The 285,984-nt window shown below is 40.7% G+C and overlaps 5 protein-coding genes and 2 long non-coding RNA genes across 10 annotated transcripts; 4 read left to right on the forward strand and 3 right to left on the reverse strand.

The window, feature by feature from the left end:
• Positions 1–5,004: 5,004 nt before the first annotated feature.
• Positions 5,005–6,347, reverse strand: wu:fb55g09. The gene has a single exon (XM_041981606.1). The coding sequence runs from the start codon at positions 5,883–5,885 to the stop codon at positions 5,229–5,231; it is 657 nt and encodes a 218-aa protein (XP_041837540.1). The 5' UTR covers positions 5,886–6,347; the 3' UTR covers positions 5,005–5,228.
• Positions 6,348–8,181: 1,834 nt separating this feature from the next.
• nisch (nischarin) lies at positions 8,182–37,161 on the forward strand. 4 transcript variants are annotated; one of them, XM_041981602.1, is made up of 29 exons: positions 8,319–8,399; positions 9,040–9,111; positions 9,280–9,363; positions 9,802–9,984; positions 12,405–12,453; positions 13,850–14,013; positions 14,122–14,217; positions 14,438–14,533; positions 14,626–14,778; positions 15,314–15,382; positions 16,097–16,282; positions 17,753–17,881; positions 18,119–18,232; positions 21,193–21,355; positions 22,064–22,182; positions 23,392–23,477; positions 23,960–24,232; positions 24,341–24,627; positions 25,971–26,182; positions 26,305–26,747; positions 27,484–27,662; positions 27,788–27,851; positions 28,855–28,993; positions 29,253–29,403; positions 30,563–30,682; positions 30,759–30,920; positions 31,077–31,249; positions 31,332–31,510; positions 35,170–37,161. In XM_041981602.1, exons 2-29 carry the CDS (start codon positions 9,079–9,081, stop codon positions 35,495–35,497), a joined length of 4,434 nt encoding a protein of 1,477 aa, XP_041837536.1. In that variant the 5' UTR covers positions 8,319–8,399; positions 9,040–9,078; the 3' UTR covers positions 35,498–37,161. The 4 variants fall into 4 exon arrangements, with proteins under 4 accessions (XP_041837538.1, XP_041837535.1, XP_041837536.1 ...); XM_041981601.1 differs by lacking the exon at positions 9,040–9,111 and having other exon boundaries at positions 8,183–8,399; XM_041981603.1 differs by lacking the exons at positions 8,319–8,399; positions 9,040–9,111 and adding an exon at positions 8,406–8,482.
• An 11,047-nt stretch (positions 37,162–48,208) lies between these two features.
• On the forward strand, positions 48,209–171,948 carry stab1 (stabilin 1). Its single transcript, XM_041980206.1, has 71 exons — positions 48,209–48,409; positions 48,517–48,689; positions 54,206–54,333; positions 54,451–54,566; positions 56,312–56,397; positions 57,262–57,331; positions 58,237–58,332; positions 58,656–58,769; positions 60,295–60,482; positions 60,578–60,714; positions 62,604–62,731; positions 65,107–65,183; positions 65,491–65,613; positions 73,469–73,606; positions 74,365–74,436; positions 75,181–75,294; positions 75,739–75,792; positions 78,615–78,695; positions 78,773–78,931; positions 79,334–79,396; positions 81,315–81,407; positions 81,729–81,815; positions 81,889–82,000; positions 82,326–82,512; positions 83,906–83,999; positions 85,658–85,816; positions 85,989–86,084; positions 86,813–86,908; positions 87,691–87,738; positions 87,986–88,119; positions 88,438–88,549; positions 89,151–89,228; positions 89,614–89,715; positions 92,475–92,579; positions 92,696–92,830; positions 93,202–93,330; positions 95,082–95,135; positions 95,873–95,986; positions 97,147–97,342; positions 100,129–100,224; positions 100,305–100,350; positions 101,222–101,301; positions 101,384–101,509; positions 101,812–101,885; positions 106,801–106,872; positions 107,064–107,183; positions 107,268–107,315; positions 108,331–108,411; positions 108,510–108,656; positions 109,261–109,395; positions 109,483–109,542; positions 111,530–111,706; positions 114,291–114,386; positions 114,768–114,914; positions 115,250–115,306; positions 115,395–115,563; positions 115,690–115,839; positions 118,038–118,139; positions 119,797–119,913; positions 129,264–129,396; positions 129,493–129,553; positions 129,735–129,879; positions 130,636–130,769; positions 133,704–133,869; positions 134,601–134,707; positions 141,048–141,167; positions 141,564–141,698; positions 144,325–144,429; positions 163,385–163,525; positions 163,832–163,936; positions 171,743–171,948. The coding sequence occupies exons 2-71, from the start codon at positions 48,630–48,632 to the stop codon at positions 171,809–171,811; spliced, it is 7,656 nt and encodes a 2,551-aa protein (XP_041836140.1). The 5' UTR covers positions 48,209–48,409; positions 48,517–48,629; the 3' UTR covers positions 171,812–171,948.
• LOC121636591 (E3 ubiquitin-protein ligase TRIM35-like) lies at positions 66,001–70,480 on the reverse strand. The gene has a single exon (XM_041980207.1). The coding sequence runs from the start codon at positions 70,197–70,199 to the stop codon at positions 68,802–68,804; it is 1,398 nt and encodes a 465-aa protein (XP_041836141.1). The 5' UTR covers positions 70,200–70,480; the 3' UTR covers positions 66,001–68,801.
• Positions 158,335–163,427, reverse strand: LOC121636593. The gene is made up of 3 exons (XR_006009752.1): positions 163,372–163,427; positions 159,573–159,574; positions 158,335–158,435 (listed from the first exon to the last, which is right to left on the reverse strand). It is a non-coding gene; the product is annotated as an uncharacterized LOC121636593 (long non-coding RNA).
• Positions 171,949–219,652: 47,704 nt separating the features above from the next.
• Positions 219,653–227,782, forward strand: LOC121636424 (pollen-specific leucine-rich repeat extensin-like protein 1). The gene is made up of 2 exons (XM_041979928.1): positions 219,653–220,112; positions 227,487–227,782. Exons 1-2 carry the CDS (start codon positions 219,653–219,655, stop codon positions 227,780–227,782), a joined length of 756 nt encoding a protein of 251 aa, XP_041835862.1.
• An 8,266-nt stretch (positions 227,783–236,048) lies between these two features.
• On the forward strand, positions 236,049–236,760 carry LOC121636943. The gene is made up of 3 exons (XR_006009787.1): positions 236,049–236,140; positions 236,209–236,472; positions 236,571–236,760. It is a non-coding gene; the product is annotated as an uncharacterized LOC121636943 (long non-coding RNA).
• The last annotated feature ends 49,224 nt before the right edge of the window (positions 236,761–285,984 follow it).

Consider the following 285,984-nt stretch of genomic DNA (forward strand, 5'->3'; position numbering starts at 1 on the left):
GGTCCGCCCCTCAGTCAGCCTGCTGGTATTCCTTCTGGTGGGTGGGCCCATTATCCTGAGGGCAGTTATCCTTCCAGTGTCCATATTGGCCACAGCGATGACACGGCCCATGTCGTTGTGGGCAGTTATCCTTCCAGTGTCCATATTGGTCACAGCGATGACACGCCCCACGCTGTTGTTGGTTGCCGCCCCTCTCTCGTCTTCCTCTGCCCCTTCCTCTGCCTCTCCTATCCCTATTGGATTGTGGCTGATTTTGGGAGGTGAACAGAGTCAGGGCTGTTGACATCTGTTTTTCTTTCTTGGATTCAGCTTTTTTCTTGTTTTCATCCATGTCAGGAAGATTTTTAGCATGTTCCATGATTTCAGAGGGGGACCAAGGGCGATAAACCAATATGGGGCCGGTGGGTCCTGATACTTCCACCATGGGGGCACTAAAAACCTCAGTGTCTTCATCTTCAGCAGTATTTTGTCCCAAAAATAGGCCCTTTGCAGTCTGTCCAAATTTGTAGAAAGGGGAGGTTGCTGACACCTCCGGTCCGTAGATCTTCCCGGACTTGGTACGTGAAGGGCTGGTCATGTCTGCTGACGGTCTTTCGGTTCCCCCTGTAGCTTGGCCATGGTTGGAGTCAGCGGGACCCGATGTCTCATCTCTCCGTCGGTCCTCTGGATGACGCTGCTGAGGCTGCTGGGGCTGCTGTAACACCGGGGGACAGGAGTCCAGATCTGGATCCACCTTCAGCGCCTGTAATCGTTCCTGCAGTGAACGATATGGAGAGGGTTGTGAATGCCCTAAATTATTATTATATTGTGGAGGTGCACTAGGCAGGGATGCATTATCCCTCCTGTTTCCTATATCTCCAGTCATATCTAATCCCCCACCCATTTCTTTAGTATTAGCTTTCCTAACCCTACATTCACTCTCATTCTTCCACATTTCAATGCATTTATTATGCCGTTCCCACTTCTCTACATCCGTCGCCTTGATTTTCTTTTTTTTCTTTTTCTCATCCCAGTCCTTCTGTGCTGCCTCATTCAGCTTATCTAATTCCTTCTTACTCAAACTCCCGTTCTCTGGAAAACCATGTTTCTTTGTCCAGTAAGTCATGCAGTCCGTGTAGTCAGGTCCATATTTCTTTTTCATATCTCTTAAAATTTGGGAGTCTCATTTACTCTCCTTCCCCGTCACAGCTGTGTTTCCCATTATGCAGCTAGGACGTCTCCTTGCTGGATTTTTCTTCTTCGAGGAGCCCAAACTCAGGCACAAAAATTGACTAAAACGCCTATTATTACCACCGAAGTTTTCACCTCAGTGCCGGACTAACTCTACTCTACCGCAATAGAATAGTAATCTACCTTGCCTCACAAGATAGCGGGACCCTGCGAAAAGGAGCAGTAAATGGGAGTCTGATATGAAAACTTCTCACCGTGTGTGATTCTGGATGCTGCTCCACATGCAGACTTCGTTCTGGATATCAGTGGTGCCTGAACGGAGTTCCTCCGCCGTCCCCTGATGGTTAAGGCTGACCCAGGGGCTGAAGTATCCTTCAGGATGATCAATCACGGGTTCTGGTCCTCCGGTCAGTCACTCAAGATATCCTGTTCGTGACGCCAAATTGTTGTGGAAATCTTTAGTTATCAAAGATCACACACTAAGTGAGAATCGAACAAAGTAGTTTTATTAAGAGCCGGCCGGCAATGAGAGTCGCACAGTCAAAGGAGTTTGTCTGCGAGAGTCTGCCAGATACAAGTGAGCTTAGTTAATATACCAGGCATGAGCTGATAACATCACAGTAGGAGGTCATTGTTTTAAATTTCTCACATAGCTGTTAACAAATGTTACGGAGTGAAGGGTGCAAAGGAGGAAGCTCATTAAACTCTCAACATCTGTTGAGGGGATGAGAGAGGGGGGAAGGTGTGAGAAGGAGTTCTTATCTAGATACACAGACATACAAAGTGTAACCTACAAACTATAAGGGTATATATTGTAAATTTTCCATTACACTACCTAACACCCTCTTCTTTGCCAGCACCCAATACATGTGTGTCAGCTTATTTTTTTGCTTGTTTGCTGTGTTAGCTGACAAATAAGAGGAAGCATTGCACAAGTTAGACTTTAAAGCAGAAGCTGCTGCAGCTCATGCTGACAACAGGCACTGCAGAGCATTCAGCAAAAACAGTCTGAACAGAGAAAAGCCACGAACAGTCTCTGTGTGTGATAAGAAAAGAAACAGAGTGAACACCCCATGGGTCACCGTGTGTATTTCTGTGTGTGTCTCTTGGTTAACACAAGCTCAGTATGGATTCCCAGCCTGCCAACTGAGCCGCTCAGCTGATCTTGGGTTAAAGGTCAGACTGAAGAGGTTAAAGCCGCTGCTGGCAGGAAGTCACTTCTTGTGACTAAATCCACAGCCTCTAACTACAAGAGCATTTTAGCACATAAATAATATCACCCCTCATTTGCACTGACCGTGGACAGATAAGGCTGTTGGACATGGAAAAGGCTCAAGTCTCTTTAACTGCACAGCTACTGCTAACACAGACAAAAAGCTCAGCTACATCTGTAATTCATTTTTTTCATTTTCAATAATAAAAATAAAATAATAATAATAATAAAAAAAGTATTTATGTCTGAGGATCACGTTAGGGTTTGACAAATAATGCAAAGAGTAGAAGTTGTTTAATGCCCATATAGACCTGATACAACACCTGAATAAACCTGGTAACATACTTAAAGGTTATTTTAGTTCTTAATGGAAAAAATAAATCACCTTTCTTGAGTTAATGGCATTAAATCTTCCCAAAAGAAGTAATGTAATGTATTTGAACAGAGCATTTAGATTTAGTCAGTTAAAAACAACTTATAAGGAGCAACATTCAAGCTTCTGTACAGAGAAAAATCCTGGCATAGGCATTAAGTACAAAATCTATTAAGATGACAAAGTACAAGTAGAACAGATACAGAAGATCCAGTGAAGTCTAGGCATGTTAAGGCTTTAGGAAAGGAGATGTTCCCTGAAGAGATTCAATTTGTTCTTGAGGAGGAATGTCCCTATTATGGTAGCATTTGGCACCATAGAATCAGAAATGAGATCAGACTTGACTGAGACTGACTTTTCTGTATGCATAGGATTACCAGTGCCTGCTTATGTTCTTAGTATTTAAAACACTGATTTTTTCATAGATAGAAGATATTATTTATAGATGAAAAGATTGTGAGATTGAGTCAAACAGCAGTACTGATCTATCTAATTAGAAGAAGAAGAAGAAGAAGAAGAAGAAGAAGAAGATGACGACATCCAGAGAGACGTTTTCTTTGTAGTTGTTGCCTCAGCTGTTGTTTAATCTGAGGACTCTGCCTCATTGAACCTCACATGGCATATTCTTTTTATCTGTAGGTTAATTAAAGAAATTTCTTATTAAAATTCAACTCATTTGTAAAAACATATGTATGCAATTATTTATTTGTTGTCCCACACGTCCTTCACATTTAGTCTAAATGCACTCCATATGTGTAATGAAACTATCCCATTTTAACATCACAATTAGTAACTTTTTGTGTCATATAGTATAATATTATATTATGCTTAGACTACTGCCTTTGACCCTAGATAAGATGCAGAGAATGGATGAATATAATATAATATAATATAATATAATATAATATAATATAATATAATATAATATAATATAATATAAGTCACCCCATGAGCTATAAGCTAATATATTAAATATACTAAATTCTTACTATTTTTATTTAAGTTGTAAGCTACTTCATCAGTTAAAGCCAACTGATCTCAAGTATATTTAAAATAAAATGTGGTTTTTACCAAAAACTGTACTATGTGTTTAAAAATTACATTGTTAATGTGTTATTAGCTTAGATTTTCAGCTCATCTCTTGGACTCTTGGGACATATGTGTCAGTTGACTGTGTTGTATGTATTTATTAGAGTGTAGATGGCTAAATTATTATTATTTTAATTCTTCTAAGACAGTTAAACAATTTTATTTGGTTTGTAGATATTCAGACATCCCTGAAATCTGTCAGAGCAGGATTTGCACTGAAAATATTTTCCATCTTTCTATATGTCAAACTAGATTTTTAGAGTTTTGTCTTTGAGCCTTTTTCATAATTACTGCCCTCACTTTGATAAATCACATAAAAAACCTGTCTATTTCTCATACTTTACCTTGTTGCCATTATTAGTTTATGACACACAAGCACAAAGAGGCTTAGCTCCCTGTAGGTCCACAGTGGGTGTGACCAGCCCACTTCACTTTACGTAACACACTTACAGTGAACAGGGAACACTGTAATTCACGGCTGCATTTTAAATTATTAAAACTGTCAAGCATGGTAAGAAATGTATGGTCAAGACCATTAAATAAATTACATAAAAGTAAAACAAACCTGAACTTCTTATTTTTTTAACGTTTAATCTGGTATAAACTTTTTCTTTTTTGTAAACTAACCATTTTGTATTTTATTTAAATGCATTTTTAGAATTTGGTTAGCAATGCATATTGTTTTGTCTCTTCTTGCAGGCTCCTCTTACGCTGTAATGTAACCTTTTATTACCTCAGTGCCACTGAATGACTTCACAATTGTCTGTCTTCTTTCCTCTGACCTAACAGTTATACACTATGATAGTACTATTATTTAATGATAATAAATTAAAAATAAAAATGTCACTCACACGTTTAAATTCACAAAACAAATCACTCGGTCCACGTTACACCAGTCAAATATTTATTTGCATTAACCAATCATTTCCAGCCTAACCGGCCAGCTCGATGCTGATTGGCTGTTTGGGCTCACTCCCACCATCCAGCCCAACTCCCTTTGTGTACAACAGAATGACAGCGTTTTGCAGTGCCCAAACAAAAACAAAACATTTGTTTTAATAATGTGCTTTAATGTTGCCTCTTCTTCAAAGCTAGAAGAAAAAAATACTTAGAAAAATGACAACAGTTCGAAACAATTTGACTATCAATGTTCTTTTTGATATTCTTCATTTACATTAATGCCAGTGTAAAAAAAGGGCGAGAAAAAAAACACACACAAAATGACAGAAAAGATATTCCTAAACAGTTCAGTTCTCGTGAAAGCAAATTATTCAGACTTTTTTTTTTTTTTTTTTTACCATGTACAATGAACACGGAGCAGAACACACCTGACCACGTTCAGTCTGCAGTCTGAGGACAAAATGGCTCCCTGAAAGTTCGGCTTCAGGGTGACAGGAAGTCACAGAATTCAACAAAGTCCCTCTGCATGAAATTCTGGCTCTGCAGCAGGTCGTCTTCAGAGGGGAAATACTGCATGCTTTCCTCCTGCAGGCATACGCTGGTCTCGTGCGGGCACGCGCTGTGCAGTACCAGGAACTGACCTGGTGGCGTAGTTGAGACGTGTGGGTTGGGACTGTCTAGGAGAGCTCCTCTGGCATTCTCCAGGACGCCCAGGTACGAGTCCATGTCGGTGAGCTCCAAGTCGCTGTCGGAGCTGCAGCAGCCGTCGCTCCCCACGGAGTCGGAGCGCATGTGCTGCATCTGGTACTTCTCGTGCATCAGAAACTGGTTTGTGTTCTTGGGGGCTCGCATTCCCCTGGCTTGGTTTCCCTTAACGTAAACCGGACGAAGGGGTAACACTGGCCTCTGGGGGTGTCTTGGGTGATGATGATGAGGTGGAGGATGACGATGAGGGTGCTGATGGTGACTGCGCCCTCTCAGCCACCCTCCCCCTCCTGTCCTCCTCCCCTGTAGGCGCCCACTGCAGCTCTTGGACCAGCCGTGCTTCCTATGGATGCCAGCCTGTCTCACCTGCGCCTCCTTCTCGTCCTGCTGCCTTTGCTGCTGGAAGATTCTCCTGCACATGATCTCTGAGAGCATTTCTTGTCTTTCTTGCAGTTGCCTCCGTTCCTCCCTCCTGCTCTCCTTCACATCCTCCTCCTCACTCGGTGCCCCCACAAAGCAACAAAGAGGCTGGTTTCAGGTTTACTGACTCAGATCACAAATGACCCGTCCTCCTTCTTAGTCTACCTTTTTACTATCCTTTGTCTTTTCTTCTTGACCTCTGGCTTTGGCTTGTGCATAGCCTGCTCTTCCTCTCCTTGCAGCAGCAGCTTGCCTGCTGATCTGGCTTCCCTGTCAACGCCCTCCTCTCTTTCTCTAATATCGCTTCTACACCTCTCTGAAAGTCAAATCAGCTCCTAACAGCTCTGAATAGTGAACTGCAGTGAGCTGCTGAGGTGGTTTTAAGGGTTTGGCAGTTGATTTCAAGCTGATTTTCTTCGGTTTTTATGTCGACATCAATGGTGCTTTCTGCTCTGACCATCACTAACTATTTGGACGCCTCCGCCTCAGAGCCATTATAAAGAGATGGAAGGATCCATTCGTCTTACCAGAAGGAGGGGGTAGTGTTTTCAGGCATCGCAGTTCCTTATATAAAACATTAAATATGACTTGTTTTAGAAGTAACATCGACTTACCTACATTATATATAAATATAATTTAAAATATATGTATTTGTGGTAATGTCTGATGCTTGAATGTAGTTGTGTTGAGCAATAAAAGTTTCCCCGCAGCGTAATGGTTCACTCCGCTTCAGTTTTAGCTGCTGAAATCTGATCCACATCTGCTGCCGTTACTGCCCCTCTCTCGGACAACATACAGCAACAACAACCAGGCAACACTGAGCAAGACTGTGGCGTTCTCTGTAATAGCATTAGTCATTACTTACTGTGTCATGCACATAAAAGTACGCAGCTTACATGAATTATAAATACAACTGTAGTGGTGAAACCATATCTTAAGATCATAGTTTTCCGTATAGATTTGTGATGCAAACAAAAAACAATTTCTCATTTGCCATAAATATTAAAACTGCTCCGCAAAATGTCTCTTTTCCTAATGTTGAAGAGAATAATAATTACGTTAGTTGATGATGTATTGCCGAATCTCAACTATTTTAGATGAAATGTTCTTCAGACAATGCAGTTCCCTGTATTTGGTGGTTGTGTGTTATCTTGCTCCACCATGAGGTTGGAATTTATTACTTTTCTTGAAAAATCTCAACAACCACAGGTTGGGTTACCATGAGGTTTTCAAGAATATTTGTAATCATTTGTGCTGACACTGAACACCATCACCAGGCAAAACATTTAGGTTTATAACAAGAGACATGCTAAACTAATTAAATGCCCATCACCCATAACTGTGCTTTGTGTTCAGTTGTTTCTGCTACATAGCAAACTAAGAGGGGGAAGAGTTTGAAAATTATATTTTCTCAACATCAAGCAAGCTATCTAAGAAAGCTATCATATTTAACGACCCATTCCTAATCAGAAATTCATAAAACTATCTTTTAATTCAACCCATCATTAGAAATAATACATAAATCACACAAATCATTTACTTATTGTGATCACCATTTACTTTGTCTACGTTCTGCCTGCACCACATTCTTTACTACAGTTTAATAACAAATGCATCTGAACTCTGTCAGTTTCTTCAAATCAAAAGCCTTAGAAGACGAGCTTTTAGCTCTGATGCTACACTAGTGCCACTATGTGGTGATTATGTGGATTACAGTCAGAAGCAGAAGCTGGAGAGGATGTCTTGTTTTCAGTGGTCCATTCACAAGAGCAAACAAAAAAGTGTTTAGAATAAACATGTAAATAAGCGTAACATGCAGTAAAAGCAGCATCTACATCTCTGCGACCAAGATTAGTACCAAATGGTTTCTGAAATATTAGTTTTAAACTTGTAAGAATAGCAGCCTACTAATTCAATTTTTGCCTTGCACACTATTTATATTTATTTTTTACATATTTTTATAAATCCCTGTTAACCTACGTGTTTCTAGGAATGTAAAAGAAGGCAGTGGTGGCTGAATACTTTTTTTTTTACAATAATGTCCATCTTCTTTGTTTTTACAAACCCAGAAAACCCTTTCCCTGAATAAATTATAGTCGACTCCACGCTAATTGTATTTGATCTGAAGTTGCAAATCAGCAAATAATTGAAAAGTTATATTTAACCCCAAATTTTTGCAAACTGAAAATGTCAGATGCAGAAAAATATTGTTAATAATATACAATCTTGGAACGACAAAAACTAACGGTTCAAATTGTATGTCAGCTCGATTTTAAATAAAGTTTTTTTTTTTTTTAAACAGTCAGCTGCTGCCTCGTTCGGCATCACAACAAACATGGCGACAGGAGGCGGCAGACAGTGGATAACCCTGGCCATCCTGTGACGCCGTTAATTAAAGAGTTGTCTTTTGCTTTACATGTGACAATATTCGCTTGTCCCAATCTTCAGATGGAGTCTGCGCCATTCTTAGAGGAGGTTTCGGAGAGAAAAGTCTGCGTTGTCGGGTCGGAGCTGGTGGAAAACTACACTGTAAGCTGCGACTGGTTATCCCTAGCCCGTTAGCCTATATCACAGCCAACCAGCTTTTTGGCAATGTCACAGTTATAGTAACAGTTAAGTAATATTAATAGAGTGCCGATGAAAATATTTGCCGTTAGGTTATTAGGTATCTGAATGTTTCTCCAGCTGTTACGTCTGTTGCAACCAAACGAACTGACAAGACAGTTTACAAGCTAACTGCTAACCGCTGAGTTAGTTTTAGTATGAAGTATTTCCTCTGAAGTTGACAGGGCTAACCGCTCAGTGCAGCCTTGTCTCGGTTAGAGGGAGGTCTTATTAATATTTTTTCCTCTGTCTTTCATCTATGTGTGATATGTTGTTACTGTTTGGACATATAAAGATCTTGACTGTTAAAGTCCCCCAAATTACTTTGTTTTCTGGTATTTCTTTCCACTTAAATGCATTTTTACCGGAGCCATTTTCCGATAGGTTAAAAGTCGAGTCAATTTGTACTAAAATATTGTGATAAAAGATAGAAACTCTTTATAAATGCGTAAAATTATTTCCCTTCTTATGGAAATGGCTGGTTGTGGTTCTGAGTAAAAAAAACAAACAAACAAAAAAAAAAAAAAACAAAAAAAAAAAAAAAAAAAACCGAATTGTTCTGCGGGTTTGGATCGGTTCTGCTCTCTGATCCAGCTTGTCTCTGATGTTACTGCTTTGCCAGACTCAAGCAGACTTGGTCATGAAAATTTTAACGATAAGAGTATCATTTATTAAACAATATACCAGATATGTACTTATATTCATATCTATTTTATCAGGTCAATAATTGATGCATTTAAGTGTTATTTTATGTTTAAACTGGTATTTTTCAGGTTTAAATGCAGTCACCTCTTTGTGGTTGCAGGTCTACATCATTGATGTGACAGATGGGCAGCACAGATGGACCGTGAAGCACCGCTATAGCGACTTCTATGACCTCCATGAGAAGGTAAAAAACTGAAACAGGTCGGCCAGTGGTTTTTTCATCATTTCTTGTTTTGCATCCAGTTCTTGTGGTGAATCAGAAAATTTGCAATACATAGTTTCTGTGTTGGAAAACAAAAACATCTGAGTCATCTTTATTATTTCAAAAGCAGGTGTATTTAAAAATGAATTGTAAGATATTCACCTTCAGGAAACCTTTAGGTCTGAAACAGTAAGTCTCTGCCTGCAACTGCAACATTTGAAAAGGCTAAATTTATTTATTCATTTTACATAATAAGTACAACTATGGTAAACTAGCTGCATTTACAAACAGAAGTAGAGGGTTTGCTGGTGTTCCCCTTCATTTAGCATTTGCAGCTTGAGAATGATAGCTGATTTTATTTAAAATAGATTTTATGAGAAAAACAGTTCCTGGTTTATCCTGATGTGTGTTATCCTCCAGCTGATGGCAGAGAAAAAGGTTGACAGACGGCTGCTGCCTCCTAAAAAGATCTTGGGAAAGAACTCGAAAGGTCTGGTGGAGCGGCGGCAGAAGGAGCTGGAGCTCTACTTACAGACGCTGCTGCAGCAGTTTCCTGAGGCCACGCCCACTCCGCTTGCCACCTTCCTGCACTTTCACCTCTATGTGAGTACAACCAGTGCTCAAGGACATAGTTTGATTTATATGCACCAGGCCTCTAGTATTAAACTGGTTAGAAGTTCTGTTCACATGTGTTGATCTGTTGAAACCAAACACAAAGTAGAAAGAGCAGTAAAAACTCAGTTTTTATGTGTAAGAATTATTTTCACTGGTTAAAGGAAAAGATCCTGCGTATATTTTTAAACACTTATCTTTGGGAAAGATTAGCTTCAAAGATGAAGACACTTAGGAAAAAAAATGCATCCTGTGTTAAAGTAGCGATGAGTTAGACCAGGGGTGCCCAAGTCCGGTCCTCGAGATCTACCATCCTGCAACTTTTAGATGCAACCCTTCTCCAGCACACCTGAGTCAAATGACTGGCTCGTTACCAGGCCTCTGCAGAGCTGGATGCCATGCAGATGACATCTGATTTAGGCGTGTTGGAGAAGGGTTGCATGTAAAAGTTGCAGGATGGTAGATCTCGAGGACCGGACTTGGGCACCCCTGAGTTAGACCAACTGTGGCTTCTTCCTTTCTTTTTTACTCGGTCCTACATATTCTGACTATTGGGACATTTGTGCAAAAGCTTTGGCCTATTATCAGCCAGTAGTTTGTTGTAGAGGTGTAGATAATGGTAATTCCCTTGCATGTTCTCTCCTCTTTGCCTGGTAAGTTATTTTTATGCCTGCAAATTGGTCCAAATGCATGCATGGTTGGTGCACTCTGCTTGCACAGCTGCAGATATTTGGGCTGTAAAGGGAATACACATCACAGAGGCACCTCGCACAAAGCAATGGAGGGACCATGAATTGCTTTTGATTGGGATTGACATCACCCTAAAAAAGAGCAGCAACTGAAAATAAGAAGCTTCATCGCCTATTGAAGGTATATTCTGTAAATTCTTAGATCTGCAGCCCTTTTTTTATAAAAAAAACTCTTGAGTTTTCATAGTTAAAGTACATTTTGTGAAGTCAGAATTCTTTAATTAACCTCTTTTTCACAAGAGCCCCTTTTACAGGGGGCAGCATGAGATGTGTGCAGAAGAGAAGATGTTTTAACTTGCAACGAATCAGCAATCCTAACGTGTAGCATACAAAAATGATTAAAAGACTCCACCAAGTATTGGCATCCAAATTAATTGCAGGCCAAGCAACTTTAAGAGAATGTAAGCAGAGCCCACAAACAAGGAGTCACCTGAAAGCAGAGACTGCTGATTACAAACACGTCTGTCTCATCACCATGGGACAAAAGCTCTGCGAGCTAGCAGCCAAAATCATAAATCACGTCTTACTTTGGCTGTCTTGTGGTCAAAAGTTTTATTCCAGCGAAGAAAAACTCTGCTGTGTTCTCCTATGACTCTGCTTTTGTTTGAAATGGCAGAAAAAGCCGGCCTCGCCAAGAAGAGCGTAAACGGTCATAATTGTTGTTTTAAAATGGTAAAATGTCTTTTTTTCCACTGAAAAGAATTCATGTTTTTTTCTCGTTCCTTCACTTATACAAATATCAAATGTTGAAGCAGTGATAAGATTAGTAAGTTCATAGTTATTTTTAACAACAGAACTTGCATTTTTCTCACTCCAGAGGCCCAAAAAGCAGCTAAGTAAGAGTAGATGTTTGTAGAAGAAGTTGCGTGTTTAATGTGTATTACTATTCTGTCTTGAAATAATGAGGTATATATATATATTTTCAGCCTTATCATGCAGCCCTGCTTGGATTTTTCTGTCTTAAAAATATTTTGGATTTTTGATGTTTGCAATTCTAGAAAAAAGAGGCCACTTTTTTTTCTATATGGATCAAAAGTAATTTATTCTCAGCTGGATCAAATATGTGGTTGAATGACTGAGCTGGTAACAGTTAGCAGCATTAATAAAATCCATATACCAAGAGTTGAATTTCACTTCTCTTATATTGTATAAATGCTGTGTTTTGTACATTAAGGATGCTGTTTTTAAATGTAGCTGCATCGTGGCATTGGCAGGAGTCTGGGCTTTGTGATGTCAGAGATCATGGACGGCAGATGTTGTCTGAGTCCTCAGGACCAATGAAAAACCTTCTCATATGATGCCAGATGCTTAGCTTGTGACTGTCACAGATGGTAAAGTCAGAATGATCACAGAAAATATAGTTACTGTTGTTTATGAATAAGCTGCTTTAATCCTGGTTGAAGTTCTATGACAGTGTGCCTGTAAGGAATTTATTTAAGTTGGAGTTCAGGGTTCCTCTGAGTCCTTCCCCCACATGACATGTTATCACACTGAAATATCTGTTAACTGACATCAATGCCATTTTTAAAAAGAGCACACTTAGAGGAAAAATAGGGCTGAAACCAGGATCAGCATCTCATTAGATGGGTTTGAATTCTGATTTATTCTTGGTGTTAGATTATTTTTAAATTAATACTGTCTTTGTTTTTTGTTTTTTCTCAGGAGATCAATGGCATCACGTCAGCACTAGCTGAGGAGCTGTTCCATAAAGGTTAGACTCCTATTCTGAGAACTGTTAACAACTAACTACATCAGTGAGGTTGTAAGTTATTAAGAAACTAAATGACGCTTATAAAACAGACACAAAAAGACAACAGAAAAGACATGAGATCAAAAACATCCCACAATCCTCTTTAACTAAAATATAAGGTGTAGTTTACTTCTGTTCCTACAGTTAAAGATGATCAAGACCCTTTTTGTTAAGACAAGTAAAAAGTGTGTTACAGTAATTTAAACAGGAAGATAAAGTAGCACAGATGATCATTAATCAATTCAGTCTTTGTCGCCAGCTTTTTTAAAAACATTGATACATGGAAAAATAGTTTCAGACCAACTAAAGTCTAAAGACTGACTAGTCGAACACAACACCTAAACTGATGGAGTGTTGGAGCATCAGAGGCTCTGTTTGCAGTTCTCATTCCTGACTGATAAAACGCCAAAAAGCAAAGCTGGTTACACTTAAATCTACAGGTGAAAGAAAGAGTGGAATACCTGGCTTTATTCACAGCAAGGTATGATCTAATACCTGGGTAGAGAATTGAGAAACAAAGGTAGTTAATCTAAATTTAAAGCTGTTTGTGTCGGGTTTGTTTTTTGTTGTATAATAAAAACTTAAATACTTGTTTTGGGGGTATTTGCAGTTTGTGAAATTACATCCTGTGGTGGTTTTGTGTTGCATGGTACCAAACTGTACCGTATTACTTGGTACTGCAGTTTGTTTTTTCCCTGCTTGGTTTTCCATTACCGACAGTACCCTCTCAGTGTGGACGGGATCGACTGTTCATCAGAGCAGCGAATCTGAAGCTGCTGCAACACATAACAAACACAACTTCACTGTGTGTTTTTATTTCATTGCATTAGTTCAGCAGACGTTTTTGGCCAAATTGACTTAAAGTGTGCAGTACAGACTGGTTGTAGCACTCAGTAAGTTTCCAGTAGATTTTTTACTTCAGGGGAATTTAAAGCCGATTTTTAAAGTAATTCTACATAAATTTTGATGGCACACTGACTTCGGGGCTTTAAAAATGTGCCAGTGCAAAGTCATTCTAAATAAACAGGATCATATTTTTGTCAGTCTTGCTTGCAGTCTGTGATCCATATGCTGAAATATCTGTATTTAATGTTGTCAGTTTTCCACCAAACTTTCAAGCCAAGACCATAAAAACATATTGGATAGCTTTGGTTCTATATAATCAAAACCATTAAAGTTGCCCACAGTACGGTACCGTGTAATGGAAAAGCACCACTGACTGCTCAAGGTCACAAATTCTGCTTGTCTGTCTTTTAAATGTTGCCTTGCTGAACTGTTGCTGTGCAGAATAAACCGGATTACAGATTAAGTGAATTGTTCATATGTAATCTTAAATCATTGTGTTTGTGTGCTGTAGGGGAGCAGCTGCTGCAGGCGGGGGAGGTGTTTTCTCTCCGTCCTCTGCAGCTTTACGCCGTCTCTCAACAACTCCGACTGGCCAAACCGACCTGCTTTAATGGAGATGCCAAAACCGACCTGGGACACATCCTGGACTTCACCTGCAGGCTGCGATACCTCAGAGTAACAGACCTCTTGATTTAGTTACAACACTGATACTATGATTCATTGTTTTACAACTTTTAGCAGCAGAGCTGGTGGATGTTCTTACTGATTTTGTCTCCTACTCAGATTTCTGGGACCATTGGTCCAGTAGGAACCAGTGACATCCAGGAAAGCAGTCTGGCCTTTGACCTGTCTGTTTTCAAATCACTGCTGCAGATAGAGGTAACTTTCTGCTTTAAAAATAAGTGATTATCACACACCTGATTTTATAAATGCTAGTTGACCCCACATCAATAAAAAGAAGAAAGTTGTCTAGAAGATAAAAAAAAATTAGGAGGGAGAGGAAGGAAAGTGTTCATATTCTACACATTATACAGAAGTTTTAAAAGCAGATTAAAGTTATTTTTAGAAACAAAATTTGTGTCATTGTCTCTGTTTTCAGATCTGTGATTGCAGCTCACATCAGATTAGAGGTTTGTCATGTCTGAGATCGAGTCTGGTGACCATGAGTGTCCATCGCTCCACAGAATCGATGATGGTACAGATCTGATTGAATATGACCCCACAGTACAGAAGATGGAGCAGCTTGTTGAGTGATATGTGTGTTGTGATGTTTGCTTCACCATGCAGTCGATCCTGGTCCCGGAGGCGAGTGAGTTCTCGCAGTGGGAGCCTGAGGGGGCGGAGTCAGGGTGTCCCGTCACTGCTGTCGTTCCTGTGTGGAGAAACCTGACCACGGTGGACATGAGCCACAACTGCATCAGCGCCATCGACAGCTCAGTGGTGAGACATGTGACAAACGGACAGCTTCACCGAGTTTAACTTTTTCCCTGCATTAATGGTTTAATATAAGAGGGGGAGCTAAGGGGAGCTCTGCTCTCCTGAGGGGGAGCTATGAAAAAATAGTCCAGTTAGTGCAACTGCATAAAGAAAATAAATGTCTCTTTTATTAAAAAACATTTCTTGAAACATTTTTACTAAAGCTGTGAAACATTTATAGAAATTATTAGATAAAAAATGATTGACATTTGGGAAATTTCAGTTAGCTAGTAAAAGGTAGCTTCATTTAAAATCAAATATGACTTCATATCCTCATTCTCATCCTTGTTATCAGTTCAAATAACAATGCAGGCCAAGTTATTAATAAACAGCTAAAATGACCTGTAACACTTTTTGTTTCCCCTAAAACTGCAATTGTCAGATGTCTCAAGATCAAAGTCATTTCAGCAACGTGCAACTCTTTTTTTCTTTGTTGCTGTTTTTTTCTTTGTTTTTTGTGAACTTGTATATATCTACTGAAGAAACACTTCTGTTTCAGAAACTGATCCCAAAGGTGGAGTTTTTTGATCTGAGCTACAACCAGCTGTCCTCGGTGGAAAACCTGCAGGTACGCAACAGCATGAGGAAGACTGTCCAACCTCAACTGAAAGCCTTTTCCATTACTGATGAAATTAATAATAACTTTAATAATTGATAACAGGATTTTTTTTTCCTGATTTGGCCTTTGAATGTATGTGTCATGTAACCTGTTTTTTACAGAGGCTTTTACCCAAGTTAAGCGTTTACATTGTTTCAGTTGATTATTAAAATGTTTTTTATTTATTTATTTATTTTTTTTTATGTAAAATCCCGTGTCTTCCTTTATCTGTTATGACCAACCCATAAGTCTGGGCTGTCTCATGATCAGTTTCCATCATTGGTAAAAGGAGCGAGACATTACAGTTGAAGACATGGTGTTGTTGGTTTAGGGGCCTTGCATTCATTTATCACACCACTGTTGTTGTTTTTCTTCTTCCATGATCTAAAAACTAACCAAACACTAATTTCCTGTGTTGTTGCCATGTTTATAATTTTGTTTACACCATTCAAATTGCACAGCTCTATCTGGTCTGAGTTCCCTAACGTACCCCTAGCCCCAGTAAAAAGTGTTGCACACAAGCAAGTCTGTGAACAATTATGCTACAATAGAGGTTAAAAAGCAGATTCATTCTCTGGCTTACTGGTCACTTTACACTTGGACCTCCTCAAGCTGCTGCAGCTGTTTCAATAAGCACAGCTGATGGTACCATGTACAACTCAACTATGTGTTTTGTGTTTGCAGCATCTCTACAACCTGGTCCACGTGGATCTGTCCTATAACAGCCTTCGGGTCCTGGAAGCTGCCCACACTCGTCTGGGGAACATCAAAACCTTGAGTTTGTCTGGTAACCAACTGGAGCGACTGACCGGCCTCTCCAAGCTCTACTCACTGGTCAACCTAGACCTGAGCCACAACCAGCTGGCCCAGGTAACCCAAACAAGGTTGCCCAGATGTGGTGTAGAAACATACAGTACAGCAAATCTTGTTTTAATGCTGAACTGTAGGAAGTGTTTACATTAGCACTAAATAGTTCTAATTTATATAAATTGAAGTGCTTGTAACAGAATTATGCATATAAATTATGGTCTTTGAGAGTTTCAAATGACATTTTGATGCAAACTGACAAGAGTAATTCTTCTGTGCTGCTTCTGATGGACCTTGTTTCAGCTTTTGATATATGATATAGATTGTTTTTTGTAGCTACTTCTGAGTACAGATTTCCCCTTTATCCAGTCCATTTTGGTGTACCCAAAGGTTCTGTTTTTTGTTTTTGTTTTACTCCCCCTTTGGAACATTTCATCAACCTTTAAAGACATCTCTTATCTCTGCTATGCAGACGATATTTAGCTGTACACCTCGTTTTACACAAATGAAACATTTAAACTCCACAGTTTGTTAAAGTGCCTATACTCTGTTAAATGGTGGGTGGCCAACAGTTCTTTTCAGTTAAACCAAGACAAAACTGAAATAATTATCTTTGCATGGTATGGAAAGGAGACACTGGGACCTCTTTGTTCTTTGGTAAAATCCTTCTTGGTCCACAAAAATCCACACCTTGGACCTTGGACCTTAGCATGATCTTTGATTCTGGTTTTACTTTTGATGCACATGTCAAGTCTCTGGTTTGTTCCTGTTTTTATCATCCGAGAAATATTACCAAATATTTCCAACCTAAGCTCCATTGCGTTACGTCCTGAACTGGAAATGGTTATTCATGCTTTTGTTTCATCACGATCGGATTATCGCAATGCATTAAACACTTGTCTTAGCAACACTTCTCTTAGCAACACCTCCCTAGAACGGTTACAAGTTGTTCAAAATGCTGCTGCCACGCTTCTTACAAAATCCTCCAAGTTTTCACATGTAACTCCAATTTGATGCAACTGACTTCCGGTTTACTTCAGACTGGAATTTAAGATTCTTTTACTGAATTGAAGAGCTCTTCACAGACGGGTATCAGGTTATATCAGAGGGCTTCTGCACCTGTGTGAGGTCCTGTGACCAGGGCCTGCTGAGGTGCCCATACTAAGCTGAAAAGAAAGAGACAGCTTTCTGTTCAGTGGTCCCCACATTCTGGGAGTCTTTTCCTTTGGACTTGAGATTGGTGCACTCTGTGGTCACTTTTAAAAGCCAGTTAAGACACACCTTTTAAAATCTGCTTGTTATTAATTTGTCTTGTTTTTATGCATTGTTGATTCTTGTGAAGCACTTTGATTTTATATCTTGAAAGGTGCTATTTAAATTTACTTTTACTTACTTACTTTCTCTCCCCATTTTATAGATATTATAAAACACCAAAACCTAAATCAAAGCTCAGAGGGGAAAAAGAGATGTTTGGGATTGATTAAAAAATCAGCGGTAGAGGCTCATGTGGATTTATGTGATGCTTGTTTCCAGTTGGAGGAAATCAGGAACATCGGGTCTCTGCCCTGTCTGGAGAAACTCAACTTATCCAGTAACCCCATGTGCATCATCCCAGACTACAGAACCAAAGTCTTGGCCCAGTTTGGTGACCGTGCAGCAGAGGTACACCACCACCACCCCTCCAGTAGTAATATAATCTCGTGACTGTTTTTTCAAGTACAAATTAAGCTACCTGTAAGAGATAGTTAACTGTGTTTTCTTTTATAATGTTCAAATTACACCACACTGCTGCTTCTTCAGAGTTTCACCTTTATGATTATTGTACCAGTTATTCTGCTCAAATTAGAAATAGAACAAAGAAGTTTAATTTTAATGTTTTTTTCTTTTTGCATTTATCAGGTTTGTCTGGACTGTAAGGTGACAACTGAGAAGGAGCTGGACACAGTGGAAGTGTTGAAAGCCATTCAAAAAGCCAAAGAAGTCAAAGATCGGATGAGTGGTAGCGACAAGAAGGTAAATGCAGTCTGTCACAACTACTGATTCATATGTCTGTTTTATCAGCTCTAATGCCAATTAAATGTACATCAGTCTGCATATTCAAGTTTTTAAGATAGTTTAGAAATGTTATGATTTAGATAGGTGATTTACAGCCTGTTTTAGAACAAAAGCTAAAACTAAAGCCATGTTATTTCTTGGATGTTACATAAGATCTTTCCTCAATGAATGTTTGCATTGATGTGACTGAAGAATTTAAACAAAGACAATATCTTTAACTCATACTGCATCTTTGTTAGAGTATTTAACCTTCAGGCTTGCTGTAGTGGTTTTAATCCTAACCTGATTGAGCACCAATCATAGTTGATCACTAACAAATCTCTTAGCGTCCCCATTAAGTCAAATTTGATGTGCAGATGTTCTAATATAAATCTCTACGCTGCTATACATCTCCCAATGCATTATTTGGGCTACCAATAATTATTTATATATTTTATTAATTTTATGAAGATTGTTTCCTGTATTGGTTGTTCAATTTTAAACTATTAATTTTAGTTTTTACAGTAAATGGTATAAAAATGCAGCAACCAGGATTCTGATTTAATGGGAACTTTAAGCTTGATCTGATGTTGTTTTTGCCTCCATTTACCAAGTCAGTGCATTGAGTTGTGTTATTGGTAAATAAGGAGCTATAACTGGTAAAGAAAACACAAGCCTTAACATTTACCACCTTATGTATCATATTTCATACATACAGCCCAGAGCATCACATGATAAACACTTTGCTCAAAACCTTGTTGTACAATCTGATACTCGTCTTCTGCCTCCTGGTGGACGCTTTCTGCATAACAATAATTCTGGCGTATCACAAAAATAAACCTTACATATATGTTAATTAATTATGTTTGTTTACATTTGCCTTCAGATTAATAAAAGTAGAATTTTCTAAATCAGATCATATTCAAAGAGTTCTCACCGAATTTTGAGAAAATTGTAGGTTTTAATGTGGGATTGCATCTGCAAAGATTAAAATGTTGGGATGTTGTAGCTGCATGGCTTTAATTTTTTTTAAAAGCTGATGGCTGTGTGATGAAGTGGAGTCAGCCATTAGGGAAAAATAAGCCTTAGAGACGGTGTCCACTGTATTGGAGCTCTGCATCTAGCCAGCTGTGTTTTCTAGCCCCAGCTGATATCAGCACACCAGCTGGTTTTGATTTTCTTTGGTATTACCTGAATCCATGGTAGCCATGGCAGGGTATAGGACTGTGTCTCAGGATAGTGTATGTACCTGGGATGCTTGCTTATATTTCCTGGCCTGAACAAATGCAGAAAAGGCCAATGTTGGTGTTTCCAGTCACACTTTATTTATATCTTCTGAAAAGTGTGATTCTCCACAACATAACTGGCATCTGATGGCATGGTTAAATGTAAAACAGAAGGGGACCCGTTTACAGTTGATCTGATTATATGTAAATTGGCAACAAAGTCGTCCATTGAAGAGGAATGCATTTTTAACACTGTAGTATTATAAAACAAAAGATTTCCTGTTCAAACATGACATCATTGAATCAGTTTTGAGAGAAAAACAAAGCGTAAAAAAATAAACGATGACATCAAATATTAAATTAGTCGCCAACTATTTTGATAGTCAACATAATCATGACTAATTGACTAATCTTGGGAGCCCTAATGCTGGCAAATGTTGCACAGCCAAGTTTTATATGCTGAACAGAAAGAAGTAAAAAAAAAAAAAAAAAAACAAACACCAGGAAACACATTATGGAGTCACTAAGAGTTACAGGCTGCAAATCAACCACAAGGCCATTTATATCATATAATACAGCTCCCATCACTGTGGAACAGAAGCTATATTGCAGTTGTAACTCTCAGTGAGGAAACCAATATTTACTACCGTACAACTCACTCATTGTTACTTTGTTTAATAATTCTCCCACAGGAGATCCACAGCAGTTGGCATCATTGAGTTGCATCACTGCCTTTTTTTTGGTTTTACTCATCCACTAAGATTCACAATGCTGGGAATGTTCAGTGTAAATAAAGGATTGCAAACTTTGTGGCTGTGCTTCGGCTCGTCATAATCCAGAAAAGTTTCTCCTGAACCTTCTAGTAGTCAGAACCATTGTGTATGCTTTGACTGATAAATTAAGGTCCACATTGTGGATTTTTGTGGGCCTCCTTGTCTCGGAATACCTTTCAGAAATGGATGAAAGCCTGTTAGAATTAATATTGAGGCAGTTTTATAGTTTGCTTGAGGTAACAGACTGAAACTAGCGAAAGCTACTGCTCCACAGTGCGTAAAACAAAGGAGGCATCTTCCCCTAATAACACATAGACTCCCCCAAAACAACCTTTTTTAATTTTTCAAGACACTAAAAATACTAAAAATGTATTTGTTTTGCAGCTTTTTCTTTTACCCACAGATTTAGTTTTGAGATGAGCTCATGTCTTATTAACAAGACAGGGTGTCCGGGTGTAAGAGCTTTATACTCACAAAATTATCCAAACATCATTTGCACAGTATAGAAAAAAATGTATCCTCATAATAATAGTTTTCCCTCAGTGTTCACCACAGCGGTTAATTGAAATATTTAAGCTTCACTTTGGTCACTTTTTAGGACAAAAGGTTTAATAACAGTTAACAGAAGTGTCTCTGTGTTACAGTTTAGGAACATATGCTCAATTTAATCAGCGTCTTTCTGCTGGAGGAAAATGTTTAACACAATACAGATAAAAAATAAATAAATAAATCAAGCAGCCATGGTGTTATTTACAGATTCAGACAGACTGACTTTAGGCTGTAAACAACTTTAATCCCTAAACTTCTAATGTTGATCTGAGCAGGTGTGTCAGTAACAAAGTTGAATATTTTTATTGTGATCGGGTCGGCTGCTGGTTGTAGGTTTACATGTAATGATGAGACGTCTCTGAAGGCTTCCTCCTCTCTGTCCTCTCGTCAGATCAGTGAGGAGACCAGGCTGTCTGCTGCTGCACCTCCTCCCCTCTCCTCATCCCCACCACCTCCTCCTCCCTCCTCCTCTGCTGTCGCTCTTCCCGCTGTCACCTCCTCTTCCTTTTCCTCCTCTTCCTGTCTGGCCCAGCAGGCTGCCTGCCCCAGCCAAGGTAATCATGTATGTATCAGGCTGTGCAGTGTTGAGGGAGGGGTGGGAGGGGTTCAGTGGTTTTTATTTCTGCTGTCATGCAGCGGCCCGGCCTTCATCTGCTCTTTGTTCTGGTGTGAATCAGTTGGGGATGAATTTATTAAATATTAAAACAACTGGAAGATAAGCGCTTCTACTGGAGCTATGACTTTCTTAATTAATTATCTCTCATCTATTTTGTAAAAAGAAATAAAAAACTTCTAAAAATGTTGATCTGATTGTTTGCTGAGGTGATGTCTTTAGGTGGTTTGTTTTCATACAGCAGCAGAAAACTTAAAATCATCAAAACGAAGAAGCCGCCTACTTCATAATCCTGTACAGCTGTAGAGGTTCCTGCTTTGCCGTTAGTGTTCTGATTAAAAACCCAATTACTAAATCTGTGCAGAACAAAGCATGTTATCTTATAAACTTTACTAGTAAAAGATTTGTGGCACTTCAGTCTTCACTAACCACCTTTGATGATCTCACCTTCAGCCCACTAAACCTTAGCTAGGAAGACTGCTCTGTGGCTTCTGACCATTTAAACGTGATTCTGCACAGAAATACTTAAATATAAAGATGTCATGTAAAATATAAAAACTATCAGCTTAGAATAAGTTAATTTTATGTCCATGTTTTGTGTCGGTGACATTGTGCAGATGTTTTCAGCACCTCTGATTTCCTGTTTCAGAAGTGACGAGCAGAGAAGAAGCAGCAGTTCCCCCCAGTGTTCTTCCTCCTGAGGAATCTCCTCCCTCCCCTGCAAACTTTAACACCAACACACACCATCTGTCTGCTGATCCATCTCAGGTCAGACAACGATTTACAACACCATGTAGAGCTGGGCAACAGCAAACACATATGTTATATTAATCGATCTCGATTTTGATCGTGATAAAAGTTTACTGATGTGGTCTCTTTCTAGCAGCTTCAAGGGGCATCTCGTTGCTTCGTTTAGAATGTTTTTCATATCATAGATGATGTTTTTCTGTTTGACAACTGCAATGCTTAAGCCGGTGCATTGAGTCGCATCGTCCCACATCTTTCATGCTTCCTGCTTAGTGGCTGGGTGATGCATTATCAGTGATGAAACAAATTAAGGTCAACAGGAAGTTGCCTATGGTATTAATTTGTGTTGGTTAATAAAGTATTAACTTCTTCTGCAATTTGGGACGATGATGCAAGTTCACCCCGAGTTGCAAGTTCATGCAGTGACTGAATAATGAACTCTTTTTTTATATTATTATTTCCAGTAGAACATAGACAATATATTGGATGCTGATACTGAGATTTTTACATTTCTTGGAAAATATTTCAGTTTTAATTTGATGGCAGCAACACATCTTTAAAAAGTTGGAATCAGGGCAGCAAAAGGCTGGAAAAGTAATGACAGGAGGAGCATTTGACAACTCATTAGGTTAATTTGCAAACAGATCAGTAACGTGATTGGGTATATTTTCAGCTTTTTCAGAGAGGCAGAGGATGTAAAGATTCACCAGTCTGAGGCAAACTGGGTCTAAAAACTGTAGGAAAATGTTTCTCAACTTAAAATTGTTGAAACTTTGAAGATCCCACCATCTACAGTTTATAATATATTAAAAGATTCAGAAAGTCAGGTGCAAAGATTTAACAAAGGTCAAACTTTTCCATCCTCTTGTTGTGGTTCCAACTTTTTAGTGATGTGTTTCTGCCTTCAAAATAAAAATGAACTGATATTTTCCATGAAGCTGTATAATGCTTGTTTCAACATATAATGTTTTTTGTTTTATTGTGAATAAAATATGGTTTAATGAGATTTCCAAAAGATTGCGTTCTGTTTTTATTCATATTTTACAGTGATCCAACTTTTTATGGAATTGGGGTTTTAGTTCTAGCTGAGCAGCATCTCTGTGCATATATCTTTATTCTTGTGGTGTGCTTAGCATGCAAACAAACAATAAATGGTAGAAATGAGTTTAAATATAAGTCATTGTGTGGTACGCAGATTCATCTACTGTTTTAATGTTTATTTAACTGCAGGTACAACAACTTCCTGTCAGCATGTCTGAACAAGCACATTGTCGAGCCTCCACAGGTGTCACGGCTTCTACTACCACCTCCGTCTGGTCAGTACTGAAGGACAAATCTCTTCTATTTTTAAGATGATTTTAAACTAGAACACCACGTTAGTTTTAGAATGGTAACTTCTTCCATACTGCCTGGTAAGAAGTTGTTTGTCTTGTCAGCACACAAGCTGACGGTACTGTAAGGTGGTTCTGGTTAAAGCAGGAAATGACTTCAGCTTTGACGATTGTTTGTGCTTCTGCTTTAGCTTCATTCTGCAGGTGTTACAGATGCCGTATTTTTGCTTTGGTGCATCGGCTCTGTTATTCGTTGGATAGCGTTAGAAATGCAGTAGGTGTAGTTCACATAAAAATGTGCTGATTTTAATAATTTCTGGTAAGGAAATATACTTTTTCACTGAGGATTTCTCATGTTCTCTTATTTATACAGTCAGTTTATTTATGCTTTATTACTCTATAGCAAGGTAGAAGGTTGTTTGTGTGATTTTTGTTTAAAAACAAATCCATTTGTCTCTCTCTTCTAGTTGTGTCTGCTCCTCTTCCTCCTTCAAACAACTGGAAGTTTGTTGCTCATCCTGTAACGCTAGCTGGTGTCCCTTACTTCCTGCTCACCTGTTCTCCCTAACTTCCAACAAAGAGTTCATTACCCAGCTCTCCCAGCGCCTCAGCTCTGCTGTGAAGGAGCAGGAGATGATGAAGAAAGAGGAGGAGGAGGAGGGGGAGAAAGAGGAGGAAAGGAGGTCTGAATCCAGAGAGGTTCGGCCTCATGTAGAGTGCACTGAAGTGGGCAGTATCAGGTAATCCAGCCACTGTTCCTTGTTTGCTGGTTTTTAGGGTTTCTAGAAGTTTATATTCTTTTTGAGTAAAAACAAGACTGATTTTCTGATTTATGTTCATGACTCCAGTCCAGGCTCCAGGGACGGCTACTTTGAGATGGGTTTGGATGATTCGGTGGAGGAAGGCTTCTTACCTTCATCGCTTCCTGCTCCTGTTGCAGAAGATCCAGGCGGCCATCTGGAGGAGCTGCATGAAAAAGAGGAGGCGGTGGTTCAGGTCAGCAGAGTCCTGTGGTGCTGCTACGTTCAGGTAGACGAAGAGGTGAAGCAGAGCGAGGCCTGTCTGGTGCTGACTGATCGACTGTTGGGTCTGCTCCACTTTTCACATGACTCGTTTTGGACCAATCAGGACAAAGGTATGTACATTTACTCAGTTTAAAAAAAAAAAAAAAAATGAAGAGAATAAAAATTCCCCATTTTAAAAATCAGGAGAACATGTTTTGTTAGAAAATATTATTTTTGTTTTTAATTAGAGAATGACTAAATATGATGCAGTGGATCATATTAAACCTAAACTGTTAATACTTAAAGCGGATTTATACTCGTGCGGCGTCTGCATGCGGTCGGTTACGGCGTAGCTGACGCTGGTGAGTTCGCTCTCACAGTGTAGGGAGTGCACGTCGCTTTGGTGTCGTGTTGCAGTTTCTCCTTCTAATCTGAAGGTGGCAGCAGGGATGGTATCGGCCAGTAAACTCACCAGGTTGGAGTTTGTTTGATGGTTCACTTCAGTTCCGGTACGTATTTTCTGTTTTAGAACAACAATGGCGTCCAGTATGGTTCATTGTCTTTATTAGGTTGTGGAAGAAAATGAAGAAATAATTTTATCAGCCTCGCATCAACTTGATCCATTGAGTGTTGTTACACCCAGTGGATTACTACACAAATTACTACACGGTTACTACACAAATTCAGCGAGAAAATCCAGAAATCCCAGTAATCCCAGATTGACCTATCATAAGGAAGTACATCTGCGTAACCGTCTGTGTAGTAGGGGTGCACGTCAGGTCTGGAAGAGGTGGGCGTCGAGCCTCTGCGGAGCTACGCAGCGCTTACAGCAGTGACGCAGACGCCGCGCGAGTATAAATCTACCTTTAGAGGTCTGTGATCATGCTGGCGTGAAAGGACTACTTTTGATTTTTAATGTACCGTCACAAAAAATGAGGTCACCCAAGTTGCTGCTGCCAACTTCCCTTCACTATGGATTGTAAACCTTCTACCAGTTCTTGTTTGACATTGATAGACTACGTAAAAGTGGAACTATAATTGTTTAAATTTGTTTGCAAAAAAAGTGGTTTGGATTTGATGATTTTTGGGAATTTTTGAGCCTAATATGTTAATAAAATATGTTAATGTGGAAAAATAATCAGATAATTTTAGGTGAAGTGTTGAAATATGAGCAAGAAATGAAATTTGTCTTGTAAAAGTCTAAAAGCTGTGATTTCAACGTCTTAAATGTGAGAGTGTGATAGTTATTCCTGTTTTAATGTAATTGTAAACTGTATGCTTTTGGTTTTAGACTCAAGGAAGGTAAAGATGGTAAAGATTAAAAATATATTCAGAAAATCACTAAAAACTCCTCATATTTTTAGATAAAGCTATCAATAATTACATTTAGATTTGATAAATGAGTCAACTTCTGGTGGAATACTCAATCTTTTTGCAGTGAAATATAAATGGCAGCTTATTCTCCCGTTCCCAGACCAGGATCAGGTTCCTTCTGTGGAGCAGGTGCTGTCAGGCCTGCATGTAGACCTTCTGCTTCCATACTCCAAAGTCCTGCTCTCCTCCCAGTCCCAGTTGCCCGACGCCTCTTTCTCTGTTGGCGTTCGAGCTGGTTCGACCCGCTGGTATATCTTCTCTGAGGCTGAGGAGCTCCGACAGACCAGAACTGAACTGATGGAGCTACTCCAGGTCAGCTCTTTGCTTTGACCCGTTTAGTGTTTTTTCTGAGTTTAATGCCCCCTTTTTAAAAAATGGTGCGAAAACTATCATGCAGTTACCTGTAAAACAAAAGCTTTACTTGTTTCTTCCAGGCCTTTAACAATCAAAGCGACCCAGGGCCCCTCAATGCTCCTCAGCTGCTTCCTCTATCACTTCTCAACTCCTGGGAGCTGGAGGAGAGTCAAGGAGCCCAGGGAGGCTATCCTGCCTATCTCCTCCCCTCTTCTTCTTCCTCCTCTGCCTCCAACACTCACCCTCTGCTTTCAGACATTGTGTTAGAGGAGCGCAGCCTCCCCTCTCTCCTCTTCCTCACCCACAAAAACCTCTGGGTGCTGAAGATGGACTTTAAGGAGCTAGCATTTAAGGAGAAGACCAGTGCTGACATTCATCAATCATCCTCCTCTTGTTCTTCGTCGTGGTGCAAGCTAGTTCGTGTCCCCCTTGGCTCTGTGGTGCTTCACCCCAGAGAGAGAGACGTTCAAGTCGGAAACAGCACCAGTAACACTTCCTGCCCCGACCCACACCACCACCCCAGGTCTCACTCGGTCTTTACCACTGAGAAATTATTATTCTCAAATCAGTATACGACCCTGAAAAGTTAGGACACTGTGTAAAATGTAAAGAAAAACAGAATTAAGTGGTTTGCTAATTTCATAATTCCATATTTTATTCCCGGTTAAACATAAACATCATATCAGATGTTGAAACTGAGACATTTTACCATTTCACAGAAAATATTAGCTCATTTTGAATTTCATGGGCCCTGCGATGGACCAGCCACCAGTCCAGGTTGTACCTCTTGCCATGCTGTGATAGGCTACAGCCCCCATGCGACGCTGCATCGAAATAAGTGGGTATAAGCAATGGATAGATGGATACAACATTTTTCTGAAATTGTTCCGTAGTTTTTCAGCAGTAGATTGTTTACGTCTGAGAGGCTCTGCCTCTGAAATGCTCCTTTTATAGTCAGTCAGGTTATTGTACTGTTGCAAATGACCCTAATTAGTCATCAAATGCTCCTCCAGTTATTACTTTTTCAGCCTTTTTTTGGCTCCTGTTCCAACTTCTTCATGATGTGTTGCTCCTTCAATTCAAATTGAGCTGTTTTCCATGGAATGTAAAAATGTCTGTTTCAACATCTGATATGTTGTTTATGTTCTATTGGGAATAAAATATGGGTTCGCAAATGATTGTATTCTGTTTTTATTTACATTTTATACACTGTCCCAGCTTTTCTTAACAACTGCATTGTTTAATCATCATGTGTCCAGGAGTCGTCATTCTGTGGAGATGCTCATTAGTGGTCAGAAGCTGCTGCTGGTCTTCTCTCTGGCCCAGAACAGGAGCTCCTTCCTGGCTGAGCTAAGCCAGAGAAGAGCCTCTCTTGAAGGCCTGAAGATGGTGGCCCTGCCCTGTTCCTGCAGGCCGTGTTCTCACCAAGGACAACCAGGTAAGGACCAGATACCCGTTCACATGCTCAAACCTGGCTTGATTTCACCCAAATAAAGTCATTTTGTTTGACAACTACCAACATCTTCTCTAGTTGGTTGATATGAGTGTTTGTTGTGCTCTCAGGTCGTCACAGATGCAGAGACCACTGCTGTTGCACCAGTGACAAGACGCTGCCCTGCTCCAGCAGGTAAGACTTTTCAAAGTGTTTTTCATCAGCTCCACCATAAACTCATACATGTTTGAATAGTTTGTCTTTACGTTCATGCTTACAGAGCTCTCATTTCCCCTTTGATGATCAAGTATTTTAAATTTAATTTAATTTCATGTTTGTCATCGAGCTATGATGCTGAGTGAACTCTGATGGTTCTGTCCTGAGCTCATCGTCCCTTTTTATTCCTACACAAAGAATTAAAAAAAAATATTTAAGCTGTTGTTATTATTATTATTATTATTGTTGTTGTTGTTTTGTTTTTGTGATTTTATGTTTTATATATTAAAGATAGTTTAATTCTTTCTCTATAGTGATATTACTGTAATAGTAATTAAATGTTTATAATAAAAAATCATACTCAGCATATTGGCTGAGTTTTTGTTATAAATAATGGGACAGTGTAATATTTCATGTATTTTTGTTCATTCCAGGACCTGGTTAAGACATAATTATTTTTTTATGATCTCTGAAAATGTAAAACATTAAAAATGAAGAGGGTTTAGTTTTAATTATTCTAGTCATTAATGTACATAGCTGTTAATGTAAATAAAATTAAGAGTTTATTGATTCCAGGGGAAACTAACAGTATAATATAATGTTATGGTATATTATAATATACATTGTGATATTGTAGAAACATTGTTATAACAGAAGAATAGTGTGTGTTTGGAGAAAGTTTAACTGGAGTAATGAACCTGCATTACTATGATCATGATGAGTCTGTATGATGTTAATATTATTGATGTTTTTATTTTATCACTTAACATCAGCTCTGAATGATAAATATTGATCAGTACACACACTGATCATTTCCTGATGCTGAAATATAAACACACCTCCTTCTCTCTTCTTTTAATCTCAGTGATTGACATCAGGAGAGCACATCACAGTGTATTTAACATGTGAGTCTGTACCCAGCAGCTGTCAAAGAATTCTTTACTTTTAGAGATGCTGATCTTTTTATCTTTAAATTATTCAGCTGGGCCTCCTCCCATCTCCAAGCGGATGATAACCAGCCATCCCCCCACCTCATCCCCGGTCTCTCCCCGGGACTGAAGCTCCTGGCTGGACTCGGAGGACAGCAGCTGCTGGCCTTTTTCCATAGATATATAGCTCAGGTAAGACACACAGACCAGCGGTTAAACATAGTGTTGAGTTGCCTGACTGATTTTTATAGTTTAAAAAGTTCATTTCAACCAAGTATCACAGTACTGACACTGTTGACTTTAAAAGTTAGAGGCTGATAAAAGAACAGTGATATGCTTTATTTTACCTTTTGGAAAAAACACTTTCTTCCACACCTTTTATAGAAAAGAGCTTTGCAGCTGTTTTTGTTCCGTCTACATATCCGCTGTTGTTTCTCATCTCTAAAACCAGTCTGAGGCGGAGGAGGTGCGGCAGGTCTTGTGGCTGTCTGTCGTTCTTTACAAATCTCCAGAGGCGGAACTCACCTGCTGCCTGCTGCTCTCCACTGACTCCATCTACTTCCTGTTGGAGGACTCCACCACCACGTTGGGTCTCCACTCGGGTAGGATGCATGGAAAAGTTGGTTCAGTCAGAATTATAAATGTCACAGTTACAGATTTTCTTGCTACAATTATTGTCAGAAAAAAACAGTTTGCGAATTTTAAAAGATTTCTTGTGTTAATTGTATAAATTAAGATGAACACTCCTTATAGGTCTTTAAATTTAATTTATCTATTTTTTATACAAGTTCTTCACACGTATACATATTTTCTATCATTTAAAAGGTAAATATTAAATTGTTTGACCAGAAATGCCATGAAGGTAAATACACGTCGGACTTGTTTTATTACCTGCTTTAACATGAACAAAGGTTGGTTAACAGTCATGAGACACAAACAATGGCCCTGTTAAAAATGGAGTGATGTTTTCAGGCATTTGAGTTTATTTCTTCAAGTATGAGCCACGTTTGTTTATTACATCCTTATTAGCTGCTGACCTTTTACAGCAGCTACTCTTCCTGGCTTCTCACGAAAAACTGAAATACAAATTAATTATATTATCATTAAATAAAATACAGAAACATATAAGCTCACAACAGCTTGCATACAACACACACAAGGACACCTGCTCCAAGTACAAAAATAACGTCAGTAACATTGCAGCTATCACAGTGGCTTTATAACACTACATTCCCTCTTTTTATAAAAAGGAATTGCATCATCTTCTCAATAATAATGACACAAAAAACGGATCAATAGCTCACCTCTAAGCATTTTATTCTCCCGGAGTAAACAAAGATAACTTCAGTTGTTTCTTAAAGATTACTGTATTATTTAAAACCAAAAAGCCTGGTAATGCGTTCCCTGCACCATTGCTCTGTAACTCACGTCTTCTGTTTTAGGCTAGGTCTACATGGAAGCAGCAGAAAACGATCACAGAGCAATAATCTAAACGCAGCTGGTTGTTCATGTGATCAGTTTTTAGTATGCCACAACAGATTTGTCTTTTACATTTCCATGTCCCTGTATTTGCCACAGCTCTTTTTCCACCTTAGAAGATTAATCAGACTTTTAATTATCGATTTAAAAAGGAAAATAATTAATGACTACTTTAAGTTAGTTTTGTGATGTGAAACCAAGTTTACTGGCTGAAAGGGGCAGACATGTTTTTAATAAACCAATATTCTTTGTTTCTTTCTTTGTCTTATTTCAATCCGTCAGTGTTGGACATGTCAAACTCCGGAGACTCGGATACGTGTCTCTGCTGCTGTCTGACCATCAGCCTGTCTGAGCTGCTGGCTGTCAATGTGGGACTGTTTGACCAGTACTTCAGGGTTGTAGGTCTGTAGATAAAGACAAACCTTATCTCGCGATGTCTGCAGAGATACAACAGCTTTAATTTTCTGACTCTCTGCAGGACGCTCGGCCGATCACATCGTGTGCTGCCTCAGCAGGGACAGTTATGGGACGGGCGTCTTCCTCCAGGAGCTGATGTCGGCTCTTAGTTTGCAGCAGCAGCTTCCTCCTCCAGAGCCATCAGATCAGGACTTCTACTCCCAGTTCACCAACAAAAACACGGGTAACCAGACAGGGATTTCCAGACAGGAGCTAACTGTTTGAATTATTTGTGGGTTTTTCCAGTAAAGTTTGTCCCATCTTTTTAAAATAAGAGAACCAAACAATCAAACTAAGCTGAACTGCAGACAGACATAACAGAGTTTGTCTCCCCCTGCAGGTAAGATGCAGAACTACGAGCTGATCCACAGCAGCAAGGTAAAGTTTATTTATCCCAGTGAAGAGGAGATGGGAGACCTGACCTTCATCGTGGCAGAGAGGAAGACTTCAGCCAGTGTAGTTTTCTCATCCTCATGCTCCTTTAATATCCTGCTCTACCTGCTGGTCTTTCAGGTGATAACTGTTTCTGCTTCTTAAGGGTTGATTTCTGATTTTAAGTGTCCTCTGATAGTAATCTTTTTATTATTGACTGCAGGTGCAGATCCCTAACCAAGGCAATACTCTCTCAGGCCCGTCCTCCTCTGGCTCTGGTTCTGCCCCATCCCCTGTCCTTCATCCCAGAACTCTGATCCTCACCAGCACTGACGTCTTCTTGCTGGACGAGGACTACGTCAGCTATCCACTGCCAGACTTTGCTAAGGAACCTCCCTCCAGGTGAGCCCGCTGGACCTCCCACTCTTCTACATCACAACCTGCTGAAATTCAGTTTGGCAGTTAAAGCGGGATTATTCTCAGCAATGGGCTTAAAATGAGGAGGAAGTGTCACAGCGCTGCATGTCATCAACACAGACGGTGTTGTAACACAGAAAGCTTCTGTTTGGGTTCGTCTGCTGCAGGACAAGAGGAAGAGGAAGAGACACTGGCTAGCAGGAAAGACTCTTACAGCACCACAAAAAACACTAAACACTCACAACAAAGAAGAAGATGATTTTAATGACTGCTCCATCATATCCTGACAAAAATATGTTAGAAAATTATGTCAGTGGATTTTTACTGGAGCTGGTTTTGTTGTTTTTAATAAAAAGACAAAATCACACATCTTCAAAGCCTAAATATAATTAATATAATTAAAGTTAGAAACAGCTGTTTGCAACATGAAGCTCTAGTGGTAAACCAGCATCCTTAGCAGGGAAATAAGCAGATTCTTTTTTTTTTTATCAGCTTCATCAAGTCGACACGATTTCCTAAGGTCTTAAGTAAATGTGTGTGATGTGATATGGAAAAAAAACAACAAAAAAAAAACTGCAACTCTGTGAATTTAAAGTTTTAGGTCAGTTTTAGGGTTAGTTTAGGGTCAAGCTATTCAAAGTACCACCCACCAACGGGACTCAAAAACATGACGTGCTTAATAATCACACACTTTTCCCTCATCTTCAGTTCAGCCACAGACAGGTGGTGCTTATCTATCTTTACGTCTCTTTAAACTGGCCAAGGTTGTTTCAATGCCACACCACAATAACATAACAGCCAGCTGGCTGGTTAACACACCTTTAAAACATGTTACATATCAGCTTTTAGAGGCTGACATTGAGAACTGCTGCTTACATGGACACAGTTTCACCAGTTTTACAAGTTAAGCTTTATTATGACAGGTTGCTGTTTAGTGTTGCATTCAAAGACCAGGAGAAATTGAATTCTAACTGAAAAAAAAGTATGGGACAGTGTTTTGTCGACGATGACTAATTTATTTAGTTGATGAACCTTTTTTTTCATGACGATAATGAGATGGTGACAAGCTAAACATGGCTGTCTGATGACGAAAACATGGTGAGACGTTTGTGAGAGTCTGTTGACGAGACCAAAAAGGGCTGATTTCCGACTTTAAAAATGCACATTTCTGCCTATTGTTAGCGCAATCTGTCAGTCAGCAATGCTGCTGCACCTTGGCCACACCCACCACCAGACGTGCAGCACACACAGACAAGCAGTTTATTCATTCACAGATGAATCATGACAGCAGCGTCGACGAAGGGGTTTGGTGGTTGGAAGCGATGAAACGATATATGAACATATTTTAACTATAATCCATCATAATTTCACTGGCAGACCAGGTCAAGTTGAGCATGTGTTCCTCATCCATTGCTCATATTTTGGGCATGTGTATATTCAGGGTGTAGTATTGCACTTCAGAAAATTCTCTGAAATAAAGCCACAGTTACCAAAGTAAGGATGCTGTTGCTCTTTGATTTTTTGGATTAACTGATTCCACAGTTACTGTATCTGTGCGATGCATAACCCTAAGTAGATCATAAAGTATTTGCTGTTGGTTGGGGAAAAATTCTAAGTCTAAAAGCATTCATTTTAATTTTGTAGTTATTGATGAAAATAACCAAACAACAAGCTCACAATGTGTTGCTATATGTTGAACTTATAGATCTGCTATTTCCTTGTGACATGTTTGTATGATGAAGTAGGGCATCAGTTCATGAAAAAAGTTGAAATATAGAAATAAAAGGTTTCTGAGCAACAGCAGTTAAGTTTAGCGCGACAGCATTGCATCCCTGTTGATGGGAAAGTCTCGGCTAAAGCTATCAGTCTGGTAAAGGATCTGGTTATTATGTAAAAGCAATAAGGTTAAATTAATTTAAGACTAATACTTTCTTTTTTTATTTGACTAAAACTAGACTAAAACTATCAAACTTAGAAGTGACTAAAATGTGACTAAACTAATAAGCATTTTCATCCTGAAGACTAAAACTAAGACTAAAACTGAGATGCCTGCCAAAAACAATGCTGGTGTGGGAATAAAATGGTAGAGAAAAACACTTCAACTACACTCACTTGTCGCTTTATCAGGTCCACCTTGCTAGTACTGGGTTGGACCCCCTTTTACTTCAGAACTTTCTTATTTCTTGTGGTGTAGATTAAACAAGGTGTTGAAACATTCCTTAGAGATTTTGCACTAGTGGTTATTTTAGTTCCTGTTGCCTTTCGATAATCTCCAACCAGTCTGCCCATTCTCCTCTGACCTTTGACATCAATAAGACATTCTGGTCCAGACAACTGCTGTTCACTGGATATTTTCTCCTCTTCAGACCATCTCTGTAAACCGTGGAGATGGTTGTGTGTGAAAATCCAGTAGATCAGCAGTTTCCGAATACTCAGACCAACAACCATGCCACGTTCAAAGTCTCTTAAATCTCCTTTCTTCCTCATTTTGATGCTCAGTTTGAACTTCAGCCAGTCGTCTTCACCATGTCTATGTGACATGACATGCAATGAGTTGCTGCCATGTGATTGGCTGTTGAGATGTTTGTGTTAACAAGCAGTTGAACAGGCAGACCTGATGAAGTGGACTGTGTGTGTAACTGCTGATGATGAAAGTTTGCTATTTATAACAAAGCAAAAACTAAGAGGAAGGGAGGCGTTGGGAGGCAACTTTCCACCTTTGAGATGCAGCAAATGTAGCAGGACTTGAACTTGACTTTGAGCTGAGATAAAGATGAATTGGCTGGATAATTCAGCCTGGGGACTGAGATGTAGAAATACAGCTTTGTATAGCTCACTGATGAGATCCTAAGTCAATCTATCCCAGAATTTCTGGTAATGACATTTCTGCCAGTGGAAATTAGCTGGAACATAATTTGAGCTTCATCATACATAAAACATCTGTGTTAAAACTAGGGCTGCAACTAATGACTATTCTGATGGTCGATTAGTCACCGACTATTAAAACGACTATTCGACCAATCGGATTATGTATCTCATGATTATTATAAATGAATCTTATTTCACTTTCAGCTTTGAAACCTTACATGAGGTTGTTAAGTAAGTCCGACGTTCCTCCTCTTTAAATGTTCGAGCATTGCAGACGTACTTCCGCGGTACACAAGGTCCGCTTTACAAATCTCACATGTATTTAATTTATTTTGTAAGTTTAGCGTGAAGTTATCCCAGACTTTTAATGTTTTCCGCCGCCGTTTTCTTCCCTACTCCGCCACCACATTTTTCCCCTGGCGGACTTCACTGCACATGTGCAACTCTCAGCAGAGATTAAAAAAGAAGACGATGTCTCACTCTGTATTTTTTTCCCCTCTTTGTGCATGTGCATTGTGCAACTCTCAGCAGAGATATGATTAGAAGATGATGTCTCACTTGGTAGTTTGTTTTTGTTTTTTTTTTTGCCGACAATAGTCGACGGCTAAATTCGTTGTCGACTATTTTTATTGTCGACTATTGTCAACAACGTCGACTAATCGTTGCAGCCCTAGTTAAAACAATTAATTATTATTTTTTTTTCTCATTAGTAACCAGTATAACCTCTTAGCTGTCCTACTTCTCCTTCTCATCTGTCTCCCTGTCTCCCCCTGCAGAGAACATTATCAACTCCGGGAGGCTCGGAGGATCCGAGACCTGGACCGGGTCCTCCTGGGCTACCAGACCTACCCTCAGGCCCTGACTCTGGTGTTTGATGACCTTCCAGGGCCTGACCTGCTCTGCCACCTCACCTTAGACCACTTCGCCATCAGCGGCGAGGAGGCCCTGCCTAGAGGGGGTGCAGCCAGCAGGGGCGCAGAGGGCGAGGTGCAGTGGTGCATCTTCGTCCCAGGAGCCGACAGCAGAGAGAGGCTGATCTCGCTTCTCGCTCGGCAGTGGGAGGCGCTGTGCAGCCGGGAGCTTCCTGTTGAACTGACCGGCTGATTGGCTGGCAGGGACGACGAATGGACGAGTGAGCAACTGCTCTGTAAATGTTGAGAGCTGTCATGTGACTAGTTTAAAGGCCTCAATATGTTTTAAACTTCAGTGTCTGAGACAGAAGCATAAAATCTGGCTGTTACACACACACTTCTCTCTCGTAGCTTTAAGTTTACACCTGGATATGCTCAGCAAGTAAATGGAAAAATTTGTCTGCAGAGAAAATGCACATCAAGGTCATCAGGGAAGAGAAAACAAGCGAAGTTATCCGTATCGGTCTGCAGGAATTCTTTTTAACTGATGTTCTTTATCAGGGAATACTGTTCATGTTTATTTCACAGAAGCAGAAAAAGCTGATCACGTCTGAGCAAACAGGAATAATAGTGCATGCTTTTACAACCCCCTCCTAGAAAAATCCGGAGTTGTGACCACATATCTGACCCCTATCCAAGCACATTAATGCTGCTCTTGTATGAGATTTGGTTTGAAGCATCTTGAGGCCTTTTGTCACACAGAATTGGAAGGCTTGTCTATAAATTGTGGTATCTGCTGCAGGGAAACAGCAGAAGAGCCACAACTTTCTGGTCTTTCCCTTTTTCTACAGGCTGGTTTTACACAGCAGGGGGCGCTTCCCAGGAGTTCAACTAATAAATCGACTTCAGTCTCAAGGAACAGATACACATTCCTGGGGAATTATCTTCTCTTTTTCCTCAAAGTTGGATCGGTTTTTCTTTGTCCATCCAGATGAGATTAGCCTAGCTTAGCATAAATACTGGATGCAGGGGAGACTGCTAGCTTTGTTTATCATGAGATAAAAACATTGATTTTCTAACAACTCCAAAGCTATTTTATTTAGTTGTAACCTTGTTTCCAAACCAAAAGTTGTTTTTATGTATTTTCTTTTATTTTTTTTTGTATTTATTCGTGTTGAGTCAGACTTTGAGGAGGGGAGAGGATTCCTCAAAATGGACAGTTAACGTTGGAAGAAGCACACAAATGCACAATCTGCTCTCTGAACATTTTATTTCATGCACATTATAGCTGATGAAGCACTATTAGTGTACAATGTCTTGAAGCCTTTTATTAATATTAAATAACTATTGTCGTGGCTTTGGGACACACGGTTGTTTTACATCCTGAAGCTGATTTTGTACTGAACATGAGGATCCTGATATTCCCCAAATGAACTTTGAAATATTACATATAGTATTATCATTGAATGTTATTTTTTTTAATATTTTCATTGTTTTATGTTTTTGTAAATCACTATTAATATCGACAAACGGGAAGCCAGCCACTTATTGAAATGATTTCTACATCTTTTCATGACGGTTTTTTGGTTCTTTCAAGATCAGCAGAATTTAACCACAGTTGGCACATTTTTCAGCTGATGCAGCTCTTGAGTCAGAAAATGTTTACCAATGTTTCTTTGGAAATATATGTAGAACTGGTTGTTATTGGAAATATTGATGATTATTGGTAGATACAGTAGACTGGAATGAGAGAAAAAAAAGTAGCTAAATTGTGAAAACTATTACTCAAGATCACTTTTAAAGATTACAACGAAGTTTGGGAAGCAAAATATTAAAGAGCTGAAAGACACCTGGAGACCTTTAAACAGTACAGTTGATTACGTTTAGACCACAAGTTGTAAATAAATGATGGATGGAGCTGGTTTGGTCGTCATTTTTTGGAGCCAGAAGTGACCACGTCCTGACAAGAAGCTCACTGGACAAATGTTTGTCTTTTACGCCAAATATCTGTGAAACAATGACTCTTGGTACAAACTCAATTCCCAAAAAGTTGGGACGCTTTGTGAAATGTAAATAAAGACAGAATGCAATTATTTAAAAATCTCATTATTTCCAATAATTTTACCATTTCTTGGAAAATATTAACTCATTTTGAATCTGATGGCAGCAACACATCTCTAAAAACTTTGGAACAGGGTGATGTTTATTATTGTGTAGCATCCCCTCTTTTAACAACTGTAAACATTTGGGAAGTGAGGAGACCAGTTACTGCAGTTTTAGGAGTGGAATGTTGTCCCATTCTGGTCTGATACAGGATTCTAGCTGCAGTCCTGGACCTTCATTGCTGGATTTTTGGTTTCATGATGCTCCAAATGTTTTCTACAGGTGAAAGGTCTGGACTGCAGGCAGACCAGTTCAGCAGCCGGACTCTCCTGTGTTGCCATGCTGTTGAGATGGATGCAGTATGTGGTTTGGTATTGTCCTGCTGTCTTGTCTGGACGGAGCAAATGTTGCTCTAAAACCTGCATGTACTTTTCATTGATGGAGCTTCACAGATGTGGAATCTGCCTAGACACTGATGCAACCCCATACCATCAGAGTCAGGTTTTTGAACTGTCCACAAGCTAGATGGTCCCTCCTCTCGAGTCTGCAGGACATGGCATCCGTGGTTTCCAAAAAGAATTGAACATTTTGATGCATCTGGCCACAGAACAGCTTTCCACTTGGCCTCTGACCATGTTAAATAAGCATTGGTTCAGAGAATTCAGCTTAGCATTTCTGGATTGTGTTCACACACTGTATTGCTTACGAGGTGCATGATTTAACCTACATTTGTGGATTTTAGGGTGAACAGTGTTCACAGACAAATTTCTGGAAGTATTCCTGAGCCCATGTCGTGATTTCCAGTACAGAAAAATGTCTGTTTTTAATGCAAGGCTACCTGATGGTCCCAAGACCTTCCCAAGGCCTCTCCAGTCTTGACCTTCAGCCTTGTCCCATGTGCACAGAGATTCCTTGTGATTGGTGAGATTTCCAAGTCTTACCAGTTTTAGGTGAGGAACACTTATCAGATACAGTTCTTCTGTCCATCTCTACATCTGAGAGACTCTGCCTCTCTGAAATGCTCCTTTAATACCCAGTCATGTTACTGACCTGTTACCATTTAACCCAAGTGATGCTTCTCCAGCTGGTTTTGATTTGTACAAATTTTTTTCCAGCCTTTTGTTACCCCTGCTCCAACCTTTTAAAGATGTGTTGCTCCCTTCAGATTCAAAATGAGCTAATACTTTCCATGAAATAGCAAAATGTCTGTTTCTCATGTTTATGTTAAAATTATGGGTTTATAAGATTTACAAACCATTAAATTTAGTTTTTATTTACATTTTATACAGCGCCCCAACTCTTTTGGGTTAGGTTGTAAGAGAAGCTGGCAGTCTGTTGTCTGTTGGAGCCGGAGATGTTTTGGAGGCAGCCCTTTGTGATCATCGGTTTTGTCCATCAACGGAAACCTGAAACAAATAGACTGTTTAGGGAAATAAGAAAAACAAATGTCCAAAAAACATCCCGATTACATGACTAAATGGAGCAGGCATCTATTTTTTCCTACCTCCCATAGCTGTTAGGGCAATCTGAGAACCCATCAATTGTAGATTTTTTCACAAAAAATATGATGGAAAGCATTTACCTTCAACATTTTTCATTATTGATGCTTTTGCATTCCCACTGTATCAGCTCAGGTATTAATATTTCATGCTGCATGTGTCAGAGGAGGACGGTAATCCTACAGTGATCCAGAATGGAGAAACCAAATAATTTAAAATATGTAACTTTCTGACCTCAAAAATATGGTTGACATGCCAGCAACTGGATATCAACACACTGATGGTTTTGAACACAGCGTGGCTGATTTAGCAAAGAAACGAAAAAGGTAACGAGAGAAAGTGACAGAGCAAGAGACGAGACAAATGTAGACATCAGACTGACTTTCACTGGCTGGAGTAAGTTCAGAGAAGAGACAGGATGCAAGATGGATGCTGAGTCGCTTGTTAGGGGGATGTCTTTAAACCTTAACCCCAGAATATATTTACAATTATATAAAAACTCAATAAATACAGAAAAAAAATCAGGAACAAAAACAACAATAAATAAATAAAGGACAATTAAATATTATTAATAATAAAAAATATATGAAAATAATATAAAAACAAATTTGTCACCAGGCATCAAGGGGTTAATGTTTTATATTTGATGATTCATGTTTGCACCTATTGCATCACTTTATTGTTAAAACTTTTATCAAAACCCTGTTGTATGTAATCTGATGCCCAAATGATAATAAACAGTACTTGTATGTACATTTAATAACTTATTTTTCTTATTATCAGATTAAAAATAAAAAATCCTGCTCATCATTTCTTGGCTCAGGGATTTAACTTTGAATGAGTATTTCACTGGTACCATTTAAAAACTGTCAGAAAACATAAAGCTGCGGTTTCCACTAAATATAAATTACACCTGCTTCTATTGTGACAAAAAAAAAGTGTTTATTTGAAGCAACGAAAGAAAATCAGTTTTTCTTGGTCTTGCACATTTTGCATTTCAAGCGTAATCCACATTTGTTTAAGTTGATCCTAATATTTATAGAAGCATGCTAAAAGCTTGCAGGTAAACAAGGCGACTCTCAGTCTTGTTGGGTTTATTTACTGATTTACATTCCAATGAGAAAGTCTCGGTAATGAGACGTGTCCCTGTCAAAGTAGCGGAAATATGCGACAAAGTCTCAAAGGCGCCATTAGAAGACAACAGCTCAGTCTTTTGGGATCAGGTGTGGTTTGACTTCAGGGCCTTTTTGGGAAACGTGCATAAAATGTAACTACTACAGCGCCAGAGGCGGAAACTAAACAACAAATGAAGATGAAAATTTGAAGCAGTGACATGTCCTATAACCATACAAACCTTGATATTAAACTAAATTCTTTTGCACTTGGATTTTCTTGTGGAGGAACACAAAATGTAAGTCATTTTAATGACTTGTTTCGCCCATAAATTGTTGTTCAGTGAGGTTTTGATGACTTGGTGGTTCAGAAACAAAAACCACCACACACAGTTCAACTCTTTCAACTTCCCCATTTCCTGTCTGTCAGTGCTGCTCTTCATGATGTTCAGCTGATTTCCGCTTTTGGGACACTAACAGGCTGAGGGCAGAGATACTGTACGGAGATGTGCCAGATCAGCAAAACTGTCCATATGACCCCTGATTGGCTTTTTGTGGTTTCCAGGAGGTCTGCTGATAGATCTGGTTTCATGTGAAAGAAAAGCTGCTAAGAAAAAGCTCACGACTCAAATGTGGAAAATTTGGACCCAAACAGGATTTACGAACAATGACTGTGATGACACAACAAATTATTCTGAAGAACAAACAGGGTCATGCAGGTGACCTACGCAGCACTGTAGTTACCTCTGCTGGCTTTAGTTCAGTCACTGCAGTGACTCTTCACTAAACAACATTCATGTGCATGTTGTTTATTTGGATGGGGCGGTCGTAAATATGCCAGATTTACCAAGATGCTAATATGCGTCTGCAGTCTAAGAAGAAACAACACATAAAAATAACAACAGAACCACATCATACACAATGCGATAAAAATAATAGTTACAACAAAACAATTGCAATGGTTTTGCTAAACCTGACCTAAAATGCCCGTATTCAAGGTTCAAGTAGGCCTACTAATAAGTGCTTACAGTGCCTATCATTATCATCGTTATTATGGTTTTAAAAAGCCATGTTTTACACTCTTTTAAAGCTGCCTTTCCCAAACTCCAGCTCCTGACCCCCACGGATTCTAAATAATAATAATAATAAAAATAATAATAATAAAAACATTTGGGCATGTAGGGACTTTGTTACAGCAGCGATTTCACCTAAATTCTCTTTATCGTCCTTTGTGTAGTTTCTTATGTTTATCAAGCCTTAACAGCTATGGGAGGTAGGAAAAAATAGACGCTTGCTCCATTTAGTCGTGTAATCTGAATGTTTTTTGGACACCCAATTACATAAACAAACAGATGAGGGTGGATTTATTAAAATAAAGAAAAGGTATGTCTGGCCAAGACATGAGGAAGATGAAAAAATAGAGCAAAAAAGACACCAGGACCGTGGTGGACCAAGGAATTTAATACTATAACAACAAAACCTTTTAGATATTATAACATGTTATTGGTGTAAAAATCATAAAAGGGCAATGAACGCTGGTTGAAGGGGCCCTGTGAAATTTAAAAGGGTTAAAGGCTCAGAAAAAATCCTCAGCTGGTACAAGTGTCTTGCCACAAGAAGATAGATTTTATCCAAAGCACTTTACATATACGTCACATTCACCCATTCACACACACATTCATACACTGATGGTGGAAGGTGCCATGCAAGGAGCGATGGTCCCTCCCAGGTACTTACAGGTCTCAGCAATTTCCATCTCCTGCCCCATGAACTTTACGGGAGTTAGAGGAGTCCTCTTCCTCGGGAAGTCTATCACCACCTCTCTGATCTTCAGATACAGGTGATTCCTGCCAGTCCACTGTACAAACCCGTCTACCAGCACTCTGTACTCCTCCCCTTCCTCTCCTATACACCCAAAACAGCTGAGTCATCAGAGAATTTCTGAAGGTAGCAGGACTCAGTGTTGTACTGAAAATCAGTGGTGTATAAGGTGAAGAGGAAAGGAGACGGCACAGTCCCCTGAGGAGTTTTTAAATCAACAACCACCATGTCAAACAGGACGCTGCCCAGATGGACAAACTGTGACCTGCCTGTCGGGTAGTCAGTAATCCAGGAGACCATGGAGTCGTATCTTTGCTGCTTATTGTAGAAAAATTTACTAGAAGATCTATTAGGTATTCACTAATACATAAAAAAAACATTGAGTAAGAAAAAATAGACTCATGTTTTTCAGTACTTTTATAAAAACTGTGTGTATCTGAATAACTGGTACAAGTTAATGTTACTGATTCACCATTATTTTATTTTATAATGTCCAGAAATAATTAGAAAATGTGCTTCACTGTTGCACAAGAATAAAAGATTTAGCCAGCTCTACCAAAAGTTCCTGTTGGGATCATTCTAGGCTGTCTTTGGCCACATTTCTTTCTTGAAGGTTCACTATCAATACAGGATTTAATATCTTTAATACTTTTTGTGACCTAGTTTTAGGAGTTTTAACTTAAGAATGTGTCTGCACACTTGTTTAAGGAATGAGATGCTCCTCACTGCCTCAGTTTGAATAAAATACTGTAAGTTGCTCCCATCTGTAATAACAATTACTCTTCAGTTGGGAGGCTTATTAACACAAATATCTAAACAACACAATCACCCTTAAAGCAGATAGACTACAGCAGCATAAGACCACACCGGGTGCCTCCTGTCAGCTAAGAATAGGAAACTGAGGCTACAATTCACACAGACTCACTTACACTGGACAATAGAAGATGAAGAAACGTTTCCTGGTCTGATGAGTCTCCATTTCAGCTCCACATTCAGATGGTTGGCTCAGAATTTAGTGGAAAAAACACAAAAGCATGAATCCATCCTGCCTTATAGCAATGGTTCGGGCTGCTGCTGGTGGTGTAATGGTGTGGGGGAGTTTTTTTTGGCACACTTTGGGCCCTTTAGTACCAACATGGCCTGGTTTAACCACCACAGCCTACCTGAGTTGCCAACCATCTTAGCGTAGCATCTTCTGATGGCTACTTCCAGCAGGATAATGTCATGTCACAAAACTCGAATCATCTCCAGCTGCTTTCTTGAACATGACAATGAGTCACTGGACTCCAACGGCCTCCACACTCACCAGATCTCCATCCAACAGAGCAGCTTTGGGATGTGGTGGAACGGAAGATTCTCATCATGTGCAGCAACTGTGTGATGCTGTCATGTCAATATGGAGCAAAACCTATGAGGAATGTTTCCAACACCTTGTTGAATGAGTTGTTGACACCAAGAATTAAGGCAGTTCTGAAGGGAAAAAGGGGGTCAAACCTGGTACTGATAGGAAGGTGGACCTGATAACGTGGTCAGTAAGTGAATATTATAACAAACTTGTTGAAAGTAACAGGCTGTTTCAGATTGTTTCACCTGTATGGCCCATTATTCAGTGCTTTTGAAAACCTCAGTCATCTGCTGACTATCTGGAGGACGTTGTGTTAGTCATCATAAACAGCTACTGCTGAAAGACACAGAAGGACTTGACACTGATAGTAAATCCATTCTCACTTCTTTTTATCTGTCATGGCTTTTCTTGTCTGCTGGGCATTTTTCCAGGCTGGTGTGCTGATTGGAGGCATTTGTTGAGTCAAATGTAGTTTCTTGGAAACAAACCCAGATCTGAAAACTCTGACATTAGCCCCCTCCCTCATTCCTGATCCATGTTCTTTTGTAAAATAGACAGGAGTCAGCACTGTGGTGTGATATGTGCAATACTGTCTCTCCTTCATATCACTCATTACTTTTTTTTTTTACCATTTATTCTTACTGTTCAGCACTTTGGTCGGTACCTTCTGTTTTTTTAAAGTGCTTTATACATAAAGTTGGCTTAGGTTGGCATGGCTTTATCATGGCTTCTGGTCATTTTGCTGATCAAAGTCACTTATTCAGGTCCAAATTGTCCTCACGGACACAGAGTGAGAGACAAACTAAGGCCCAAGCCTGTTTTATAACATTTTCCAGGAGTCAGCTGCTACTTATGTGCTGTTTAACCAGGACTAAGAGATCTGAACACATCACACCAGTTTTAAAATTTTTACACTGGCTTCCAGTCAGTCACAGAATAGATTTTAAAACCCTTCTGATCATTTACAAATCCCAGAATGGTTTAGGCCCAGAATACATCTGTGATATGTTCAGAGAATATAAACCTAGCAGAGCTCTTAGATCCAAAGACTCTGGTCAACTAGTCCAGGCCAGAGTCCAGACTAAACATGGAGAAGCAGCATTTAGCTGTTATGCTGCAAACAAATGGAACAAACTGCCAGTGGAGATTAAACTTTCCCCAAATGTAGACATTTTTAAATCCAGGTTAAAAACTTTTCTTTTCTCATGCGCCTATGCATGAAATCTGCACGGTAACTTTTTTTTTTTTTTTTTTTTTTTTTTTTTAACTTATCTTGCTTTTAATCATTTTAATGTAATTTATTATTTTATTGTGATTATGTGTTGATTATGTGTTGATGCCTTTTACTATTCTAAATATCTGTAATGTCTTTGTTTTATGTAAAGCACTTTGAATTGTCCTGTACATGAAATGTGCTATACAAATAAACTGCCTTGCCTTGCCTTGTTGAATCTATCATGCAACTCTGATAGATAACACTTATCAGAGTGGTCTTTACTTATTATTATTATTATTTTTTCTCTCTTTTTCAGGCAGACTGGCATCACAAAACAAAATATCAAAGACTGACTGGGACTGAATACACAACAACGACTATATTATATCTAGCATGGATGAGCATGGTATATGTGCAAATAAACCACCTCAGTGGACATTAGTGAGTCATCCCATACACTGCTTCTCAGTAAAGAAATAAATGCATAACTTTTATTCATTACCAGTTAAAGGTTTGGACACACTTCCCCATTAAATCCATGTTAGCCTTAGAGATGAACAGGACAGGTATAACTATTTATTACTGAATAGATCAACATAGATAAAATACATAAAATAAATAAGAAAATTAGTATAGAAAATAAAAAGATCACTGTACCTGTCTGTAGATGCAAAATATTGTATTTTTTTTATTCATGCATCAGAGGGTTAAACAAAGGGAAAAGATATTGGATAACAAGCTCACAAATTAAAATGGTAGCTTATTTATGCCAGAAGCTGAGTAAGAAAAACACAATTGAAGATTGGATTTTATATCTGTTTAAGATTTTATAGTTTTAGTTTGTTTTTCTGAAGAGAAAACTGCAGCTGCAGGCCTTAAGAACCCCATCCCTTTCCACTGTAGAGGGATGGAGTTTTAGAATAAACAGTGGAGAATGATTGTGGCTGATGATTTTGATGATGATGATGATGAGAAACACTTTATTCAGACATTCTGACAGGGTTCATAAAAACGATATTTATAAAATGGTTCTCTGCCATGCTGAACTCTTGAATAAAAATCTTTAAACTTGACTAAAACTGGATTTAAGTGGGTTAAAGTCATCCAAATGTGTAAAGACACTGGTCAGAATAAAACCTGTTGCTAAGGGGTCAGTGAGCAAGGTAGCAGACTCCAGTCTACTGCAGTGGCCTGCTTTCTGCCTGTTTCCTGCCATTGTTCTGCCTGGTTGCAGCTTGATCTTTAACCTTCTCTGCGGTCAGATTCATCCCACTGCGTCTGCTTGTCAAACCCATCTCAGTTAAAACAGGAAAGAAAGTCAGCTGTCACATTTGTTCTTTTTCATTCTGAGAAGCAGACGACGAGTCGTGTCAGCTGACCAGGAAATCCGCCCAAATCTCAACGATACAGTGGGACAACCAGGACAGGAAATCCGCCCAAAACTTCCTGTTTCACATGCTGGTGGAGGAATTTTGTCCTCTCTTCTTTCCAGTGTTGCTTCAGTTCATTGAGATTTGCACCTTTGGTTTCAGTGCAGCCCTCTGAAGGTCCCACCACAGTGTTTCGATCAGGCTGAATGAAGTCTGGACTTTGACTGGGCCAGTGCAACACTAATGAGCCAGTTCCAGCCATTAAAAGTCTGTCAGACAGATGGCCTCATATTTGACTCTAGAATACTTTGGGATCCAGAGGAGTTCATGGTCCTCACACCTTAGTATGAGGTGTTTGTGCTGATATACTGTGTTCAGTTTGGTCAGGTCTGACATTGTTCCAGAGGTCTTGTGGTTTGATCAAATGCAGCTTTGCAAACCTGAGCTGTGCTGCCATGTTCTTTTTAGAGAGAAGAAGCTTTCTCCTGCAGCCCTTTCAAACAAGTTGCATTCAGTCTTTTGTCTAACTAGACTGTCATAAACTTTAACATTAACTATGCTAACCGAGGCCTAGAGAGTCTGAGATGTAGGTCTTGGCTTCGCTGCAGTTTCACTGAGCATTTCACAGTCTGATCCTGGGCTTAACCTGCTGGGATGTCCACTTCTGGGAAGATTGGCAGCTGTCTTGAATGATGCACTCCAGAGAGTTTGGAAATGACCTTATAACCCCTCTCAGATTGATGAGTAGCAGCAGTTGCTTCTCTAAGATCATTGCTGATGTCTTTCCTCCTTGGAACTGTGTTAACACACCAGAACACTGTAAAACCTACAAAACTGCTGCTTTTAAAGAGGAGCTCATGCTGATGATAATGAATTAGTACATTGATCAGCAGCACCTGGCTGACAGTAATACTCTGAACTCCTATTATGTCATGATTTTACATAATGAAATATTTTAATAATATCTGCAATAACAGTTTACTTAAATAAAATAGAAACTGAACAGAATCTTTAATGGAAAAAAAATGTAAACATTCACCCTCCTTTATCAGGTCCACCTTGCTACTATTGGTTTGGACCCCTTTTGTTGTCAGAACTGCCTTAATTCTCAGTAGAAGACAATAAACAAGGTGAATGAAACATTCCTCAGAGGTTTTGCTCCATATTGACATGGCAGCGTCACACAGTTGCTGCACACCCATGATGAGAATCTCCTCTTCCACCACATCCCAGAGCTGCTCTGTTGGATAGAGATCTGGTGACTGTGGAGGCCGTTGGAGTCCAGTTAACTCACTGTCATGCTCAAGAAGCCAGTTGGAGATGACTTGAGCTTTGTGACATGGTGCATTATCCTGCTGGAAGTAGCCATTAGAAGATGCTACACTGTGGTCATAAAGGGATGGACATGGTCAGCAACAATCCTCAGGTAGACTGTGGTGGTTAACTCATTCCACGTTGGTACTAAGGAGCCCAAAGTGTGCCAAGAAAATATCCCCCACACCATTACATCAGCAGCAAACTGAACTGTTGATACAAAGCAGAATGGATTCATGTTTTCATGATGTTTCCACCAAATTCTGATCCTACCATCTGAATGTGGAGCTGAAATGGAAACTCATCAGACCAGGAAATGTTTTTCCATCTTCTATTGTCTAGTGTTGGTGAGTCTGTGAAAATTGTAGCCTCAGCTTCCTGTTCTTAGCTGACAGGAGGCACCCGGTGTGGTCTTCTATTGCTGTAGCCCATCTGCCTTAAGGTTGGACATGTTGTGTGTTCAGAGAAGGATTCTGCAGACCTTGGTTGGAACCAGTGGTCATTTTAGTTCTTGTTGCCTTTCTATCATCTCCAACCAGTCTGCCCATTCTCGTCTGACACCAACAAGACATTCTAGTCCAGACAGCTGCTGCTCACTGGATATTTTCTCTTCTTCAGACCATCTCTGTAAACCCTGGAGATGGTTGTGTGAAAATCCCAGTAGATCAGCAGTTTCTGAAACACTCAGACCAACATCCATGACATGTTCAAAGTCACTTAAATCCTCTTTTTTCCTCATTCTGATGCTCAATTTGAACTTCATAAAGTTGTCTTGATCACATTTACATGATTAAATGCATTGATTTGCTGATGAGGAATTTGTGTTTACGAGCAGTTGAACAGGTGGAGCTGATGAAGTGGACAGAGAGTGTAGTAAAAGCCTTTGGCTACTTGTAAAATATTATGCACCAATGTGTTGCTCCTCTGTCCAGGTTTATGTAACATTTTATTTGATCATTACAGAGAGCTCAGACAGAAGTTTCTTTGTTTTAATGACACGTTTAATTCTACAACACATTACTCCTACTGTTTCTATTTAAACCAACCACACCACCTCTGCTGGTAGCTCTGGGGAAATGGTAGGAGGAGATGACCTCTGCTGGGAGGTCCCAGTCTCTTTTGTTTTTTTTTTCTTGCTTTCTCTTCCTAGATCAGAGAGTAAAAACCAGCAGCAGTTTTTTCAGTTTCAGCAGCTGCCTTCTGCCTCACTGGACACTGATTTGAGATTTTAACTTGTTGGCTGTATATTGTTTATTTCCACACATACCAGACTTGTAGTGAGCCAAGAATACAGCTGATACCACTACAAATGCCTGGATCCACCCTGTTGTTTGTTATTAGAGGCAGTTTTATTTTTCCAGACTTCTTGCCTCTATAAGCTGCAGGTTACTTTTAGTTTCCTAACAGTACTGGTAGAACACTTGTCTATTGTTTTCTTATTTAATTTTTTCCTGTACAGAGGATATTGTTATCTTTGTTGTTTTTCCTGTAGTTAACGGTGCATGCTGATTTTAAAGTTCAGTCCTCAAGTGTTGGGAGAAAACTGAGTCAGATCTGGTCGCCTGGACTTTTCCTTTCCTTTTTCTGGATGTGAGAGATCGAGCTATGCTGCTTCCTCTGCTTCTGCTGCTGGAGCTCTGCCTGCTAACACCAGCACAAGAACAGGTAACAGACCTCCAGCTCTTTGAATCCTGCTTCACCTGGTTTTTCTGAATTTACTTTTTAACGTCTTGATTTATGGCTCTGGTATTGTTTTCCTGAGCTTTGTTTTAGAAGTTAAAGCCACTCCTGTTGAATGAATGGGAAGTGTGGATAAGCAGTAAAGAGCAGCCCTGACAAAACATAAAAATAACGTAAACTTAAAACAACACTTAAGTGATTTGTTATTGTATTTCCAGGAAGTCCAGCAATTCATAGAAACCTGACTACATATCCTGAGTTTGGCTTAAAGTTATTATCAAAAGTTTACTAACTTGTGCCAACATGTCCACCACTACATGTTGATATTAAACAGCTAATATTCACTAACTTCATTTTTCATGTTTCTGGTTCTCATTAGCTCCAAACTCAGTCCAGCTGAGGACGATGAGAATCAAAATTCAAAAATATTTTACTTATTTAATCAGAAGCAAAAGTGTTACGTTAACAGACTGTGTGCAGTTCATCATGTTTGTACCACTCGTGGAGATATTTGAGTCTGCAATTAAGTTTAAAAAAAAGTTTGACCTGTGTGGTCAAAAATTTCAACTCCTTATGAGTTCATTTTTTGGGGGTAGGGGAACAACCTTCAATCAACCAAGAACTTGTTAGATAAAGTTCTTTGCCAGAAGAAATGATCATCATTGAAGTTGTGATACTGTCAGACTTTAAATGAAAGCAGCAGAGGGTAAAATGATAGTGTTTTGTACATAAAAAAGCACTTAATTTCCCATAATGCACTTGAAGCTCTGTCAAACTGTATCATACAAACTACAGTTTATGAATCATGTTAGTCCAGTCAGGTCCAGACAACTCTGAGATGCATGCAGATCTCCTGAGATGCTCCGTATGACTAACAGCACTGAAAAATACAACACTGGCTTCAGATAGCAAATGAGAATTTGTTCTTACAGACTAAAGAGTATTTGTACTGTAGCTGATCAAAACTCTCTTTCACATTAACAATAAGTTCATAGTGTCTAGTTCTTTGGTAGTTTTTGGTCTCTTTTTTTTCACAGACATTTCATCTCTTTTTCACATGAATCCCACTTTATTCTTTTGGTTGGTCATAACTTAGTTGTTGGTTTAATTAACTTCTGAACCAGGGAATGGCTGAACCAACTTAGTTTGCTTTGTATCATTTTATCAACAACTGATTGAACAGAGTTTATCCAAGTTAATTTATAAAAGTTAGTTTAGTGCAGTGGTTCCCAGACTTTTTCTACTGGGCCCCCACTGCATAGACAACAATAATGTCAAGGACCCCCCCCAATCCCTTTTAATTTTCAATGGCACAGATGCTGCTTTGGTAAAACAACGACAGTGATATATGACATTTGAGTAGTTTATTTCAAAATAGTAGGCAACTTTTAGATGCATTACTTCTCCAACACACCTGAATCAAATGAAGGCTCGTTACCAGGCCTCTGCAGAGCTGAAGGACACGTGGAAGAAGGAATTCAGCCATTTGATTGAGGTGTGTTGGAGAAGGGATGCATCTAGAACAGGGGTGCCCAAGTCAGGTCCTTGAGATCTACCATCCTGCAACTTTTAGATGCAACCCTTCTCCAACACACCTGAATCAAATGGCTGGCTCATTACCAGGCCTCTGCAGAGCTGCATGACATGCAGATGACATCTGATTCAAGCGTGTTGGAGAAGGGTTGCATCTAAAAGTTGCAGGATGGTAGATCTCGAGGACCGAACTTGGGCGGTCAGGGAAAACCGCAGGGAAACATAAAAAATCTGTAAAACTCTGGTCCAAGAGGTCCAGAGTTGGTGATCCCTGAGCTACAAGAAAAGAAAGATGCAAAATGATGTGAAGCCAAAACCTAAAACTCTGTAAGTCCATCAAACATGTTAAAAAGAGAAGAGTCTTTAGCTGTGATTTAAAGCATTCAGGAAAGCTTGTAGACCTAATCCCCAGAGTAAGGCTGGTCCATAGTCTGGGATCAGAGCTGAAAATGCATAGCACTCAAATTTACAGTCGAGAGGGACTGTTAACAGATCTTGATCAGAGGACCGTAGAGGTCTGCCATAAAAAGAAATTAACTTATGTATATTGGTGCCAGATTGTTTAGGCTTTATAAATTAATAGGTGGGTCTTGAACTGGATCAGTGTGGCTGCAGGGTTTTAGACCAAGCAGGCAACAGAATCCCAGCTGTGACAGGAGAGTCTTTTATGTCTGATGATATGTTTACTTGTTTAATATTTACCTTTTAGTTATGTTTTAGTTGTGAGCAGCATGGCGGTGTGGTGGTTAGCACCGTGGCTTCACAGCAAGAAGGTTGCTGGTTCAAGCCTTGGCTGGGGGAGGTTCAAACAGTGGCCTTACTATGTGGAGTTTGCACCTTCTCCTCGTGGATGTGTGGGTTCTCTTCTGGTTCTCCAACTTCCTCCCACCACCCAAAGATATGCATGTTAGGTTAGGTTAGGTTAATTAGTCACACTAAATTCTGCCTAGGAGTGAGTGTCTGTCTTTGCATTGGCCCTGCGATGGACTGGCAACCTCTCCAGGGTGTACCTTGCACACTAATTGCACTATACGGTACAGATGGATGAATGTTTTAGATACACAGTACTATGTTTTGGAGGTGTATTGTGTTTGTGTTGGTGAGCTGAAGACAATTTTTTCACTTTGTAGAAAAAAGACCTAGCCTGATTCTGATAAGAAGATATGAATTACTATTTATGATTATTGTAAGGAGTGTGGCCATCTGTCTGACAGACTTTTAATGGCTGGAACTGGCTCATTAGTGTTGCACTGGCCCAGTCAAAGTCCAGACTTTATTCAGCCTGATCGAAACACTGTGGTGGGACCTTCAGAGGGCTGCACTGAAACCAAAGATGCAAATCTCAATGAACTGAAGCAACACTGGAAAGAAGAGAGGACAAAATTCCTCCACCAGCATGTGAAACAGGAAGTATTGGGCTTGTACCATCTTCTGATGACTACTTCCAGCAGAATAAAGAATCATGTCACAAAGCTCAAATCATGTCCAGCTGGTTTTATACCCCTAGCTGCCTGGAGTGTTAACACAAGGCAGGATGGATCCATGCTATCATGTTGTTTCCTTGGCCTATATACCATCTGAATGTTGCATTTGAAATGGAAACTCATCAGACCAGACAGCATTTGCCCATCTTTGTCCAGATTTGGTTAGTCTGTGTGAATTGAAGCCTCAGTTTCCTGTTCTTAGCTGACAGGAGGCACCCGGTGTGGTCTTCTGCTGCTGTAGTTCATCTGCCTTAAGGTTGGACATGTTGTGTGTTCAGAGAAGGATTCTGCAGACCTTGGTTGGAACCAGTGGTCATTTTAGTTCTTGTTGCCTTTCTATCATCTCCAACCAGTCTGCCCATTCTCGTCTGACATCAACAAGACATTTTGGTCCAGACAGCTGCTGCTCACTGGATATTTTCTCTTCTTCAGACCATCTCTGTAAACCCTGGAGATGGTTGTGTGAAAATCCCAGTAGAAAAACAGTTTCTGAAATACTCAGACCAAAAACCATGACATGTTCAAAGTCACTTAAATCCTTTTTTCCCCTCATTTTGATGCTCAGTTTGAACTTCAGCAAGTCGTTTTCACCATGTCTACATGACTAAATGCACTGAGTTGCTGTCCTGTGATTGGCTGATTAGATATTTGTGTTAACAAGCAGTTGAACAGGCAGACCTGATGAAGTGGTGGATAATGTATGTAAACCGTTGTCTTTAGTTCTTTCTGACATGAACATATGAACTTATTTGGTTTGGATGTCAGTTCTTTCTTAATACTTTCAAAGTGTCAAAAAATCTATTTTTATTTGTATGTTTGTTTATTTGGACTGTTTTTCAGGAATTCATTTATTTTCTCTCATTTAATTTTGAGACAGAAATCGCCACGGACGAATCATATTCTGTTATACATCAGGCCAGGCTGCGCTGCAGAATGATTATGGTTGTTTCAACTGAGCAAAAAAGGTGGCAGGTTCAATATTTTTGCACAAAACAGGAATAAAACACATCAAGCATCATGGGCAGATTTGACAACAGCAAAGTGGCTGACTGACGAAGCAGCTCCAGGCAGGACTGCAAAACGTGATAGTGTTTAGCTAAATATACCTGGAGGTTAAACCCTTTAAGCTCGATTGTTCCTCATAAAACCCACAAACATAACACCTGCTATTAGACCTTTAATACTCAGGGCCTGCATGAGGACAGGACTCTATGAGACCTCTGATGGCGGGAAATAATTTAAACATTAGAAATGTGTCATAACTGAAATAACTAAAGTAACTTTTGTTTCCTGTGTGGTTTTTCACTAACTAGATAGCTATAACAACATAGTTGCTTGTTTTCTGCCCCAGTCTTTCTCATTCCTTCATATCACCTCTGAAGTAAGGATGTCAAACACCTTGACACGCCTCCTTCACTGCTACAACAAGTTAGAGGGAGGTGCAGAGAGAAAACAGAGGAATCCATGTTGTGAGAATGTGTCGGATTTAAAGCAGACAGCAGTAAATATAAAAAGAAATGGGAAAAACAGAAACTGGACAGATTTGCCAGCAAAGCCCTCTTCAGCTAAATAAAAATACTGAAATGTTTTTTTATGCTTTGGAAAAAAAAAGGGCTTAGAATTCAAAGACAATTTAAATACTGCAGCAGATCACAAATCTGTAGTGAAATCAATGCTCTGGCATCTCAGCAAAAGCTAAAATGAAATACATTTTATCCAAGCAGGACTGAGACATGTCCATACTTTTATTTCTTATGATGGCTAATTGTAATACACTCTTTACCAGCATCCTCAATCAGATGGTTAGATGTTTACAACTTGTTCAAATCTTTCCTCTGATCCCAAACTTTAAGTTAAATACAGTGTTGAATCTGAGATATTTGCTGTAGTTTAGTAATAGATAAAAAACAAACAAACAAATGAATAAATACGAACTTTTAAAAGACAAGGGAAAGTGAAAGCAGCATAGTACATAAAATAAAATATGATTCTGACATACAAATAGTTCTTTGGACATGTAAGAACTGTATAATAAAATAGGAAAGTTAATAAAGTGCGTACAGGTTAGAGGCCTCCATTATATTGAATAAAATTAAATTAAAATCCAATTACAAACTGTTCAAATGTAAAAAGAGAGAAAAAATATGGCGCCCTCTTCTGGAGTCAGCTTGAACTGCAGGGAATGTTCAAAATGAAAGCCTGCTCTATTGTACAGTTTTTAATTAGTATATTTTAGTTTAATTTATCTTAAAAAATATAAAAATTACATTTTTTTATTAGACGTTAAGTATATAACAGTCCAATAAGCCCAACAGTATTAGACAGGAGAAATATAAAGTTTAATTTATTTAAGAAATTGTTTTCCTTCTTACCAAAACTTTTGTCATTTTGATTTCTTTTTGTTTTTAATTAAATTTGCCTTGAATAAAAAATGTGCTTGATAATGTGAGGTTAGTCAGTCATGCAGCTCCTCTTCCTCCTCAGCCTGCTGCTCCTGGTCATTGTGAAATCCCACAGAGGGAGGATGTACACACCACATGCACCTCCTGCGCTGCAGTCACCACTGCCAGCTGCCCGCTCAACTTCACCAAGGTCGGCACCACCAACTGCAGGTACGAACCGGCTCCTCACAGCACCTGTACACACACTAACCTTAGATCTGTCACACATGGTCTCCGTGTTTGGTTGCATTGAGCTTGATGGTTGTTTTGTTGTTTTCCTGACTGCAGCTATGTGGTGCAGATTGGCAGCAGGGAGGTGGAGTTGAACGGATGCCAGCACATCTGTGTGAAGACTTATATGCATCATCAATGCTGCCCGGGATATTGGGGACTACTGTGTCTACGTAAGATTACTGATGAGCTCAAACACACAGCAGCAGTGCATGAAAAATATAGCAGCTGCATTCATTTTGATGTGGGAACAGTTTGGATGTGATTCAGATGACTTAGAAAAATAAATTATTTAGAAAACATAATTTGAAAATGATCAGTTTTTGATGCAACATCCTGCAGTAGATTAGAGTTCTGAAAGAAATTAAGTTGTAATAAATACTAATTTTATAACCGATGATTGGCAGATAGCTACTCATGCGCTCCAAAAAGGAGAAAATTATAGATGATTGTAGTGTTTATTGTACATAGTCAGAGGATGTTGACCTGGATTCTGTTATATTTACAAAGACACCAGAATGTGCTGATGTCTGTGTAAATCTGCAGGTATGAAGCTACAGGTGTAACCAGCTCAGCCACACTTAGAGCTAATCGGTCCAAATAATCGTAAACTTTTCACTCTGTGTTGTGTAGAAAATGGTGGAAGAACAGCTGGTTTGTCTGTTCAGGCTGTTGTTTATTATCTGAATGGGAGCAGAGTATGCAGTGGTCAGACATACAGCTGCTTGCAGCAGGCAGCTAACTTACAACATGCTATATGTGGAAAGAGCAGGGAGCCTCTTCAGCATGAAGTTAGTTATCTTAGGTGAACAGCAGCCTTTCTGTGTGCAGTTTGCATGTTCCTGTGTATGCACGGCTTCCTCCCACTGTCCAAAAACAAGCAGGCTATGTTGTGTTAACTGGTCACTCTAGATGTGAGTGTGCATACGAATGGTTCTTTGTCTCTCTGTGTTGGTCCTGCGATGGACTGGTGACCTGTCCAGGATGTACTTTGTCTCTTGCCTGCTAATTACTGGGATAGGCTGCAGCTTCATTGTGACTCTGAGTTGAAATAAGAAGAAAAGAAAATGGATGGAACCAATATGCTGATTTCAAAGTACCAAGTGATCCAACAATGAGGAAAAAAGATCAGTAAGAAAAAAAAACACAAAGTTAAGTAGAATGTATTGCCTCTAATTAAACCTCCAACCATGACCACTGTGGAAAACACTACTGAGGCATTCGTTCGTTCGTTCGTTTGTTTGTTCGTTCGTTCGTTCGTTCGTTCATAATTTTCTATACTGCTTGTTTCAATTCAGGGTCGTGGGCGAGCTGGAGCCTATCCCAGTAGGGGTACAAAGAAAGTGTAAATAAGTAGAAAGGTTTCTTTCCCTTAATGTGAAACTTTGCTTAATCAGTATAACAGTTTAATATTTTACTTGAAATCTTTTAAATTCCACAAATTTTGATTTAATTTAGGATGCCTCCCCTACCAATGACTTACACTACTTACATTAAGAGCCAGCTGTTTCATCATCTGTTTCATCACCTGTTTGACAGTGAATGGAAAGAACTAGTCAAGTTCAAACTATAAACACGTTTTGTTTTTGTTGTTGGTTTTTATCAGTGTAGTTTTCCTCTCACATCACCCACTACAGACACATCAAGGCCCTTAGAGACAACAAATCTAACATCCACTAGCATCATCTTTTTGTTTGAAAAATTAGTAATTTCATATGTTTAAACAGCTGTTCCCACATTTAAAGAATATACATCTACATGCTACTTTTAATCTAACCCCCTCACCCCATCCCCCTTTTTTTATTTTTACTTTAGTTATCTCTTTTTAAGGGTATTACTTCAAATTTAAATTACTCACCCCTCAAAAACACCCATGATTTCTAATCATGAGTCTCTCCTGTCCGGTTTGTGTGCACAGCCTGTCCCAGCTGGAAAGGGAATCCCTGCAACTTTAAAGGCGACTGTGTGGATGGAGACGTCGGCAACGGCACCTGCATCTGTAAAGTCAGTTTACCTTCTGTCTGTGTTTTTAAAATGGATGCTCCTCATTCATACAGCTGACATGAAGTTATAGCAGCGTTCTGACACTGGATCTTTGGAGCTGATGGAGATTTTATGGGAGTAAAAGAATTCCGACATCGGAAAATTTAATCAGATGATGAGATCTTAAGCAATAAACTTTTCTCATGATTTTCAGTTCTGAATAATTAAAACAGTATTTAAACAGTTGAGAAAATTAAACTCCTTAGTGTTTTTATTTTCTGTGGACAATAACGTAATAATAATGTAATCATTTTTGCAGGTTTAAAATGTAATAAAGCCAAAAATGTTATAGTTTTTGAGCCAATAACGTAATAACATTTAGCCAAAAATGTGATGTTGGCTGATTATTACCTTACTTGAAAAAAATTCAGTTGGAAATTTAATGACTGCAGCCAATGATAAAATAATGAACAAATGGGGCTGCATTTTTTTCTTTTAGATTTATTTATGGTTTTGTTATAGTAATAATAACAATAATAATGATGATGATGATGATGATGATTATTATTATTATTATTATTATTATTATTGTCAAGTGAACAAAGTCATGCCACTAGTTATGTGACCTTGCTAGCATGACATGAATTGATTTTTCCACAGCCATGTAGTGGTCAAGTGTGGGTGCTGCAAAATAAAACATTTCTCTGTTTGTGAGTAACATTTCTACATGGTTTCTCTGCAAAAACGATAAAACCCAATCAACTCATTATTGGTCCTTTAAGTCATGTTGTATAGATGTGTGTGCCACTTTCTGTCTAGAAAATAGAAGTGATGATGCTGGAAATTGAAATTGCTTTTAAAAATAAGAAATTTCTTTTTCTGCAGGAGGGATTCTCTGGCATTGCCTGTCAGGAGTGCACGAATCCGAATTTCTATGGACCGAAATGTGATAAAGGTAGGCTCATTAACTTTCTGAGTTATTATAATTATGTCTACATGTCTACCGCCAGCAGGAGAGAGCTGAGATATAAAAGCTCTTTTCTCATCTGTATGAAAGTCATATTCATGACTGAAACTATGTTTTTATGGATACATATTGTGAAAATGGGAATTGTCTTTATTTTAGAATGAGAAATACTGTATAAATCAAGAGTTATCTATTGCAATGTTAGCTTTATTGATATAGCACATTTCATTATACATTGATCGAATGTGCTTAATAGACAAAACACCCCTCGACTGTACCTTCATACTTCTACTGACATCATCTCTTCTACTGTAGAAGGGAAAAAAGATCAGACTTTTAAGCTATTTTCACAGCACATTGTAGTTTTACCTACACATTTATCTCATAACCCATTTTCTAGCTTGTGCATCCCCCCTTCTCTCTCTCTCTTAAGATCTTTACCTCAAGAGACAATTTCAGACAGACATTATGTTAATATGACCTGACATAGCTACATTATTTAGTTGTGACCACATATAAATGTGTTTGTTAGTTACATTTAAGATGAGGGATTAATGTGTCCCTCCTACAACAGATGTCATAAATGTCAAAAAGAAGGATATACCTGAGCATATTCCCTTACAGATCCTCCAGCAAACCATCTCTCTCCTCCAGGTGCATTTTTAGGAATTGAAATGAAATATTTAGCTGAGATCAGTTTCTGGGTCAAAGGTGGGAGTAAAGAGACGGCACAAATCAGACAAATGAGATGAGACTTTAGATTTCTGCCTGTAGCTTCACCACTGGATGTTTCCATGTTCCATTCAGGCTTCTTAAGTAAAAGAGAAACAACAGAAAGTAAAACAAAACTGAGAGATCATTTTTAAAAAGAGGTTGCTTTCTGTTTGTAACAGTGTGTGACTGTGAGAATGGAGTGTGTAATAAAGGTCCAGATGGTCATGGAGAGTGTTTCTGTCAGCCACCATACACTGGGACTCGCTGTGACCAAGGTAAGACCATGACATTGCAGTATGACACAAACCATAATATGTCATATCCCATTATATCATAGCTTATTATGGACCAACATTAAAGAACATAATCTAAAGATAGAAAAAATTAAGTTTAATTCATTGTTACAAACGTATGATAAAGAAAATACTAAAACTATGTTAACTGAACTGCAAGCTGATTTTAGTTTTACTTTCTGAAAATGGCTCTTTAAAACTGTTATTCTTGAAATACTTGACCATAAAAAATTAGGCGACACACGTATTTGTGGCCCCGCAAGGTTTTTTTGCACAGTGTGAGTTGCTGTTTGTGTCGTTGACAGTGACCAACAAGTGCAAAAACTGCGGACCCAACTCATACTGCACGAACAGAGGAGAGGAAATTGGATGTGAATGCTTGGTCGGATACATGAAGACAGCACATGACACATGTGCAAGTAAACACATATTTTATTCCATCATTTTAGTTTAATTTCTTTGTTTTTTTTAAGTTGTTTTCACACTGAGTTTGGTTCATTTGGTTGCGATGAAAGGGGAGAAGTTAAACACAAAAATTTATTTGACTGAATGCTGTGGGTTTATCTTTTTCTTCTTTTGTCATATTCTTGCATGCATAACATTAACACCTCTGCTCCTAGACAATAAAGCCTAACCTGTAGGTTAGTGTCCTACAACCACTACGACTAAGACAAGCCTTGTTCCTGGAAGTTTAGTGAATGAGAGATGTGGACAAGAGTTTAGAGCCAAATCTAAAAACATGAAACACAGCAGTTATCTGATCATGAAAAATCTGAATAACACCGTTAGATTTCTCCTCAGTATTGCAGTGTCTTTGTGCATGTAGACCCGTACATCTGATTTATTTTGCTGGATTTTTCATTTACATCTGCACATGTGCAAAATTCTACTTTTTCTTACTGCATGCTGCTGTCCAAGTTCAGGACTAATTACTGCATAAAACTGCTTTTATATCATTTAAATTTCACTGTGTAAACCACGTGTATCACAAGAATCAATTTTCCGTATACATCATTTTTGTTTTCATTCATTCTTTTGGCACGCTGTTTGTCATTTTTCCTCATCTGTGTCACTGCCGCCTGTCTGTTTGCACACGGCCTCTAAATCTTGATCATATATGAGTATTTTTGGACGTTTACCTGCAAAGTAGAGCCAGCTGGCACGTTCTTTTAACTTCTGAGAGATTGGTATTCACCAGTCTAAGAGGAAACATCAACAGTTTTGCTATCTGTGAACATGTGGATTTAATGGAGGGTTTATGTAAACGTTTAAGTACAACTTAAGAACAAATGTAAGGAGCTTTGTAAGAAGATTGGTGAATGATGCCATGTGATTGTTGTACTTGCCTTGGTCAGCTCTCGCTGTCATTGGTTAAGTATTACAAAAATCTGAATAGTTCTTTAGTAGACGCGTAAAATGTGTGACAGATGTTTTGTACTTGTAAATCTGACTTGTTTTTTTTCAGATTTGCAGAATTATTCTGTTCTTTCAATTTAATTCAGTTTTATTTGCATAGTGTCACTTCACAAAAACACCGTCTCAGGGCACTTTACAGACAAATCAGTGGGATCCAATCAGTGTTCATACAACAGCATAGCTAAGGAAGCCAGCGGACTGCGAATCTTGACTTCAATTCAGGCCATGCACGGGGCGGTGGGCGACAGTGGAAAGGAAAAAAAACTCTTTCTTTTAACCGGAAGGAAAACCTCTGGCAGAATTTTGGGTAAGGGAGGGCAGTCATCTGCCTCCCTGAGCCGATGGCTGCAGACCCTAGTGGATTTGACTTCTTCCTGTACTTGTTGTTACACTTAAAAAAGAGATACAACTATGAGTTACAAATCTAAGAACTGGACTAAAACCAGAGCTGACAGTATTTAATTTTGCTTTAGTATAGAGGATAGTGGATCTGATCTGGATTCAGGTATTTTTGTTTTTTCTTCTCAGGTATTTGCTTAGATGATGCCTGTGACATCAATGCTGTGTGTGTCACACGGGGATCAAAGTCCAGCTGCTCTTGTAAGGCCGGCTATGAAGGTGATGGGAGTATTTGTGTACCAATAAACCCCTGCTTGAAGAACAATGGAGGATGTCCCTTTAACTCCACTGTTTGTGTCTTCAGAGGGCCCAACAAGGTGAGGAGGCCTTCCTGTACCAAGTTAAAACCAGAGCAAAACTGTAAATCTGTTTAACACAATTTTTTATTTGTCTGTGTCTGTCCATCTTTCAGTCCAGCTGTAAGTGTATGTCTGGCATGTCACCTATAGGTGGCAGCCCTGAGTTTGGTTGCCAGCTCGACTCTGCCTGCTCACCTGATACCTGTCACCCCACTGCTACCTGTCAGACTGAACTGGATGGGCAGCCAAGGTCTGTAGAGCTAATTCTCAAGATCTTAGGAACTAAAATCTACAAGCAGTATCAGTGGGTTTGTGCTCCTAAGCAGGTTATATCTAACAAACATAACAATCATTTTATTTTAAAAACAACGCAGTTGGACAAAACAAACTGAGAAGAAGGAGGAAACAAAATCTCAAAACAAAATGGATGTATTTGTTCAGTTTAGCACACTCTTTCTAAAGGGCCTCTTGGTTCGATTGGGTGGGGAATTCTGAAATATTTTGCACCTTCATTTGGTTTGGTTTGCTTTCCCTCTGCACTTGACTCAAGTGGACCAAATTGCCTGGACAACTTCATGCAGTTACGACAACTGCTCACTAGGGGTCAACATTCCCTGAAATCACAGGCGTGGCACAAAACTTTGGGCCCTATGTACAAACTATCTTGGTGAGCCCCTATGCGGTTTTGATCGATAGTTCTCTTACTTTTTCGCTAACCTCTAAATGGCATAATGGCTTCTCTGGCCATAGTCCTGGTTAACCTGGCAGACACTCTTCTACACTACCGTTCAAAAGTTTGGGGTCACTTCCCTATTGAATCCCATGGCAAAGTGACCCCAAACTTTTGAACGGTAGTGTACATTGCTCAGCTTCTCACTGTATTCCTGTTCCTATTCTTTCCTCAACTCCTCACTAACTTCAAAGTAACCTTGATTTCCCATCTCTTCTCTTGCATCTTCTGTCTCTCCCTCTCTGCTACAAGGAGGACAGACCGTGCAGGTGCAGGTGTGGACTAAACCATTTAGCATAAATTAAGAGTGGCAATACACCCCTCAAAGCGCATCCGTCATTATTATTATTGTTATCATTATTGTTAATGGAAAATTCAGTTCCTCAATCTCATTATTTGGGCAAAATTACTTTGATTATTTTATTAATAATTAGACATTTTAAAATTGAACACAAAAACACTTTTCATTCCATGATTTTTAGGGCCCCCACTGCAGTGAGCCCTGGATAAAAAGTACTGTTTACTACCCTAGTACGATGCCACTGCCTGAAATGACCACTGACTGAAGACAATCCTGCTCATTGATTGGCCAGGACTGATTTGGCTCCTTCACTGCAAGTAAACAATGGTTCAACAAAAAGTTTATTCAGTCTTGGGGTTTTAGTTTTTACTTTGGTGTTCAAACCTAACGCAGTTTTCACCAGAATTGGTTCTCTCAGAACAGCAGAACAAGCAGCGAAATATCTGACATGTTACGCAACGTCACTTCCTATGTCTTCACGTTTGCTTTCAGACTGCAAGCGAACCACGCTAGGGTTGACCTACAAGTAAACAGAGTCCCCTGTTTTCAAGTGCACCAGAAATTTTTTCTTTTCCGCATTACAGTTGAGGGGCAGCTGTAGCTCAGGAGGAAACTATCGGTGGATTGATTCCTGGCTTCCCCTGACTACATGCATGAAGTCTTCTTATGTAAGACACTGAACCCTACATTGGCCCCAAAACCCCAAGAAAGCAGAAATCCAGCACAAAAAGAGGCTATAAGCCATGTATCATATTCAATAACAGGAACTAGAGGATGGCACAGATAACAACCCAAATAAAACTGTTTTTAGCACTTTTTTTTGCTGGTCTGTCCTGAATCATACTTGTCAGCTGATCTTTTTAGCTCTTCTTGATGCCATAAAGTTTTAGTGTTGTTTGTTTTAGGAATGAAGCTGACAGCTGAGAAGAGCTTGCCTGTTACCTGCCGAGTTAGTTGTTGCCACTTGTGCACTTATGTGTGTGCAGACCGGCCAATCAGAGTGATCTCTCACGCTGACAAATGTGATCCAACATATGTTGATGCTAAATGTTTTGTGTAGAAAATGGTGTTATTCTTAAGCCTCTCTGATTTTCTCCCTTTCTTTTAGTTGTGTTTGTAAACCGGGTCAGATTGGTGATGGCCAGCGTTGCTATGGAAACCTGATGGAGCGTCTTGTGGAGATGGATGCAAGTGGCAGTCAGAGAGAAAATCTGACAGGAACCGTCACCTTGTTTGGTACAAACAAACAAACAAAACTAAATAACAGTGAAAAACGCTGTTATACTCTACTTTAAAGTTTGCTCTCTGGTCAGAGTTCTCAAATTGTGGTACTTATACCACCAGTGGTACTCACACTCCCTCTAGTGGTATACTGAAGAATTTTCAGATATAATCCAATTTACAAAATATATAAATATTATGTAAAATTTGTATATTTTTTGTTGCTCCAGGTTTTTTGTTATGCAGTTGTAAAGATGATCATACTGTGTTTAAATACATAAACTACCAGTAAAAGTTTGGACACTCTTTCTCATTAGATTTAATGGGAGAGTGTGCCCAAACCTTTGACTGCTACTGTATTTTAGCCTATATATTATTTGAGTGAATGCAGACCTACGTGTAGCACTGAAAATTTCCCAATTTCTCAGCACAAGATATAAAATGAACCAAAAAAATGGAGTAATATGTGAGCTAAACACATGTCACAAACAGAAACTGACTAGGTGAAATTAATTATATGATATCTCAGATTAAAAGTTTTTAGTTCAGGAAGACCAAAACCTGATGGATTTTCTTTTTTACTTTAAATGTCCATCTGTTTATTTGTCACTTTACTTGAGAATCAAAGCATCACCATCCTGCAACGCCATCAACTCAACCTCAAGACAACTTTACGTAAATGAATTCACCTGAATGATCAGATCCCTGTTCAATTGTATTTTCTTAATGATTTTACTAACCAGTGAATATATTTAGACATATGTGATATTACTGCTGTAGGATTAAAACTCTATGAGGGAAATACAGGTTATTTGGAAGCAGTTTTTTGGTCTATTGACTTTAACTGTGAGATGTGGAGGTGACTCCTCCTCCCCCGCCTTCCTCCCTCTCCGTTCTTCCAACACAACCTTTGTACATGAGACTCAGCAGCACACCTATGTGGAGAAACTCACTGGTGGTAGTTTGGAAAACTGGTTGGAGCAAATGATTCCTTTTCTTTTAATCTTTCTTCGTCTCCTTTTGCTTGTGCGCCCTGGGCTCTTTCTCACGTCATCCATAGCAAAAAAAGGCAACAAAAACAAAACAATTAAACAAACAAACAAACAAACAAAAAAGGTCATCTTATAATTATTTTGTATTTCTAGATTTGAACTTTGGAAACAAAGTAGTATTTTCTGGACTATAAGTTGCTAGAAGTACAAGTTGCATCAGTCATTAAATGCGTTATGAAGAGGAAAAAACATATATGTTACACTGGACTATAACTCGCATTTATTTAGAAATTAATTTCACAAAATCCAAGACAAAGAACAAATATTTAATCTGGAAAAGGAGATTTATTCAACTGCACAATATCACAAGGAAAAACAGGCTGAATATGTGTTGCTAATGTAACACCAGGGTTTCCTCCAGAATATTTTAAAATTGTGAGCTAGAACTAGTCTCCTTATTAACAGCTGACTGAGGTGCTGAGAAAATGGGCAAATGTATACATCATTTTGGCATTTAAAAACACTGACGCTGCGGGGCCTTCACTTTTAAGCACACAGCAGAACCGGACAGGAAGTTGAGACATCAGTGGTCATTTTTCAAAATCAGATTATTATTAGAGCAGTGCCATATTTCCTGAGTACAATTTCACACTCTTATTATGGCCTGTAAATGTGTGCTAATATAGACTTTATGTTTATATTGATCCATTCATACAAAATAATTTGTGTAACATCTAGGAAATAATCTTAAGTCTGGCAGTATGGCTGCTTTTATTTTGCCATGACGGTGCGTGACGATCATTAATGTAGCAGAAACCATGAACACATTCAGTTTTATAATAGCATAAAGAACATACCTGGGAGGTTAAGTTAACATAACAAGCAGCGACTCCCACAAGCAGGTTACTGGTAAGCAAGTTTACCAAGCTCCCGATCTCATTCCACATCACTGAATCTGTTGAATTCTTCATCCTTGGTTTTGTTCTGAACAACTCCGCAGTTTGTAATCTACAAAATAGTTCTCAATTGTCTTTATGTTAATGTTTTATTTAATTTTTTCAGTAGTAAAGGAGCAGCAAATACCATGGTTATCACAAGAATAGAGCGCCCTCTTGTGGCTGTAGACGGTAATGTTTACTCCTTGGTTCATGTCAGTCGGTATGAGTCGCATCTGATTGCCGCAGGATGAGGCAAACCATGAAAAGAAGTGTGACTTACAGTCCAGAAAATACGGTACTTGATCCTGTTTATACTTATTCTCAAAAAGAATTTTTTTTTTGAGCTTTATTTAAAAAAAGACATAAAATCAGTTTAAATTAGCATTTTCTTTCTTTCTTTATTTATTTTTTTACTATACTGTACCTTTGTGGTGTGACCTTTGACCTGTGTGCTATACAGAGACTGGCTGTGTACATCTGCTGAGTCATAACGGACCCTTGACAGCTTTCTTTCCCTTGTTGAAAGCACCTCTGACTGTAAGTTTTCTGAATATTATAATCTTAAGTTTCTGCTGCAGAACTCCCAACTTCTTAAAATCTATTTCTTAGTTGTTTTATCACAGCAGTTCACAAACTTGGGGGTTTTGTTTTATTAAATCAGCATCCATCTCATCCAAAGCTCAACTCACCTTAAGTAGTTTGCAGAGCTTTCTGGTTTTCCTGACATAAACTATGTCCCCCCCCCCCCCCATTTCCTTTAAGTAAAACGTAAAAAAGAATCCTGAGCATTAATAGTGGGATGGTCTAGTCTGGTTTAATGCATTCTGGATCACTAATCTTGCAGGGTGTCGATGAGGAGTGGGTGTGTAAAAGCCACCTGATCCTGGGTCAGCACCTCTATGATGATCTGCAGGGACGAGACTTCAACCTCTACGGGGGAGGAAAGCTGAGGGTCAAAGCAAATAAGGTAATGTGCCATGTCCAAACGGTTCACTCAACTGGAAGACTGAGAAAAAATATTATCTGTTCTCCAGTTTTCTGAAGTCCAGTCCTTGTACCTGATCATGTTTAGTGGAATGTGGTTGTTACTTGACATTGATCTAAAAAAAAAACAAAAACTCCTAACTCCTAACTAATTCATAACTAACTCTAATTTTGTGCCAACACATAACAGACAATTTTGCAAAGAACCAGTTTTAAATGGGATCTTAACACATCATTTAGTTTTATTACTTACTGGACTAATATATGACTATTTATTGAGCTCGACTTAGCTAATTATAAAATATACCATTAAATTAGTCATTTGGATGGTGAATTGTGCTTTTGTATAGATGAAACATGCAGTAAAATGTTCTTTTTGTTTGATCTTTTATTGTTTGCAAAATCAGAATAACATCCAAGTCAAAAAAAAAAAAATCTTAATTTATTTTCACCATTTTTCAAGTTCAGCACATTTTCAGTGTTTTGACCCTTCTTCGTTCTCATTAGCTAATTTTCTACAGATCTGTCACAGCGGTTTCATACTCGCCATGTTCTGTTCCCAAAGCCACTTCAATTCCACACGGACAATGAAAGACAACAGTGTGTTTCTTTATCTGTTTAACTTCATTATGGACTCATAAATATTCACTGTTTCCTATTTATCCACCAACTTTCACATAATCACATTGGTTGTATTTGATTAGAGATCAAGAAAAATAATAAAATTCATCAGTATTTATTCAGGCTCATAACCCTCGGATGAATGAATTATTAAAAATCAGTGCCACAAATTTTTACTTCTACAGACATGCACAGTGAAGCTTTACTTCATGTTCAGTTTTATTTGTTTTAATTTATTTATTTATTTAGTTATTCTACAAGAACATTAAAAAATAATTATATATTTATAATTATGTATTTATATAATATATAAATACTCTATTAAAACAAAGCTGTATCATTTTCTTTTCCTGTTTGAGCAAAGATGGTAATTATTACTTTGTTTGTGTATATATCAAATTTTATAATATATTTATTCTTCAGTGAATGGCAGTGCAGAAAGGGCTCATATGCAAATATTCCATCTTCATCCATACATATACTAGAAAACAGCCTAGTGAACACTATGCTTTGAAGGGATGAATATAAGACAATTTTATGTTTTCTGAAATCAAACACCACATTTTATCAGAATGTGTGTTCTTGATCTGAAACTGAGACAAAGTTTAACATTCGTCATTTTATTTGGTTAAACATTGTGGTTCTATATCTTAAGTGTTGGTATCAAATCCAAATGCATGCAGTGATATGAACGTGTTAGTTTAATGAATAAATGCACTGAAATGTGTGAATTTGAAAGTTGTGCAGTTCTGCTCCTGTTTGGCCGGTTGTGATGAAATTTTCTGAAGTTTTTGGTTCTTAGGCTTTAAAACCAGAATGGGTAGTGGTTCCTTTTTATTATATCTACTTTGATATACATCCCTCTTTCATCTTAAATGAAGTACTCTACTTTTGCTTTGGAAACAGCTGCATTAGTTAAATATAAGGTCTCATAATTATCCTTGCAATGGTTTTAAATTTATCATTACAAATACCAGTGAATCACTTTCTTTATGTCTAAGTTGAAGTGTCAATGGTTTAGGAAGAAATAAATCCATATATATACCTATAATACAACACAATTATACCCTTTACTATCGACTAGTAGTTTTTAAGGCAAATCACAAACACACAGAACTGGACTTACAGCTCTGGAAAAAAAAAACAAAAACAAGAGACCACGGCAGTTTATACTTAGGTGAGTATCTCTGGGTATTTCTGCCAAAAATACATTTCTACATAAGCACATCTCATTGTTCTGTATGAGGACCTCGAAGCTGCAGTCTGGGAACGGGAGGAAATAGTTTATCACTGAAAGAGATCATCAGTCAAGAGCTGTGGGCTGAAGTCACGTGACCTTTAAACTGAAGCAAAGAACAGTCAGGTTGAGTTTAGAAGAAGACCACAAGAACATCAGAAGACTGGAGTAAGGTCATCAACTCTGATGAGTCCAGTTTTCAGCTTTGACCAACACCTAGTCGTCTTCTGGTTAGACGGAGACCAGGAGAGGTCTACAACCAACTGTTACACGTAGAGGAGGATCAGTGATGATCTGTGAAGGATGCTTGAAACAGGCTGCTCTTCTATTTGATAGAGAATTTCCCCCCTATTTGCCCCTCTATTCCAACCCTAATTGATTGCTGCCATAAAGAGGGGTATAAGTTACCCAAGAACAATGTGAAAGATGCCAAAACCTGTGAAAGCTGTGATTATAAATCAAGATCATTTAATCAAAAAACTGAATTCTGAATGTTCGTTAGATAAATGTTTTGTTTAACAGTGAACAGGGGATTTGTTTTTTTTTTTAATTTATCATGTTCTGATAGAATTTAATTTTCTCTAAAGTTAAGCTCCAAAAAACAAAGTTTGATTTGCAAGTTAAAAGAAATATCATCAGCAGTTTGGAAAAAATGAGGCAAAGTTCAGTTCACCAATACTTGCATCCATAAAAGATAAAACCAGAGAAACTGGTAAGTTGTCAGTGGTCTCTCTCTTATTTTCTTCCAGAGCTGTGGGTCCTTTCATCATGATTTCTTCCCAGGAGACAACCTTGTCAGCTACAACAAGAAGCAGTTACGGCATTACACCGTTTCCTGAAATCTGACCACAGAAAAGCACAGCTGTTATCTTTCTGCTAAGCTAACTTCCTGAGATAATTATACATGTGATCTGTACATAACAAGAGCTGAGTCTGGTCAGCCAATTTTTCACCTTGTCCCAGTAACATGATTCAGTGAGGTCAGCATTAAGGTCTTTATCTTTTTTTTTTTTCTTTTTTCAGAAACACAAATACAGCAAATATCTCCAGTGCAGCATCTCAACCACTCACTAGCCCATCAACAATAAAACACACTCTGTAAATCAAACTAATAACATGTCCTAAAAATAAACATAATTCTTTGAAGTTGTTTTGATCTAGATTTTAAAGACTTTTTTGGTGTTGCCTATAGAGAATTGTAACTTTGTGAAAATTTAAGGCAGGATTATAAAAGCACTTTGTAAGCGGCAACAAGTCGCCTGTGAGAAATTCTCTCCAAACCCTTCTCAGTATTAGTAATCACAACCTCCTAACTATTCCTCCACGGTCACAGAGACCTTTACTGGTAATATCTTCAGTAGTTGTGGATTCTCAGTGTACATGTAAGGATACAGGGTATTGGTGAAGTTGTGTTTGAAGGTGTGGATGTGTGTGTTGGCATCATAATCAAGGAAAGACAACTTCCCCTCATCAAAGTCCAGATGAACTTTGATCCTCTGCACCGTCTTCGTCAGCTGCAGTTCTTTCTCCGGACCTGAAGCACAGAACGCTGTGAATTTCCCATCGGAGAACAAAATCCTCCACAGCTGAGACTGCAGGTGTCCATTCGCCTCGATGTCCTCTCCCAGCAAGCCCAGCTCCCAATCCTTGTTGGTTCCAACGTCCACGCCCCAGCTATGAGCTCCTGACTTTAGCCCCTCTGAGCCGAGGACGGAGCAGGAGAATTTTGTCCTCTCGGGGTTCTTGGGAAGCGGTTGTTTCTCTCCAGACTTCACACCGCTCAGATCATCAGACACGATGAGTTCTGGGTCAGCCGTGTTTGGATCCAGAACTACAGGGCTGTAGGACACCATTTGTTTCATCATGTTCCAGATGTTGAATGTCAGGTTGCCCAGGTGTTTCACCACATCTATCAGAGCTCCTGAGACTGGTTCTGGATCGTCCAGAAGGGGACGCTGCTGGACTCGTCTCACTGCAGCCTTGTAGTTGAGCAGGAATGAGATGTCCTCGGTTCTCAGATCCTTCTCTGTGGCTTTGATGGTGCCTGCCAGAACTGCTATATCTGTGCTCAGAGCCTTAATCTTCTTCTTCAGCATCTGACTCTTCTGCTCCTCTTCCTTCCTCAGAGCTGCAACCCTGGCCTTCTCCTCCAGGTGCAGAAACAGATGAAGCTTCTTAAACTGCTCGCTGATCTGCTTCTCTGTCTGTTGGGCCTGGACTTGGATGTACTTTATGGTTTGATCACAGTTTCCTTTAACCTGCTCATATAGCTTGAGTTTCTCCTGTAACGGCTTCAAGGCTTTCTGCAGTTCCTCTCGGTGGTCCTGTGCAGCCTCATCTATAGGCCTGAATCTGTGGTTGTTGTGTGCTTTCGAGTCCCGACAGATGACACAAACTGGCTGCTGGTGATCCAGACAGAAGATTTTTAACTTCTCAGAGTGCAGACTGCAGATATTGTCGAGCCCTGCTGAAGCTCCCTTCTTATTCTCCAGTAAGAAGGCCTCCGAGAGGTTCTTTAAAGCCAGGTTACGGGGAGGATCGCTCTTTGATGATTTCCTCTTACAGCAGGGACATTGAAATGTGTTCTTCCCCTGCCACCATTTCTGCAGACAGGCTTTGCAGAAGCTGTGGCTGCATGACAAGACCACAGGGTCTCTGAAGATGTCCTGACAGACAGGACAACAAAGGTCTTCCTCTGATCTTGAAGACATTCTGTCCTTTGACGCTGAATATGTCGCAAAGGACGCCTGTTAGCCAGAAAGTTCTTCGATAGCTACTTTCACTTTTGGTTCGTGGCTCTTTTAGATCAGATTGTAGAGTCTTGTTTCAGCTTGGTGGGCCGGAATTCCACTATTAAAGCAATCCCAGTCTTCCCAGTGCTGGCACCTTGAACTTCCTTCTTCAGTGGACGTCGTATTTTTCGATGTGAACTTTGCAGCTGTTCTGAATGTGTGTTTCAAGACGGGAGCGAGGAGTGATAAACTGTTTCCTGTTTTTCTGCTACTCAGAGAGTGGGTGGGGCTTTGTGGAAACATGCCTCCTCACTGTGCATGTTTATTAACACCTGGTGTGGCTGGGTGTGTGAGTTTTGTGTTTTTTTCATGACCAATTCTTACTTTGATAAAACTGATCAGATCACGTTGCAAAAGATTTAACAGTTCAGTGCTGACAGTTCTGCCACACATGACAGGTGTTTTATCTCTGTTAGGAACCTGTTCTTCCACAAAACACTGACTTCTGTTTCATCTGCATGGCTGAGTCATCTGTTTACAGGCTGCAGTACAAACGTCACTTTGGATTAAAGCCTAAGCTCCGTGTTAATGTGCAAAAGATAACTCGTTTGATATGCAGTGCACAGGATTCTTACAGTGCCGCTTGAATATAGAGCATTTGTAAGAGTTGCAATAGATTAAATTTTTCCTCAGTTTTTTTTTTTTTTAACATAGTATGTGGTGGAGTCAGAGTTTAGCATCCCAATTAACAGTTGAGTTTTAAAACAAGTTATTTCTGTAAAATTCATCTTCTCATTTGTACTAAGGTGCCAGATATGGTCTGAAAGTTCCACTGTGAATTCTGAAATTTCAAATGATAAAATGTTTTATCATTTTAACCACTTCATCATCAACAGTCCCTACAGTGGTGTAGTGGTCCCTCAAAAATGGGTACACTCTTACCCCCCCCCCGCCCCCCCTTTTTTTTTTTATCTAGCACAGAAAAACAACTTTTAAGAAAAAGTGACATGCTGGACTACTCTAATTACTCTTTACCCCAAAAGTATTTGCTTCTTGTCACATGATTCTGTTGCTCAGGGAGGAAGGGTTATGAAACTGCAAAACCAATACTGGCCCAGAGACTAGAGAGACCATAATACATGTAGAGTAAACTATTCCTTATTTTTGATGGATTAATGAATTACTTGAATGACAACTATTCTCTCACCTGATCAGGAGCAGTTTGTACTACAAATATAACTACTGTCTCCACAACTGTGTCAGCGTGGTCCATTTCTCCCAGATGCAGTACACCCAAATGGACACACCCACACAAACATGCAACATTTCTCGGTGTCCACTGTTTCAGAAGTCACCCAAACTCGTAATCTATCTAAACTTATCCAAATTTTTGTTTTGGATCCCATCCCAGTGTTCTTGGATTTAAAATCTTTTTGACAGTCCACAGGTCTGGCCAGTCAGTATTGACGTCTACAGAAAAACAATTAAAACGACTGACTTATAGGCTATAAATGTAGTGAAAGAAACAACGAAAACCCATTTAATTGTGTAAAGTTATCATCCATTTTATTTGATTTATTTTTCATCCTAAATGGCCAGTTACACACAATGTAACTGTAGCTACTGTATATCTGTGACTGTCGACCCCTGACATGGTTTTAACAGCATTTACAAGGTTACTTGCAAAAAACACACTCACCACAAACAGTCATGAGTGGGGAGGAGGAGGAGGACAATGGGGACACCTCACACCCCTCTTCCCCGGGGTGCCGCCGGGGGCTGGTAGGGGAGGTGGTTGCCCTGGGGGCCAGAAACCGTGGCAGCTGCTGATCTTGGGGGATACCCGGTCGGCCGCACCTGGGTGGGAGGTGATGGGGGGTGGCTGGGGATGGCGGTGAGGGCCGGATCTGGGGCATGCCATTCTCTGGTCCACCGGGGATTTCTCCCACAGGGCATGGTGGGAGGGAGGGGGGGCTGGGGAGTGAGAGTGGGAGGGTTGTATGCTGTGTGAGTGTTTATACTGTGTGGGTGGGGGTGAGGAGGCATGTATGTGTTAGGATGAGTGGGAGTGTGCAAGGAAATAGGTGTGTGCATGTGTTTCTGTGTGTGTTTGGAGTGGGCTTAAGTGCACTTGTGGGGGCAACCTGGGCGGGCCTGGGGGTGGTGTGCCATAGGTCTGGGCTCGGCCACTGTCCCCACCCTCTCATTCCCCGTTAGGCATGTGGGGGGGGTGGGTACCTTCTGGGGTCGGTGGCGGCTCATTGGCTGCGGTCCCTGTATGGTCCGGTCGTGGGTGGCGGCCTCTCCTGCCCTGTCTTGCCCTGGGGGACCTCCTGGGGAGCGGGGGTGCCTAATGCCACTAGAGGCTCAACATCCAGAGGGAAGTTTGGTGTATGATTGGAGTAGGTGGGGGGAGGGGGGAGGGGGTCGATGGCGCCCTGGTTCCTGGGGTGTGCTGCTGGAACATCGGGGTGTGTGCTGGCCTACGCGGGGTGGTTGTCTGGGGGGGCCTGGTCCTCCTAGGCATGTTGCGGGCCCTCTGCCTTTGGGGGGTGGGGCGGCCGCCTCTGGGCTCCTGGGGCCCTGGGCCCTTCTCTTAGGCTGCCCTGGGTTGCCGGTCCCTAGTGGGGCCGGCGGCTGCCGAACTTGGGACCCCTCCTGGGGACCTGTGCCCCAAGACCATGGGGGGCTCTTGCTGGGGCTCTCCTCTGCCGCCCTTTGGGTGGGGCTGGAGTCGTCTTCGTGGTGGGGTAGCTTGGGTTAGTTCTCCGGGGCTGCTGCTGAGGGCCCAGGTCTCTGGGCTGCCCTGGTCTGCCTCTGACCTTCGTAGAGGCGTGGTCACATTTGCACGATCTCACTCACCACTCTTCATCACTGATCACTCCTCTTTTTCGCCTTTGGACAGTTCTTCATTAGACTTCCTCTCATTTTTACTGAATGTAATGTGGTTTTCTTTTAGGAGGAGATAACATTTGTATTTTCTACTGTGTTCTGATTTACTCTGACACAGTAACACATATCTTAATTCAGACACTTGTATAGTAATCTCAAATGTCTCAGCTTTCTTTTGAGGTCAACATTATACTGTACATACAGTGGTTGTGAAGATATATTTCATTTATTTGAGTTAAGCCATTTTGGACAGGAGGCTAGAAAAAAGACCTTGTCAAGAAGAGCATAAATAGCAGGAAGTCTGAAACGGGTGACTGAAATCCACACAAACACACTCATCCTGTTGATGTTTGCAGAGGTTCATCTTGTTGGACAACCCCAGCAAAGTGTACACTGTCATCCAGTCAGACCTCCCAGCAGCCAATGGGATCATTCACATCATTGACCGGCCAATCACTAACACGCTCTCTGAGGGGCCACCTCGTGATGAGCAGGTAAGTTACATAAACCAGTTGTACAAGCAGCTTAAGGTTTCTCCTGAAGTGCAACATTTAAAGCTCAAGCTCTCCTTACTTAAGAAATTTATTTAAGGGTGTTGCAGAAAATCCCCTAACAGGGTTCCGTAGTTGAGGAAAATTCTCTCTTTCCTTGCTTTTATTCTTGGCAGAACAGTTTTATTTTTCCTTACGCTTCTTTAGACTGAACTCCATTGCAGTATTTAACAGAAGCATGACTTGTGGACATAAAGTCACTCCCTAACAAATAAAAGTTTAAAATGTTTAATAAGTGGCTGAAACAAATAATAAATGCTGAAATTTCTGAAAGTAAAATAAACTGCTCATTTCCTTCATTCATCACCCTAAAATCTGCCATGTTGCAGTTAAAATGCATTTGGAGACACCATGTGGGTTTTACCTTCGGCTGGTTGTGTTTTGCACAGGATTTGTGTGCAGACGTTGAACAAATTTTAAGGAATTTCTCAAGAATAAACTCAAAGTAGGGAGAATATCTTAAATACTTTAATAAAAAATCTTAAGGATGCTATTTAATGTGTTTTGTGCAGCTGGTTTTATGATTTAGAGTCATTGCAATCTATGGAAAATCTTAAGATTCTTTGTACAACTGGCCCAAGCATCTGCCACAAATGTGGAAACACAAAATGAAACATCACATTTCCTTACATATTTAACTCTCCTCGTTTCTTCAGTATTCTGTATCAGTGTTATTTAAGCATTTTCTTTCCTTTGTCAAGTTTGCTGACAAGACGATTAAGGAGATTCTGACCAAGGATGAAAAATACAACCGCTTCCTGTCTTTAATGGATGTGAGTATTTAATCCTGGCGGACATGTTGAAGCAGCCTGCATGCGGCTGTCTCACAAGAGAAAAGCAACATTCAGAAACACAAGGGAAAGAAATGTAAAATACTTGAAACAGTGTCTGTCCACCCTGATGTAAGATAGTAGCATGAACATGGCTAGGTTGACTCTGTACAGTGGTGATGTTATGTAAGGGATTTTTTTCTTCCCTTAAGATGATTTAAGGTCAAACTCCAGCTCTAAATTAAACTCATAACATCACAGCTGAGCATTTTCTGATGAGTCATCAGCTTGGATGGTGTTAAAAGTGACAATCTCCCTCTGACCTGCTTCACTCTTTACAGCTGAGACCAACACAGACTACAAAAGTGTTTTCAGTAACAGTAAATATCAGCTTTAATGGGTTTTAGCTGCAGTTGATGCTCTATAAAGCCCCAGTAAACAGAAGATCATTTGAAAATAAAATTAATTTGTGCTAATTTTATATCTTTTCTTGGATCATTGGCTGGCCAGACTACTTTTTGTTCAATAATCCCCTTTTTAATTATTATTTATCCCTGCCTTTTTTTAAATGAAGTGACTTATTTCAAATTTTACTTGTTGTATATAAACTTATTTAGCCAGCTGGCTTCAAATCTGACAGTGACAGTTGATATTGTAGAAAATCAACCATTTCCAGATTAGAACAGACTCTAAACAGGGATTAGTGCTGAATCGCCTTCTGTAATCAGATATGTGTTATTTTAACAGAACTGTGGGTCTCCTCCTCCCCTGCATGGACCAGGACCTCTTACTGTGTTCATCCCCACCAACCAGGCTGTGGACCAAGCCAGAGACGGCAGCATCCTGTACATGCTGAATGATGTACGGACGTGTGGTGTATTCTCTGGGGAAAATGGAGGCATTGCTAAAAGCTTTTACAGCATTCATGGTGGTGACGCAGATTTCCTCCTGCTCCTGCAAACCTTCATCCGCTCAACAAGCAGCCTGTAGATTTAACCAGTGAGGAGGAGAGACTGGGTTTGCATCTAAAGGCAAAAAAATTAAACCTAGAAAGTCTCTTTAATTTAGTAACAAGCTGGACTTAAATCTCAAAGCTTGTGACCTTGAATTGACTTAAGTTGCCTATTTAAAATGTGGCCTCACATTGCCACTTTATATGGGTTTTCATCATTTCTGCTTAAGCTTGCAGTGCTGATGCAGGTTCTTTCAGGACAACAGCCTGAAGTTTAAGTACAGGTCTTTATTTTGCCTTAAAATTTTATACACTAACTTAGGGTAATATATTTATGCTTTCTTTTTTTACAGGCCAAATATAAACTTCAGGAAATGCTGAGGCACCATGTTTTTTCCCAGGCTGCGGTAAGGCTCCAATCCGTTAAAATGATTACCTGTTATTACTCATCTGTCAGTCCTCTGTCCTAAACAAAACTGATAAATCTAGTTTTAAAATACTTGACCTGACAGGACAAAGGAGCTGCTGAAGTGCTGGTATTATTTTGGATTTCGTCATTATTCAGAAAATATTTAAATTGTTTTGCCACCACCCTTCAAGAAGCACAACTTTTAATAAGATTTAATATTTAATGTAATTCCAATTTATTTTAAAGCAACACTACATAACTTTCCAACCTTAAAACCTCCTGTTTCTGACTCTTTTTGATGCATACTGACATTCATTCATGGAGCTGTTGTTGCCCTGCAGCATCCTGAGTCTTAGAAGCGACATTTTCCAACTTTTTTTTCCGTCTCTGGGCACTATGGGGGCCAGTCTGCTAAAGTTCAGTTGTGCAGCGTTATGTGATAGTGGCTCACATAGATACACACAAATCATTATTCAAAACATAAAACATGGTATTTATCTGTAGCACTTCTTTAACTTGTTTCAAACTAAAATCACAAGATTTCATTCACTTCTACTGCATAAACGTATGAGACATATGAAGGTTGCCCACTGTATCACTGGCTCTTAATGATTTCCGAATGGAAAATAAACTCAGCCAGTCCTCATTAAACTAAAGAAATTCAGCTAAGTATTTTTATCCTTTGAACACAGTCTTAAGTTGTGGGCTCACAAGTTCAAAGTAAACCTCTTTTTGCAGGTCAGTGCTGGAGAATGTGGGAGCCCAAAACGTAAAGGCCCTTTCACTCAGAATGAACAGAAATAAAAAGTTGGACTACTTAACCGTTCAGAAGAGTCAATGTCAGTGTCCCTTATTTCACCTCCTGAGGCGTGATGACACGATACCGATACCAATACTGATTCTTTCTTATACGGCTGTCAAAATTAACGCCTTAATACAAAGAAATAAACCTGCTGAATTAATTCATCCATTTTTATGCATTAACTCATAAACAAAGTTGTTACTCAAACTGTAAAAAATCAGAATTCGGCATTATCTCGGCGAGAGAAGCTGATTTTGGGTATTATAGGTGCCTTGTTACCAAGGTAAACCAAATCCACCAAAAACCACATGTCCTCCTTTTTATTAAGTTTATAATATTTTTCCAAGCCTTATTTTTATAATCAGGTTTCCAGAAACAAAGTTAGAACAGGTGCCATATTAAAAATCCGAATTTGGCATTATTTCATCTAAAGACGATGATTTTGGGTATGTAGGTGCTATGTTAGAGCATTTAACCGAATCCTCCTTATTTATGAAGACTCTGACAGTTTTCAAACCTTAAATACTTACATGACATTATCAGTGTTATCATATTAGTATTGATAGATATCAATGCCAATTTTGGTATGTGATATTTATTTGTACCGATCCGCCCACCACTACCTAGAGGACTATCTGGGCTGGAATATTTTTGTCTCTTGTTGCCTGAGGAGCTACCAGGCTTTCCTGGCATCTGGAGTGCTATCTGGGCTGCTGTGGAGTGTCTTCTGTGGCTAGCTGCTTCAGTTAGCGCAGCCTGCTAACTAACAAGATGGCTAAGTTCTTCTTTGACCTCTTTAAAGTTCAGTTTCTCATAGCGTTGCAGTCTGCGATACTAGCGAGTAAAATCTGCATTTCTAACATTCAGTGTCACATGCATGTGCAACTACGCCCAGAGCCTCACATGCCCCCCAATGCTCCCGCCCCCCAGCTAACTGGAAAACAGCAACACAGTTCCACCCCAATCATAGGTTGTAAATTCAACCATACAAGTTGCACTCCACAAGAAAGTTTTACATTGTACACCCAAGATATGATAAAACAAAAAAGTTACCTCTTTATAGCAAAACATCTTAAAAATGAACAGGATATAACTGTAGAACATAAATGGTATGAAATCCCTGTTTTAATAAGGAAAACAGGGAATAATACATTTTCCTGGGGCTACATATTCTGTGACCTGCACAGAATAAAGATGTCAGAGCCACAGCTGTGAGTCAAAGTTATTTTTCATTTTCATCACTTCTGTTTTTGTTAGATCCAGCCATTAAAAAAAAACAAAACAACAACAAAAAAACCTACTCAGGTGGTGACTCACATCTACAGTTTTGGTTTGGCCCATTGATGGGTATTTTTCAATCATGAAATAAGACACAAAGAACTCAGGTTGAGGTTTTTAACATCGCGATGGGGAGAGACAGTGGTTCAGCACTCAGAGAGTATCTGGTGTCAACTCCGAAGTCTCAACCCCAGCGCAGCATTTTTATTATGCGGATTATGCAAATTACGTGAATCAGTAGCTCAAGCAGGTCAAAATGGAAAAACACAGCATTCATCGTTTTATAGCCTTTGTCATGACGAGCAGTTGTAGCCACATTCTGTGTCCTGCAGAGCAGGTAAGACTGCGAGTCATTACGCAAGTTTAAAAGAGAATCTTTAAGATGTCAACCCTCTTGCTTGCTTTAACACCCATGTTTGGCCTTGACTGACGCCGCTTACGCTATGTGAGTGTGGCTGCCAAAACTTAGCCACATAACCACCTGATGTGGTCCACAAATTTTTTATTTATTTTTTTTGGTGCCAAAAGTAGCCAGATTTGGCCCAAATGTATCTGCTATCTGGGTTTCTGTCCAGCTTTCAGTTTAAAAAGGGATTTCTACCCAATGTGACAAAATATTTCCTGATCTTGCTTCTCAAAGATGAACATTTTGATAATCATTTCCCTTCAAAATGAATGTGTTGTTCAGCCTTTTTTAAAGACAGGGAGTATTTGATCTTGATCACTTTTTCTGTCTGCAGCTGACAGCTGATGAGTTGGCTGTTCTTCCTCATATTCGGACAATGGCCAATCAGTTGGTCACCATCACTATGTCTGGTGATGTAAGTATCTCTCATTGGTTCTCCAGAGCTTGTTGTGGCTTGTCTAACACACTCTGTTTTCTCTCTCTTCACTGCAGGGTGAGATCCTGTTAGATAAGAAGGGCATCCGTCTGGTGAGCCCCAACATTAGGGCGTCCAATGGGATCATACATCTGATTGATGGGCTGCTGTATCCGCCCTCCATCCTTCCCATCCTGCCTCACCGCTGTGATGTCAACGAGAGCAAGATCACTGTGGTAAGAAGACAAACAGGAGAAAATATCAAACATATATATATATATATACGTTTGTATGACCCGTTCTTATAACACAGGGGTACTTTCTTCCAGTAAATCTGTTTCCCCCCCATGCTTACGTAGAATGGGCACTGCACTTGATCTGGAAAATATGGCCTAACATTGCAACTTCAGATATTAATTTTAACACCAGCTAACTCAGTTCCTGATTTTTTTTTCTTTTGCAAATGTCTATCAAACGACACCCTAAAAATGGCAAAGGAATTATTCAAAACAAGTTTAGTTCCTCTGTAAGTTAAAAAAGAAGATAGAAAATAAATCCTTTAAGATTCAAGTGTGTGAGTATTTTGTGACACCAGTATGTGCTCGTAAAAGTAAAGTCTGAATGTTGTGTGTTTTCAGGGTCCCTGTCTTCACTGCAACTACCTCTATGCGACTCAATGTCCAGAAGGCACTGTTGAAATGGTAAAAACATTATTATTACTGATTCATCTTTCTTCTGCTTGATGACATGATGCGCACATTTATAAGGAAAAATTCCCTTTTACTGGCAGCATCTGTATGAGATCCAATCATATTGTCTTAATTATTTAAATTTAATTGAGCTTTTTTCTTAGACAAGCCATTTTAAAGAGATTTTTATCATGCTGGATGGGAGGCTGTGCTCTTCAAGTGGTTTCTACTCGTACATTGGACTCTCTTCAAGATCTGTTACGATCAGAAAAGCTGTTTACCAGTAGGATACACTTATTAAACCAAATCACTGGACAAAATAACAAAAAATCCCAGAAGTTGAAGTAGAAATGAGAAGGATGCAGGGCAAGACAAGGCAAAGAACAAAAGAGGACATTTAAACTATTTCTTCCATGCAATGGGAAATGTGACGTTGTTAGCAAACAAGTTAGCCGAAAGCTAAAAAGGAGGATGTCCTGCAGTACTTTATAACTTGGACATGTCACGGTAAAGGAAAAAAATCTACACACAGGACATCAAACTGTTAGCAGTAAGCTTTTGTCCATATTACCCTCCAAGAATCAAGATCCAGAAGTGAGGGAACAACAGTCAGAGGCTTCTTCAATTAACTACAAGAGAGAAAGATGCAGGAATAAATTCCTGTCAGACTTAGACTACTGTGTTTTCCATTTCATGGAAATGGAAAGTGTTTGGGTCAGGTATAAAGGCAAAATGTAAAACACAATAACATGGAACTAAAAAAAAGTATAAAAAACTGATATTTTTAACATAAAAATAAAATATAGACCTAGAATAACACTGAATGAAAAACAGCGAAGCAATGCATTCCACTGAGTTAAATAGAGCAATGAAGCAGAAACATAGTAAAATATGACAGCAGCGATCGCTCTCGGAACAATATGATTGACAATGAATTATTTCTTTTACAACAAAAAGTCAAATGACTATATTTAGCCCTTGGTTAAAACCTGGGGTTTTCATGTCAAAGTTTTTTTTCTACATGCAGCACATATAAGAATGAAACAGGTATATAAATGAGGAGAAAACCTTTGTTAATCAGCTCAATAATAGTGAGAAAGTAGCTTTTTTTTTCCTGTCTGTGAACAGAGCTTTTGATCTCTCTGCTACTAGAATTATAGTGCATTGCTTATTAAAAGATGAAGGACAAAGATATGACAAGCTGTTGATGCAACAGGGATTGCTGGTCCTTTTCAGTTAGAAATCAGAGGTTTCTGTACACTCTAAGAAAAGTCTGTTAAAAAAGGGCCAAATGTACCGTAAGAATTTGAAGGAATTTTCTATCTTAACTTTTTATTGCAGCTTTACCTGTATTGTTTTTTGTTTGTTTGTTTTTTTTTCTTTTGCACATTGCACCTTGGAAACAAAAACTCATCTCAAACTTAAACATGTCTGAAGTCCTGTGTTCTGGAGTCATTCTGGTGCTTTGTCACAGGTGTGAACCGAATCCACCAAAAACCACTTTATCCTCCTCATCTATGAAGAGCATGACCTATTTGATATATGACACGCACACGTTCCATCTGACATTCTGGTTCATGCTCCTTACCAGTGCACTGTAATGGAATTTATTAGTACTCATATTGGAGCTCATTTTCAACAAGAACTCAAATGCAAGTTCTCCTATTTGTCCTTGGTTTGAAACAAACGTGGTACTGGTGCATCTCTACAACAGGTCCATGCACGAAAATCCATTTCAGGCTTTAAGTTCTGTTTTCTGTTAGTAGATGCTGATAATAATGTTTGATCACACAAACAAATTAAAACAGAATCAAAATATCTTCAATATTTTCTCTTTATTATCTTTATGTCATTTTTGTACCATATGATAACTAAGAGAAAAACGGTAGTTATGTTAAAATGGTAACAGATGTGTTCTTGCTTTCTTCAGGACAGTCACCTGATTGGTTGTGAGTACGCCACGGTTCCTATCAGGAAACTGTTCAATAAAGGCTGTGCCAAATACTGCAAAGCCACCAAACAGGTGAGAACAGGAACTTCTAGTTTAATCAATACAACTGAACTGGGAACGCCCAAAATACTTTATGAAACACTTAGAGGTCTGCGGTTCCTTCTCCTTCAGAACTTAACAAATTAGTGTTTGGTGAATTATTTCTTTGTTGTAACGTTTCTTGGAAATAAATCTTATGATATTAGAAAGTCCAGTTATTTCTTTTTTAAATGGAGCCTATTTTTAAGTAAATTACATTTATAGGATGAGCAGCAATGTTGAGAATGTGGGTTGAGCTCATGCCAAATCTCTAACAAAGGCCTGCATCTTTGGTATGTGATGTGTGTTAAACAGGAAGCAAAGTGTTGTCCAGGTTTTTACGGTCCGGACTGTAAACCATGTATTGGAGGTTTCCAACATCCCTGCTACGACAAAGGAACGGTGAGAATTCCTCATTTTGTAAATGGACCATCAATTGGCATGTTTTTAATAAAAAATATCTTCTTTTGTGCAGTGCTCTGATGGTATCCATGGCAACGGGTCATGCAATTGTCACCCAGGGTTTAAGGGAGTTGCCTGCCACATCTGTTCAGATCCGTCCAAGCACGGCGAGAACTGTGACGAGGGTAATGGCTTCTCTGTGTGTTTCTGAAACATGGCGACGCCAACAATACTCTAAACTGAACTAAAGAAAAACTAATCAGCCCAATTTCTCAAACCCATCAGAACCTCCATCGGTTGGAGTCCTTTAGTTGTTATTATCTGAAGTTTAAGTAGGTTGTAATTAAAAAAATTGTGTCCTGTAAAAACCTTTGCCTTTTTGTTGACAGTTTTTGAGTTTGAAGGGTAACAAAAAAGAGAAAAAGAAAAGAAAAAAAAAAAAAAAACTGAAGAGGAACAGATTTAGTTTTAATTAAAATCTTCACATGATGTGTTTGCGTTTATTTTCAGTGTGTCACTGCGTCCACGGGGAGTGTGATAACCGTCCAGGCAGTGGTGGTGTGTGTCGGAGAGGTTCTTGTTGGGAGGGATACTCCGGAGAAAACTGTGACAAGAAGGCCATGCTGTGCAACTCTGATGGCCTGATGGAGCACTGTCACATCCACGCATACTGTACACAGACAGGACTGGACACCAAGTAAGATTTCATGACTACAGCGATATTTAACAACATAGCCTGACGGTTCATTGTAACCTGATTTAACCTTCTTTATGGTATTTGCATTATTCAGATAAAAAGTTCTGTTTTTATTGAGTTCATCACCAGATAACTAAGACTGTCATGTGATCAACTAATCACAAGCTGACCAAGTCACTGCGAGAATAATTATAGGAGTAATTGCATTTTATGAGTAGAAATGGTGGAAATAGAAAAAAAAAACTATTTTTTTGCATCCCTTCCTCCATCTTAAGGTACTTACACTGAAGAGATTGATTTTAGATCACAGTCATCTAACTTTGAAGTTCATTTAAAGCCAAACACCAAAACTCTGCTGCAGCCACATTTTCATTTCAGGCCAAATCAGAAAAAGGTCTTAATGATTCAAAAGAACATTAGTCAGATATTATGAAGATCATCCAAAAAAACCATGATGTTCACTCTGGGTGGCTGTGCTGTGTGTTAGTGGTCATCTTAACACAAGATTTGTAATTGATTGGTCCACATTGCCTGCATACGTCAATATCCAAGGGGAAGATAAAAGCTGTAATGTGCTCATATATGTTTGGCTGAAAATACTCTTGTTGTTTTACCTGCGTTTATGTAGACAGTGAGCAGAATTCACATACTTATTTTTTACTATGCTTGTTATCAGAAGATTCCACTGGGGGATGCATTAGAGAACACAGACTGGAGAGAGTTGTTGGCAACAATAGAAGATGTTAGTATTTGGTCAATTTTGAGAACATTGCAGAAAAAATCCCCAGCAGCAAGGGGATCATAGAGGGTATGAAAGGACCGTGAACCAAGCATGCCGTGACTGGTCATTTAAACTTTCCATCATTTTCATCCCTGTCAGTCCTCAGACCTTACATCCCGTCAAATCAGTCCCTACTGCCCATGCTGGTTACTTGCAGAAAATACATTTAAAACAAATGCAAAATACACAACACAGCCATGATAAACGTGCATAAATAAGGCAATCGCATTTTTGGTGTCAGATAATGAGGGAAAAGAAATAAACTGCATAAATGTATATTACCGGTCAAACTTTGGACACACATTAGACTTTAGAATCCTCCTGCACAGCATCAGGAGGTTTCACCTTCATGCCAAGTGCTCCTCATTCCCACTTGCATCATCCTCTCTTCTTGTGTTCTAGCTACCACCTTTCTAACTGCTAAAGTGATTAACTTTACTGATGGACTAACCTGTCTTAGCACGTCTAAAGTACTGTATCTAGCTGTCAGTTCACTGGCTGCAGATTACCAGATCAATTTGTTATTGACACAGCGCAAAACAATCCAAATGGATTATTTTATCCTGAATTTTACCCTCTAAAGTTTGTTCATCTGTGTGTGTGTTGCACCAGGTGTGTATGTAAGGATGGATACGCTGGTGATGGTCATTCCTGTACTCCCATCAATCTCTGTCTGAAGAGCGACAAAGGAGGCTGCGACACTAACGTAAGACTCACTGATTTATGTGTGTGTTAAATGCTTTATTTATTATTAGTATCATTCATATTTTATGCACAATCCCATCTTTATTTATCATTTAGAAATAATCTGCAGCATCCTTCCTCAAATATCTTAGATTGGTACAATAAATTGTTAATGTGAAGTTTAGAAAAAACATTATTATTATTATTATTATTATTATTATTATTATTATTATTATTATTATTATTATTATTATTATTATCTTGACCGCTTATTCCATTATGGGTCGCGGGTGAGCTGGAGCCTATCCCAGCATTTTTACAGGTGATAGGCAGGGTACACCATGGACAGGTCACCAGTCTGTCGCAGGGCCAACACAGATAGACAAACAACCATTCACACGCACACTCTCTCCGAGGGAGAATTTAGAATAACCAATTAACCTGTCATGCATGTCTTTGGATATTGTATTATTATTATTATTATTATATATTTTATTAATCCCAACTGGGAAATTAGGCTCTGTATTTTACCCACCTTTAGATTTAATAGACAGCAGTGGGCTTCTATGTTTTGGTGCCTGGGTAGCAGTGGGGGTGTTAAGAGCCTTGCTCAGAAGCCCACAAAAATAATTAAAATAATTCTAGGGCCTCTCTTATTCAACATTTGCGTATTTCTACTTAGTCTGATGATGCAGAGCAACAAAATACTTGGTTATATTATGAAGACCTGCAAATCAAGATAACCATATGGCCAGAGGATTATAATTCATGACAAATGCTTATTAAATTTCTTGATTAAATGAAGTAGAAAAGGAGGAATGGTTTAAAAACAAACAAACAAAAAACCATCAGTGCTCAACTTCAATTTGTTATAAACGACCAACTGAGCCAGAAATTTGGGAATTATGAACAAACCTAAATTGCAACAACCAAATTAACTTAGTATGAAGTCGACCTGCCGTCACCTGAAGAATATTTCAGAGATTGCAAAGCTAATTTAAGAGTGATTTTATTTTTTTTTTCTTTTAAAGCTGCTTGATGTTTTCTTTCTTTAGTAGACTTGGTTACTGTGACAGTGCATTTACTGGGCTGCCTAAATGTTTACCCAGATAGCTGCTGCTGGTTCAAAAATGGATCATATCACTGCACCGTTGAGACCTCTGTGCTGGCCTTCTGTTTATCAAGGAGTTGACTTTATTTAAGTCCTGCTTTTGGTTTTTAAAGCTGTACTTAATTTATGGTCAAAACACATTTAAGGTCTTCTGATATGTTTCAGACCTTCAAGTCACGTTTTCTGTCTCCATAGTTCAAAGGAGCTGCTTTCAGTTTTGTGCATTATGTATGTTAATCAACCTTTAGGTTAAACTGAGGAACTTTAACCATTGACACTTTACGTTCTCATATTTAGTATTTTTTCCATTTTATTAAATGAACATTGTTTAAATCGTTATGTTGTATGTCAAGCGCTTTGAATCGGTTTGTTGTTGAATTGTTATACAAATAAAAGTACCTTGCTTGGCCTAATCTCCTGCCCAAGCCACAGACAGTCTTGTGTGTTTGGATTCACGACGGTCATCAGAAGTCGAGTATCAGTCTATGTGCTGCAAATTCAACATGTCAGGACAGTCAGATTCAAAGCTCTCTGTGTTCCTGTGTAACACCTCCTCTCTTTGACTGCAGGCTGAGTGTCTGTATGCAGGTCCCGGTAACGTATCATGTGTATGCGTTGAGGGCTGGACAGGCGATGGCAAAGTGTGTGTGGAGCTCAACAACTGTCAGCTGGAGAGTCGAGGAGGCTGCAGCCGCAACGCTGACTGCAACCACATTGGACCCGGACAGGTCAGCTGTGGTCCATTGTCCATCCATGTCACACATATTTTTGTCTTAACAAGTCTGACTTTCATTTTTATTCACTTCACAGCCACGCTTTTATCACCTTCTGTCCATGTAACTGCTTGTATGTACTGCATCATGGAAGACTTATGAGAAACTTTTGTTTTTCTGTCTGCAGAGTGAGTGCATCTGTAAAACTGGTTATATGGGCGACGGGAAAGTGTGTGACCTCATCAACCCCTGCTTCAAAATGAATGGTGGCTGTCATGAGCTGGTACGAATAAATTGAATGATTATTAATGTTTGGCTGATCGCGATACTCAGGCCAAAATGGTATTGTTTTCACTTTCACTGTTACTATGGTTACTATCCTGTGCTCTGTGACAGCCTCTATTGAAATGATGGGCTTTGGAGGCCAAGCTGAAGCATAGCAGAGAGGGACAAGGTGGTCCACTTTCTGTTTAAGGTTCCTAAGTTGTGCTGTACATGTACACTCTTTGCTGCAGGTGGTGGTGGTTGATGCTGTAGCCTCACAGCAAGAAGGTTCCTGATTCAGATCATGGTTTAGGCCTTCTGTCATGGAGTTGGCATAAGTTTTCTCATGGGTTACTACTCAGGTTTCCTCCTGCTGTCAGGAAACATGCATATAAGATAAATTGGCGATTGTAAATCATCCTTGGGGCTGAACATACATGGCTGTTGGTGTTCATGTGGGTTTCTCTTGCTAGCTGATTAATACTGTTCATCAGATATGGAAAATGATTGAAGGAATTTTAGATGATTTGTCCAGTTTTTCCAGAATTCATTTCCCTCTGTGTTCAGGTAAATATTTTCTGCTAAAACTTTGGTAGAAAGCTATTTTTCATCTCCTACCTCTGATGTTTCTCAAGTAACGACACATTTCTACTTTTTTTCATAAAGAGAAAATAAAGATCTGATTCTTAGAGCTGTCATGTTTAATGATCAGATCAATGCCCTATCAGACAAACATCTCTCTGTCAGGCAAAGTGTGAGCTGAAAGAGAGTGGCGTTCACACCTGCACCTGTCCCGAGGGCTACGCTGGAGATGGAAACATCTGCTATGGATCCCTACTGGACGTAAGTCCTCAGAGAACTTTCACACAACCACAGCTGTAACAAAGTGCTGGACATCAGGGATAAATAAAAATAAACAAAACACTTAACATATGATACTATAAAAACAAATAAAATGATAATATACAACTTACACAGAAATAAAAGACAAAATTCCAGTAAAATAAATCAAATTTATGTGTTAAGATGGGTCAAAGGCCAGTGAGTAAAAATGGGCTTTGAGATGAATGTTAAAGATTGATAATGATGGAACCTGTCTAACATGCAAAGACAGACTGTTCCACATTTAAGAAGCAGAAATGGAAAAAGCTCTGTCCACTCAGAGTTTCCACTTAGCTTTTACTACAATAAAGAGTAGCTGACCTGAGTGTGCTGATGAACCAGCTCAGAGAAGTTAGGAAGAACAAGACCATTTAAGGATTTAAAAGCAGAGAAAAGGAGTATAAAATTAACAATAACAATAACAAAAATAAAATAAAACTTCTAAATAATTAGAAATTGTAGAAACCTCTAACACCTGATTCTTTGTAGTGAACAAAAAGAGCCAGTGGAAGCTCTGGGTGATACTAAATGAAAAGTCATATGGGAAATGAAACATATGGGAACTGAGATGAATCTTTGAAGCCAACCTTCTTATCACTAGATGCAGGGTGATTAAATGAAAAACATATCCTCAAGTCCCAAATGATCAGAAAGCATGTCTCATGCCTATTGAATCAGCTGTCTTCCTCCAGCATTGCATCATTTAGTCTGAGTCTATGGTAACTCTGTGTTTGTGTTTGTAGGAGCTGGACATGAACCCAAAGCTGTACAGTTTCTACCGGCTGTCCCAGGTGTGTATGATTCAGGGCTTTTTGCTCTGTAATTAATTTTTCAGGTTTTCTGTTTCCAAACTTGGTGGGCTCCATATCACTATACCACTATACACTGTTCCCCCAACATTAAAGCTTTTACATTGAAGCTGTCAGATTAAATCCTGCAGTTCCACCACCTGATCTGTCACATCTAGACTAATTTCAAAGAAGTGCTTTTGAATTTTTACTAAAGATGATGCATGTTGTATTTTGTGTGTGATTTCAGAAGTATCTTCACTCCTCTGAGGATCTGAGTGGGAACCTCACAGTCCTGGTTCCATCTAGAGAAGCTCTGAGGAACATGAGCACAACAGAGACCACGTTCTGGACCAGCCGACACCACTTGCCTCACTTCCTGCGGTCAGTGATCACACACGTTTACAGGCACATACACACACTCAGATTAACCATCAAGCTCAGGATTGTGTTTTTATTTCTGTGTCACAATCTGTAAATCATCTTGTTAAAACGTCCGTGTCCTATCTGCCAGCTCATCAGTTCACAAATCATTGTTTGCTTTACACGAGGAGTTAAAACTGTCTTTGTCCAGAAAAGGTTTGTGGCTTTAACTCTTCTGTTCGCCCTGTGGGGAATGGATGTGATCAATTGTAGATTGATTTGTTTTAAGTTTTCTTGGTGAAATATGTGTAACACTGTTTCTGTTCTTCCTGGATGCAGGGCTCACTTCTTGCAGGGGATCTACTCTGTGGAAGATCTGGACAGTTTGGTGGGTAGTTGGCTTCCCACGCTGAACCCCTCCACTCAGTGGGAGATCAGGAACATCAGTGGGGTAAGAATGAGATGACTGTAATTCAATAAGTTGAATTTCATAGACGTGCAGTCATTATGACAGATTAATGAAGAATGTAGAGCAGTGTGAAGCCCAGCCTTTCAGTGTGGAGTTTGCATGTTCTCCCCGTGTATGCGTGGGTTCTCTCCAGGTATTCCAGCTTCCTCCCACCATCCAAAGACATGTATGTTAAGTTAACTGGTCACTCCAAATTCTCCTTAGGAGTAAGTGGTTGTTCGTCTTTCTATGTTGGCCCTGCAATAGATTGGCAACCTGCCCAGGGTGGACCCTGCCTTTAGCCTGGTAACTGCTAGGATGGGCTCCAGACCTCCCATGGCCCTCCACTGGAATAAACTGTATAGAAAATGGATGGATGGATCTTTGTGTTATTTTATGATGTGTGTGATCAGGGTGAATATCATCCTCTTTACTTGTGCTGCACTCACAAAGACTTCTGATTTCCACATGTAGACAGTCTAATAAACAGTAAAATACTACAATAATGAAACAACACCTGACACACTCACAGCCTCATCTCCTCAACGAGAGGGAAACATGCACTCAAACTGTGCACCTCTATATATTTTTTGCTTTCTACCAGGTGATCCACATTGGAAATGCCTCCATCGTTACTCACAACCTTCCTGCAATCAATGGTTACATCCACATCATAAACAAGGTACAAGCTGATCTTTTACAACAAACTTATACTTTAGTGGTCATTTAGATGTAAAGAATCTGTCTGAGGGCTCTGAATATCTATAAAGATGTTAAAATTAACATTTGTAAACATTTGGTTGACTTCAAGATCCAGATGATTTTTTCTTCTTTTTTATTTGCAATTTAGTGGTAACGTTCTGCATTTGTCATCATATAGCATTTCCAGTAACTATACACATTTTAAAAATATCCATCTTCATAAAAGTAAAAAAATAACCAAAACAAAACAAAACATTTTTCCAGGATACTGGAAATTAGTTCCTTTTCTCTTGGATTTGTACTAGCTAGCAGACTGTTAAAGTCCTTCACTGGACTACACATCACAATGTTTGTCTCTGTGACAGATCCTGGCACCATCTCTCTCAGACATCCCACCAGAACCTCCCACTCTGATGGCCTTCCTGAACTCTACCTCCAACTTCACTCTGTTTAGACACTATGCTCTGGTAAGAAGTCCACCCGACCTCAGAGTTTTTGCTTTATTGTGTTTTTGCATGTGTATTTGGACTTTTTATTGACTGAATTATTTTAAAACGTTTTTATAGAGAATCACATTGCAAATCTATCCAGTACATTCTTCCTCTTGAAGTTCAACATTGAGATTCCTTTTCCAGTTTTTGTTTACAAGTAACAGCACTAGAACAGACCAGAGAACAAATCTAGGGCTATTCATGGTAGAGAAAGGAGAAAAGATGTATGGTGACATTAAAAAATCAATATTATTCTTTTCTTTACGGGGCCTCAGGAGCCTTTCCAACAATAACAAATACAGAAATGTAAACTTAAGCAGAAATAAAGTGAAATTAAATAAAGTGACAAGGTGAAAATAAGAATAGAGCAAAAATAAGTAATTTACAAAGGCAGATTAAAGTCACAAAGATATTTAAAGTGACACTTGCATATATATATATATATATATATATATATGTATATATATATATATATATATATATATATATATTTTATATATATATACATATATATATATATATATATGTGTGTGTGTGTGTGTGTGTGTTGTCCATAGCACTATCTGTGTGCCCCCCCTTGTTGAACAGTTTGATAGCTCTGGGTGGGTGGGATTGATTTACGAACAGTAAAGCAGCTCAGCAGCCGGTTGCTGAACGAGCTTCTCTGTGCTGTGATGATGGTGGCAGCTTGTCCAGTGTCCTCCTCCCTGCAACAGAATCCAACTTCATCCCCACCACAGAACCAGCACGTTTTGTTGTAGATAAATTCTTTATCAAAAGGGCTGCTGATATTAAGAGTCTGCAGACAGAGGTCTTAATGATCTTTCTTTATTCGGCCGAATAGGGGGACACCCCTTCAGGATCAAAAGACCACGTACATGCATTTCCCCAAGCTTATATAGTCTCCCTGACTCTATTTCTGTATACACACACACACAGCCTTTTAGGGCTGACTGGTTGACATCATTTTGATATCATGTTATAATGTCATACTATTAATATCCTGCTTACAGACTTTCCTGAGAGAGGAGACACCTGTTGTTTTTCCACACAATATACATTGATAACTTCTACATTTCCCCCTTTTAAATATTTCAGAGCACTCGGGCCTAAGACAATACTCTGAAACTTACAACAAGGGAAGGACGTTTATACACACTTGTCCACACACACAGGTCTCAAGCGTAACATAGGAGTTGATCTGAGCCTTCCGTACGAGGGCGAAAAAAACCCCGAAGGGAGAAAAAATTCCCCCGTGCCCCCCTCCCCGGGCGAGCACCGGTAAACTCTGTTCTCATCTGACACTCAGGCACGGGCAGGTCAGTGAACCCCTGCGTGAGACCTTCTAAATACTATGGCAGAAGTTAACCAGACACACGCACACTCACACAAGGAAATTTCATTACAATCCTTTTTTACAAGGCTAACCTATTACACAAGATTGCTGAGTACAAAAACCCACACGTGAATAACACAACATTTTGCAGTCCGGAGGCACTCAGGAGCGTTGGGTCACCAGCCTTCCTTTGTCTGGCTGCCGACCCTTCGTCCAGCCCCAGTGAGACATTACAGGTCCAATTCAGCACGGACCACTTGGGCAGCCATGATGAAGGATGTCTGTTTCTTGAGACTCATACTCCACCCCTGGATTCGGCCGAATAGGGGGACACCCCTTCAGGATCAAAAGACCACGTACATGCATTTCCCCAAGCTTATATAGTCTCCCTGACTCTATTTCTGTATACACACACACACACACACACACAGCCTTTTAGGGCTGACTGGTTGACATCATTTTGATATCACGTTATAATGTCATACTATTAATATCCTGCTTACAGACTTTCCTGAGAGAGGAGACACCTGTTGTTTTTCCACACAATATACATTGATAACTTCTACAGTTTGAACAGTCTCTTCATGTCTCTTCCCAGTTCTCCCTCCCCAGCACATCACACCATAGACGGGTGTGCTGGCAACTAGAGACCGGTAGAAGATCTGCAGCTGTTTTCTGTAGAGGTTAACGGCTGCCAGCCTCCTCAGGAAGTACATCCTGGTCTGCCCCTTCCTGTAAAGATGGTCACAGCCTGGGATGTGTGATTTTTGGGCTGGAGTAATGATAAATCAGCAGTCTTCCTGCTAAATTCAAGGATTCAAGATCTTTATTGTCATTATGCAAGCATAACAAAATTTTGAGGAGTCTCTCGGATTAGCACACATAAATTAGAAAATAGAAATATAACAGGCACACATAAATAAGTAAAAAATGATATAAAATGCACCCACCCCCTAAGACATAGCTGCTGCATTCTCTCTTCCATTTATGCTTTATATGTGTTGAGTTTGTTATTTTAGTTTCTTGAAGACTCTTGTCTCGTTGACATTTCTTTGGACTCAGGACTTTTAGCAGTATTTTTAATTCCCAGCTTTAAGCTAGATTTGTAATAATGTGCCTGAAGGAATCTTAAAAAAATCACTGTGGTCCGCCATACATACTGTACATACATGCATGCTATTGCTATGCCATTGTAAGCCATATTCTTCTTTCAAGTCACACAGCATCCTTTGAAAAACAAAACCAAACAAAAAAAAACCTGGTACATTAAGTGGATAGGCACTGCTACCCCGTTCTTGAAGCTTGAATCAATCTGATATGGGGTGAAATCAGCATTGAATGAACTGATCTCTATATATTTTTTCACATATTTGTCGTGTGACTGTATGTTTTTTAACAGATGTACAACCTGTCAGATCAGCTGGGTAGTTCGGATTTTACTGTCCTGCTGCCGACAGATGAAGCCATCAAGCAGCACCTCAACAGGACAAACTCCTCTCTGCTGGTAGGTCCATGAAAACTGCTTTAGGAAAATGTTTAATTTTGCCATAAAAGTATATGTAGTAATATAAAAGTTTGTAGTTTAAATATGATTTTCATTAGCCTCTTTGGTGTGTCCAGAGCTCCGGTGTGTTTCAGTACCACGTGATTCCAGGTGGGCTGCTCTTCCCTAACAACGTGTATGATGGCCTGGCTAAAAGCACTCTGCTGGGCAACGATTACCAGGTCCAGTTCCACTTAAATGACAAGAACCAGGTAATGAAAACCAGCAAAGGCTTCACAGTCATGTGACCAACCTTTTAGAGACTTTCTGAAACCAGAGCACTGATGATGTGCTGATGTTTTTGTTTTCTTGTTGAGTTCATTTTGATCATAGTAGTTGTTACTTTTCCAGACATTTCTCTTATAGTGTTTTCAAGAATGCAGTGAAAAGAATTAAACTAATGGGCTTGTTCATAGAAAAATCCATCTGATAATTTACAATATTTCACACATGCCTGTCATTTTTCTTTAACATATTCATAACTAATGTAGTCCATCCTGTTCCAGTATGGTTTTAGGATAAAATTGTTAAGGACTTTTTATCTGCCTGCATAGTTACTTATTTTTCTTTTCTTGTCCTCCAGACGGTTGTAAATGACGTCTTTCTTGACGGCAGTTTCATTGAGACGCAGCATGGTGTCATTATGGTCGTCCCACAGGTCCTCAAAGTCCATCGCAACAGATGCACTAAACAGATCTCCCTGCAGGTCAACGTAAGGATGGAGGAAATGAAAGGATAACTGATAAATACAAAGAAAGGCTCATTGAGAGATAAAATTGTAATGAATGAGTGAATGAACAGAGAGATGTGCAGATGTGAATTAGTTATAATTTTTCTTATCGCAACATAATAACTTGTTCACCTGGACCTGTAGCATGAATAAGACTGAAAATATAGTTACCTTCTGGTTATCAGGCTTAACAAACCTGTTGCTAAGTCGCGCGACAGAACTGTTCATCACTCAGTTTTAAACACAGTTTTAAACATACAGTCCATTTCATTCCAGTTTATGTAAAATTAAATCCAGTTCACTGTGATCAGATATAATCTAATTTGATCTGTTATAATCCACATTAGTCCAATACATTTTAAGTGTGCCAGTACAATGCTAATTCATAAAAACAGACCATCAAATCTCTTTGATTTGGTCCCGTGTCTATAGCCAACATGGACCAGTGTGTCCTGCTCATGAAATGAAAGCCACCTCACAACCATTTCCTTCCATCATCTAAACATAAGCAGCCACATGTTCAGTACTCAGAATTAACCCATTTACAGAAAAGCATATTAAAATGGATTCCCAAAATAAATAAAATATCTTACTGATATTTTGACTGCGGGCTGTATGGAAGAGACAGGAGTCCATCCTTTTTTTTGTAGCAAGTACAGTAGTCTCTACCTTAAAATTGTATAATTTTTTTAATCAGTAGGCCAATGTTTCCGTTCCTGTGCACCGAAATGTGTAGAACATTGTTCCAGAAGTCATGTGGTTTTTTCAGGTGCTGCTTTACGTTCTTAGAGGCTTTCTCCTGCAGCCCTTCCAAACAAGCTATACTTATTTAGATTTTTTCATTTAACATGCACACTGAGGCTTGGAGGGTCTGAGATGTGGCTCTCAGGTTTTTTCCAGTTTCTCTCAGCATGAACTTTTGTCACATTTTCAAACCTTATTGCAGACAAATTTTTCATAATTGACTGAAACGCTGCGACAAAAACAGGACAGAAAAAAGAGTTAAGCTTTTGAAATGTCCTGATTAAGTGAATAAAGATGGTTTTACTGACTGGACTTTCTCTAAATGTTCTTTAATTTAAATCTTAGATAACATTTTGACTTTAATAAAACCTACAAAGAATACTGGATTTAATTTAAAGCCATAATATGATACAAAAATGACGACAGTGACGGTAGATTCTGATTCTTTACTGTTCCAGTTCCTGTGATGGACATGAAGTTCTCTTCATAACACCAGAGCAGGAAAACTCCTCCAGCTGCTCCTCCTCACAGGAGAGCCAGTGTTTCCATCTTCACCTCCCTGGCAGAGTTTAAAAAACAGATATTTTTGTCTGAGTTTCAGTTGGAGGATGAGACATATTTTCTGATTTGCTGGTGGGAGTGTGCTCGTCTGTGTGATAGATATAGGGAAATTGTTGAGACAGAAATGACATGCTGTTGTGTAAATTATACAAATAAAATAAGACTGTTTCATTGTTTAATAAAAGGACAAAATATAAGCCTGTTCTAGAGGAAATGGAACAAATTACCTCTGTAGCAACTTGTACGTCTGCAGATTTTGCACCAAAATGCATTTAAAGAATAAAAAATGGGTCCATTTGAGAAATGGTAAAAATAGGTAAAAAATGACTAGTAAATGAATAAAGATGAATAGATAAATGGAAAAAACATGTGTATGGATGGATGTTTGTCCCAGTAATTCCAACCTGTTTCTTCTTGTACATTTCCAGGGTAGGTGTGCAGACTGCAGCGGACCTCCTCGATGTCTCTTCAGCTACAAACCAGTAAGAAAGCAATAAACAAAATAACAAAAATAACACAAACATCAGTTTAACATCATCAAAGAAATATTTGATGAAAAAAAAATTATCCAACAAACTTAATAAAAATTCATTTTAGGGTTAATTGATTTGAAACGAAAAATCTTATTGTGATCTTCTTTTACCATTTTAAGTCATTTTTTAAAGTTACTTATAGTTTAGTCTTCTATAGTTTTCACCAAACATTTACAATAAATCTTTATATAACTGTAATTACATAAATCCAGTATGTTAAGATTAGAATAGTTACATATGTCATACAAATATTCATGTATCATTTAATCTTCCCAGTCATTGTTGTACACCCCAAATTCCCAAAAGGTTGGAAAAAAGAAACAGAATGATTTATACATTTGATACACCCATGTTTATTCCCAGTTGAACATAAACAACATATCAGATGTTGAAACTGAGACATTTTACCATTTCATGGGAAATATGAGCTCGTTTTGAATTTGATGGCAGTAATACATCATGCTTTCCAACAGTAAATGGTTTATTACCAAGAAGCCAACCACACACTAATTTATTTACTTTTTGTGCCAAGTTTAAGTGAACATGCAGTTTATATTTCCTCGTTGTAACATATGACTTTTAATTTGTATTGCTCAGTGATGGAAACCCCTGTAAAAGCAACTGTGCTGATGTTCTGTTAGAGCCTCCAGTTTGGGTTTTTATGTTTTCTTTGTGTTGTGCTGCAGATCAGACCACAGTTTCCTCCCAACATGCAGCCCAACTGCATGTACAGGAAGCGGATCGGAGAGAAGAGGAAGTCGGTGCGAGGCTGTATGATGAAATGTCTTCGGTTAACAACGGTCAGCTGACACCCCTACAGTAAATGATCTGTATGGTACCTGCTGCTGTACACTGCTGTACTGTCCAGTAGTTCACTTCCAGTTCTGACACCTCACCACTGATGATTCCCTCTTCTGTTTGCATGAATTTACTAATATACATCAGTTGAAAAATATTCATTGTGGTTTTGATACTAAGGCTTCAACAGAGGTTTTCCATTAATGCTATTTTATGTTTTTTCTACCATTTTTTTTTTTTTTACACAGTTACAAAAGTTAAAGCTGAGCAAAGCTGAGCTGTGTGCTGAAATCAGGCTCTGCCCACTTTTCCTATTTTTTCTAACCTGTTACTTTTTACTTATTACTCTCTATTCCTGATACATCCAAATTCATGTAATAATGATATCAGCACAAGAAATAATCCAATGGGAGCCTCAGATGCTCTTCTCCACAGGTTGAGAAGAAAACAGCAATTTCTGCAGTGTACTTGATGTACCATGTCCTGTTGTCAGGACGATTTAGCTGCCCTGATACCCTGTGTTAAATATTTTATTCTTAAGAGTTTTAAGCAGCTACTTGGAAGAGTCCATTGGGTTCTACTTGTAGGGACAGTGTATAAAATGCTAGGGTTTTAATAAAGCTTTTTTGCCTCATCTAATGTTCCTAGTGATGACCATAACCAAACGTCACCACTAAGAAGTCATATTATTGCATAATTAATGCCCGAAGTCATAATAAAGGGTTACAAAGTATCTTGAAATGCACAGACTTTTACAGATTGGTGTATTCCTGCTTTGATGTTAAATTTCAAGTGTGAGATGATAATGTTGAGAAAAAAGACAAGTGTCTTAAACTTTGTGCCTTTGTGCTCAGGTATCCTGCTCTTTCATTATTTATAGTAACAGGATCTAACGCGTAAGAGAGTTTTAACTTTAGTATGCCTGTAATTCTAGCTGATTGTTGAAAGTATATTTATAATGTAACAAGGCACATGTTTTCTATGTAGATCCATATTTCATAAATGGGTTTAAGAATTAAGGATTTAGTTTAGACAAACATGTCTGGCTCTCATGTCTCCTGGTAATGATCCAATAAAGTCTGACTGAAGGGGTTATAAATGTTGGTGAAACACCAGCACATTTGTTAATGACACTAACAGTTCTGATGTGTCTGTCACACAGGATCACTCATGTTGCCCTGGTTACTACGGCCATGAGTGCTTCAAATGCCCTGGAGATGTCGGCAGCTGGTGCTCCAATCACGGGGAATGTCAGGATGGTATCCATGGCAACGGAGAGTGCCGTTGCTATGAGGGTTTCCATGGCACTGCTTGTGAGGACTGTGAGCCGGGACGTTACGGCGTCAACTGCACTTCCAGTGAGCACATGATGCACATGCACATGTTTTTATCCAATGACAAAGCCATTCCTGTCAGCCATAATGTAGTTCAGCCACAAGGGGGCAGCACGCACAAATCAGCACCAAAGGACTGTAGTAAACATTTTTATCAGATTTAGAAATGCTAACCTTACAAAACTACACTAATAATCACTGATTTATGTCTAATTGACACACAATCTGGTTTCATGCCATATATGTGATCTGATTGGACACAATGTTTGAGATTATACAGGCCTGTGGTATCAACAATGATGGAATATTTTTCTGAAAAAGGCCCTGATGAGTGACTGTTTGCTGTGGGGATTCCCAGTACCACTGATTACCACTCTGTTGAACAAGACAGACTAGAACAGCCTCAAACAAAACCAGAATATTGAAAAACTTGGGGTTTGGGTAGGTGAACTCTGTGAAAGATCTTTAGCACTGACTGTTATCACGTTAAAGTTTTACTTAGTTTTTTTCCACTTTGGGTGAAAGATACCAAAAACAAACAAACAGTATATATATATATATATATATATATATATATATATATATATATATATATATATATATGTATATATAAAATCAAAATGTATTAATTTAGACCCAGACAGTTCAGACTATGGATGAGAGAGATTTGGATGTCACTGTATTTTCTAATTTACTATTTCAACCCTTATACCCTGCTTGGACATTTTTGTACATTTTTCGTTACTTATTTTTTTTATATGGTTATCATTTAGTCTGTGTTATAGCTAGTGTGTTGCGTGTGGGGGTGAGAACCAGGATCCAAGCACAGACACAGATCTGGAAATAACTAAAGGCTTTATTGGAATCCACAGATGAAGGATCTCAGAATGAGGAAGGTGTGATAGGTAGGCAGATCTGGATCTCTGGAGCAAGCACAAAAAGCAAGTTAGGCAGGCAAAAAGGAAAAAAAACAGGCAAAATTGCTGAGAAGACTGAGAGCTGTTACCACTGAGTAATCAACAATCTGGCGATGACTGGAAGGCTGAGCTGGTCTGATATACTCACTGCTTGATTGCAGAATTAGGTGCAGGTGAAGATCTTGGTTGCCGGGGAAACAGGCACGCCCACCATCGCCACACACCAGAGCAGGAACCACATAAACAGACCATCATAAACCCTTTCTTTTCAGTCAAGCTTTTAAATCCAGTATCTTTTTCTTTCACATCTTTTATACTCTGTTGATCCATTTAGCACCCAGAGTGATACATCAATATTTTTAATGTCTTTTTTCCATAAATCACTTAAACAACTGCAGACCTGCTCATAAATTCATATTAACCCTTTAAATGCCAGATATTACCAGTTATATCACGGAGCTGTGTGACCACCGGGGGGGGGGGGGGGGGGGGGGGGCATGATTTATATATATTTTTTTGTGTGTGTGTTTTTTTGTATATGATATATCATTTTGAAATAAACATTTGATTTTATTCATCGGAAATTATTTGACATACAAAAAAAACAAAAAACAAAAAATAAAAAAAAAACCAAACAAACAAACAAACAAACAAACAAACAAACAAACAAACAAACAAACAAAAAAACAAATCAACAAAAAAAACCAAACAAAAACAAAAAAATCCCTTTTGGGCTCCCTGGTAGTAATATACATAATATATCTGGTAAAAAAATACAAGAATATCCAGCATCTGCCTGTTTTTGGAAAACAGTTCAATCTGGTGGAAAACTGGAAAAAGCTCAAATATTACTACTTTCTTTCAAATGAAATGCTAACAGTAAAGAATAAATGGTTTTAAACTGGAATTACAGGATTATTAAAGATGTATTTTTAATGGAAGTCAGTGAAGCATTTTTGCCCACCAAAATCACCAGAGAGAGAATTTTATTTTACATTAAAAACAGGTTTGTTGCTAATCTTTGACATATACAAGACTCTATCTACCACCAAAGCCCCATCCCCCTACAATTTATGTAAAAAAATATTAATTTAAATAATTAAACTGCCCTTTAAAATGCTAGAAACATGAAAGGGATTGAATGCTTGGTAGTTTTGAGCAGGTCTGAAGTTGTTTAAAGGTGTTTCGTGGAACTAATTCAATGACAGAAAATTCTATATATCCTTAAAAACAGTTTCTAATGGTATAATCACTTTACTAAAACAGCTGTTGTGTTTTTATTCTTCATTTATATCTACTTGCTGTGGGTACAGTACGTGGCAGCTGCCATATTTGTGCTACCATTTTTACTACGGTGTCTCTGAAAGGACAAATGAGTCTGTGTGTGAAATGAGAACCCTCTGAGCTTTAAAACTGCAGTACTTTGTTTGATGGGGATAAGTAATGCCTTTGAAGCAGTTCTTCTTCTTTATATCTTTTAGTGGTTGGCAAAAAAAATTGGTGCATTGGTTTGAGACCCACTGCTTTAAGTACACATGCACACAATGTTGAAGTAGTTACCTGTAGTTCAGCCATCGCTGCACCTGAGGCCACCAGATCCACTCACAGATGAAAACATGTATGTTGGGAACAATTTTGGTCACTGACAGCCAACGTCCATTGACAACATGATATGCCCATCTTCACCACACTTTTTTTTGTGTGTACATTTTTGTACACAAAGGTCACCAGAGGAAGCAAATATGAGGAGGATACAAGGATTAATAATGTAATCTTTATATTTCCCTAATAGCTGGTAAACTTCCCTGAATTGAGGGGTTATTCAGTACTAACTTTGCCATATTAAGCTAACATAGGATAGTAAGGAGGAGTGTAATTTTCTGTGTGTTGCAGAGTGTGGGTGTGACCATGGCAAATGTGACGATGGTCTGGCAGGAAGCGGCAGGTGTGTGTGCTACAAAGGTTGGAAAGGAGCTTCCTGTTCAATAGGTAAGACACAATTGCAATAAAACTATGATCACACTCTGTTCCTCTAACCCATTATCATCTGAAATCTGTGTTTCACATAGAGATCAAAGACGACGCCTGTGGAGGTACATGTGATGAAAATGCCAAGTAAGTCACTATATTGTTGTGTACAGTTCAAAGTATTCTTCTGTGGACAATTCAACACAACAGTTCTGCCTTTAATATAAACTAGTGTTATATGTGTTTGCGTCTTTCATCCACATGCAAACACAGTTTTAAACCACTGAATCACCTTTCACATGATTCGGCTGTGCTGTTTAAGAGTGGAGAGGATAACAGTGTTTTTGGCTTAAAGCATTAAACTGTGCACCTCCCTCTGATGGTATGTAAGAGGGAAGTGAGTGAAATATCTGTGTTTGTTTAGACAAAGCGTTACATCAACACTACATAAGTATCCATCCATCCATCCATCCATCCATCCATCCATCCATCCATCCATCCATCCATCCATCCATCCATCCATCCATCCATCCATCCATCCATCCATCCATCCATCCATCCATCCATCCACCCACCCACCCACCCATCCATCCAGCCAGCCAGCCAGCCATCCGTCCATCTAGCCAGCCAGCCAGCCAGCCATTTGGCTAAATACATAATAAGATTAATGATATAAATTATTTTTCTCTGGTGGATAGTCAGTGAAGCGAAACAATATTCCTTCAGCTTTATTGCAACATGACAAACATATTATTGGCAACATTAGCTTATTTTACTAAGAAGCCACCAGGGTGTGCACAGCTTGAGCTGACATTAGAGCTCCCTGTGCTGAATCTTAAGGTTACCTATTTCCAACATTCTGCATCCTGCAGCTCATGGACTGCGGCACTTAAAAGCTGTATTTTTATTATTATTATAATGGGGTTGTTAATGCTTGTGGAACAATAACCTGCAAATATAAGCTATTAAAGATAAAGTTTAAACAACATGAAGTTTGAACAGTCTCTCTCTGCTGCAGTTGTATAACAGGGCCACAGGGATCAGCTGCTGTCTGTGTTTGTGTGGCTGGATATCAAGGAAATGGAACTTACTGCAAAGGTAAAAACACACACTCACACACATCCACATGTCTTCAGGTTTATCTGATGACCCTCTCCTCGTCTCTCTCTCCGTCTCTCAGAACTGGATTTGTGCAGCATTTCTAATGGCGGTTGTTCAAAGTTCGCCTTTTGTACGAAGGTCTCAGCAGTGGAGAGGACCTGCACCTGCACGGAGGGGTACACTGGAGACGGGGTTGTCTGTCTGGGTAACTTATTCATGCCTACAAAACCAGAAAAAGTAAAAAAAAAAAAAAAAAAAAAAAAATCAAAGTTTTGAAATGAAAGTGCTGAAATGTTATTGAAAGAGTTCAAGTTGCTAAAGCACTGACAGAAACTTTCTTGATATTTTAAGCCCCTGGGTTTTGCCTCCCAGGTTATTCATGTGCAGTCAGAAACATAAAAACATTCAGTCAGACGCCTAAATAATGGGCATCAGACAGGAGTGCTGAGCTAAAAAACTACTGTCCGAATTGTGTATTAAAATGAATCCCTGGTCTGTTGTTCACAGAGATTGACGGCTGTCTTGTCAACAATGGAGGCTGCCACAAAGCAGCAGAGTGCATCAGAACAGGCCCCAATATGGTAACAAAACACTGCTGCATGTTGGATGTAATACAGCTCTGTTATTATTGTGCCTCATTCCTGAGCAAACAGAGGGACATTCTGAGTGCAGACAACAGATTTTTGCAAGCACCTCAGGAACTGTGGCACATTTACAATCAGACGCTTCACTGAGAGTTTGTGCACAGGTGTGTGGCAGCATGCAGAGATGAATAAAACTGAAGGAAACTTTTTGCATCATACATCAAACTTTTAGACTTAGACTTAACTTTACTAATCCCTTGGGATGACTCCCTCAGGAAATTCAGAATTCCAACAGCACAATAGAAAAATCAGGTAAATAAGCACTCAAGTACGAAAGAGCAAAATGAGTAAAAAGAGCAACACACAGATAAATAAGATAAAAATAAAGATAAATAAGGCAAAAGAGCTAGATATGGCTTGTATAGAATGTGAGTTGAAATTATTACACTACGGATGAAGAGGAGGTTATTGCACCAGTGAAAGTGTCCATCTCTTTGTGTGCCTGTAATTGCACAAGTAGATGTAAATGGATAAACCCCCTTTTTTTTAACTGTTCTCTATGTTTTATGTGCTCCTTTCTGTCCCCTCTGTCCTCTTCCCTCCACGTGAGGAGTTGTAGAGTGTGATGGCATGATGGACAAAAGAGTTCTTAAGCCTGTTGGTCCTACACTTGGGAAGGAGAGGTCTTTCACTGAACAGGCTCCTCTGGTTACTGATGACCGTGTTGAGATGGTGGCTGGCATTGTCCATAATATCCAGCAGTTTGTCCAGAATCCTCCACTCTGCCACCGTCATCAGAGAGTCCAGCTTTATGCCGACCACAGAGCCAGCCCGCCTGATCAGTTTATCCAGTCTGGATGTGTCCTTCTTGGATAAGCTGCCACCCCAGCACACCACAGTGTAAAAGAGGACACTGGCAACCACAGACTGGTAAAACATCCGCAGAAGTTTGCTGCAGATGTTGAAGGACTGCAGCCTCCTTAGGAAGTACATCCTGCTTTGTGTCTTCCCATACAGGTGGCTGGTGTGTGTTGTCCAGTCCAGTTTATTGTCAAGCTACAGCCCGAGGTATTTATAAGAGTCCACTGCCTCCACCTCAGCTCCCTTTATCTGGACCAGTCGTGGTCTAGGTCTGGACCTCCCAAAGTCAATAACCAGCTCCTTCATCTTAGAGGTGTAGGTGGTTACTGTGGCACCATGCAGCAAAGCAAAGTCCCCCACCAGTCTCCGATACTCCACCTCTCCACCTCTGTAATCCCTGATACACCCAGCGATAGCCGTGTCATCGGCTTACTTCTGAATGTGACACAGCTCCGAGTTGTAGCGGGAGTCCTAGGTGTACAGGGTGGAGAGAAGAGGGGGCAGCACTGTGCCCTGGGGGGCTCCCGTGCTTCTGACCACCGTGTCAGACGTGGTGTCCTTCAGCCTGACGTACTGTGGTCTGCCAGTGAGGTAGTCAGAGATCCAGTCTCTCAGGTGGAGGGCCACTCCCATCCTGCTCAGTTTGTCCCGGAGCAAAGAGGGCTGGATGGTATTGAAGGCACTGGAGAAGTCCAGAAATAGAATCCTCACTGTGCCATTTCCCTTATCCAGCTGGGAGTGGGCTCGATGAAGCAGGTAGAGGATGGCATCCTCCACATCAACACCTGGCTGGTAGGCAAACTGCAGGCGGTCCTGGGTGTGTTGCACCTGGGGTCTGAGGAGGTCGAGGAAGAGCCGCTCCAACGTCTTCATCAGATGTGAAATGAGTGCTACAGGTCGGAAGTCATTCAGCTCGCTGGGCCGGTTCTTCTTTGGCACTGGAATGATGCAGGATGTCTTCCAGAGGGTGGGCACTCTCCCAGTCTGCAGACTAAGGTTGGAGATGTGTTGTAGTTGTTTCCCCAGTTCTGCCGCGCTGGTCTTCAGTAGTCTTGGACACACTTTATCTGGGCCTGCGGCTTTCCTGGTTCGGAGCTTTCTCAGCTGTCCTCTGACCTGGTCTGTGGTGATAAGTGGCGAATATTGTGTTGATGTGGGGGTGGAGGAGGGGGGAGTTGTGCTGTCTGGTGGGAAGTTTGTGGATTGGATAGAGGGGGGTGGTGAGAGCAGGGGTGGGGGAGGCACGGGCTGGTTGAACCTGTTGAAGAAGTCATTCAGTTTTTTTGCCCTCTCCCTTGACCCCCAACACCCCTATATATAGAATAGAATAGAATAGAATAGAATAGAATAGAATAGAATAGAAATACTTTATTAATCCCTTCGGAGAGCCCTCAGGGAAATTTGGGTGCCAGCAGCAATGAAACACCAACAGTAAAGCAGGACAAGCACAAGACACAATATATACAGGTACAAAGCAAAATAGAGGCAAATAGAATGCAATAAATATAACAATAATAACAATAAATAAAACAATATAAACAAGCATTGCACACAGTAGCCTGGACTCCCATCTACCAAAACTCTCTTGACACTTCTGTTACGACCCACCTTTCAGGGGTATGAGGAAGGGTGTAACAAAGAATAAAAACGTTGAGGACAGATGGCTAATTTAAAATAAGCACATTTTATTAAAACTCGTGAACGGTGAATGAAACCTGTAACGGAAAATACACAAAGTAAACAAGTGCTGGGCTTAGCGGACCTGCTGAAAGACACAAACCAAACATCTCCCTAAATCCACCGAGTGCAACCCACAACATAACTGCAACTCGGGGTGAAACTTAAAACCAAATAAAAAGCAGCAGATCCATAAACTAAGGTGACTGTCGTCACAACATAACACGCTAACCTAGCCCAACACAGAACTAATCACAATTAAACTTAAACACCACAACACACACCCAGTGCACAACATGGGAGGGAAAGCGGCCTGAGCCATTCTGGCTCCCCCCCCCCCCCCCCCGACTGGCTTCTGCTGCAGCCCGATTGGTCCGATGGTTAACCAGTCAGAAGGGAGGAGATTGAGGTGTGCCGCTCCAGCCACTCCGAACAGAGCCTCCACACAGCCAATTAATGGCAGCAATGAGCTGCAGCTGCCAGCAATTGGCAGTAGCCGTAACAACTTCCACAGTCCCAAGAAACCTGGAAAAGCTCTTTCATTATATCTGTTCCACAATAAGCAAGCTGCCAAGAGAATGACTACCGTCCTGTGGCACTCACCTTAATAGTGATAAAGTGCCTTGAGAAAATTGTCATTAATCTTTTAAAAAGTGATATAAGGGGGCTTTTAGATCTCCTGCAATTTGCCTGCAAGAATAATAGAAGGACAGAGGATGCTACAGTATGTTAACCTTGACTTGTTTTATTCTTAAACACTTGGAGGATTCAACCTCAAATGCTGGTCTTTTATTGGTGGATTTTAGTTTTGCTTTCAACATGCTGCAGCCACACATCTTAATCAAAAAATTAAATGATTTATTGTGCTTCCTGGTATCATTGGATTATAACATTAATTGTAAACTAAGTCAGCATAAATGGGACTCTCTCTGCACCCAGAATTGTCAATGCGGGGTCTCCCCAAGGCTGTGTCACTTCACCGATCTTGTTTACCCTGCACACTAATGAATGCAGAGGTTTTTACTCAGGCAATCGCATCATTAAATTCTCTGATGATACAGCTGTTGTATCTTTATTGGAATAGGGCCAAGACCTGTCAAGCTATTTTTTTAGGGATGCAGAGGTTAATCAGCCGGTGTGATCATAACTACCTGGTTCTTAATACAAATAAAACAAAGGAGATGGTATTTGACCATCGGGGTGTAGCTGACAAAAAGTCTGTGGAACAGGTCAGCTCCTACAAACACCAAGAGTATTCATTGACACTAGTCCATTCATGTTGGCTACCTCTGTAGCCGACTGCGGCAGTGACTACACTTCTAACTTAGAATTCATGGCATGAACAAACAGGTCATGTTGTTGTTTTCCCAGGCTGTTCTGGAGAGCCTTGGGAGATTTAGCCCCACAGCTTGATTCGTTAGCCTTGCTGTGCAATGGGAAAATAAGCTGCTACGCTTATTAATAACTACATAGAAAATCACAGACACTGAAGATCACTTGCTACACAGACCATCTCTGAACAGGCTTCTCACAGACAATCCCATAAAATAAACAACATGACCCATGTTCTCCACAGAGAGTACAAGCAGCCGCCGCCGTCCCTCGATGCAGGTTATAGATTTAAACACTCATATTTCCACAAACAAATAGCGCAGATCAAGGATCCTGCTTTTTTTATGACTATCTACTTAAGAATGTTCCTTTATGTAATCAGGTTTTTATTTATCTTATCATGTATTTTTTAAATAGTTTTTATTGTACATGATCTTTGAATTGAATTGGTATGCTTTTATGTCGAAGGTAAATGTGTGAAGCTGGTTGTTAATTGAATGTTGCTGTTCAGTTCATGGCTGCAGCTGGGGTGAAAGCCCAAGACAAATTTCAAATTTAATCTTGATCATGTTGATATCTCATCTGAACCACTTGCTGCTTCTCTGCAACTAATAACTGGGGCAATCTGATGAGGTCACATCTAATGGAAAAACACTGAAGTACTACAGAGTACATATTGTTGAAACCACACAGACTATTGGTTTAAACTGCCTGATTTGAAAAATGCTGTTGATTTTAACTGGCTGTTAGAGGTATTAATGTAATAGATCTTGAATCTGAAAGGAGTTGTTTTAATATAGTAACTTATAATAAACTATTTTCACCTCAGTGCATTAGAAGATTGTGTCTGAAATTTTATTGTGTCTTGTAAGGATGTGGACAAGGAAACTAATTTTAATGCTTTCCATAGAAAGTTAAAGTACCTTTGGTGTAGTACTAAAATCCTTGAGAACAGATGTTTTTTTTTTTTGACTGGCTGAGCTCAGTGGATGGAAAGACTGTTCTGCCGACTGACTGCTTTGTGTTTTGTTGTGGTTTGCAGACGGCCTGCAGATGTCAGAGGGGCTTCCAAGGATCTGGGAGGTCCTGTTATCCCGTTAACCCCTGCAGAACTGTACGTCTATGCCATCTACTTTACTCTGAACTTTTTACAATAAACTGACATCTGTTTTCTGAAGACAGCTAGAATTATATTAGCTGCTGGAATTAATTCATCCATCACATTTAAAATCCTAAGTCCATGTGAATAGCTGAGAGATTTTAATAAATAGGGTTGCAGGGTTGTTGAAGCTGTTTCTTCTGTAGAACAACGGCGACTGCAGCAGGTACGCTCACTGTGAATACATCGGTCTGGGCCAGAGGAACTGCACATGCTTTAAAGGCCATGTGGGCGACGGCTTTGATTGCCGGGGAAGCACCAACAATGTGAGTCACATCATCTCTGACTTCCTGTTGACCTCCCTCTGGTGCTCTCCTCCCCCTCACAGGACACTGTTTTCTGTCTCACAGGAGGTGCACAGGCAGCCAGAAAACAACCTCTTTCGGCTAATGATGTTGGTGAGTTGCTGACAGTGAAAAAAAATCTTGTTTTTGGTCTTCTTCATGATTTTTTTTGTGAATTTAAGTTTAAGGTACCCGACAAATGGCTGCCAGATACAACAGCTGGCCATATCCATGTTCATTGGTCCTGTATTCCACAGCTAATTTAAATAAAACCTTTTCTGATTATTTCCTAAAAGAATCAGTGATTTTTATCTGTTAATTGCTATGACAGTTTATTAGTAATCCGGATATTAGTTGTACTTTCTTCATCCTATCCAGGGACATGGAGGGTTCGAGTCTCAGTCATTAAGTATTTTGGAAAAGGTGGAGCCTACTGTAAAGCGGTCGCAGGCTTATCATTAAACATTCAGTAACATAATTTTCTTATTTGTACACCATTATGCCAGGTGTGTCTGTGCATCTGTAAAGATTACACAAATCATGCATAATCTGAATGACATTATTATTATTATTATTATTATTATTATTATTATTATTATTATTATTATTATTATTATTATTATTATTATTATTAATGTACTTCATTCAAAGACAAAAGAAAACAAGATTTTTAATAAAATAAAAGGGAGCAGAAAGGAGAATAATCTTATACAGCGGCAGCTATTTACATTAAACTTTAACAACACACTGCCACCTGCCATTTACAACAAAAATGAATTAATACACTGCAAAATAATAGTGCATCATTTCAGGGTTGTTACACAGTAAGATCAGGATCTGACAGTATTACAGAGAAGAAGTTTCCCTTGACAACACTTAATGACAGTGTGGAGGAGAAACTCAGACAGACTCTGGGATGACAACTGTTCGTCTCCACCTTCAATAATGTGAAATATGAACCAGAAAAGCAAAAAAACACTTAAATCAGTTGATAACCAAGTTACTTTAAATCAGAAATATACAATTCAGAAGACTGAGATGCAGGACCTTTGATATAAACAGCAGACCTCAGTTAAGGGGGCATTTCTTTCCTCCATCTTCACAGATTTTCATTGTATGTGTTTCATAGGGGTCAGAATCTCCTAGTCTGCATGGTGATGGACCGTTAACTGTCTTCGTCCCTCTGATGGAAACCAACAACGTGTCAACTGTGAGGACAAAAACCGCTGCCTGTTAATTACAGCATTGATCTATAATCTGTCACCTGTCAGTGGTAAGGTTGCTGATCTTTGCCTGGTTGGACTACAGATTGATGAATGGAAGATGATGGGTCGTCTGGAGGATCTGGTTAGTTACCATGTTGTTTTCTGCGAAATTCTGAATGAAAGTGATCTTAAAACCACTGAGCGTGCAGTCTCGGTATCAGGATACACGCTACACTTCAGCTTGCAGCAGGTAAAACACACACCAGCCTTGAAGTCACATTATTGATCTGAATAACTATTTATCTGTTCAGCATAGAAGAGAAATCCTAACAACGGCATCTCTACAGTACATGAAGATTTTTTTAAGTAGCATGTGATGCTAATTCTTTCAGCCCTTTTAAGAGCTGATCTGCCTGTAAGAATTTATTTAAATATGTAGGAAGGGAAATCTATAGCTTGAGTTTTAAATTCAATTTATAGGTTAAATTTGTATTGAGTTTTAATTTACCTCTTAATCTAAAGCAGGACATCATTACAGAGCTGACAGAGGAGAATCTAAAATAGGAAATTAAAACTTCCAGTCAGCTGTGATGCACCATCAACTTTTTTTAGTGCCTCTAACTGGCATTTAAAAGTGAGAAATTACAATTTTACTGTTTAATGTCATATGTTTAAATATTACAAAGAATTTTCCTTGAGTCTCAGCCAGGTGTTTTTATCACCTCCTGCACTTCTGTTCTGGTTCTTCAAACATTTGCAGATTAATTTAATCATTTTCCTCTAAGGTGGTGTGATGCTTTACTTAATAATAATAATAAAAAAAAAACTTCTCTGTCTGTCTCTTCCCTCTACAGGGTTCTATCTGGGTCAACAACAGATCCAGGATTGTAAAGAGTGATTACACCACAAGTAATGGAGTTATACACCACATTGACACTCTGCTTATGCCTTACAAGCTGGAGAACAAACCCCTCCTTCAGACTAAAATGGTGTGCAGTTTATTAAAAATTAATTTAATGATGAAGCTGAAAAAAAGAAAAAAGAACAGTGTAATTTCTCTGTTTCTTTGTGTTTAGATGAACTTCAGTACTGCAGCTGAAGTTTATGGCTACACTCAGTTCTACAAACTCGTTAAGGTAAGGCCAAAAGTGTAGCTACAACTTAATTCTGCTTATTAATTCTGCAACCTGCTTCTACATCTCCAACTTGGGCAGGAATGCAAATTGAATGCATATCCTTCTTTTATATTACATTTCGTGTTTTTCTCTCTGTAGGAGCCATTATTTCTCTTTATTGTTTGGTCCAGGTTTATTGTGGTAGTGGTGTTTGTTTACGTTTGGAATGGCACAGGTGACCTATATTCCCCTCCACTATTGGTGGCGGTGTGGAGGGGAAGTGCATATAGGCATGGAGGTGACAGTGCACGGGGTGCTTGGGTAACGGGAGGTCGCACGGTTTTTACCGCTTCTAAACACCTTTATGTCTAGACGCTTCTTACCGTTTTTCCACCGCCACTCGCTATACCTCCATCCTTTTCATAACCTCAGGGCCATCTATTCATCCTGTAGCCATACTGCCATCCTGGACGTCAAGCCATTATTTTCATTCATTCAATAAATGGGAACACACTTGAACTTACCTTTCAGTCTGGACACTGACTTAATGAAGCGCGTTATCACCAGGATCCCCTGCATCCAGAGCGACTGAGGAGGATAGGACCAGATAGTCACTACACTCTCTTAAAGTTTTCTTTCTTTGTTTAAAGTCAAAAGTAGAAATACTCGTGTTTATGCTGCAGAACTGCCACAGTAGTGGACTGGCTGGTCATAACTGAATATATACTTTTTTTATTTATGCAATTTAGTTTTGTGAAGTTTTGTCTTCTTATAACCTCTATTCCAAAAAAGTCTGGATGCTGTGTAAAATGTAAATAAAAACAGAATTAAATGATTTGCAAATCTCATAAACCCATATTTTATTCACAATAGAACATAAACAACATATCAGATGTTGAAAATTAGACATTTTACCATTTCATGGAAAGTATTAGCTCATTTGGCAGCAACACATTTCTAACATGTTGGAACAGGGGCAACAAAAGGTTGGAAAAGTATCAAATCACAAACAACTGAAAGAGTATTTGAGAACTAATTATGTTAACTGGCAACAGAGCATGACTGGGCATGAAAGGGGCATTTTAAAGAGACAGAGCCTCTCAGATAAAGATAAATATTACATGGACAGAGGCTCATCAATCTGAGACAAACTGTCTCTAAAAATTGTTGCCCAATGTTAGAAATATGTTCATCAAAGTAAAATTGTGATGACTTTGAAGATACCACCCTCTACAGCTTATAATTTCATCAAAAGGTTTAAAAAATTGGGAGAAATCTCTGTACACAAGAGACAAGGACGAAGGACAAAACTGGATTCTGGTGATGAACTGCATAAAAACATAAATATTTCTCTACTGGAAATCACTGCATGGGCTCAGAAACACATCCAGAAACAATTCTCCATTAAATCCACAAATGCAGGTTAAACCTCTATCATGCAAAGAAGAAGCCATATGTGAACATGATCAAAAATTGCTGCAGTTTTCTTTGGACCAAAGCTCATCTGAAATCAAGGAAAATTGTTTTGTAAAAGAACTGTTTTGAGGTGAGATGGGTTAAAATCTGAAATTCTTTTTGGAAACCACGCTTGCTGTGTTCAGACCATCCAGCTGAAAGGTTTTACTTTCAGTCACCAGGACATAGCGTTATGTTTCCTGAAGCAGTGTTAGAAAACATGTCTCTGCAGACTCACACAGATGCACACTTTACAGTCATTAATTCTCACCTCATAGACTCCCTGCCTAAGTGACATTGAAGCATAAACTGAGCTTTACTGGCTGAGCCATGAAAGTAGCTTTAAACGCAGCTTCTGCTACAACTTGTTGATTCACATCTAAGGTAGCTCTTATACGTCTGGATAATTTAATTAATTGTTTTCTTCTTCCTGTCACAGATGTCATCTAACTGATAACGTTTTTGCATGATGGTCTTGTCACAAAACTTTGCAACTAAATGTTTTTTGCAGGAGCTTGTGCTGCTACATTGACTGTTCATGTATTTTTGACAGGATGCAGGATTGCTGCCTGTGCTTGAGATGTCTGTTCACCAGCCATTCACCATGTTTTGGCCAACCAACAAGGTCCTCAACTCCCTACCAGCTGAAAGGAAGCACTGGCTCTCCAATCCTGACCATCAGGACCAAGTTGCTGCCACTATCAAGGCTCACATTGTGCGCAACTCCAGGGTAAGGGGAATGGAGCCAAATTAGAAATATGTTTGTCTTTGATAGTTGTCTCTTCAGACAAGATGCAAAAAACATGTAGTGTTCCAAGCAGTAATTACTACCATATACGTTTTCCATATACTTTTCTTTTTTTTACATTTCTAAACAGAATCTTCAGGAAATACCTTGACTCAAAATTCACTAAAATCCTGAACTATAGAGGAACTAGTAGCTGGCGTTTCAGAAACTGACCCAGTCGTATGTTTGTCAAGTTCAAATGTAAGAACACGAGACCTTGTCTACTGTCATCAGCAGCTTAAAAACATCTTGGCACTTAACTGTTTTCATTTCTTTCAGTCAGGATCTGAACACCTCAGCACTGAAACTGCCAACATCAAAGTCATGAAAGACATCCATCTAAAAACAGATAGTGGCAGAAGCAGTTTTAGTTCTTTATATCTCAGTGCTGTTTTGACACAGTCAACCATAACATCTTTTAAACCCACCGGAAAATTGGGTGTGAATCTGTGGTCCAGTTCTGAATTGGTTTGAATCCTTTTTAAAAAATAGAAATGACATTGTATCAGTTGATAACTAAAAAATTTGCTTTAACAAAGATGATGTGTATAGTTCTCCAAGGCTCTCTTTAGGCCCCCTATCGTTCAGAATCTACATGCTCCAACTAGTCCAGATCAAGGAAAGAAAACAAAATATCTGATCATAATTATGTTGACGACACTCACTTTTATAATGCTGCATCACCAGGGGACTTTGGTTCCATACAAAGCTTAAGTTCATTCCTTAATCAAATTAATATTTGAATGTGTCAGAATTTTATTAATCTAGCCAGAAATCTTGGTGTCATTTTGGACTCTGAGCTACATTGTTACAGGCATATTAAAACAGTAACCAAATCAGTATTTTACTATTTGAAAAATGTATCTAAAATTAGTGGACTGATGGTTCAACATGATTTAGAAAAACATCTTTGTTTTTAGTAGTCTTCACTAGTGTAATGGAGTTTTTACAGGCTTCTCTAAAAAATCACTAAGAAACTGCAGCTAATCCACAGTGGATTAGGAAACATCTCACTTTGGTTTTTAGATCTGTACACTGGCTTCCTGTGGGCCAAAGAACAGATTTCAAAATTCAGCTGCTGGTTTGCAAGGCTCTGAACGGTTTTGATCCAGAATATATAATGAGAATAAGAAGAATAAGGAAGCCTTTATTAGTCCCTCAGTGAGAAAATTGTATTGTTGCAACAGTATAGGTACAGTAAGCACACAAGTAACAAAAATAAATGTACAGTATTTGGTCTGATAGATTATGTTAGGGCTGGGCGATTGATTGAATTTTAATCTCAATTGTGATCTGGGTTTTCAATGATCATAAAAATGAAATGATTCTTTTTGTTCCTTCACAGTTTACCCTTGTGCTATTTTGCACTGACATTGCAATCTGCTGCAGACTTGTCCCACAACCCCAACTACTTTGCTTTTATTCAGCGCGAGTTGCCAACACCTCTCAAGTTAGACTGAAGAGTTGCGACTAAATAATCCACCAGCTCCCAGAGACACGAAGCGAAAACAAACGTTATAAACAAACACAACTTTTTTTCTTGCCAAAGACCAGTGCTCAATTAACACAGCGCACAACCCGGGATTTAAGAAACTCATCAACACTTTGTACAAACAGGATCACTTCCATCTCATCTCCATTTTAGTCGAGTGTCTCTCCCTGCCCTGTATGATGAGTGTCGTGAGGGTGTCGTGAAGGACGTGGCTACAATCCAATGTTTCAGCACCACTATGGACTTGTGGTCAAGCCGCATCATAAAACCGTATATACAAGAAATCTCACGCTACATTTTATTGACACTGATTTCAATGTGAAAACAAAATGTCTCCAGACTAATTTTTTCCAGATCACACCACGCAGAACATAGCTGCTGGTGTGAGACAAACAATAACTACTGGGACCTGGGTGATATAGATATGATCTATATAGACCAGGGATCTCCAGCTCCGGTCCTCGTGAGCTACTGTCCTGCAGGTTTTGGGTTCTACCCTGATGCAACACACCTGACTCAAATCACTGGGTCCTTAACAGGCTTGTGCAGAGATGTGTTGTAGTAGGAGACTTCTGAAACCAGCAGGACAGTAGCTCACAAGGACCGGAGTTGGAGACCCCTGATAGATAGATAGATAGATAGATAGATAGATAGATAGATAGATAGATAGATAGATAGATAGATAGATAGATAGATTCACATTATTAAAGTGAATAATGAATACTTGTGTTATATAATCGAGATCTCAGTTTCAATCAAAATAATCATGACTATCATTTTTGCCATATTCGAGCAGTGTCTGTACAGTACATAAATATGTAAATAAACATGTAAATAAATATGCAAACACAGTTTACATCTGGGGTTAACTGTTGGGTTAAGTTTAGGTTTCAGACAAATCCTGGATATAAATCAGCAGAGAGGGGTGTGCACCACTCGTGAATGCAACATAATAAATCAGCAGGAAACTAATTCAAATGAATATAATGTCCTCTGAAGAGATGCAAATATGACTCTCTGTGTGTTTGTGTGTAGCTGACATCTGTCGCTCTACCGATGCCATCTAAATCCCCATCATACCGGACCATGCATGGATCCACCATCAAGTTCAGCTGTGACAAAACACTGGTGGTGAGAACAGCACACATTAACCAAGGCCATTTATACCTGGCTGCTTAGTGTTGCCATAGTAACTGGTGTGGTCAAATGCCATGAACACATTTTTTTAATATCCAGACTAATGGAGGAAATATGAGTTGTTCTTATTAAATTATTAGAATCCTACAAGACATGATAGAGTTCATAAAACTTGCTGGTTGGACTTGCAGAGGAAAATCTAGTTGTGTTGACTGATGAAGTCATGATGACACTCATTTGCTTTGCTTTAACTCCACAAATGATACGCACCAAACAGCCGACTCTACTGTCTCTACTAAATGTTCATTTAATTTCATTTCAATTTTTTTCTGTGGCTGTAATGCTAAAAATATATTGATTTTTGTGTGTGTTCAGGGAGAAATATTGATGAATGATAATTCAGCCAGGCTGGTGGAGAGATACATGAGATTCAAAGAGGGCCTGGCGTTTGGTATTGACCAGTTACTGGAGCCACCTGGTCTGGGAGCGTACTGCGACAGCGTGGAGAACAAAACCACACATGTAAGTAGAACCAATGCTCATATTAACACAGAAAAGCTAAATTCACTGTCAACATATTCATATTGTCATAGCTGCATGATTTATTTCTTCAAATCCTGCAACAATGCTGAGAGCAACACACGGAAATACACTGCAAGTCAAAGGTTTGGAGACACTTTCTTATTGGATTTAATGGGAAAGTGTGGTGTAATGTTTGTTTTTATTCTCTGGATCCATCAGAGGTTGATACAGTCTTTTTTTTGTCTTTTTTGTTCCCCCCCCAAGTAGATAGTTTAATTAAGGTCGGTGTTGGTATTTGAAACTGGACTCGAGGCTTCTTTCTTGAAATGTTTCAGGGGGCCTGTGGAAGCTGTATCATACCTCCCCGCTGTCCCTTTAAACATGAAGACACGGTAAGAGCTACTTCTGAACTTCAATCAAAACATTGGGTGCTGAACAAGAACTATGATGGAGTCGAGTTTCCTTTCTGCTTTTATGCAGGGGAAGAGGGAGAGTTGTTACAGATATCACTCCAGGTTTAGAGGCAGCTACAGAAGGTGGTTTGATGACCTGGACGTTCACTTAGGTCAGCGCGGTTGTCAGAGAGTTTGTCAGTTTCCTTCCTGGGTGCCAAAGTGCTGCACAAACCACTACGGCAGAGATTGTCAGGGTAAGGAATGAAAATATCTGGTTTGATATTCTCTCTGCGTAAAGTGTTTCAGGAATCTGTGTTTAGTTAAAGTTGTGAGTTAGACTGCAACGTGTTCTGACTCCATCCTTTTTTCATGCGTTTCAGTGTGTCCAGGTGGTGTTGAAGCCCCTTGTGGCAAACACGGCAGTTGTGATGATGGTATGCGTGGTTCAGGATCCTGTAGATGCAACAAAGGATTCAAAGGAAAAGCCTGCGAATTGTGTGCCAGTGGTTACTACGGCGCCAACTGCACAGGTACATCAGAGACAAACAGATTAAACCACAAACAGAAAGAAAAAAAACCCAAAACAAAATACAACAAGAAATACATTTCTGAAAAAAATCTGCCAATGCAGCTACTGCCTGCTGAGATATTTACTCTGATACACATGAGAACACCCTGAAATGTGTTGTGAAAATCAGTAACAAAAGTGCTGATGTGCAAGGGTTAACTAAAGGTGAGGGTGGAGTCTACACTCTGGAGTATCTGAGAGATTGTTAGGCTTATAACACTATCCATGTTTACATGCACAAACATATTTTAATCATGTTATAATTCTGACCTGTGCTGTTTACACAAATCCTAAAAAGGTTATTCTGATTGTGACATGTTTTTACATGTATCACAAGTTCACAAATAGGTTTTCTTTCACATTGATCGGCATAACCCTCCTGTCTGGATTGGAATTAAATTTTCATCTAAACGAGTGATCGGATCAGAAACTTCTGATTGGTATGTTAATGTGAAACACTTTTGTTTTTCATTGTATTACTGCAAAAGGGACAATGAATATTGCTAAATATTTTAATGTAAATATGTCAGAATTAAAGCTACTTTACATCTGTAGTCCCTGGCAGGTCAGATACAAACAACAAATAAGTTAAACAACAAACCGTCAAAACATTGCATAACAAAAAAAACAGATAGTTCAAGAATCAACATGCTACCATTGACTGATGCACCTGTTTACTGTATGTTGTATGTCTGTGAGACATTACCGTCACCTGTAGCAGAAGCTCTACTTACTTACCCAATAATAATAGATTTTAACATTATGAACTCACCCAATGGGGTTGGAGCATGTCAGTGTAAGATCTTATACAGTACATCAAGCAGGCAAGCTTTAATTTTTTATTCAGGCTAAAATTGACATTTTGATGTAATATTTGCAGAAAACATAGAACAGTTAGTGTTTTCTTGGATTATTTCTTTGTTGTAACAATATTTCTTAGTGATAAATCTTATACTGTTGGAAAGCATGTTTATTTCCCTTTTAAATGGAGCCACATTTGTAATTAAAATGCATTTGTGGGATCAGCAGCACAGTTGAATATGTTGGTTGCATAAAGAAAACCTGGCCATTTATGTCTGCCAAATACCAAACAGCTTATTCTGCTACTGACTTCCTCTTTTTTTTTTTAAGGAATTCACTGTACCTACATGTCCTGATCCCTCAATGTTTCCTCCTTGTTGATGAATCATGTATATAGATGAAATATAATCTTACCGGCACAGTTTTGGGTGTGAGCTATGGTTCCTTTAGTAGTTAGCTTTTCCTGTACAAGGTGATGTTTTGGTGGCCAGATGCTAAAACCAGCTCATCTGGCTCCAAATGTTCAGACATGAAACTCTTCTTTTTCAAGAGTTTACAACCTCAAATGATGATGGGTGCTTTTGTTGTTTTTGGATCGTTACAATGAGTATGCTTCACTGCAGATCCAGCTCCAGAAAACTTACCTGGATCCAACGTAAAATACTTAAATGTTTCACTAAGCTACAGCAGTTCCCTCCCCCCTGCAGGGGGAGCTTCATCATTTTATAGCAGAGAGGATGTTTCAAAAGCTTGATCATAAACAGGTCATTCAGATCCATTTAAAATCACACAGGGAGGTGATTTTGGTAACAAAACAAAAGGAGTAATGAGTACAATGAGGTGGACATGAACAAGATTTTGGAATGAGACATGAGCATGTTACCACCCTTAACATTAGCTCCCCAGCAGGCTGTCACCATAGCAACGCTGCACACTCGCCATGCTTGGATGTGCTTGGAGCTTTTGACAAACCCGCCACCTGTTTTCACTCAGCACACTGAGTTAAAAACACGAAACAGCTGCAGATTGTCTGTTGTAGTTTCACAGTTTCCTTTGAAACAATTCCCTCTGTGTTTCTCAGTGGGGAAGCGCAGGTGTCTCTGCTGTGGAGAAGAAGGCTGTTGCACAAGCAACACTCTCGGTCATGTTTGCTTTGAACCATTGAGCTGCACTTTGGGAGCAGTAATAAACTCCCAGTCTTTAGGTCTATTGGATGGTCCTCGCCGTGATATCAGAGCTTCAAATCATATCTGCAGAACCAAATTGTATCTGCAGAAATTCTGGATGTCTCAAATAACTCCTAATCTCATGCCTTCGCTAGACTGGAAAATATGTGAAAATCATGTTTCTGTCTCTTAGCCTGCAGCTGTGCAATGCAGGGGAGGTGTGACGAAGGCATTGAAGGTACTGGATGTGTCTGTGAGCCGGGCTGGGAAGGTGATCGCTGCGAGAGAAAGATGAGTAAGTATTCCTCTGGAATACAGGTAATAAATGGCGTCCATACCTGAGCTCTCATCTCACTGTCTCCTACTGAAGATAAGGGGTGGGAGAAAGTAATTTTTCAGATGTGTACCAATTCAGACGTGGACGATTCAGAATCAATGCTGAAGACTAACACCATTTACTACATTTACTAACACCAGCAGTCAAAAGTTTGGATACACTTTCCCACTGTTTTTAATAGGAAAGTGTGTCCAAACCTTTGACTGGTGCTGTATTTTATCACTTTCTTTAAAACCATATTTATTGTTGTACATAACAAAAGAAGATACATTAGTGTTACAAATGAGGGGAACTCCTGTTGTTTGAACATCAACACATAAACCTAAACCTAGCAGACAGATAGAAATCCCTTCCCAAAATTCAGCATCAGTCAGTTTGGTAAACACAACCACTTGTGTCAGACAGGACAAACTTCTCTGGCAGGGAGAAATGACTCACGTCAGATGTTAAAGAACAAGATAAAAGTTCAGATAGAAAGAATGTCAACTTGAAACAGCTGGGATGTTTTGGATGAGGTGGAAAAAGAAGTTGTTCTGCATTAAAGGTCCCCTATTATGCAAAATTCCCTTTCTAAAGGTTTTATATGAGTCATTCTCATAGCCTGTGTATGAGGCCCAAAAATAAGAAAATTCTGTCTCTTCTCTCATTTGCTTGCTCCACTTTTTAGCAAATGTGTGCTCAAACAGGGGAGTCTGAGATCTTTCACTTTGTGAGGTCACAAAGGAGGCTATTTCTGTACTGGTGATAACTCTGGAGCCACTGGAGCTGATTGTCCAGAGAAGAATGCTGCACACACGCTGCTAAAAATAATGGATGATTCTTCACATTCTCTAAACAACACAGTGTGTTCAGGGTGAGGCTTTGTCAATGCAACCAGAGATCATTCCTGCCAGTAGCCATCGCCCTCTACAACTGTTACACATAGACTCCAGGGAGACTAGGGCGTGTTAACAAGGTTTTATTTACAGAATAGTACTCGGCAGATAAACATACTGGTACCGGTACTGGAGGAGGTAGTAGGGTTGAGGAATCCAGGAACGGAGAGGGAGTGAGTTCAGAAGGTGTGAGGTTTAAGGTCCGACAGGGAACGACTGAGGTGCTGGTGTATAAGAGGACTGGGAAGTTAATGGGACACAGGTGTAACTGGTTGGCTTGATGATTATGGGCAGATCAGGACCAGGTGAGGAAGATCAGGGGACTGCAGATGGAGGAGTGGCATGACAGGTTGTGACAACAACAATACATTTAGTATCTTCTAATGAATTATTATTGTTTTTAATTAAAAAAAAACAAACAAACAAACAAACAAAAAACTACTACAACACTAATTTCCTTCTGGGATTAATGAAAGTATTTTTCCATTTCATTTCCTCTCATCTGAATCATAATCAAATCATGAGGTGCCTAAACAGTCTGTTCAATGTTTTAAATAGTAAAATGTTGAATTTATGACACAAATACATGCAAAGCTTTTTACAGCAACATGTTTTTAAAGCATAATTATGTGAACTTTAAAGTGTCACCCCATTGCAGACTGAAGAATATTTTCTGAAATTGAAATTAACTTAGTGGGTTGTTATGTGTTTTCTTTTTTTAAATTGTTCCATTTGTCCAGGCTTGATCCCAGAGGAGTGCCGGCAGTGCCACGTTCACGCCGTCTGTAATGTAGGTACTGGATGTCTGTGTGCAGCTGGATTTGAAGGCAACGGCACGTTCTGCAGTCCAGCTCCACGTGAGTATTGTTCAGCCAGAAATGCTGAATCACTGCAACCTCTTTGTGATTTTTAAAAGAACTGAAATAGCCGATTTATCACCAAGCCAACCAGATTCTGGTAACTTAAATACAACAGACAAATAACTTGTAAAAACAAGTCACACCTTGCTCTGTAACCACAGAGAGAGGCAGGAAACTGATTATAACCTTCTACTGATAACATGTTTAGCTGATGGTCTGCTGCATATTGTTAGATCACCCTGACCCAGCTTTGGCTGAAATAAACAACTCCACGCTTTCAGAGGGAGAAAACTGCAGTGATGGTGTTTGAGTCTGGGCCATGCTTGCCTGTTGTTTCCTTTCTCCATGTTCAGTGTGGCAGAAATAAGAACACCAGAGACAAAAAAGTGACTTTAAAATATATCTTTTATATCACTGCAGTATGAATAGAAGATATTTAATGTTTTGTCTTATCAACTTCATTGCATTTGGGCCTCATTTATCAAGGTGGCCTAGGAACAAAAACCGGCATAAACCAAATATAGTCAGTTTTTGGGATTTATAAAAACCAAACTTGGTGGGAAAATGTTTCTACCTCCACGCAATTCTGACCATGGCATATGCACAAAATCTGCGAAAACGGGAAACAGCAACACCAACGGTACAGAACAAAATCAAGGATTGAGGTGGAGAGTTTGCTGCCTGACTTTCAGTCAGTAAAAGAAAATGTGAAAAGTAAACTGTGGTCATTTATTCTGAGATCCAGCAGAGTGGGACAGAATGGAGCGTCTAGAAGTCCTTTATTTCCTTTAGTTTCCTGTAGTCCTTCAGTTCCTTTGTTTGTTTATTTATTTATTCTTACACATTCCTTTTGTAATTGTTCTCCCAATTTTCGTCAAGACATTCTCCATTTTCTGCAACTGCTTGGCCACATCGTTAACAGCGGTGACCGTGTCCCTCTGCACCTGCAGGACTTTCTCGAAACTATAAAGAAATATTATTTAACACTAAATCAACTGCTACCAATCTCACATGTATCTGTACATATTTATTTTATACATTAAAACAAAGACTACATTACCGGCATCCTTACTGTCATTTAGCAGATGCTTTTCATCAAATCGATTTCCTGTGGGCTGTAGCGTTTTGCTAAGGCCGGCAGTGGAAAGTGTTACCGTTCACCCTTGTGCAAATCAAATTTCGATCTCCCACATAAAAGACTGATGTCCTACTGACTGAGATATCCAGCTACGTGTTCTGATGCCTCGGGCGTGTCTTCCCTTCTGACCTGCTACCACTATTCTGCCTTTCTGATACAAGCAATGCCCACGTCGTGCCCACCAATTAAACATTTTTATGTTTGTCAACGTGTTCCATCAGGATCTCTGTCTCACACCCCAAAAAATTCTGCTTCTTATGATGAATATATATCATAGGCTGACCTGACCATTTACAGCCACCATGTGGGTGTGGGAAGGCGTTCCCTCATGTGTGGCCGCTGTAGAGTTGATTCTGATTTATAAATAGAAACAGGTGTAGGACGTGCGTGCGCAGGCTTTTATAAATCTGAAAGTTGAAGTGCGTTGCATTTCCTTTTTGCGCCGCAGACGCCACCTGTAATGTGCTTTGCTACGCACAGTTTGATAAATGAAGCCCCCGATGTGGCAGAGGTGCCCAAAAGAAGCAGAAAAAGACCATAAAACAAACCTTATTTATATTTTCATAAATAGAATGTAGGTTTTACAAATCAGAAACTGTGCTAATCATTTGAGTTGGGATAGATCCAATCCAATATTGGTATTGGGGTCCAATTATTGACTTAATTCATGGATCGGAAATCAGACTGAATTCCACCTCACCAATCCACAGAGGGACTTTTCATGGTCCTGTGTTTACAAATTAGTATGATTCAAATATTATAGCTACAATGCTGTAATCCTGTAATTATATGAAGAAGATAAATGAAGATATGGGAATCTTCAGCTTGGGTTGTTTTGTTTATTCGCTGCAGCTTGCTGAGCATGAAGGGTTTACTTAACAGTGCAGCGTTAGTGACGCTTTCAATCAGTGGCGTGCACAGACAATTTTGGGGGCAGGTGCTCAGTGAAAAATAAGGGCACCTTCTGCAGGGTGTGGAAATGCCAGATGTCTTATTACGGCAGTGTGAGATTTAATAAAATTAAAAAATTAAATTTAAAAAAACATTACAAAAGTAAGATTAACACCAGACTGTCACTGTCATGGTCTAACTTCAATACGCTACTACACTGCTGTGTTCTGCTGACAAATTTTTATTGGGTATTTAGCATAGTCAAAGTTTTAATAATAGTCTATTGAGATTACTGCAAGTGTTGTAATAAAATAATAAATTATTATGTCAAAATAACATATTTTTCTAATACAGCTTCATGCCTGATTTATACTGCCAACCCACTTTGTGGACAGCTTTTAAGATATTTTAATAAAATTAGAGAAGCAGTTCAATTTTAAAATCTGAGCTTTAAAAGCTTATAAACAGTTAAAATGACTCTGGTCTTGACTCTGACTTTTTCTTCCATATCATCTGTCTCCTCATCCCCACTGGTGCTGAATAAATATGTGTTTGTGTCTGGCTGGGATGGGCGGGTGGCTTCTTTTCTCCTTGCAGCTTGATGGCTGCTTTATCCAGGAGAGCTGCTTCCCTGGCCTGCCTGCTGTCGTTCCCTTTTATTCTCTCTCCTCAATTTTTCCTTTCTATGCTGCCACTGGTTAATGAAAAGAGACCAACAGCAAGAACAAGACTGCTGGGTGACATTACAACAAGGCAGACGGCTACTTTTTCTGTTTGACATTTAGCAAAAAAATTACTGCAAGTGTTAATTATGTAAACATACACTGCTGTGACAATCTGTCTATATTAATTAAATGAGGTACAGAGTTGTCCGGGGGCAAGGTCATGCCATCTGGTTTATTTACTTTACTAGTACTACTCCGTCCTTATTTCATACTATACAGTTCCTCCAGGTGCATTACAAATAAAGGGCCTCTTGTAGCAGTAATAGTATTAAACATTAAACACACAATACTAATATTTTGTATAATGTACTGCCCTCATTTAGCATCACGGCTAAACTAGACTGTCCGCTAACGTGCAAGTCCTCCAGTAACTGAACTTGACTTGCCTTTCCTTTGAAAGTCTGACTTATTGTAAAACTGAAAGCACAGAAAATAAAACTTATGTTAACATCGTGTATTCCCACGTTGGATGAACATAAACGTATCGTAAATCTAACACAACTTCATATAAGTTTACTTGTAAACACAAGTATCTGTAAGACACAAAAATATTAATATAATACTTAGACACATGGTATCCAAGACCAAACTAATAAAATAAATTAAGCAACGCCGTGAATTTATTTTCAGCTTCTCTGGTACAACCTGAGCTGCTGGCGAGTCAAAGATTTCACCTGGACAGAGTGCTCACTCTGACGGATTTTCTAGAACTAAATTTAACGTGTCTCACTCCAACATATTCTTTTTATTTTACATTATTAAACTAAGACAGTGGATGATGATCCTACATCAACATGGGACACATAAAGTAAATTGTACATTTGTACAAGTATAGTAATAGTAATTTTGAAAAGGGCACTTGTTAGGTCCAGAGGGCAAGTGGTCTAGCTTCACCTAGTGTCTATCTGTGCACGCCACTGCTTTCAATAATGCACGACAGAAACAACAGCAACAGATACTGCAGACTGATTGTTCCCAGATTATTTACATACATTCTGCTTTAAAGGGGATTTATTTTGTTGATCAGTTGCTGTCTTATTAAAAATTGATGTGTGGTTTAGTTCTCATCTCACCTCCATCATCTAACTTAAGCAACAGTGTGTCATTTCTGTCTCTGTATGGTTTCATGTTTACAATTCCCCTCTGTCCTGGTGAGCACACGCAGACACAGCCGAGCACACTCCCACCAGTGGACACACAGCGTATGCCTGAAAAAAGCTGCATCAAACATCTGCATTTTGTAAACCCTTGCTGCCCTCCCGGTTTAGTTCTTAGTGTTTAAGAAGTGCCACAGCCCTCTCTGCCCTGTCGTATGTGGGGTCTAGCATCAGTCTAGGGTGCAGCTGGACAAACATTTTTCAAGCCCCATTCAATTTCCAACTAGTTATTAATGTGTTTGGATGAGAGCAAAAGCTGCATTCCCCTCATACCATGGGTAGATAAACTTGTAGTGGGAAAGTCCTCAAGGCTTTTTGTATGACAGTAGTTGAATTTATGGGCTCATTATAAAGCTATAAATGGATAATAAAACCTGTTCCCCATAAAAAGATTATTAAGATATTCAGAGAGACTTTATAGTAATTGTAAATTTACAATAAAATTTTGTTGGTACCACCACAGAACCCTGATCCAACCCCATACCATCTCTGAGGGTTTAGAGATCACTGTGTCCACTTGTCCTTTACACACTGAAACTCTTGCAGACTGACTGAAGACTTTAATGATTATCTGGCTGTAGAGGGAGAAAATGGAAATCGTTCAATCTTTCTTTGAACAAAATTATTTTAAAACCATTCAATTATTTTTGCTCATTTGGAGATAAACTGGAGATCCTTTCAACATATTTGATACTCAGAAATTTTCATGTTTGTTGCTTTTGGGTCAAATCATGATCATGATTACTTCAAATTTTTATTTAACTACATTACTAGCTATAGATTTCCCCTGTCTCAGCTATCTTTTAATGTGTATCTGCCTACAAATGAATACAAATTAAATAGAGTTGATAAGAAAAAACATAAAATACTTTGGGTTCTGCTGTTAAATAAGATTCAAACCAAATGTATTGATCACTGTTCATTTTAATGACAGCATATCTTGATTTAGAGCTGTGTGTATAAGGTGACGAGACTTTTAACAACTTATCTAGCGATGTGGTATTAAAGAAATAAAAGGGAAATATACAAAACTAAATATACATGCACATTTTTAAAAATAATGAGGCATGATTGAGTGTGTTAAAGTGTGTTTTCAGGACTGGTTGCTTTAATAGCCTTAAACAGCCGTGAAAAATCCGATATTGGCCAGACACTGAGGTGTGAAACATTTTATGAGACATGTGGGAAGAATGTGTTTTGACACTGGAGGTTTTTTATAATCTCCGACTTCACAACCAGGTACTCAGCCCAGTCTTGTTGCAGTAGATCACTGTTACTCAAATGGAGGTACATGTACCCCCTGGGGTACTTGGAGATAATTCAGGGGGTACATGAGAAGACAAAGAAATATAACAAAAGTAGTGTCCATTTAAAATTTATAATAGTCATGCAAAATCAATAAAATATAAATGCAAGTGGTCATAGTAAATAAGTTTATTTCGAGCACATACAAAACCAAATGTACAGCCATGAAAAAACTTATTAAATCCCACCCCTTCTCCAAAGTTAAAATAATATTTTCCACTTCCTGTTAATTTTCCATCTGAACTTTACAGTCCTATGTCATAGTACACATTTAAATGATTTCATATTGTTCAACCATTGCAACTATTTCATTTAGATATTTCATTTTAAACCAACACAAAAAAACACATATTTCAAAAAGAAGCTTCTTCATTCATATATTGTGTGAAAGTAATATCTTTAAACATTTTTTTAAATTGCTTTAAATTTGGACATTCCTTGAGCTCCACATTCAACTTTTTCCACATTTAGAAATACAGAAACCTCTCCTCCATGTTTTCACCCTTTTGACCTTATAATTAAATTTCCCTCTCAACAGATAACCCCCGTCCCTTTCTGTAAACAGTCCTTGAATATTTGCAGGTAGTAATTTGTGTTTTGCCTTAAATAAAATTTGTATGACTGTAAAAATAATGAATTAGTTTGGTCCCTGTAAGTGTATAAACTAAAATGTATAGTTAGTATTTAGTTTCATTTATTATAACGAACCCAGGTCGCCTACATACCAGGATTTTAACGCATTCTGGCTGATACCAAAAAGACATCACCTGTCAATCATTTATCACATCAGAAACTTTAAACATGGTTGGGAGGCAGCAGTTGCTGCCAAAAAACACAGTCAAGGACCAAATAAAGGTGAAAGGAGAGCAGGTACATTTCTGTCAGTATTTAGGTGAAAATGTTTTCTTTGGATTTCCGTCCATATATTGCAAACCACCCGAGACATTCTAATATGGGTAGAAATGAGCTAACAGCAGCATGAAACCAGAACATCTCCAGTAGCCTCTGACCAGAAAGCTCCTCCGTCATGTCAGTAAGACACCGGAGTTTTTTTTAGGAGAAAATTTAGCTGAATTCAGATTAACACAAGACATGATGTGAAAAGTGTCAACCACATCATCTAAAGCCCTGGAGGTGTCTTGTGGCTAAAGCCAACAAGCCTTTACGATCTCTGAAGGCCTCCTCCAGCTGCTGCTGATGTTCTGGCAGAGATGATGATGGCCAAAAACAACAGCAGAAAAACTTACATCTGTGTCTGCTGATGCAGTTTGCTGCAGGACAGATAAAATGGAAACAGAAGTTGTTGAATACGTTTTTGGAAAACTTGGAGATGAATCCACAGATGTGAGTGGAAGGAAAATCCACAACTTGTTGCATTTATTACGTTTGAAGTGATAATAATAGGAGTGGAGATCTTTGATGCTGTTAACACATTTTTACATGAAAATTATGCTTTTATTGAGCAGAAAAGATTCGTCATGAATGTAGTCATAGATTATTTCCATTCAACATGTTTTAAAGATGTTCTTTTAAAATATTTTACATTTAAAAGTGTTTCTTTAGTTTCAAATTTGAATAAATCAGGCACTAATTTACAGTGTAATTTACCTCTGTTTCCAACCATATGAGTTTCTTCATTGGTTAGGGGGTACTTGGCTAAAATATTATTCCACAAGGGGTACATTGGAAAGAAGTTTGAGAAACACTGTAGGAGAGGATGGTCAGGACTGGGGAAACTTCTTTACCTCAGAGGTCTGTGAGGCTTGCTATCCTGTCACCCAGTGTTTGCTGCTGCTTAACCTGCTGCCATTTATCCTATATAATTAAAACATGGTGAACAGAGGGAGCTCAGGGTCAACTTCAGCACTTGATGCCACCTCTAATTTTACTTGTGACCCTGAAAGGCACATCAGTCCCAGCTATAAAGACAAATGTAAAGACCAAGAGTCAAACACCTGGCATGAATGTAAAAAAGAAAACCCTAACACATTTATTTAATGTGAATAGTTTAACCCTAACCTGTTAAGATCAAAAGCTGGGTTAGATCGCAGTTTGATTTAAAAGGCAGATTACACCATCTATCCAAATAACACTGGCATATTTTTTCCAGTATCACTTAATACACTGCTAAAAAAATAAAGGGAATACTTAAACAACACAATGTAACTCCAAGTCAATCACACTTCTGTGAAATCAAACTGTCCACTTAGGAAGTAACACTGACTGACAATCAGTTTCACATGCTATTATGCAAATCGAACAGACAACAGGTGTAAATTATAGGCAATTAGAAAGACACCCCCAATAAAGCAGTGTTTCTGCAGGTGGTGACCACAGACCACAGACCACTTCTCAGTTCCTGCTTTCTGGCTGATGTTTTGGTCACTTTTGAATGCTGGTGGTGCTTTCACTCTAGTGGTAGCATGAGATGGAGTCTACAACCCACACAAGTGGCTCAGGTAGTGCAGCTCATCCAGGACGGCACATCAATGCGAGCTGTGGCAAGGTTTGCTGTGTCTGTCAGCGTAGTGTCCAGAGGATGGAGGCACTACCAGGAGACAGGCCGGTACATCAGGAGCTGTGGAGGAGGCCGTAGGAGGGCAACAACCCAGCAGTAGGACCACTACCTCCGCCTTTGTGCAAGCAGGAACAGAAGGAGCACTGCCAGAACCCTGCAAAATGACCTCCAGCAAGCCACAAATATGCATGTGTCTGCTCAAATGGTCAGAAACGGAGTCCATGAGGGTGGTATGGGGGCCCAACGTCCACAGGTGGGGGTTGTGCTTACAGCCCAACACCGTGCAGGACGTTTGGCATTTGCCAGAAACACCAAGATTGGCAACTTCACCACTGGCGCCCTGTGCTCTTCATAGATGAAAGCAGGTTCACACTGAGCACATGTGACAGACGTCACAGAGTCTGGAGACGCCGTGGAAAATATTCTGCTGCCTGCAACATCCTCCAGCATGACCGGTTTGGCAGTGGGTCAGTAATGGTGTGGAGTGGCATTTCTTTGGGGGGCCGCACAGCCCTCCATGTGCTCGCCAGAGGTAGCCTGACTGCTACTAGGTACCGAGATGAGATCCTCAGACCCCTTGTGAGACCATATGCTGGTGCAGTTGGCCCTGGGTTCCTCCTAATGCAAGACAATGCTAGACCTCATGTGGCTGGAGTGTGTTAGCAGTTCCAGCAAGACGAAGGCATCAATGCTATGGACTGGCCCACCCATTCCCCAGACCTGAATCCAGTTGAGCACATCTGGGACATCATGTCTCGCTCCATCTACCAACGTTGCACCACAGACTGTCCAGGAGTTGGTGGATGCTTTAGTCCAGGTCAGGGGAGGAGATCCCTCAGGAGACCATACGCCACCTCATCAGGAGCATGCCCAGGCGTTGTAGGGAGGTCAGGCACATGGAGGCCACACACACTACTGAGCTTCATTTTGACTTGTTTTAAGGACATTACATCGAAGTTAGATCAGCCTGTAGTGTGTTGTTCCACTTTAATTTTGAGTGTGACTCCATATCCAGACCTCTATGGGTTAATAAATTAGATTTCCATTGATAATTTTTGTGTGATTTTGTCATCAGCACGTTCAACTATGTAAAGAGCAAAGTGTTTAATAAGAATATTTCATGAATTCAGACCTAAGATGTGTTATTTTAGTGTTCCCTTTATTTTTTTCAGCAGTATATTTAACTTGGTCTCCTCCAATTCACGTGGAAAGTGGGTGCAGAAATGCTGCTAAATCTGTCCAGTAATTTTATGTAGTCACATTTGATCTACAGGTCAAGTAATTAAAAAAACCTAAGTCAGGAGAAAAAAAGCAGAAATACTAAATAATAGTCACAATTATGTTTAAACAATATAGAAGCTCATAAAAAGACAAACTGTTTTGTTACTGCTGTATTACTACAGTAGCCCAGACAAAACAAACAAAATAAAGGCACTAAGTTCATTTCCCACCCTTTAGGGTAGGTGAAGGTATTAGGTTGGTGTATAATTTCAATTTGTTATGAGATGTCCATTTATCCTCCACACTGGACTTTGTAAGAGATCTGAAATCTGTCCTGAATTTATCCTGTGAGCCAGATCAGTCCGATAACTGTTTCATTAATACCTCTGCAGCTGTAGACATGTGCTCTGAATACAACGGTGGCTGCCACCTGAACGCAGACTGCAACCAGACAGGACTGGTTGTCAGCTGTACCTGCCAGAGCGGTTACCAAGGCGATGGCTTTTCCTGTGAGCCCATCAACAGGTATGTGGCTGGTCACTCCCTCTGACTTTAGTTCCCTGAAGATTCCCCTTTGTGTTTGTCTTTTTTTATTTTATTCATTGTATTTTTTCTGTGCAGATGTGTTGAAGAGCAGAATGGTGGCTGTAATGATTTTGCTTCTTGCAAGTTTACTGGTCCAGTGAGTAAAAACCTTTCGTTTTTAGCCCAAGCAGGTCTAATATCAAACAGGATTAAAATAAAATAATAATAACGTAAAAAGTATAAATTTACTTCATATAAAAGGGACAAAGCAAACTAGCAATGCAAACGAACATACTGTAACCAGTTTCAACCTCATCACTGTTATCTGATTTCTTCAGAATGAACGAGAGTGTGAGTGCTTGCCGGGATACGTGGGTAATGGAGTCCAGTGTCTGGAGAAAGTAGTGCCCCCTGTTGACCGCTGCCTGGAAGACAATGGAGACTGTGACCCTGTGGCTTACTGCAAGGATCTGCATTACCATGGTAACACATTATTAATATAGTAACACATTTTTATTGAATTCTATTGTCAGAGTACCACATCTGCTTCTTATCGCCATACAAATGATTGCTGTTACCATGGTAACACCTCAGAAACATGCAAAGTAACAGACAGAATAGTAAATGTCCCCCTGTTTACTGATAACACTTGTATTACCATGGCAACACATCTATAACATCTCTCATTGTGACTCCAGTTATGTTATGTTACCATGGTAACATGTTTGAAACCATGAACCAGCAGCTGCTGCAGTTTTATGACGTGCTGTCTATGTTGAACAGGAGCCATGTTGGTTTCACACTCCTCCTAGATTGCTGTTTCCATGGAAACTATCGAATCCACAGCTTTTGACCTTTTATAGCATCCTTGTTACCATGGAGATACTTTAAAACATTGTTTATTAGTTCTGGATTTGAATTCTGTCTTTTTGGAGCAATAACTGTAAACAAAGAAACACTGAATGAAACTTTTTTAAGGCCCAAAGCTCATTAAACATGGAGCTCATTAATACCCAGAGATGATTATCACATGATGCTCATTCTTTGGGGTATAATGATCATGTAAAAATAACTGTTCATGGTTCAGTTTGTGGGAGACTGTTAATCAGAGAGCAGGTACTGTTCAACTGATGTTTTAGTCTGAAGTCATTCATGTCTCACAGGTAAAGGTTATACTGTTGTGAAGAGACATAAATGATTAGTAATCTGAGGTAAAGGCAATGCATTTATTTTTCTCAGCCAACACAGCAGGTGTGTTTCATCTCCGCTCCCCTGAGGGAAAGTACAAGATGAACTTCAGTCAGGCAGACGCCGCCTGCCAGGCTGAGGGCGCCACATTGGCCACCTTTAAACAACTGGGAGATGCACAGCAGGTAAACCCACACACAGCAGGGGTTTCCATGGAGACACCAGACTGGCCTATTTATCTCCTTCATGTAAACACATTAAAGATAAATTAGACATTTGTTAATATTTTGATTTCTGATCTCAGTTTTATCTGCACAAACGCAGCCTGTTATGAGATGGTATTAAAGGAGAAATAATGCATCAAACCTGATAATTTCATTATGGTGTTGAGTTTTTATTGTAGCCTCAGATTTAGAGAAACAGGTAAAAGTGATGTATTTTGTCACATCAACAAGTAATTAAGATTACTTCTTAATCTTAATGCATTCAGCAGTTGGCATGTGGCTTTAAACAACAAAAAAATCCACCGTTGACCAATCAATGAATTGCAGTATGTCAAGCTCTGCCCTTTGGGTTGGATTGGTAAGACTGGGACCCAAATCTTACCAATTCAAGGGTCCCAAAAGGATCTCAAAAAGTAGCTGCAACATTAGTTCCAGCTCAAGGGAATCAACATAAAGGAAAGGAACCAGATATATCAGTCAGCTCACATTAAAATTTAAATGTATTCAAAAGGTATTAACAGATTTCTCAAAAATTACCACTTTACAGGTTGAGCTGGCTCAGGTTAATAGCTTTAATGAGAATAATTAAAGCCTGTTGTAAGCCTGGCTTCTAACTACACTTCCATCCTAGTGTCTGCCCTGCTTCCTCCAGAATTTGACCTAGACAAGTGGCCTCTGTGATCCAGGTGAATGTTACCGGTTACACTAGTTAATGGTAGCTACCTGCTAATAATCTGAGCGCTTCTTGGTTGTCACGTAATATTTAGAAGCTCTAGGGATTTGGTTTAAATCCACACTTTTAAAGGCTAAACTAACCGATAAGAACCCTACTATTAATAATGTTATACCACAACAAGATGTTAGACTGAATGGAACTTCATCAAAAGGGAACAATGATTACAACTTTAACTTTAAGCAATTTAGCAGAGAAAAAGTATACAGCACTAACCCGAATAAATGTAAAATAATTAAAAGTTAAATTAATCATCAAAAGTTAACACAAGTAAATCAATCAGTTTGATTCTAAAAAATATAAATAAAAAAAAATCCCAAACTTTTTATTAACTCACTCCTAAATATATTTGATAATCCAACTTGAGGCTGTGTAAATCCATTTGTCCTGGGGAGGAGGGTACTTTCTTATAATTCCTTTGTAATAGCTTAAAGGAGTTGAGGTTTTTAAGTTAGGTTCCAAGGAACAGTCCTTTGTCTCGCCAGAATCCAAGTCCTTTTCCGTGGTAAAAGGTAATCTTATTCAAAGGTCCTTTAACATCCATAAGTCCGGGTACTCTGTAAGCCAGAGAACTTGAAAGTCCGATTTTAGGTCAGCAGCTGTTAAGACACAAAGTCGGTTCATCTCAAGACAACCTGTGTATAATTCAATTGGTTTCAGCTCCAACTTCTCCTTAGCAGCAGAGACATTACTCCTTACAGGGCTCATTGGAAGAATGCTATTTTTTTCTTAATTTAATCATATTTATAATCTTTCATCTTCTTGGCATCATCCCTTACTGACATGCACATACCTCAACTTTTTCACTAGTCCTGACGTTAGCCTGATGTCTCTTGAAAAATCCCAAGATGCTGCAGACAAAGGACCATCTGGTTCCTTTTCCTGATGGGACTTGCTGAGCCCCTATCCTTACTTCCTTCAAAGTTGTTTCTTCCTTCCTGTGATACAGGGCAGATCACAAGACTGGTTCAACTTTCATCCAGTTACCTTACATGAACATTAAAAACATTACTTTTCTGATAACGTCATTGATGGTTTTATACATATTATTTCCCCAATACTGCAGAATATCACTTTCTGAACAATTTGTACATTTCTCAACCAAGTTCATCACAGTCTGTTCTGGTTACATGCAGGTCTTATAACAGGATTATTATGGTATATGAGCTAACAGTGATTATGCTGTTTACAGTTTAATTCCCACACCAGCCTATTGATTCACATGCTAGTCCATTTGCTCGTAAAGTTCACTTCATTTGGGAATTTGAAAACAAATTCTGATTTGAATCAAAGAAGCTGACTCGGCCCGCCTACCAATGCAGGTGTCAATCCGTTTCAAGCAGACCAAACACAGGAAGGGGACTACAATACAAAGTGCATTATGGGTTCAGTGCATAGCATCGTGGGTAAACACAACCAAAACAAACGTGCATGTGGGGCAATAGACAACTCAGGATGGTACAAATATCTCTTGGTTCAGACGTGGAAGCAATAGTTCTGATAGAATCCTGTTCAACCCAAGACTGCCAGGATCTGATGGAGCTTTAGCTGTTATGTACTGGAAACCAAAGTCGTTCTGTATTAACCAATCGATGAACAAGTTTTCTTCTTCCTTGTGAGTCTCGTCTTCTCTGTTTCAGTAGTTCTTGGAACAGCGGCACCTCTGGCGAACAGTGGATCTCGTTATTTTAGAGGTCTGATTTGTTTTAGAAGTGTAGCGTGAATGTAATCTCAAACCGGAAAAATATTGCACCCCCAAGTCGCCAATTGGACTTAGTCTAGTGGACTATCATGATGCAAATGCACCCTCAGAGAGGCCTAAGGTTTGATAACTTGGAGGTCTCATACCTCCATCCCTTTGACATTATACAATTATTAAACGGCTTTTCTATTTTACTGTTTTCTGGAAGCCAGAAGATAACTGAATCTTATTTTTACTTCATCAGAAGCTTGTAGCTGAACACATGATCCGTTTTCATCACATTTGTGGTATTTCACCGCAGATCCAACTCATGGGCTCAAGTATAAAGCTTAACTTCCACTTTTACAGGCCTGGTGAGCGAGTGAAAGAGTTCTAATCAAAAGTCTAGTGTGTCTGTTGACTCTACTAGATTTTCCGGGATTTTTGATCAGTCATTATTGTTCTTCTCTGGTCCTGACAGTTGGGGATGCATCTGTGTGTTGCTGGCTGGATGGATGGGGGGAAGGTGGGATATCCTACCCGCTTCCCTTCAGTCAAGTGTGGAGACAACCATGTGGGCCTGGTTATGTACAAAGAGCCGGTGGACCAGAGCAGCAACTACGACGCCTACTGCTACAGGATCAGAGGTACTACAGCAGTAAAATGTGTGTTCAGTCAGAGGTGGTGCCATTCTGATCTGTCCAACCATTTTTTTTTTTACTATTGCTTACTTTGCTGCAGCATCTTGACCCCCTTGTCCCCTCTTGATGTATTTTTGGTTTATTTTAACATGCTGTGTTGTCTGTGGTTCTTACCAACTTTGCCCTTCTTGCTTCTGTAGAGAAACAAGGTGTTGAACCAAGCAGTTTTTCAAAAAGCTTTAAAAAACCCCTCATATTACAGATGTTCTCTTTCAGATTTAAAAAGTTCAATATACAGATACTTCATGACATTATCAATGTTTCATGTTAATTTTGTGATACAAAATGATTTACTTTTAGAGGTTAGTAAGGATTTGTAAAATCAGAGATATCAGATTATTCAGAGAGATTTGAGAGATATCTTTTTGGCCTCTACTGCTGTTATTCGTATGGAATAAAAAAGCAAAGATTTTAATCTCTGCACAATTTTACACAGACAAATTTAAAGATAATTTGTCAGTGTTACTTAAATTGTGTTAACTCAAGTTATTGTTTTGGAAAAATGTAATAATTTAAATATGTGTAATATACTTTACAGATAAATTAATTAAAATTTGTTTTAAAGTGATCATATGATCAAATAATTAATTCTGCTATAGAAATGTTGAAAGTCAGATTAAATAAATAAATAAATCTATGTAAAAGATTACTTTTGATGTGAGTGTGTATGTGTGCAGATGTTTCATGTACATGTCCTCCTGATTACATTGGAGACGGAGACTTCTGTAACGGTGTCCTGACCAGCGTCCTTGCAACATCCAGCAACTTCTCCATTTTCTATAAGGTGAGTGCGCCAGCTTCACTGCTCAATAGCTAACACTGCATGACTTACAGTAACACTGTATTTTCAGTGCATCTCAGTGTTTCCATGAGCTCATCAGATGTTTAGCTCCAAGCTGATCAATAAAAATGAGTTATATTAATGCAGGTCTACAGCAGTGCTCTAATAAATCATAACCAGGACATCCTCCATACGCTCAGAGTTGTGGTTGATTTATTGGCCGAAATGTAAAATGTTTATTGTTGGTGTTCTGTCGCATGAAAATAACAACTGAACTGTTACATCCAAAGATGCTGCAGGTTTCATTCCTAGCTCTACCATCCTGCAGCATCATGTTACCATAGCAACCCAGAGTAGTGTCCGGTTCAGGCGTAACAAAAGCATCATTGTGTGTTTTTTGTAAATGGTAACTTAGTTTGTAATTTTTTTGGGAAACATTCAAAAACTGCTGATGATTTGGGTCCAGTTAAACGCAATCTTGAGTTTTACAAGAGCTGATGTCAAATGATTGGCGGTCGGGTCAGTGGAGCTCACCAGGCAAAGCTAGCTTTTCTTTTATAAAGTAGGGTTGGCTCTTATATAAAAGGGATACATGGAAATATGAGGAAGTATTCAGTAATCTTTTGGGTGTTTTTATGGGAATATAACACGTGACATAAAAGTTAGATGAAATATGGCATGATCATTCAGACTGAGGTAAAAAAAAAAAAACTGATATGGATGGATGGATCACATATGAAAGACTGGGTCATATATGACAACAACAGATTTGTGCTTTCCAGCCTGAAAAATAAATCAGATATGGGTTATATGTAAACAAAAAGTCACATTTGCATGCAGCGTGGCTTAAGGGTCTTCTCTAAATATTAGGCCTTATGTTGATTATTGTGTTATAGAAAAAAATTATGCTGTGACACTAAAACTATGTGAATGGAAAATGCTTGTTTAATGCTTAGTAATTTGAAGGTCAAACATTAAAAAGTTATTGTTTACAAACAGCATCACAAAGTATCATATATATATATATACATATATATATATATATATATATATATATATATATATATATATATATATATATATATATATATATATGTGTGTATGTATATTGGAAAGTGACTATTTTCTTCACACTCAAATTTCTATGTTTCATTGGACCTGAACCAAACCAGAGATGCAGCATCATTTCTTTGATTAGACTGGAGATTCATCTGTGAATATCACTTTCATCCAATCATCCTCAGTTCATGACTGCTTCTCTTCAGCTTCACGGGAACCTGCTTTTCTTCTGTTTATCTGTTAGTGATGGTTTATCTTTGACTTTTCTGGATGGTAATCCCATTTCTTTCAGCTGCTTTCTGATTGTTCGCTCAAAAAGCATTGTGTCATGTTTCTGTAAGTTTGGTTTTCATTTTTACTGTTGTGCATCTTCTCAACTAGAATATGCACATCTCAACCTTGAATTCAGTAGTTTTCAAAATAGGACAAAACACATCCAACAGCTGTGGTCCAAACTAAGCCATTGTCATTACATTGAAAAATACATTCACATACAGTTTGGGCTCTGAGTCATTCAAAATATTTTATCTCATTTAATCGCAGTCCCAAGGTTATCTCGCAATTAAGCACAGATTTTTTCTGTTTCTAAATGTACCAGACTAGGATATTCATCATGTTTTCAATACTCCTGTTTGCAGCTATCTACCTGCAGTTATAGAATAAGGCACTTGGGTTACACTCTCTCATACCACTTCTCATAGCCTCACCTTCTTCTAGAAACAAACAAATAACCAGCAGTAAGTTGCCTGCAGAGCTGTAGCCCCATTTCCAACTTGTTTAGTTTATCCAGATCAGCTGTTGAAAGGTTGCAGCTTGTAGGAGTTATCAGGACGTCTCTGCTGGAAGCTATCCATCAAAGTCTGTCTTTAGAGGAGGAGGAGTCAGCTGTTCTGCACAGCAGGTATTTGAAACGTATTTGAACATACTACGGTGATAACTCAGTTCACATTGACAGTAGAGAAAATGTCATCCATGCAGAGAATCTTCTTGGTGAAGAAGTAGCTAAGCCAAAAGGTTTATCTATGTCGATCTATGTTCTTACCCTCACCTATGGTGAAGAACAAGATCGCAAATACAAGTGGCCGAAAAGAGTTTTCTCCACAGGGTGGCCGGGCTCTCCCTTAGAGATAGGGTGAGAGGCTCGGTGATCCAGAAGGGGCTCAGAGTAGAACCGCTGCTCCTCTGCATCGAGAGGAGCCAGATGAGGTGGCTCGGGCATCCGGTTAGGATGCCTCCTGGGCACCTCCCTGGTGAGGTGTTCCGGGCACATCCCACAGGGAGGAGGCCCCGGAAAGACCCAGGACACACTGGATGGACTACATCTCTCGGCTGGCCTGGGAACGCCTCGGGATCCCCCCGGATGAGCTGGTGAATGTGGCCTGGGAGAGAGAAGTTTGGGTTTCCCTGATTAGGCAGCTGCCCCCCGACCCGACTCCGGATAAGTGGCAGAAGATGGATGGATGTCATTAAAGCATTAACTTTGGCAGCCCTGCATACAATACTTATGTTGCACCCTTGAAGCAGACAAGACTCTGTCTTGATTTTGGCAACTTTATTCACCCCGCACTGCATATATTTTTAAAAAATATGTGGATTTTCTTGAGGCAGCCAGGACATGCAAAGATGGCCACGCTACACACACCGAGCCAGCCGCGTTACACACGTTGCATATAAACACACCCCGGTGCACGCAGGCTGATGACGTATTATAGCTCACAAGTGTTAAATGCCCCCGCAACATACACAACAGAAAACCCACAGAACGAATGACTTCAAAAATCACCTGAATGATAATAATAAAAGAAAGGAACATTGCCTAAACACCTCTCCTGGACATTATCCAAATTAGAACATTTTATAACTCAACATTTCCAGGCTGTAACACTTACATACATGCATAGTCAATCAACGGACCTTCAGAATTTTGTGTGAGAAACAGACGTGACCTACAATAAATAATGAGCTTCAGAAGGCATCTAATGAGCCGTAATGAGAGGAAGCTGACGACTTGAGGCTTAGTACTGACTAAACAAGAAATAACGGCTACAGTTCAGCTCCAAGAGATAAAAACGATCAAACTCGATATATCCAGATCGTACAGAGAGAATGTCAAATAATCAAAGCCACAGATCATCAGAAAGCTGTTTTATTTCCAGCTGTTTTCTGCTCTGCACATGAAACCAGTGCAGTTCCAGTTTCACGTCTGGCTCTCGTGTCTTTTGTTCAGAGATGAATCTCTGAAGTTTTGACCTTATTAAAAACCTGGAATCTGTTTCCTGCTAAACTAGAAGTGAGAGCATAGACTTGCATAGACAAACATTATTTTCAGCTGAGATGACACATAGGCCACCAAAGGCTCCTTTCAGAGAAAATACAGTCTTAAATCTTGTTAATGACGTGTAAGTTGTCTGTCAGCACACAGTCGCTTGGTTTCCAGCTTTAGTTTGACTAGCTTCCTCCTGGCATGCGGAGGAGGTTTGTTTTTCCCTAAGACCAATGTATTTGCCTAAATTTCACAGCATTTGTGGTCTCCACTGATACAAAGTCAAGCCAACAAACCTGTTTTGAAGAGTTTTTGGAATTGAGCACAAAGAAACAGTCCAGCACATTCTTCTATTTCTTGTTCAGTAACCATGCCTGGGGAGTGCTGAAACCTGTTTGAGCCTGTTGAAAATATCCTATAGCACTCAGAACTTAAAATACTAGGGAAGATCTTTAAATTCAATGAGTATACAAGTAATAATGTTCTGGAAAATTCTCCAATCGGTAGCTTAAACTACAGATGAAGGTGTTAGAATTGGGAATAAAAAAGAGCACCTACCAAAGACATTGTGAAGAAATCGCAGTGAGTCAGGCCAAAGAACGAAATTACTGTGGCATGTGCTTCACACCTTCAGGCAGATTTGCATGAGAACCATCTGGTCAGCATGAACAATATAACATTTAGCCTCCGATTCACCAGATATAGGGCGATTCCCATGTTTTTTCAGAGACCTTGACCATATTAGATCAGGTCCTCATAAAAACAAAACAACAACAACAAAAAAAAATCTGGATTGAAATATTCTACACAGTATGTAATTTGTGATTTAGAGCATTCGTGTGTGTGTGTGTGTGTGTGTGTCGGTCAGTTGGTCCAAAAGAGAAAGGATTTGTCAGGATAGACTTTTTCTCAATTAACATTTTAATAGAAGATCAAGGTGAGAAAAATGTATCAGATGTCGTCTATCTTTAAAGTGTTGTGGACTCTGACCAGATACGTGAAACCCTTAAACTAAAACCCCTAAACAATAGTAAAGCTGTCCTGTACAACCCCAACACACTCACATAAATTCTACTCCCAGTGCTTTCAAGCCCTCTGATAAACACTTCAGATACCTTCCAAAAGTCACCTTCAACCTTTTTTCTTTTCTTCTTCTTGAAGCACAGATTTGTCTGTTGCTATACAACCAAGTATCATGGACCTGCTCTTTAAACTACAATTACATGCAGAAACATTAATTTATTGGCTTATATGTGGTTGATGCATCTGCCATCAGCAAAAAGATGTTAAAAATACAATAATAATATTAAGAAATTTCCACTTAATATACATAAAGTTTGTAAGATTACAGAATGTTACATCACATTTTTACATCTGTTAGCAATGTTGAAAAACACCTTGTTACCCATATATGTAATGTTGAAGATGAAGCATTCCCAGGACCATATTTTATGTTTGGATCTTGGCTTTGATGACTCACAGTAATGTGTGGAGTTTTGTTTTGCTTTTCTATTTCGTCATTCCTGCTGAAATGAATGACTAATACTTTCTCCATTTATCTGGAAAAGGAAGATTTTTTTTGCCAGGTTTCAGCTACTTGGGCAACTGGATTTGCTGATGTATAGTTCTGTACGTTAGTTTTTTCTTTTTTTTTTTTTAACTGATTAAATAAATCAATATTGTTTTGTTGTAAATTGTTAAAATGATGATGATAATCAGGGCCTCAAAAAATTGAGATTTTTTCTTTCGTTTTCATCTATAAGACCTAATTTAAAAAACTTGAACATGTCATTGGCTTTTGTGTTTGTACTTGCTTGGACTGGTTTAAGTCACATTTATTTGACAGATTCCAGTTTGGACATGGGAATGATTACCCTTCTACACATGCCAGAGTTAGCTGTGGTAGTCCACAGAGATCTGTACTGGAACCATTTCTGTTCTCCCTCTACATGCTACCTTTGCACAACAAAATTGAGAAAAACGATGATGATACATTTTCACTGTTACACTGATGAAACCCAGCTCTATCCTCCTGACTACCAGTAGTTCAAATTTGTCCTCTGTGGGGGACATTTGTAAACTTGTAAATTTGTGAATATCTCCCACCCACTGCATTCTACTGAGTTAACTCCTTTTGCTATCTACAGAGGACGTTTAGGGCTTTTCAATGATACCAAATGTGAAGGGGTGGGGCTTTGGTACCTTTTGGTAACAAAAAAAATGTGATTGGACAGTATGTTTTTTTCCTGGTAGTCAAGAAGCTATATGCAGCTGAAATTACATTTATAAATAGTACTTGTTTCAGTTTTCATGCTTAAGATCTTGGGCAAAACTGGGGTTATTAGGGTTGTTCCTAAAATTTTCAGAAGTCAGTTTCAAACCATATAGTTTGGATGTCATTACATTAGCCAGCACTACTAACATGAGCACCCTTGTAATTACTTTTGCTGGATGGTTTCTATGGAGTTAAAACACTTAAAAGAGTCTTTTTGTTTGTGTAATATTACCAAAACGGAGCATCCTTTCTGAAAGTGATCCTTGGGAATGGATCCATGCATTTATCTCATCGAGCCTGAACTACTGAAATGCCAATTATCCAAGTGTGCAGATAATTCCCCAAAAATCTTTTATCCAAAACTCTGCAGCCAGACAACTGTCTGGTACCTCCAGGAGAGATCATATTTCTTGTTTGGAACGTCAGCTGTACATTGGCTCCCTGCAAGATGTAATAATAAATTTAAAAGTCCTCTTTACATCACATACTGTAAAGCTCTAAATGGCAGTGCCTCCCACTATTTTAAAGATCTTATACTTTGGCTAAGACCTGGAATAGGGACAGTTATTCATCTCTGTCATGTACGTGTGGTTCTGTTATTTGCGTTGTGATGATCTGCAGTTAAACTTCTGAATATGTCAATTCAGTTTGTGGTCTTTTTTTTGAGGATTTTACATAAAATGCACACCTCATAGATGTATCATTTGGTTATTGAATATGAATTCATTGTCTTGTTGTCTTTGTAGCTGTTGTTGGACTACAGTGGCTCGTCCTTGGAAGGCAGACAGCTCGTTGAAGTTCTGTCTCACAGGAAGTCTGAAATCACATTGTTCGTTCCCCATAATGCCGGCTTTGCAAAAAATGAGGTGATGAACAATAATTATTTCACTTTTATCAATAAAATATTAAACCAGTAACATTAATACATCAGAATTTCTCTCATGTACTATTGCACTATGTTTGAAATGACTAAATCACAATATTTTTTTACAGCTGTTTGAATTCCTATTTTAAATACATTTACTGTTTTTTAAGGTCTGTGTGTTTGAGGTAGAAGATTTTTTTTTATATTTACAGTGATTAGAAAGTTATTAAATGCGCCATTATCTGAAAATTTTTATTCTGCAAATCAGAATTGTCGCCACAATTCAGATATATATCCTTATCCTTAGAAATAAATACAATCTTTTTTACAATCTGAATATTTTCATGAAATGTCTTTAGACCCTAAATCTTACTGTTTCTTTTGTTTGTGTGATTAGAATTTGACTGAAAGAGATCTGGAGTATCACTTCTCAACCAATCACAGCAGACGATCATTTAAGGATCTGAGACACCAGGAAGTCATTACTTCAAGACTCGGGTTCAACCTGACCGTTACCCATGGCAACAATGAGGTCAGTGCACACCCACACACTCGAGGTCTGTTCATCATGCTGCTAATAAGACACATTTTACCCTTTTTTCCTCACAGGTTGTGACATTTCCTAAAGTCTTAATGAAATGTCTTTAACATGCTTTAGTTAAATACCACAGACAGTAAAATAGCTCCTTCTTCCACCATTCATTTACACATAGACAGATAGTACCCAACAACCTTTGAGGTACATTATTGCTAGACCACAAAGCATTAAAATAAATATTTTCAGAGCACCACACAGTAAATGGCTCAGTACTGATCTTTCTTTTTGGCAAAATTTTGTTTTTATACTCCAATCAACATTATGTAATTCCTCCATCACACACAAGCTCCATAAACCCTGCTTGACCCTGGGTCCATTTCTGTTTTTAAACCAACACAACATGACTTTCCAACCTTTAGATACTGTATTACTGACTTGTTCTGATAGCACACTTTTAGCAAAGCATTCTCATTATGTATATTCCTGGAATTGTATTTGCACAGCAGCATTCTGAGGCTGAGAAACTGCATTTCACACTTTTGTGTTTTTCCAGCCCAGAGCATCACATGATGCTGCGTTACGGCATCGCATCACACACCAGCAACCAGATATTAACGCACTGGCTGTTTTGAACACTCACTATGGCTGAATTAGCACAGAAATGAAAGAGGACGTTATTGAAGGAAGTTAGGGAATAAGAGAGAAAGTAGCAAGAGAAAAGAGAAGAGCCAAGATTGGACTGACTTACTGATTGGAGAGAGCTCAGAGAAGAGACAGGATGCAAGATTGATGCTGAATTAACCATCGTTTGGGGGGGTGCCAAAGTACGAAAATCTGCTGCAGTTCAGGTAGTGTGGCTTTAGGTTTTTAGAGGCTAACACCGAACTGTTGCTAATATGGTTTACTTTTCACTGAAGTTGATTTTAATAATGCTAATGGTGCATTCAGGGACAAATAGGAAATTAGAGTTTTTAATTTCTGACGAGGAAAAAAATAATTGATATTTTCCAGTTAGGGGTATAAAACAAAAGCTTTGTTTTTAATTGTTAGCTAATCTTTCTCTTACATTATCTGAACTTTATAATTATCTGTGAGAATTTGTTTTGGGCTTTGAACAACTAAAAGATATGTCAGTGAAATTGGTATCAGACATGCATCGATCTCATGAAAATTTGATTGACCATTTTTTAACACTATATATATATATATATATATAAACAGGACTTTATTAACATATGTAAGTTATTATACTTTATATTTCCTTATACATATACATATACATATACACAAGTTTGTACAGTTTTCAGATAGCAATAAGGATCATTGAAGTGACTGGGTATATTCTTTTACTCTGATGGTCTCAAACAGTTTTTTGAACTTTTTTTTTATTTCTTCAGTGTAAGTATTCCACAAACTAATTCTCTTCACTGTAATACTATATATTACATTTGTAATGTATTTGCATTAGTCCGCACATTCAGTTTGTTGAGCATGTGGGTCCTTCTCAGTTCATGAGGTTTTTGTCTTATTTGGAACAAATTCTGATTATTATGGTGCGTTGAGTAGTTTCTTGCACAGTGCATATTCTGTGCTGTTCTGAGGTCAACCAAGTTCTGTTATGTTGTGTAGTATTTCTGATTTAAAAAAGAGAAAATTAGATTATTTTGTGTTGGTTTTGTTGATAATTGTTTTAAAATGTGTATCATTTGTTCATAAGATGTTCCCCCCACTCTTCCATAATGGGTCAAATATTTAGGGACATTACATGATTAATCACTGTGCATAACACACAAAAAAGGAAAACAATGATTTTATTAACATAAAAACTTTGCACATATCCAGACAAAGAAGAACTGTGGTTACTTAAGCTTTTCATACTGAGCCGTTTATTATTTAAACCTCTCATCAGTGTTGGTGCTGAGTCTTATAATGACAGGAAGAACCTGAGGGCCTTTTCACAACAGCAATACTCAGACAATCCACGATAAAAGTAGAAGCACAGCTTGACCCAGTTTAGTCATTTCATCTTTGCTTTGACGTTTCACACATGCCACACCAAGCTGGGAGGCTTTTTTCCTTCTTTTCAACAGGCCAGCAGGTCAGTCACAGATTTGATGCTATATACTTTTTACACCCAAAGATTATCAACTATCAATAGAAGTTTATAATGAAAATATGATAAAAGACAAGCCAGGTCTGATCTGATTCTGTTTAAATGACCTGAAATTCGTTAATTTACTAACTGTTGCTGTTAACTGAACCCATCACAATTACACCACCAAAGTACCTGCTTGTGTTTTAAACAAAGTAACAGGTTTGTGCTTTATTTTTAAAATAAACTTGTCACAAAAAGACAGGAAATTTGTGTTTGGTTGATTATTTATGATTGGATATTTGTGTAACAGTGCTTCACTGCAATAAATCCTGCATTGGTGGAGAGCCTTTCTATTTCCATTTAAAATTGTGCCACATTTGTAAGGAAAATGCATAAGGTTTAGAAATTAGGAGTGTTACCATTACTTGTGTTGTAGTATTATAAACCCGTGGTGTTACAACTTCAGCTCAAGTAAGAAAGTACTCCTTCCACCACAACGTTTCATCCTGTTTTGTTTCCCCTCAGAGCTATAAGATGGTGAACCAGCGGCTGCTGGTCGATTGGGACATTCCTGCTGTAAACGGGATCATCCACGTCATTGAGGCCCCGTTGACGGCTCCGCCCCCACCGGTGAGTGAACATGACTTAGGCTATGTCCACATGGCACCAAAGTCGGTTCAGGTGTGAAAACGGTGTGAAAACGATGGCGAGCAGTAGGAGAAAGACTTCAAGATCCCCATGACGCTGCTGTAGTACATACTACAGGCTGTGGGGGGTGCTAAAGAGTAACACTCTCACACTAGAGCAAAGCAATGCATGCGCAGATAAAGGCTCACTCAAGATAGCTGAGGATTCACCGCGAGGCAAAGGAGAAACATTTCTTTGAACTAATGAAGAAGTAGAGCTTCTTCTTTAAAAAATATGTGATGTTCACCTGTTTTTAATTGTCAAAAAGTTAAAAAGTTAGCGTGCAGAATTCATGCATAGGTGCATGAGAAAAGATATGTTTTTAACCTGGATTTAAAAATGTCTACATTTGGTGAAAGTTTAATCTCCTCTGGCAGTTTGTTCCATTTGTTTGCAGCATAACAGCTAAATGCTGCTTCTCCATGCTTAGTCTGGACTCTGGTCTGGACTAGTTGACCAGAGTCTTTGGATCTAAGAGCTCTGCTAGGTTTATATTCTGTGAACAGACGCATTCTGGGCCTAAACCATTCTGGGATTTGTAAACAATCAGAAGGGTTTTAAAATCTAGTCTGTGACTGACTGGAAGCCAGTGCAAGGATTTCAAAACTGGTGTGATGTGTTCAGATCTGTTAGTCCTGGTTAAAACTCTAGCAGCAGGTAGGCAGGTAGGTGACGCTGGTGGCAGGTAAGTGACGCTAATTCTGTAGGTGATGTAATTCAGGGGAGACGGCAGATTCAAACTAGGTGCGCCCAAACATTTATGCTTTCATTCAGTTGTATTTTGTGCCAGCCTAATCAAAATATTCCTTAAAGTAGGAAAATAGTGTCTTTAAAAGGTACACTCTGGAGTACAGCGGGGAGGATTTGGCCAGCCTGACAGATTTTATAGATCGTTGTTACGACAGAATTGTCATGGGAAAAACAAACAACATGTCCACCCCCTCTACCTCATCTAAGGCCAAGAGACAGCGAAATGAGGATTCACCTGGAGCTATTTCACCACCGAGGAATGACTCAACGGATCTTCTGATCTCTATAGATAAGAAACTCAGTAGTTTTGATGCGCGTTTGAGCCTGGTAGAAATTCTCCACAAGGAGTTCCAGGTGCTACTTGAATCACTAGAATTCAGCCAGAAGCAGGTGGAAAGTCTGGCTGAAGAAAATGCTGGGGTCAGAGAGACGGTGAAATCCCTCACCGAGGGCTTGACCCTTGACCCCTGAAGAAAATAAGAAGATGAAGGAAACGGTGATCGATCTGCAGGCGCGGAGCATGAGAGAGAATCTGGTATTTGCAGGAATTCCAGAGCAGACGGAGGAGGACCCCAAGACCACGGTGAAAAACTTCATCAAAACTCACCTGAAGCTCCCCGGAGGAAACGGTGAAAAACATCTCCTTTCACAGAGTCCATCGGCTCTGCGGGAGGAAACCCGGGTCCAGCAGACCAAGACCTATTGTAGCGAAGTTCGTCAGCTTCAAACAGAAGGAGCAGGTGAAGAACCAGGGCTGCGAACTGAAGGGAACGAACTTCAGAGTAAATGACCAATATCCGAGAGAGATTCTGGACCTTTGGAGAGTCCTGTTTCCCATCAGGAAAAAATCCATCATGGAAGGCGCTCGTCATCGTGGTGGATAAATTGTTTATTAATGGACAGCTGTACCGCAACCCAGACATCACTCCGTGGCTCTACTGACTTGGTATGTGCTTTAATTGTCCTGTTTTCTCACTAGATCATGTTATATCCATAAAACTGTCATAAAAGATCATTTAGTTAACAGTAAATCCACTGCCCGTCTCCACTACACTGCTCTCAGCACAGATGCGTTTTTTAAATTACTTTTTTCCTTTGGCACTGTTGGCCTTTTCACTCTTTACACTTCTTCTTTCCGACCCTTTAATGGTTAATGGTAATCCTCCAAGGTTACGAACTTGGTGGGTGATTTTAAGAGCCCGAGTCTCCAGGTGTTTACCGATGCCGACCCTCTTCTTTTTGCTACCAAACAGAATAATCTCAGTTTTGTCTTCATTTAATTGTAGGAAATTCTCCCTCATCCAGGTTGCTCCAGAAACTGACACAATAAGTCTATTGGGCTGCAGTCATCTGGTGACAGAGGCACACAAAGTTGTGTATCATCTGCATAACTTTGATAATTAATGCCATAGTACTGTAATATAAGACCCAAAGGGAGCAGATACAAGTTGAACAAAAGAGGTCCAAGGACTGACCCCTGGGGGACTCCACAAGTCATGGCCACTCGCTCAGAGTCATAGCTGCCGATTGTAACAAAATAACTCCGGCTTTCTAAATAGGACCTGAACCAGTTAAGGACCGCTCCAGAAAGTCAAACTCAGTTTTCCAGCCTGTGCAACAGGATTCTGTGATCTACTGTACAATATCAAATGCAGCTCTGAGATCCAGCAGAACCAGGACTGATACTTGACCAGAATCAGTATTCAACCTAATGACATTTAACACTTTGACCAGAGCTGTTTCAGTGCTGTGATGAGGTTGGAAGCCGGACTGAAATTTATCAAGATTTTCACTTTCATTTAAAAAGTCATTAAGCTTGTGAAATACAACTTTCTCAAAAATCCTGGAAATAAAAGAGAGGTTAGAGACAGGTCTATAGTTGTTCATTATAGAGGCATCTAGAGTCCTTTTCTTTAGGAGTAGCTTAATAGCAGCTGTCTGTAGTGACTTGGGAAAAATGCCTGATACCAGTGAGCTGTTAACTATCAGTAGGAGATCACTTTCTACTGAGGTAAAAACTGTTTATTTTTTTTTATTTATTTATTTTTTTAACTTGTCCTGTCCAGCATCATAGCAAGCAAAATGATAATCTGGTTGCTGTATCGTGCTGAACAAATTTGCTCTGCCAAGGGGAGGCCTATGGGTAAGGCTCCTCTTGATAATGTGATTAATTTATTTATTTATTTACTTTGAATCACGGAATCTATGTAATCTTGCTGGACCTGACCGGAGGGGACAGAAAAAGATGGAAAATAGCAAAAAGAGCAAAAGGGAAAGAAGAAAGGAGACAAGAAGATCGCAGACAGAAGGAAACGACCCTTCAATCCACACCATCACCAGACAACAAACTGTTACACCTGTACATGAACACACCAGAAAATTTACTACAACTTTTACAAAAGCAGAAACACACACACACACAAAAAAAAACAGGGCTGCCAGTCATTAAGAGTTTTTAAATAATAACCAAATCAAAAAGACATAACAGTGACCAGATACTAACTCACAGGAAAAATACAAAAAAAAAAAAAAAATAAATAAATTAATAATTATCGCTTAGTATTAAAAACCCACTAGACAACTCAGTGACTGTGTCAGCATGCAGAGCATGAGAAACAAGGAGTGATCAGTGATGAAAAGTGGTGAGTGAGATCATGCAAATGCGACCTCCAGAGGCAGACCCCTTGCACACTCCCACTCATCCTAACTCACATATGCCCTCTCAGCCCCACCCAAAAAATATAAACACTCGCACAGCATCCAACCCTCCCACTCTCACTCCCCAGATACACCCCCACTCATCCTAACACATGCATACGCACGCACATAAACATACCCCCCCATTCACACAAACATCCAAAGTATAGACACACACACACAACATACAAGCATCCCTGTCTCACACCCCAGCACCTCGCCCTATAATCCCCCAAATCCCACTCAGCCCTCCTTCAAACCCCTACACCCCCCCTGCCCCCGGGCCATACCCTGGGTCCCAGGGTGTCAACCAGACACCAGGGCATGCACCAACCCACACCATGGCAGCACATCCGGGCAGGCCCAGACCCCAGGCACAAATTGACCCAAACCCAAATTTGTTTAACGTTGCAAATAAAAATTTCCAGTTTACTCGGTCAAATGCTTTTTCTGCGTCTAAAGAAATGACTGTGGATTCCAGATTATGTAGAGTAGAATAATCTATAATGTTAATTAATCTACGCATGTTAGTAGAGGAATGTCTACCTTTAATAAAGCCTGTTTGGTCAGGATGTATTATTAGAGGGGTTATTTTTTCTATTCTTCTGGCCAAAGCTTTGCTAATTATTTTGAGATCTACATTTATTAATGAAATTGGACGGTAACTGGATGGAAGTGTTGGGTCTTTACCTGGTTTTAATAGTAGAGTAATATTGGCTAGGTTCATATTTGAAGGTATTTTTTGTTTTTCCTTTATTTCTAATATCATATTGTAGAAAGTGGGTGCCAGCATTGTCCAGAATTCTTTGTAGAATTCTGCTGGGTAACCATCTGAACCTGGAGCTTTGTTGTTGGGCATATGCTGGAGAGCTTCTTGGAGTTCGCCGACTGAAAGGGGGGAATCCAAGATCCTTTTATTTTCATGTTTTAATTGTGGAAGATTGATGTTACTAAGAAATTTATCAATATTGTCATCTGTTGTAGTTAGTTGTGATGTATATAATGTTTTATAGAATTCTTTAAAAGTGTTATTTATCTTGTCAGGGTCGTGGCTGATGTTTCCTTCTGGATCTCTGACAGAGGAGATGGTTGTTTTCTCCTTATTTGTTTTTAACTGATTAGCCAGGAACCTTCCAGATTTGTTGCCATGCTCAAAATTCTCCAAGCGAAGTCTTTGCACCAAGTCTTTTTATCTATTATTTCATTAAATTCAAGTTTAGCTTTCCTTATAGCATTTAGTGTGTGATCTTCTGGGGAGACATGGTAAGCGTCCTCAAAGGATTTAATTCTGAGTTCTAACTCTGAAATTCTCAAAGTTTCCTTCTTTTTCTTATGAGAAGAAAAGGAAATTATTTTCCCTCTCATTACTGCTTTTCCTGCTTCCCAACGAACACACGCTGAAGTTTCTGGCAAGTCGTTGTTTTCTAGATATAAGGACCATTCTCTTTTAAAGTAGCTGATAAACTCAGGATCTTTAAGTAATGACGTATTAAATCTCCAGTTTCTAGTTGCTTGTTTATTGCTCTTACTTCTCAGAATGAATGATACTGGTGCGTGATCACTAATGCTAATAGGATGGATTCTGATTTCTGACATATCATTCATCAGTGAGCTGCTAGTTAAGAAATAATCTAATCTAGAATAGGAATGGTGAACTGAAGAGAAGAAGGTGTATTCTCTTAGTGTGGGATGGTGAGAGCGCCAAGCATCACAGAGACCAAAATCCTTCATGTACTGTTTCACAGTTTCTGAGGATTCCCAGACTCGATGAGCTCCTGTGGTACTTTTTTTTTCCAGTATAATGTTAAAATCACCTCCTATAATTAGTGTGTTATCTGAGTGACCATAGAGTGAGGCGAAGAGGGAGTGAAAGAAGGACGGATCATCTACATTTGGACCATATATATTTGCGATACATACATTTTTAATAGATAATGTAACTATTATAAATCTGCCTTCTGGATCTATGATTGTATTATCTATGTCAAAATTTAACCTTCTATTAATAAGAGTTGCTACTCCTCTCTGCCTAGAATTATAACAAGCTGAATACACGTGTGGAAACTGGGTTGTTGAGAGAAGATCTATTGTTGAATTTGATAAATGAGTCTCTTGGAGTAATATTATATCTGCTTTCATTTCTTGCAAACAATTAAAAATTTTTAACCTCTTTTCCCTTGTGCCAACTCCACGCACATTCCAAGTGACAAATGTGAGTTCATTCATGAACAAACCACAGAGATGAGGGCTATATGCATATTACTGAAGCGTGTGTGCGTGCATCCCACTGCTTCTCCGCATGCATGTGTATGTGCCTGCTGGTTGTGACAGAGATGTATGTGCGCTTGTGCTGTTCTGTGTGTGTTCCTGTGAATCATGAAAAGTGCTGATGTGTATATAATATAATGACAAGTGTAACCGTTAACCGTTAAAGGGTCGGAGAGAAGAAGTGTAAAGAGTGAAAAGACCAACAGTGCCAAAGGAAAAAAGTAATTTAAAAAACGCATCTGTGCTGAGAACAGTGTAGTGGAGACGGGCAGTGGATTTACTGTTAACTAAATGATCTTTTATGGCAGTTTTATGGATATAACATGATCTAGTGAGAAAACAGGAAAATTAAAGCACATACCAAGTCAGTAGAGCCACGGAGTGATGTCCGGGTCGCGGTACAGCTGTCCATTAATAAACAATTTATCCACCGCGATGACAGCGCGAGCGCCGTGAGCAATAGATTTCCTCCTGATGGGAAACAGGACTCTCCGTCGGTCCAGGATCTCTCTCGGATATTGGTCGTTTACTCTGAAGTTCGTTCCCTTCAGTTCGCAGCCCTGGTTCTTCACCTGCTCCTTCTGTTTGAAGCTGACGAACTTCGCTACAATAGGTCTTGGTCTGCTGGACCCGGGTTTCCTCCCGCCGAGCCGATGGACTCTGTGAAAGGAGATGTTTTTCACCGTTTCCTCCGGGAGCTTCAGGTGAGTTTTGATGAAGTGTTTCACCGTGGTCTCGGGGTCCTCCTCCGTCTGCTCTGGAATCCCTGCAAATACCAGATTCTCTCTCATGCTCCGCGCCTGCAGATCGATCACCGTTTCCTTCATCTTCTTATTTTCTTCTGAGAGACGGGTCAAGCCCTGGGTGAGGGATTTTACCGTCTCTCTGACCCCGGCATTTTCTACAGCCAGACTTTCCACCTGCTTCTGGCTGAATTCTAGTGATTCACGTAGCACCTGGAACTCCTTGTGGAGAATTTCTACCAGGCTCAAACGCGCATCAAAACTACTAAGTTTCTTATCTATAGAGATCAGAAGATCCGTTGAGTCATTCCCCGGTGGTGAAATAGCTCCAGGTGAATCCTCATTTCGCTGTCTCTTGGACTTGGATGAGGTGGAGGGGGTGGAGATGTTGTTTGGTTTCCCCATGACGATTCTGTCGTAACAACGATCTATAAAATCTGTCAGGCTGGCCAAATCCTCCCCGCTGTACTCCAGAGTGTACCTTATAAAGACACTGTTTTCCTACTTTTAAAGAATATTTTGATTAGGCTGGCACAAAATACAATTGAATGAAAATATAAATGTTTGGGAGCGCCTAGTTTGAATCTGCCGTCTCCCCGGAACTACGTCACCTACAGCATTAGCTTCACTTACCTGCCACCAGCGTCACCTACCTGTCACCAGCGGCCCTGTTTAAAAACTGTTTAAAAAAGTCAGATGATATCATGTCCAGAGTGCATGTTGTTTATTTCAAATGCCAAACTGTTTCTTGTAGGATTTTTAAATCAACCATTTTAAATTGCGACATAACATCAGAATTATTTCCGGGTTTTAGACACAGACTAGTTTTCTTGTGTGACTGTGTGGAATTATTATTTTGCCTAATCGTTTTAATTTTTTGGATAAAAAAGTTGGCAAATTGGTTGCATTTCTCAGTGGAAAGGAGCTCTGAGTCTATCTGTATAGGAGGATTTGTAAGTTTTTCAATCATAGTAAACAGAGTGTGAGAATTGTTGGTGTTCTTGTTAAGATAAATGCAGCTCTCTGGCCTTGCACAGCTCATTGTTATAGTTACGCAGGCTTTGTTCGTATAGCTCATAGTGAATTTGAAGTTTATTTTTCTGCCATTTCTGCTCAGTTTTCCTGAATTCTCTTTTTAGGCTTTAGGCTTTTTAGTTTTGGACATTCTGAGTGATCAGTAAATCAAACAAAATACAAAAGTGGTCAGACAAGACCAAGTCAGTGACCGCAACAGAAGAAATATCAACAACCTTTGAAAAAAACAGGTCCAGAATGTGACCTCGAATGTGGGTTGTTTTATTTACATGTTGCCATGAACCAAACATGTCCAATATTGCAGAAAACTCCTTGACATTACCATCCATCATGTTATCTATGTGAATGTTAAAGTCCTCATTTAAGATGAAATGGTTAAAATCAGTAAAGATAACTGACAATAGCTAAGACAAGTTATCAATACAATTTGCACAATGTCCTGGACGTCTGTAGATGATTAGAGATAGGATTTTAGAAACGCCCCTTAAAATAAAACTAAGATATTCAAAAGAAGTAAAATCAGCAAATGAAATCTCTTTACACTGGAATGAATCTTTAAATAAGGCAGCTTCTCCTCCCCCTTTTCTCCTTTTTTGACATTTATTGATAAAACTAAAATGAGGGGGTGCTGTTTCATTAAGAACTGTAGCACTTGTGTCTTCTGTTAACCATGTTTTTGTGGGAAATGATGAAGTCATTAACTAACAATGACTTGTTGGACAGCGATCTAACATTAAGTACAGCTAGCTTTATGAAGTTTACACTGGTCTCTGTTGTATTCCGAGTTATACAAGGTACAGTTAACAGATTAGATTGATTCACCCCACAAACTGACCGTGTTCGATTCCTTATTTTACTAACTAACACAGGAATCCTACTGGGTCCAGGCTTGATCTCAGAACAGCTGTCAGTAGTAGCAAAACTACAGCAAGGACCCTGAATGCATCATGGCATGTTATCTTTGTTGTGAATTCTGCTGCTCTGGGAACCTCCTGCACATCCTCCCATGCCCTGCTCGGTCAGGACAGATGATCTAAGAGGAGGATGAGGAGTGGGAGGAGGGGGAGCCCTGTATTTCTTGGTAGATGGTGGTAGCTGGGGTTCAGGTCAGGATAGAGACATCCCTTGAAGACCTTGGGTGATGTGGAGAAGAGGGTCTGGTGAGGGGGGAGAGCTGGGAGTTGATCACCTCTCTGCTGTGTCCTTCGCTCTTATCTCTACACTCATGTTTGGGTTTGCCGTCCCAACAGCATGACGCAAGTGTGCACCAAATAATCTGCATCCAGTTAGATTTGGATGCACACCATCAGGTCTGAATCGCTCCTTACAGTTCCAAAAGATATTGAAGTTATCAATGAACTTTATCCCATGAGTGATACATGCGTTTGATAACCATGTGTTCAGGCCAAGAAGTCTACTGAAAAGTTCAATCCCTTTACCCGCTGTAGGAATGGGTCCAGAAATGTAAACATGGTGCTCCAAACTGACACAGTCTCTCCAACAGCAGAGAAAAGTCTTTCTTCAGGATCTCAGAGCCAGTTTTCCTCCTCAAAATATCAAAAGACCCTGTGTGGACAATAATCTTCATACCATCTGGATGTGAAGACAGAATGGTCGGCAACATCTCTGTCAGTTCCCTGACTGATGTATCAAAAAGTGTTAAATTTTCCGTCTTTGCCATCCTGACATGCTGTGTTATGGAGTCCCCAATCAGAATTGTGTCTATTTGTTTTTGTGTGGAGTCCTCCTGTTTGTGGAATTTTGGCCTCTCCTGGTCTGGTTAGCCCTGGGCTGAGTTTTAGGGCTATTTCTGAAGTTTTTATTAATCCTTGCATTACATTTACCATCATTCATTTTAATATGAGTCAACACATCCTATTTATTATGCAGTGAGACTTCAGGTGGTGGAGTGAGTGCTGGAGCTTTAAATTTCCTGCTGGATTTACCTCTGTGACGAACAACATCAGACCAGGTTCTGGCCGGGGTTGATGACTTCGGTCTGGCACCAACACCGTTCCAGTAGGAGAGATCAGTCTGACCGTCTGGTTTGGGATCTTTCCCAGCTATTCCAGTGTCATTTGAGAACACTGCAGGAAGTGTATCAGCCAGGTCTATAGTGGGAGGCTCCACATTCAACATGCCTTCACGTATGAAGATTTGACTCAATCCATTTGAATACTCAGTAGCTTGTACAGAAGCTGCAATAGAGTCAATAAATTCTTCATTCACACGAATATCTTGCAGTATTTTGAATCTTTTCTCCAGCTGTATTAACCTCAAGGAAAGTTGCTCACACTCAGTGCAGCTCACTGATTATGGAGGGTTAGGAGACATCATTCCACTAGTTCTCCGATGGCAATCAACTAGATTTATAAAAAAATATATATTTGTTCTAGTGATTTATAAGTGACAAGAAGTCCTTGTTCCTAAATTTCTTGCTGATTAAGATAAGAAAAAAGAAGAAAAAAAGAAGAAAAATGCAAGCAGAATGGAGAACAAAGCAAGAAGTGTCCGCACGGCAGCAGAGCAGGAAGTAGCAGGAACTGCCAAAGATGAGAACAAGACAAGTGTCAAGTTTAAAGTTGTTTATTTGTCATGTCATGTGCAAGATAGCAGTGAAATGCAGTTGTACATATATCTGAGGCTGTGCACACCCTTTGGAAGGTGGGGAGTGTTGTATAGAGGGTGCTGACCTGAGCAACCTCTGCACCCTCTGCAGGGCCTTCCAGTCACGACCAGTACTGTTCCCATACAACTGGGTTATGTAAGCAGTCAGAACACTCTCCACCACTCCAGTCTAGAACATATGAGATTTCTCAATTTCTCATAGACTTCTTCGCCTGGCTGTCTATGTGCAGAGCCCAGGATAGATCCTCGATAATCTGCACACCCCCATACTTGAAACTGCACACGCTCTCCACCAGAGTTCAATTAATCCTCAGAGGGGTGTAGTTCCTCTGCTGTCTCCTCCCATAGTCAATAATCCTCTCCTTAGTTTTATCTACATTTAGCAGGAGGTTGTTAGCATGGCACCACTCTGTCAGTTTCTCCACCTCCTCTGTATGTGTCCACTTATCATTGTTGTTGATGCAACCAACCACTACTGTGTTGTCAGCGAACTTCACTATGGTGTTGGAGCTGTCCATGGCTAAACAGTCATGAGTGTACAGGGAGAAGAGCAGAAGGCTGAGGACGCAGCCCTGTGGAGAACCGGTGTTGAGGGTTTAGTGGCTGGAGGTGTGTCTGCCCACCCGCACCACCTGAGTTCTGTTTGACAGGAAGTCCAGGATCCAGGCACACAGGGTGGAGTTCAGCCCCAGGCTGAGCAGCTTGGAATGGAGCGTGGGGGGGACTGTGGTGTTGAAAGCTGAACTAAAGTCAATGAATAGCATGCTTACATAGTCCTTTGTGAGCTTGTCCAGGTGGGTAAGGGTGGTGTGCAGTACCTGGGAGATGATGCTGTCTATGGATCTGTTTTGCTGGTAGGTAAACTGAAGTGAGTCCAGAGACTCAGGGAGGGAGGCACAGATGTGCCCCCGACCAATCTCTTGAAGCACTTCTTGAGCTCAGAGATGAGGGCCACGAAGCAGTAGTCATTAAGACTGTCTGGAGAGGCATTCTTGATAATGAGATTAATGATAATGGCTCTTTTAAATCAGGCAGGGACCACAGACTGAGAGAAAGGTTGAACACTGTGGTGAAGACAGTAACTAGCAGGTCAACACCTGACCAGGAATGTGGTCAGGTCCTGTTGCCTTCCTGACTATTGCACTAGTGTACTGTTGTTCTCAGCGTACTGTTCTGGCAGGAGTCTCGACTTTCCAAAAGGTGGCAAAGACACCGCTTTGTAGCCCTCTTTGAATTGTGTGTAACAGTGGCCCAAGATGTTATTCCCTCTGGTGGCACATGTGAGGTATTGATAAAAAGCTAACCTTTTTAAGGTTAGCTTTGTTAAAATCCCCCACCACAATGAGGGCAGCGTCGGGGTGTTTGGTCTGGTGGTGACACAGCACATCAAGTAGGTCCAATAGTGCTGTGTCGTTGTCTGCATGTGGCAGTAAGGATGATGGCTGTAAATTCCCGGGGGAGATGGCACGGTCGGCAGAGGATGGAAAAATGTTCCAAATCTGGTGAGCATGAGCTGGAGTGAGTTTTGGTGTTTTCGGGGTTACACCAGTTGTTCACCATAAAACCAACTCATCCGCCTTAAGGCTTGCCTGATTCCTCCAATCCATCCTTGCAGAAAACAGAGAAGAATTCTAAAAGTGATATGGCCTGGTCTGGCACGAGAGGAGTGAGCCATGTTTCGGTCAGGAGGACAGTGTTGCAGTTGCCCACGTCCCATTGGCATCGCATTTTTTTTATATATATTTAGCTATATTTTATGCTTTGTTAAATATTTTAATTTTTTGTTTACCTCATCTCTAGTTTTCCTTCACTGACAACGCTTCTTCAGTTCAGTTTTACACTATGGGCTGTTGTAGGGCTGTTGAAGTGGCATTTAAACCATTTTGTTCTTGTCATCATTAAGAAGAAAATTTGCACTTGTAAACATCTGCAGGTCTGATCTCAGCCACCAAGGGCCATTGTGTTGACTCCTCCTCACTGGTCTGCAGCTCCTTCTGATAGGCTGCAGTATCTGTTGTTGCTGGGTGGTTTGTGGTGGAGAGCAGATGGTTGTGTTTAGGTTCTTGGAATAGTTTCCAGGAAATGAACATTTCAATCTGCTTCGTTTCCAAAACATTAGAAGTCTGATCAATATACATAATGAGGGAGAAAAATGAAACTCAGATTCTCTGCCTCAGTTATTTTCTAGAATGATCAATGATTTGGTGTTGGCTGTGCACTTTTGAAACCAGTTAAACATGAAAATTTGAACTGGAATTTGATGGAAATGACTCTGTTTTAGCAAATTCTTCCAAGCCCTGATCAAATTTTTTTTATTGGTTTGCTAGAGAATGATTGCTTCAGGCTCTCATTAAATGCTGTTTATCACAAAAAACTAAGTTACAGTGTAATAATCACAGTTTACAGCAACTTTTTAATGTTTTTTTTTTCTAAGTGGACCCACAGTTTGAGGAAATCTTTGTAATTTGACAACTGTTGATCAGAAGTCCAAAAATTATACAGTGTAATAATAGAGAGGAATCATTCAGTGAAGAGATTTTATTTGAAGAGGTTTGATTATGTCTTACAGCATTTTGGGAAGGATCCTTACAGAGACCAACTTTTATTTTCACTTGGTAAGAGATGTTTAAAAGTGTAGTGACAGATTGAGTTATCAGGGTTATGGAGGAAACGTCGCTTTTAACATCCACACTTTTCCCGGTGTGAGGGTTCAACACCCGCACTTTTTTTAAAAGAATTTTTCCCACAGTTTTGCACAAGCGTTGCTGCTCTAGTCGCTCTCTGGTCCTCTGTGTGTCTGTGCTGCATGGCTGCCTCCTCCCTCTCCTGTTGCTCCGTGAATCAGGACACCAGCTGTCAGTGATCAGCTGATCGGCATTTCCGTTGCTAGTACCATCTCTCTTGTGTTTGTTTATTGTTTAGCTGAGAGGAGGAGGAAGCTAGCGGTTCATGGTTCGCACTGGCACACATTTACTCCAAAGTATTTTATTTTGGAAGCTATAGCAAAAGTAAGCTTAATAACAGCAGCAAGGGGATGTCTTATCTAAATCATTGGTGCTGTGCAGATGTTAAAGACACAGGTCTGATCATTTAGGGGCCATGAATGTAGTGAGAGAAATAACAGTTTCTGAGATACAAACCAGAGCAGGACCTTCACTAAAAAAGTAGTTGACAGGTGGTAGAGAGGATTTATACTTCAGGTAAGCAGGGGCGAGTCTAGAAACGTTTTGATGAGGGGGCCAGGAAAATGGGGGCACAAATGGGACCTTTTTTTAAGATCTAAATTTTCTGAAATATTGATTAATATTATTACATCTAAAGTGATCATTGAATGTAAAAAAGTGAAGAAAAAACAAACAGCCAAAGATATTTCTTTATCAACAGTTGTTTACGTTGTATTAATTTTATCACTGCTGCACAAAGACTTTAGTTAGTTAATTTATGTATTAAACAACAAATAATCATACATCATGATTACGCATACTAACACACAACCATACTCTTCAATGTTAAATGGAAACATGTGTTTTAATCAGGTCATCAGTGTTATTAGTGTTTCTTCATTAATAATGACTGTTTAACTTCAGTCGTGGTTTTATGGTTTTATGACAGATATCACCATGAAGAGTTGATGAGATAATGCTGTATGAATTCCGTATTATGATCTAGAACATGGTTGAAATGCAGAACATCATATAGAAGTATTTTACATGCTGCAATTGCTGACCACTGCAGAAGCCCATTTCATGATCCAACAGCTTGAGAAGTAATGGTTTCCTGTATGACGTTATCAGTCTCTTAAATGGTTGTGAAGGAATTTTGGTCCACCTTTAATTTGTGGCTTCAATTCATTGAGGTTTTTGCAGCTTTGGTTTCTGGACTGCTCTCTTACAAGGAACTCTGACTAGAAGAAAGATATACCTTGTTTGATAAACATTTGGTTCAGAAGCTGTTTGCCAGTAACAACTTGGAGAGAGCTCTTGCTCTGCTTTCTGTTAGCGGCTGTTCACGACAAACATCAGGATGAAACAGATTCGAGTAGTGCATTACATGTGACATAATAATTATGTGCTGCGCGAGAGAAGGAGTCGCACTTTGACAATCTGACATGCACTCAACAAAACTCGAGTCTGTTTATTAGAAAAATAAGTTAAAAGTGTTGTCTTTATTCATATTAGCTGTATTTATTAGACCAGAATCAAAATTAACCTGAATTAATGATGACGCTCTAGCTCAGGGATCACCAACTCCAGACATATTGGGTGACTGTCTTGCACAATTTGCGATCCTTGCACTAGTGAGTAGCAATTTGCTCGTCCTCTCTACATTCAGGAAAACAAGCTGTTAATGCTGTTAAAACTGTAGTATTAGTTTAAAAAGGTTCTCAGCGGGTTCAGATCAGTTAATTTTTTAACACATTAAATAAAAGTCATGGTTAGGCTTTATGTTGAGAGCATATTTACTACTCTGAATGCATTTCCATGTTCACCTACAGGTTATCTAAATTCAGTAAAGCATACAAAGTTGTCCAGAGGAGAAGGACAGAGCATTTGTCAACTAATGATCCGGTCTATTTCTAAACTGCCGGTAGATAACTGCAAGTATGTTACTTAAATTCTTTGAATATTATAATGCTGACTAGACGGCAGGCATCACATGGCAGATTACTCATTACATCTAAAAGTGACTTGAGACTTGACTTGGACTTGAACATTTCTTAACAACAGGCAACAAGACTTATTTATTCAGATCAGCCTTTGACTCTTGAGATTGGTGTCACTTGTGAAATGATCTGATATGCATGATTTATAAGCATATTATCTTTTTATTCTTGTTTTTATCTCTGTCCAATCAACAGTTAACCGCATGATTTTCTGCAAATAATCTGGATTAATTGCATTTTAAACACAAAATTCAATAATAATTTCAGTAGGGGTGTATTGCACACTTTTCTTACAAAAGTACTGCTATACAAAGAAAATGCAGAAACATTTGGTTTACAAACACTAAACAAACAGTATTCTCTTTCACAGTAACAGTAACAGTATTTAAGTCAAATATTTATGACAAAAGAAGATGAACACTTCGTGTCCATCCACACACTTTCTCCAATTCAGCTCTTCTTATCCCTCGGAAACCAGTGAAGACTTGTGTTGCTGTTTTTGTGCAACTAAAAAAAGAGCTCAATGCAGCATTGTTTCTTTTTCTGGAAAAAAACATCTAGCCACAAACAAGTCGCATTTGCATTCACTTGAATGGTGAACATCCAGCAGTTTGTGCTCTTCTTGGCATTTGGTTTTAAACAACAAATAATCCACCATATATTTAAACATGGTGCTGTTCCTGCTTTCTTATTGCTCATTCGCACCGGAAACGATGATTCATTCAACCAATGATTGCAGTGTATTAAGCTCCACACTTTAGAGTCAGATTGGTAAGATTGGGATTCCAACGGAAGCGCCCTACAAAAGTAGGACAGCTCAGATCGTATATTTTGGCACCCTTCACAGTTGTTGCCTGTGAACACCCAAAGAAATGCATATTGTCCCCAGAACTGGACCCCTTGGTGGAAACAGAGCTTTTAGATGCCACTACAGCATTTCAGTTAGCTTGAACTCAGGACTTTGACTAGATCACTGCACCACCTTTATTCTGTTTAGACTGAGGTCTCTTCGACACAGATCTGCCTGGGTCGGGTTTAAAAACAACAACAACAACAACAAAAAAAAGTATTTGTGACTTTCAGACTGTCATTTAAAAAAATTCTGAAATGAGCAACTGTGAGAACAGGGGTCTGACAAATACTCACACCAAGCAGAGCTCCCTATTCTGCCTCTGCATGTCTTTAACGTCGCAGTGCCTGTCCTTTTTTCTGGTTGGTCATGCCTGAAGCATGCTCTCCCTCCTGCCTCCCCCTTCTGGACAGCGTAACCTCGTTTCTACCCTGCTCCTTCTCATCCACACGCCCGGTTGTCAGTGACCTCTGTTGCATCTTCACTCGGTCCTGTTGCAGCTTCTCCTTTTCAGTTCTGGTTGCTGGTAAATAGGTCTGACTGTTGTCATTCACTCCATCACGGGTATAGGTAATTTAGGTTTATCGAACACCAGTCAGCAGGCTAGAAGTAATAAAGCTCACATGCAATAAATACAATTCAAAACTGAATAAATAAAACTCCTCCCTCAGCTGCCACCTTACTGTGGTGGAGGAGTTTGTGCATCTTGATAATCCTAGGAGCCTTGTTGTCCTGGGCTTTATGCCCCTGATTGGGTCACCCATGGCAAACAGGTCTCTAGGGCAGGGGTGGCCAACGTCGGTCCTCAAGAGCCACAATCCTGCAGGTTTTCCATGCATCCCTGTACCAACACACCTGACTCAAATTAAGTGGATTCAACAGCCTATAGGGATCTGCACTATGACTCATTAGTTTTAGTCAGGTGTGTCAGTGCAGGGCTGCATGGAAAACCTGCAGGATTGGTGCTCTCGAGGACTGACGTTGGCCACCCCTGCTCTAGAGGATGGACCAGACAAAAGTGCGGCTCAGTAGACTCCGATAATGAGTCAAATCAGTGAATCCATGTTTCCCATGCCCAGACCTGGGTCACCGGGGTCCCCCTCTGGAGCCAGGCCTGGAGGTGGGGCACGGAGGCAGGCACCTGGTGGCCGGGCCTTTGCCTATGGGGACCGGGCAAGCTTAACTCGGGTTGTGCGTCGGTGGAGGGAATACTTTCAAGACCTCCTCAATCCCACCAACACGTCTTCCGACAAGGAAGCAGAGTCACGGGACCCTAGTGTGAACTCTCCTATCTATGGGGCTGAGGTTGCTGTGGTGGATGAGATCTGCCTGCAGTTTCTTAAGGCTCTGGATGCTGTAGGGCTGTCTTAGCTGACACACCTCTGCAGCATTGCGTAGACATCTGGGATAGTTCCCCTGGGTGGTGGTCCCTCTTTTCAAAAACGGGGACTGGAGGGTGTGCTCCAACTACAGGAGGATCACACTCCTCAGCCTCCCTGGTAAGGTCTATTCAGGGGTTCTGGAGAGGAGGGTCCACAGGATAGTCAAATCTCAGATTGAGGAGGAGCAGTGTGGTTTTCGTCCGGGTCATGGAACAGTGGACCAGCTCTACGCCCTCTTCAGGGTCTTGGAGGGGGCATGGAAGTTTGCTCAACCAGTCTACATGTGCTTTGTGGACTTGGAGAAGGCATTCAGCCGTGTCCCCTGGGGCTCCTATGGAGGTGGCCTCAGGATTGGGTCTCTGCTCTTTGCGGATGATGTGGTTCTATTGGCTTAATAGGGCCGTGATCTTCAGCTCTCACTGGAGCAATTTGCAGCCAAGTGAAGCGGCTGGGATGAGAATCAGCATCTCCAAATCCGAGACCATGGTCCTCAGCCGGAAAAGGGTGGAGTGCTTTCTCCCAGTCGGGAATAAGGTCCTGCCCCAAGTGGAGGAGTTCAAGTATCTCGGCGTCTTGTTCATGAGTGAGAGAAGGATGGAGCGGGAGATTGACAGGCGGATCGGTGCGGCATCTGCAGTGATGCGGACTCTGCATCGGTCTGTTGTGGTGAAGAAGGAGCTGAGGCAAAAGGCACGTGACGTGCTGTTGGCCTGTTAGCTTAGCTTAGCTGTTTACAACCTGAAGGGTGACGACAGCTGCTTAACGGGCGTGACGTGACGTGCAAGACAATTAACAGCTGTCAACCAATTAACTTATCAATATAATAACTTATTATTATTGTATTGATCAGTTATTAAGTTCATTATTATTATAAATCAGCTTTTATGATTATTGATAAGCTATTTATATTCAATATTACTGATTTGTCATGAATCAGATCAATAAGCTTTAAATTTATTTATTATTAATTTTTGTTAAGTTTAGTTTTTAAACAATAAAATAAAAAGCAAAAATTAGGGAGTATGATCCCACCAAGGCTGTAATGCAGTGGCACAAAGACTGTTAGGAGCAGGAGGCCAGACTTCATGGACTGTGTGAAAGCACGAAGAGTAGAGAGGAAGGAGTCTGATTAGGTTTCAGTTATTGAATTCAGACATTAACACTCAAATAAAACAATTTTTCTTGTTGCCTTTGTTTAATGTTACTGTGACTTCCACTTTCAGTTTGGATACAACACAACATAGTATTATAGAAAATAATATGTGCTTAGAGGTATGTGTGTGTAAAATAATTTAATAATTTGGCCATGTTGGTCATTCTACAGAAGCACCATCCTTTCAAGTTATACATTATTGTAAAGTTGTAGTTGGGGGGTTAAAAATGATTGGGTTAAAGTTGACTTAATGCGCCCTTTTTTGCTGGTGTCCCTACCTTAAAAAACAACTCACATTTACAGAGGATAAAAGAAGTCCTTTAAACAATAAACATTTAATATGTCTTGATTTGTAATTTTCCTCCACAGAATATAAAATGGTTCGAGAGCAAACTGGCTTATATGTTTTTTTTTTTTTTTTTTTTTTTTGTCATGATAACGGCATAATTTATCTCGTTATCTTGAGAAAATGTTTCTCAAGATAACACAAGATAACACAAGATAAATTACCCCATTATCGCAAGAAAACAGTCCTTGGTATCTTGAGATAATGACAAAATTAACATATCTCGAGATAACAATTAAAAAAGAATGGCTGCTCTCAGATTCCTTAGGTCCAGAGTAATTTCCGTGATATGGGTATTGTGTTTGAAAGTGGAGGTATGGTGATACAAATAATACCGATGTGTGAAGTGATTGTTATGTGTTTGTCATACCTGTTGTTTCCAGATTATCTCACGAGGCCACGCCCACTCAAGCACCGTAGCATCAGCCATCTTGGTGACATTGCTTCTAGCATGTGTGTTGGCGGCAGTCGGCTATTACGTCTTCAGACAGAAGATAGATGCTTTCCGCTTCCACTACTTCAAAGTGAGACACACACACACACACACACACACACACACACACACACACACACACACACACACACACACACACACACACATACATTTAATCTGTGTAACATAAGCTTCATTACACTGTTTCAAATCTAAATATTTCTCCTCCTAATAAATTATAACTTTTTTAAACTTGACCGTAACCAAACATGTACTTACAACTTTTGCGATTATTAGTTTGGTCACATGACACTGTTAGCATGTAGGTTAGCATGAGAATCAGGATCACTTCATAAACTCATTTTTCTGAGAGTTGCTGTCATTTCCTCTTTGACAGAATGAGGATGAGGATGTTGTGACCAGCAGCAAGACTAAACCCGCATTGGTGTCTATCCCCAACCCGCTGTACAGTGGTTCCAGAGCCTTCACTGAGCCATTCAGGGTGAGTCGACCATTCAGGGTGTAAACCAGGGGTTCCAAACCTATTTTCCTTGTGGACCCCCTTCATGCAAATACGAAAAAACCATGGAACCCCTGCCCGACCCTGTGCTAAAACCATGCTTGGTTTTATGCTTTCAAAAGTGAGATTCTCACCATAAATATTGTATTGTGGCTGAATCCGGTCCTTCCATAAAGTTTAAGTTAAAATACCAACATATAAACTTACTTTTCTTTTTTAAAATAGGGGCAATGTGTGGACATTAAATCACAATGACTGAATGTTCAAAGCCTCGGGGGACCACTGTGCTCTTTGGGGGACCTCCTGGTGTAATCATTTGGTCGAGGTCCACGCAAATTATAAGGTTTCATAATTTGAATGTTTCCCAGCTACCAAAATACTGCAGGTTTGTCTGTTGCTATGACAATATTAAGGACTGTATATGTGGCATTCATAGTACAATATTAAGGAAAATGTATGCTTGAAACTTTGTCAATGTTGTATTTGACCAGTTTTATATTAACGTTTTAAATGTTTTAACTTCGTAGTGAATTTTTTCTGCTTTTTGGCCAGGACTCCCTTGGAAAAGAGGTTTTTAATCTTAATGGGACTTTCCTGGTTAAATAAAGGTTAAAAAAAAATAAAAAAGCAAAAACACCAAATTAAAAGTTGTTTCAACCTTAAATCATACTGCACAATGAACAATATCCATATTAAAGTAACTGAACAGAATTCAAAGCAACTTATAGCTAAGAAACAACATTCACACTTTCAGTGAAATAAGAAACCTTGGTGTTAGCATTAAGTACTAAATCTATGTGAGGGACCAAAACAAGTGGAGAAGGTAATTTTGAGTTAGATATGTTAGGAGAAAAACGTAAAGTAAATCCATAAAAGTATAAGATAGTTGTAGGTAAATTAAAAATTCTAAGTGATTGATATAAGAGAATCCATTGGGAGATTTTTACATTTTTATGGGTAGTCAGTGACCTTATCCGACAGCCTTTTATCAGGCGTCTGTGGTTTGATGAAAGAAAATGCCAGTGAGATGTTTGTGAAGGAATTTGACAACACCTATTCACACTTAGCCTCAAGTGAAACTATGGGTAATGGTCTCTCTGACGAGGCTTCTGGTAAGTCACAACACTCGGCAAAGGTTATAGATTCAGATTACTTAAAGGGCAATAAGCACAAATTCATCATTTCCAGAAAGAAGGAATTAAAAATCTCAATGTAAATATCCAAAGGTGTAATGTCATCTGGAATTTAGCATGACATCACACATGGTCTCATGTTGATCTCCAGCACTGTGTTTACCAGCTGGTACGGCCGTGCCTTCATGTACGATCATGTGATCCACTGCCTCCTCTCAGGGCCCTCGGCCCTCCCTCTCTCCGCAAGTGAGCAAGAAGTTGTAGGATAAAATGAGTTTCTGTTGGTCTTTTAAGATATTTTAGCCTTTTATTTTTTAGTTATGTCTTAGTCTTTTAAAGTGGTAACTTCTTCTACCTCTTTAATTTCTTTTATTGTATCTTATCTTTTAATTGCTTTAGTGTGTTTTTAGCTTTTTATTTATTTACCCTTTGAGCCTTGGTAAATTCTTAGAACGTTGTTGTCTTTAGAAGTGCAGATGTCCTGGCTGTGTGTAAAACCTCTTTGTCTTTTTACGTACTGCAATTATGTTTTAAAATGTACAGCACATTGGTAACCCTGTGTTTTTAAAAATGTGCTAGATAAATAAAGTGGATTGGACTGGGTTAAAAAAAATGACATAACCCAAATTACCATTGGCCTGGTATTTCCAAAGTGGACAGCACTGTGAGAGCTAAAGAGGCTACAATTTAACTCAGAGCTAGCTCTTCTCCTCCTGGACAGTAAGAAACAACATAAACGTTATGAGTTACTTCGACATATTCCAAAAAATGGTGATATTTTTTTGCCCAGTGTGTTTGAAATTTGCACATTCGTTCATAGATGAGGTGAGTTGGGGGGAAGAGGTAGAGGAAGGTGTGGCTCAACAGGCAGGCAATGCACAACAGCAAATCTTGCTATGAAATGATTTTGCTTTTTGCCTCTTTACCTTTTTGCCTCTTTGAAATCTCTCATGACCTCTACCTGAACTGAACAAGCTCTTCTGGATGAGACTGAAACGTCCTCAAGAAACTTAGGCTACATCCACACAAAGATGGACGTGATATAATTTTAAAATGTTTTACTTCAAGAATCATTTCAAGAAATGCGCACATTAACACAAAACCTCTAAAAAAGCTGTAGTACATAGGCCAACCCTGTAACAGAAATACATAAAAAAATAGAAGACAGGGCGCGTGTACATTTACTCTTGCGATGTGAAAACACATGCAAAGAGGATGATGGTAGAGAATCATGCTAAAAAGCTGACATTTGTGTGTGGATTAATGGGGGTTTGTGTGAATGCATTAAGGGAGACGTGGGGCTATGGCATCATCGGTTTAGGAAAAATGCAAATGATTTGTAAACGAGGAAACAAAACAGTGGCATTTTCAGTTTTATTCACTTTGTGACCCTGTTTTAAAAATGAGCATTTTTGGGCTCCCAAAATGTCCAAACAATTTATTTGTGGATACACCTAAATTAATCTCCATGTGGACATGGCCTGAATCCAGTCCAGCTGATTTTACTTAACCTACGTTAAAAAATGTCAGTGTGACTAGTCATGCAAACCAGCAAAGCTAACCAGGGTACAAAGAAGAAGTGTGAAAACAGTGCAGTAGAATTTAAAGTAAAAACAGTTTAGAGCAGTTTACTTCTGTGTCTCACTGGAAGCACGTCACACAACCTCAGATATTTCTTTTCAATTAAGACTAAACTTGAAATAAACTTGAAATAAGAGTTTGCAGCTCTAAATTACATCTCCTTTTTGCTCCCAATGCATCGTATACAACATTTCCTAAATGACAATTTAGAAGACACATTGAACAATCCACTGATTAATGCTTGCATTTGACTATTAATCAGTGATAACTGAGATACTGAGATGTGGGAGCTTTAGATGATAATGTGTGTAATACACTACAAGAAAGAAAAGTGTATTACAAGCTTTTCATCTGTACAGTTTTTTGGTTTTTTTGGGGGGCTCTTAGGCTTAATGTTTAGACATTTTGCTCTTTCCAGTGTTAAACATACAAGACCTGTTTTTTTTTGTTTTGTTTTTTTACTGCAAAACAACAAACAATCTGCTCATTTTGACAAAGAGAGCTGGTCTTTTTCTTCCTGAATGAAGTCATCAATATATGGAGACATTCTGCTGCAGCTGAACAGTGTGAGGGATGTGTGATCAGAAATGATCACAAAATTCAAAGAGGAGGATCCGACTGATGCAGTGTGGACAGAGCTAATGAGCTGAACATGTTATTTCAGTAAATTCAGTTCAGAACATCACTCAGCCTCCACACATCTCTCCAGTGTCCTACTGCAGCTCAGTCTTTGATCATAACCCACATCAGGACCCAATACGGCCTCATCTGCCGCCTCTTTTTTTCCAGGGCTTTAATACACTCCGACTGTGATCCTGACTGAGGTTTTTTTTAAAAAAAGTATCTTACTTTTTGTTTTGTGTGCATCTTTCATTTTGATTATTCCAATGCAAGGATATGCAAACTTACAGTCATCAGGATCTCAGATCTCATAACTGCTAGTTTGCAGCTAAATCTTTTCTGACTCTACATGACTTTACTTGGTCGCACAAGATCGCACCAGCGATATCCAGACTGCTGGGGCTTCCGTGGACTGTTGTCGGGCTTACCAGGTGATGCAGACGGAGAAGAGAGAGGAAGTAGAAGCATGGCTGTGGGGTGGGCCTGCTGACTCAGCTAAGGAAATAACCTCTCAAACCTCCTCTGCCCTCCATCATCAACAAAATCAATAAATTGGAAAGAAGGCCAACAATCACCTTCTTTGTGAGTGTTGCCTTTTGATTACGACAGAGTCCTGCCTACATGCGGGAGTTCCCGGTACTGTGGCACAACTAGCAGGCTGCAGGACCAGAGGGGTATTGCACGAAACCAAGATAAGCGATTAAGCCGGGATACGTTGGTTATCCTGGCTGAATTTAGCCCTAAGTCAGTTGCATGAAAGCAACTCAAACTAAACCCGGCCAAGTTACTGTGGTGATTTATCCGCTGCAGCTAGCCTGCTCCAGACCAGGCTAAGATTAATCGTAGCGAGTCACCTGCATGTCAAACGTAAATTCTGTGAGGAATTAATGTGTTTTACAGCATGTCCATGGTCTTCCTGAGTATGGCACGTCATTTTAATCATCCAGTATTAAAATATTACATATACAGTCACTGTACATTTAATCGAAATCTGTTCGTAATCGCAACAGCCTTTTTATATGGATTCGAGTTGTAGTATTATTACTCAGGCCAAGTGTTATATTGCTATGCTAATGAAGACTGCTGACAAATTGCTGTCAGAGGTTTTATAAATATATGGTTTATTGCATTAATTGAGATTACAAAACACAGCGGATGAGGTTACAAAGGTGTATTCAAAGAAATCCGTGACGAGGGCAATGTAGAATATATAGGTCCAACTCCCCTTCATAATGGCTTGCCCTTTTTCGGAGGATGTGCTGGACGAGGAAGCCCGCATCCTCAGAAGAGCATTCAGACGTGAACGAGTCTTCAGGGACAGCTCACATCCCCTGGCCTTTGGAGATGACTATGTCATTGAGAGATACAGATTTTCAGTTACTGGATTCCAGGTCCAGTTTTCTGAGTGTCCGGCATTTAATCTCAAGATCCAGCTCCATTCCCTGGAGCTTGCTCTTTTTGAGTCAGCTTTTAACATCTGCCAGTTCTATCTCTCTCTCCAGGTGCCCTGAATAAAGTGTTCTGACAGTTTGTGAAGTCTGTAAAGGAAATGTCAATTAGCACAGCAGGATTTGTGCATAACGTAGATGTACTTTAGCCAATACTCACAATGTTACCAGGCCGCTTAGGAGACTGTGCAGCATCTGGGTCCTGCTACACATTTTCTCGTAGCACCACATCACTGACTTCATATCCTTCATGGAATAAATAAGCAGGACAATCCCATAAAATTGACATGTCTCAAGCCTTCTGGACTCCACTGACACAGTCTCCTCATCTGCAGATGTGCATTCTGCAGCTGCAGATGTGCCTTCCCCCTGCCGTATACATGCAGCGAGAGGACTTGGATTAAGATTTCACAGAACATACCAAGCCTGTGTTTCGAGACACTGTACTAACCGGATCATCTTCTGGTGGCTCCAAAAGTGTAATTGTGTTCCCAGACACTGCAAGGTTATCCAAAGTCAGACACTATATTCTATTTGATTGTGTTCCATGTGCAGTAGAATTGCAGTACTTTGTGTACCTTGTATGAAGCGGACAGTTTCTGTGGCTGGGACAGAGTCAGTTATTGTCCCTCCCTGGATCCCCTCCATCACTGGCCTCCCTTTATTTAAATGGAGTGCCAGTTCCTCTACTGGAGTCACATCCTGGCTTGGTGGGCCGCCCCCTGTGCCAGTTCTATAGGCCTTTTTTTAACTGCTACAATCATACAGACATTGAACATGTCAGCAGACACCTCATCTATTCACCTCATTTGTTCACTGTTATCTACTTTGGAGTCACTTACCAGCCTGCAAAATGTTCTTATATTTAATTTTTTCTTGCTGCCAGGTCCTTTTATGGCCAGACAGGTTTGTCCTTTATGAAGGACAGAAAGATAAAATAGATAAAAACGTTACATGAGGAAAATAGATTAAATGACACATTGTGGATTATTGTTTGCACCTAATCATACTCTACATTTCCTGAGTAACATGCACCTGCTTGTCACTCTTAAATTATACAACAGTTAGTGGATTTGAAAAGTAACTCCTTTAATTGTAGCCTAATTATGACAGTTCCAGTGGAGCACTGTTTACTAATTGTACAGTTTTTGACTACTTACGCATTGAGCCGGTCGGCTATTGTCTGCCAGGCTCTCTCGCGTTCTTTACTTATGGCATTGGTATTGCCTTTTTTCCTTATAATATCCTTAACTTCATCAGAGAACTACGTCAGGAGCTGTTGTTTAGCGGCCGTGAAGTAGGACGCGCGACTTTTATCCATTTCCCCATCGGTGATTCTGTGAGCGATCGCGAGGTCTGCTTCAGTATGCCGTGCACACGCACTTATCCCAACTATCTTCACCTGGCTTAACCTAGCCGCACCTTCTCATCCTGGCTCAGCAAACGTGCAATCAATTAAGCCAGGATAGGCCGCGCAAGCTAGGTCAAGCTGGGCTTGCTTAATCATCTTGGATTTCTTTATTCTGGTTTCGTGCAATACCCCTCAGGACATGATAGTGTCAGGTAGATTTTATTTGTTTTTGGATGCGGCCTGGTGCTTGGATAGTAGATTAGTTGGAAACTACTGCTCTCCAGATTTAGAAGCCATGACGGTCCAGTGTAGACTTTTCTACTTGCCCTGTGAGCTAACTGCAGCCATTATCACTACTGTTTACATAGCTCCTGATGCACTAGCACTGCTCTCATACAACTTCTGCAAATCGTCAAAATAAATAAATGAATAAATAAAACAGAGCTCATCCTAATGCGGTCCAAATTTTATCAAGGGCTTTTAAAAAAACATGCCTTAAGATCGTTCTCCCCAAGTGTCCCACCAAAGGCAAAGAAACATTTAACCAAGTTTATTATTATTTATAGAGCAATCCTCCTCCCACAACATAGCCAGTCCGATCACCTCACTCTTTTCCTTGTGCCTACGTACACTCCTCTCAAAAAGTTAAACAAGACAAAATACATGGTCTATCACCATCTGGCCACATAAGTTGCAGGACTGCTTTGCCCCCATGAAGTTGAGCATTTTTGAGCAGAAGGACTTGGGCTTGTATACAGAGACTGTACTCTTTTTACATCAGGTGCTGTGTTGATACTGTCACTGTGAAGAAGAGCATCAGGGTTTTCCCAAAATCAAAAACCTTGGATGATGATGAAGTCCAGGCTCTGATCAGATCCCAGGGCACAGCATTCAGGACAGGCCTACAGAGACGATGCGATAAATCTCTCTGCTTAGTGCACTGATGCTCCTGGGGAACAAACACAAAAGAATTTGTGAAGAAGGCTCAGCAACTTCTACATTTCATCAGATTACTGAGGAAGAACAACCTGTTGATCTGTGTGACATTTCTACATTTCATTTCATTTTTTTTTTTTTTTTTTGAGCTGCCTTTAGGGTGCTTATTGGTGAAATTTTATAGCATTTTAGCATCATAATCACACAACTGAGGCTGTCCTGAAAAAATGTTTGGATGTTGACTGAGATTAGAAGGGTTAGGCTTCTAAATATATTTTTACATTTAAAAAGAGTGGACCAAAATAGCTAAATAAATAAATGGCCTGGAATTTTAAAGGTTAATAAAGAAACATTCCATTTAATTTTAAAGTAGGCAAGTAAATCACAGGTCACCAAATCACCAATAGCATGAAAACACAGAAACGTGGTGTAGTTTCTCCTTCTGTACATAACACACAGCTGATTTTAGGATGCATTAAATCACACCAGAGACATTCCATAAAATGTCGATCAGTAAATCATGTAAAATGCATTTAAATAATTATGCATGTTTAATGTTAAATCTGTATGATTATTGCCAGTTAATCATTGGCGATAAGGGACATTCCTGTTTGATCGCAGCTCAGCACATTTTTCAAAATGTCAGTTTCTTGTCACTCTGTGGCCCCAGTATGTGGACGACCTTTCACAGTTTTTAAATAGTGTCTTCTCCTTACAGGACAGCTGTCAGGGGGAAGAGCCAACGCAGCCCGAGGAACCTCCAAACATTTTGGACTTGGATCAGTAAAACCTGTGGAACCACTATACATAACTGGAGCTGTCTATTTGCAAACACTGGAAGTCAATGTGTTTACTGGTTTTCTGCTTTTACACTGTTTACATGTATCCAAGCACCCAATAAAGTTCCCAGTTTACTAAACAGAACCAGTCTGAGGAGAATGGTATTATGGCAGATTTTTTTGTGAAACATTTAGCTGGTTTTAGTTTTAAGAAAATTTAAGTTTGATTTTAGGATCTTTTACCCCCCGCACCTTTGTGCGACAGAGTCGGACAACACATTTAAATAAACAATAGCAACATTTCTTCTTTTCAAACACAATACCACAGTAACAGACTGCTTCACACAATGACTATAGACTTTATCATTGACTGAACTTGTACACGTTACCACAAATAATAATGGAAAAACATGCAATAAAACTAAAACCAGTTAAGCCTAACAATTATACATTAACCAATCACCACAAGGCCAGTCATACATAAAATAGGCTGCAACAGGTACCATGTATGGCAAATGCATGCAATAAAACTTTTCCAGGAGTGACCAGGCTGAAGAGACTGGACTACGGTACCCTGATCCACAAATGCAGGAGATATATCTCTGCAGAGTTATACTGGAATTTACAGAATCACAGCACAATAGTGCACATAGTCTGATCTCAGTTTTGTTTCTACATAATACCACAGCTGTCTTGCCACCTCTGCCTCACAAAAGCCAACCTGACTGGCGTTCAGAGCAGTCTTTTCTGTGGATAGTGATTGGTGTGCTGATCATCAATTCTCCACAGCTGTGGGCTTTGCATCCGGGGTTCACAAGCAGACCAAGGAAGTGGAAGAGAGGAGAGAGAGCACAATTAGCTCAAACCAAATGCTGAGGCACTCATCTCTTTTAAACTTCGATATGGACTTGCTGAACTGAATTTAAAGCTGTTTATTTGACAAAAAACAAAAAACAAAAAAAAAAAAAACCCACTAGATACTTAATGTGTTCTTATGTTTCATGGAGGCTATGTATGTAATTTAAAATATTAATATAAAAAAAGAAGCCACAAAAGTAAAACATGTCATAGTCTCCTGACACTCAACCACTTGTTTTTATACTTATAACATGCTGCATATGACTGAAAATATCAAGAAGTGTGCATACATGGCTGCACCCTGCCCCCACTTCCGACATTCGGACCACATCTCTTTGTTCCTGTACCTGGCTTACAGACAATGACTTAAACAATCAAATCCAATCACCAAACAGGTTAAGCTCTGGACACCTGAGACTGAGGGCACACTGCAGGACTGTTTTGCTACTACAGACTGGGGGGTGTTTAAAGCTGCAGCCACTCTGAAGGACTCTTATGTCAGTGTACAGGACTATACTGACTACGTGACTGGGTACATCAGTACATGTGTGAATAACATTGTGCCCACCATACAAGTCAGGAGGTTCCCCAACCAGAAGCTCTGGATAAACTGCCAGGTGCATCATATGCTGCATGCTTGCTCCACTACATTTAAATCTGGCAATAAGACTGAGTACAGAGCTGCAAAGTACGGAGGAGGGCCATCAGAGCAGCCAAGGGGCAGTACAGAGAGAAGCTGGATGGCGTCTACTCCACTGCTGAGCCCAGGAGCATATGGCAGGGCCTGCTGCACATCACAGACTACAGGAGCAGCTCCAGTACCATCAGCACCACAGACAGTCTGCCTGATGACCTCAACACATTTTACACCTGCTTTGAGACCTCCACCCCCCACACAGAGAGGGGGCTCTCAGACACCTGGACAACAACATCCCCTCCCCCTCACCAGTCGTCTCATCAGCCCCAGACTCAGAAACTCTTTCTTTCCCTCGGCCATCAGACTCCTTAACAGCTGATAAGTGTCTTTTATTGTCAGTGTGCAGGGTACAGTAACTGCAATATTGTTTACTGTTCCATGTGTCTTATTACGTATAATAGATATTGCACATGCATTGTACCGTCTACCTCATGACAGTTTTTTGCACAGCTAATCATTCATTGTTGAATGTGGCACAACAGTTTATGTAGCACAGATTTTTTACTTTTTTAATCTTATCTTTATCTTTAGCTTCTAACTATTTTTTTTATAATCTTTTATGGCATTCAGTGTGGACGTCAAAGTAAGAATTTCATTGTTCAGGGAAACTTGTTTTGTTACTGGGCAAATGACAATAAACACTTTGAATCTTTGAATTGTGAAGCAGAATCATCTCCTTTCCTTTTAAAAAGGATGTTCCAGTATTTTCAATGCTAAAAGAGACAATAATGAAAGCACTCAACTTCTTTCTCTAGTATTTAGAGGGATTTGACCACGTCTTATCATGGCTGCTACTTGGGGTGCATTCACACTGCCGCTGTTTGATCCACTTCCATGGATAGTATGGCTCATTGGAAGTAGTGTAAACTTTCATTCATGGATCATTTCAGTGGTAAAACTTATAGCATTATTGATGTCATTGCTCCCACCAAGGTGAAAGTGATTGCTGCCAAGACGAGAGGGCCATGGAAAAATGTCACGCAGAACTAAACGTGACATTTTTCACTGAAAAATTAGAATGTCGAAAAGCTGAATGCAGGTGGAGGAAAACAAAGAGAGACTAAGGATTTATAATCTAGAGCTAAAAAATGCAAGATGATCTTTCTTTTCTGACATCATTGCTAAGAACAACAATAATGCTTGTGCCTTGTTTGGTACTATAGACAGGATAATTAATTCTCCTATGTCAGTTACCACAGAAACTCTATCCAACTGGGCCTGGAAAGAGTTTGCTTCTTTCTTCACTGAAAAAATTTAGAAAATCAGTCAATCAGTGCTTCCATGCCAGGGGCAGGACATATGTCCCTGTGTCTACTCAGAGATATGAACACACTGACACACTTTTCTCCAATCAGTTCTAAAAACCCGGATGAGATAATTGGACATCTGAAAACCCCCATTTGCCGTCTTGATGCCCTGCCACCTGGGTTTTTTGAGAATGTTTCAGGATGCATGGCCTTAGATATCTTACAGATTGCAAACATGTCTCTGCTTTCAGGTGTCTTCCCTCAGACCCTAAAAACAGCTCTTATTAAGCCACTACTGAAAAAGAAAAACCTTGTCACTAATGAGCAGCTACAGACTGATATCAAACCTCCCATCTTTGTAAGATTATAGAAAAAACTATCTTTCAACAGTTACACAACTTCCTGACACTAAATAGCTGTTTTGATGTCTACCAGTCAGGTTTTTGGCCACACCGCAGCACTGAGACTGCTCTAGTTTAGGTCTTTAATGACATCCGCTTTAGCACAGATGGTGGAAACATTTCAGTCCTGGTACTTCTGGATTTCAGTGCTGCAGAAGGAGTAAACCAGATAGAAAACAGCAAGTGAAAAAAGGAAAGAAGGGAAATGATGGAAGGAAAACAAGTGATGAAGCCTGTAGGGAAAGAAGGGAGAGACAGATAAGATGATAGAGAGGTACAGTAAATACTACAGCATGATTTTTATTCTGAAAATTGCAAGTGACTGAAAACTAGAGATGGGATTTATGGCTCTTTGAAGGGAGCCGGAGGCAGCCGGATCTTTCCATTCAAAGACTGGCTCGTTCTCATAATATCTTACAAAATTTCACAATATGTAAGAATGACAAAAAAAATCAAAATATGTACCTATATAAAATCTACTAAACAAGATTAAAAAATTATGGGAAAAATATAGATAAAACCTGAGCAGTCAGTGCAAATTCTAGTAAATATTTTGGATAGAACTCACAGTATTTGTTTCCAAACAAAACTCTCTGCCCATAGATGCTTCACATGAATGGAGCGTGTTGGACATCAGACTTCTATTATGTCACAAATGTTATTTATTTTATTTTCATTTCTTATTTAATTATTTGTTAATTTATTCATTAAGTCTTTTTTAGCTGGAAAGCGGGGAGGGGGGTTGGGCTTGGCATGTGTGTGTGAATGTGTGTGCGTGTGACTGTGTGAAAGATTTCATTGAGTGTTTTTATTCGTATTCTAATTCTACTTTGATGTTTGTAAAGGCTTGTTTTATTGAACAATGAGATATAAACTGAGATATGCATAAATGGTTTTAATCATGTAAAGAACTTTGTGTTGCCTATGGCATGAAAAGCACTTTATGAATAAAGTTTGATTTGATTTGGTTTAAGGAAAGCAGTGTCAAAAATTTGTATATAAAAAGAATGGCTCACAAATGAATGGCCCACAGCTGTGAATCGGTTCCCATCGTTCATTTAAAAGAGTCGTTCAAAAGAATCGATTCGTTCATGAACGTCACATCTCTACTGAAAATAGTTCACGTTTATCCTTTTGTTGCAGAAGATGTGCATTAAAGAGCAGGTTGTGGAGATAAACAGCAGAGAAGTAAAAGTTTACTACTGATTTTAGAGATCTTGTTTACATTGTCACGTTTAAGATTAAAAATAAATACATATTGAAGCACATATAGCAGTATTTGGCTTTAAAAAAGGTAACTCAATGCTCAAGAACGCTTAAATAAAAAGCGGTTTTTACTGTGTTGGTGCACCGAGATTTCTTTACGAGGGTGTGGGCTCAGCCCCTAATGTTCCCAGGTCCAGGAAACGCCCCTGGACACGGTCAACCATAACATCTTACTAGACCAGCTCAAAAACTGGGTAAAACTTTCTGGCATTACTAATAATTGGTTTGAGTCCTATTTAATAGACAGGCACTACCCTGTGTCTATAGGTAACTATAAATCTAAGTGAACCAAAATAACCTGTGGAGTTCCCCAAAGCTCCATCCTGTGGCCACAGCATCTACATGCTGTCACTCTCTCAAATTATGAAAATCAACAAAACAAAATATGTTACCACAGTTATGCTGATGACACACAAATCTACATAACCATCTCACCAGGAGATCCAAACTATTATCAACTGCACTGATCAAATTAAAGATTGGATGTGCCAGAAGTTCCTTCAATAAAACGAAGACAAAGCTGAACTAATAGTTTTGGAGTTTAGTCAGTACTCAGCTTCACACAGCTAAGTTCAACTAACAACCAAGCCAGACATCTGGGAGCTGTCGTGGACTCAGACCTGAATTTTAGGAGTTAGAATAAGACAGTTGTGAAGTCAACCTGTTAACACTCAAAGAACATATCGAGGATTAAAGGACTGATGACTCAGCAGGATTTAGAAAAACTTGTCAATGCATTTATCTTTAGTGCTTTACATTTATCTGCAATGCTGTGCTCACAGGTTTCTCTAAAAAGTCCATCAGACAGCTGCAGTTAGTCCAAAACGCTGCAGCTTGAGTCCTCACTAAGACCAAGAAAATCGATCATATAACTCCAGTTCTCAGATCTTTACTATGTCTTTCTATTTGTCAATGAATTAATTTCAAAATCCTGCTGTTAATTTACAAAGCACTGAATGGTTTAGGATCAAAATGCATTCAGGAGCTTCTGGTTTGTTATGAAACAACCAGATCCCTCAGGTCATTTGGGTTAAATCTACTTTCAGAACTAAATGTTTAGAGGCGGCATTCAGCTTTTATGCTCCTCACATGTGGAACAAACTCCCAAAAAAAGTTTGCTGAAACTCCTGGGGTTAAAATCTTTTCTATTTGCTGCTTTTTATCAAAACTGTTAAATTCCCCACATTGGAAATTTATTTCTTGCATTCTATCTATTTTATTGTAGTTTGTTTCTTACTGTTTTTATTTAATTTCTTTTATTTCTTTTAAAGTTTGTTTGTATTGCTTCCTGCACCCTGCTGTAGTGCTTTTAATGTTTTATGTAAAGCATTTTGAACTGTCTTGTACGTGAAATGTGCTATACAAATCAATTTGCCTTGCCTTGCCTATATGGATTTCTTTAACAGAGACAAAGGATTAACTTCTTCCTGAGGGAAAGTGGACACTGGGACCACACATCAGGAATTTATGACCAGACTGGGAATGCCTAATGAGTCAAAAAGGGTCAACTCTTCTCAGGAAGGAGTAAGAGTTGAGTGCTGGCTTAAACTATAATTTTGTATTTGAGGAGTGACTCTGGATAGATCTCCTGCAACCACAAATCTGTCATTTTAAATAATTAACAACATGTAAACCAAGGACTAACAGATATCTTTCCTAGGTTGCTACATTCCAGCCGGAGAAGAAAACAAAGATCTTACACCTCCCCATTTTGTGTCTCTCTAAACTCATAACCTAAATGACATCTCCCGCAGACAGGCAGTAGACTTTGACACAGTCCAGAACAGCTCCTATGACCTCATAACTGGAGACTCTGAGACCCCAGTATCAAGACTGACAGAAATGGCTTATGACACAGAACAGTTGCAGATTGTATAACAAAGACTTGTATTTAACTAACAAATGTGTTTCTAAACCTCTGAAAATGGTTTTCTACACTCTATCAGAAGTGTCCTGATGAGACCAAGAAAAGACTTTCTTTATCTGAAATATAAAAAAAACCAAAAAAAAACAAAGACCTTGTCTTGCCAATAAATAATGTCCACTGCATATATGCTGTTGATAAGCTATATTATATGTATGTAAGAAGCAGACCATTTAAGTCATCAAGATTGGTATAATGTTTAATTAACGGGAGTTGATCCATTTATGCTCTGAGTCTTATATAATTCTTTCTGTTCTTCAATATTTTATGGCATTGCGATAAAATCACTTGTTGTGTTTAACTTTATTGTGTTTTGAATGATTGATTTTTGATGAGTTGATTGTTTTTGCAACGTGCGTCAGTTTAATGTTTAACATGTTATAACTTACACATGGGTTCACAAATATTAATTTGATACTTTTAACAAAAGGAATCTCCACTGTCCAGCCAAGCAGCGCAGAGCCTGCTTTCATTGGCTTTCATAAGCTACACTTCCTTGTGGGCATGGACCGCCTCCAAACTTAAACAAATGACTCAAAAGTCTCACACACACACTCTTCATTTCACTGAAAAGTCTCACACACACACTCTTCATTTCACTCTTTTTACTCTTGTCTTCATTTTTCTTGTCTTGTGATTCTTCACAGTTTTCACACAAAGAGTTGAAGAAAACAGAGATGTTGTGTTATGCATTAAGAATTCACTATGACAGATAACGAGGGAAGCTTGAAACTTTTTTAAGCTTGAGAACAGAACCGGAACAACCACATCTGTCCCACAACATCCGCATCCTCTCCAACCCTTTTCACCTTAAAAGCTGGCTGGATTTTACCGACTAACATTACAGGAGAAAGAATGGAGTTTGCAGGAGAATTAAGTTTTGTCACGATGCTTAAAGATGCACCTAAAAGGACCGAAGCTGAGCCTGCGTTTTAATATGCATGAAGATACCTGCAGAGGCAGGAAAGGTTGGAGAGAGAAAGCCCGCCTCTGCACATGTCTTTTTGTCTTAGAGTGTGTCTCAAACCGCACACTTACATGAGTGCACTGGAAGGTAGTGTGTAGTGCGCACTAGGCACTACCTTCTGTAGTGCACACTATCGTGGGTAAGTCCTGATCCAAATTGAGCACTAACGTTTTGCACTTACCGGTAGTGACGTACCAGCTTAGCAGCGCCCCTCGGTTAATATACTTTTTTTTTCTTCCAAAATCCAAAATCACGTCAACATATGTGTTTGCATGTCATACTTTTATGCTAAAACAGTTCTTAAATAAGCAAAGATATCTTAACTGAATTAAAGTACTTTACATTATACATCTGTTTTCATTGGTGTTTACACTGATACCGTTCACGTCTGCAACAGGAAACCGATTTTACTAGAAATCATCATTTAAAATATGAAATGCAGTAGTGAAGACGCTAAAACAGGGATGTAGAAAACATTTTATTTAAACTTTTAATTAAATCATTTCTCTCTTGCCGCCTCCTCTTCTCCACAGCAGCGTCCTAGCCCGCAGGTGGTAAATGCCTCAGTGCCACTGCTGGCTCGGTAGTTTGATGCTACAGTGACCTACGGTGAACAGAGAATGGCAGGTTATATAAAAGCAAACATTATTATATACTTTATGGGTACTTTGTACATCACTTTAGATAAGCGTCTGCAATCAGCGACGGCTTCGTCAGCGGTACCAACGAAACGGGCTGGTTCTCTAAACCAGCGGTGTTTCCTAATCAGTTTTCAGATCAAGGACCATTTCGTTTACGCCAGAGACCCCGCAGTGCTTCATCTGGAGGTTCAGCCATCATGAATAAACATACGGAAGCTATAGCATTAATCATTTTTAGCACTTTTAGCCCATCTAGATCCGCGAAATCGGCTATAAAACTGCCAACATTTACGTTGCTAACTCTACTGCAGCCTCCAACAAATGATCAGATCCATAACTGTCATCAGGGATAGAAGAGATAAGAAGCATGCTGCAGTTTATATTAGAATTATGATCAAATAACTTCATACTTACAACAGTAGAAAACAGCCTCTGCCTGCATCGGTACCGCTGAGTCGGTGGCTGCAAGCTCTGAAAAACTGGTTGAAAGTCCCTCCCCTTCCGCTACGTCAGCAAGATGGCGTCCGTTTAGTGCGTGTAGTGTCCATCGTTTCCATGGATGTATTATAGGAACTGGATAACGGACTGAAAAAGGACGGCACGCCGATTTTTCCCAGTGGCCACTCGTGGTACTGCAACAAAAAATCCCATGGGGCCCAAAAAGCATTTTTCCCATAGGCCACAATGGTAAAAGACACGGCTGTAAAACTGTTGACAGGACGTCTTCAGCTTTAAACACAGCTAATTACTAATCTTTCTATTCAATATTTTTAATTCATGGACATTTAATCCGTCAATTATTTTTCAAAAGGCCATAAAAGCCACAGAAAAGTCTCTATTTCTCCGGTGACGTCACGGCTGTGCACATGCACTGCCGAAGCATGCGCAGTAGTGTCACCTCCCATCATGCCGAATGAAGCATGATGGGAGGTGACACTACTGCGCATGCTTCGGCAGTGTCACCTCCCATCATGCCGAATGAAGCATGATGGGAGGTGACACTACTGCGCATGCTCTATGGGCCCAATATGCGGAAGTAACCCGGAAGCCTGAGAACTTTTTCGGCGTATGCGCTGGGTGAGCAACTTCCATAGAAATGAATGGGCCGCCATTTTCAGTCCGGTATCCAGTTCCTATAATACATCCATGATCGTTTCGCACTAGATTTTTGGCCGAGTTTAGGGCAGCATCCGGGTACTTTCAGTGCACTGAGTTTTTACTGAAATTTCTGTGTCAGCGCACTAAGCACTTAAATGTAGTGTTCGAAGTATCGAAGTGCGCGGTTTGGGACACACCCTTAGTCTCCGCTGTTCCTTTTATGTATTTGTAACTAGTTAAACTGTTTTGTTTCATGTTTTCTAAATTCCTTTTTATATTCTTGTAAATAGTTAAACCAAGCCTGTGTGCTTTTTAAGCTACAGCACCAGTTCACCAAGAGTTTTTCTTTTTTTCTCTCAAAGCTGGACTTTTTTTATCTTTTCCCATCATTCCATGATTAATGCGGCAGATCCCTTTTACTATACACCATCTGTTGACCAGCAAGGCTTCCTCTGTGCACCAGAACTGTTCACCAGAAACGGTTGTAAGTGGGTCGACTTGATCCAAACAGAACTGGATGAGTACTACCAGTCTCCCTACTTGACTGCTAAGAAGTATGGCTGGTTGTCTTACAGAATTGGTGATAATGAAATTATAAATGCCTTTTTTCAGGAGCTGAGTTATGCTTCTGTCTTAAACAAACAATGCCTTTAACAGGTTCAGAAATCCTCTCAGCATTCTTTCCCCCTTTTCCTATATAAATAACACCACAGCTTATTTTTTCTTTTGTTTTCATACGAGTCTGGTTTGAACATCACACTTGCATATTTCCCTGCCCATGTATATTTGATTTGCTTCCCTTTTACCTCCTATACATATTCCTTTGATATTATGCAGTTATAGCCTAGTTAATATTCATTTAACTAGTTGTTTGTGATTTGTTCCTTTGAATCGTGGTTTTGGGTTCCTTCGAACAAGAATTTCACTGAATTTCTGAGAACAAAGTTGGGCCTAATAATTTAAATGTAGTCTTTATTTTAGCAAAGAGCAATGCTGGGAGAGAGGTTTCTTTGAGTATTGTTGACAAGTCAACTAATCCACCCTCCAGTAATCTTCAGGAAAGAGGTTCAAATTATACACCTGGACAGATGGATTCACAAATAAAGCTATATTTGACTAATAAAATATTGCACAAATGTTGAAACTAAAATACTGGCAAATCACTCCTAAAGCCTGGTACACACATAATGATATTTGGGCTGTTTTTGTCCCGATTTTGCCTCTTCCCGACCTCGGAAGGCAAACGCCCGATCTTCGTGAGATTTCCCTGTCCAATTATCATTTGGTCTGTGGTGTGTTACGAGCCAATTTGTCCCAATAAGCCGCTCCGAAACGGGTCGTAGCCAACAATTGGGAACATTGAACATGTTTAATATTTCAGTGCCGAATTTTGAAGAACGCCGATGACTCGTGCATTGTGACTGCGTGGGTGGTGACGTGGCACGGAATGTAGCCAATCAGAGAGCGAGCTGGCTGGGGAGCAAGGAAGTAAACAAAGTCCGTGTTGACGCCGTCTCCAATCTGTTATTTTTTTCCGTTCTGGCTTTTCTGTTAACAATAGTCCCAAGACCACCATCATTTCCTCGTCCTATATATCCCCTTCCATGCAGTGTGTTGTGTTTTTCTATTGTTACTATGTTTCTTCTTCTTCATTTTTTGCCGGTTGTTGCTATGTTTCTTCTTCTACGATTCGACATTTGTCCGGCTCAGAGGACTAGATTGTATTTGAGTACTGGACAGCATCGTCATGTGTGTGTTGTTCCGCGATTATATTTTCAGAGCACACCACACACAGTACGATCATAACTGATTTTTTTATCTTCACGTGTGAGGTCTTGACCAGATAAAAAATCTCACAAGATTAAAAAAATCGTTATGTGTGTACTAGGCTTAAATTGAACCAAGGTGCAATGGCTGGGTTTTGACCAGGGGTTACAATCCTGGAAACAAAAAGATGGTTAATACATGCCACAAAAGCAAACATAAAACAAACCCACACAGTAATGCCCTCTACATCAGCAAAACAGGTTGCATTCCCCAGTGAGGTTGCAAAGGGTGAATTGCTTCACACACACACAAACACATGGCTTTCACCGTGGCCTTGATGGCCAGTGAACCGCCACACTGCAGAGAAACAAAACAGGGGTAAACAACCAGAAACTGCCAAGGGCCCAACAGGCAAGAAAACGATACTGGCACTTATGATTGCGAATTTAGCAGAGTTGCCTGGCCATAACAGCCACAGCAACTGCCAGCATGCAGTCAACCACCAAGTACACATCGGGAGGGGGAATACCTATCCAGATATAAAGGAACTGTGGTCCACCCAGCGATTAGTGCCATATGAGCCACACCTTGAACATGCAGTGGGAAGGGAGGAAATCCTATTCCACTACACTTGGAAGTGCAGCCATTTTTATAACATTTATTTGGCCAATCACAGAAAGAGGAAGCAGCTTTCATTTCCTGATATCAGCCCTAAGCATATCCATTGCATCCAAAAAGTTTAATTTAAATAAAATTTTAGGGGTTTTGGAAATCTTGAGTTCAAGGTAGGGCAGATGAGTATTTACTAATCTAAATGGAATAGAATTTAGAAATGTATGACTTAAATAATTTGTTAAGGGCATAAATTCAGGTTATTGTATATCCTGACACTCTAAAAATGAATCAATATAGTTTAAAAGATTGGGAACTAAAACTTCTGGATCTGAGAGGCAAATCAATAAATCATCAGCATATAAATTAATAAGGCTCTCAACATTTCCAAATTTTACACTGTGTGTGCCTGCACCCCACGCTGCAGATCAAAAGGCTGAGATTTATTTGCATTTGTGAGAATACAAGATGTTTGATTTAAGAAAATATTTTTAACCCAAAGAATAAAGTTCTTCCATAGCCCAAATCGTCTGAGAGTCTCAAATATGTAAGGCCATTTCATCTGATCATATACTTTTTGAGTGTCGTGTGATAAAGCAGCAACTTGTGTATCCATTTCATGTGTGGAATACAGTATCAAAAAGCAGGCAAACATTGCTAAATGAGCTCAGTTTCCCTGAAAGGCAGAGGAGCTCCCCTAAAGACATTCAGCTGATTTTAGGAATAGCATTACTATTAAATTAATTAATTAATTAAGTGAGACTAAGGGAAAACAGCCGCTGCGTGGCATTTGTTGATTATTATATTATGAAATTTAAAAACAATGAGATGCCCTGTCAGCTGTTTCTTTCTTATTTCGCATCACTACATCCAAATCTAACTGGATGCAGATTTCTTGGTGCACACTTGCGTCATGCTGTTGGGACGGCAAACCCAAACATGAGTGTACAGAGCGAAGGACACAGCAGAGAAGCGATCAACTCCCAGCTCTCCCCCCTCACCAGACCCTCTTCTCCACATCACCCAAGGTCTTCAAAGGATGTCTCTATCCCGGTCTGGACCCCAGCAACCACCATCTACCAAGAAATACAGGGCTCCCCCTTCTCACCCTCCTCTTAGATCATCTGTCCTGGCAGAGCAGGGCACGGGAGGATGTGCAGGAGGTTCACAGAGCAGCAGCAGAATTCACAACAAAGATAACATGCCATGATGCGTTCAGTGTCCTTGCTGTAGTTTTGCTACTAATGACAGCTGTTCTGAGATCAAGCTTGGACTCAGTAGGATTCCTGTGTTAGTTAGTAAAATAAGGAATCGAACACGGTCAGTTTGTGGGGTGAATTGATCTAGTCTGTTAACTATACCTTGTATAACTCAAAATACAACAGAGACCAGTGTAAACTTCATAAAGCTGCTGTACGTAATGTTAGATCGCTGTCCAACAAGTCACTGTTAGTTAATGACTTCATCATTTCTCACACTTTAGATTTTCTTTTTGAATGTAATGGATGCTGTTGCACCGATAAGAATCACAAGCTCTTTGAGCAAACAGAAAACACCATGGAGAAACACCACTGTGGTCACCAGCCTAAAAAGAGAATGCAGAAAAACTGAGTGGAAATGGCGGAAAAATAAACTTCAAATTCACTATGAGCTGTACAAACAAAGCCTGCGTAACTATAACAATGAGCTGTGCAAGGCCAGAGAGCTGCATTTATCTGAAATGATTAACAGGAATGTCAACAATTCTCACACTCTGTTTGCTATGATTGAAAGACTTACAAATCCTACTATACAGATAAGCCCAGAGCTCCTTTCCACTGAGAAATGCAACCAATTTGCAACTTTTTTAGCCAAAAAATTAAAACAATCAGGCAAAACATTAATTCCACACAGTCACACAAGAAAACTAGTCTGTGTCTAAAGCCCAGAAATAATTCTGATGTTATGTCACAATTTAAAATGGTTGATTTAAAAATCCTACAAGAAACAGTTTGGCATTTGAAATCAACAACATGCACTCTGGACATGATACCACCCGACTTTTTAAAAACAGATTTTACCTCAGTAGAAAGTGATCTCCTACTGATAGTTAACAGCTCACTGGCATCATTTTTCCCAAGTCACTACAGATAGCTGCTATTAAACCACTCCTAAAGAAAAGGACTCTAGATGCCTCTATAATGAACAACTATAGACCTGTCTCTAACCTCTCTTTTATTTCCAGGATTTTTGAGAAAGTTGTATTTCTCCAGCTTAATGACTTTTTAAATGAAAGTGGAAATCTTGATAAATTTCAGTCCAGCTTCCGACCTCATCGCAGCACTGAAACAGCTCTGGTCAAAGTGTTAAATCACATTAGGTTGAATACTGATTCTGGTCAAGTATCAGTCCTGGTTCTGTTGGATCTCAGTGCTGTGTTTGACACTGTAGATCACAGAATCCTGTTGCACAGGCTGGAAAACTGGGTTGGACTTTCTGGAGCGGTCCTTAACTGGTTCAGGTCCTATTTAGAAGGCCGGAGTTATTTTGTTACGATCTATGCTATGAATCTGAGCGAGTGGCCATGACTTGTGGAGTCCCCCAGGGGTCAGTCCTTGGACCTCTTCTGTTCAACTTGTATATGCTCCCTTTGGGTCGAGTATTACAGAACTATAACATTTATTATCAAAGTTATGCTGATGATACACAACTTTATGTGTCTCTGTCACCAGATGACTGCAGTCCAATAGACTTATTATGTCAGTGTCTGGAGCAAATAAACACCTGGATGAGGGAGAATTTTCTACAATTAAATGAAGACAAAACTGAGATTATTCTGTTTGGTAGCAAAGAGGGTCAACATCGGTAAACACTTGGAGGCTCGGGCTCTTAAAATCACCGGCCAAGTTCGTAACCTTGGAGTGTTGCTAGACTCAGACCTGACTTTCAGCAGCCACATCAAAGCTGTCACTAAGAAGCTTTTTACCAGCTCAGAAACATCAACAGAATTAAAAGTTTAGTCTCCCAGAAAGACCAAGAAAAACTCATCCATGCATTCATCTCCAGTAGGCTGGATTACTGTAATGGTCTTTTAACAGGACTTCCTAAAAAGAACATTAAACATCTGCAGCTCATCCAAAACGCTGCTGCTAGAATTTTAACCAGGACTAAGAGATCTGAACACATCACACCAGTTTTGAAATCTTTACAATGGCTTCCAGTCAGTCACAGAATAGATTTTAAAACCCTTCTGATTGTTTACAAATCCCAGAATGGTTTAGGCCCAGAATACATCTGTGATATGTTCAGAGAATATAAACCTAGCAGAGCTCTTAGATCCAAAGACTCTGATCAACTAGTCCAGACCAGAGTCCAGACTAAACATGGAGAAGCAGCATAGCTGTTATGCTGCAAACAAATGGAACAAACTGCCAGTGGAAATTAAACTTTCACCAAATGTAGACATTTTTAAATCCAGGTTAAAAACATTTCTTTTCTCATGGGCCTATGCATGAAATCTGCATGTTAACTTTTTTTTTTAACTTATCTTGCTTTTAATAATTTTAATGTAATTTATTATTTTATTGTGATTATGTGTTGATGCCTTTTACTATTTCTAAATATCTGTAATGCCTTTGTTTTATTTAAAGCACTTTGAATTGTCCTGTACATGAAATGTGCTATACAAACAAACTGCCTTGCCTTGCCTTACATTGTACTTATTGTTGTCAACAGTAAACGAATAAGAAAAGTTTTGATTTATTACATGTCTATCTCTTTGAAATAGCTATGTTAAGTTGATGCAACAAAAATAGAAATGTTTTGTTAATGCACAAATTCTGTTTGTGGTTTATAAACTATATGGGCCTGATGTAAACTGGATCACAGGGATTTATCAACTTCAAAAAGTTGGTCCCCAGAAAAAAAGTTTGGGAAGCACTGATTTAAATTATAAAAAGATGGCTGTTAGGTTACACTGGTTTAGGTAGTGTAAGATTATGGTGTAATTTAAAATGTACACCAATCTGTAATGACAGTAGTATTTGCAGCCATCTGTATTTGTAAACAGGAACATGGTGCTTGTGCAACAGGCATAGTGATTGTGTTACTTAAACAGCACAACCAGAACCAGGAACAGCAGCAGCTGTTGTTCAACGTTCTCTCCGGGTGTTTGGACACCTGTCACTCTCAGACACAGTCAACACATAACTTCTTTCAACCTTTTAAACACTCTTTACACTTATCAGTAAGATATCTATAATAGCCTAACTATATGTATAGCCTATCTATATTTATATATGAAGGTGTGTGTGTTGTGTGTATGTCTGTGAGTGAAAGTAGTCCGGGTGTTTGTCCCTAAGTGTGTCTATATTTGGCTGGAGGTTGTCTCTCTCATGGCCACTACATGTCACTGTACCAGTCTTGCCAACCACCTTGATTAATGGGTGGTGCAGTGTGTCTTTTTAAAAGTGGAAGTGTTTGGCCAGCTGGGGTCCCTTCCTTCCATCTCCTGTGGTGGCTGTGGTTTGGTGTGGCTAAGTCTTTTGTCTTGGCGTGCTCTGAGTAAGGTGCCAGCCCTTTGAACCACAGCGTTTGAGGCTCTCCTCTGCATGCTGCGCCCATGCCAACAAAGTGGTACATATACATTTTTTTTTTTTTTTTTTGTGATTAATTCCTTGTTAAATAAATTTCCTCTGCTTTTTTTCACAGGTGCCAGATCTTGGGCCACCACTTCTTGTGTCATAAGTCATAAGTCTCTAGCACTGTGGCTTTTATTTTCTCATTGTTCAGGCTGACATTTAGAGGGAGGTCCACTACAACCTCCTGAACTTTATCTGACAACTTGCAGTGTAACGAAAGAGGCCAAATATCTTGAGGCCACTGCAGAGCACCGATAATATGTCCAAAGGCTGCAAAATATTAATCCCCTTCTGATTTATAAAAAGCAGGCACCAAAGTAAAGGACCTGCTCACATCAAAAGGCAGTAGCAGACACAGAGGAAGAAGCAGCAGACCCACCAGCAGAGGTGGGTGGTGTTCGAGCCTGTGTATCCAGCTCAAGCTGCCTCAGCTTTAATCTCCAGCTTTCTGATTTCCAACTCAGCCTGTCTGGCCTGTGCTTCTTCCTGAGCCTCAGTCTTGAGGCGTGCCAAACCAACCTTCAGTCAAGCCCTGTCACGGGCTCCAGGACTAGCAAAAGAGAATGATTCATAATGAGGAAAAGTAACCGGCGTCCTGCCCTATTAACATTCCCTATCATCCACCCCGGCAACTACAGTAGGAGTGAGAGGCGGTGCCTCATCTTTGGGGCCGCCCGCTGACAGAGCGCCCTCATTTGGCACTGCGGAAACACCATGCACACAAAGCACATTAGAGTCCATCAACTGATTCATCATCAAAGCCTTTATGTCACACCTAGTAGCCTTTTTTAGAGCCTGCAGTTTAAAGTGGTCCATAATCTGCAGATCACATTTACGGCACTATCGTGCAGCTCGATGGAGGGAGCAGTTACAAAGCGCTCCCAACCTAAAGGTAGATGTCATAACAAAACAAGGCAACCACAGACAATGAAAACCCCCTCCAGGTATAGGCATTACCAACAGAATATCCTGGATGAACCCCCACTTATGTCACGACCCGGGTCCATAGAAAAAGGAAGAAGTGTCTGTAGCGTGTCACTGTACGCTGTATACTAAGCTTGTTTGGCTGTCGCTGTCTGCTTGCAGGCTTCTTCTCTGGTATATTTTTTATCTATAAAGCTATTATTGGACTGCTCCTTCTATATCGTACCATCCTTTTACCTTACGTTTAAACGTGCTTAAAACTCACACTGAGTTTGTGAAGAGGGGATTCATGTACTCTGCTCCCTTTACTTGGATCAGAATTTTAAAAAAAAGTCATGCTTCAGATCCTAGTTAGCTTCCCTCAGTTTAAAACTCTTGTCACAGACATGTTGATGGGAGATTGTGCAGGTGCTTTGCTGAATGATAATGCTGTGCCCTGGTGAATGGTCTTTGTTTAAATATAGTTTTAATGTTTTAATGTGGGTTTTAATATCGTTAGGAATTGTGTAATGTATTGTCTTGTGTAGCCCCTTACTGTTACTGTCGCTATGTTAGCCTGGTAAAACAAAGGTTAAATAAAAATTAAATAATGAAGTAATATAAAATAAAGTTTCCCAAATGGAAGGTGGAATAACAGGGAATGTATTGTCCCAGGTGGCAGGTTGGATGCAAAATAACATAAATAAACATGAGGGATGGGCGGGTGGTGTTGCTCAAATAGAAAACAAAACAAAAATAGAATGGACCAAATATATAGAACCCAAACAAAACACATCCTAATTAACTAATGTTCAACACAAAGAAATAAAACCTGACTGCTTGTACTGACTACAAACCAAACACAACCAGAAGCAGCACCACTAACTAATAATTTAACAATCGAATTGCTGTGAGGTGGAAACAAACCTAATTGATCCAGTTTCCAATTAACACTGTTCACAACAACAAAAATTCACAAGCGCAAGCAAACAACAGCCTTAAAGGCTCCACACAGGACCAAGGAGGTCGGACACAATTCAATAAAGTTTTATAAATTACAGCCAAACAAACAAGAGTCTCTCCCAAGAGGGCAAGCTTTCTAACAGAACACATCTGCCACTGAATGAGGGGATGCCGCGCATAGACATACAAAGAGTAGACCCCACATTTGCTACTGGAGAGCAAGAAACGTTGCAGCCATCTTGGACCGGTCACAAGTCATCTAATCTACACAGCAGTAGCTACTACAGATGAAAGATACTAGAGCACTGTCCAGCGTTTTGATGTTGTAATCAGTGGACCATTGAAAGCAGGATACAGGGAATTAGTTTCATAAGTAACACTGAATATCAATATTAGCTCTATTTAGTCACTACAAAATTATTTTACACAGAACACAGACATAACTACTGTATCCATCTCTAACTAAAGCAAAATATTCCTCCTGTCTCCTGTTTCATACCATCTCCAAGATGTTTTTGTTGGTTTAGAATAAATATGTTCCTACTAGGATAATGTCACGATGAACTTCAGATTAAAGTTTTAAAAAATTTGAAGGAAGAACATAAACTTGACCTCCTGTATTAAAATGTCTCTGTGTAGACTTTTCCACATCTCCAGTGTCGTTTCATTGTGGTTTCAAAAATGAAGAGTAACGGAAGAAATGGGAAATTGTTGTGAGAAGAGAGAGATTTACCAGCAGTAATTCCTCTGTAATCTGCAGTCAACAATTCAAGACAGAGGATTTGGACAAGACAGGACAGTTCGTTAGACTTAAAGATGAAGTTATTCCATCTGTCTTCAGATTGCAAGGAGTAAGTGTATTCTTCTTCTTCTTCTTCTTCTTCTTATTACACATGTAAAGGGTTTATGAGTACCCTAAAATGTTCCATATAAACTCTTGGACTCTTCTCCCTGTCTGGAGTGGAGACATCCTGACTACAGTTACCTTTCTATGATGGAGGCCTGGTAGACAAGGCTCTTGTCGATTCTACTCAACGATTTGTTGTTGTCACGGACTGCAGTGGAGGTGAGGACCCAATTGCAGGCAGTCAGGGCAGGAGGCAGAACTAGGTGCAAGTAACAGGTTTTATTTCCGAAATGCAGGAACAGGGAACCACACATGACAGGAGATAAACCGTTCAACATGTACTGCATATGACTTTTTTTTTTTTATTTTTTTTTTTTATTTAACCTGTCTTGTCCAGCATCGTTGCAAACAGAATGATTGTCTGGCTGCCGTCTGGTGCTGGGCAATTTTACTCTATCAAGCAGGGATTTATACTACATGTATAAAGTCCCTCTTGATGACATGAAAAACTTTATTAAATCAGACTCTTAATGCTGGACTCGACCGGAGGGGACAGAGAGAGAGAGAGAGAAAAGAAAGTAGAGAGAAGAGGGAGGGGAGAGAGAGGGACAGAAAGGGTGTGGGGAGTGCGGGTGGGGACTTGAAACATCATACAGAAGACCATGTAATCCATACTACTTACAACATATATAGCTAAGATCATCCTAGCCAGTAGGTCATTACACAACTAGTTGATAATAGTAACAATAATAATAATAAGAGTAAGAGTAATAATAATAATAAGAACAGAAATAATAAAATAAAAAAAAGAAAAAAAAATATGATAATAGATATAAGTGAAACTGCTGTATTCAAGAACACGCGCAGAGAAACCTGTGTGGATGTGTTGGAGAACTCGGCCACACGGCGACGCAAAGACTGTGTGGAGACGTTCAGGAAGGAGTGACCATGCAGAGTGATCATGCAGATGCCACCTCACCTGAACAGAGGCCAGAGTCAGGCCAGCGGTCCCGAGACCCAGGCCACCAGCCCCCCCGCAGGCAACAGATCCCGACCGGTCCACAGAGACGACCACTCGCCCGCCCAGGAAGGCAGCAGCAGGAGACCCCAGCAGGAGCCGCCCCGCGGACACAGGGCACCGGCCCCGGCGGGCCGAGGCCAGCAGTCCCCGACCCCCCCGGGCACCGGCCGCCCGGGACAGACGGGGCAGAGGGCCCGGGCCCAGGAGCGCAGGGACACCCCCCTCCCCCACAGGCCGAGGGCCAGCACGCCACCCGGGGGGACCCGGCCCGCCCAGACGGCCACCACCAGAGGCCAGCCCCACACCCCAGCGCCCAGCCGCACACCCCGAGAACCAGTCCTGCCCCCCCCCAGACCAACACACACACACACAAACACACACACTCTCCTTCCACTCCTCCATTCATCCTCCCACGCATACACCATTCAACCCTCACATACTCTGTCCTCCCACACACACACACCATCCTTCCACCATCCATCCTTCCACACACACACCATCCTTCCTCCCACACACTCACCATCCTTCCACCATACACTCTCCCACACCTACCCCATCCTCCCACACACACATCATCCCTCCACCACTCATCCTCCCACACATACACCATCCTCCCTCTCATACACCATTCATCCACCTTCACACCTCCCATACACACACACACACACCATCCTTCCACTACCCATCCTCCCACACATACATCATTCTCCTACACATACACCGTCCTCCCTCTCCTACACCAAACATCCACCTTCACGTACCCCATCCTCCCACACACACACACCACCCCTCCATCACCCACTCTCCCAAACATACACCACTCCCCCACACACACACCATCCTCCCTCCCATACACCATCCATCCTCCCGCACACACACCATCCTTCCACCATCCATCCTCCCACACACTCCCCCATCCCTGCACCATACATTCTCCCACACATACCCCATCCTCCCACACATACATCATCCCTCCACCATTCATCCTCCCACACCCACACCACCCCCCCTCCCACCACGCATCCACCTCCACACACCCCACCCTCCCACACACCATCCCTCCACCACCCATCCCCCCACACCCACACCACTCTCCCACCCACACACCACCCCCCCTCCCCAACACACACACACACAAACACCATCCCCCCACCACCATCCTCCCGCCACCCCACGCCGCGGGGGGACAGCCCCAGCTAGGAGGCGAGGAGACACTAGAACTATAACCCAAAACCATAACTAGAAAACGAACATGCTGTACCAGCATCATTTGTCAAGAGCTACCAGAGAGCTTGTCTTGAAAATTTATGGTAGACTGATGATTCAATCAGAGGGTATTGTGATGGTGGTGAGAGCAGCAGAGCGGGTGATTCGACTGGTTTCATCAAAACAATATATGCAGTCATGAAATGAAAATTAAATTGAAAATACTTTATTTATCCCCAAGGGAAAATGCAATGTTTAAGTAGTTTTTTTTTTAATTGAAAAACTATAATTAATCTGAAGAAGATGACTTGAGGGTGCTGGCTGGTGGCAGGAAGGATTACCGGTATCTTTCTGTCTTACATTGGACTTGACAAAACCTGACACTGGACACGCTCTGTTGTTTTATCACTGTGTTGTGTAGAGAATGTGTAGAGTTAACCATTTTTTAAAGGATACTTTTGGGTTTTAGTAGCCTTTATTTTAACAGTAGCTGGACAGGAAAATAATGGATGGACTGAGGGGGAAATAACCTACAGCAAGGGCTCCACGCTGGGATTTGAAGCTGGGCCAGCTGCAGCTTACATTCAGCTGCTTGTGCAGCATTCTTTCTTGGATAATCCGCTCCAGCAGCTCCAGAATTATCCCCAGTACAGAACCAAAACCAGAGTTATCCCCTGTACAGAACCAGCCTTCTGGATCAGTTTGTTTAGTTTGTTTGTCTCTGGCTCTGATGCTGCTGCTCCAGCAGATGCTGCAGAGCTGATTGGAATTTCTACAACATATGGATGTGTACATTCATACACATGGTCCGAATAAGAGATTGGCTCTGAGGATGTTTTCTTGCTCAGGGACACATTGAGGGGACACTGTTGGCTTTGATAACCATCATTCCAACTTATTGTCATTAGCTGTGTCAATGTTCCTTAAAACAGGGCTTCACCTCACCTCTCTTTATGTGCAGAATGGCAGTACAAGCTCACTCAGCAACCCAAGAGAGAGGAAAAAATATCCAAGAGTTCTGAGAAAGCAGATAATGAGTCTGAGTGTGAGGGAAAGAAACAAAGCTTTAGCAAAGGAGATTGGAACCTGCAACACTAAACTTGAGAAGAGGAGCAGAGTTTTGTAAGGATGAAGGATATTTCAGAGCAAGAAGGGACTTTTTGAGTGTAAGAACAGAGTTTTGAGAGAGAGCAAAATGGTGTTTGAGCATGAAAACAAAAAATCTTGCTCTCAAATCAAATAATTATGCTCTTGATTAAAGATGGGGAACTACCCCCATACAAAGCTCCTAAAAATGCACCAGTTACCCCCATACCTTGCAGATCTGTTACTTGACGCAGCAAATGCCACAGTGTGACCATGTTAGTACCTCTCTACAACTGTTGAGATGGCAAGAGCTTTGGAAAAAGGCTGTGTGATTATGTCGGGGACTTCAAAACAACTTTATAGCGGTGCATTACTGCCACCAACTGGTGTCTGAAACTGACGTCAGAACGTGGGCGTGAACTCTGAACTCCATGGCAAGATAAAAGACACATTCCTTACCTACTGGCAGATTTGTGGGTAAGGAATGTTCCTCACAGCCATTTTTCCTAAGTTGTCTCAAACCTCCCGTTTTCATCCCAATGGTTTATTAATGGGAACACGTAGCTGACACCTGTCGTAGATTATTGCTTGAATGAAAACAGTCCAGTCTGAGTCACATTTTCAAAAAACAAAAGAATTTTCTTTAAAACTAAATTCATATTTTTACATTTTTTATTAAAGCTAATGGGAAACTGAAGATCACTGACTTTATACTTAATCTCTCTCCAACAGAAATCACTAACCTCAGCGCATCACCTCACTGCATTTCTACCAATCAACATGGCTGCTGTCCAGAGCCTGTTGGCATAAGCTGTTTAGTCAGCTGCTCAGGTTGCCACCTGCTGATGGACTGCCGCTGTGAGCCTTAAAAAAAATTTAAATTTAAAAATCACAAAAAACCCAACAAATGAATACAATTTATAATAGCAATAATTTAGTCTCAACAAGTTTCCTAGTACTCTGTCTTAAAAATAAAAGACAAACGAATACAGAAAAATAAAAAAAACAACCAGTTCTACCACTCATTTCTAATTGGCTGCATTCACATGAAGCACATTTGATTCAACTGAACGTTCGGTCAGAATAAAATGTGTCATGTAAACACAGCTGCTCTGCTCCTCATCTCTGTAACTCCCTCCCCCCAGACCTCCGTAACTCTGATTCTATACAACTGTTCAAATCCAAACCTAAAACACATCTGTTTAAACTGGCATACTCACTATAATATTTCACACTGCTTTTATTATTGTTTTATGCATCCTTTGATTTATGAGTGTATTTATTGATTTGTTTTATTCTTGTGTTTTATCCTGTAATGTGACCTTGAGTGTCAAGAAAGGCGCCCACAAATAAAATGCATTATTATTATTAAAAGCTAAGTTTCCTCATAATGCTGCTGTAGATGTTGTAGAACTATATAGCTGCAGGTCAGCCTCATATTTTAGTCATGCAAAGTCACGGCTGGATGATGATTTATGTTGTTTAACACATTAAGTTTTAGTTTGTCCAGTTTGTATGTTTTAGTTTGTATGTTTGATTGTACTGTACAGTAATAGTTAAATCTACTCTAGCAGGTGAGTCACTGCTTAAAAGAGGTGAGTTCTGTAGTTGTTATAGCAACAGTGTCACAGTGTATAGCTGGGGTTGAGATTTCCCAGCCATCCCTGAAGGCATTCTCCTTCCAGCACAGCTCTGATTGCTGATGCGCTCCACCTGCGCTACACGCTTTAAATACCAGTGTGTGACAACTTTTACCTGCCAGATCGTCTCGGTTTAACCCTGCACGTTTCCAGCCCTGATCTACTGCCTGCAAAACCTGTGTTCTGATCTTTAACCTGTTTTTGACCTGGATATCCTGACTCTGCCTGCCCCCTGTCTGGTAACTCTGTCTGTTGTTTGATTCTGCTGGTACTCTGACCCTAGGACTGTCCCCAGGATTTGGATTACAGAACCTATCTCTCTCCCTTCTGGAAAATCTGGAGGATTTACCTGGATCTTTCCAGAGGATTTATCCAGTGTGGATAATTCTGCCCTTGTCACTATCAGACCCAACTAACTGTTTTTGGTTCAGCAGTTTCCACAGCCCCAGCGGAGCCCCATTGCTGCCATCTCTGTTCCTGAAAACCTCCCGGCCGGCTTCCATCCCCTCTGCTGGTACGTGAGCAAATTATCTTACACATTCCCGCCTGATCACGCTTTATCTCACCTTGGTTCTCCTACCCTCTCAGGCTAGCGGACTGTGAGACCAGACTCTGCTCCCCTGGATATACTCATCTATACAATAAAAACCTCTTATCACCCAATCATCAGTTCTGACAATTATTGTGGTCCAGTTTGCTGAATCGTGACAGTCATGTTTCTAATGTCAATAGGACCAAATCCAGACACATTGTGGGTTTAATCCTAATCAAATATTCACAACATCTCTTACAATATTCACATCAGGTATGCAACTCACCCTGTTCATCTGTAATGTTTTAGTCCAGTTTTCCACACATGGAAACAAAGTCTATTTTTACAATGACAATAAATTGTAACAGAAGTAACAGAAAACAATGGCTTAAAGCTTTCACACATATCCCAGTTTTCATTTGAATGCAATATTGTCATATATTTTATGTTTTTTTTTTTTTGTTTGTTTTTTTTTCTTTCTAAATAAAAAGAACAAAGTATATTTCAGAAAACGGACAGATTAATGATATCTTAATTTTTATTTGTGTCAATGTTTTATTTTACCTTTGTGTCCAATAATAAATTCAACCTAAAAAGGTCTTTGATATGGCTGCTGTCTATTAGGATGGTGTGTTTGTTGGTTGAGGAAGCAGGGGGTGTCAAACCATAATCTCACCTAGGGCACCAAAGTGGATTTTCTACAGCAATCACAGAAAAGCTTGAGCCAGAGGAAAAAGCCTGTTTGCTCATAAATCATTGACAGTGTTGATTATCAGCAGCAAGACTTGGTGAATGTGCTGAGCCTTCAAGGAAAGAGTTTGACAACATCACAGATGGTGTGGAGGAAATCTGCAGGCTTGTCTGACACCAGTGACACCACCAATGGCCATAAGGCTTATAGACAAGATCTGGAGGGTTACTATGATGCACATTCTACAAATTCACTTCTACGGACGAACATTGGTCTTCTTGTTTTATCTGATATATAACACCTGTTTTGTGAGTGACTAAAACTCCTCTGATGCTGCTGCTGTTTAAATAAAAACCTGTTTCCTTGTGGTAGGAATTGACTTTTACATCAAACCAGAGTGTCCCACATTGGTCTTCACATCTGTTCCTTTCATGTGTCTGTTTTTCTTCAAAGCTGTCTAAACAGATGACCTGTGTCTTATTTACACAGCACACATTTTTAAACTTATATCTTCTGGCAGAAGAAGCCATGTTGCTAGTGAGGAAAGGCACCAGTTAGTTCCCCTTCCTCTTCGCTTGGTGTCCACCCAAAATACCCTCTTTATCTGTAGACCCATTCTCTAAATAGCTTTTCTGCACTGCAGCGGACATAAGACACTGCACACACACACATATTTTCTCTTTGTTACTGGTCTGACATTGAGGATGCAAAAGGTAAATAAAGGTAGGTAATTGCACATTCAAACCATATTTAGATTAGATTATCTGTGATGAGGTAACCTCTCCAAAATGGAGCGCGAGCAGTGGTTGAGGTTACTGTTCTGCTGCTTCTCCGCCTGCTGAGCTCCCCTCCCCCAACACACAAAGAACTGAGCTACAGCGCCAGCTGCAGAGCAGCTTGGAGATGGTTTCGCCTGAAAAGCAACACTGTAGGGGGACAAAGGGGGGCTGAAGATCAGAGACCCTGACCTCCATTACTGCAGGCTAGCTGTTTGCTGCCACTGCAGACCTCTTTTAAGACCTGCAGAATCATTTCAGAATGTGTCCTGATTAGATCAGAAGCCTCATTTATACAACAGGTTTATGAGGTTTACAAATTGGAAAATTGACTATAAATAATTTCATCACTAAAACTGTGACTTCATGCGAGTAATTTTCCTGCTGTTACATTGAGGTACTGCAGACTTACGATAAACGTTGGCCATTTGATCAGCGTAGCAGTAATCATATAGAAGATGCAAGATTTTATATAAAGCCATATTTCATTCATAGTTTAAGGTCCTTTGTCTTTCTAGCTTACCTCGCTTCATGTAAGATTTCAGATTTAGATTCCTTTGATGTTACGATAACATGATTTCACAATTAATCAAGGTATTAAATGCCACGATTAATTAATCATAAAGATCCCTCAATACTTTACACAAAGGATTATGGTTAAACTGAGCAAAGTTACCGGTAAGCAAGACCATTTTAAAGATTACAATAAAGCCTGGCTGCTGGGAAGAAAAATATAAAGAAAACAGGGCTTGGTCAGGACTTTTGCTCAATACTGTAGGCTCATCTTCTATCTGCACATTTTATCAGTGTTTTTATAGTTACAAGGCCATCTGATGCCTGGTCTGGAAGCAGACCTAACTGGCTGGTTTGGCAGACCCTGTTGTTTTTATTATGAGTATATATAAAGCACAGCTTCACTGAGAGTCTCATCCTTTTTTTTCACAGCTCAACTATCCTTGGGAATGTTGGGAGAAGAGGGCAGCATGGCTAGCTTGCTGTGTTCATCAAAACAACATAAGGTGGGAGTGAGAACAGCGAAGCATTCATCTCCCACCAACAGGGGAAACATTCATATTTTAGGAGTCCACATCTAAACTCTAAATGACCCTGCATGTGGAGGACAAAAAAGAAGAAGAAGAAGAAGAAAAAAAAGACACCTAATTTTCTTTCTCAGCACATGGGTGGACAAGGACAAAAACATTAGCTACTCTTAACCACCCTGACACATCACACTACAAAATTTAAAAAACTTCATCAAACTTAATAATGCATTAGCATTTGATTTAAAAGTAATTCCTCTTATGTATTATTATTTCATGGTCCACAATGATATAAGTTTGAAGTTAAATCATTGTTCTCACATCAGTATCCTACTTGAAAAGGAAAGAAAGAAAGCATTTTCTTAACTTAAACTCATGTCAAGAAGAAGAAGAAGAAATTTCATTATAGTAGATGTTTGTCAGATAGTTTTGTTACCAAATTTAAGAAATCAATTTCATTAGTATTTCTTACAATGCAGTTTGTCAATAGACAGAACATCCATCTGAGCTCTACTCCGACACAGGTTGATCAGTTTGTTGACCAAACAATAGTTTCAGTGGGTACAACACCAAACAATGTTGCTCCTCTAAAAAAGAAGATAACCAGTAAGAAGAAGCTCCTTGGTTTAATTCCCAGCTACAAGCTTTAAAACAGACATCAAGGCGATTGGAAAGGAAATGGCTTTCATCTGGTCTAGAAGAGTCTTGCTTAGTCTAGTAAGAAAGTTTAACAGTATATCAGAAAGCCCTGCACGAGACTAAAACTGATTATTATTCATCATTGATGGAGGAGAACAAGAACAACCCCAGGTTTCTCTTCAGCACTGTAACCAGGCTGACTATGAGCCATAATGAGCCATGTATTCCTTTAACTCTCAGTTGTAATGACTTCATTAGTTTATTCATAAAAAATTAGTTTCTATTACAGAGAAAATCCACTATAACCTTCTCACTATTGATGATGTCGCACCCACAGCAGCTTTAGAAATGTCTGTAGAGTCTCATTTATGTTTGGACCATTTCTGTCTTGTTTTTGATTTTGGACTTTGATTTTGATTGTCACGTTGATTGTCAAATAGCTTCTCTTCTTTGGCTCCCTGAAAAATATAGGATAGAATTTAAAATTCTTCTCCTCACATATAAAACTCTCCATGACCAAGCTCCTTAAAGATCTCATAGTTCCATATTGTCCTGATCTGTGTGTATTTTGATTTTTTTAAGGTCCTGTGATCATTGTCTTGTCTAGTTTCCTGTTTATTATTATTATTATTTTCCCCTTGGGTATCTGCTTCCTGTTTGCTTTTACACCTGGTTTTATTGGCAAATTCACTGTCTGTTCCCTATTAGTCCCTCAGTGTATTTATACCCCTTGGTTTTCAATTTCTTTGTGTTTTTTCACCGTCGTGTGGTTCCTGTCATTCCTGAGTTTGGATTAAAACATTTGTTTCTGCATTCCATCTGCCTCCTGCCTCTGAGTCCTGCATTTGGTTCCTCACCCCAGCTGCACCGTGATACATATATTCCCAACAGAACACTGCAGCTCTCAGACTGCAGGTCTCTTAAGAGTCAAAAGGGAAGCAGAGCTTTCAACTATCAAGTCCTTGTCTTATGGAACCAGTATCCAGTTTGGGTTAGGGAGGCAGACACCCTCTTTATCTTTAAAATTACACTATGTCTCTCAGCTGGCCTGGGAACACCTCAGTATTCTCTCAGGGGAGCTGGAAGAAGTGGTAGAGGAGAGGGAAGTCTGGTCTTCTCTGATTAGGGTGCTGCCTCTGGGGGGCTCTGGCTGTAGCCTTCCGCTTCCTCCTTTTGTCTGGACGCATTGCCGTTTATGCGGTGGGCTGTCTTAGTTCTGTTCTCTGTGTTTGCACCTCTCGGTCTGCCTCTGATCCTTGGAGGTAGCGCAGTTGCATTTGCATGATCACTCAGCACAACTCACCCCTAATGCTTAATACACACACCTACATAAACAGGGCATGGTAAGATTGAATGTAAACAATGGAAGGAACAATTTTTTTCCACTCTTACTGCACAACAATTCAGAAACTGGGGGTGCTTCTGTGCTCTTGGGGTCAGCGGCTGCCAATTTTGGCCTGCCCGGGGCCTGTGCCCTGTGGCTGCAGGGGGATATGGGTAGGGTCTGAGGACCGTCTGGGTGGGTCCGAGGTCGTCTTCGTGGTGCAGTGGGTGGGGTTCGTTCTCTGGGATTGCTGCTAATAACCTGTGTCTCTGCCACCCTATTCTGCCTCTAGCCTTCATAGAGGTGTGGTTGCATTTGCATGAGCACACTCATGTCTGATCACTTCTTATCCCTAATTCTCTACATGCTGCCACAGTCACTGAGCTGTCCACTGGGTTTATTCACAAAGAGCTGCATTTGTTTAGGCTTTTTTTGTGTGTGTTTGTTGTTGTGATATATATATTTTTCTTTTCTATTTATTTATTTATAAATAAATAAATTTATTTATTATTCATTTATTTGTTTTAGTTATTTTTTATGTTTCTTACCTCTACACACCACAGTAACATCATCGTCAAGTTTGCCGACGACACCACAGTTGTGGGGCTCATCTCTGGGGGAGATGAGTCTGTATACAGGGCTGAGGTGTAGCAGCTGACTCGGTGGTGCAGAGAGAGAGAGGTGGTGCTCACTAATATACAGTGTGTGCAGAATTATTAGGCAAGTTGTATTTTTGAGGATTAATTTTATTATAGAACAACTATGTTCGCAATGAACACAAAAGACTCATAAATATCAAAGCTGAATATTTTTGGAAGTTGGAGTGGGGCTTTTTTAGTTTTAGTATTTTCGGAGGATATCTGTGTGTGCAGGTGACTATTACTGTGCATAATTATTAGGCAACCTAACAAAAACCAAATATATACCCATTTCACTTATTTACTTTCACCAGGGAAACCAATATAACAACTCAAAATTTACAAATACACATTTCTGGCATTCAAAAACAAAACAAAAAACAAATCAGTGACCAATATAACCACCTTTCTTTGCGAGGACACTCAAAAGCCTGCCACCCATAGATTCTGTCAGTGTCTTGATCTGTTCACGATCAACATTGCGTGCAGCAGCAACCACAGCCTCCCAGACACTGTTCAGAGAGGTGTACTGTTTTCCCTCCCTGTAGATCTCACATTTGATGAGGGACCACAGGTTCTCAATGGGGTTAAGATCAGGTGAACAAGGAGGCCATGTCATTATTTTTTCTTCTTTTAGACCTTTTCTGGCCAGCCACGCAGTGGAGTACTTGGATGCGTGTGATGGAGCATTGTCCTGCATGAAAATCATGTTTTTCTTGAACGATGCTGACTTCTTCCTGTACCACTGCTTGAAGAAGGTGTCTTCCAGAAACTGGCAGTAGGACTGGGAGATGAGCTTGACTCCATCCTCAACCCGAAAAGGTCCCACAAACTCATCTTTGATGATACCAGCCCATACCAGTATCCCACCTCCACCTTTCTGGCATCTGAGTCGGAGTGGAGCTCTCTGCCCTGTACTGATCCAGTCACGGGCCCATCCATCTGGCCCATCAAGACTCACTCTCATTTCATCAGTCCATAAAACCTTAGAAAAATCAGTCTCATGATATTTCTTGGCCCAGTCTTGACGTTTTATCTTGTGTGTCTTGTTCAGTGGTGGTCGCTTTTCAGCCTTCCTTACCTTGGTCATGTCCCTGGATATTGCACACCTTGTGCTTCTTGGCACTCCAGTGATGTTCCAGCTCTGAAATATGGCAAAACTGGTGGCCAATGGCAGCTTGGCAGCTTCACGCTTGATTTTCCTCAGTTCATGGGCAGTTATTTTGCGCCTTGTTTTTTCAACACGCTTCTTGCGACCCTGTTGACTATTTTGAATGAAACGCTTGATTGTTTGATGATCACGCCTCAAAAGCTTGGCAATTTTAAGAGTGCTGCATCCCTCTGCAAGACATCTCACTATTTTTGACTTTTCAGAGTCCGTCAAATCTCTCTTCTGACCCATTTTTCCAAAGGAATGAAAGTTGCCTAATAATTATGCACACCTGATATAGGGTGTTGATGTCATTAGACCACACCCCTTCACATTACAGAGATGCACATCACCTGATATGCTTAATTGGTAGTAGGCTTTCAAGCCTGTACCGGTTGGAGTAGAACAACATGCATAAAGAGGATGATGTGATCAAAATACTCATTTGCCTAATAATTCTGCACACAGTGTATCAAAGACCAAGGAGCTAATCATAGACTTTAGGGGAAAAACAGACATTCCACTACTGTTCATCAGAGAAGACTGTGTGGAGAGAGTGGTGGACTTTCGCTTATTGGGAGTCCATTTCAAGGAGGACCTGACCTGGACCTTGAACACCTCTGAGGTACTGAAGAAGGCCCAACAGAAACTGCACTTCCTGTGAATGCTCAGGAAGAATAACATCACCTAGACGCTGCTGGTGTCCTTCTACAGGAGCACTACGGAGAGCATCTTGGTGTACTGCATGTGTGTGTGGTACACCAGCTGCACGGTGGCTCAGAGGACGTCACTGCAAAGGGTCATAAAAACGACTGCCCTCTCCGAACACTGGAAGAACTGCAACGTTCCCGCTGCCTCAGGAAGACTGGCAAAATTATTTTTCTTTTTGTGTACGGTGACCTTGGGTGTTTGAAAGGCGCCAAGAAATAAAATGTATTATTATTATTATTATTATAATGGTTAACAGAGGTAACTGTATGCAAACTATTTTAAATAAAATGAAAGAAACCTTAAACACTAAAACAACAAATGTTGATGCAGATAAAATTTATTTTAGGTCATTCCTATCTCTGCATTACACAAGAAAATGCACTATAAAAATTAATAAATCAATATAGAGAGATATCGGAAGAAAATACAACCTATTTCATATTGGTCTGATATCCACGGATATTCTAAACTGATTCTCTTATAAAATAAAAAATAAAAAAAAAAGGGGGAGAGGGATTTGTAAAAAGAATAAAAGAGAAAGGCTGCTCAAGCAAATTTGGCTGATGATGGACACATTATTGAAAGAAATTCCAATTGGGTTTAAGTCCATTTCATCTTGGAGTTAACAGCATTAATAAGAAGTATCCAAAACAATTCATGTTTCCAAACAATTTCACAATGAACATTAAGGATCCTCATGAATGGAGGAAAATTGACCTGCTCTGATTTGGCTTTTCTGCGCAGAACGAGTGACGTGACTTTGACAAAGTTTTCTTACTCCGACCTGAGGACAGACGACTGATGGACTGATTTTTGAACTTTTCTTCCGGCAGTTTCTTCTCCAGGATTGCTTCCACAAAAGCTTGCTGTTTTATAATGCTGCTAACTGTGCTAATTTTCCTGAAAAACAGGACTGAGGATGTGGATCTGTCTACAGGAGGAGACATCTGCACTGAATCTCATTTGTAAAATATGTGCATTTGCATTTCAAAATCAAACATAATATTGACCTTTATGACATTTGGGATAAACTTTTACAGGTGGAGAGAATTATCAGCATGTACATGTGTGCTTGTGTTGTTTAACTTATGTTATCACACTGCTGATGACGATTGCTTTCACAGAGGTATGCCAAAGCAGTCATCTCCAGAGTTCAACTGTACAAAAATTTGAATGTTTTATGAATAATTTTACTCTTACCAGGGATAATGTAAAATATTTAAATAAATTGGAATTTACATCAATTTTGGTAAATTAAGAGAGTATGGGACCAGTTATATCAGAGGAGACGATTGTTGAATCACAAAAGGGGGACTCACCGCAGGAAGTAGCACTGTGGCAACAAAGGGGAGTCCTCAAGGTAGGAAAGCTCTGAGATCATTAAAAAAATCTCAGAGCTGTGATTACAGGGTTTGGATGCCAGATGAGCGACTGGAAAACGTCTAAGGAAGAAACCAAAACCTTCCCTGCACAGTGGGTGTTGTTACGGGTCATCAAAAGAAAGTGGTCAGAACCCAGGTGGACGGGACCCTTCAAGGTGCTGGAGAGAACATCTCATGCTGTTAGACTCCAGGGCAAGGGCTCTACATGGTATCACTGGAGCCAGTGTGCTCCTACTGTGGAACCAGGGAGCAAGTTTCTCAACTTTTATAAAGCCTTCGATCTCTCTGAAATGGTGGCTTTATGTTGTTGTGGCAGAGGGAGATTGTCACACACAGGTATATAAAGAGCACAGAGCAGGTGGAGCGCATCAATAATCAGTGAGAGTGGATCCTGTGCTTCGGGCCCGCTTCCATCGGCGCTTCCCTGCTCAGCCTGGTGGGTCGTTGTGAGTCGACCCTTGTGTGGGGGGTACTGTCATGATCCATCTTATGGTGCTCGGATTTCCCAGCTGCCCTGAACGCACCCTCCTTCCACTCTCACTGATTATTGATGGGCTCCACCTACGCTGTGCTCTTTATATACCTGTGTGTGTCAGTCTTCCTCTGCCAGATCGTCTTGGTTCATCCCTGCACGTATCCAGCATTATTCTCTGCCGGTCTGCCTGCCTTGCTGTCGACCGCTTCCTGGATTCCCACCTCTGCCTGCTCCCTGTCTGGTACTCTGCTTTGAATTTATTGGATCTCCTGGCTCTCTGACCACTGGATTTGTTATCAGGATTTGGATATTGGATGATGGACTTAACCCCTTTTGGCCCAAAGGAGAAATACGGAAGCACTAGCTGCTGTCTACCATAGACAGTACCCCAGCTCTCTGTCTGTGGCTTCTTCACTAACGTATTCTCTGTTCAGCAGTTCTTTTTGTACAATAAAAATCCTTATACCTATCCCTGGGATTCGGATTATTGCTGAGTTATGACATAACATGGCAGCTTAATGTTGTTTCATGACATATATAAAGCTTTTCATCACTGTTGCTTGGTGGTTTTATGTTTGCTCATGTTTATGAAGCCTTTGATCTCTCTGTAATGGCGACTTTAGCTTGCATATTGACATTTCTAAAGCCTTACATCTCTCAATTATGGTGGCTTTATGGGTTTTCTTTACCTTAATAAAGCCTTGTATCTCTTTTTAATTGTAGCTTTTTTTTTTTTTTACTTTTTACTACCATAAACCGTTATTCTCTCTATAATGGCAGTTTTATGTTGTTTCTCAACTTTAATAAAGCCTTTGATCTATCTGTCATGACAGTTATATCTTGTTCCTTCATGTCTATGAAGTCTTTGATCTCTGTAATGGTGACTTTATGTTGTTCCTTGACATATATAAAGCTTTTGATCTCTGAAAATGCAGCTTTATGTTGTTTTCAGCTTGTATAAAGCCTTCAATCTCTCTGTATTCACAGCTTTAACTTGTGACTTGATGTTGATAAAGCCTTTGATCTCTCTGTAATGGCGGCTTTATGTTGCATCTTTACATTTACAAAACCTTTGATCTCACTGTTGTGGTAGCTTTATATTTACCTATCTGTCATGACAGTTATATCTTGTTCCTTGATGTCTATGAAGCCTTTAATCTCTGTAATCGCAGCTTTATGTTGCATCTCTATGTTTATCCAGACTTTGATCTCTCTGTAATGGCAGCTTTATGTTGTTTCATGACATATATAAAGCCTTTGATCTCTATAATGAAAGCTTTATGTTGTTTCTTGACTTTCATAAAGCCCTTGATCTTTCTGTGATGGCGTCTTCTTGTTTGTTGACCTTTATAAAGCCTTTGATCTATCTTTCATGGAATCTTTAACTTGATCCTTGACGTTTAATAAGCCTTTGATCTCTCTGTCATGGCTACTTGGCTCAGGAGATTTTGCTCTACTCCTCCAATCCGCAGTCTCTCTGTCCAATATGATAATGGACATCGTCCAATCGGCTGCCTTCTTGTCCAATACTATAATGGACATCGCCCAATCAGCTGCCTTCCTGTCCAATATAATATTGGACATCAGTCCAATGAACACACAGCATGAAAGCATAATGTCAATTCAGCTTCTGTCTGACCAGCTGCCATCATTGGCATTGGTCATGGCATCGTTCAGGAAAATATCAGCAATCAATGTACCTTTTCTATTTATAATCAGGGTGAGTACTCGCACTTTTTATATTTATTTTAATTACCTGGTTAAGTTATCTCTGTTCGGTGATCGATGTTCTGTCCTTTATTTTATGTTGTCTAAATATGTGAGCTTTTGTTAGCTTAGTGAGTCGAGAGTTTTGTGTTTCTTTTCTGCAAGAAAATTATTTTGGTTAAAATAACAAATCGTATCAATTTCATGAGAGTGCGGGAGCTTTGCCAGATACTGTATATGGAGTTAATTATAAAATTCTGCAGCTGATAAATGGAACAGGAGCAACTGGTAACTAAAAAAATGTAAAAAAAACCCAAAAAAACAGCAACTCAGTGAGATAAACCTGTTTACAATTAAAGACCAGCCTTAAAAAAATTAATACATATTTTAATAATAAAGTTTAATCAGACTTGGACTTTTTGCACTTCAACAAGTTAAAGAATTGATTCCAAATTTACAGTAAGTGTATGATCTAATAAGTGTCACTGTATTCGTGTTGTACTCTGATGAACACACAATGTTTAAAATCAAGGCTATCTTTAGATGACAACCAAGACAAAAAGCCACAAGGCCATGGGAGATGAGGAATGGATGACAAGGCTGAGGGACTTCGCCAGCAGTGGAGTTTGGCCCCCAGGAGCCGCCAACAGACCAGTGCCAAGGCAACGGAAGTGGCATGACCTCTACCAAAAGGGTGAATGGCCTTTACTGTTTTTGTGCATTAGTATGTAGATCAGTTGAAGAAAAGATTCACTGCAATGATGTATAGGATGTCCATTTACAAAAAACTGCAACCACTGCACAGCAGGCTTAATAACATTGCTTTTGTTTTTAGATTGAGAAATGCCCCATGCAGGCCAGAGGGCAGTCTGGCTTGTTTGGTCAGGCCAGGACCTGCAGTTGTGGGTTCCATGCTAGGGTGATCAGTTTTAACAATATTATCTTCTTTCAAATCTTATATCACTTATCTGTTGCTGTGCTTTTGACACATGTCCCACTTTTGCAGCCTGCCACCCAGTCATCTCCTCCCGCCATATTGTCTGCAGTTTCAGCCTCTGCTTCTGAGGCCGGGACATATTTGCATCCCCCTCTAAGTCTGTCCATGGTGAATATTGCCTTAGCTCTTCATGTTTAGATGAATCCCACAATGATTGGTTTAACATCAGTTTTCATTTGTGTCATCTAACAGTTCACAAAATCCCGCTTTGGTGGTTCACTGTCTTCTGCAGTGCAGCTAAATTTGGTGACAAGGAGGACCCCCAGCCCTTGACCTGCGAGGACACCCAGCTCTTCACCTGTGAGGACCCCCAGCCCTTCACCTTAATCTTTGAGGACCCCCAGCCCTTCTCTGTCATCTGTGGGGATCCTGAGCCCTGCACCATCCCAGGGAAAGTTCCCAGTTTGGGAGCAAAACCGCATCCAAGCAGACACATCTGTAAGTTCAGGAATCACAACTCAGATGTCCAACTCTGTCTGACATCTATTACAGGGTAATTCTACATATAATAATAGGACTGTTGTTGGCTGTCATCTTGCACTCAAGGTGAACCTAGAGGACATCAGTCATCCCATGTGGGATCCTCAGCTTCATTCTGGCTGCCAGGTGACGCGAGCAAAACCATTCCTCTGCAGGACCAGAGGTGGATTGCCAACATCCGCTTTCACTCCAGCAAACTGCGGCCAGATTTGAACCTGTGTTATGAGCGCCCTGTTCCTGCACTCATTTACCACCAGACACCGACCCCAGAGCATTTCTTCACCCATCAGCTGGTGGTGTGGATGCCCTACCACCTGTGGAAGGTAAAGATTGCCTGCCCTACTGGTGGAAAGCAGATGACAGGCGCTGAGGTCCACAAAAGGGTGTGGAAGGTCCTGGGCATCAACTGGTACTACCTGATGGTGACAAAATAACTCAGGTGCACTGTGTGTGCACAAAACTATTTGTCAACCAGTCAGTCTGTTCGGGACCAGCTGGACCTCCCTCACCAGATAATGTTTTTAGACTAATCCTGACCTGCAAGTGAGTGAAGCTGATTTGAATAAATGATTCTTTCCATTATTTATACAACTTAAAAACTGTCCCATTATAAACATATTACTAATAATTCACAATGCATCAACACAGGTATGCCCGTGACACCCGTGTCATCAGGCTGCTTCGGGACAGCGCGGCTGGTGAAGCAGTTAAGGGAGAACCATGGGGAGGAGTGGCTCAACAGGCTGGCACACTATCTAAGGGAGTGTGCTGAGTTTGTGGATAAGGCAAGCCTCTTCCCAGTTGTCGATGGACATCCCCACCAGTCACTGGCTGTTGGCCGTTCATGTATGGGACATCCTCTCAAGGTTGGGCCACATAAAGGCCAGCATCACATCCACATTTAGGTCTATCCTTAAGCTGGACACCATCAAAAGGTAACAAAGGATCTAAAAGTGTGGGGAGCTGTGTGCAGTTTGCACCCCTTTTGAACACATTTATACATTTATCTGTAAGAATATGATAGATCCAGATTTTGTGTGATTAAGTTGCCACTGTTTTTTTTTCTTTTTTTCAGTAACAAAGACAGATTATGCTTAAATAAATTGTAACAGTTTCTGTACTGTTGCCAGACATTTTGTGTAAAAACCTTTTGTGTAAAGAGTTTTTCTATCTCGATCATCGCATCACAGATCACGAAGAAGCTGGCCGGCACTGGCAGGGACACAGCTCTCTGGCTAACTTTCACGAGCAACGAAGTCAGCCAGATCCTGATCAGCATCTTGACTGTGTAAGAGGGGTCAGGACTGAACATGGTGCCGTCGGGCATAATGGAGCAGTACCGCCAGGCAGCTGTGTCAGCCTCGGTTCTTATGTATGTAAACTGTGGCTGCTGTGTGGCTGAGGGGGCCAGCATGTTGGAAGTGAGGTTTGGGGAATGGCCAGACCCCCACATTTGCCTGGACATCTGGCACTTTATGAGGAGGGTGAGCGTGGACTGCACTACCGATGCTCATCGACCTTCATGGGCTGCCTCTCTGCCTGCACCTTTGAGTGGGATGCTGGGGATCTTTCTCTTTTGAGACAGGCAAAAAGAGAACAGCTCAGACTGGATGATGTGCCTGGCATGACTGATCTCCTGGTGGACAGGAGAATCAGTGAAAAAGAGCTCAGCCAACATTGCAGACAGGGGACACGGGGTGAGGAAGCCACCGTCCACCTGATTGACCGGCTGCTGCAGGAACTGGGAGGGGCAAAATGAAGGAACCTGATGGCTGTGCCTCTGCTGGACATGGTACGGATGGAGCAGATGTGGGGAGAGCAAAAACGCCAAATGCCAGGACATACCAGGTGTGCAGCTGTACTCTCAGAAAGGCACCACCATCACCAAGGGAGGTGTTGTGCTCAGAAAGTACCACTGTGCCAGAGGCTCCACTTCTTTCCATTACCATCTGAGCATGTTCATTCCCGGTTTGTGGCTCTTATGTGTATGTGTGTCAGTGTACTGAAAGAAACTACAAACAAAATGGAATAACTGACACAAACATGCCTTGGCATGAATATGTTTTCCCAGGAACAAGTGCTAAGGCACTTAATTTCCAGCAGTACCTCCTGAAAGGCCTGAACAGGTGGAACCAGGACCGGGAAGTGCAGCAGTAACCAGCAGGCCCTCATCTCTCCTAACGTATGCTGGGGATGTAGCTCAGTGCGTAAACACCCTCAGCTCAAAGGTGCTGGGCGGACTGTATCTGCCAGCCTTCAGGCATTCGGCTAAATACACTGGTATGATTAACAAGCTGGCTGTAACTAAAGCAAATCACATGCTCACAGCACTGTACAAGCTGTCTTTTTTTGTTAATGAGGTGAGAACTAATAACATGCAGTGTGTCCGTCTGATATTTTTACAGGAGAGCTTATTGGGGTTGATTACATGCTGAGCCAGACTGGACAGCCCCTCAAAGTGTGCCCCAACTCAGAGAAGCCTGCTGCCCACTTCACACCTGCTTTCCCCTTCACTGCTCCCTCTTTAGACCCTGCCTCCACCTCCTCCTCCTCCTTAGTGGCTCCTCCCTCTTTAGACGCTGCCTTCACCTCCTCTTCCTCAGTGGCTGCTCTCTCTTTGGACCCTGCATCCACATCCTCAGCTTCCAATGATCCTGGGGTAAATAAAGCCCACTGAACCTTCAGTAAATGAATCCACTCTCCCTGCTCATGAGTCAGACCTCATTGTTTTTATTTTGGTTTTTCAGGTTGTTGATGAGTCCAGTGTTCCAGCCTGGCAGAGTATCTGGTTAAACTTAGGAACCAGCCATTTCTTGCCCTCAATAACCAGCAGGTTAGTAGCATTTATTATTTTGCTTGTATGAAATATGAAATTAATGGAAAAATATTTTCCTGTGCCATGCAGAATTTTAATCATCATCTGATCTGATGAGCTGTTGTTCTATCGTTCTGTTTAGGTGAGCAAGGTTTTTGCCCTGTGACAAAACCTGCTGGAGTTTGATAAGCAGAGGGTGGTGTTTGCTGCCAGATACCAGAGCAAGCTGGACATGGGGAGGTTCAAGTCACCTAAGAAGAAGCAGGAGTTCATGCCAGGATTAGACAGCCTCAAAAGACATACCCTCACCACCACTGCCCCTCTTCCCCAGTGGCCAGATTGCTGCCGCTTGATTGAGTCCATCTTTGTCCAGATTTGTGACATCCACCATAGTCCCAAGAAGAGGGGGACAATCACAGTATCCAGATGGGACCTCATCTTGGAGGACTACAGACTGACTACAGACCGCATTCTGGGTAATGGGATGGTGATGCAGCAGACCACCCTGCCGCTAGTGGACATCAGTCACACCACCCTTGTGCAGTGGCACAATAAAAGGGTGAAGAGACAGGAAATTGCAGTGATGTTGCAGGGCTCAACCTGCCCAGTAGCTTGTCTGCAGCAGCCAACCCTTTATATGCAGCCCCAGCCTGGCCCTTCTCACCACTACCACCTCCCCAGCAATACTGTGAGCCAGGCAAAGACAAAAAAAAGGAAAACCACACCAGCATCTGAGCCATCTGAGGCATCGGCCAGAGCGAGGCCTCCTCACCAGCAACAGCTCTTTTACTATATGTACACTAGGGCTGCTCAAATATGGCAAAAATAATAGTCATGATTATTTTGATTGAAACTGAGATCTCAATTATATAACACAAGTATTCATTATTCACTTTAATAATGTGAATTTATCTATCTATCTGTCTGTCCGTCCGTCCGTCCGTGGTTGTCAAATTGTGGGATTTATAAAAACAAAACTTGCTGGTATTTTGTCCCTACTTCCACAGCAACTCTGACCCTGGTGTCCGTACAAAATGTGGAGAAACAGGAAACTGCGACACCAATGGCACAGAATAAAATCGAGGAAATGATGTGAAATATGAGACGTTTGTGCACAATCAAACATTGTTTGATTTTTGAAATGTGAATTTTGGTCAAATGTTAAATATTGAAGGTATTTGCAAAAATTAATTAAGAGGCCCATTTGATATTAATACTCCTAAGATTGCATGCTCACAAAAAATAAGTTAATTAATTTAAAACGCTAAAATATGTTCTGTCATTGTGAAACAAAAATTACATGTTATAGTCAGGCTACAATCAGGGTATGTCCCCCACCTGTAGCTATTCAGAAAATTGATGGTTGGATACAAAAAGACACCCTAGTGCATAAAGACACATAATGGCTAACCCTAACTGCTTGACTATATGACACGAGACTCCAGAATGATTTGATTTTTGGAATTTCAGAGACCAGCAAGGCATACTGCATGGCTCATAAATCGGTTCTGACCACCGTGTGCTGTGCTGTTGGACCTCAACTCCTAAGAGTTCATGCTCACACACTCACAAAAAAAATTAAAAAGAGGTTTACAAGAAAAATAGAGATGTGTGTTAATAAGAAACTCAAAATATGTTCTGACATTGTGAAACAAAACTTACATATAAGCTCTTCGGGCATACCCTTATTCTTCCCCACTTCAATCTCTAGGGGCATCATACCAGATCTTTTATTTTATTTTTTTTATTCATCCATGCATTATCTGCCGTTTATCCGGAGTCGGGTCATGGGGGCAGCTACCTAAGCAGGGAAACCCAGACTTTCCTCTCCCTGGCCACATTCACCAGCTCATCAGGGTTGATCCCGAGGCGTTCCCAGGCCAGTGTGTCCTGGGTCTTCCTCGGGGCCTATTTCTGGTGGGACGTGCCCGGAACACCTCACCAGGGAGGCGTCCAGGAGGCATCCTAACCAGATGCCTGAGCCACCTCATCTGGCTCCTCTTGATGTGGAGGAGCAATGGCTCTACTCTGAGCCCCTCCTGGATCACAGAGCTCCTCACCCTCTCTCTAAGGGAGAGCCCGGCCACCCTGCAGAGAAAACTCATTTTGGCCGCTTGTATTTGCAATCTCGTTCTTTCGGTTACTACCCACAGCTCGTGACCATAGGTGAGGGTAGGAACGTAGATCGACAGGCAAATTTATTTATTTATTTCGGTATTGTGAAAGTAAATAATACACAAAAAAGTAAATAAAACAAAGAAAGAGCAACTTGTAAAAATATTACCCACAACAAGATCTTTTGCATTTAATTTTTGATAATACTTCATTATTATATCATTTCTGTACTTCCTTTTAAATGTAATTTAAATAATCCGAACAACTGTTCCACAGTTTGACACTAGTGACAGATATACATAAGGTGTATACAAATCCCACGGGTAGTGGGAGGGTGAGGGGACCCGGTATAGAACAGGGATTGGGATTGGGCTGGTTGGGGGGGGTGTGGGGTGGTATATCGGAGGGACCGGTGGGGGTGACTGGTAATGGGGTAGAAAGGCTGGGAAGGGGGAAGGTGGGGGTACTAGGTGTGTGTGGGGACCTGGGGACCCCACCATGTGTAATTGAATGAATAGTGAATTTGTTGGTTCACAATACATTTTTTTTTTACAAATTATACGTATGGCCTTCTTTTGCAGTAAGAAAACTGAATTTGTGTGATAAGTGTTTCCCCAAATCTACACACAATATGTAATATATGGAGCAATCAATGAGTTATATAAAATAAAAAGTGATTTCTGACACAGATAGTTTTTTACTTTGTACAGTATTGCAATAGATTTTGACATCCTAAACAACAAGCAATAGATCTTAATTGTGCACACAATAACCTCTGACCTCTCCCTAAGTGTAGTGTTAGATATGATTCTGTATAATCTTCTTTAAATTGGACATAGCTTCTAAGTTTAGGTTTCCTCCAAATCTCCGCCTTCCATTATTTCTTATGAAGATTAAATAACGTGTTTTACAGTATCTATCTTACACTGCATGTTATTACTAAAAAAATAAATCACAAGAGGAAATTATTGCAGAGATGGCACCTGACCATGGAAGGTTATGGGCTCTGTATCAATTAAAGATTTTTTTTGTCAGCCTTTCATCTGGCAATCGAATAAGTCGGTTCCAGAGCCGAACCATTTCGCATCTTTGCTTTACAAGACAAGATTCCCATCCTGAATCCCCATCTATAACACTCTTTGCAGTGAATTTGTAAACTCCAAGATAGCACCTCAAAGCTCGACGCTGAATTGCATTACTTTCCAGGGATTCCTTAAAACCCCATATTCAAGTGGCATAAAATAAAGCTGAACCAAATGGAATCAAAAAGCTAGAAAATCCAAGATCAGGAAACCTTTTGGTTTGATTCATTACTGACCCTAAAGCCTTCCCGCTACGCCAGCGCTTTCCTTCCTTCATAGAAGCTCATATTTTTGATGAAAAGAAAACTAAGATACCAAGGTAAACATCAATGGTGCCGATTCAAACAAAAATGTTATAAAATACATTTATGCTAAATAAGGTGGACAGTCTGTTGCCAACATGTGCCAGACAAATTAATAATAATTATGATAAAAATGACATGGTCACCGTCAGTCAGGTTGCAACCAGGGTATGTAATAATTTATTCTTTCACAATGCTTTTTGAGTGGAGTTTCTGGCCTCTTGGTTAATAAAATAAATAAACAGGTACCAATCACAGTTGTATCTGTACATATTTATTTTATAAAATAAAACACAGAACTAAATTTTTATAAATCTGGAAGTTTTTGTGCACCACTTCTCCTTTTTTACCTACGTATGCCAACTGTAGTCATCTTTGCTATGCATAGTTTTACAAATGAGGCTGCTGGAAGGTAAACGTAAGGAGAACTTGGGAGCCATAGTGCACCAAGAGGGTGACAGCCCACATCATGCCAGTTTTAGCGTGTCCATAACCAGTGCTGGGAGTAACGTGTTACAGTCATTATATAAATTTTTTGGGTAAAATAAATTTTAAAAAGTCAATAAGCAAGCAAAACAGCAGGCAGAGGATTTTTGTTTTGAATCTGCAGAGCATCACCTTCAAGTTTCAGTAAGATCAGCTCAGACAGCCTGGAGGTTTAACATTGAAGATTGGAGACTCCTATCCTGAATGTTTGCAGGGTGAGGAACCCACCTCTGTACTCCTCCTCCTCTCCCTCTCCTATACACCCAACAACAGCTGAGTAATCAGAGAATTTCTGAAAGTGGCAGGACTGAAAATCAGTGGTGTATAAGGTGAAGAGGAAAGGAGACAGCACAGTCCCCTGAGGAGTTTCAAAATCACTGACCACCACATCAGACAAGATGCTGCCCAGATGGAGAAACTGTGGCCTATCTGTCAGTAGTGGTAGTCAGTAATCCAGGAAACCATGAAGTCGTCAATTTTTTGCTATTGCTAGCACGTCCAATAACAATTCTTTGGGTTAAATATAAAATGAACCAGGAAGAACTAGTTTCCTCCTTCTCAGATGAATAATAAACAAGCACAACAAGAAAGACAGAGCTAGCACCTGAGAAGCCGATCAGCTGATCATCGACAGCCAGTCATGGAACAACAAGAGAGAGGAGGAGGAGAAGGCATATTAGTACAGACCTGCAGGAAACATGTTTTTTTTCTTTTCTTCTTTAAATGAAGTTCAAGTTCAAGTTCAAGTTTATTTATATAGCACATTTTCTGCAACAGCAGTTGCCCAAAGTGCTGAACAACAGAACAAAAACACTCCACAGTTAAAATAAACACTACACAATAAAACAATAAAAACCAATAAAAATAAAAACAGAAATAAAAATTGATAAAAAAGATAAAATCTATAAAATAATAAAAACAACAAAACTAGAATTAAAAACTAGAATAAAATTAATTAATAAAACACGCGAATGTCAAGCTCAGTTTTGTTCAAATGCCAGTGCAAAGAAGTAGGTTTTGAGTGAAGACTTAAAACCAGCGACAGACTGAGCCGCTCTAATGTGAAGGGGAAGTCTGTTCCACAGCTTAGGAGCGGCAACAGAGAATGCTCTGTCGCCCCTGGATTTAAGTCTGGCATTTGGGACCTTCAGTAGGAGCTGTGAGGAGGACCTCAACGTCCTTGCTGGAGCATGCTGGTGTAGCAACTCTGACAAGTACGAAGGAGCCAACCCATTTAAAGCTTTAAAAACAATTAATAAAATCTTGTACTGGGTCCTAAACATAACAGGAAGCCAATGCAAAGAGGCGAGCACAGGGGTGATGTGATCACGTCGTCTTGTCCCTGTAAGCAACCGAGCAGCAGCATTTTGGGCAAGCTGCAGTCGATGTAGAGATGACTGGTCAATGCCGTAATATAGGGAGTTGCAGTAATCAATACGGGACATAATGAGCAGGTGAATAACTTTTTCTAAGTCATACTTGGGCAGGTAGGGCTTTAACTTGCTGAGCAGCCTCAGATGGAAAAACACACTTTTGACTACAGAGTTAACCTGCGGGTGGAAGTTAAAGGAGTTATCAATAATCACACCCAGATTTTTGGCATGGGTTCGACAAAAGGAGGTCAGCTGACCGAGAACACTAACTGCACCATTTAAAAGCTCTGAATTTCCAAAAACAACAACATCAGTTTTGTCCTTATCTAAGTGGAGGAAATTTAAATCCATCCAGGCTTTTAGCTCATACAAGCAGCTGAGAAGGTTGGTCAGAGAACCCCCCTGTGGTTTTAAGGGGATGTAGATCTGAACATCATCAGCAAAGCAATGGTAGGCAATATTGTTCTTCTGAAAAATAGACCCCAAGGGCAGCATATACAGGGAAAAAAGCAGTGGACCCAAAATGGACCCCTGTGGGACCCCATAACTGAGAGGGGCAGCAGCTGAGGCAAACTCCTCAAGCTGAACACAAAATGACCGATCCTACAAGTAAGACTGGAACGAGCGCAGGGCAGTTCCTCTAATACCGACACACTGCTCTAAGCGGGTCAGGAGGATTTGTTGGTCCACTGTGTCAAAGGCTGCAGTCAGGTCTAAGAGAATCAAAACCGCAGGACTTCCAGAGTCAGTAACTAAAAACAGGTCATTAAAAACTCTTAAAAGTGCAGTTTCAGTACTGTGGAGAGACTTAAAACCAGACTGAAATTTTTCTAAAACTTTACTAAAATCTAAGTGAGCCTGTAATTGAATGCACACTATTTTTTCTAAAACTTTTGATAAAAAGGGTAATTTGGAAATCGGCCTGTAGTTAGTCAGAACTGAGGGATCTAAGTTAGGTTTCTTTAAAAGAGGCTGCACAAGAGCATGCTTAAAAGCAGCAGGAACACAGCCTGAAAACAGGCTGGAATTAATTAAGGACAAAATAACAGGGCTGATGGAGCTAAAAGTACTTTTAATTAGCGCAGGGTGACAGCTATCGAGGGGGCAAAAAGAAGATTTCAAGTGAAAGACCACATCACAGAGCTCACACAATTAATTACATAAATTAGTTACTGCCGGTAACGCCTTATTTTTGACAGCTTAATATTTATTTATATAATTCATGTTTAATTAACACATGAAATCCATGATGGTCACAGAACATATGTCTATTAAAAACTATCGTGAAATTGGACGTAAAGTAAACGTTTTCCACAAAGAACAGGGCCTGTTAATTCAGGACAATAAATTCTAAGACATTGTCTATTATTGCGGTGGCTTTCTGGCTTTCTTCTGCAAATTCCTCATGTTTTTTCAAAGCATTTGCCAACATTTGTTATTGCTGTGGTTTGTTGTGCATTTCCTTTAAGGCAACAAACTCGTGCTCTTTCATGTGATTTCAACCAAAATGCTTTTTAAAGTCACTGGTGGTAAATTTGGCAGCATTCGTACTCTGGAAACTTCAGCCCTGCATATGAGGCATGTCACTGTTTTGCTAGCAGGATTTTCTAATGAGTAATGATGACAAATTACTAACATACTGTTGCATCTGGCAAGACGTGTTGATGAAAGGAGTTATTCTGAGAACAGCTGCTTTATTGAACAAATAATGGTTACAGTTGGCCATAGATGACTGCATTGCAAACTACTTGCTGCAAAAATCGGGTAATCGAGTTCCCCAGACTATCCTGGTGTGACCATAGATACAAAAGATACATTTAGTGCAGGAGGTCTTTGCACACCATATGAAACACCTAAAAACACATCAAAATAAGGGGCCTAGTAGAAATTTTAAAATTTCCCGGGATATTGCTCTTATTTAGCCTCAAAATGTTTACATCAGATCTGTGTTGTGTTTCATTCCCCACTCTCAGTTTTTATTATCCAGTCTCTCACAGCCGGTGAGAGGGAAGGGGAGAGGAGGCAGCCACAGTGCAGACAGTGCAGAGAGGACAGAGTAACTGGGTGCTTGTGCAGAACTGCAGATAAAGTGTGGGTTACTTTCCCTCCTTATAGTCATATTTCTAAGTTGTGATCCTGCTGATTCTTTTGTGATTGGAAATCAGAAACCAATATTAATGAGACCTTGTGTGGATTTTTTTTTCTTCAGTAGAAAAAAGTGCTCCTCTCATCAAATGCTTTTCATGTCAATAAGCTGTAGGTTTCCTACCAAATGTGAAACACTGACCTAAAAACAACATATTCTAGTACAGAAAAGATGATGATACATGAGTGGGTATCATCACTTTTATTTATTTATTTTGTTTTTGTAATGTCCGAGAGGACGCACAAAACAGTGACTCTCCGGAGGTTCAAAAGGCGATCTGTTTCCCACACCAGATCTGGGCCAGATCTGGTGTCAAGCTGCCACTGCTGACTAACTGCTGGCATGGCAAGTGTTATGTCAACCAGATGTCGGCCAAGTCTTGCAATGATACTATTTGCTCCAATTGTGGTTTGGTTTACGTGGCCCAGATCTGTCTATAACCAGTGTTTGACACGTTACTTCATATGTCCAGCATCATAGTAGCAGAATGATTGTCTGGCTGCTGTGTTGTGCTGAACAAGTTTGCTTTGCCAAAAGGAGCTTTATGGATAAAAGCCTCCTCTTGATAATTTTGGCTTTTTTTTATTTATTTATTTATTTTTTTGTAATTTTGTAATTTGTCTATTGATGATTTTACATATTTATGCTGAACTTGACAAGAGGGTTGGTGGGGTAAGAAAGGAGAAAGAAATGAGAGAAAGAAAATGAAAGAGAAAAAGAGAGTGAAGATACAAGAGAAAAAAGAGACAAAGAAAAACACAAGGCTATACCAGATATAAGATAACACCAGCTGTTCAATCTTAGCAGAAAAAAACAGACAACCAGCTGCTAAACCTGTAAGGGAAAAAAAAAAAAAAAAAAAAAAAAAAAACTCCTGCAACATCTTTAAGAAAACAAAACTGACAATCAGAGGCACCTATAAAAAAGACAGACAAGCTGTATAAAAATAAAAATCACTCCCAACAACAAAAACATCAGTAACACAAAGAAAAACATGAACATGACTGTAGTTTTGATTAAACCTACAACACGACACAGTGACTGTCTCAGCATGCTGGTTAGTAAATAAGAGGAATGAATAGTAATCAGTGATTGTGCAACTGTGACCTGACCACCAAAAAGATCAGAACCATCTTAGGAGGCCTTGGGACCCAGGAGACCAGCCGCCCCTCATAAGCACGTATCCCAGCCAGCCCACCACCAAGATGACCATGCAACCGCCTAGATGGAGGCAGAGGATGGCCTCAGCCTGAGCGCCCTGCAGCCATGGAACACAGACCCCAGGAAGCCAACGACAGCTTCCGCCGACCCCGCCAGGCGCTGGTCCCCTGGAGATTCTCAGCCCCCAGCAGGCCCCAGTTCCACACCCAACGTCTACCCCAGGCCCCACACCCCAAAGTGCAGTAGCCTGGGTATCTCCAGGACCAGCAGACCCCCAGCAATACAGCTAGCCGAGACACCCAGTCAACACATCAACCCATCCCCCCCCATCCCACCCCAAAGTGGCGCCTGGGAAACAGGACTGAGAGAAGACTGCTCCCACACCCGGTCCCCACACACACACCTAGTCCCTCCACCTTCCCCCTTCCCAGTCTTTCTACCCCATTACCAGTCACCCCCACCGGCCCCTCCTATATACCACCCCACATTCCCCCCTCCCAAGTTCTCCCCCCAACCAGCCCCCCGTACTCAATCCCAATTCCTGTTCTATACCCAGTCCCCTCACCCTCCCACCCCATTTGGGATTTGTATACACCTTACTTTAAAAAAGCAATAATTATAGTTACTATTTAGTTTTTGCAAAAAAGTAACAGTACTAGTAACAGAGTTACAGTATTATAAAAGTAATTAATTACTCACAAAAGTAACTATTCCAATAATTAAAAAAAAAAAAAAGTTCACTTAATGGAATTTCAAATTCATCTGCATGTTAATTTATTCATACATACTAAAACTGAATATTAGATCTGACTAATGAATGAAATGGAAATCTAATGGGATAAATTACTAACAGAAAAATCATGGACACTAATCTCAGGCTGCTGGAAGTCATGTCTCCATCTCCTTATCCTCCTGAAACCCAGGAAAAAAAAAGTTTTTTCTTTTTTAATCTTTTTATGATTTGCTTATTAATTTTTTACGGACTGTCCCTTTTGAGGGGACATGGGGTCTTGCATAATACACATTGTAATGGTGCAATTACAATAGTGAATTCATTTTTGTATGGATTTCTTTTTTAAAAAAATCCTTTAATTTAATAACCATTTAAGAAGATTAAGACAGTAAATGAAGAAATTAAAATGAATTCTCTGGTTCTGGGTATCAGGCACATTTCTTTTTACAATTGTCGTTTATTAGCATTTTTTGTGATGAAAAATACCAGCTAATATTCTGGGCAACAACGTAACCTTTGGTTTTGTTTGGTTTTGTGTACAGAATTATTCTGAATTCTGACTTTCAATTTCTTTCAACTACCAAACAGGGTTATTTGAACAAGGCATGTGCAAAAAAAAAACAACAAAAACTTAATATATAAATGAACAAACATATTTGTTTAAGGGCACACAGTTACTGAAATATAGCCATAAAAATGTAAGAATTTAGAAGAATTTAAACTAAGCGGAACACCAAAAAACGTTTAAAGTCTCAAATGGTTAAACTCTTAAGTCTCAACATAAACAGCACTAAATCACAGCAGATCATGAATGATAAAGAAGGAAACAGTGTTTGGCCTTTTTAACACAGAGAAACAAGTTACACTTGATGCTCCTTGACAGATGTTTTGCCTTTGCATCCATCTCTTCTGCACCATGATGAATGCACTCCCTGCTCCATCTTTGGCCAATGTGCCCCATATTTTTTTACATTGGTGTTGGGATGAGGTTGATGGAAAACACTCATCATTAGTAGTCCTCTCATCGCTATCGTCACTGGCCACATCGCTAGCCTAGTGACCTCCTTGTGCCTGAGCAATCATCTCTTCAGCCAGCTGCAGCTTGAAGTCAAAGTACTGCAGCCCCTGGTGTTTCTCTTTTGTTGACCATCTCCTACAGTTGTCTTGAGGTTCTATTCCATGGACAGTGGAAGTCAGCAGGACTGCCTTATTATCCTGCCACTTTGTCACGGCACCCTCAGATGTTTACTAACAACCATTTCAGATTGACCTCTTCTTTGTTTTTGTACCTTGGTGTCATCTGACATCTTGGATTTGCACAGTGCAGGGATTCGATTCTTCATAATGGTCTCTGTTCCCGTTTTTTCACACTGTAATATTAATGAACTTCCCAACCCTAGCTTAAACATTTTTCCTGATTATAACATACAATTGTTATTATCCCTTTATCCTGGCTTAGAATCAGGTTCTGGGTCAGACTCCTCAACAGCTGCAGAATCGTCCGCTGAGCGTTGATCTTCCCTCTCTATCGCCCCTTCATCTAGCTTCTATCTTCAAACAGCTCTAGATCTAAATGTCCCTCCACAATTCTCTGTAAAATCCTCTCCACCTCAATTAGCCCTCTGCTCCCTGATGTAACAGGAATAGTTAGCAAGTCCTGATGTCCACCACAAAGGACCTCACATAAAAGTTGTGTTTTTAAAGGATTAAAATTGCTGTGTCTCTTAAAAAAATCTTAGTAATCTGAAGTTAAGACTTTCATACTAAAGAACCAACTTGATTTTTATGAACAGGAACAAGATATCTGTCAAAAATTGTTGACTTACCTCTCTGGTTTTTGTAAAACATGGAAATTGAAATTCCCTCCATTTTTAAAAGACAGTGCATGAGCTGTGTTGGCCACACCCCCACAACTGGGGCATCAGAAGAAAGTTCAGGATGTCTTCTTTAAGGGAAAGTAGCAATCACATACATACTATAAATAATGCTTGACTTAGAGGTCTGAGACTCATGTCCTGCACAGAGGACAAAAATGAATGGTCTTAGGTGGTTATGGCTCTTGTGGTAAACTTTGTGAACAAGCCTGCCACTGTCATGAGGGCTGGTCTGCATCACCTACAGCTCCCGTAATCAGACTCATCCGCTCCACCTGGGCCTCATTAGTACTTACTCTCCTCACCTGTTCATCTCCCTATTTAATCCCATCTCAGTCTCTACTTCCCCGCCAGATAGTCACCTTCTATCCTTGTGTGAGATCCTGTTCTAATCATTGTCTTGTTCTAGATCCCTGTTGCCGACCTTTGCTTCCTCCATTGGACTTCCCGTTGCCTGATCCCCTGTCGGACTCTCCTTCTTTCTGCCAACCTGGATTTTGACCCTTTTTCTGAACCGACCACTGATCTCAGCCTAATCCCTCTGCCTGGACCAAGCAGCTGCCTTCCTGCCTCCACCCATCCCAGCATTAATAAACTTTTCAAACTGTTCATCGTGTGTGGGCTGAATTTCCGGGTTTACCTGAGACAACCGTTACATGCCACCATGTCTTCACTAGGACTGCACCTGAACAATGTCACCTTGTAACACACTTGACTTTATAAAATGGTATTTAATGTTCACCTGATTGCTTCTATCACAATTTACATGATTTCTTGCCAGGCATATGGTCCCTCGATCTCAAAGATTTTTGTTGATGTGTCCTGACAATTTTTGATCCATGTCATCCAGCAACTGTGTGAGGTAAAGGGTTTCCTGGATTGTAGCTGCAAATATCATGTACTCTGCCCCACACATTGTCAGTGCCACAGTTTGGTTTTTCTTGATTTTCCATTAAATGATAACACCATCCTTATGTAGGCTAAAGCGTTAGCCTGTTGTGCTCTTCCTGTCCTCTGGGATGTTAGCCCACTCGACATCAGAATAACCCATCAGTTCCAGTTCAGTGTAATCTTTCTTATAACAAAATGCAATATCTTTGGTTCCCTTCAAGTACCTATACACATTTCACTGCTGCCATATGTTTTTCTTTAGGGTCTGACTTATATTGTAACCGTTTGCTTACAATCCAGCAGATGGCCGGTCTAGTACAGGTCATGATCTAGTTGAGGTTGCCTAACATTTCTCTGTACCGTATTCTGTCTGGTCTGTTTGGTCACTATCTGGAGTGAGTTCACATTTTACTTCACTAGGCATAGCTCTGCTTTTACATTCAGACATCCCAATCTCTCCAGGATCTTCTCAATGTACATTCATTTTGATGGTACATGCTGTTTAAATCAGGCATCTAATGTCGAGGCTGGAAATGCACATAGAGAGAGTCAGGAGATGAAGAATCCAGTGGCAGGCCATACTTCTTTGTTTTATGGAGGAAGAAAGGAGAGCAGAGTGCCGCAAACAACAGAGACGACTTATTAAACATGGGGCGACTGTATGCAATGAGTAAACATTTCAGAAGGTGTTCTACTTTTTGTGTTGAGCATATTACAAGAAGTGGATATATCAGATGAAAGGTTTATTGTTATTCGTGTTCTGTTTGCTTTTCAGACATTGCTGCGGCTCATTGAACGACACTTCCCACCGTCCGGCTGGTCCAGCGCAAAGCTGATGACGGGTGGAAAAAGGTTGTTCCCAGTTTTACCGATGAGCAGTGGATAGAGAATTTCTGTATGTCCAGAGAGACATTTCAATACATCTGTCGCCACCTAAAGCCTGCACTGGAGAGAATGGACACAACCATTTACTAGAAGGAAAGTGTGTGCAGCATTGATGCTTTACCTCCTGCCTTCCAACAAATCACAACACACCTTTTCATAATAAGCATCATGTTTTGGAAGTTTGATAGACAGAACATACATGTATACATGAACATACACATCTAATGAGAAAATATTCCATAAAAAATGCATCATTTGTTCTTTTTTTTTTTTTTTTTTTTTTGTAATGTGCAAAATAAAGATCTCATCACCTGCTTTAAGATTTGTGTGCCATATGGAATCTATCAGTAGCAAAGGTTAAGGAGTAATCCATCACTAAAGGGGCTATTTGTGACTACTTATGGTTTTTACATAAGACATAAGACATGATAAACTTCATCCTGTGAAATGGTGCATTTAAAAATTTGATAAACTGCAAACCCCAAAGGTTGAGCTGCTCTGGTTGGTGCCATCACCCACTCCATGAAGTAGTCCCCCATCTGTTCTGTATCAGTCTGTGTATGACTCTCTGTCATATCTTTTTTGATGAAGTGTACCAGTCCTTGTTGGTTTCTGGGAAAACAATATTTACTGGGGAATATCAATCAAAACCAACAAAAATTCCCTTTTTGCTTTTTGGGTCCAATTTTTTTCTTGTTTGGTATATACACAATCACTGTGAACCAAACTTTCTAATTTTAGACAGATCTTGTTTCTTTTTGGTGAATAACAAATATGGTGTCTCCCATGTTCTTTTATGGTAACATGTGTTTCTTTTCACTGCAGCCATCCTGTCTACATAGGGCCGTAACTCTTTTGGCAAACCTGATACAATCAGCATATATCTGACCATTTCAAGCAGTGTATAGCAGTTCCTCTTTGCTGTCCCATTTTGATGTGGGGGAATAAGGAGCCGATCTCGCATGCTTTATAACATTGCCTCTCAGTAGTTACTGGTACTCCTCTGTTCTGATGTTTGACCTGAGACGTTTCACTTTACCATAAGGTGCCATCAGCTAGAAACTGCTTTGTAGCTTGAACTGCTTTGTTTTGTTTCTTAGGACATATACATAAATACTACCTGAAAAGTCATCAGTTAAAGTGATGGCATATTTGTACCCTTTGAATAACTCTGGAGCTATAGGGCCTCTCAGGTCTGTGTGTGCCTCTTTCTTGTTTGCATAAATTTGCCTTGTAGACAGATCTTGTAGTTGTACTGTACAAACATGATAATATGACGCATAAAGTTGCTTACATGCTGAAGCCGCACAGACCTTTCGCCCCAACTTAAGACCTGTCGGAATCAGATGTGGATTGCTATTTCCAGGCGTTTGAACGCATAGCACTTGCATTAAAATCAAAAGAGTGTTGGCCTTTGTTAGTACAATGCCGTTTGACAGGCAAAGCCCAGGAGGTGGTAGCTGCGCTCCCTCTTGCGGCAAGCCAAGATTATGAAGTAGTGAAAGCCACGGTCCTAAATGCCTATGCATTAGTTCCGGAGGCTTATAGGCAGAAATTCCGGACACACAAGAAGGAAGTCTCCCAGACATTTGGCGAGTATGCACTGGAAAAGTGTGTGCTCTTTGATAGATGGTGTGCCTCATGTGGCGTTGACACGTTCGAAAAGCTGAGAGAATTAATTCTGCTGGAGGAATTTAAAAATCCGCTGCCGGAAGGATTAGTGGTCCATTTGAATGAGCAACGGGTAACTGATGTACATACAGCTGCGAAGTTAGCTGATGAATATGTATTAGCACATAAAGTGTTTCAGACAAATGAGAGGACGCATGATGAAGGGCCCTTTGAAGTCGTCCCCTCTGAGAAAAGTGAGGACCGTAAATGCTTTTACGGTCAAAAGCCTGGCCATTATATCGCCAATTGCCAGAAGCTTAGACATAAAGATCAAGGTTGTGTTCCACAAAAGGGAATGGGACTTGTGGTGTCAACGCAGTTGGAGGAAAAGGAAACCGATGGGTTTGTTAACCCGTGTTTTAAACCGTTTGTAGTGTCAGGTAAAGTTTCCCTGACAGGTAAGGCTGGGGATGAGAAGGACGTGTTGATCTTGTGGGACACGGGTGCTTCTCAATCGCTCATTTTGGCTAGAGTCTTGCCTTTTTCGCAGAAGTCGTCAGTAGGTTACGGGGTACAGTTGCGGGGAGTAGAAAAGGGCTATACTCCCCAACAACTGCATAAAGTGTATTTGAAGACAGCAGACATTACCGGGGAATTCCTCATGGCTAAATGTGCGGAACTTCCTATTGCCCAGATCTCAGTGGTGCTGGGGAATGATATAGCAGGGGGACTTGTAGTCCCAGAAATAGGAGGTCTTCCTGTTTCTGCAGGAAATGCTGTCTTGGTTGCCCCTTGTTGACCGATTGGCCCACGGACCAAGTGCTTCCGGAAGGACCGACCAACCGGCAGGATCCTCCTGCAATAAACCTGCACCTGGACCAACACTCGAGGCAGACTGTGGACAGTGGGACACAGCCTGTCAGCAACTGGACTGAGGGACAGTTTGCTTGGTTGTGGTTTGGGAGTGCTTTAATGTCTTGCTGTGGGAAGGGATTTCATTTGTAGTACTAAGACTTGTAGTGGTAAAGTCTAGTGTTTGAGTTGCAAAAAGGGCACTGTTTTCTGTTGTATTGTATGGTATACTTACCGGTGTGTGTAACCCAGTAATTGGGACATTTTCTGTTGGATTAGGAGGTTAATTGGTAACCCGCTAAGAGACTTCATGATTAAATATCAATCCTGTAAAAGACACTTTGAGTTTGGTTTGAATTGCCTTTTGATTTCATTCCTACCTAGTCTACATGTGGATAATTACTATTAGTTTGAGAACCCGTTTCTGTTTAAACGCGTGACAAATAAATGTTGGACACTTTTATGCCGGTGTACGTCTCAATTTATGTCCCGTCCTCATTCCCCTAGACAATAGAGGACATAACAGGGTGGAAGACCATCCCCCTCTCCTGCAGTAGCAGGTCCCTGCATAGTGGGTTCTGCCAAGGCTGTGCGTGCAGCAACCAATACAGCTCTGTCAGCCAGTAGATGACAGGCCAAAGCGGAACTATTAATATCGTTGTGTGGACGTGCTCCCTCACTCTGGCCAGAGTGGCAGGTATCAAAGCCAGGGGAGGGAATGCGTAAAGAAGCCTGGCCAGCCAGGCATGCACTAGGCATGCATCTACGCCCATTGGAGCATCCATGCTGTGCAGAGAATAAAACAGAGCATAATGCACGTTTTCCCTTGATGTGAACAAGACCCACTGTAGTCCGTATGTGACAGGTCCAAATCTGCCCTATAATCCCTGTCCAGGTGTGCGCCTGTATTCAGGACTCCCGGGACGTCCAAAGGAGAGGAGACACCTGCTGACCCAGAGAATCAATCTGCGTGCCAGCATGTGTAACTGAGGCACGCAACCCCCTTGATGGTTGATGTATGTCACCTTTGTTGTATTGTCTTTCCTCACCAGGACATGATGGCCCACGAGGGACTATAGGAAATGTTTCAGGGAGAGGAACCCCGCCAAAAGCTCCAGAAAGAGACCACTGGAGACCCACACTCCATCAGCTCCTCAGAGATCGGCCCTTGTGGATTCCACCCCAGCCTGTCAAACTCCATAGTGACCTCCTTCCTGAACAAGATGGGGCCCATACGGACCCCCTGCGTCAGAACGGCCGGGACCCACCAGCAACGCAGAGTCCTGGCACATGTCACAGTGACCAGCACTCTCTGTGTGCCATGACGCACAGGGTCCGGCCCGCATGAGGCCAGGCCAAGAATGGCGGACGCCATCAGTCCAAGCAACTGAAGACACAACCTGAATTGAACAGATTTTCCCAGACGAAAGAATGCGAAGCATGCTCTGAAAGCTTTCATGTGTTCGGCCGAAAGTCACCTAACCCAGGGACAATCACAGCAATATTATGCCCTGTGCTTGGGACAGCACACACTTTTCCGTGTTTATCACAAAACCAAGATCAGCCAGATGCCACTCGAGAATATACGCGTGCACCCTGGCCTCCTGCTCCAACTGTTGTCCAGGTATGTGGCCAAGTGGATGCCCTCAGGAGAGCCATTGCTGCGTCCATGCACCACACAAACAACCATGGACTCAAAGAGAGATTGAAAGCATACACTCGGTACTCATAGCAGATCTCCTGGAAAGCCAATCTCAGGAAATTTTTTGTGGGGAGAATAGGGACGTGGAAATAGGCGTCCTTCAGTTCGACCTACAGTAAGAGAACCAATCATTCTGTCGCACAAGACACAGTTGGGTGCGTGTGTGAGCACCCTGAATTTGTATTTCCAGAGATATCTGTTTAGAGCACAAAGATCTAGGATAGGGCGTTTGGGTACCAGAAAATACCTGGAGTAAAACCCGCTCTGACACGGCGTGCGTTAGTATTACCTTTATAATATGGATCATCATAGTGACATCTTTATTCTACAGTAAAACATGAGATTTCAAATGTGTATTGGTCTGGCATGAAACATTTAGAAAGGGCAATCAATAATAGCTTTTATTTAGTCTTTGCAAACAGTTTCATGTGTACATCAAATAAAATCACAAGGCATTGGAACAACAGTGAATAGTGGGATGTTTAGCCTTGTCAAAAGTAAGCAATGCCAAATTTAAAGTAAATTTATAAGTTTCAAGATTTAGAATGAATTTTTAAATATGTCTTTTGTTTTTTCTCTCAAAGCGGGGCAAGTTTATGAACCATATATTGAAGGCCTCCCCCTTAGGCTTCTTTACCTTGGTGCCAGCTCAACAGATGCCATGCTCTTCAGCCCAGAGCAGGTTGCAGTAGTACTTGAGGGTAACATGATCATTGATCTTCCCACTCTGACTGATGCTTTTGCCTTGTTATTTGGACTGATTTAAGCTTTGCATCTGAGTTACCCAAAAACACTGGCCAACACAATTGACTTTACTAAAAACGTCTTGATGGGTCTGGAGGATGGGAAGCTGAAACCAAAAGTGTTAAGTCTTAAAAATGACCTTTTAGCAGAGGATTAATCTCAATGTGAAGTTGCCCTTCAAAGATTTAACATTTGTCCGGCATAATATGGGGCATCAAACAGTTTTTTGAAAGTGGGTATCAGGTTGTTTTTTCTGTTTATAACAAAGCTACATTTACAGTTCTTAATGTTTGATGTAGTTTAGAGCACTTTGGCACTTTATGGCCATGTAAAAGGTAAAAATTTTTACATAACTACTTACACTGAACTAGTCATGTCTTTTTATATTTACATTTTTATAAAGTAAACATTGTGCCCCCCCCCCCCCCCTTCAAATTTTACCATGATTTATTTTGTTTTGTTTTTTATTGTTTGTTTGTTTTTAATTTTCTTTTCAGAGAGGTGGGGGAAAGGGGTGTCACTAAATATCTGCAATGTGTTAACAAAAATACTGAATAATCCTTTTTGATTTATCCAAGTTTACCATGTATGGTAATGACCCTAGATAAAAGTATATCATGTGTTCGCTCAAACGTGACACTTCAGAAAAAGTTTCTTTGGCATCAAGGTCGTTTTACATCCTGAAATAGTTTATATATTTCTGATACTGACTTTGAATCTAAAGTGTTTAAGCAAGTTACTGTGACATGGAAGTGATACTCTAATAATAATATTTGATTACTCTGCATTAAAGTTTGGTTTATGAATATCTTTTGTGAGAATGAAAATCAAGATGCACAATTATTTGTGGCAATGCTAGTTTTCTTGATAGGAACTTCATGATGTGTGAGGTTTTGTGTCAGACTGTTATAACCTTTAAAGAATTTGCATCTTGTGACAGAAGACTGAATCTATTTCAAACACCATTTGGGGCTGTTCCAGTTCTGATGTCATTCATAGAGGCCTTTTTAGGGTTTCTGGAATATTGTCTTTTCAATTGCCAGACATGCTGCTGTTTGGACCCTGTTTGTTATTTAATAAACTGGTAACTTGGATTTACATTGTCTCAACTAGTTTATTCACTTAGCATTTAAATAAAAGTGTGTATAATTTGTGATTTTATTGTCACTCCAATATCAGAACTTGGTGCACATATCTTTAAGCTGCTTTAAAATAAAATATTTCACAGTTGAAATTTTATTATTTAATGATGGACATAATAAAAACGTTAAACTAATTTATACCTAATTTAAATGTTTACTCCCTACTCAAACCTTTTTGTAGCAAGTACTTAATCAAGACTGTATCTGTAACCTACCAAATTCATATCCCATCAAAGACTTGAGAGGACCTGTTTTTTCCCCAAGGATCCTTAATCCACAACAAGGCAATGGTGCTGATAGCGAGGCCTTGGGGTACTCTTAAATATTTTTTTTAAATAATCAATTTCTATTATGAAAATACTTGCAGCAAAAACTTTCAGTTAGCTATGAGGACTACAAATAAAAAGATACTAAGAGAAAATTAATCGAGATAATTTGTTCAATTAATCATGATACTGATTTGAGGTCATATCCAGTGTTGGCATCACTGGTGAATAAATGTGGATGAATGTTCGGTGATGGTTGTTGAGGCTGTAGGCAGGGACTGGCAGCCACGTCTCCGTCAGCTTGCCCCAGGGCAGCTGTGGCTACACACATAGCTTACCATCACCAGAAGGGTATTGCACGAAACCAGAATAAAGAAATCCAGGATGATTAAGCAAGCCCAGCTTGACCTAGCTTGCGCGGCCTATCCTGGCTTAATTGATTGCACGTTTGCTGAGCCAGGATGAGAAGGTGTGGCTAGGTTAAGCCAGGTGAAGATAGTTGGGATAAGTGCGTGTGCACGGCATACTGAAGCAGACCTCGCGATCGCTCACAGAATCACCGATGGGGAAATGGATAAAAGTCGCGCGTCCTACTTCACGGTCGCTGAACAACAGTTCCTGACGGAGTTCTCTGACGAAGTTAAGGATATTATAAGGAAAAAAGGCAATACCAATGCCATAAGTAAAGAACGCGAGAGAGCCTGGCAGACAATAGCCGACCGGCTCAATGCGTAAGTAGTCAAAAACTGTACAATTAGTAAACAGTGCTCCACTGGAACTGTCATAATTAGGCTACAATTAAAGGAGTTACTTTTCAAATCCACTAACTGTTGTATACTTTAAGAGTGACAAGCAGGTGCATGTTACTCAGGAAATGTAGAGTATGATTAGGTGCAAACAATTATCCACAATGTGTCATTTAATCTATTTTCCTCATGTAACGTTTTTATCTATTTAACTTTCTGTCCTTCATAAAGGACAAACCTGTCTGGCCATAAAAGGACCTGGCAGCAAGAAAAAATTAAATATAAGAACATTTTGCAGGCTGGTAAGTGACTCCAAAGTAGATAACTGTGAACAAATGAGGTGAATAGATGAGGTGTCTGCTGACATGTTCAATGTCTGTATGATTGTAGCAGTTAAAAAAAGGCCTATAGAACTGGCACAGGGGGCGGCCTACCAAGCCAGGATGTGACTCCAGCAGAGGAACTGGCACTCCATTTAAATAAAGGGAGGCCAGTGATGGAGGGGATCCAGGGAGGGACAATAACTGACTCTGTCCCAGCCACAGAAACTGTCCGCTTCATACGAGGTACATCACGTACTGCAATTCTACTGCACATGGAACACAATTAAACATAATATAATGTCTGACTTTGGATAACCTTGTAGTGTCTGGGAACACAATTACACTTTTGGAGCCACCAGAAGATGATCCGGTTAGTACAGTGTCTCGAAATCACAGGCTTGGTATGTTCTGTGAAATCTTAATCCAAGTCCTCTCGCTGCATGTATACGGCAGGGGGAAGGCACATCTGCAGCTGCAGAATGCTCGTCTGCGGATGAGGAGACTGTGTCAGTGGAGTCCAGAAGGCTTGAGGCATGTCAGTTTTATGGGATTGGCCTGCTTATTTATTCCATGAAGGATATGAAGTCAGTGATGTAGTGCTAAGAGAAAATGTGTAGCAGGACCCGGATGCTGCACAGTCTCCTAAGCAGCCTGGTAACATTGTGAGTATTGGCTAAAGTACATCTACGTTATGCACAAATCCTGCTGTGCTAATTGACATTTCCTTTACAGACTTCACAAACTGTCAGAACGCTTCATTCAGGGCACCTGGAGAGAGAGAGAGATAGAGCTGGCAGATGTTAAAAGCTGACTCAAAAAGAGGAAGCTCCAAGGAATGGAGCTGGATCTTGAGATTAAACGCTGGACACTCAGAAAACTGGACCTGGAAATCCAGTAACCGAAAATCTGTATCTCTCAATGACATAGTCATCTCCAAAGGCCAGGGGATGTGAGCTGTCCCTGAAGACTCGTTCACGTCTGAATGCTCTTCTGAGGATGCGGGCTTCCTCGTCCAGCACATCCTCCGAAAAAGGGCAAGCCATTATGAAGAGGGAACAGGTGAAGGGGATTTGGACCTATATATTCTACATTGCCCTCGTCACGGATTTCTTTGAATACACCTTTGTAACCTCATCCGCTGTGTTTTGTAATCTCAATTAATGCAATAAAACACATATTTATAAAACCTCTGACAGCAATTTGACGAGCAGTCTTCATTAGCATAGCAATATAACACTTGGCCTGAGTAATAATACTGCAACTCGAATCCATATAAAAATACTGTTGCGATTACGAACAGATTTGGATTAAATGTACAGTGGCTGTATATGTAATATTTTAATACTGGATGATTAAAATGACGCGCCATACTCAGGAAGACCATGGACATGCTGTAAAACACATTAATTCCTCACAGGATTGACGTTGGACATGCAGGTGACTCGCTACGATTAATCTTCCGGCAGTTAGCCTGGTCTGGAGCAGGCTAGCTGCAGTGGATAAATCACCACAGTAACTTGGCCGGGTTTAGTTTGAGCTGCTTTCATGCAACCGACTTAGGGCTAAATTCAGCCAGGATAACCAACATATCCCGGCTTAATCCCTTATCTTGGTTTCGTGCAATACCCCTCAGGTATGAGTGAGGAGTGGATGAATAATGGATACACTATGTAAAGCGCTTTGGGTGCCTTGAAAAGCGCTATATAAATCTAATCCAATCCATTATTATTTTTTTTTTTATTATTATTATTATTATTATTATTATTATTATTATTATTATTATTATTATTATTATCGCCCATCCATACTCTGTAGTATGGTGTAGTTGCATTGATATGTTTTAAAAGGATAAAAATAATAAATTGCATTGGAATGTTTTTTTTATTTAATTGTCTGCCACCATCAATATGTGAACCCTTTTGATGCCACTTTAACCATTTTTAACTGAAGTTCTATATTGTCTTTTATAGCAGTAGCATAAAAGTCAGCTGAAGAAATATAGTGAACTGACTACAGCAGCCTGCAAGAGAAAATCTGAGGGTGGGACGTCTTCCAAGAATCTCAAACAGATGAAGCTTAAAGAAACAAAGCAAGTTTCTTAGAAGAGTGTTGACAAGGCAGTAATCAACTTTATAGCTCATGGTCTCCAGCCCTTTTCTCTTGTTGAGTTGCCAGCATTTCAGAGCCTTGTCCAAGATCTGCAGCCAAACTGCTCCGTCATGTCTCGAACTATTGTGTGTGTAAGCTTGATAAAGCTATAAAGCGATGAAACAACAGGTGAAGGAAGAAATTAGCAAGATTCCATACATAGCCATAACAGCTGATTGCTGGACTGTGAGGTGGAGGAATTTTATTGGCGTTGCAGCCCATTGGCTGGATCCAAGCAGCTTTGAGAGGCATTCTGTTGATCTTAAAGGGGCAATCACACATTTTAAGTCCTGGCAATGTGATCAATGACACACACTCAGAATATGAAATCAGAAATAAGATAGTCAGAACCACAACTGATAATGGCTCAAACTTCATTTAAGCGTTTAGTGTTTGGAGAATATGATAACCTCAATGATACTGCTGAGGAGGTAACTGATGAAGATCCAATACAAGATGAGCAGGATGTGGAGGTAGCATTCATTGTTGTTGGCACTATTATGACTGAAGATCATGCTCTACATTACCAACTTCCGAAGCATCTGTGCACTTGTCATTTATTGAATCTGGTTTCTACAGTGGATGCAAATAATTCAAACAAGGTAGAGGCCTACAAGAAATTGTTGAGGTCTGCCTTCTCCAAATGTCAGACTTTCTAGAACAAGACTGCAAGGACCTCTACTGCTGCAGAGGCAACCTAACGAAACAAGATGGAACTCCTTTTACTTGGCTGTAGAGTAGATCCTGAGAATCCTCAAAGAACAAGGAGAGGGGGCTGTGAGAGCTCTCTGTGCTGCATTTGATGTTCTAAAGTAAGTAGTAAATATTTGTTTGGGTTTTTCATTACCTACACAAATACTTAATACGATTACCCTGTGCTAATCCTATAGAAATTATTCCACGTGAATCTTGAAATTTGCCAGAAGCCTTGTAGAAAAGAAGTCATTTGTTTTTTTTTTTTTGCTTTGCTTTTTTGTTTTGTTTTTTTTGTTGTTGTTGTTGTTGTTTGTTTGTTTTTTGTATTGCTTTGTTTTGTTTTGTTTATTTGTTGTTGTTTTTTAAATAGTAAATGGTATTCCTTAGCACCTTTATATCCAAAGCAATTTACTCCATCTATTACATACATTCTTTTGTTTTATGTGTGTTAGGTACAGTTCAGCTGACATCACTTTTTTGGTTAAATATTCCAACAACATCGGTCCATTTGAAAAGGCAATAAACTTCACGGAGAATCCAACATTTAGATGGGATGGCTGCTCCCTACAATCAACACCTTCATCTCAAAGCTTGACAGAATCAGAGCATCGCTGAGATTCTGCAAGCTGCTGATTGATGCCCTGCGAGATGGATTAAAGAAATGATTTGGGGAAATGATGTCTGACACAGAGCTAGTTGCTGCAGCCATTCTTCATCCAAAATTAAAAGAAAAAAATTTGGACTGGACTGCTGATAAAGAGGTCCTCAAACGGGTAAGAAAACGTTGCATAAGTTTAATCAATCAATCAATCAATCAATCAAAATTTTATTTATACACAGAAGACCTAAAACATTTAGCTCGTTCATTAAATTTGACAAATAACTTAGAGCAAGGTTGTTAAGACTTTTAAACTAACAGGCAAGACTGAGCTTATTGTCTTTCCAGCCAAACCTTCCTTACTGCCACAGATAAGAGCGCAGCTTGACTGTATCACAATTGTGCCTACGTCTTCTACTAGGAATCTTGATGTCATGGTAGACAACTAGCTGACTTTTAAGGACCCTACATGACTGATGTAGTGGAATTTTATTTATCAAAGATCACACACTAAGTGAGAATCAAACAAAGTATTTAATTAAGAGCTGATCAGCAATGAGAATCCCACAGTCAAAGAAGTTTTGGCTGCACGAGTCTGAACAGATGCATTTGGGTTTGGTTCATATAGGCCAGCATGAGCTGATCACATCAAGGTAAATCATTAGTACTCTGTTTCAAAGGAATGTTAGAAGATTGGAAGGGGAAGTAAATGGAGCTCACTCAGTTCTTATCTGGGTAGAAGTCATCCTCCTTCCTCAGTAAAACACAAGACAAGGTTTTGTAACAATACAAAGTGCAGACATGTGTATAAAATTTTCCATCACAATCCACCCCTTTGATTAAAATGCAACATATTAATCACACATGAAGAGAAAATTTACTCAAGGGACTCTAAACCACTAGCATCATAGTGTGGCAAGACAGGTTGTCACCTCTCTTACTCACTGGAGTGTTCACCTTCCCTCCCCATTTGGCATGCAACAGGTGTGGCCTGTTGTGGTGATTGCTGGGTTGAGCAGGCAGCCCTTTTATATGAGAGCAGGTGCCTGCTCTTCAGCATGCCTTCACTCATACGGCTGTGTGTCAGCAGTTGGTCTGGCTGGTTTTGCCTTGGACTCTACTCTGGATTGTAAGTGCCATCTCTTGCCTGAGTGATTGGGGTTTGTCGGTCTCTGGGTGTTACACCTGCTCAATCTCCCTGCAGTGTTGTGGTCTGCTGGCTGTGGCCGGGCTGGCCTGCGTCTCATGTTCAGCTTAAGTGAGCTGATTTTGTCTGCTCCCTGGATGGTATCATCTGGCTGTGTCTCCTTCCTCCCTGCATGAGGGGGAGCTTGTCACCTGGTAAGACTCCTAACTGTAACTTCCTGATCTACTTTGAACAACAAACTAACATACCTGTTCTTCTTTAGGCATAGAGGTTGACTGTGCGCTGCAGCGTGTCGTCCCTTCCCGCAGTGCTCCTGGCTACACTGCTGTCTTGTCTAGATTCGGGGTTTGGCTCACCCTGGGTTTTATTAATCTTAATTGCTGCTTTTAAGAACTGCCAGTCCTGTGTCTTCTCACCCTGGAATCCAGCAATATGCCTGGCTCACCAGTTGTGGTTCCAGGGGGCGAACGTTAGGACCTCACCTACTCTGGTGACTAAGGGCAAGATTGAGCTCGTTGGTCCCACGGTACAGCCTGCTTCCTGGACTTTTGTGTGGCTTTATTTTTGTTTGTTTGCTGTGGTTTGGTTTGAATTGTGTTGTATTAATTTTTGTCCATTTTTCAGGTTGTTCGTTGTTTACCTCCCAGTTCTCCACCCCTTGGTACCAAGTGGTTGAATTCTTTTAATTGTTTTAGTAGCTACTGTTAATAAACTAATTTTTAAGGTCAATCACATTCTGTTGTCCTGGTGCATCGGACCTGCGTGTCTTATTATTGGGGTGAAATTCCCCAGTTGGCGTTGTCGGTTTAGAATAGTTTTGATTTCCTCTCATCCCCCTTTTCCCCGCTCGCCACACTATGTTAAAATTTCATATTACTAGTCCATCAATTAAAAATCCAACCAACAGATAATCTTTCAGCAGCACGGCACTGAAATGTCACTGGCTCAGAGCAACAGGGTTTTGTCACAGGGAATCATATCATAGATCATATTTCAGTTGAAGCGTAGCAGTTTCCATATGCTGCAGGAGGTACGAAATCAAATGTGGCAAATTTACACAGTGTTATGATGTTTTTGCTCCATGATACAGGAAATTGATTTTTCATGACCAATGTACAAAAGAAGTTTGCTGGAGCATTATTCAGATTTATGAAATCTTAGACAAGATTATATTTTACCACTGTTGGGTTGGAGTAGGAGCTAGTCTAGTTATGAATCATTGCTAATATATGTCCATGGACAATTATTAATATTAATTGAAATTAATGTGAAACATTATTTGATGAGCACCACGGGAAAAAGTTCCAGAACTAATAACTACATTAACATCAGTGGGGGCTGCATGTCTGTATGTGTCAATCTGGAGAGATATGATGAACAAACAATTAAGGCTATGAATCCAAGCACTGACTTTTACAACCAGCAGTTATCTCACTCAATATTTTATGTGAGAAATGGATCTTTTTAATCTCGTTTTAAGTTGTTGTGTGTTGTACAGTTGTATTTGTTTCCAGAGCCAAATGGACAATAAAGTAGCCTGAGTCTGAATCACAAACAGCTTCTCCTTTATAATTATAGATTTATTATTGTAAAGCACAATTATTATTAAACAATTACTGTGTAAGAAACATCTCCTCGATGCACTGGTACGCATCATCAATGATGTTTCCTGTCGTCATCGGGTGTTTTCGGGTCTTGTAACTTCGCCCAGATGACCCAGCTGGGGATGATCAGACCCCAACTTGTGTACCAGTAGCTACCCACAGATCAGCCCTCTTAATCCACAGCCACCTCGTGGCTTTCTCAGCAGCTTCACAAGCGGCCTGGATGGCTTCCATCTTGGATGCTACTGTAACACCCAACCTACCAAAGATTTGCAGAGTGGGCTTCCTGCAAAGCCTCTACATCCCATTTCTATTAACTATACTAGCTCCTAGTTCTTGGTGTTTTTCCTTTCATTTTCCTTCTTTTTTATTGTTTAAAAAAGAGGTATTTTAATAGACAAACATCATTATGAATTAGAAATAACTTAGATCTTTACATAGTCCTTTTCCACCCCCAATTCCCACCAAATGTGCCGAAAGATGAATATAGGAACTGTTGGAGAAAATCTTCAAAATGCACAAGTTATAAAGAACAGGTACTTGTTCCCACATTCTTAAAATAAGCAGGTACTAATTTCCCACTTTCCTAATTAATCAGGTACTGTTCCACACAATTTCTTTATACCTTTTTCTTTAGGTTCTTCTCCTACGTGTTCTTTGATGGATCAAAATATGACAGACTACTTCTCTCAGTTAACTAATTTATTAATTAGAATTGATATGAGAAATGTGCAAATACAGAATTCTGGATTGGTATTATCTGTCCCCTGGACTAATACAATATGGAGTCTGCTGCCGTCACAGTCAGAACTCCCTCTAACTGATCCTGGAATCCTTCATATATGGGTATGGCTATACACAGTTTTTGCTGACTAATGCTGCAGTTGCAGAAGTCGGGTCAGCTGCAGTCACAGGTCGACCACATGAAGATATCTACAGCCTTCCTTGTGACCCCCCATCTGCTTGTGTCCTAAAAAGCAGGAAGAAGAAGACAATACACAGACAAGCAGGAGATTTCCTCTGGACTCCGGTTAACTTAGACATTTCCTTTAAGTGTAACATTCCACATGTTGTTTTACCAGCAGACACAATTAGTCAGCCCCTCACATGTTCTTCTTACTCACCCCATATGAAGCACACTTAAGTAATTCCTTGATGAGTATCCCAATAAATTTATTTACAGAACGGGCAAACAAACAAATAAATAAATAAATGAGAAAAAAAAAAGATAATACATAAAATTAATATAAAAGGATAAAAGAAACAATATCACAGTTCATTAATGAAAAGTCTTATCAATTAGTAATGATTCTTCACATTTATTACCCTGTAGGCATGTCCATTTTCCACCACTTGTACAGGAAAAACCTATGTTCATCTTAACCCAAATATTTCCCTATTTCAATTAATGCGTTAATTTTTTTTTTTTTATTATTATTATCACATGTAAACGCACATTTTTTTTTATCTTCAAAATTCTTGCTCTGAACACAGAGAAACCACATGCAGGGGCTTTGCTTTGTGTCTTCCCCCATGTCTTGTCCTGCTGCAGCGGTGCATCTGGTGTAACCAGGAGAGAATGGATTTACTAAAATGAAGAGTTTTCTCTTTGTCCATCAAAACCCACGCAAACAGGCAGAAAATTCTGATTTTTGGACAGGTAACTGCCCCCAAAAGACAATGAGAATTATTTTATTTTATTTTTTTAATTTAACTAAATGTGTTGTTTTCCTGGTGAATATAACTTTTGATGCAAGACAGAGATAAGACATTTTCTGACTATGTTTTACAAACGTGAATGTGACCCATTGTTTCTCGCGGGGTTTCCCTTGAGACTTGGCGCAAGACTTTGATAAGCCTTTTGCCTCGGTGTTATAAATATGGCGGCGTCCTTTCAGCACAAGAGCAGACGTGGGACTGTGGGGGAAATGCAGTAGATCTCTGCAGTTATGGGCTTAACCGCTTTCAGACTTTGTTTTATCTTAAACTGTTGGAGATTTACTGTCATGCCTTCTAGGTGTAGATGCATGTACCGTATCTGATACCATCCCACGATATATGGCCACTACGAACCAGGGACTGGTAAGTGTCGGAATTGTTTGTAGCATACTAATGCTAGTGCTAACATGCTATGGCTAATGTCTGTAGTAAATGATGTGTGGGAAATGTTTGTATAGCACGGGCGCTTACTACTTTCCTCTTTATTGTTCTAATTATGATGTTGAACACTACTTAAAACTAAAATGTTTTATATGTTGTAGTGTGGATATAAGAAGTTAAGATGCATCTGACTGTTCAATTTACAGAGTACTCTATTATTTAATATCTTATAGTCTAAATACCATTTATTTGACGATGGAAAAAGGGTATTTATGTGACAATTTATAATCATGTCCATGAAGAAATTGACAAAGATAATGCAAATGAAGATGATAATGCTATTGAATGCTATTTATTATATTGATGTTTAAAGTATTAGAGATTATTTTTGAGCATTAGGAAATTATGTTAAGTTCATTGATGGTAATCATTAGTCCTGTTTATGCAGGCCAGGTGTCAAAGCCAGCTTTCAAGACCAGGTTTCAAGGCCAGGGTCCAAGATTGGATTCTCCAGGCCCAGGATCCAGGATTACAACTCATACAGGATTACCATAAATTGTGATGGCGAGCTGAAAGGATCTGGAATGTGAATTGTGCATGGTTCTATCTCCGGTGTAGTAGGAAGCACCACAGTACACTTATTGTATGAACTATCATTAACTGAAAGACAGTCCAAGAAAGGGGTATAAGGCTTTGGTTATACCAGCTTCTGAAATATGTTCAGAAGAAAAAGTTCATTTCAATATTGAACCAATTCTTTCTTTGTGTCAATGTGTAAATAGTGTATATATGTGAATACGTTTCACTTACTACACTCTTGTCCTCTCAGCGTGTGTGATTTATTTACAACTGTGATCCTCCCTGAGTTGACCTTTGAAACTTCTGATCTAGCCTAGCATCATCAATACTATTAATTATCATAGTAAATGTGTATGTGGCAGTGTGTATGCTACATGAAGCATAACATGTGCCTTGGTCATCTTGGTCATTGAGAGATGAAACTTACAGTTGTGGTGTCTTTGAGGTGTGTGCTTTCATTAGAGGTATAGTTTGTCCGTGTTCATGCCATCAGGTGGACGTTGGGACTTTGTGTACCTGGTCTTTTTATTGCTTGTTGTTTTAACTGTGTTTCAAGGTCATAGAAATTGTTTTTACTGAGCTGTTAGCTGAGATTCTGGACTTTCTGTGAATACCACACATGTTTAGAGTTACATTTACAGACCTGACATTACACCCGTAAAACTGGATGTTAACCCCTTAACACCAGGTAGCAGAGGGTGCAGGCGCAAGAGGTTAAGCTGAACAGTCAAGCTAAGAATGCAAAGTTAGACAAGAAACGTGGATAATGAACCAATAAAGGTGCATGGATCAAAGTTATTGTGCATACTGTGAATATTTATCTCTCCTAACAATCTGTATGCTGTGAGATTCTAATCCTGATTTCTGTCTGTTCACCCGATGGCTGACATTCATCAAATATTTACTTTACCATAAATATCTTTGATGCCCTATGGATAAAGAAACAGATGAAGAGAAAGAAAGTAGAAGAGATCAAAGAGAAGAGGACAGCGACAAGAGGACATGAGAGAGAAGGAAGGGTTTGTGTGAAACATAAGTTTCTCATATTTTAAGATAAATTTTGGTCTTTATTTTGGTATCTTGAGATGTGTGATAACAGTCTCTTTATTGTTCTGTGTTTAGCTTCTGCACCAGCTGCAAGTCACAGCCCTTTCTTAAAGTGAGGTATGAAAGCATGGAAACTAATTTCTTTAGACAATGTTTTTGTAATCTGGTGCATTAATACAGAAAAATAGGCTTTTAATGTCTTTATTTTTACAATAAAAACTACAGGATTGTAAGTAGAGATGATTTCATTTATCCAGTTTACTCCAAATCAAAATAAGGTGGGCTAGTCGTTAATATAAAAATCCCGAGCTGAAAATTGATTCCACTCTAGCCCTGCATACACACACACACACATCTATGTGTCCTGGGTATGATGTTGAACTGCAACCGCAGGCTACAAAGCGAAAGAACCTTACCCCGGCATGGGCATTTGGCCAAGGAAACATCCCTACTGACAGATTTGGTCGTCATTGATGCCTTTATGGTACTTCTGATGGTACATAGTCTGGCCAACAAGTCAAAGTCAAAACAAATCTGACAGGAGAGGGAAACTCTGATTCGACCTGCTGTTTGGTAGGTTATTCCTCTTTAGGAACAGGGTGGGAGAAGGAAACTGACCCAAAATCCACCTGCTGCTTTGCAGGCTATCCCTCCTTAAGCAAAGGCTAGGTGATGTATTGACCAAATACAAAGATGCACCTTCCTGGGTCGGATCACATGTGGCAGTACCTGCAACCAGTGGGGCAATGACCCTCTGAAACAGAGAGAGTAGTGAGAGGACTACACAACTGCTCAACACCTAAAACATCTGTGTGCTTATAAAGCATGCAGTTACCATGCCCAGAGCACAACCATACCACCCCTTTCTAAGGGTGCCACTGCTCAAAGCCTTCCCCAGACAGGCTGTTGGTGACCACACTTTCCTGGCCATCCACCTCAGCGGTTGAAAAGAGAGTAAAATTCAAATGAAAACCCTTAATCTTTGGAATGTCAGCACCCTGCATGAGAGAGGAGACTGACCAATGTGCCGCTCAGTTTTTCTTTGTGGGTAAAAGAGAGATAGATCATCAGCCCCTTCTCTACCCAAGATTTGCTAATGGATCAATACCAAGAGTGCAGCACGATGTGCTTCACTGAGACATGGCTTCACGCAGACGTACCGGACCAAAGTGTGAACCGACCCAGCTTCAGGACTGTTTGGGTGGGCAGAGATGTTACGAATGGAAAAAGGAAAGGTGGCACAATGTTGCAGATTAAACACCCAGATGCGCTCTATGCATCACTAGTGATTTTAATCATGTCACCCCAGACTCCATTCTACCGGCTTTCCATCAGTATGTTGATTGCCCCAGTAAAATTCTAGATCTGCTTTAAGCAAACATTGCAGCAGCCTACACAGCTTGCCCCCTTCCCCCGCTGGGAAGATCAGACCACAACTTGATGAGGTTAACACCTCGATGGCCACAGGTACATTGTTTTTTTTGTTCTGAATTAATTATTCAGAATAAAATAATTCAGAATTAAAGTATTCTCTTTCACATTTACATGGAAATAGTAATTCCAAACTGAGGTTTGCATGGAAAACACTAATCGTCTTTATTCATTTCCACTTTAGATCTGGGGGATGGGAAAGGTTCTGATTGGACAGGGGACGGATGTGACGCATTCACGTCAAACTCTAGTTCATGCTTCTTTTCATTTATTCTACAACATGGAAGACCACATAATAAGAACAAGTTTTGCTCTGATGATGACTTTAGTTTTGAAGCAGCAGCTTGACGCAAGCATACTACTTCCATTTGGTCTGCTGAGGACGAGAAGGGAAGTAGAGTACTGTACCGTCATCGCACCAGGACAAGGAAACGAGCATGCGCAAAACATAATAAATACATTCATACATAATCAAGGAATTATTAAATTTGGATTTAAAATGCATTATTTTTGCATTAAAGTTTAATTCAGAATGGCCATTTTCATTTATTTACAACTGTGATCCTCCCTGAGTTGACCTTAGAAACTTCTGATCTAGCCTAGCATCATCAGTACCATTAATTATCATAGGTTGATGTGGATCACCCCGCAAAATCAATCATTGTTTCCTTATTCTATCTCTGGGATTCCCTGAAAGTTTCATCAAAATTCGTCCATAACATTTTGAGTTACATTCTTGCTGTGAGGCTGCAGTGCTAACCACTACAACACCGTGCAGCCCTTAGATATAAGATTTAACTTTTAGATTTAAGATTCAAGATTTAGATATATTTTTTAAGATTTAAATATAAGATTTAACATTTAGATATAACATATAACATTTAAATTTAGATTTAAACATTTAGATTTAGATTTAAACATTTAGGTTTAGATATAGATAGATAGATAGATAGATAGATAGATAGATAGATAGAAGTACTTTATTCATCCCAAGTTGGGAAATTTAGGTGTTGCAGCTGTACAGTCATTTAGCAGTTGTGCTTCTAAAGGTAGCAAAATAAAAACAGTATAAAAAATTTCTATATCTACAAAAGACTCATACAAGGAGGTATTTAGCTATACACAGTAAGAAGTGAGAATAGCCAGCAAATAATATAGTCCAGTGCAATAATATTTAATATTTAGATTTAACATATATCATTTAGATTTAGATGTTCTATTTGACCATTATATATGTGGTTAACAGTTATGTTAAATGCAGGAACATGTAGGAAAAATGTGCTAAATGTGAGAAAAGTGAGATAAATAATGAAAATGTGTCCGCTACAACTTTTACACTGAATTTTTGCACTTGGCACCCCATAGCTCTCTACCAGCCACATGGAGAGGATATCAATCATTTGACTGCATCACCAATTACATCAAATTTTGTGAGGATACCACTATGCAAACCAGAACCGTCTGCTGTTTCCCCAACAACAAGCCCTGGATCACCAGCAACCTGAAGCATCTTCTCAATGAGAAGAGGCGAGCCTTCTTCTGAAAAAATATGTCTATAAAGAGTCCATTCACTTGCTGGAGGAATTACATTTAATAATATAATTTCAGTTCTATCTATTGTCTCTGTGGTTTTATCAAATATCCCATTCTCAACCTGAACTTTAGATATGTGTCCACAATTTAATAAATTTGACATAAGGGTTGCAACTCCCATCCTATGGTAAGATTTATAAGAGGAGGCGAATGCATGACGAAAATCCCTTCTTTGTCATTTTGCATGTTCAAATTTATTCATATGTGTTTTCAAGGGGAAGGCAATCTCAGTCTTTTTATTTTTTAATTTTAACTAAATTGTACTTCTCTTAGTGGACATCCATTCACATTAAAGGAACTTATTTTTAACAGACTACTCTTGCGTTTTACTTTTGTTAAACTCAAAAAGCTATTCTTGTCACAGTATGTGGAATGTGAGGTCCCAAATGCCGGCTGACAATGCAGCAGGCAGACCAGTGCAGGAACAAGCTTTTAATGACAAGCACTAACCTTACAAAGACAAAAACTGGGGAAACAAGGCAGAAACATTACAGTAACATGACAAGTAACTGGAAAAGTGAAAAGGAAACCGAAGGGTGTATATATAAACACAATAAAACATGTTTAAACAAGTCTAAACATGACTAGGAAAACCTAAACCAAAACCCAGAGACCATGGCAATTCCTACCGTCAAGTTCAAAATTAATTAACTTCACAATTTCCCCACATGAAGTTTGCTCACTTCTTCTGTCTTGGGACAAATAAATCTCATACCAATCGAGGCTGCAATGCTAAGGCCCAAAGAGCTTTTCCATGACGGTGATACTTGATTTGGGGCCACCTTTGGCCTTCACATATTTCCTCCCATTTCTTGCTTCAGCTTCATTATGTCTCATATTAGTCTTTGCAATCTCACCTTTAATATCTTCAAACTGACATTAGCACCATCTGCAACTTCGACCACAGCGCCAGCTTCCAAAGCAACACCAGCATCTCCAGTGGTGGCAGCTTCAAAACAGACACCAGCTGACCTATTCCCCAGTTTGGATTGCATTTATTTTTGAACAATGTACATCATCTTGGAATTTGCTCCTGACTTTAATAAATGATCCAGTAAATGTGATTGCATCATGTTTTTATGTGTTCAGGTGCTGGGGGCAAAAGAGCCACTCCTGAAATTTACTGCACTCTGGACAACTACAAGGCAGAAGTTAATTATTTCTGAAGTTGATTAGATGCTGATTTAGATTCACACTGAGAGAAAATTTCACATATCAGCCTACGATGGGAAAATGCTACTTGTCTACAAATTAAAATGCTGACATTACAGAATACATGACTGTGATGACATTAATATTAAAAATGTGTTTTTAATGGAAGTAATGAAGGTGTCTAGTACTATACTACTACTACGTACTATCCCAGGGTGCCATCTTTCCCAGCCGTCAACTGTCTCTCCAGGAGTCGCTAAACTGTTCTTGGTTATCACCTAGTCTCTTCCTAGGAGACTAGGTGATAACCAAAGCACAGCCAGGATTTAACTATATAAGTACCACGAGGATGGGTTGCAGCAAATTATACTTCACTTGATAAAAACTATTGTTTAACATTATCTTACTATATACCTGTACACTATACAGTAAAGACAATCACCTGTGTTCATGGGTGGGTGATTGTGTGTGTGTGTGTGTGTGTGTGTGTTGGGGGGGGGTGTAAGGGTATCACTGCAAAGTGGAGTTGAGAAAATAAAGTGTCATGGGTTTCCACACGTTGGGGCTTCCTCCGCCCCTTTTCCCTTATATGGATGTGAGGCGGATCCTGTGATTAAGGCTGCGCAGCTGAGGAGAATCGGGCTCATCACGTCACCTGCATAAAGATCCCTGGCTGACCTTCAGTCTTCGCTGGATCGTTGCTACTGCTAGTGGTAACCAGCCGATTTCTCTTCTGAGTCTGAAGTCACTTTACCTGTGTTCTGACCTGCCTGTGTTTCTCTCCCAAGCACCCTGCCTGGAAACTGCAGCTGACTCACACGGACCCTGTCTGCCCGCTCTCCACCTCATCCAGTCTGCCCGCTCTCCGCCTCGACCTACAAGGAACCCATTCGACCTGTCACCACTTGTCTCAATAAACTCTTCACTAAATTCCTACCGTGATCTCTCTTCCTTGGGTCCAAGCTTCAACCGTGACAGAACGATCCAGCCAACAACATGGACCCATTGGAACAATCATCCACAGACACCAGAAAACCAGATGCGGGCAGTGAGTTATTTTTTGCTGTTTCATCACAAGGAAACCTTCTTGGACAACACTCCCAGGTACTTCGTTCCCTCAATGATAGCCAACAAGCATTACAAACCCAGCTAAACGACATCACCACCCAAATGACAACCATGCTTAACCAATTATCCCAGCTCTCCGCTCCCACAGCTTCACCGTCTGGCTCCATGTTACCTCCGACCCCTCCAATCCATGAAGTCCATGTTCCGGATCCCAAGCCATTCACTGGGGAGTTGGGTAAATGCAGAGGGTTCCTCCTACAATGTTCTCTTGTGTTCGATCAGAAACCAGTCACCTATGCCACTGACCGATCTAAGGTTTCTTTCATTATTGGTCTGCTAGCCTCCAGAGCGCTTACTTGGGCAGAAGCCTATTTAGAAACCACGCCGCTACACACCCTGACCTACAGAGAGTTCACAAACGAGCTAAAGAAGGTGTTCGACGACCCGGTGCGAGGTCGGGAGTCGGCCAAACGACTCATGACATTAAAACAGGGGGCTTCGAGTGTGGCAGAATTTTCTGTAGAGTTCCGGACTCTAGCAGCAGACTCTAAATGGAACCCTGCGGCTTTAATTGACCATTTTTTGAATTGCTTGTCAGAAACCCTGAAGGATGAGCTGGCAACTCGGGATCTCCCGGGGACCCTGGATGAACTGATAGACCTGGCAGTCAGACTAGACAACCGTCTCCGAGAGAGGCGCCGGGACCGTAGGGGGCCCTATTCAGTCCCAGCTCCGGGAGAAGTCTTGACCCCTTCACTTCGACCTCCCACGGACTCCTTTCCCACGTCTTTCTCCACTGAGGAGCCCATGCAGGTGGGACGGGCACATCTAGCCCAGGCTGAACGCCAGAGACGGCTGCGGGCGGGTGAGTGCTTATATTGTGGAGAATCAGGACATTTCCGTGTTACTTGCCCAGTCCGCCCAAAAGACAGGGCCCGTCAGTAAGAGTTGGGGTTCTGACGGGTCAAATGGATAAGAAGACTACAACCCCGACCAAAACTCAGATTACTGCTTCAATAACCTGTTCTGATCAAGCCTTCACAGTTCCGGCGTTGATTGATTCCGGGGCTGAAGACAGCTTCCTCGATATCGGTTTGGCGGAGAGAGCTCGGATAGCGCAGGCACCGCTGCCCCGTCCCATGACCACCAAAGCCTTGGATGGCCGACCTATGGCCCAGGTAACGCATACTACTGTTCCTGTCAGACTACAACTCTCCGGAAACCATTCAGAACTGATTGAGTTCAAGTTAATAAATGCACCAGACACCCCCCTGGTTCTTGGACACCCTTGGCTGTCTCGCCACAATCAACACATTGACTGGGAAACTGGCACTATATCCGGCTGGAGTGTGAGGTGCCACCAGTCCTGTTTACGATCTGCTTTGCCTTCCACTAGATCTACAGAGAGCGTGGCGCAGACTCCGGATCTGTCGACTGTTCCGACTGAATACCACGGGCTGGCAGAGGTTTTCAGTAAACACAAGGCCACATCTTTACCACCTCACAGGCCCTACGATATGGCCATCGACATATTACCAGGGGCCTCCTTACCCAACAGTCGGCTATACAATATCTCCAGACCCGAGAGAGAGGCTCTCCACAATTATATACAGGACTCTTTGGATGCCGGCATAATTAGACCGTCTTCTTCCCCTCTAGCAGCAGGTTTTTTCTTCATTTCCAAGAAGGATAAAACCCTGCGGCCCTGTGTCGACTACCGAGGTTTAAATAAAATAACTGTTCGTAACAAGTATCCCCTGCCTCTTATTGACTCTGCTTTTGATGCTCTTTTAGGTTCCACTGTTTTCACTAAACTGGATCTCCGCAATGCGTATTACCTAGTCCGCGTCAGAGAGGGGGAAGAGTGGAAAACTGCATTCAAAACCCCTCTGGGGCATTACGAGTACTTGGTCATGCCGTTTGGACTAACTAACGCCCCAGCAGTGTTTCAGGCACTGATTAATGACGTTCTCCGTGATTTTCTGAACCGGTTTGTGTTTGTTTATCTAGATGACATTCTTATCTATTCCCAGAACCTGTCTGAACACAAGTCTCACGTCCGGCAAGTGCTGCAAAGGCTGTTGGAAAATAGACTCTATGTTAAAGCAGAAAAGTGCCAGTTTCATTCCACTACCATCAGTTTCCTGGGGTACATTTTCCTGAGCGGGCAGATGAAGACTGATCTGGAGAAAGTGAGAGCAGTTCTGGAATGGCCCAGACCAGACACCGTAAAACAGTTGCAACGCTTTTTGGGTTTTGCCAATTTCTACCGCTGGTTTATCAGGAACTTTAGCCAGGTTGCGGCGCCACTCACTAAACTTACGTCCCCCAAGGCTCCTTTTCAATGGTCGGAGTGCGCTGAAGGGGCCTTCCAGGAACTGAAGACCCGGTTTGCCTCCGCACCGGTGCTCACTCACCCCGACCCATCCCGTCAATTTGTTGTGGAAGTGGATGCCTCTGATACGGGGGTGGGGGCTGTTCTGTCTCAGCTGTCTGAACAGTCGGGTGAGCTTCACCCCTGTGCGTTCTTCTCCCGGCGTCTTTCCCCGGCGGAGAGGAACTATGATGTGGGCGAGCGGGAGTTGTTGGCCGTGAAACTAGCACTGGAGGAATGCCGTCACTGGCTGGAGGGGACAGCACAGCGTTTATCGTTTGGACCGACCACCGGAATCTGGAATACTTACAGACAGCCAAGAGACTGAACCCCCGGCAGGCCAGATGGGCTTTGTTTTCTGGACGTTTTAACTTCTCCATCACTTTCAGACCAGGTTCTAAAAACATCAAGCCGGACGCCTTGTCCCGACAGTTCAGCCCTGAAGGACCTGCTATGGATCCAGAGCCCATCTTGCCTGCGTCGTGTGTGGTGGCCGCTGTCACTTGGGAGGTTGAACAGAATGTCCGTGAAGCACAACGCACGCATCCTGATCCAGGTACCGGTCCTCCTAACAGGTTGTTTGTTCCTGACCCTGTCCGCTCCCAGGTGATCCAGTGGGGGCACGCCTCCCGAGTGGCCTGTCATCCTGGTGTGGCTCGTACTACGTCACTCATCCGGAGACGCTTCTGGTGGCATACGCTGGAAAAGGACGTTAGGGAATATGTGGCAGCCTGCCCCGTCTGTGCGCGAGGGAAAACATCCTCTCGGGCTCCCGCTGGTCTTCTCCGTCCTCTTCCTGTCCCCGGGAGGCCCTGGTCCCATATTGCCCTGGATTTTGTTACCGGTTTGCCGCCTTCTGAGGGTAACACCACCATCCTCACTGTAGTCGACAGGTTCTCTAAAGCTGCTCACTTTGTTGCCTTGCCAAAGCTGCCCACTGCATTGGAAACGGCTGAGATTATCTCCCAACAGGTTTTTCGGCTTCACGGGATCCCTGCAGACATAGTCTCGGACCGAGGGCCTCAATTCGTGTCCCGGGTGTGGAAAGCTTTCTGTGATGCCCTGGGTGCGACGGTCAGCCTCAGTTCTGGTTTTCACCCCCAAACCAACGGTCAAGCTGAAAGGTTGAACCAGGAATTGGAATCCGCTCTGCGCTGTGTGGCTGCTGCTAATCCTTCTGCCTGGTGCCGTCACTTATGCTGGGTGGAGTATGCGCATAACTCCCACGTCTCTGCGGCAACGGGCCTCTCCCCCTTTGAGGCGTCACTGGGCTACCAGCCTCCGCTTTTCCCGGAGCAGGCAGCTGAGCTCGCGGTTCCATCTGTCCAACGCCATCTGGGTCGATGCCGCCGGTCATGGAGAGCGACTAAGGCAGCATTGTTGCGGACGGCCGACTGCAACCGTCGGTGGGCAGATCGTCGCCGGACCCCTGCTCCTGCATATGCCCCGGGACAGAAGGTCTGGCTGTCTTCTAAAAGCATCACTTTGCGGACGGATTCCCGCAAGCTGTCCCCCCGGTTCCTTGGCCCCTTTGAGATCCTGGAGGTCATCAATCCCGCCGTGGTCAAGCTTCGGCTGCCGAGGTCTATGAGGGTCCATCCGTCCTTCCATGTCTCTCAGCTGAAGCCGTTTTCCTCCAGTCCCTTGGTCCCTCCTTCCAGGCCCCCTCCGCCCCCCCCGGGTCGTGGATGGCGGTCCGGCTTTCTCGGTCCGTCGCCTCCTGGACGTTCGCCGTCGTGGCCGGGGTCTTCAGTATCTGGTGGACTGGGAGGGCTATGGCCCTGAGGACCGCTCCTGGGTCCCTCGGTCCTTCATTCTGGATCCGCGTCTCATTCGGGCGTTCCATCGGGCCCGTGCTGTTGGGTCGCCTGGGGGCTCCCCTTGAGGGGGGGGTACTGTCATGGGTTTCCACACGTTGGGGCTTCCTCCGCCCCTTTTCCCTTATATGGATGTGAGGCGGATCCTGTGATTAAGGCTGCGCAGCTGAGGAGAATCGGGCTCATCACGTCACCTGCATAAAGATCCCTGGCTGACCTTCAGTCTTCGCTGGATCGTTGCTACTGCTAGTGGTAACCAGCCGATTTCTCTTCTGAGTCTGAAGTCACTTTACCTGTGTTCTGACCTGCCTGTGTTTCTCTCCCAAGCACCCTGCCTGGACACTGCAGCTGACTCACACGGACCCTGTCTGCCCGCTCTCCGCCTCATCCAGTCTGCCCGCTCTCCGCCTCGACCTACAAGGAACCCATTCGACCTGTCACCACTTGTCTCAATAAACTCTTCACTAAATTCCTATCAGACTCTCTTCCTTGGGTCCAAGCTTCAACCGTGACATAAAGGGGGAAGCGAAATGGTTGCTACGGTAACAAGGAGATGGCAGCTGTTGCTATGGAGACAGTGGAGTCACAAGATGGCTGTTGTTACCATGTGACAGGTAAACATGTGGTCCTCTGTCTGTGTAGCCATTTTTGTTAGCATGTGTGCGCAACAACACAACAATACCTTTCTCCTCCAGGATCAAAGCAGGGAGTGGCTACCTGGAAAAGAAGTTAGCTCTCTTTCGTAGTAAAAGATTAAGTTTTAATATTCTGGCACTGTGGTGTCCAAACAACCACTTTAGTGACAAATCTACTAAAGTTACCTGCCAACTCTCAACATTTCACATACCAAATACAGAAATATTAACCAGCATTATTCAAACCTGTGGTCTGATAGACATCTGAACTGATTAATGCTTAGATTTTTTTGTTAGTTTATTTGTTTGTTTGTTTTTTCCTTTTGTTTATTTTTTATGTTGTTTTCTTATAGTGAATCAGAATCATTTTCTTTACAATACATAATGCAGTGCAGACCATATGTGCTGTGTTAATTTGCATATTACTATCACCCAGGTGACTTAGAACACAGAGTGGGTAATATTGTAATTTTACACTTTAGACACATCAATAAGTCTTTGCATTCCTCAGAATTTTTGTACTGGAGCACAAAACCACAGAGCATGCATGTATTGTATAATGTGTTCTGTGAAAGTTTTATATTGTATAGGTTGTAAATTTGGGTGTTTAATCATTGTGCAGCTCTGTAAACATATTTGTGACCAGACGTTTTGACTAGGGTTGATGGGCAAGTCAGAATCTTATTTTGAGGGGGGTAAAAAGAGTGTTTCATCTATTTTGGACATTAATTTGTCTTTTTTTTTTTTTTTTTTTTATTTTTTGCTGGATGTCAGAATCCAGATGGGTGTACACTTACATAGGAAAAGTGAAGGAATTCCTACCAGGCTGTCAGAGAGGAGATAATATTGATGCTTTTGAAACAGTTATGATGTGTTTGATAATCTGGAAATTACAAACTTTCCATTTATTATCCAAAATATTGAAGTGCTTTTTGTTGATCTGACCATGGTTCATCTAATGGGTGACATCTGCACCATTCTAAGTTAAACTGTAACCTACTGTCTAAGAAATAGTAATGGAAGTTTGGTAGATCTAGTCCTCCGCTACAGTATTTCTAGTTTTCAAGCTAATATGTGGTGGTTTGTTTTTCCAAAGAAATTTAGAGATGTATGGATCTAGTGATTTAAACCACATAGAGAATAGCTTGATAGGTATAATCAAAAACAGGCTGTTGAGTTTTGATAAAACCATCATTTTAATATTGGTAACTCTCCCTATGAGTGATATGATAGGAAGTTCCAGCACATGAAATCGACATTGATAGCTTTTAAAAGCTAAATATAGCTTTTGTAGTTTCTGACAGCCTTGGGGGAGATTACAGTGTACCTGGATATCTCCTGGCTGTAATGTGGTAGTGAGAATATTCTGGAAATGACAGTTATTGGGCAGAACTGTGGACTTGGACCAGTTGATAGAGTAATCTGAGATTAATGCGAAATCATTGAGTATGATGATCTGTGATAGAGAGGTTTGTGAGTTCTGTAGGAAAAATGATACATTACCTGCTTAAAGAGACTTATTTTATGTTCCACATATTTTCCCTGGATGCCTTTAATATCCCTATTTCGTCTGATAGCAGCTAATAGGGGTTAAAAAAAAACTGTAAACAGTAATGGGAGAGTGAACAACCTTGTCTCGTGCCTCTATGCAGACTGAAACTTGAGAAGTTTGATCATCTGTCCTCAGACAAGCTTTGGGAGAGCCAGTGGCATCACCAGCGGATTTTCCTAGGGTTTCAGCCCTGGATGTTTTGGGTCTAGCCAAAACAATTATAACCTGTACTGTACATTTTCTTTAAAATATAACTGCCACCATTTCTTCTGTCAACTCTGTTGCTTCTCATCAGCTACAGGTTCTCTCATTACAGTCGCTCACATCACTTATAACCAAAGTTATGCTATGAGGCTGGTTGAGCTAAAGGATGGAGAGGTGTCCTGTGACAGTTGCTTTTTCAAAAGTAAAGGGTAAGAAATCAAGATATCATATTTGGAAACCGAAATAATAGTCTATAAAGCTGATTGTCACTCTGGCTTACACATAATTTCTCTTTAACTAGCTTTACTATTGCTAGCTTTCTAGCTATTCTCAGTTAGTACTAGTGTATATTTCAGTGAACACTTTTTTGTTAAGGCACTGTAAATGTCATATAATCTGGTTATGTCAGCAAGATCAAAAATACAAGAATAGTGGTGATAGAGCTATACTAACTAGCTGGTCAACTTTAGCATGATTTTTAAGTAACCAGATTTTTTTAAATAAATTAGGTTGTATACATGATCAGATCGTTTTCCCAGCACCATAAGAGGAAAAACTAGGTCACCTGGAGCTGCTGTAGCTTCACTGGGAAGTTCAGATGTGAAACTTTCTCCAGTTTTTATTTGACATAGATGAAAACCAGAGATATGATGGCTTGAATTTGTTGACACAAGATTATTTATCGAATCGTAAAACCTGGATGTACAAGTGCTGTGTTTCTTCATTTTTACTTTTTCTCCATTTACTAAATGGACGAATGTATTTTTTGGAGGTTTTTATGGCTGATTATTAGTACATTTTTAGATAAAGATTTTATTACTATTGTCTATTTTGGGTACAATATAGGGCTAGGCAATATGTTAAAAAAAAGTTTCACAATATATTTTTTTTTCATATTGTCTGATTATCACTTTTTTTTTTTTTTAAATACTGCAAGTTTTAAAGCCTCTATACTGAAATCTGAAGAAAGTAGTGATTAGTTAAACATTTTACTAACGTACAAAGTAAGTAACAAAGCATCACTATCAGAATCTTCATAAATTAGAGGGATAAAGTGTTTTTTGCTGGCTTTTTAAAATAGCATTTGTATATCAGCTAAATTTGCTCCATGTCTCTTTGGAGAAATCCAAACCAATACCACACAACCAAGGTTGTGACCTCATATTCAGAGGAAATCTCATGTCATGTGGCATCTACTTTGCTGCCCTCAGCCCCACGTTCAGTCATTCTGCTTGCCCAGCTTCAATTTCTCCAGCAACTTATGGAAGTAGAGCAGGAATAGTTTGACTCTCAATTGCTGTTGTCGCTCACATTTCCGCCATGTTTGACCAAGTAAATAGGCTCTAGCTGATCACAGTAATTGACCAGAAATTTATTATTAAGCACGATGATATAATTGCCCAGCCCTAGTCCAATATGTTAACAAAGTGGTTAAAGTGGGAAAATGACCAGATTGTGGTGAGGCTGTGCTGAATAAGTGATACCAAACATCTAAACATCTGGAAAATATGTGGTTCTCGAACTTTTTTTGCAAACTTTACCACTATAAAATATTTTTTCAGCCAAGTTACAATCAGAATCAATGTATTGTCATTGTAAAAGTACAACAAAATTGAAGAAGGCAATCTTGAGGTACTTGATTAAAAAAAGAAGCATACCAGACAATTAAAAACACTGTAAAAAAATTTGATTACACATACATCCCATACATTCACACAGGTAATACACACCCACATGTATCACACAGTACCCGATCCCTGAAGCAATTATTTTTAATGTGCGTTGAGTGATGTTACTGCTTTTGCATAGAAACTGTTCTTTAGTCTGTTTGTCCTAGATTTTAGCAGCCTGAAATGCCTGCCAGAGGGCAGTAGTTCAAACAGCTCATGGCCAGGGTGAGATTGGTCCCAGAGGATGCTCTGTGCCTTTTTTAGGCATTGGCCCTGTACAGGCCTTCCGGTGAGGGTAGGGGGCAGCCAATGATTTTCTGTGCTGTATTTACAACCCTCTGGAGAGCCTTCCTGTCTGCAGCTGTGCAGCTGGAGAACCACACACACATATAGTATATCAGGATGTTTTCAATGGAGCTTCAATAGAAGGACACAAGCAGTTTTGGTTAGAGTTGGTTAGCCCTGAGTACTCTCAGGAAATACAGTCTCTGCTGTGCCTTCTTAATGATGGTAGTGCTGTTGATGCTCCATGTCAAGTTGTCCTGTATGTAGACACCCAGGAACCTGAAGTCCCTGACCCTTCTCACACAGGCCCCCATAGACAATGATTGGAGATCTGGTTACCTCCTCCTGGAATCGATTATCAGCTCCTTGGTCTTGCTGGTGTTCATGACCAGGCTGTTTTCAGAGTACCACACAGACAGCTGCTACGCCTCTTCCCGGCCCACCACAGTAGTAACATCTGCAAATTTAATGTTAGAGTGGGTGGAGGAGCAGTCATGTGCAAAGGGCGTAGAGCAGAGGGCTCAGCACACAGGGAGCCAGATGTTGGTGCCTACTCTCACATTCTGAGGGTGATCTGGAAGGAAGTCTTTGATCCACTTACAGGTGGAGTGTGGAAGGCCAAGGTCTGATAGCTTTGTCACCAGTCTGCTTGGTAGAATTGAGTTGAACAGCAAGCTAAAGTACACAAAGTGGAGCTGTGCAAATTTCCCCTGCTGTTCCAGGTGGGAAAGAGCAGCATTTTTTTTTTTAAGTAATTTTATTTAAATACAAGATCACGATTTCATCACACAACATCAGCTTGGTCATAAGTGTATGATTTCATCACATAATATCAACTTGGGCATAAGTGCATGATTTCATCAAACAATATCATCTTGGGCATAAGTGCACACAGCTTCTTCAGTACTTGGTTGAGCCAAAGAGCTGGACAAATCTTTCTAACTCATTTAGTTAAGCTAAATGTGGAAATGCTCCTTAAACAACTGAGTCTTTAGCTTGCTCTTAAAAGTGGATAAGGATTCTGTGGATCGGACGGAGTATGATAGCTCGTTCCACCACCGGGGAACAACAGAGAAGAGTCTAGCTACTGATTTTGCACCACGTTGTGGTGGGAGCACTAGGCGTCATTCACTGGCAGAGCGTAACTGTCGAGAGGGAGTGTAGCTCTGAATTAAGGAGTGAAGGTAGACCGGAGCCGTTTGGGTTATTGTTTTGTAAGCCAGAAGCAGAGCTTTGAATTTGATGCGTGCTGCAACTGGAAGTCAGTAAAGAGCAATTAGCAGCAGAGTGACATGAGCTCTTTTGGGCTGGTTGAAGACCAGACGTGCTGCTGCATTCTGGATCATCTGCAGAGGTTTAACTGAGCATGCAGGCAGGCCAGCCAGTAAGGAGTTGCAGTAGTCAATGCGTGAAATGACCAGAGCCTGGACCAGGAGCTGTGCCATGTCTTCAGTCAGGTAGGGTCTGATCCTCCTGATGTTGTAGAGAGCAACTCGGCAAGACCGGGAAACTGAGGCAACATGGTCCTTAAAGGTCTGCTGGTTGTCTACCATGACACCAAGATTCCTGGTAGAAGATGTAGGCACTAGTGTGATTGAGTCAAGCTGCACACTTATCTGTGGCGGTAAAGAAGGACTGGCTGGAAAGACAATAAGCTCAGTCTTGGACAGATTTAGCCGAAGGTGGCGATCCTTCATCCATGCGGAGATATCAGCAAGGCATGCTGATATTCGCATTGAGACGGTTGTGTCATCAGGTGGGAAAGAAAGGAAAAGCTGAGTGTCATCTGCATAGCAGTGGTAGGAGAAACCATGAGAGCTAATGACTGCACCGAGTGAGAAGGTGTATAGTGAAAAGAGAAGAGGGCCAAGCACTGAGCCCTGAGGCACCCCTGTTGTCAGCCCATGTGATCTGGACATGCCCCCTCGCCAAGATACTTTGAATGATCTCCCTGTGAGGTAGGACGTAAACCACGAGAGGACAGATCCTGAGATGCCAAGCTCCAAGAGTTTGGAGAACAGTATATGATGGTTGACTGTGTCAAAGGCAGCTGACAGGTCCAGCAGTATAAGGACTGAGGATTGACCAGTGGATCTGGCAAGCCGTAGGGAATCAGTAACTGACAGGAGAGCAGTTTCAGTAGAGTGACCTTACCTATATCCAGATTGATATGGATCAAACAGGTTGTTGACTTGGAGGAACTGTGAGACCTGACTGAAGAAAATCTTGGTGAGGACTGCTGCTAGCTGATTTGCACAGTCTCTCAGTACTTGTTCCAAGACACCATCAGGGCCCACAGCTTACTTCGGGTCCACTGCTCTCAGTGTGCGCCTCACCTCCTGCTCCTCTACCTGCTGCCATGAGCTGGTGCATGCAGTGCGATGACCTCCAGTGCCTCCACCTCAAAACGGGGAAGGAAGTGGTTTAACGCTTCCACGAGTGAGGGCCTGCCTTCAGCAGTGGGGAGGCTGGATCTGTAGTTTGTAAAGTGCTGGACCCTCTGCCACACCTGCCTGGAGTTGTTGCTCTGAAATTTGTTCTCAGTTCTCCTCCTGAATCCAGCCTTGGCACCCCCGATTCATTTGTTCAGGTTGGATCTGGCAGCACTGTATAATTCCACATCATCAGACCTGAAGGCGATGTTCCTCTTCCTGAGCAGGCTCTGCACCTCTTTTGACATTCAGGGCTTCCTGTTTGGGTAAACCCAGATATATTTGTTCATAGTCTTAATGTGGGGGCAGAACTAAAGAGACTAAAGTAGCAGCTGTGAACTGCTCCAGGTCCTCATGCTCAAACATCTCCCAGTCTGTTGACCTAAAGCAGTCCTGCAACTGTTGGGAAGGTAAGGTAGTGGTTTGGTCCTAGATCAGGGGTGTCCAAAGTTGGTCCTCGAGGGCTGCTGTCCTGCAGATTTTCCAATGTTTCCTGCTTCAACACATCTGACTCAAACAAAATGGATCCAACAGCCTATTACGTTTTGCACAATGACTCATCAATTTGAGTCAGGTGGTTTTGGAGCAGGGACACATCAAAAACCTGCAGGATTGTGGCCCTTGAGGACTTGCGCTGGACACCCCTGCCCTGGATCATAGATTCATTAAGTGATGGATGGACAGATAGATGGACAGACAGACAGATAGTTTCAGCAGCTTGAAAGGTGGAAACATAAAGGCATGCAAGTTTCAATAAAAAGCAACAGCTTAAAAATACAATATAGAATAAAATATAAAATATTGCAGTTCTGGTTCTAAGGTGCAGTTTGTGAAAATGAGTGTGTGGCATACAGTTGTGCAACAGTCAGTTTGTACACAAGTCCTACACATTGATGCATGTGGGTGTGTGATAAAGTGTGTGCCCATGGTGTGTGGTGTGAGTGTGAAGTGAGTTCGGAGCTCTGTTTGTGTTATCGCTCTCACGGAGAGGCCTTAAAGAGCCGTGTAGAGTGGGGGACCTCTTCAGTCTGTGCGCCGAGCAGGACAGCGACTCTACTCCCACCCTCTCCCAGTAAGCAAACTGCATAGGGTCGAGAGCGTGGTAGGCATGTGGCCTCAGGTAATGAAGCAGCAGCTGTTCTATGATCTTCATCTTGTGCGACGTCAGGGCAACCGGCCTGAATACATTCAGCTCCTCAGGATGTGGTTTCTTAGAGACTTGAATGATGCAGGATGTCTTCCATAGCATGGGAACCCTCCTATGTCCCAAGCTCAGCTTAAATATGTGCTGAGGGGGGTGTCCCAGCTCCTTTGCGCAGGCCTTGAGTAGTTATGGTGATACTCCATCCAGACCTGCAGCTTTGCTGGGGTGCAGTCTCCTCAGCTCTCCACAGGCCTAAGCTGCTGTGATTATTGTGGGTCTCTTCTGTGCTGGTGATGGCTTGCGGGAGTAGGAGAGTGGGGGCTGCAGTGTTCAGAGGTGTAAATGGGTTGGGGTGGTCAAGTCTATTAAAGAAGTGGTTTATCTGGTTTACCATTCCCACATCCCCCTCGGTGGGGGCACCTCTCTTGGAGCTGCAGCCAGTGCTCATCTTCATCACCTCCCTCATGTTGTTCTGCATCTTTTGTTTTATTTTTCTTCTATACTGCTCCTTTACCTCCCTGAGCTGGACTATGAGTTCTTTCTGTATCCGCTTAATCTCCTGTGTGTCACGTTTTTTAAAGGTTTTCTTCTTCTGGTTCAGAAGACCTTTATTGTCACTTGTTATCCAGGGCTTGTTGTCAGCAAAGCAGCTTACAGATCTTACTCGAACAACAGCCTCCATACAGAAGTTAATATAGTCCGTGGTGCAATTGACCATCTCCTCCATGTTTTTGTTGTGAGACCCCTTGTCCAGGGTGTTTGCCCCTCTAGTGGCACATTTAACATGCTGATGGAATTTTGAGAGCATTGCTTTTAGGTCAGCATGGCTAAAGTCCCCAGCCATGATGTGAACAACATCAGGATAAAGGTTTGTTGACTGCTGATTGAATTATATTAATGTCCAAGGGCGGAGCTAGCATTAGTGTCAGCGTTTACCATGACAACAGTGAACTCACAAAGAAGATATACAGGTCAGCTTTTCACAAACTCCAGAGGCCTCATTTATAAAACTGTGCATAGCAAAGATGACTACAGGTGCTGTACATGGGGAAAAAGGAAATGCAGAACTTCCAGATTTATAAAATAATGTGCACGCGAATCCCATGCCTGTTTCTGTTTATAAAAAAGAATAAATTCTAAAGTTGATGCACGTGAGGGAGTGCCTTGCCTCGCCATTATGGTGGTTATAAAAGGTCAGGTGAATGCCTATAATAAATATTCATTGATATCATTTCCATGATGGCTCAAGAAGAAAAAAGAAGGAAGAAACAGATTGTTTTGGAATGCGACACTGAAATCCTGATGGACCACGTTGCAAAATGTAAAAAGATTTTATTTGGTGGGGACAGCATGGGCATTAACAGTGTCAGAAAGGCAGAGAAGTTGCAGCAGGTGACAGATGCTGTTAATGCCTTATCAGAGGGCAAGACACGCCAGAGGCATCGAATGATTCAGGTCATTTATCCCTTTGTTTTAAACTATAAAATTAACATGTACAGACACAACTGAGATTGGCCCCTGTTTATCTAGTGTTAAATAATATTTTCTTTTATAGTTCCTGAGTGTTCCAGCTGGGTTGGAGATGGTGCAGCTGTGGTTGGAGAGGATGAGGCCAGAGACTCCACACAGCATCATAGCATCCGTGTCCTCGCAGAGGAAGTCCAGCAAGGCAGAGGGACACAATCAACACTATAAACAAGGTGGCCAAGGAGTTGCGGGAAATAAAGACAGTCTTGACAGAAAGTCCACCTCTTGTGTGTTTCATAAGTGTTCTAGCCTCCAGGCTGCATCCCACTCTGCTGTGTCTTAGAATGAATGACTGAAGCTACTTCACATTTTCTTTTACTGACTGGTACATGTTTGGGATGACTTCTTTAGAAAGACATTTGCAAGACATCATAACGTCTCTGAGAATTCTGTTACTTTCATTAGCCACCCGAAGCTCCTGTTTTTAACAACGGAATACGGGCGCATATCCTTGCAAATGAAGCCTGCAATCGCTTCAGTTCAGAGCCACAACATTGGTCAACAATCACATATGATTTGGATGTTTAGAAAATGAAAATGCTTTCCAATTTGCAATTTCACCCCTGGGATTAAAGTTTTTTGTTTGTTTGTTTGTTTGTTTTCATTTGAAATTTAATTTCATTCTTGTTGTCATTGGTGCTCTTATTGCAACTTTAGTGCATCCATAGTACCGATTACATCAGGGAAACCAGACATTGCTGTAAATTGCATTGTTTTGCTTGCCTGTTCGCCCCCAGTGTAGGAAAGTTCATGTTATGTTGTGAAAAATGACGTTGTCTAACATGTCATGGCATAATACGGCTGAAAGTTGGCAGTGATATCCCCAACCTGTCAGCCAGTTCCCTCTGGAAGGTGGTGGTTGCCAGAAAACCCAGTGTTGTCAGCACTTACAGAGGGACTGGCATGGCGTGGTTCCTCCTGATGCATCTTTGTATGAGCGGGCCCAAAGCAATACAGACACATCTCGGTTTTTCCTGTAAACCCTGATTTTGTTTTATGTGTATGTGTGTGCGTGTCTGTGAGCATGAACTCTTAGGAGTATGAATATCAAATATGCCTTTTTATTCATTTTTGAAAATAGCTTTAATATGTGAAAGGTAATCTTTATTTTTGCACAAATGTCTCACATTTCACATAATTTCTTTGATTTTATTTTGTGCCATTGATGTCAGAGTTTCCCATTTCTCCAGATTTAGTGTGTACGACAGGGTCAGGGTTGCCATGGAGGTAGGGACATTCTCCTGCCAAGTTTTGTTTTTATTCCAAAAGTTGATTATAATTAGTGTATGCCAGTTTTTGTACAAATGAGACCCCAGGTCAATGGAGCAGTGACTGCTTACAGTCTTGGTATTTGTACATTAGCTGGAGTTTATGTATAAACATAATCCTCCCCCTTTTCTCTTACCAGAGTTTTCTGGTTCTGTCATGTCTGTGAGTTGTGGGGCCTGCTAGCGCGATAGCCGTATCCATAATGGATGAATGGAAGCAGGTTTCCATGAAGGGCAGAAAACAGCTTTCCTTCATTACATTGTCTGTGGTAACCTGTGCTTTCAATTCATCCATTTTATTGGTGAGGGATTTTACATTGGCAAGGAAGATACTAGGAAGCGGTGGCTTGTGTGGTCGTCTCTGCAGCTGCTCCAGTAGCCCACCCCTACAGCCTTTCTCTCCCTCAGCGGCCTTTGTTGCTTAACTGCAGGGATTGTAGTCCTTGGTAAGTAGGAGCTTCTAGTGATTTCCAGCGGTATGTCGTGGGAGCGGAGAAATTTGGATGTAATGGCTTGCTCATCTAGTAATTCTGTTTCTAGGAGGTTGTGCTGGCAGTAGATGTTATGTGCACAGTAGAATCTAGTCAGTGAGTAGTAACATACATACATACAGCCGCAAAAAAGCAGTACATGAGAGCACTGAGCTGCTGCATCTATGCGTGCCATTTGTCCTCTGACCAGAGCACAATATTTTAGTTAAGAAAAAAATTATCATCCTACATGTAACAGAAGAAAAAATAAAACAGTCATATATGTGGTTTATTTAATTTTTTTTTCTGTTGATTTTATTATTCCTAGTTATTTTACCACTCAAATTTTCTATTCGCTGATATTTTATTTATCTCAAGTACCTTCTGCTGTGATCATGCGGCATGGCTCAGTGAATAGAGTGATCTTTATGTAGCTTGAGGGTAGCCAGTTTGAGCCTCGGCCTGTCGAGTGTCACTTACCATGAGTTTGGACTCATAAAATATCAGAACCCCAGGGATAGGTGAAGACGTTTTATTTAACAGAATAAACGGAATGCAGAGAATACAGGTACTGACGGAGATCAGAGAGTCCGGGTGATGGAAGGCAGCAGCTGGCGCTTCAGCGTTTCTCCGTCAGAGTGGTAATCGCCAAGTCCGTGATCAGTAAGGGAGCAGGCAGAAGCGAATGTCCAGGTGCAGGAATACAGGGTCGACGGCAGACAGGCAGGCAGACAAGGCTGAGTATCAATCAGGGAGCGGGCAGAGGCGAATATCCAGGTTCAGAATACAGGGTCGACGGCAGGCAGGCAGGCAGACGGGTAAACAGGTAAACAGGGAAACAGGCAGGAAACAGGGGCTGGATACGTGCAGGGATAAACCGAGACGATCTGGCCCCAAAGGATTGTCACAGACCAGTATATAAAGGGTGCAGCCCAGCTGGAGCGCATCAGCAATCAAGCTGAAAAGCTGGAGATGCGTTCGGGAGCGGCTGGGAAAACTGACCTCTATCAGCGACGACGTGACAGTCAAGCTCATGTCGAGGCGTCCCTGAGCAAGAAACCAAACCCCAAATTGCTCCTGGTGGGTCGTGGTTAGCGCCTTGCATGGCAGTTTCTGAATGTGTGTGTGAATGTGAATGTATAATGTAAAGCACTTTGGGTTTTATTCCAGGTACAGAAAAGCGCTATATAAATGCAGACCATTTACAATTTACCAGTCCTTGAAGGACACCCTGGGCTTTGCAGGTACACCGCTGGGGAAAGGTATGTGGTATCTTCATCCATTTACTAAATGATGATCCAAATCTGAATTTGTGTAAAGTTGACAATAAAAATAACCAATTCACCCTATCAAATGCTTTGTCTGCATCTAAAGCAATAATTATTGTTTCCAAATTAATAATGGTGGAGAAGCCATCCATCCATCCATTATCTGCTGCTTATCCGGAGTCGGGTCGAGGGGGCAGTTGCCTAAGCAGGGAAACCCAAACTTCCCTCTCTCCAGCCACATTCACCAGCTCATCCAGGGGGATCCCCATGCGTTTCCAGGCCAGCCGCGAGATGTAGTCCGTCCAGCATGTCCTGGGTGTTCCCCGGGGCCTCTTTCCGGTGGGAAGTGCCAGGAATACCTCACTAGGGAGGCGTCCAGGAGGCATCCTGACCAGATGCCCGAGCCACCTCATCTGGCTCCTCTCGATGCAGAGGAGCAGCGACTCTACTCTGAGCCCCTCCCGGATCACCAAGCTCCTCACCCTATCTCTAAGGGAGAGCCCGGCCACCCTGCCGAGAAAACTCATTTGGGCCGCTTGTATTTGCGATCTTGTTCTTTTGATCACTACCCACAGCTCGTGACCATAGTTGAGGGTGGGAACATAGATTGACCCGTAATTTGAGAGCTTTGCCTTTTGGCTCAGCTCCTTCTTCACCACGACAGACCGATGCAGAGTCCGCATCAATGCAGACGCCACACTGACCTGCCTGTTGATTTCCATCTTTCCCGCACTCATGATCAAGACCCCGAGATACGTGAACTCCTCCACTTGGGTCAGGACCTCAATGCCGACCCGGAGAAGGCACTCCACCCTTTTCCAGCTGAGGACCATGGTCTCAGATTTGGAGGTGCTGATTCTCATCCCAGCCGCTTCACACTCAGCTGCGAATCGCTCCACTGAGAGCCGAAGAACACAGCTTGATGGAGCCAACAGAACCACATCATCCGCAAAGAGCAGAGACCCAATCCTGAGGCCACCAAACCAGATCCCCTCAACACCTCGGCTGCACCTAGAAATCCTACCCATAAAAGTTATGAACAGAAACATGACAATTGGCAGCCTTGGCGGAGTCCAACCCTCACCAGAAATGACTCTGATTTACTGCCGGCGATGCGGACCAAGCTCTGACACCGGTCGTACAGGGACTGGACAGCTCGTACAAGGGGGTCCAGCACTCCATACTCCCAGAGTACCCCCCACAGGAGTCCCCGGGGGACACAGTCGAACGCCTTTTCCAAGTCCACAAAGCACATGTAGACTGGTTCAGCGAACTCCCATTCATCCTCCAAGACCCTGAAGAGAGTGTAGAGCTGGTCCACTGTTCCACGACTGGGAAGAAAACCACACTGCTCCTCCTCAATCTGAGGTTTGACTAACCAACGGACCCTCCTCTTCCAGCACCCCTGAATAGACCTTACCCGGGAGGCTGAGGAGTGTGATCCCCCTGTAGTTGGAGCACACCCTCCAATCCCCCTTTTTGAAGAGGGGGACCACCACCCCAGTCTGCCAGTCCAGGGGAACTGTGCCTGATGTCCATGAAATGCTGCAGAGGCGTGTCAGCCAAGACAGCCCTACAGCATCCAGAGCCTTAAGGAAGTCTAGGCAGACCTCATCCACCCCCGGGGCCTTGCCACCGAGGAGCTTTTTAACCACCTCAGAGACCTCAGTCCCAGAGATAGGAGAGCCAGCACCAGCTACCCCAGATTCTGCTTCCTCATCAGAAGACGTGTTGGTGGGATTGAAAAGGTCTTCGAAGTATTCCCTCCACTGCCTCACAACGTCGAGGTCAGCAGCCCCCCATCCCTACTGTACATAGTGTTGATGGAGCACTGCTTTCCCCTCCTGAGCTGCCGGATGGTGGACCAGAATCTCCTCGAAGCCATCTGGATGTCATTCTCCATAGCCTCTCCAAACTCCTCCCATGCCCGAATTTTTGCCTTAGCGACCGCCAAAGCTGCGTTCCGCTTAACCTGCTGATACCCATCAGCTGCCTCTGGAGTCCCACAGGCCAAAAAGCCCCGATAGGACTCCTTCAGCTTGATGGCATCCCTTACTGCTGGTGTCCACCAACAAATCGGGGGGTTTCCACCACGACAGGCATCGACAACCTTGCGGCCACAGCTGCGGCTGGCCGCCTTAACAATAGAGGCATGGAACACTGTCCACTCGGACTCAATGTCCCCCACCTCACCCAGGACGTGGTTGAAGCTCTGCCGGAGATGGGAGATGAAACTCTTTCTGACAGGAGACTCCGCCAGACGTTCCCTGCAGACCCTTACAACACGCTTGGGTTTGCCAGACCTGACCGGCATCCTTCCCCACCATCTGAGCCAACTCACCACCAGGTGGTGATCAGTTGACAGCTCCGCCCCTCTCTTCACCCGAGTGTCCAAGACATGCGGCTACAAGTCCGATGATACGACTACAAAGTCGATCATCGAACTGCGGCCTAGAGTGTCCTGGTGCTAAGTGCACAGGTGGAAACTCTTATAGTGGAGAAGCTTAGAAGATTAATTAGTCTTTATGTGTTAATAGAAGATTGTCTACTCTTTCTGAAACCTGTTTGGTCGGGATGTATAATGAAAGGGGTCCTCTCTTCTAGTCATCTAGAAAGAGCTTTGCAGATTTTGTTAAGATCTACATTTATTTACATTAGATTGTTAAAATACTAGAGCTAGCAAAATGGCTATTTTACATCTGCAGCCCCTGCAGTGATGAGTGATGTTATTAGTGATATTGGGTGATAGATCGATAACAGTCTTCAACTGGTTTTAGCAGCAGGCTTATGTTGGCAGAATTAATATTTAGTGGTAATTTATAATTTCCCTTAATTTTATAATTATATAAAAAAATTATAAAAGGCACCAGTGTGGTCCAAACGTCTTAATAGAATTCTGCTGGAAAACTATCTGGACACATCCTGGTACAAGCGTGTTCTGTGTGTGTGATAATGCTGTCTGCACTTCTGTGTCTGAGGTTGTATGTGGTGTGTTGCTTGAGCTGGGAGTGAACTGGGTGTAGCACGTCTCTGACGTTTCTCTCTTTTCTTTAACAGCATCCTCACTATTGGTCCTCTGTAGGTCTGGGTGAGAGGGCGACGGCTGAGTCCTGCTCTCCTGAGCAGCCTGATGAAATATAACCATTACTGGGCTTTTTTCACTGTAGCAGCAGTGTTCATGGTCCAGCTCAGGTCAGATGTTGCCTGTAGCCTCATAAATCTGTAGCCATCAGTTCTCTCCACCTTAGTCACTGATGAAGAGAGGCTGCAGAGGGGTAAAGTTCTTTCTGTAGAAGATTTCTTTTGTCTTGCCTATGTTGAGGCAGAGGTCATTCTCCTCTTCGTAGTAAGAATATCCAGTCCAGTTACAGGTGGGAGTTTGTACACTGAAATCTTTCAGCGTCTACATAAGCTTGCCAAGGCAGAAGCAGAAGTCTAGGAAGAGCGTTCTAAGCACTGCTGTCCGGTGTAGGATGTGATGTAGAGCTGTGGCCACCACATCATCCACTGATCTGTTAGGCCAGTATGCAAACTGAAGAGGGTTGATCATGTCTGGGACTGTCTGGATGATGTGTTTGAGAACCAGTTTCTCTAAACACTTCATGGCAACTGATGTAAAGTGTCACGGGCCTGAAGGTATTTAGGGTGGATGGGTTTTTTTTGTCTGTACTGGTACTGGGTTGATGATGATAGAGGGTATGAAAATTCGAGAAGAACACCACGAAGCCAAAGAAATATCAAAGATTTTGTGAAACAATTTGAGACAAGATGACTTGTCAGACGACAGCATGCAGGGCGAGCATGCAGACGAAGAAGCGACTAGCTCCCTGCAAACAGGCTTCCAGGAAATCATTAAAGAAATCCATTCATTTAAATTTGAACTCAAAGCCAATTTCACTACATTACAGGAACAACATGATCATTTTAAGAGATACCAAAATAAAATTGGCTAAGACGAGTGAGCTAGCAACACAAAACGTGACTTTAAGAAGCTGAAAAAAGAATTGCAGAGATGAAATTCTGAAACACTGTGGTGAAAGGCACATTAATTTAGTCCCAACAAAAACAAAGGATTCTTCCTGTAAAACTGACCGACTTTGAAGGATGAGGCCGGTGGAACAATATTTGCATATTTGGCCTCAAAGAGGGTTTGAAAGGAAACAATTTAGCAGTTTGTGGAATACCTGTAAGAAGCTCAGCTCTCACTCCCCCTGGACTCTGCTCTGAACGTCCAGCGGGCACACCAAGACCTACCGCACAAGCCTGGCCTGAACCAACCGTCGTGGACAGTGGTGGTTAATTTCCTTCAATCCACAACAAAGGAAATGGTATTGAAGGTGGCAAAGAAGGCAAAAAAGCTATGCATCAGGATAAACAGCTATTCTTTAATCATGACTATGCCTCAGATGTGATCCAAAAGAGGAAAGAATATACCAGCATTAAAAAAAGCTTTAAAAGAGGGAGGGATCCATTTTCAGACTTCTGTGACAGAAAATCAGGATTCACTGGGAGACTGGCGCCACAAAATTTGTGGGGAACAAATATCTATTTTTATTTTTCTTCAAGTTTTATTTTTTTTCTTCCAAGTACTTAGAGTTACTGTTGATTGCTATGGTTGTGATATGTTAAATTCAGAGCAAATCCCTACACGAAATAGATGAATTTATATAACTAGTGTTAATAAATGTCAATGGAAAGAATAACCCAATTAGGAGAAATGAGGTGATACTCAAAATGAAAGAAAATTATGCCAATATAATATATTTATACCAAGAAGAGCATGAAAAATAAAGAAATTTGGGTACAGAAATGCATATTATAACACATGCAAGAAAAGTAAAAAAAGAGGGGTTACAATACTGATAAACTGTTAACTTCAAATGTGGAAGAGATATAAAAGAGGGGCATCATTGTTAGTAGTAAATTAGAAAGAGAGGTGGTTACATTGATTAATGATCAACAAAATTTTAAGATTTTACTCAAAACTATTGTGGCTGAGTCTAAAGGAGTTGTAGTGTATGCAAGACTTACCTCTGTCTTCCTGGTTTTTATTTCTTTCTTTTGCCATTGCCAGATATAAAACTTATCAGTTTTACAAACCTAATTTATACAAGATGCACCGCTACTCGCAGCAAGACCGAGAGGTGGGGGTGGGGCCCCTTTAGGAAGGTCTGTATTTGTCGGTCACTGCTCTTTCTTGATACAAAGTTGGTTGGCCCTCAGAAACCCCCTTCTGGCTCGAGGCCCCAAGCTCGAGGTTTGCCCCTGGTTTGCCTGTTGACAAGCAGAGGCGCTGCAATACAAGTACAACAGAAGTAAAAATAACTTGACAAGGCAAGTTAATATCTATATGAAGGAACAGGAAATGGTAGATGTGTGGAGAAAACTTCATCCCTTTGACAAGGAATATGCACACTACTCAATGATGCACAACACAAGAACTGACAATGTTATGATCAATAGATGGGTCCTAAATACAGTAGTTGAGTGTAAAATTGGAGTAGCAGATATTTCTGATCATTGCGCCAAAACTAAAACTAAATAACCAATGACAAACATAATTTGAAGATTAAATATGAAATTAAATATGAGTTTGCTGAATAAAGAAATAAATAAAAGAGCAAATTAAGAAAGATATAAAATGATATACAGTATAGAGCAAAATGACAGAGAAGGAATCAGTCTACCAGTTTTTTGGGATGCTTTCAAAGTTGTACTTAAGGGGAAACTTATAGCAGTTGGATGTGTCCGAAAGTCCACCCTACTCCCTAACCCCTCGTTCACTACATAGCACACTACATAGTGACTCATTCTCTTGGCGATTTGGACACGAAGCTGCATATTTTTCCTTCCCGCAAACCACGTGACAACCGCCGTCACCACAGCAACCACAACCCGCGTTAAGATGTCATTCCAAATCCAATCCAAAGTTGTGTGTAAATATTTTTATTTTTATTCCTTATGTTGTAGTTTATTCTTTATTTGTTTGCTTATAGGTAATTTCGCGCAGCTCAATTTTTTCCACAATGCATTGTGGTCTATATTGACCCATCTAGTGACCATCGATGCTTGCTACTTTTCAAGATGCATTGTGGGTAATTTTGAGTGCCCTACTTTTTTCTCTCTGGACACGCCGACAAAATGGCGTGACCCCTATATAGGGCACTATGTAGGGAGTAGGGTGCACATTCAGACACAGCCATAGTCTCAAAGCTGAATAAGAGCCTCATACTTTAACATGGTGGAAGAATTAAAGAATACAGAAACAAAATACCAAATTACTCATAATGGTATGCTCCTGGGAATAAAGAAAGCAATAAAAAAGGAAATAGATACTTTCTTGATAGGAAAAGTGGAGAAAAATTTAGATTTTTGAAATAACACTATTATAAATACAGCTGAAAGGCAACTAAACTGTTTGCAAGACAGCTCAGAAAAAAACAAGCTGCAAATATACAAAGTTAGGAACCACTACACAAATTGTATACAATACAGACAAGAAGAAATAGAAGAAACATTTAAACATATAAAAAATAAATGAATAAAAAAGTTAATAAAAAAACAAAGGTTTGCCAGTTATTAGAGTTATTGATAAAACTGTTTAAACATTTTGAACAGCTTTAACGTCATTTGGATGTATTGGTCTGGCACAGATATCTTCAGGAGTTGCTGGCAGCTGGAGTCGTCCAAGAGTCTGAATCTTATGGCAAGCTGTTTTAACATTTAATAGCCAGACAGGATATGTGTTACAGATATCTCTTATTCAATTCTTCCTATTCAAAAATAACATTTCAGATATCCACAATTTCATTATCCCTATACACAACTGTAATTACAGATATCCACAATTTAATTTTTACTAGGACAAATGACGTCACTTTCCTCATTCATGTCTATGGGGCGTGTCATTACAGTCATAATTAAATTGCAGATATCCACAACTCACATTGCAGATATCTACATCTGATTTATGGACATCCGTAATTCCAATTAAAGATATCTACAATATTCCTCCATGAGCCACCACCTTATCGTGGTGGAGGAGTTTGTGTGTCCTGACGATCCTAGCAGCTATGTTGTCGGGGGCGTATGCCCCTGGTAGGGTCACCCATGGCAAACAGGTGTCTAGGGGAGGGACCAGACGAAGTGTGGCTCACAAAACCCTTATGATGATGAAAAAACAAGGACCAAGGTTTCCCTTGCCCGGACGTGGGTCACCGGGGCCCCCCTCTGGAGCCAGGCCTGGAGGTGGGGCACGGAGGCGAGCGCCTGGTGGCCGGGCCTTTGCCCATGGGGCCCGGTCGGGCTCAGCCCGAAAGGGAGACATGGGCCTCTCCTCTCGTGGGCTCACCACCTACGGGAGGGGCCATTGGGGTCGGGTGCATTGTGAGCTGGGCGGCTGCCAGAGGCGGGGACCCTGGCGGTCTGATCCTCGGCTGCAAAAGCTAGCTCTAGGGACGTGGAATGTCACCTCTCTGGCGGGTAAGGAGCCTGAGCTGGTGCGCGAGGTTGAGCGGTTCCGGCTAGATATAGTTGGACTCACCTCGACGCATAGCTTGGGCTGTGGAACAACTGCCCTCGAGAGGGGCTGGACCCTCTTCCATTCTGGAGTTGCTCCCGGTGAGAGGCGCAGAGCAGGTGTAGGCCTGCTCATTGCCCCCCAACTTGGCGCCTGTACGTTGGGGTTTACCCCGGTGGACGAAAGGGTAGCCTCCCTCCGCCTTCGGGTGGGGGGACGGGTCCTGACTGTTGTTTGTGCCTATGCACCAAATAGCAGTTCAGAGTACCCACCCTTTTTGGAGTCCTTGGGGGGGGTGTTGGAGAGCACTCCTTCTGGGGACTCCCTCGTTCTGCTGGGGGACTTCAATGCTCACGTGGGCAATGACAGCGAGACCTGGAGGGGCGTGATTGGGAGGAACGGCCCCCCTGATCTGAATCCGAGTGGTGTTTTGTTGTTGGACTTCTGTGCTCGTCATGGATTGTCCATAACGAACACCTTGTTCAGACATAAGAGTGTCCACATGTGCACTTGGCACCAGGACACTCTAGGCCGCGGTTCGATGATCGACTTTGTAGTCGTGTCGTCGGACTTGCGGCCGCATGTCATGGACACTCGGGTGAAGAGAGGGGCGGAGCTGTCAACTGATCACCACCTGGTGGTGAGTTGGCTCAGATGGTGGGGGAGGATGCCGGTCAGGCCTGGCAGGCCCAAGCGTGTTGTGAGGGTCTGCTGGGAACGTCTGGCAGAGTCCCCTGTCAGAATGAGTTTCAACTCCCATCTCCGGCAGAGCTTCAACCAAGTCCCGGGTGAGGCGGGGGACATTGAGTCTGAATGGGCTGTGTTCCGTGCCTCTATTGTCGAGGCGGCCAGCCGCAGCTGTGGCCGTAAGGTCGTCGGTGCCTGTCGTGGCGGTAACCCCCGAACTTGTTGGTGGACACCGACAGTAAGGGATGCCGTCAAGCTGAAGAAGGAGTCCTATCGGGCCTTTTTGGCCTGTGGGACTCCAGAGGCAGCTGATGGGTATCGGCGGGCTAAGCGGAGCGCGGCTTCGGCGGTGGCTAAGGCAAAAGCTCGGGCGTGGGAGGAGTTTGGAGAGGCCATGGAGAATGACTTCCGGACGGCTTCGAGGAGATTCTGGTCCACCATCCGGCGGCTCAGGAGGGGAAAGCAGTGCTCCGTCAACACTGTGTACAGTGAGGATGGGGGGCTGCTGACCTCGACTCGAGACGTTGTGAGGCGGTGGAGGGAATACTTCGAAGACCTCCTCAATCCCACCAACACGTCTTCTGATGAGGAAGCAGAGTCTGGGGTAGCTGGTGCTGGCTCGCCTATCTCTGGGGCTGAGGTCGCTGAGGTGGTTAAAAATCTCCTTGGTGGCAAGGCCCCGGGGGTGGATGAGGTCCGCCCAGAGTTCCTTAAGGCTCTGGATGCCGTAGGGCTGTCTTGGTTGACACGCCTCTGCGGCATCGCGTGGACATCGGGGACAGTCCCCCTGGACTGGCAGACTGGGGTGGTGGTCCCCCTCTTCAAAAAGGGGGACCGGAGGGTGTGCTCCAACTACAGGGGGATCACACTCCTCAGCCTCCCCGGTAAGGTCTATTCAGGGGTGCTGCAGAGGAGGGTCCGTCGGATAGTCGAACCTCGAATTGAGGAGGAGCAGTGTGGTTTTCGTCCCGGTCGTGGAACAGTGGACCAGCTCTACACCCTCTTTGGGGTCCTCGAGGGGGCATGGGAGTTTGCCCAACCAATCTACATGTGTTTTGTGGATTTGGAGAAGGCATTTGACCGTGTTCCCCGGGGACTCCTGTGGGGGGTACTCCGGGAGTATGGAGTGCCGGACTCGCTTGTAAGAGCTGTCCGGTCCCTGTACGACCGGTGTCAGAGCTTGGTCCGCATTGCCGGCAGTAAATCAGAATCGTTTCCAGTGCGGGTTGGACTCCGCCAAGGCTGTCCTTTGTCACCGATTCTGTTCATAACTTTTATGGACAGAATTTCTAGGCGCAGCCGAGGTGTCGAGGGGATCCGGTTCGGTGGCCTCAGGATTGGGTCTCTGCTCTTTGCGGATGACGTGGTTCTGTTGGCTTCATCGGGACGTGATCTTCAGCTCACACTGGAGCGATTCGCAGCCGAGTGTGAAGCGGCTGGGATGAGAATCAGCACCTCCAAATCCGAGACCATGGTCCTCAGCCGGAAAAGGGTGGAGTGCTCTCTCCGGGTCTGCGATGGGGTCCTGCCCCAAGTGGAGGAGTTTACATATCTCGGGGTCTTGTTCACGAGTGAGGGAAGGATGGAGCGAGAGATCGACAGGCGGATAGGTGCGGCGTCCGCAGTGATGCGGGCTCTGCATCGGTCTGTCGTGGTGAAGAGAGAGCTGAGCCGAAAGGCAAAGCTCTCGATTTACTGGTCGATCTACGTTCCTACCCTCACCTATGGTCATGAGCTGTGGGTAATGACCGAAAGAACGAGATCTCGAATACAAGCAGCCGAAATGAGTTTCCTCCGTAGGGTGGCCGGGCTCTCCCTTAGAGATAGGGTGAGAAGCTCGGTGATCCGGGAGGGGCTCAGAGTAGAGCCGCTTCTCCTCCACATCGAGAGGAGCCAGATGAGGTGGCTCGGGCATCTGGTTAGGATGCCTCCTGGACGCCTCCCTGGTGAGGTGTTCCGGGCACGTCCCACCGGAAGGAGGCCCCGGGGAAGACCCAGGACACGCTGGACAGACTACATCTCTCGGCTGGCCTGGGAACGCCTCGGGATCCCTTCGGATGAGCTGGTGAATGTGGCCGGGGAGAGGGAAGTCTGGGTTTCCCTGCTTAGGCAGCTGCCCCCGCGACCCGACTCCGGATAAGCGGAAGAGAATGGATGGATGGATGGATGGATATCTACAATATAATTTTGGCTAGTCAAAATTCCAATTCAAGATATCTACAATGTTATTTTGGCTAGTTAAAACTCATTATAAGATGTCTTGAAAAACAAATGCAGATATCTTAAATTAAGGGCATTTGGAGATATCTATAATTTGTTTGTAGATTCTTAAAAGGGATTTTAATTAGAGATATCTCGTATTGCAGATATCTTTAATCCTCAATCTGTCTAGTCAGAATGTAATTGCAGATATCTTGTATTGGAATTTTGACTAAGCAAAATGACGTTGCAGATATCTGTAACAAAGTGGGAGTGGCGGGGGCGGCCGGCCATGTTGGTTTGTTACACACTGTAAACAGCTGTTCATCGTCTTTATAATCTTTGATAAAATGGAAATCTCATGTTGTGTGAAAGACTGCCATACTAAGTCACACGACTTTAATGGTAGAAAAGTAGGCCACAACGTTAGATTTTTTTTCAGTTTCCAACTTGCAAAAGAGGCTTTGGACAGCAGGTTGAGGATGTAACATCGGATGGCCTGGTCGCAGCGGTGAGGGAAGGACATAACGTCCAACACCATCTCCCTCGATGCATGTTTGCTCTCGGCATTTTCATAAAGGTAAGTAGAGGAGTTTTTTGTTGTTGCTGTTGTTTTTATTGTGTAAGTAATGTTAATGAATATGATTTATTTGGGTTTTTAAAGTCGCTATATTCACATTGGCTAACTTAACTTGTAAACTACAGGCAAAGAGGGAGGGAAATAGAAATGGGTTCATCTGTTTGATCAGTATTTATTTTATTTAATCATCTTATATCAAAACGTCACAGAGTGAATGATTTTAAAGATACAGGTAAATACCAAGAGTGTTCTGTGAGATCTGATGGGATGGTTAACTGGTTGGATTAAGTGGTTAAGACTGTGGGAAAAACTATTTTTTGTAATAACACAAAATATGTTATTGCAGGTCAACCAGCTTATGAAATGATGGAGGCTGATCCAGATTGTGCACCATCACTGTATCTGGGACACGCATCAGTTACACCCACAAACGCTGCAAAATGAAGAAGATGGATGAGCTAAGGAAAGAGATACTGCAGGCAGCAGAGATGGAGTCCACCAGGATGCAAACACTGGAGAGCTACAGACCATGAAGAGGACACCTGATGCTGGAGAGGAAAGCTACAGACCAGAGAGGCTGGAGAAGAAGGTGATCAGCTGATCACAGAGGATGAGACACATGATGACGATTATGTATACGTACAGTTAGACAGTTGGAAGTTTTCATACTATTTGTGCAGCAAAAATGTGCAATGTTTTTGTTTTTGTGTATGGCTTGAACATGAAAAATTAATTGTGTCAAAGGAGTTTTTAAATTCGTTTTGACTCTTCGTTGCCTCTTAAACATATAAATAACCAGTGTCAGTTTGATAATGAAAATTACATTACATTAAATTTTAATTACATTAAAAAATATTGTGGAGATAAACACTGAATAGAATACATGATTGTTAACCAGATGAGAAGCTTGACAGTTTTACTTTTTCATATAAGTAGTTTTTATTGAAATTCTCAATCAGAATAAACAGTAGCAGCACAACTTTAAACAGATAAAATTTCAGTAAAAGAAAATACAGAATATGCACACATGATATAATAAAAACACTGAAGTTGTGGCATAATATCTTCAAGTAATATAGTGAGAGAATTTCACATCTTTGCATGGAAATTTCAGCACTGAAACAATATAACATGCAATTGTGCTAAAAACAGTGCTTACTATGTGCAAAGTTACATTATCCACTTACTTATTTAATCTCCAATACAGAACTGACAAACAAAATATTAATGCTGATGTTTTGTCAAGAAGGCCTCATAAACGTACTCCAGAATCTTCACATTCATAAAAAGAGTCAGGGCTCCTCAACACCTTCGTAGAGCAACATCTCGATGATGATCCAAGTGGCAATGGCTGTGTTCCTCCTGAAGTGGTTGAGGCCATCTGTCAAAGTGCCCCGGTCAGGGCCAGCGACCAGCAGGAGCTCAGCCACGGCCATATTACTCTTGTAGATTCTTTTGCTGTCACTGCTGATGCAGTTCCAGGCATCTATAGCAATGAAAGTGATCCTGGATTGCCAGTCATTCCTTCCTTGTCCTCAGTCAAAACTTAAAGGGAAGCAAAGAGCAGACCCAAGTATACAAGTTATTTTCCAACTCGAATCTGGAGACAAAGTTCACCTGGCTCTCTGCAAAGAACCTCCTGAACTTCCTCTCTTATTGAGAGAATTGAACAGATTTGAAATTATTAAGTCCTCTACAGGTGAAGGCAGGATGACGGTCACACTTATTATCAGTTGGTGCTGCCTAAAGAGCTGTGGGCTCATGTTCTACGCAGTCTCCATAATGAAATGGGTCATTTGGGAGTGGAACGGACTCTGGACTTGGTGTGTGCAAGGTTCTACTGGCCTAAAATGGCTAAGGATGTGGAGGACAAAATCAAGACCTTTTATCGTTGTGTCAGGAGGAAAACACCACCAGAAAGAGCTGCTGCTCTGTTGGTTAATAATAGCATACTTACCTTTGTAAGATGCTTTTGGACCTGTGGTGGAAGAGGAGAGAGAATGCTTGCCTGTGGAAGGCTTGCAGGAATCTGTAGAAAGTGAAATGGAGAACGAATCATCACCTGATACATCCATGGATGAGGGACAGCCTGAATGGGGTTTTATAGTCAGTCCCACAGCTGACTTAAGGCGGATTTATACTTGGTTGCCGTCATCGTGCAGTCGGCTACAGCGTAGGGTTCTTTTGATGGTTCACTTCAGTTCCGGTACGTATTTCTGTTTTAAAACAACAATGATGTCCAGTATGGTTCAGTGTCTTTATTAGCTTGTGGAAGAAAACAAAGAAATAATTTGATCAGCCTCTTATCAACTTGATCCATTAAGTGTTGTTTTTAAAAATAGTGGTTACTAACCAAATTCAGTGAGAAGATCCAGAAATCCGGAAACACGTATTCTCAAACTGACCAATCATAAGGAAGTACACCTGCACAACAATCTGTGTAGCAAGGGTGCACTTCAGGTCTGGAAGGGGTGTGCGTTGGGCCTCCGCAGAGCTATGCAGCGCCTACGGCGGTGACGCAGAGCAAGTATAAATCCACCTTTACCTGACACTGACTCTGACCAGTCCCACATTATAGATCAGATGCTCAAACTTTTGATCGAAGACCACCTAATCGATTGCAGTATGCTACAGTTAGTAATCCTTTATTTTCTGTAGTGCAAACTCTCACGATTCGGTTGATGCTTATTCAGAAGTGTTGAATCTGACCTATGTAGTGCCCTCTGCTTGTGTGTCTCCAGTTCATGTGGTATGATAGTTCCCATGCACAGAGGCGTGCATGGATTTCTACTTCTACTTCTACCCCCGTTAAAGCAGTGCTAGATCTTTGCTGCCTGCTCTCTATACTGCACCCCTTTGGGTACTTCCAGTATTTTTTTTTTTTTAAACTATACTTTATTAATCCTAAGTTGGGAAATTCTTTCTCTGCATTTAATCCATCTTAGTTGCTAGGAGCAGTGGGCTGTCAGATTCCAGCGCCCGGGAGCAGTTGGGGGCTTGAGGGCCTTGCTCAGGGGCCCACAGTGGTTTACCTTAGTTGCCAGCCCGGGGACTTAGACCCAGGGTCTCCAGACCTAAGCCACTAGGCTACCACTCCCCGTCCCCCATTTTGGCGTTGTCTCACGGGAACTCGTGCTGCACATGAATCACATGACTGCATTGTTTTAATCACACACTTGGGCAGGCATGGGAAAGCTTGCTACAGGTCTGTAATTGAACTAAAGCTCCTCTGGAACATATTTGTATAAATACCTCCTCACACATTGTTTAACCTTGTTTATAGATGATTTTCTAGCCATATTTATTGTTCAAGGCGAGCAGGATGTGCTTTTAGATCACCTTGAATTGGTGAGTGTTTGATGTTGACACTAGCTAACTGCTAACTGCTAGCCTCGGCCTATCCATTAATTTATTCAGCTGACATTTGCTGCTAACTGATGCATTTCTGATGTTTTGTTGCCCATTGTCTTTATGATTGCAAAGAGGGCAACTACCTTGACTATGATATTGTGATGAAAGGTAATATTTATAATGTCAATGGTGCACTGTGACAATTGTAAATATTTATTGTAGTTCTTTATTTGATAAAAACTAAACCCCTCTCTATTTTTATCTTGGGGGATCAAGAGGGTACCTCCCCTCCTCGAGGCTCCAAGGAACAGCAGCTCTCACAAGAGGACAAAGCCTGGTAACTTCAACTTGCTCTCCCCAATCTCCAGGTCTGCCTGTCAGAAGCAGAAGATCATTCTCTGTTTTGCAGCAGCAATCCAGAATCTGTATTCTTCTCGAACAAAGGAAAGTTTTCTTCCAAGAGAGCTGCTTGGTTATCCTGCCTGCTAACCTCTCCAACTGAGAAGAAATGACCAGTCTCCATCTTCTAAAGACCACCCAACTCAATATAACTAGATATAGCTGGACAAAGGATTGCTTTCCACCTGCCCTTTTTCTTCAAGTACCAACCATTTTCAAAGGACTGTGGTAACAAAAGACACCTACTGAATTTTAGCAATTACAATCAATGTTAGCTTTAGGATAGCATGGCTAAGCAGGATCAGCTTGACTGTAAAACAGGGGTGTCCAAGTCTAATCCTTGAGAGCTACTATCCTGCAGCTTTTAGATGCATCGCTTCTCCAACACATCAAATTAAATGGCTGAATTCCTTCATGCACTCATGTGATATTTCCATTTAAATGTCCAAATTTCTACATTTCTGTTTTTTTTCTGTCAAGATAGGGTGCTGAGTGTACATTAATGAGAAATAAAATGAACTTTTTCAATTTTAGCAAATGGATGCAATAAAACAAAGAGTGAAAAAATTAAAGGGGTCTCAGTACTTTACGTACCCACTGTATATCGTTATTACTCAATTACATGGTACTTGTACATAGAATTTAATTGTGTTTTATTAGTACTTTTTACTAACATAGACATTTCTCTTTTTGATAACTACGCAATATTTTAAAGTTTTAATTAAATTTCTTATGTATTTTAATTAAATATACTCGTATTAAATGGTTAACTCCAAAGGGTCTCATTTAATTAAAATGTACTCAATTATAAACATAATTATATTTAATTAATCATATTGTTGCCTTAATTTTATTGAGTAAATATGGTATCTCTTTCTTTACAGTGTTGTAGATTTTGAGTTGTTCCCTTAAAACTTCATCATGGACTATTAGTTTTGTTTTTCTCCATTTCCTCTCTGCAGCATCTTTTTAATTCTTTAATTTCCTCTGGTCTGGATTTAGTTCTTGATGTTTTTGCTTTAAGTGGCGCTGTTGAGTCAATGGCTTATTTTAGTTTATCGTTGACTATTTTAACAACATAGTCACATAATGCAGGTAAAATCTGAGCAGGAGTTTGGTCTAAAATTTAAAAAATTTAACAAAGGAAAACACACACACACACACACACAGGGGTCTGACACAGCCAGGTTAACAGAGGACACCAGTGGACAGGGCATAGGTAATGACCGGGTCCAGGGTGTGTCCTTTGTTGTGAGTAGGATGTGTAACATGCTGTTTAAAACCCATACTATTTAAAATGTAAAAAAAAATTGCTGTTATTAATGTGAAGGTAAAATCACCAGTTATTGAAATCTTGTATTTAATGTGTACAGTTGATAAAATATTTTTTAAAAAATACAGGAAGAAGATTTTGGTTATCTATCAATTGTGCTGGATAAAACAGGCGGGTTGTTAAAAATAAATGAATGATGCTCCCTTCAAAGGGGGTGCTTTGAGGCCACAGACTGGCATATCCTCTGTGAAACACATGGAGATGACATCAATGCCATGACTGAGTGTGTGACAGATTATATCGACTTCTGTGTGGAGAGCATCGTCCCAACAAGAACAGTGAGGCGATGAACATGTTCAATAGGTTCAATTCACCCCTTGCCTCCAGCCCAACAGACCACACACCCTCCATGAGCCCTACAGCTTTCCTGTCACACCTACACGTTCACCCTGCAGCTCAGTCATGGACCTTAACACAGCCTCATCTCCCTCCACATAAGAACATACTGAGAACCACCTCAGAGCAGTCAGAGATAAAGTGCTGGAGGGTCAGGCATGAACACAAAGACAGACATTCTGGCAAAGAGTGGGTGGAGTGAAGCTGCATATATACTGGCTTGATTGGAAATGGTGAGAAGGTGACAGCAGCAAGTGGTAGCAGTTCAGCTGATGACGAGTCTGGCAGAGCATAAAAGGAGCCTGTGACACAGAGCCCACTTTTATCTGGAAAGATCAGGCAGCACTTTGAGGATAATGTTTTTTTTTTATTTTATTTCACAAGTGCTTTTAATACAATTCAGCCTGCTCTGTTATGTGAGAAGCTCCACCTGGATTTATGACTATGTAGCAAACAGACCAGTCTGTTAGACTGAAAATTAATGTGTCTGAAAAGGTGGTCAGCACACTGTGTTACGGACCCCTTCTGGTCTAGGGGTGGAAGGGGTTGAGTAACACAACAAGCCGGTTTCAAGGTCAAAAATAACAATAATTTATTTACAAAATTGTTCTATATTTACAAAACTTAAAGTGTCCTTATCAGGCAATATAACAACAACAAACAAAAGATGACCTATAAAAAGGAAAACGCACGCTAACCGGCGGCAAATTATAACTCGCTTACAAAAAAACACAAAGGAAACTTAACCAAACAAACTATAGAGTCAAACAAAAATCCATATAACTTAACAAATAATCCTAAATAACAAAAGGAGGGGAGTTTCTCCTAATGAGAAAACTCCCAAACACTCAATCACTATAATTACTGAAATTGCAATCCGTCTGTTGAACAGTTCAGTCAAAATTCTAAAGGTTCAAGAGCCACCAAGTGTCCTCAGACACATAAACCATACAAACAGCTCAAGAAACCACACAACGTACAAACTATTCAGAGAACCCAACACGAGGCGAACTGCGTCCTAGTGACACAGCTGCCATGAATAATGACAGGTCCTCCTATTTAAGGGCGAGGCATCTCTCAATGATTTCCAGCTGGGATGAGCGGGAGCAGTAGCGACCAATCGGTGAGGCGAAGGGGAGGAACTGCAGCTTCTGGTCCACAGCCAATCCCGAAGCAGCACTGGCTCAGCAGCATTTGCATATCCAAGTCTGGAGTGACAGGCTGGAGGCCAATCCAAAAGGCCAGGGGCCGCAACACCCCCTCCCTTAAAATCTGGCCACAGATACTCCAAACACATCTCCAGCTTGCAATACAGAAACACAGGTTAAACCATCAAGAACACATATACAATCACAAACAGTCCTAAAGACGAGATAAGGCATCCGCGAAAAGGTTATCCACCCCCTTTTTACGCCTAATCTCCAGGTCGTATTCCTGCAGAATGAGTGCCCATCGCATCAATCTCTGATTATGGTTATACATACGACTTAGAAAGGTTAACGGATTGTGGTCCGTAAATACCTGAATGGGCACAGGAGAGGATCCCACATATACATCGAAGTGCTGTAGCGCCAGGAGTAACGACAGCGTTTCCTTCTCGATGGTGGAATAATGCAACTGATGTCGGCTGAACTTACGGGAGAAATAACAGACAGGGTGATCAATCCCATCGTTACCAGACTGGAGGAGCACGGCGCCAGCCCCCACAGCACTGGCATCTATATCCAGTTTGAAGGGTTTCTCCATATTAGGAGCCGCTAACACTGGTGCATTTTTAAGTAGAGCTTTTACACTATCGAACGCGTGTTGGCACTTGTGGGTCCATAGAAATTCCTGCTTGGGACTTACTAAGGACGTCAATGGTTCTACAACTGTAGAGTAATTCCTACAGAAGTTTCTGTAATAACCGGCCATCCCCAGAAAACGGCGTAAGGCTTTTCGGTCTTCTGGAATGGGGAATTGGGTTATCGAACTCACTTTAGCTTCCACCGGACGCACGATTCCCTGTCCTACCTGTCGGCCTAGATAGGTGACAGTAGCGCGACCGAATTCGCATTTGGCAAGGTTCAGGGTTAAGCTGGCGTCAGCTAAACGTGCAAATATTGTCTCCAAAGCAGACACATGATCTTCCCATTTGTCCGTGAATACCACCACGTCATCCAAGTACGCAGAACAAAATGGAAGATCCGAAAATAGCGTATTAACGAGACGCTGAAATGTGGCAGGGGCATTACACATGCCAAAAGCCATAACTGTGTATTGCAGGAAGGTATCAGGAGTAGCAAAAGCAGAAATTAATGAAGCACGAGGTGTAAGTGGAACTTGCCAGTACCCTTTTAACAGGTCCAACTTACTGACATATTGTGCATTCCCAATAGTATCTACACAATCGTCTACGCGAGGTAGAGGATACGCATCCGTAACAGTTACAGCGTTAACCTTCCTGTAATCGGTAATAAACCGTGGAGATCCATCGGGTTTGGTTTCAACAAGGCAGGGCGAACTCCAAGGACTGGAACTAGGTACAGCAAAACCATGCTGCAGCAGATAGTCCGTTTCTTGTTTCATCTGAGCCCTTTTTCCAGGATTACACCTGTAGGGATGTTGCTTAATTGGACGACTTGTTCCCACGTCTATATCATGCTGGATGACATGAGTTTGGGAAGGAATGTCCTGAAATATAACAGGGTATCTGTTTATCAAAGAGAGTAGGTCAGTTTTCTGTTCATCAGGCAGATAATCTAACGTTGAAGTTTGGCAGCCGCGGCATCAAGCGCGATTCTATGCGTTTCGTAAATGCCAGTTCCGGTTCCGTAGTATCCACCATAGTAAAAGCCGCACAACTCTTCACAGCTTCATGGGATGCGGGAACTTTGACTTTTTTTAATGCAACATCTGCATCACGGGTCACATAAGCCTTGAGCATGTTTATGTGACAAACTCGGGTCTTTCTCTTACGATCGGGGGTAACAATGACATAATCAGTTTCACTAAGGCGTTGCTTCACCTCATACGGTCCTACAAATCTAGCAGCTAGCGCTGCGCCCTGTACAGGGAGCAATACCAATACTTTGTCACCTTCCTCAAAGTCTCGGGAAACGGCCTTTTTATCATAACGGCGTTTCATCACTATTTGGGCGGATTTCAAAGCAATCGCCGCAAACTCACGGGAACGGTGTAAACGTTCTCGAAATGAGGATACATAACCCAATACATTCTCTTGGGCAGACGTGGTGGAGTCAAGGAGTTTCTCTTTTAACACTTTGAGAGGTCCCCGTAATTTATGTCCAAAAACAAGTTCTGCTGGACTAAACCCGAGTGATTCCTGAGGGGATTCACGGGTTGCAAACAATACGAAGGGGATACCTTCATCCCAGTCTTTTCCTTCCTGATGACAGTACTTACGCAACATCGATTTAACTGTTTGGTGCCACCGCTCTAAAGCTCCTTGGCTTTCAGGGTGATAGGCACTTGAAATGACATGTTTTATGCGCAGTTCCGCAAGACTTTGCTTAAATACTTTGGACATAAAATTACTTCCTTGGTCTGTTTGAACTACATTTGGTAGCCCAAACGTAGAGAAGAATTTCAGTAAAGCTTTCACAACCAACCGAGCCGTAATCCGACGCAACGGAATCGCTTCCGGGTAACGGGTCGCTGGGCACATTAGTGTCAAAAGGAATACGTTACCTGATTTAGTACGTGGCAAAGGACCTACACAGTCCAAAATCAGACGCTCAAACGGTTCTGACATTATCGGGATCGGATGTAAAGGGGCACAGGGAACTTTCTGGTTTGGCTTTCCCATGAGTTGACATGTATGACAACTGCGGACAAACCTAACTACGTCAGCCTTTAAACCAGGCCAGAAAAAGTGTTTCAACACACGCTGATAAGTCTTATTAACCCCCACATGTCCCGACCACTGATCATCGTGGGCCAAATGTAATACCTGCTGCCTATATGGGGCAGGCATCACTATTTGAGTCTCCACGTTCCAATCTGTCTCCGCAAGCACAACCGGACGCCAACATCGCAGCAATAATCCACCATCCACATAAAATGCGCTACGTTCGCCACCCCGTTTTTCAGCACTCACCACCTTTTCGAAGCATATGCGTAGTGTAGGATCCTTCTCCTGCGCCTCACTCAGCATTGCACGGGTCACTGACAGCCAGGAGTCAGCAGTGTTGGGCAGAGAATCCTGAGCTTGTACGTCAGGAGCCTCTGTCCCGTTTTCTGCGTTCTCCTGCTGCTCTTCATCTGTAAAGGATGAGAGCAGAAAGCTGTCAGACAGATCAATCCCTTCCTGTATTTCTGTCTTATTTTGGCGGGCCTGGGCCCTAGTTACCACACAAGTAGGAGAATTTTGTGTTTCCGTAGGATGATCCAGCACTTCCAGGGATGGAGTTACTCTACCCCCAGCAATATCATTTCCTAGAAGCAGAGATATATTGTCAATGGGCAACTCACGACATACAGCCACAGGAAATCGACCCGAGATTAGTTTTGTGTTTAGATACACATAATGCACAGGACAGGGTGCGTATCCCATCTCAACTCCCCGCAATATAACACTGTAGCCCGCATAAGTCTTTTCTGAGAAGGCCAGTGTATTTGCTAAGATCAGGGTTTGAGATGCACCTGTATCACGCAGTACAAGAATCTTCCGCTCCTCAGAGGCGGAGTCAGTTAAAGACACGGTTCCAGGCATTGTAAATGGCTGGAAACATGGATCTAGGGAGCGATCAACCTTTTTCGCTTTACCTGTACACTTCAGAAATCCCACTCCTTTCTCAGTAGGAGATGGAGTTGAAGAATGATTTCGTTTTTTTAATTTTAAACACGCACTGATCAAATGACCCGGCTGATGACAGTAAAAACAGAGTCTTTCATCAGAGCTTCTGTTCTTAGCCGTTCCCAATATGGGTTTTACATCAGTTTTGGCCACAGGCTGAAATACAGTCTTATGAGTTAAAATATACTCGTCTGCTAAGACTGCAGCGGAAGACAACTCTGTCACTTTCTGTTCATTTAAATGAACCACCAGTTTTTTCTGGAAGCTGCTTTTTAAATTATTCCAGCAACATCAGTTCTCTAAGAGCTTTAAAAGTAGTAACCCCACAAGAAGAACACCATTTATCCAGTAAGGTACTCTTTTCTCGGGCAAATTCCACGTATGTGTGGGTTGCCTCTTTTCTATGGGTTCTAAACCTCTGACGGTAGGCTTCAGGCACAAGCTCGTAAGCTTTTAATACCGTGGCCTTTACAGTGTCATAATTCTGACTGTCCAACAGAGGGAGCGCAGCGACCACCTCCTGCGCTTTTCCTGTGAGTCTGCACTGAATGAGGAGGGACCAACACTCCTGAGGCCACTTTAATGCAATTGCCATGCGTTCAAATGCAGCGAAATAGCAATCCACCTCAGATTCCTTGTAAACTGGTACAAATGGAATAAATTTTGAAATGTCTAAAGGGATAGAGGAGGGAGCAGTACTCAGGGACCCAGACAGGTCACCAGAGACTTGCTTACCTGTGGCTTTTACCTGAGCTTCCAGCTCCAACTGGTGCAGGCGCACTGCTTTTTCAGCTTCTATTTCCATTCTTTTTATTTCCAGGCGCATTTGTCGCTCTTGGGCCTTTTCCTCTGCCTCCAGATGTAATCTGGCAAGCCGCAACCTCAGCCGAGCATCTAGCGGAGAGGTGCCAGCTTCGGAGAGCAAGGGATCAAAACGAGGAAGAGTGACAGGTGTAGCAGGCCTGTCACCAGCCTCTGAAACCTCTCCAGGGATTTCCGACCCAAGCAGCTCATCCTGCTCAGTTTTGCCAGAACCTATCCCCGAGGGACCCGCTTTTTCAGGCGACGCCACCGGAACACTTTCAGCTTCAATAGCAGCCATTTCTGCCACACACAGTACCCGCCTGTCAACCAGACCAGCCACCACCAACGCCCTCATATCCTTTTTCCTAATTTGCTTCGATAAAGGAATCTCATAAAAGTCGGCCAGCACGGCCAAGTCGTCCTTACGACAGAGGTCGATTTGCTCCAGAGTGGGGTTCTCACGGAACCGCTCCAGGCTAAATCGGACCATCATTAACGTCACAACCGCACTCAGCACAGATCACAGCAATAGCCTAGGAAGATTAAACCAAAATATGACTCTATATTATCTTTAAATAAGGAAAGCTCCCGGACGAGCCCCCATTGTGTTACGGACCCCTTCTGGTCTAGGGGTGGAAGGGGTTGAGTAACACAACAAGCCGGTTTCAAGGTCAAAAATAACAATAATTTATTTACAAAATTGTTCTATATTTACAAAACTTAAAGTGTCCTTATCAGGCAATATAACAACAACAAACAAAAGATGACCTATAAAAAGGAAAACGCACGCTAACCGGCGGCAAATTATAACT

The sequence above is a fragment of the Melanotaenia boesemani genome, chromosome 3, assembly GCF_017639745.1.
Source record: "Melanotaenia boesemani isolate fMelBoe1 chromosome 3, fMelBoe1.pri, whole genome shotgun sequence".
Taxonomy (NCBI): domain Eukaryota; kingdom Metazoa; phylum Chordata; class Actinopteri; order Atheriniformes; family Melanotaeniidae; genus Melanotaenia; species Melanotaenia boesemani.

Excerpts from the sequence above, each read along its gene's own strand:
- nisch (XM_041981601.1), top strand. The coding sequence starts at position 8,319 with ATGGAGTCTGCGCCATTCTTAGAGGAGGTTTCGGAGAGAAAAGTCTGC. Across the intron at positions 14,534-14,625 it reads GCTCCACAGAATCGATGATG|TCGATCCTGGTCCCGGAGGC; the intron begins GTACAGATCTGA and ends TTCACCATGCAG. Across the intron at positions 15,383-16,096 it reads CCTCGGTGGAAAACCTGCAG|CATCTCTACAACCTGGTCCA; the intron begins GTACGCAACAGC and ends TTGTGTTTGCAG.
- LOC121636591 (XM_041980207.1), bottom strand. The coding sequence starts at position 70,199 with ATGTCTTCAAGATCAGAGGAAGACCTTTGTTGTCCTGTCTGTCAGGAC.
- LOC121636424 (XM_041979928.1), top strand. The coding sequence starts at position 219,653 with ATGGAGGCAGAGGATGGCCTCAGCCTGAGCGCCCTGCAGCCATGGAAC. Across the intron at positions 220,113-227,486 it reads CTCCCCCCAACCAGCCCCCC|GACATGATGGCCCACGAGGG; the intron begins GTACTCAATCCC and ends TTTCCTCACCAG.
- wu:fb55g09 (XM_041981606.1), bottom strand. The coding sequence starts at position 5,885 with ATGCTCTCAGAGATCATGTGCAGGAGAATCTTCCAGCAGCAAAGGCAG.
- stab1 (XM_041980206.1), top strand. The coding sequence starts at position 48,630 with ATGCTGCTTCCTCTGCTTCTGCTGCTGGAGCTCTGCCTGCTAACACCA. Across the intron at positions 101,510-101,811 it reads AGACGGGGTTGTCTGTCTGG|AGATTGACGGCTGTCTTGTC; the intron begins GTAACTTATTCA and ends TGTTGTTCACAG. Across the intron at positions 129,554-129,734 it reads CTTGCAAGTTTACTGGTCCA|AATGAACGAGAGTGTGAGTG; the intron begins GTGAGTAAAAAC and ends TGATTTCTTCAG.